The sequence below is a fragment of the Carcharhinus amblyrhynchos genome, chromosome 2 (assembly GCF_965287045.1).
Source record: "Carcharhinus amblyrhynchos chromosome 2, sCarAmb.v2.hapA, whole genome shotgun sequence".
Lineage (NCBI taxonomy): Eukaryota > Metazoa > Chordata > Chondrichthyes > Carcharhiniformes > Carcharhinidae > Carcharhinus > Carcharhinus amblyrhynchos.
In genome coordinates, this window is record NC_137325.1 from 48,295,832 (window position 1) to 48,557,474 (window position 261,643).

The 261,643-nt window shown below is 41.6% G+C and overlaps 1 protein-coding gene across 1 annotated transcript; it reads left to right on the forward strand.

Annotated features, from left to right (window-relative positions):
* The first annotated feature begins 12,683 nt into the window (after positions 1-12,683).
* adamts16 (ADAM metallopeptidase with thrombospondin type 1 motif, 16) lies at positions 12,684-239,272 on the forward strand. The gene is made up of 23 exons (XM_080216078.1): positions 12,684-13,211; positions 13,365-13,470; positions 21,668-21,993; positions 101,518-101,803; positions 109,309-109,508; positions 112,604-112,687; positions 113,898-114,057; positions 120,126-120,231; positions 127,312-127,449; positions 130,641-130,794; positions 136,969-137,064; positions 149,063-149,211; positions 161,163-161,335; positions 169,455-169,585; positions 172,354-172,477; positions 173,488-173,732; positions 186,951-187,089; positions 208,778-208,904; positions 227,495-227,699; positions 230,138-230,332; positions 233,187-233,411; positions 235,962-236,109; positions 238,007-239,272. Exons 1-23 carry the CDS (start codon positions 13,098-13,100, stop codon positions 238,120-238,122), a joined length of 3,747 nt encoding a protein of 1,248 aa, XP_080072204.1. The 5' UTR covers positions 12,684-13,097; the 3' UTR covers positions 238,123-239,272.
* Positions 239,273-261,643: the final 22,371 nt, after the last annotated feature.

Consider the following 261,643-nt stretch of genomic DNA (forward strand, 5'->3'; position numbering starts at 1 on the left):
GTACTCTATTGAAGCAATTGCTGATGATGTGATAACAAGGCAAGGCATTAATGACAGCAAATAAATTCAAAGGGTGGCATAATGATTAGCACGGCTGCCTCACAGCACCAGGGACTCCGGTTCAATTCCTGCCTTGGGTCACGGTCTGTGTGGAGTTTGCACGTTCTCTCCGTGTCTGCATGGGTTTCCTCCCACAGACAAAAGTTGTGTGGGTTAGGTTGATTAATCATGCTAAATTGCCCCTTCGTGTTAGGGTAATTATGTGGAGTAATGGGGATGGGGCCTGGGTGGGATTGTTGTCAGTGCAGACTTGATGGGCCGAATGGTCTCTTTTTGCACTGTAGGAATTCTATAAAGTCTCAAAACTTTTGATAATTACTGTCATTTATGAAATAACAAGATATTAGAAAGAGCCACCTTCAATGAAAAGGTCCAGAATTTAGGCGAACTAGTGGATAACTTTATCAATGACCTGTATAGACAAGCTGAAGGTTGAATATATGGTTTCATATTTTCATATGATTTAAAACTGATCTGTTTTAAGACCACATCATAGTTGGGGCTACCAATGACATCTTATCTGATCTACTATAATTCAAAGAAGACTTAATTTTGGTGAAGGCATTTAGTCAGACAATCAGAGGTCTGTTTACAAAGTAGAACCATTCTAAGAAGGGACGACTAACTGTGGTTCTGAAAATACCCCAGCGATTGTCCAACTTATTAAACAAAAGAATGTTAAAGACATGTCAGGGAAAAAGACACCAAAACCATTGAGCGCCACTCAACCATGCCAGCCCTGTGGCACCAAAAAGCCTCACAGGCACAAAAGGTTTCCTGCTAGTAAGCAGAATGCTTTCATTGTAAAAGGTTTGGACGCTTTGGAAAGTTGTGCAGAACAAAATTCTCAAGTTAGACAGAGAATAACAGAAGAATCTTTGCAGACAAGGTCATGAATGAAATAGAGGAATCTTGTCATGAGGAACAACAATGTTTCCCAAGTGAGACCAAAATCCAAGATACACATTCTCAAATATAAGCATTTGTATCAATGGACATATCACAAATCTCAAATTGGGCACACAAGCAAAGTGTAACTGTCTTGTCTGACAAAGAACCATGGTTAGTAATGCCAGAGCCATCTAAAACCCAGTTATGTGGCTCAGGAGGGATTAAGCTGCAGGTCAAAGGTACAAGCAACACTCCAAAACAAGAACAAACTGATACAGGAAGAAATATGTGCATCACAGCCAGAGATACCCTCTTCTAAGTTGAAAAACTTGATTTCCTCAAACTTATCCAAAATTGAGTGAATATACAGGGTCTGACTTCTAAAAGGGCTTTCCAAAACTATTTCCTGGGCTGAGGCAGCTGAAGACTTAATATAGCATAACTCTGAGAAAGGATGCCAAACCTTTGAGTATTTTTACACCAAGGAAGTCACTACTTTCGCTCATGAAACAGGTTAAACTGCAGTTAGCCGAGATGACCAAGATGGGAGCCATCTCCCCAGTCGCTGAGCTCCAGGATCATTCCAGTTCTTAAATGAAATGGGTTCTTTCACGTTTGTGTCACCCCAGTGTTACTCAATAAGACTGCGGTGAGCAAATTCCACCTCATGTCCTCAGTGGACAATAGCTTGACTAAGCTCTCTTAGATGACAGTGTTCTCAAAACTTGATGTCTACAGTGGCATTTGGTGGGTACATATTGATATTGTTGACAAATCTTTGTTATCCCATTCAGCAGATTGCCTTTATCATTTACCATTTGACTTTACCTTTTCACACAAGGCTTTTCAGCAAACCTTGTCTTCCATCTTGCAAGGCCTTAAAGACTTTATCTGCCATATATATGATATCCTTATCTTGGACTGACTGGCAAAGACAATTACCTGAGACTTAAACTGTCCTGAACCGTTTTCAGAAAGAAGGATGACAAGTGTGAATTCTCCAAATTGTCCATTCAATTTTTACACCACATTGTGAGCAGCAAATGCATAATGGCAGATCCACAAAAAAACAAGAACCATCAATGAATTTTCAACCCAGTCATCCATTCCAGATTTTCAATGATTCCGGGGTATGGCAAATTAGCTGGCACAATTCCTGCTGAACCTAACCCAAGCCTTTGAGACGTCGATTAAAGAAGGCTCAAGCATGATGCACACCACGAGCAAGTATTCCACCAGATTAAAGACATGCTGCTTTCACCAGATATCTTGGATCACTACAAGCATCCTTACTTGGCACAATCACAGCTGATGCCTCATCTACAGAACTCAGGGCAGTCTGAATAGGTGCCAAAGACCAGTCTATCACTGGTCTGAGGTATTATCTGACACAGAAATGAGGCATACAGTTATAGAAAAGGAGTCTGTCATGGTCAATTGGCCTTGTGGGAAGTTCTCCAGCTATGTCATCAGACTGAAAGTGGTTATTGAGATGGACCACAACTATTAGTCTCAGTACTGGACAAAAAGATTGGCCCTGAGAATGCAAAGATTCTGCTTGTGATAAAGGCACTTTGTTGAAGAGTCATTTTTTTGTTCAGAGCTAGCTACAAACGGCTGCACATGTTGTCCAGGGCCACAGTCAACCATCCAGCAACACTGGATATTAATCTCATCAATAATGTTGAGTCCTTTTCTCAGTTGATGGCAGCACTTCTGCCAGGGAGCTCCAAACAGCTACAACAAATACACCAAGAGCAGGATGAGGACTTCATCCACATTCATCAGTACTGCATGTAGGGTTGTCCAATGCAGTGGAAAAGGAATGGAAATATACCTTGAACAATGGAAACACTAGTATAATTGATAATCTGGTGTAAGATGAGCAGTCGGTAATTCCTGTCTCAGACTAGAGATTCTGCAAAGAATCCATCAAGGTCACATGCACATCGCAAAATACAGTACACGAACCCAAACTATTGTGCAGTAAGATCGATAGAGACAATTTCACAGTGCTTGATATGTGCAGTGCCCAAGCCAGACTAAAAGGAGCCCCTTATCCCCACTTAGTTCCCTGCTAGACTGTGGGAATGTCTGGGAATGGATCTATTTCTGGACAGTGGGAAATCTTTCCTTATCGTCATCTAGTGTATTAAAATTAAAGTGCATGGAATTGGGGTTAGTGTATTGAGATGGATAGAAAACTTGTTGGCAGACAGGAAACAAAGAGTAGAAATAAATGGATTTTCTTCCAAATAGCAGGCCGTGACTACTGGAGTACCATAGGGATCAGTGCTGTATATATTAATGATTTAGATGAGGAATTAAATGAAATATCTACAAATTTTCAGATGACAGAGAGTTGGATGTGACGGTGAGCTGGGGCTGTAAGGGTTAACGTGTGGACAAAGAGTACCACCCACATAGGAACAGGAAAAACAGATGATGAAGAGTTAAGAAGGAAAAAGTGCATGCCTTAGACTGAGTGATACACGTAGTTTTGTATATAGTGAATAGTTATGTTCAACCAATGAACCAGTTATTATTCAGATCGATTGATGCCTCTCCACCTTTTCCTTAACCAGTCACAACTGGGATACAACAAGAAGGACCAGAAGATTTTGCTCTCAGTATCCACCCAGAGAGCCAGGGTGGTGCTTCTGGCTTGCATTGCAGGGAATGAAAGTAAGTCCAAGTGCCCTTTAAATGTGGTGGCTGGTCCTTTGACCTAGTGAGGTAACGGCAGGCGGTGTCAACTTCCTGCCTGCCCCACAGCATGACTCACCATTCTTCTTGCTTATGTGAACTTACTTGGCTGCTCACTGTACCGTGAAAAGCCATCTCGCTAGTGAACAGAATTGTCATAAGAACATAAGAACATAAGAAATAGGAGCAGGAGTAGGCCATCTAGCCCTTCGAGCCTGCCCCGCCATTCAATAAGATCATGGCTGATCTGTGGTAGCTCAGTTCCACTTTCCCGCCCCCTCCCCATAACCCTTAATCCCCTCTCTTATCAAGAACCCATCAACCCGCTTCTTAAAAATATTTAGCGAGGCAGCCTCCACCACTTCAACGGGCAGAGAATTCCAGAGATTCACCACCCTTTGAGTGAAGAAGTTCCTCCTCAACTCCGTTCTAAACCGCCCCCCCTTTATCTTGAGGCTGTGCCCCCTAGTCCTACTGTCTTTTTTGAGCGGGAAGAGTCTCTCCACCTCTATCCTATCCATCCCATTCATCATCTTATACGTCTCAATGAGATCTCCCCTCATTCTTCTAAACTCTAACGAGTACAAGCCCAGTTTATTCAGCACTTCTTGTCCTGTCACTGACAACATCACTGCTACCGGAAGATTCTTGGATGTTCCCACATAACAGGAATTGTCCAGAAGTGCTAACTTCCCCTGAATGATCATGCTGGGCTACAAATCATTTGACAAAGTGATTCAAATAGCCAACATCAGATGGTTCTACCAGTTTTAACCCACTCTGAAAGAGTCAGAATGATAAAAAGCACTTTTAACTTCAGAATAACTACTTTAAAGATGCAGACCAAGCCCCCCAGGTTATACTACCTCCGCCTGGCGACTCCACTCACTAACCCACATGCCATCTTCTATACCACCCTCACCCCCCCCCCCCCTCCCCACCCCCAGAGAATCCCTTGCATCACCTCCAAAGGAATCCCCACAACCCTCATCTAATGCAACCAAGCATTCCCTATTATACTGCTTGACCTGACCTGACCTGACTGAACCCAGCACTGGTCTGACCCCACCTTCACTCCTCCCCACTGATGTCTGTGTACCCGTACCCATTTATCTTTGAAACCCATATTCGTCCTTTCAATAGTCCCTTTAAACATTTGTTATGCTGCAGCTAGTGTGATTAAAAAGGATGTGAGTCTTTCCCTCCTGTGTCCATTTGCACCATGCAGATGCATCTGGGGGCGCGCTTGACTACTTCTGTCTCACCCAGCTTGAGTGATGAGACAGGGGCTTAGGAATTCCATCAAAGGTGAGTACCTTCAGAATGGTAATCTGCTGGTGATTGTCATTCCGAGGAAGTTATGAGCCAATATCACATTAGGGAAAGATTTTGTGTCAGGGTAGATATTGGGTTCACAGTCTTATTAATTTATTTAGATAACTAAGCCACCTACAGAAAGTAGGTTAGTCATCCATTACCAACCTGTCTCAGTAAAAACTGGAAATGGGGATCGTAGAATCTCTACAGTGCAGAAGAAGGCCCATCAAGTCTACACTGAATCTCTGGCTGAGCATCCCACCCAGGCCCTATCTCCATTACTGCACCTATTTTTCCCACTCATTCCCTAGAGTACACATCTTAGGACACTGAGAGGCAATTTACCATGGCCAATCCACCTAATCTACATATCTTTGAACTATGGGAGGAAACCGGAGCACCTGGAGGAAACCCACAAAGACACGGGGAGAACATGCAAATTCCATGTTGACAGCCACCCAAGGCTGGAATTGAACCTAGGTCCCTGGCGCTGTGAAGCAGCAATACTGACCACTCTGCCACCATGCCCCCCCGTGATGTGCAAAACAGTTTGGGATTGGATTTCAGACTTCTGAAATGTTCATAATGTCCATCCACAATCCTATCTTACCTGTCACAGGACGCTAAAATTCATCTCTACAGGTGGAATTTTATCGGCTTGCCCTGCCCGTTGATGGGCAAAGTAAGCCAGTAAAATGGAGCGAGAACTAAGAAATCAGGATCATACTCGATTTCTTAGCTCTGGTGATTTTACAACAACTGGATTTCCAGCATGGTCAGCCTCTCACCAAAAATGAACGAGAGGCTGGTTAATTTATTTAAATTGTGTTTAGCATGTTTTTAGCGAGCCCGGCGCTCAATCACCTGGTCTCTCCTGCCTTTATGGCCTCACCGGTGGAACCAGAAGTCATTGATGCCCAGCGGATGGCCAAGGCAGGGGTGCATCTTAGGCAGTGCTAGAGTGGCAATGCCACCCTGGCACCTGGGCAATTCCCTCCGGACAGCTGGCGGGGCAGTGGGAGCTGCACCTTGGGCCGCAGGCCCCCGCGATTGCTGGAGGGAGGGGGCTAGTTGGGGCTGTCTGCAGGAGCAGGGGCCTGACAGCTCTCTCTCTGTCAGACCCCTGCTACTGTTAATGCGCATGTGCAGCATCAGAGGTCTGCACATGCGCAATACCACCCTCTACAGGCGAGTTAAGCCCCATTCACAGATTGGGCGTGAAAACAGATCGGGAACTCTCCCACTTTCAGGCTAGCTGGAGACTTAGAAAAAAATCTTGTAAAATTCCACTGTATGTCTCTGTTATTTTATTCCTTCAAAAAGTAATTTGCTTGAAACCATTTGCTTCATTGGCCTCATTGGAGTGTGGGAGAGGTAGAGGTTCAGGGCTGTACAAAACTAAAGTGGTCAGCAGTGAACATCAAGTCCAGGGTGAGATTCAAACACAGATTATCAAATGTCGTAATGAAAAACGTTATTGACATTGGATGGAGAACAACAATGAATCTAAATGGAGTGTTGCAACCAGGATGGTCCCAGTAAGCAGAGTGGAAGATGTGGGAAGTGAGACACCTATTGAGAAGTTAAGACTTAAGCAATGGAAACATTGGTTTTTAACTTGAGACAAGGAGTGTTATTTCTGTGGTGCTGCATACCCACATGAGCCTAAGTAACAACAAAAGAAAAATAATACCAGACCCTTGGGGAAATAAACTATTTTTCATCCTGTGGTCATTTTATGAAAAACTGGGGAACCAGCAGAAAGCTAATGAAAAGGCAAAGGCAGGAGATTCGATAAAGAACAAACCTTATCAATTCAGAAATATATCAGAATCAAAAGACATAGCCAATATTACTTATGGAAGGATGGATGTGAATTACATGTTAAGAAAGGAAACAGAAAGAAAAGAGAAGCTAATTGAAAGTTAATATACAAACTATTGCCCAAATTGAAGGCAAGCTATGGATGCAGTGAATGATTTCAGCGTTTGAACCTTTGGTTCGGGTGCACTCGAATGTGCAACATATTCCTAGCTGTGGTCAGCTCCAGAGTGCAATTTCATGCTGACTGGCCAGTTAATGGGCATCCCAGCATGAAGCTCACTTTGTAAAAGGCTGAACTCTGCCAGGGAGGGTAGGGAGAAGACGGGCACCAGGAAAAGGGAAGGTGTGTGCTGGCATTTATAATGATTCCTCAGGGGGACAGCCACTGCAGAGCTGTCTCAGAGAGCTGCAGACATGCAAAAAATAAATATTGATGTTAAATGTGTGCCACGAGTGTCTTGGCAGCACAATCAAACACAAATGTCAATAGTCAGACATCTTTTCAATTTTATTTCAGCCCTGACAGTATATCCTGCTCAAGCTTGCAGCTAAAATCTCAGGGCCGCCTGCCTAATCAGTCTGCCCACCATAAAATTGCATTCAGTTGGCTTCTTAATGGGCTCAATTGCCTGCTTGATTGTTTGCAGGCAAGCTTCCAATCTTTGCACATCCCACCAATCGAAATATTGCAAGTCTGCAATGGTGACACAGTGGTTAGCGCTGCAGCCTCACAGCACCAGCAATCTGTGATCGATTCTCAGCTTAGGTCACTGTCTGTGTGGAGTTTACACATTCTGTGTGTCTGTGCGGGTTAAGTGAATTGGTCATGCTAAATTGCCCCTTACTGTTAGGTGGATTAACTAGGGTAAATGCATGGGGTTATGGGGTAGGGCCTGGGTGGAATTGTGGACGGTGCAGACTCAATGGGCCAAATGACCTCTTCCTGCACCGTAGGATTCTATGATGTTGGGATGTGTGCCTGAGCTTTTTCCCTATGATTTCATGCACTTCTGGATTGGATATGCATCAACACGATCAACATAAAATTGTAGCCTATGTTTCAGAAAAATATTAGCAGGGTATGGAGTTTTGAGAAAATTGAGTGGAGCTGTTTCAAACTAAAGCCACTGAACAGCTTAATGAAGTAGCCTCTATGTGACCCTGCTATATCTCTGACAGAGTATTTCTCCCAGGTTCACTTCCTCACCCTATCCCCATAATCACATGCTAATAATCATGGCTAATCCATCTAACACATGCATCTTGGGATACTAAGGGAAAATTTAGCATGACCAATCTGCCTGACCTGCACATCTTTGGACGGGGCGGGGGGGTGGGGGGGAGCGGGAGTGGTGTTGGGGGACTGGGGGTGGGGGGGTGAGGAGAAAACCAGAGCACCCAGACAAAACCTGGGTCCCTGGAGCTATGAGGCAGCAGTGCTACCGTGTCATCCACAGGCAATAAAAATCAACAAAAATCAGTCTCCAATGTGCAGCTCAGCCTTTGACCAACTGAGGAAAAGAATATTTGAAGACCATGATCTTAAACACAAGACTGAGGTTTATAGGACAGCAGTAATTTCTGTGCTCCTATATGCTTCAGGGACTTGGACAACCTACAGCCTCTTGTTTGCGAGTGACCAAAATGGAGAAGGCTCATCTGAGAAGGTACAAAACACATTGAGAGGCTTCATCAGAAATATGCAGAGGCAAAGTCAAGGCATCTGAGGGGGTGCACAAATCTCTAAACAACCCATCTACCAAACCCTTAAAACATCACCTGCCCCACATGTGGCAGAGTTTGAAGATCATGCATTGGATTTATTAACCATCTCAGAACCTATCAAACTGGAGCTGAATCAAGTCATCCTCAATCCTGAGGGACTGCCTAAAACTAAAAAGGAGATATCAGGAAATTGAGGCCAAGCTGTTCATGAATTAATTGAACTTCAAACTTAATATTATGCTGCATTGCATTAAAGTCAACATGACAAAATCAAAATGCTGCAGATGCTGGAAATAGGAAATAAAATATACTACAAACACTGAGCAGTTTAGGCAACATCTGTGGTGAGAAACAGAGTTAATGGCTGGAATTCTCTAGCCGTTCATGTCCTGCTACCATCAAGGTTGGAGAACTTGGCGCACAGCCAAATCTCTGTTCACTGCAGCGGGTAGTCATGATGTGAAGATGCCAGCGTTGGACTAGGGTAAAAACAGAAAGAAGTCTCTCAACACCAGCTTAAAGTCCAACAGGTTCATTTGTAGCAAACGCCACTAGCTTTCAGAACATGCTGTTCCTTCGTCAGGTGGGTGGGAGTTCTGATCACAAACAGGGCACAAAAGACCCAAACTCAATTTACATGAATAATGATTGGAATGTGAGTCTTTACAGCTAATCAATTCTTAATGGTACAATGTGAGTTGAGATAACTTTAAGCACTGGTTAAATGGATGTGTATTGTTTCCAGACAGGAAAGTTAGTGAGATTTTGCACGTTCAGGCAAGTTGTGGGGATAACAGATAGTGTGACATGAACCCAAGATTCCGGTTGAGGCCATTCTCATGTGTGTAGAACTTGGCTATCAGTCTCTGCTCAGCGACTCTGCGCTGTCGTGTGTCGTGAAGGCCACCTTGGAGAACGCTTACCTGAAGATCAGAGGCCGAATGCGCAAGACCGCTGAAGTGTTCCCCAACAGGAAGAGAACAGTCTTGCCTAGTGATTGTCGAGCGGTGTTCGTTCATGCATTGTTGTAGTGTCTGCGTGGTCTCCCCAATGTACCATGCCTCGGGACATCCTTTCCTGCAGCGTATTAGGTAGACAACGTTGGCCGAGTTGCAAGAGTATGTGCCGTGTACCTGGTCGATGGTGTTACGTGAAATGATGGCATCCGTGCGAATGATCCGGCATGTCCTTCAGAGGTTGCTGTGGCAGGGTTATGTGGTGTCATGGCCATTATTCTCCTGAAGGCTGGGTAGTTTGCTGCGGACAATGGTGTATTTGAGGTTGTGTGATTGTTTGAAGGCAAGATGTGGAGATGGCCTTGGCGAGATGTTCATCTTCATCAATGACATGTTGAAGGCTCCGGAGAAGATGTCGTAGCTTCTCTGCCCCGGGGAAGTACTGGACGACGAAGGGTACTCTGTCCACTGTGTCCCGTGTTTGACTTCTGAGGAGAAGGCGCTATCTTGAATGCCCACCCCACCCCTGGAGGTAGAGAATCAGTGTCTTGAAGTTTCCAGTGACTGGTACCTCTTGTTTGTGAGTGATCAAATAATCGGAATAGGTTTTGTGCACAGGTCTCCTTTCAAATTTTTTTTGTTAATTTATTAGTCATGACTCTTTTAAAAGGGACCACTTATAGCCGCTTTATATTGAGACATAGCTGTAATTGGTTGAATCTAAGGGAATTAAGCAAAATTTCCAAGATGAAAATGTAGTCATCTGAAAAAAACTGTTATGCTGCAACATTATCCATTCACATTTGTTTCAAATATTACACAGGATATCAGTTTTTGATCCTGCTTTAGAGACTGATTTCATTGACAGACTTCCAGATTAAAATTTCCTGATATTGGGTTGCTAGTGAATGTAAATGTTCATCTTGAAGTCCTGTGGAATGAAGGGAGAAAGAGAAATAAGTTGATGATGGAGGTTCAGATTACAGAGAGCAACAGAAAAAGTTAAAAGGAATTTGATTTCTTGCACCCTGTGATAAGGGCGCAGTGCTCTCCCAACCTCGGTTCAGGGTACAATATCATTTCCCTATGGATAAGATAGGTGAGCAATTGAAAGTGAGTGGAAGCAAATGAGTAAGTGCACAAGCTTGAGTGCAAAAGAGTGAATTTGAGGACGTGGGAACAAGTATAAGATAAAATAGCTGTGATTGTGTGAGAGAGTAAGAAGTCTCACAACACCAGGTTAGAGTCCAACCAGTTTATCTGATAGTAATCCCACAAGTTTGGTGTTTAACGCCAGCATCTCAACATTGTGTGACAGAGTCAGTGAGTGAGAGTAAAATGGTCAAAGTTGATTGTGCGAGTTAGAAAGTGAATCAGTTTTGAGTGAGTGCAAGTTGAAATGAGTGAGCTTGAGAATGTGTGAGGGAATATGTGAGCGTGCAAAATATTAAGGGAGGGAATGAGAGATTGAGAATGGTAGAATAAATCTGAATAAGAAATCAAATAAATTGGCACAAGACGTGAGTGTGAGAGGAAATAAAAAAACAGAAAATGTTAAAAATACTTGAGCAAGTCTGGCAACATCTGTGGAGAGAAACAGTCAGAACTGCAAAAAATTAGCAATGTAACACATTTTGAGCAAGTGAAAGATGAAGGGAAAGAACAAACAGGAAGATCTTTGATAGGATGGAGAACAGGAGAAATTAAGTGATAAGTTTTCATGGTGCAAGGTCAAATGGAGTGATAATGGGACAAATAAAGAAACGAAGGAGGTGTCTGAATGAGGTGCGAATGACAGGATCCTAAATATCACCCTTGAAAAGTGAAGAAGAGCAAATACTGTTCCCATTGGTGGAAGGACTGCCAAGGAGATGACACTGATTTAAGGTAATTGGTGAAAGAAGAAATGACAACATGAGGAATAGCTCTTGATGCAATGAACAGTTAGGATCTGGAATGCATGGTCTGTGAGTGTAGTGGACACATTTCCGATTATGACTCTCAAAAGGACTAATTATCTAAAGAGGAAATATTTTTAGGGTTACGGTGAAAAGATGGGAGAGTGGAACTAGGTGAATTGCTCTTGCAGAGATACAGCAGATGGAATGGGCTGAATGGCCTCCTTTTGTGCCAGAAGCATTCTATGATCCGATGGTAATGGAGAAAGAAGAAAGTAAAATGCGAAGTGGAACAGAATGGGGGGCAGGTAGAGGTTACAATCTAAAGTCGTTGAACTCATTAATGAGATTAAAAGGCTGTAAAGTACCCAGTCAACAGGCAAGGTGCAGTCCATGAGCTGGTGTGAGTTTGACTGGGACAGAAAGGCAACATGGGAGTGAGATGGAGAATTAAAAGAACAAAAAGACTGGAAGCCCAGAGTCACACTTGTAGAATAAAGTACTGTGCATAGTGATCACCCATTCTGCAGTTAGTTCCACCCACCCACCATGTGAGAGACCACATAGTGAGCAGAGAATATAGTTGCTGAGTGAGTTACTGAGAACGGGTGATCGAGAAAAAAGGTGAGCACGAGCCAGTGAATCAGTGGAACTAATGGTAATTACTGATTAAAAATTAATTTGTTCTGGACTTTGCTGATCACCATCTGAAAAATGAGTACACTATGGATTGAACCCTTTCAGTACTGCTCTTCATTAATAGGGCCATTCTAAAGGTGGGGATCGATAGAGTACCGGTGGGTAGTAGCAGACACACCTGCCCACAGTCCCTCTTCTGAGCTAGTGTAAGTTTGAGTCTAAGCCTGGGACTGAGCTGTGGATGGGAGCAGACACAATTTCCCGCAGCCCCTGAGCTGTCAGGTTGGGATTGAGCTCCTGTAGATTGGAGCAGACACACTTTCCCATAGCCTCTGTCCTGAGCTGTCAGGTTGGGATTGAGCTCCTGTAGATTGGAGCAGACACACTTTCCCATAGCCTCTGTCCTGAGCTGTCACGTTGGGATTGAGCTCCTGTGGATTGGAGCAGACACACTTGTAACAGGCTGGGCTTGAGCTCCCGCCCACCTAGGGCCACAACCCCGCCCTGGATAGCAATGATTGACAGCTCGAAGAGCTCGTCGATTGGCCAGCGACCCCTGTCACTCAGAGAAGCCGGTGTGTGTGAGTGAAGAGAGCGAGAGATTTACTCACAAAGCCACATGTGTGAGGGGGAGTCAGCAGAGGGGCTGCTCAGCCTGTGCAACACTTCAGACAGATACAGTCAACACAGCAGAGGAGTGAGATAGCAGCAAGCTTCAATATTGCTGCAGACTCACTGCACCCAGAGAGAGAGAGAGAGCCGGCTTCCTGCAGCACCGCATTCACCTCACTGGAAGACAGCACAGCGACTAAAAGCAGCTCCAGCAGCCCGGTGGAGTGGCAGTGTAAAGCGGGCTGGACACCCAGCTTCCAGCCGGGGCTCTCGCTGCCAATGTACCTGTCAACCCAACCCGACCTCCTGATCAGCTGCAGCCCTACCAGCAAACTCCCCGCGTCGTGAAGCCAAACTTTTATTTATTGAACTGTTTTATTTCCCTCTCCTAAATCAAGAAGTTTTCATCAGGTGTTCCAGTTAAAGGGACAGCTGCCTCTGTTAAATACTGAAAACATTAGAGAAAAGAATGCAGGTTTTGGAGGATACAGTGGGCCCTTTGCCTTTTACTGACAGGGGGTCATTTTGCAGAAGAGTGTTTGCAGTCTTTCAGCTTCTCATACTGATGGGACTTCGCCTCAAGGCATGTTAGACTTGTCCATTAAAGTAGCCCTGTGTCTTTCTGTAAATTGGAATGTGGATTATATATTAGAGCAGGTCGTAATGCAAGTGCCAAAGTTTTAAACAAATTCATTAGCTCTGTGCATGTTTATGGTTGGCTGATTCTGTCTTTCAGAGTGACTTTGCTGGTGAAGCCATTCATGTTTCAGCTGCTGCAGGAGGTGAGAAGACAGTCCATCATCTGTCACCATTTGGGTGGCTGGAGCTGGCTGATAATAGCGGTGAGTATGAGGAGTTTGGGGTGGGATAAAGGAGATGCAGCTACTGCCCCCCCTCCCTCCCCCCGCCAGCTTTACCAGCACTCTCACATGCTGCATTCATGTTTACGTGGCGAAAGAAACATCACTCTTTCTCACTACAAACTGAGCCCCACGTTAGAAACAGCGCAGGAATGAGCAAAATCGCTAGAGGGCGCTTCTACACACAACTCGAGCTGCCACTGGAGCAGTTGTCAGAAGTGTGAAATACTTGGACCAGAATTCTTCAGCCTTGCACTTTACATTATGGTAGAATCATGTTATAAATATTGGAGCAATGCTTGAATACGTCTTAAATTCAACTTCAATTGTGCCTTTTCATTGCAAATTCTGTACTTTTTTTTATTCATTCGTGGGACATGGCTAGCCAGCATTTATTGCCCATCCCTCCTTCCCCTTGTTCAGAGGGCAGTTCAGAGTCAATCACGTTGCTGTGGCTCTGGAGTCACATATAAGCCAGGTAAGGGCAGCAGATTTCCTTCCCTAAAGGAACATAAGCGAATCAGGTGGGTCGTTCCGACAATCGACAATGATTTCACGGGTCATCAGTAGATTCTTAATTCCAGATTGTTTTTTGAATTCAGATTCCACCATCTGCCATGGCGGAATTCGAACCCAGTTCCCCTGAACATTAACCGAGTTTCTGAATTAATAATCTTGTGATAACACCACTAAGCCATCGTCTCCCCTTATATTGGTCACCAGATGTGACCAGTCGTCTAATCCTCGATTGCAGTGATCTTTTAAAAAAAACACTGAAATATCATTCAGGTTGTGTACTATCCATCAAGAGGACAAAAATCAAAATTTTGTGTATCAGTTGAACCAGATTGTTTGCAACTGAAGTTGCAAACATTGACAGCAAAATAAGTTTTCAACCACATCTCTCTGTCATTTAGACTGTGGGTGAGATTTTCCAGCTGCAGAAGATGGTGAGCCGTTCGCTGGTGACGGGATTCTCTGGCCCCTCTGCTGTCAATGGACTTCCCCGTTGAAGCTACCCCACGTTGGCGGATAACTCCAGCTGGGAATGCACTGCTGGTGGGACCAGAAAATTCCATCAACGTTATCGGCTGGAGAATCCTGCTCTATGTTGTTTCATCTCTGTAACATTGCCTGTATCTGCCACTGCCTCCAATCCTCTGCTGTTAAAACTCACACCGTGCTTTTGTTAGCTCCAGACTTGACTTTCTAACTACTGCTGGTTGCCCTCACATATCTGACCTCTCATGAGCTTGAAGGCATCGAAAGCTTTCCTGCCTCATTCATCATTGACTCCCGTGCCTGCTGACCAACAATGGCTCCTGGTTAAACAGTGCCTCAATTTTCGAAATCTCATCCTCGTTTTCAACCCTGTCCATGGCCTAGCCCCTCCTAATCTCTGTAATCTCCTCCAAGCCCACAATCTTTTGAGGTATCTTTGCTCCTCTAACTCGAATCTTTGGAACATCCCTAATTTTAATCTCCCCACTGTTGATGGCTGTGCCTTCGGTTGCATCTGCTCTGGAATTCCCTCCCTAAATCTTGTCTTCTGTCTAACCCCTTTACCACATTCCTTAATAGTTGCATCTTTTACCAAGCTTTTGGTTATCTTCCTTAGCATTACCTTATGTGTCATATTTCATTTTCTAATGCTTCCTAAGAGCCTTGTTGGGACATTTTGTTATGTTAAATGTGATATATAAGCACAAGTTACTGCTGTTGTGAACCCTTTAAATTGACGGATGGCTTATAGACTAAATGTGGACTTTTGGTTACAATGGAACTATTTTACGATGATAAAGGTTTGTATTTCTGAATGTTTAAACTGATATTATTATAGCCCTGTTTGTATATTCATGCTAAAGCAACAAACAATGAGTCAATCAATGACACAATGTTCCATAATCTCTTGGTACTCTTAAGCAGAAGTTTATTCCAGACCTGTAGAAATAGTGCTCATTAAATCTAACTGTATATGGTTCATCCAAAGATGGTAGTGCAGAAAGTGATCCATTTTAGCGTAACAGCTGATGTTCACACACAGGATCACTGGCCAGCAGTCAGGAGCAGGTAAATTGCTTGTTTCTTTCCTTCCTCATCTCAGGATAGCTTCAACTGCATTGCAACTTGCCGGTTTCTGTGCCTCCTCAGACTGTCCAAAAGTCCAAAAGATGTGCTGGTTAGGTGCACTGACCATCTGAGTTCTCTCGCAATGTACCCGGTTAGGGGTATGTACCATGGTTAGGTGCCGGAGCGCGGCGTCGCAGGGATTTTCACAGTAGCTTAATTGCAATGTTAATGTAAGCCTGCCTGTGACACTAAGAAATAAATTTTATCTGTGAGCACTCAAATGATTGAATCACTTGGATGCACAAGTACAGAATGTTAAATGCTAATAATGCCACGGAATTTTCTCTTGCACCAGAATATGTCTATACATATTTCCCATGTGTAAACAAGTTTCCCAACCTTTTGAACAAGGTTCTCTTTTACACGGTTGGGTGCCTCGGGGGAATATTGAATTTATTTTTAAATGTCCGTGCCTTCCCCTTATTCTAGTGGGGTTGCTTGAAGTAGAAGGTCAGGTATTTTTAAATTGTGTTGATCATGAGTTGTTGAGAGCTTTGGATAAATTATGTTTTTAAGTAGAATGTATGATGCAGCACTTAAAAAGTGAAACAGCTGTGTATTATGGTGGCTTTGATTAAATTGTAGCCATTGTAATTTTGAAGTGAAGAAAGGTTGGAATGCTGCACCCTTAGGTTTGAAATGCTGTACTTATGCTCTGGAAATGAACTCACTTTGTCAGGTTTCAAGAGGTTGGGTGTGCAAGTGTCAAGTGCATCACTAAATGCATGCTTAATTCATGAAGTAATCCTTTTTAGTGTATATGTTCAGCATCATTACATAGAATAATGAATGGGATTATTTTCCTCCATAATTAGTCATTAAGTAGATTATGTATCCTAGGAAACTTGAGTTTTGATTTACATGTGAGCTAAATTGCACAATAAAAGCACAATCGCTAATCAAATAGTTGAACATGTTATGGCACTAGCCCTGTTTTTTTTTAATCAATTGTCCAACCCAGTGCCGACTGTTCTAATTTTTCTCTTCAAAAATCACCAAAGAGCACCGATGTTCTTGTACGTGCAGTGTAACATCTGGAATATTATGGATGGTTGAGCATAATGATTAACAAGCTATTTTAAGGTATTGCTTACATTGTGTCAAGGGGATTCTCATAGGTACTAAAGTTGCTGAAAATATCTTGTTAACTGGCTATACCCTCAATATTCAGTATTTATATACCCAACAACTGGATGCCATTACATTATTAACACCATGTGTTATTTGTGTGAACACACTTAATCGCCCATTTAAAAAAAAACATGAAATTGCTTGTTCATCTCGATTCATGTAATAATTCCTGCCTTCAGCATCTTGGTTCAGCTGCAGATTAACTGGTCACCTGGAGAGGAAGGAAATTTAGATAACCTGTACATACAAACTATTCTTAAATTACCATATTTAATATACTGATATGGACATGGTTAGGTGCTAGCTTACATGCTGGTGATTCCTACACGGATTGCATTTATATAGAGTCTTTAACTTAGTAAAACGCTCCAAGGAGCTTCGCAGAGGCATGGTCAAACTATTTTCCATTCAAACCTTTTTGCCTGGCTCAGATCTAAGCACATTAGAAGTTATCTAAGGTAAAACAGTTAAAAATCAGTATTGCAGTTAGACTCAGTGGGGCAGTCATGAGCATTTAAACTACAAAATTTGGTACTTGGTTACATACTTGGCCACAGAGATCAGATCTTACAGGTTTAATTCTTTTGTTTGTGCTGAAAAAGCTAATTTCCATTAAAACAGCAGTTGTGGTCCCATGGCTGCCCTCAGGTTAGGGAAGGGGAAAAACAAGCAATTTACCTGCTCCTGGCTGCTGTCCAGTGATCCTGCTCACTAGTGCTTTGTGTGTGAATATCAGGTGAGGACAACATTTTGCTTGGCTATGATCTTACACTTGGTTAACTAGAAACATAGAATCTCTACAGTGCAGAACGATGCTATTTGGCCTATCAAGTTGGTACCAACTCTCTCATGGAATGTTTTACACAAATCCTCTTCCCCAACCTTTTCCTGTAACCTTACACATTTTGGGACACTAAGGGGCAAGTTGACAGGGCCAATCCAGCTAACCTGCACGTCTTTGGTGTGTGGGAGGAAACCGGAAGACCCGGAGAAAACCCATACAGACACTGGGAGGACGTGCAAACTCCACACAATAACCAATAGTTGTTAATGCTGGCAGTCCAACCTTCTAAAAGAAGAATGGCCACTTGGTTAAATTTTGGATCTTGGTTAAGGTAATGGGTCTTTATTTGATTGGCAGTCATAACCAGTGGGGTTCCACAGGGGCTTGTGCTTGGACCCCATCAATTCACGTTATAAATGATTTGGAAGAGGGAACTGAATTATTGTCTCCAAATTTGCAGATGAGACAAAGTTGGGTGGGAAGGTGAGCTGTAAAGAGGGTGCAGAGATACTTCAGCATGATTTGGACGGACTGAATGTGTGGGCGTCTGCATGTTCAGATGCAGTATAATATGGATAAATGTGAGGTTATCCACTTTGATAGGAATAATAGATTATTACTTGAATGGGTGTAAATTAAGAGAGGTGGATACTCAATGAGACCTTGGAATTCTGTGTATCAATCATCAAAAGTAAGCGCGCAGGTACAGTAGGTAATAAAGAAGGCAAATGGTATGTTGGTCTTCATAGTGAGAGAATTTGAGTGTAGGGAGAGGGATGTTTTGTTGCAATTATATAGGGCATTGGTGAGGAGTATTGTGTGCTGTTGTGATGTCCTTATCTGAGGAAGGATGTCCTTGCTATAGGAAGATACAGCAAGGTTTTACCAGGCTAATTCCTGGGATGGCAGATCTGTCATTTGAGGAGAGACTGTCAGTTAGGATTATATTCACTGGAGTTTAGAAGAGTCAGAGGGGATCTCATAGAAGATTATAAAATTCTAAAGAAGAGGTTTAGACAGGGTAGATTCAAAAAGAATGTTCCCAATGGTTGGGGAGTCCAGAACTAGAGGTCTTGTTTGAGAATAAAGGGTAAACCTTTTAGAACTGAGGTGAGGAGAAATATCTTCACCCAGAGAGTGGTGAATGTGTGGAATTCACTACCACTGAATGTAGTTGAGGCCAAAACATCTGATTTGGCTTCAACTACAGAAATTACAGAAGGTGAAGTGGCATGGGATCAGAGGTGAGCTGGCAAGTTGGATACAAAACTGGCTCGGTCAAAGATGACAGAAGGTAGCAGTGGAAGGGTGCATTTCTGAATGGAGGGCTGTGACAACTGTTGTTCCTCAGGGATCACTGCTGGAATCTTTGCTGTTGTAATATCTATAAATGATTTGGAGGAAAATGTAACTGGATTGATTAGTAAGTTTGCGGAAGATACCAAGTTCGGTGGATTTGCAAATAGCATTGAGGACAATCAGAGGATACAACAGGATATAGATCAGTTGGAGACTTGGATGGAGAGATGGCAGATGGAGTTTAATCTGGACAAATGTGAGGTAATATGTTTTGGAAGATCTAATACAGATAGGAAATATATGGTAAATGGCAGAACCCTTAACAGTATTGATAGGCAAAGGGATCTGGGTGCACAGGTAGACAGGTCACTGAAAGGGGTAATGCAGGTCGAGAAGGTAGTCAAGAAGGCATACAGCATGCTTGCCTTCATCGACCGGGGCATTGAGTTTAAAAATTGGCAAGTCATGTTGCAGTTTTATCGAAGCTTAATTAAGCTGCACTTGGAATATAGTATGCAGTTCTGGTTGCCACACTACCAGAAGGAGGTGGAGGTTTTGGAGAAGGTACAGAAAAGATTTACCAGGCTGTTGCCTGGTATGAGGAGAGGTTGGAGAAACTTGGTTTGTTCTCGGTGGAGCGATGAAGGTTGAGGGGAGACCTGATAGAAGTCTATAAGATTATGAAAGGCATGGATAGTCAGTTTTTTCCCAGGGTGGAAGAGTCAATTACTAAGGGGCATAAGGTTTAAGGTGCAAGGGGCAAGGTTTGAAGGAGATGTACAAGGCAGATTTTTTTACACAGAGTAGAGGGTGCCTGGAACTCGTTGCCGGGGAATGTGGTGGAAGCGGATGCAGTAGTGACTTGACAAGTACATGAATAGGATAGGAATAGAGGGACATAGTCCCCGGAAGGATAGGGGGTTTTAGTTAAGTCAGGCAGCATGGTCGGTGCAGGCTTGGAGGACCGAAGGGCCTGTTCCTGTGCTGTAATTTTCTTTCTTCTTTGTTCAAGAAGAAAATAGATATAACTCTTGGGGCTAAAGAGATCAAGGGATATGGGAGGAATCAGGATATTGAATTTGATGATCAGCCATGATCAAGATGAAAGGCAGAGCAGGCTTGAAGGGCTGAATGGCCTACTCCTGCTTCTAGTATCTACGTTTCTATGTATTGATTTCCCAAATAGAATCAGTGATTCCCAAGAAATTGAGTCGGGGGCGGGTGGGAATAATGCTTTACTATTTCACCAAAATGTATATTGTACATTTAGTTCCTTCCATATAAGATAAAGTAGAAACTGAAATGAATTATAAGAGTGATACATTATATTATAAGCAACAAAAATGAAACTTGTGCCTTATCAGTAGTATCTCATTTTCATATATTTTTAAAGATTTGCAAAACAAAACTCATGTGAATGATTTTTGTGTTTCTTGACAACTTGCTTTTGTTGTGTGATTTTAGTTTTCCACAAATGACTTCAACTCTGGAGTTGTACCAAGGGAAAGCCAGTGACCTTTTATTGTTCATTCAGAGATAAAGCATTGTCCAATTCTTGTTTTAAAGAACCGAGCTGTAGAGAGGCAAAATGCAATTTCATAGTTGTGATTTCCTCACTTAGGAAGTTTGCATTTTATTTGAGCCCAAAAGGACATACTAAGGAGGATTGACAGATGCAACTCATTAGGAAAGAAAGAACAAATCTATGGTGTTCCCCTCCCCATTCCCACCAAAACCTCCAGTTCTTAGATTTGGGAAAAGCAGCAGTCATAATTTCAAAATATTGTGTGTGGGCTGGGTGAGAAGGATCAGGAGAGAATTGCCATTAACATCTCATTTGCTCCTTGGTTTTCTCAAATGTAGTACTAAAGTATTTGAGTTCTAGATTCATGCTTCTGTAAAGGTCTTCAGTGCTCCTTCAATTTATTATTTTGCTTGCATTGTTCAATAAGTACTTGTTCCTATCTACACCAAGTATCAGTAGCAATGGATTTGAATAATTTGCTATCAATTTTCAATGGATACCTGCCCGATTAAATCTACCGCTTAGATGTGGTGGTACAGCGGTTAGCACTGCTGCCTCACAGTGCTAGGGGCCCAGGTTCAATTCCTGGCTTGGGTCACTGGCTGTGCAGAGTTCGCACATTCTCCCCATGTCTGAATGAGTTTTCTCCAGGTGCTCTGGTTTCCTCCCACAATCTGAAAGATGTTCTGGTTATGTAGATTAGCCATGCTAAATTCTCCCTTAGTGTACTCAAACAGGTGCCGGAATGTGGCGACTAGGGGATTTTCACAGTAACTTCATTGTAGTATTAATGCAAGCCTACTTGTGACACTAATAAATAAACTAAACTATTCTATGGCTAATTTTAGTATATAATTTCTTTCAGTCCATGCTGCCATTTCATCATGACAGATTTCTGATGTGCCAGTTCTTCCTTCCATACATGTCTAGAGATGTATTCTCGTGCCGCACATATTTATTTTGTTTAAAGTTTTGATTCTAATATTTTCAAAGCTTTAAACCATCTTATTGTAAATATGAGTTGGCTTTAATGCATATGAATTTTATTTTCTAAATGTTTTGAACTCTGGAAATACTCAAATTGGACAATTATTTCTCACTACATTTTCAGTAACCTCAAGCTTGAAGTAATTTTAAGGAGCATTAAGAGTGAGCAGCCCAAAACATGTAATAAGCACAAATAAAAATCTGCTTTTAACTGAATGAATTTAAAGTGGAATCATTGCAAATATGTTTTTATAGTTAGGTATTAAATGAGGCAGGGCAGCTTTAAGACCAGCACATTAATAGATATGGTTGTATTTTTGCAGAATACGAAATTGTAACTCCATATGAAGCTGACAGCAGTGGTGATCATATCTCTCTATCAGTGATTCATCCGCAGAGAAAGAAACGATCAGTTCGTAGTATCGGTGATGAATCTCTCTATTTCAAACTCAGTGGGTTTGGCCAGGACTTTCATTTGGAGCTAAGAACTTCTGAAGGCCTAATGCCTCCTGGATTTACAGTGCAGACTTTAGGAAAACAAGGCTTAAAATCTGTAGAGCATTATCACCCAGAGGAGCTGTGCTTCTATCAAGGTGCTTTAATATCACATAACAACTCTTCAGTGGCACTTTCTACATGCAAAGGCTTGGTGAGTCAAACAAACTATTTTTAAAGGTGCTAAGTAATTGTTGTAGAAAGACATTTTGAAGGGGCAGCATGTTAAGCTGATTTCTGAAAGAAGACTGCTTTGCTAACCCTCTTTTCAATTTATGGGACAAATTTTATGACAGCAGGCACACTTTGTTACAGCACAGCATTTAATAAAAATAACTTTCTAATGGAAAATGAGCACTTTCAAAATGTATGCAATAATTCTAATGTTAATGCTGTAGGCAGTGAAAATCTGTAACTGAATTTTAATAAGTGCGTGATGTTACTATTTATTGTATGATGATGGCATAAATCTTTTGATGTTTTAATGTTTCTCCTTCGCCAAAGAGGTAGTACAGACAGGGTCAGTTTTATGTTAACTTCTAAGCCATCAGTGCTAAAAAAAACTGGTTATAGTTATAACATTTATACAAGGCTTGCTTGAAAGATCAAGTTTCCCAACCTGGTGCATCTAGGATTCATGTAGTCACTGAAAAACTTGTTACAAAAATGAAATGATACTTTTGCTGTTGTCTCTGATGTTGAAGGATGAATGATGATGATAATGATGAGCACACAAACAGATTTAATACATTACTGAATATGAATTAAAATCAACAACTAATCTTGTTATGTTAACTTTGGACACCTAAAAGACCAATTATAACTGCCAGTAAGATGGAGCAGGTGGCATTCCTGCTTGGAAGTGAGAGTTGGATGGCTGACAGATTTTATCTGAAAGGCACCAGTCAGCTGCTGAGCTGTTTTGAGTGGTTAAGGGCAGACGGCCGTAAGGTAAGTCACAGGGAAAGGATGTTCCAACAGCTTTATGGTTGGATAGTGGTGCAAACTATAGGCAACAGAAACTCAGATCTTATTTGAGAATTCTGGTTGTCATGTATATATGAGAAGGTGGGAGTTGACATGATAAGGGTAAGATTGTGTATTGTTTATTTTGAGGAAAATCTATAGGTAAATTTATAGCAAGTAGCTGATTCTCCTTTCCTAAAATAATTTGATGCTCATAAAGCTTTTCTTCATTGTTGCATTTTTTTTCAGCATGTATTTGTTGCTGTTTTGCTTCCAATATTTGCAACATGTTTGTATATTATTAACAAACAGCCAATTGCACCCATTGCGCATATGGAGGCTTATACATAATAATCCCATAACATTTTTCAGATTTCACCAGGGTGCCTTTGTGTTCTATCCCACGGATCAGTTAAATAAGTCAATATAATTTTTATCTGTAATCGTGTAGATTTACTTAGTCCTTACCCAGTGGGCCTGCAGTTCTACTTTTAAGGCAGAGGTGGAGATATTCTTGGCAAAGTGGGTGATAGGTTATCAGAAATAGGCAGAGTGCAGGTTTGAGGTTACTGTTAGAGCAGCTATGATCTTAATGGTGGAGTAGGCTCAAGGGGCCAAATGGCCTTCTCCTGCCCCTTTTTCGCATAGGTGTTTGGAGCATTTGGGGATCTTCACAATGCAGAAATTAAGATCTACTTTAATGTTGGGTAATGTGAAGGATGATTTTTGAGCCTGTATTAGTGCTATCAGGATAATTCAAAGAATTCCAATAGTAAAGGGAATAAACGTTCAAACTGCATTTGAAGAGAGTGCTGATTGTTTGGCAAGTGGATTCTGGTCGAGGTGTTGCCGTGCAAATTACATCAGTAAACAGTTAACAATTAATTTGTCAAATTCAAACCAGGTAGGTCAACTCGAGTCAAGACATTGCCTCGGGGAATGAATCAGGGATTGGCTGGCCCCCAAACTTCTGTTTAATTGAAAAATGATGCAAATGCATGGATATGTTCTTTTGCAAAGGACAGAGTCTTGTGTGTGAATATAGGCAGCTTCTAGCATGTGTAAGTGAGCCACACTGCCAGTCTGATCATAATCTTAAATTGATTTTCAGTTTAATTCTTAGCGTGGTTGAGATTATTTAATAAGTGCTATCCAATTGCAAAATCACATTTAATGTTGGGCACCATATTTCGAGTTTTGCAAGCGTGGGTTGGTTGGGTACAGCCTGAGAGTGCCAAACAATCAGCACTCTCTTCAAATGCAGTATGAATGTCTGTTTCCTTTACTATTGGAATTCTTGTGAATTATCCTGATACCATGAACACAGGCTCAAAAATCGCCCTTAACATTACCTAACATTAAAGTAGATCTTCCAAATTTCTGCATTTTGAAGATTTCCACAAATGCCCCAATACTTATGCGAACAAGGGGCAGGAGAAGGCCATTTGGCTCCTCGAGTCTGCTCCACCATTAAGATCATGGCTGCTCTGATAGTATGAACCACCGAAGGGACTTGCTGTATGATATGATCCACTAGTCATTGGAATGAACTGCATATATACCTCAAATTCATTTACATTGATCCATTTGTGTGAAAGGCAGAACACCTTTTGATTGGACAGCAGCATCCTTTTAGTAGAGAATACCCACTCAACTTGCTACTACATACAGTGTAAAATGGCTAGCCTCACCTCAGACCCCTCACCCTTTGAGGTACACTGGATACTTTCTGGACTGAAAGTGATGGCCTTAGGCCCGTTCATGAGTTTATGCAATATACAGTGAACAATGATTTGATCAGGGTGGCCATTATTCCACAGGATAGTTTTGTTGCAACCTTTTTCAGCATCGTGATTACATGGTGAGCAAATGGTTTGGAAACTGTTTATGATGTTGCCAGCAAGCCCATCTTACAGTGCATGGAACTGTAGGAATCCCAAAGAATATATTGACCAATGAAGATAAGCTGTAGTAGAGAACCCTTTGGCAGATTTACAACTAATACAGCAAGCTCATTTGAATGTTCCAATGAGTGCAGAATGGAACCTATTCAAGTGTGTAAGTCCCTACATTCAGCCATGGATTAACATTTAGCAAATATATTACCTTTGTACCTGAAATATGCAAGGGCTAGGAAGTTATGTGTCGTTCTGTCAAAGATGCATTAGTCCTTTATTCAACTAAACAAAAGCTTGGGGAACAGCTATTCCCCAGTTCATTCCCCATGACAATGCCTTGACCAATTAGAATCGACCTGCCTGGTTTGTATTTGAAGCATGGCAGTTAACTGTTCCTGGGTGCATTCCCCATTGCAACCAATCAACATTCTCTTCTCATGCAGTATAAATTGATGTTCCCTTCAATATTGGTATTCTTACCAGCTGTCCTGATGATGAGTGCAAGACAAAAAGTTTCAACAGCATATCCTTCTTTCAGCAACTTTCAAGTTCTATACTAAATAACTATTTGCTCACTGCCTTGGCAGTGCTCCTGAAGTCGTGATGGTAAAATAACAGACTTGAGATTTCATATACCAACACGGAGACTCCAGTTGCTATGTGAATGAAGATCTGGGTGTGCACTTCCTGGGTCAGACTTCTAGTATTTGTTTTCAACTACAACGTAAGATACACAAAATCAAAAGATATCTTTCACAAATGAACAAAGCTCATAAATTCAGCTGATGGTTTTCTAAAGCATAGCTAAACGCTAGATACTGAACCATTTGTATGTATCACCAAAACTTTTTGTATCTTAGTTTCAGGATAAATGATTGCTTCTTTTGCAATCAAAACATTTTTCTATCTGAATAATGCCATGATTTCCAAGTATGAGCGACAATGAATATTATTTGGTAGTTAACCTATATCTCAACCACTTGTTACCATAGAATCAATTGAAAATGATCAGCCAGATTTGAAAATGATTATTCAAACTTTGTAAAGCCGATTGTATGAACAGACTTAGAATTTTCTGACCTGTCTTTTTCATGAGCACTGTTCTCTGTTGGAGGCATCTGATCTTAAAATCATCCCTTCAGAAGCTTTTCACAGTTTGCAATATGACAGACCTTCCTATCCATCACAATCACCTTGTGTACAAGCCTGCACATCTGCAGTACTCTACAATATGAAGTAAGCTGGATCTGTGTGTGTGTGTGTGTGTGTGTGTGTGTGTGTGTGTGTAGGTAGGTAGTTTAAGCAATCAAGTGCACATTGTGAAATAGTAAATGCTTAACAGATACGTGGGTTAGTTCATGCTGTTGAGCAAAGGAGGGCTATTTTTAATGTCCACTGCAATACTAAAATGCCCAGTGAGTAACACATTGTGCTACTTGCTACTGTTATACGAGAGCTGATGGATCATCACTTAAAGGCTGAATTTCACTAGTGACCATTCTCATTGCAATGTGCTCACCAAGGACTGAAGCGCTTCAAGATGGAAGATGCCCAATCAGCTGTGGTGATTAGGAATGTGCCATAAATCCAAGATAGCCATTATTGCTATCATTTCATAAATACATTGTTAAAAACGAGCTACCTCTGGAGCTGCTGGGTCCACGTGGAGATGGTAGCCCCACAATATTCATAAGTGAGAAAAATAAGGATTTTTAAGAACATAATGATGAACAGACAGCAATATATTTTAAAGTCAGGATGGTATGTGACTTGGGAGAAGAACTTGGTGGTGGTGGCATTCATGTGTGTCTGCTGCCCTTGTCCTTTTAGAGGATTGTGAGTTTGAAAGGTGCTTCCAAAACAGCCTTGGCCAGTTGTTGCCATGCATCTTATAGGTAGTAAGAACATACTGTACTTGTGGTGGAGGACATAAAGAAGTAAGGTGGTGCCGACCAAACAGGCTGTTTTATCTGAGATGGTGTTGAGCTTCTTGAGTGTTTTTGGAGCTGCACTTATTCAGGTAAGTGGGGAGTATTCTTGGCTTGTATCTTGTATGTGGTGGATGGGCTTTGTGGAATAAGAAGATGTGTCGCTTGCCGCAGAAGACCCAGCTTCTAATCTTGTGTAGCATGAGTATTTATATGGCTGGTTTAGTGGTGACCCCAGTGATGGGGAATTTAAGGATAGCAATGTCCTTAATGTCAAGGAAAGGTGTTTTGACTTTTCTAGCAGGAGATGGACACTGCCTCACAATTGCGATGTGACTGTTACTTGCCCAAAAGACCTGGATGTTATTCGGGTGTACAGCATGTGGGTATAGAGAGCTTCTTTATTTGATAGGTTATAAATGGATTTGAAAACTTGCAATTGTCAGCCAACATTGCCACTTGTGTCCTTATTTTGGAAAGAAGGTCATTGAACAAGCAGCTGAAGATGTTTGGGACTAGGACGCTACCCTGAGGGACTCCTGCAGTGACGTTGGGGAACTGAAATGATTGATTTTGGTGGTTGGATGTCATCTTTTTCTGTGTTAGGCAAGGTATCAATCATTGGATCCACATCAAACACAAATAATCCTTTAATAGCCTCTTTAAGTCCTACAGTAAACCTGGAAATCTCTGCTGAGGTAATTGTAGCTTTTGAAACTCAGCCACGCATTCATAATTACATAATAATAGCAACTGGGGGCATGTCAGCAAAGAACAACATTAAAATAGCATGACCAAATGCTACTCTATTTTTTACTCTGCAGGAGATGGCCTGTCAATCAAGCAGTCCAGTAGAAGTTTTATGAACACATAGTGGCAGCTTAAACCTGCTTCGTTTACACAGTGCATTTAAAATCCTTTGGATCATAGTTATACAACGCCTCTTCAAGAGCGTTTATGTCTATTCCATCAATTTGTGATTCCCACATTGTGGTTTAAGGCCCTTGCAATAGGTAAAGTGGGGTCTGTTTGAATTCAGCACTGAGTTTAAATGGCCCTACCAAGTTTGGGTTTCCCTCCTGTGTGAATTTTGTCATATCCCCTTTCCATTGCTGGCAAAAATTGGATGTGAAAAATGAGGGTGATACTTCACCATCTAGGTCCAATCCACCAATCTCAAGGGTTTATGGAATCATCTTGTTGCGAAAATGCAGCCCCTAAATATTTCTGGTTGGAGCTAAATTGAAATGACTGGCCTTGGTCACCAATAATGACATTGTGATATTATTTATTTGTGGGTAATGTGCTATGAACCTATATACACACAAGCTAATTTGAGATTGTGCAAATGTGTTTCATGTGGAATACTACAGCAAAATTGAGGAAGTTTTCATCTCATCAGTCAGGGTTGGACACAAACTCAGATCTTCAAGCAAAGTTGCTGACTCACTGCAACATCAGCTGTTTGGCAGGATTATTATTTATGCATTACTTAATTCTCAAGGAATTGGATAACACAATAGCTTTACTTTTTATATTTGAGACCTGTATAGAAAATGACAGTTTTGTACTTGGCAAAGGGCATTTATGGAAATAATTTGTTCAGTATTTATCCAATTTATAATTGTCATGGACCATTATAAAAAAAAGCCACAATTAAACATCAATATTCAAACTAAACACTTCAACCCAAGAGCTCAAAAGAACAAGAAGACTAAGGATGTTTGGCACGTCAGCTATGACCCTGACCAACTTTTACAAATGCACCATAGAATGCATTCTTTCTGGTTGTATCACAGCTTGGTATGGCTTCTGTTCTGCCCAAGACCGCAAGAAACTACAAAAGGTTGTGAATGTAGCCTAATCCATCACACAAACCAGCCTTCCATCCATTGACTGTGTCTACATTTCCTGCAACCTTGGCAAAGTAGCCAGCATAATTAAGGACCCTGGACATTCTCTCTTCCACCTTCCATCTGGAAAAAGATACAAAAGGCTGAGGACACAGACAAACTAACTCAAAACAGCTCCTTCCCTGCTGCCATCAGACCTTTGAATGGACCGACCTCGCAAGAACTTGATCTTTCTCTACATCCCAGTTATAACTGTAACACGACATTCTGCACTCTCTTATCTCCTCCTCTGTGAATGGTGTGCTTTGTTTGTCTTGCATGCAAGAAACAATACTTTTCACTATATGCTAACACATGACAATAATAAATCAAATTGATGTATGTGGCCAGTAGTGGGTATTGAGTTATTAGAGTTGGGCATGTGTAAAGGCAGCTTCACTCAGCATGTATCTGTGTCACATTTGATCTGGCACCAAATAGTTGCTAGTTGGCAATTGACATTGTTACAATCCTTGGCCAGACCCTTGGCTCTGGGGCAGGGGGCCAGTAACATTTTGTTTAAAGTAGATAAAGATTGAGATTCCAGCTTTTAGAGTAAAGCCACACAATACCACAGATTTTGAACAAACTTTACTATCAAGTTCAGAAAGATAAAACAATTTATAAATCTAGCCTACACGCTCACTTTCAGCGTAAATATAAGGAACATGTGAATTAACAGATGAATAGCGGTTGAGCACTTTGCATTTCAGAATAAAGACAGATCAACCAAAACAGATTCCAATAACGCAGACGTTAGTCCCGCTAAGTCACCCAATCTCAATAAAATTTCATTGTCACGAGGATTTCTAATCTCTACCTTTTTGAAGATCTCTTCTTGGAATTGACTCCAATGATTGCCCACAGTTATTGGCTTTAATAATGGATCACCCTCACAACGTTTCAATTCTGCCTTCCAAGATTTCTTCTCCATGGATTCCTGAGCCTGCACTTCTGCCTCTATTTATTGGTGTATTTCAGCTCTTTGCTAGACAGCTAGCTTCAGTGAGCTTGCACTACCACCATGTTTCTCTGAACTCCAGTTTCCCAGCTGCATCCAGCTATAACTGACTCCCAGAGCTTCCTTGAACCCTGTTTGATTATGAGGGCTTTCTATGAACTTACTTTGGGCTTCCTCTAAGCCTTTTGTGATCACCAGAGCTTCCTCTGAGCCCTTTGAGATTACTAAGGTTTTCCTGAGCCCTTTCCATGGCTCCTCAGAGCTAACAGCTGTACTTCAGTAGCATGAAGCTTCTTCCCCCTGCCCTTGTTTCTCCCGTATCTGCCAACTGCTATTCACTGACTCTTGAACTGATCCGGGGACAAACACATCTATCCAGGAGGGGCCCACCTTTGTTACAAGGTGGGAATAAATGTAACAATCGTTAGAACGTTCTGCATGTTAAATGTTACAATCCCCACTGACTGCTAATTTAACATGCCGAGAGACAATGAATTGAACTCAAAATTTCTCCAGCTTTGAACACGAATAAGCAGAACAAAACTATTCTGTTCAACATTTGACATTTTCTAATTGCAAGCCTTCACCCAACAGGTTGAAAATGTGAGTAACGGTCCTTTCGGCTTTTTTTCCTAACTCTTTATTTGGCACAATTTCAAATTCAGCACCTAGGCTGCATTAAAAAATATGCATCATATCTTTGAACTTTTTGGTTGGCGTGATTAATTTTGTTTCTGCTTAAACACTGGCACGAGCCACAGAACTTTTGAAATTGGGATTATCTGATCTCTGTTTTAGAATGAATTTTTTGAGCCTTATACTATTTGAGCAATTTGCAAATTCCCAGGCCACTTTTTCCCTTGGATTTTAAAGGTAATGCTTTTGAATATATGTATATCATCCTGTCTGTCCCTTGCTAAACAGATCAAACAATCAAGCCCTACAATCTTAAACAGATACCGAAGCTTATTTGAATAAGACAGTAATTCGTTGCAGTGGTGTTGATTATAAAATGTGGATGTGTATGGTTTTAGTCATGTAAGACAGCCTGCTGAAACACATCTATAGCTTTAGTTTGTGACCTTCTCGATACTTTTCTATGATGTAGAGATGCCGGCGTTGATCTGGGATGGGCACAGTAAGAAGTCTTACATTATCAGTTTAAAGTCCAACAGTTTTAATTAGAATCACAAGCTTTTGGAGCACTACTCCTTCATCAGGTGAGTGGAGGAGTTGTAGACAGTGAGGATGGATGTTACGGTTTGCAGAGGGACATAGATAAGCTGCAGAGCTGGGCTGAGAGGTGGCAAATGGAGTTTAATGCGGAAAAGTGTGAGGTGACTTACTTTGGTAAGTGTAACAGGAGTACAGAATATAGGGCTAATGGAAGGACTCTTGGTAGTGTCGACGAGCAGAGAGATCTCGGTGTGCGTGTGCGTAGATCCCTGAAAGTTGGCACCCAGGTTGATAAGGTTGTTAAGAAGGCACACGGTGTGTTAGCTTTTATCGGTAGAGGGATTGAATTTCGGACCCGTGAGATCATGTTGCAACTGTACAAAACTCTGGTACGGCTGCACTTGGAGTATTGCGTACAGTTCTGGTTGCTGCATTATAAGAAAGATGTGGAAGTATTGGAAAGGGTGCAGAGGAGGTTTACCAGGATGTTGCCTGGTATGGTGGGAAGGTCTTATGAGGAAAGGCTGAGGGACTTGAGGTTATTTTCGTTAGAGAGAAGAAGGTTAAGAGGTGACCTAATTGAGGCATACAAGATGATCAGAGGGTTAGATAGGGTGGACAGTGAGAGCCTTTTTCCTCGGATGGTGATGGCTAACACGAGGGGGCATAGCTTTAAATTGAGGGGTAGTAATTATAGGATGGATGTCAGAGGTAGGTTCTTTACTCAGAGGATAGTAAGGGCGTGGAATGCCCTGCCTGCAGCAGTTGTGGAATTGCCAACTTTAAGGGCATTCAAATGGTCAGTGGATAGGCGTATGGATAACATTGGATTAGTTTAGGTTAGAGGGTCATTAGATTCGTTCCACTGGTCGGTGCAACATCGAGAGCCGAAGGGCCTATGCTGCGCTGTAATGTTCTACGTTCTACGTTCAATGTTCTATCAATGTTTCTTTGTCAACTATTTGTATTCCTTTCGCAACTTGTCTTTCCACTTATTTTTGTATCATCCGCAAATTTGGTGACAGTTCCCTTCCACCAAGTCACTAATGTATATAGTAAACTGTTGCAGTCCCAGTACTGATCCCTGTGAAACTCCACTGGTTACACATCAACAACCTTAAAAATAACCCATTATCCCTACTTGCTGTTTCTATGGATAGAGGATATGTTAATGGGCAAGAAGTTTAATGCAACTTCTTAATGTATACATTGTGGTCTCTGTTGACCTTCCCACCAGGAAGTCCATTTCACCTTCCCATACTTGCTGAAGCCTGTGATCATGCCAGTCTCAGTGGCTCTGTCTTCCAGTGTGGCATGCAAGAATGGAAACCGTCCTCCCATCAGGGTCCTCTAGTGGGTGTGGTCCCATTTCTCCTTCAGGTCCAAACAATAATGAGAGATATAAGGCACTGCTGGCCTCTACAACCAATACCAATGGCTCATTGACTTAAGAAGCAGCATGCCTCAATATTGGCAAGTCCGCAGCAGTGTTATGGCTCCAAATTGTCCTGAGTGGAGCGGGGGAGGGAGGTTATGAGGGGGTTGAAAGGGGACCTATAAGTATTCTGGACGTACATATGGAAAATCATAATCTAATCAAGCTGAGCCAGGATAGCTTCATGAAAGGGAAATCATATTTGATGTCTCAACTAGAGTGGATAGAGGGGGACCTTTTAGATGTGTTGTATTTGGACATCCAGAAGGTGTTCAACATGGTACCACACAAAAGATGAAGTCATAAGATAAAAACCTATCCATCTGAAAGCATGCTGAAGATTCAGCTACATGGGGAAGTGCAGAGTCCTCTCACTCAGACTACTTTTTATAATTTCTTCCTGTGTCTCTGGATTAGGTGCTAAGGCTGGCTGGCTCCTGTACCCTCACCTGGCCAAACACTGACAGAATAGAGCTCAGACTATGCATCGGCAGACTTTACAAGCACCTCAGTGCAGAGAAACTCACTTCAATCTGCCCTTGCATGCACTTGGATCTAGTGACGCCAGGAAATGAGCATGTTCCGAGTGAGCAGGAGAAGGTGAGAGAGACAGAAGCAAGGCAGTGCCCCAGAAAGATGGAGGACAGATACAGCCTGACTCTGCTCAACACAGACGCAAGGATTCGGAATCACAAAAGAGGTGACTGCACCTGGACCAGCAGAAGGAGATATGTTCCCACAGGTCAGAGTCCCTGAGGCAGTGCACTGTCATGGGCTGAAAATGGAGGAGTCCATCCAGCTCATGTACACCATCATAAATTGGCTTTGAGTGTATGAGCTCCTCCATTGAGAGATGTCAACCACAGCAAGAGACATGTGTGCACACCTGAAGTGCACATGGTGCACACTGTCTTGCGTAGGATGCATTTCACACCTGGATACCAGGTTAGCTTGGGTTGGCCAAGTTTGGCACTTAATAATGCGGATGGGATACGTTCATGCCGGCCGAGACTTCTGGAGACCTGTCATTTCTCCTATTGTGATATCATGGCACAGAGGTGTGTAGAGGGCCATGAATAGCAATCCTCAGACAATGAGAACACTACATGGTGAGAGAGATGCCACTTTGTAACATTGACTGCTCAGTGATGTTGTATTTCTGAGCTCAAAACCAAGGATATATAATGAGGCTTAGGTGAGGAGCATACTTTGACGTGGGTGTGGCATGATGGGCCATAGGACATCTTGAGGTGGTATTGAAGGTATGGGCGGGGGGGGGGGGGGGGAGGGGGGAGGGCAAGATGATTGACCCATTTGTAACAAAAAAAGGTACAAAGTCCCACCGGCATAGAGCTGGATCTTTTAAACAACCCTTCTCAACATTCAGCCTGTGGTTGCCTCCAAGTTGGCTTGTCCCATTAGAGTCTGTAACCATCCCCCCCCCCCCCCCCCCCACCCCCTCCGCTGAATGCAAGTCCTATCTTTCCTGACACTTCCATCTGAGAATGGCAGGCTAAGTCAAGAATTTTCTGACTCCTCATACCTGCCGTGAGGTTGAAAATTCAGCCCATAGTGCGAAGACAAGTAGGCACTGCTGACCTGTACCAAAGGCATGGCTTGTTTGAATCCAAAGGCTTTCTTATTCCCAGTTTGTCTCTTGATAGTTTGTGACTATCTTCTGGTTTTTAACTGGATGCTGACAGCCTCCTGAGAGATTAATGTGATAGCACAGGTTGAAGAAGTTTGGAAACAATCCAAGTTTCATGTGCTATTTTGTGTGGAGAAAAATTATATTGTGATTAGGAGAAATTTTGTAGGTGGAGACTATTAACATGCTGGAATGAATCAATAGAACTGCACATTTATAGAAGTGCACAAATAGTTATATTTGTAGTTTATCTTTGCTAGTGCATTTGAGTCTGGATTACATTATCATTAGAATGACTGAATAACTGAACTGCTACAGGAGATAATACTTAGGACAAATGTGTTGCTTCCTTAGCCTAACTGTAAATCATTTTAATCATGATAAAGGAAGTTAGCGGAAGGCTCACGCTTGAACCTTTACCCTTTGGTAAGAAGTACTTTGTTTTTATTCCAATATTTGGGCTCTTGAAAACTAGCCGTTATCAGAACTAAATGAATGTTCAAAGGGTTAACTTAATGGGGTCATTCACCATGTTGCTGAAATGCCAGTTTCCAGATGGAACTTGGCTCTTTGAAGTGCTGTAATTGAACTTCTTCAACTTCCTCCTGCTTCTTATGATCAGTCTTGAGACGTCTGGCGCATTTTCAAATGCACTTGAACCTAATCCAGCTGCTAGCAGCTTCATACAATATGCCGGCAGTGGTCAGTGCTTTGTGCTATCTAGGGTTTTATAACCAACAGTTGTATTTTATTAAGTGTTGCTTGTACTTTTGAAATGATGCTTTTTAAATATCTGGAGAGGATATCATTTTTGCTTCTGGTAATACCCAAGTAACAGATCTTTCTCTTTGATAAAAACCTGACATCAGAATTATGGTGAATGGTGGATTAATGATGCACTTGCTTCAGCTGGTTGCAAGAAGTGTTTTTGTATCAAGCTTGATTTGAAATGAAAGCTGTTGGTCTGTGACTCTAAAGTTAGACTGCATTACTCTTCTGCATTATAACACATGACAGGAATTGAAAAGTTTAAATCTTTTCCTATCGATCTCCCTTTAATCGTGGTAATACATCCTGACTAATATTTCCTATTTGCCTTTTAAAAACTTTCAATATATAAACTTATAGTGACATTAATCCTAGATATTAATCTTGAATGTGGATGTCATCAGGCAGAAACATTATGCCTTGACTGTCAGCTTTTTCCAAAACGACTTTGAATATGACTATCTCTGATTTAGTATGTGAACAGCATACTGTTTTACGCACCTGGCAGGGGGGATCATGGGGCTGCTCAGCATTTCCAAAGAGTACTTCTAAATTACTCCTAAAGGCATTGTGTGCAGAAAATACTTTCTCTTCTCCCCATCCTCAACAATATGATTAGGAACTCCAACTTGATGCAAATAGATCAAAATTCCTGGTAGTTCGAGGTTGTGCCCAAAACTTACTCTGCCGCCACCTCTTGAGCCACCATTCCATCCCGTGAGATATGAGGATTTCACACTTTTTTTTCCTTTTTCCACCAATTTTCATCCCTCTTGTTTGCTAAAGTACAATTATGTGTGCTCTTGTGTTTTGATTGAACACCTCGCCTGTGAGGCAAGATGGTGAGTGCTCTGTGATTACTTCGAGACATTATAACTGAGCCTGAGCTTGCCCTTGCCCTGACGCTGAACAGAAACAGGACCTCTTGTCAATTATATTTTTCTTTCTTTCTCTAGCGGTGCAATGCTGACGCAAATTCTGGTATTTGCAATGCTCCCACGGTGGGGTCCTGCTTTGCCTGCACACATGTAACCTGTGTGGTGGCAGGGCAGCCTGCTCTACGTGGCTCAGCTTAACCTGACTCCAATTTTTGTTGCCAAACCAATGACCAGCTGCATTTACTACCCAGTTCAGTGAGCTATCACAGTCTATAGAATGTGATCTGATTGCAGTTTTTCTTTAGACAAATCATGTAGTAAAGATTGCTTTATATTTTTCTCATTATATTGTTCCTTTCATTGGTGTGACTCTATAAAAGTGTGTACAGCCAATCTAAAATCATGATTTCAATATCCCTTCCAGAAAAGAACGGTGTAGTTGCATTGCCTACATGACACTGTTGGCATCACTCCCTGGCAGTGATTAGCATTGTTTATGTGGGCGGGTAGGGTCTGTTTTGCACTCATTTTGGAACTATTCCAGCCACCTGTAAGCGCGGCCACATTTTTACAGGGCTGGAGCTGCTCCAGAGTAAACTTCGTCCCTCATGCAGTGCACATGCTGGTAATGAGACACTGTGGATGTGTGAATACTGCAATGTGATGCCCCTGCAGATGGCTTTCCTGGTTTGAAATGGTTAGTGTGGACTTAACAAGTTACTCTACTGTTTTCTGTGTACTTGAGGTACTTTAGAATCTTAAAAGCTTGTATCTCTTCACTGCAATAATGCTATTAGATTCAAAAATGTGAAAATAATAGCATTTTGGTAATTGAGAATTTGAGGACCCATTCTTTTATAATTTAAATTTGGATAGCCCTGAAATTCGAGAGAAGCTCCATTTTTCCAAAAGAGTGCAGTTTGGTTTTCTGGTAGTTAATAACCAAAGAAAGGCCGGAAATGAGCTGAGTAGCAGGGCTAATGATTAAAGCAGCCATTTCTAACTGTCAAATGCTGCATTAATTAGTGGATATTTTGTTTCTGCAGTATTGTTTCCAGGATGCCTGACATTTTTATGTTTGTCTGTCTTACTCTTCTTCACCCTAGGTAACTGGGTTCAACAGGCGAATCTTCCCAAGTTTCTGTTCCCCTACTGCTATTTAGATTTCCTGCTCCCAATGTTCTTGTGCTGTCTACCTCTTGTCCAAGTTTGCTTTGCTGATGAGCTGCCCACAGAAAATGTGGCTTAAATTCATCCCTCACTAAAACTCACCAATGGCCACAATTCCAGTTTTTGAAAATTTGAGTAAAGGACAAAATAAATTGCATTTCCAGAGTATAATTCAAATCCCCTCTACATCTCAATACTTCTCGATCAATGATTTTTTTTTTGAATGTCGTCATTGTTGTAATGTAGGCAAACTCAGCCAGCCTGCACACAGTAAGATCCCACAATAGCATGTTTCTGCTGGTCTTGGGTGAGGGAGTATATTGGCACAGGATACTGGGAAAGCCTACCGGCTTCTATTCTAAAACAGCCACAAAATCTTCAATGATCTTGAAAGGCAGATAGGGCTTTGATTTATCATTCCATTGGGGGGGAGAAAGAATGGCACTTCTGACAATGCAATTCTTCTTCAGTACAAGATGATGGTGTCAGCCTTAATTATAATCAGTTCTGGAAAGAGGACTGCATTCAAAACCTTGTGATTTGGAACCCAGTGAGTTATGTAGACACTTATTGAACACAATCTGGATAATTTTAACCCAACACAGGAAAACCATGGGATCACGTGGAACATCAGTTTTGCACCTTCCTCATTTGACTTCAGCAGAAGCGTGAAATGAGTTGCACCGAAACATCCCCATTTCCTGATGCGCAGATTAGGTTAAAATTTTTCCTCATCCTGAGAATCAGGATGAAACTGCAATCCAGGACCTAATGCTGCTCTTTGGTTTTGTTGTTGTCTTGTGTCTTGTGAGTTGAGCCATAGAATTGAACACTGTTACTTTGCAGTTCAGCTGCGGCCAGAGGAGGAAAATTTGCTGAACTACCCTATTTTACTCTCTGATAAAGAATAACATTGATGCTGATTGTTGTGTGAATATTTCATCCTACAAAATGCTCACAATTCTAAAGACAGTATGATCGGAGGAAATTGGCTTTTGGCTATAGATTCCAACTGGTATGAAAATAGACATGGTTTTATCACTGGTCTATTATAGAGGTTACTTTTCTACTCTGCAGTGTCACTGTTTAGTGCAAAATCTTTCATGTTCCTAAAATCCTCTGTAATGTGCAGTTGAAGCTATGCTAATCAGTTGACCTCAGAAAACTGGGTGCAGCATTGACAGAAAAAGCTAGTAATACAGAATTTTGGCAAGAAATTAATCACAAATAACGAGCTGAAAAATCTTTATTATTGAAATGCGTTTTCCAAATCTCTCTCACTTTTGAAAGAATGGGGCCTTCCATTTAAATGAAAACACACAAAAGCATTTTCATAGTAATTGATTGTAAATGCAACAGCAGTTGTTTTGTCATTAAAACTCGCAATCACTTTGGGAACAGGAAAATCGTAAGAAATTTTGGTTTCCCATCTTATCTGAAGGACCCATTTCTCAGTGTAGAACTCTCTCTTTACTAGGTTGCAGTGTCAACCTATGCTCTGCTGAATTTCTGGAATGGATTTTGAATCCATAGCCCTTTTGATCCATAGGAAACAAATGTTACCAATTAGTCCAAGGTCCTCCAAAATAATTCAACATCTTTGCCAGGCTTCTTCTCCATTGTTTGCAGAACTAGTCCAAAGGAAGACTTGCATTCATATAGTGCCTTTCACAAGGACACTCCAGACATCTGAAAGTTCTCTCCAATGAAGTGCTTTTGAATTGTTACAGTTGTCATATAGGAAGATGTTGTTTATGTACGTAATCAATTCTGCAGTGTATATGTTCCAATCAGTTACATCTAACGTGATAATACATCCTGATTTCCATGTTGAAAATGACCTATCAGCTAATACAAGTGTTCACAGACATAAGCCCTATATAAAATTGTACGTCCATGTCACCTGTTACAATCCCAGCTGATGTTTCTATGACAGTCAGGTCCCAGAATGGAACCCTAGTTCAGTAGAGCATGACTTTTATTTTTTTTCTCAGAGGTGTGGATCTCAGTGTTACAGGTAGCACAGTGATTTGCACTGCTGCCTCTCAACACCAGGGACCCATGTTAAAATCCTGCCTTGGGTGACTGTCCATGTGGAGTTTGTACATTTTCCCTATGTTTTTGTGGGCTTTCTCCAGGTGCTCCAGTTTCCTCCCACAGTCCAAGGTGTGCAGGTTTGGTGGATTAACCATGCTAAATTGCCCCTTTAGTGTTCCAAGATGTGTAGGTTAGGGGAATTACTGAGGTAAATCTGTGGGGTTACAGGGATTGGGCCTTTGTGGAATGCTATTTCAGTGAATTGGTGCAGATTTTATGGGACAAATGGTCTCCTTCAGCACTGTAAGGATTGTATTCTATGGATGGACAGGGTCATAGGACTGCCAATTAACTTAAAAAAAACGCATTCAACATGAAAAGATTAATCGTAGTAAAATAATCCTTCATCTTATCTATATTGTCACAGATATACAGAGATTTTTAAGGTAACATAAGTTACAAAATTTATTTAATACTGTAAAGTTCTCAGGAAGTACAGTTCATGTAAACCAACAGGTCAACTGTAATTTGACACATCGCACTCTGAAACTAAGTAGCAGATGCTACCCAATACAGCTTCTGTGAATTTCTCATCAGATCTCCCCAGATGCATATCACAATGTGAGCTCACTGGAATTTGACTTCTACGGAGTGTTTTCAAACTCCATTCTTGAAACCTTCTTCTAAACAGGGCTTTTGGATGTCTTCACCAAGGATCCACATCCAGGATGTCACACTGTTCCCATGACACCAACATATTGTAAAGATATCAAACTGATTTAATAGCAAGAATTAAAATCTGAATCACCTGAAAGTGTTCATATTTGCTACCTTGCAGGTAGATGTTCCTTATTATTGTATTTTGGAGATTGAACTTTTATTTCAAATGGTTTGAATATTCCAGCAGTCCTTCAACATCTTTAAGGCCTAGACTGGAATCTTCAGCTATTTTGTCAACTGACCATACTTTGGATTTCAATATCTCCTTTCAGTATTCCTTTGTTTAGAATTACCATATGCGTTCAAACCTCCATACAATCTCTCAGGTACCCAGCAATGCAAACAGATCGCTACGGCCTCACAGGTTGTATTAAGATGTCACCAAGTTTTTGATTACCTCAGAAATCTGACTTCTCAGCTTAAATCTGGTTCTTGTAGCTTTTATTTTAAATTTGAGCACTGTCTGCTTTTATTTCACCCAACAGCACTTTGTTCAACTTCTTGTTTGTTGTTCCTTTAACTTAGATGTCTTCCTTGGACATACCTTTTCATCACAACTACCTGGTTACTGGACCAACTTTTGGGAAGTCTGCTGCTTTGTCCTCTCCAGCTTCTGTGTTGAGCTTAAAACTAAATTCAAAAATTCTCTCTAGCCTGGGGTGGCCCCAAGATGCAAAGCAAAGGCCTAGTTTTTCTTTTAACACTGTTTACTTTCACATTGTAAACCTTTTTGATTGTAATGCAGGCATGGTTTTTAAGTGACCAAAATCCACAGACATGCAGGCACCTTTGTTTAACGTGAAGCTAACTCAAGTTTTAGCCCTTCCTTAAAAACAAAAATTAAACTTACTTAAAGCAACTATAAAAACTGTGAATGCTGAAGAAACTCAGCAGGTCTTGCAGCATCTGTTTTGAGGGAAAATGGAGTTAATATTTTGAGTCCATATGACGCTTCTTTGGAACGTCTTTGCTGAAAACTATATCATTTCCTATATGCACCAGTACAAATATAGATTATTTAAAACTACCTCTGTTTCCTGACACACCTGCTTTAACAGGGTGATAAACCTACTGACTACATTTTGAGGCCATGATTACCTGTTAAAACCATAGAGTTATAGAGGTTTACAGAATGGAAACAGGCCCTTTGGCCCAAACTGTCCATGCCGACCAGGCAAAGAGAGTGAAAATCATCCCTAATATCTCATGTGTAAGCTAAGAACACAGCATTCCGTCACCACTTGGGATTCATCCTTATGTTATTAAAGCATTAATATCCTGCCTCCCAAAGCGGATTTATAAAGAAAGCAAACGTGGCTACATAAGGAACAAATCTAGGTTAAACAATGGAAATTTAATCCATAAAAAGCATAATTGGTGAACACATGAATGAAATTCAGTGAGCTATTAGATAATCAGAAATAATACACTCAAATTGGAAACAGTTGAAGGAAGCTTGAATTCCCGTTCTACAGAGAACAAAGTGATTGTCGTGAGATGTTGCAAACAATGTGCATACAGTGTGTTAGCAAAACAGATCAAAGTGCATATGGGTTGGGTTAGATATGAGAGATAAGTAAACTCTGTCTTAAACTTGCTCTAGTTTTAATTTGCGCCAAAATGTTGCATGTGGGTGAACAGCACACTTGTTTCTTCCTTGATGCTAACAGTAGTGCCTGGGAGCCCAGTCTCTCATTTCTGTAGACAGATGCTAAAAATGCAGGGTTGGAAACCCAGTTCACAACTTGTCCTTGGCCCTGCTCTTGTTCATTGCATTGACTTAGGTCAGTTCATCTTGCAATTACCAAATCTGGTTCATGGGACATAGGATTCTCAAAGCCCACAGACGATGTTCCATTAGTCCTTTCCTGCTACTGAGCAAAGGATCTGTGTATAACTGAGTGGATTCTAGAGGGAGAGACAAACAGAGAAAGGGAGGAAGCAAGAAGGAAAGAGAAGGGAGGAGAGGAAGAGTAGGGGAAAGAAAAACTGATACAAGGAAGAAGCAAGAACGAAAGAGACACTCTGAGACAGAGAGGGAAAAGACAAACTGGGAGTAGCTTTGGCCTAAGAGCTTTTGAGCAAGTGAGGAGAGGAGAAAGAACCCAATAGAAAGGGTAGAGGATGGGTAAGATTAACAAAAGGTATCATTACACAAAAAGCCTCAGGGAGTGATAAAGGGACAAGTAAGTAGAGAAACTGACCACAGGCAAGAGTTTCTTAAAAAAAAACTGTGTCCAATGGATAAGCAAATGAGAATTTTTCCTGCTGTGCTTTTTGTGCAAGCTTAGTTAATTTAATATCTGGCACTCAGTGCAGGACAGAGACTGTGGGGATTTACGCCTAGGGGGGTTGAGGGAGGGGAGCCTAATCCCAGTCAAGAGGCCAGCATCGGACTACTGAGGGGCTACTGCACATGCGCCAATCTTCCAGCTTACTGGGAGATCAGTTGGCACGCCTCCCCCACTGGACATCACCGGTCTCCCAAACGCTGGCCGAGACACAGGCGGTGCTAGTGGGCAGTGCCAGGGTGTCAGGCTAGCACTGCTCGAGGGACACTCACTCCTCCCCCTGACCTGCCAGGGCCTCAGTGGCTTCTGGTCTCATCAGCAAAGCCAGCCCATTCCTGGGGAACATATATGATCCTTGTCGGTGTGGACTTACACTGGCAGGGTCAGAGACACCAGCAAGCCAGGATAATTGCATCCCAGGCTCACTAAGTAGATGTAAATCTTGATTTCCATATTGTAATCAGCCTTGTGCTGTTCCTCAAAAAGAGGCTGGTTACATGGAAAGGAAATGGTCTGGGAAGATTGCAACCACTGGATGTCAGTAGCAATTCCTGTTTTTGACCTCCCACAAATATTTTGTGGCCCGCTATGTTACTCAAGCAGTGCAGCAGATCAGAAAAATTGTACCCAATATGTCGAGATGAAGTGTGAATGGTTGAATAGCAACTGTCCAAATACAAAGTGTAGGAATCCCGACAGTGCAGAAGGGGCCACTCAGTCCATTGAGTTTGCACCGATTCTCTGATGGAGTATCTTACCCATGTCCTCTCCCACATCCTATCTCTGTAATCCCACACGTTTACCATGGCTAATCCATCTAACATACACACCTTTGGACACTATGGAGCAATTTATCAAGGCCAATCCACCTAATCTACCATCAGGCATACCCAATCTTACCGTCACTGAGAAAGCAGTTAAGAAAGGATGTTTCATATGCGTGGCAGGAGGACTATCCATGTTTCTTTGAGTCACTGAAACAGACATTAGCAGAAGACTCGTTCTACAGTATGACACCCTATGAAAGGAGGTGGTTGTAGAGATTAATGCATCTCAAAAAAGGAATAGCAGTGTGCATTATGCAAGATTGAATACCAAAATTCGATTGCAAGTGTAAACCAATTATGTGAACAAAGAGTGGGAAGCACTTACTCTGATTTTCCATATCATAAGATTCCACAGATACCTAGTTGGTTAATGGGTCATTGTGGAAATCACAAACCACTCAATGATTTGGCTGCAAGATTGCAGAGTCTTCCTATAAAAATACAGGGATTAGATTTCAATTTACCAAATTCAAACTAAAACTGTGGGCATTTTGCTAGACCTACAAGTAGACAGTTTAGTAAATGTAGTAAATGTACTCAATGTCAGCCTGATGAGTTTTGGTCAACACAAGTACAAGCAGCTTCAGAAGGAAACAGTGAATGATACACAACTGATGCATTATAGAGAGTCATTGTCAAAGCTTGGCCTGACACAACACAAGATCTGTAGCATCCTGAGATATTTTTAGCTATTCAGAGATGAACTAGCTTTCAAGAGATATGATTCTCAAAGGAAAGCTGGTGCTTGCATCTGAAGCTCATCACCAGGACATATTGTCACAGTTACAAGAAGCATATATGATCATAGACGAGGTGAAGTAGCTGGCAAGGGAAGCTATACATTGGCCAGGGATCAACAAGCATATTGAAAATGTGGTATATGTGGAAGATGCCAGAGTCAACAACACACACAGCCATCACACTCTCATGAGGTTCCATCCATCCTTGGTTCAAAATTGAAAGAGATTTATTTGCTGTGTTTGGAGATGACTTTCTCTTAGTCACTGATTTACTTACCCAAGTATGTGAGCAGCCAATGGTTAGCATTGCTGTCTCAGCTCCAGGGACCTGAGTTTGATTTCTGGCTGAGGTCACTGTCTGTGCAGGGTCTGCACATTCTCCCGTGTCTGTGTAGTTTTCTTCAGGTGCTCCAGTTTCCTTCCATAGTCCAAAAGTTGGACGGGGAGACCAAGTGTTGTCGGGGACGGCAAAACAGGAGGTTGAATGGGGGCTTCGGACTTTGGAGTATAAGGTGCTGGAGGGGGAGGTGGAGTTGGTTGGACCTGGACTGGTTGGGGTTGGATTTGGGGAGTGGTCAGAACCTTTTCCAATCCTCCTCTTCCTGTTGTTCATCGGTGTCAGTACTTTGGAACAACAATGGCATACCAGATATGTCAGGAGGTAGCTCCGGTTTTTTTATCTTTCCTTTGTTTGGCCTGTCGCTCTAGCCCTTTTTCTCGGTTTCGTCTCTCCCTTTCCAACCTCCCTTGTTCTGCTCTCTTTTTTGTCCTCCTCATACTTCTCACATTCCCACTTCAACATTTCCCAAGTTTTGAGTTTCCCTTCATCATCACATTCACTGATCTCTCTCCTACGTGCATTATCCTCCCAGCTGGCCAGCTTTGATTTTTCGGTTAGTTCATTGGATTTCTTTCTCCACAAAGACATTGAAGCTTTCCATTTACTTCCTACATTATGTTTCCAAATAGCCTCCTCTGCTTTAATAGACTTATCCAAATCCCAAGTTCCCCCTAATGGCCAATTTTCCTTCCCCAGTTTTTTGTTTAAACACACTGACAAGCATCTGAGTCGCTCCTCGCCCTTTGGGTTTTCATGAACGTTTTATATAAAGGAGGCCCTTCCCCTGACTTATCCGAAGTTTGACCCATTGTTAGAAGACTTTGACCACTTCTGCTTCTCGATTTTTAGTGTTGTTGTCCCTACGCATACTTCAAGATCCTGATTTTTGTGTGGAGGATCTCCCCTCTTAACAACCGGTGTAAGGCTTTGCATTTGAGACAGGCGGTTCCTTTTGATCGACACAAATAGTCACGTCCCCAACTTCACCTGATTCCCATCCGTTACTATGTCTTAGAGGACTCAACTCAAATTTCTACTGACCTAGGGACTCGAACCCCGGTCAACCAGGGGACTCAAACCTCCTGGATTTAATATACTAAAACCCGAGGACTCTAACCTCCAGGTACATGTAGGGGACTCGAACCCACCACTATTTCACTGAACAAACCTGGGGACTCTAACCACCAGGGCAACCAGGGGACTCGAACCATCCGGTGTAGGACGAATCAGTGTTCAAGGACGCAAGTCGTCTCTGGGTTATGTCAAGACAGGGCCTCGGGGGATGAGGGGTCAACTGAGTATTAGTTCAGTGAGAGAGACCAAGGTTAATCTTACCTTGTCGGCCTGTCCATCTCACCGACACCCAGACAATCGCTTATTCAGTCTGCCTCGGAGGACATTTGTATATGTTGGAACCCTGCTCAAAGCGCCAATTGTTAAGTTTGTTTTTCTCAAGACTCTTGCTACAAAGGCAAACACCAACCGCTGCCCAATTCAAAAGTTCTTTATTCTTCTTACGTATAGCAAAGGCTTGCCAGCTTGCATATAACTTTCACACAGTGCTGGGAGCCAGGTAGCAAAGGCGTGCTCAATAATGGGACAGTCCCCCTTTTATGTAGTTTTACAATCCTCATGGTCAAATGTGGTCTGATGCAATATAGCTAATCACAAGACACCCTTTGTTCTAGTCAGGTTAACCATATGTAAGGTCATAATATGGTTATGTTGAAAGAAAGAGAACTCTTAATGGATAAGTTTGTTAATCACAGATTTCTTAAGCTTGTCACTTTGAAATCAACTCACAGCAGGTTAAAATTATTTATGCCTTTCATAGCCCAAACTGCTGGTTTAGCAGGTTTTTGCAAAAACTCGTAGTTGCATGAAATATTAACTCCTTAATATCTCACTATCCCAGATTCAACAGTTTTGCTGAGCAAACAGTCTGCCACTGAGATTTCCTAGACCTTCCTGCTAGTATGGTCTTCCAGTTCCTCTGATGGCAACCCCCTGTGGTGCATTCCTTGAAGGCAGAGGGTGTGGGGCATACAGAACCTGGTAGACATTGGGGGATTGGAAGATCCTACTCTGGCCAATGGTGGACTACCTCTACTGCTGCAAAATCTCACTCGGCATCTTTAAGGTGTTAATCATGAAGGACAGAGTACAAAGTAAGAGAAATTTGTGTATGTATATTTATTCGTCCTATAGACATTTTATCTGCAGAAAAAGAATGGGATAGAACCTGTTAACAGTTTGGTAATCCTGTGGATGTGGTCGGTAAGTTTGTGGCTGAAAATGCAACAGGTAGCTGTAAGAATCTTGTGTGTTCACAGTGACTATTAGTTGTTTTTAAAATTGTTTGTTTATTTATTTATTCATGTCACAACTAGGCTTACATTAAGAACGCAATGAAGTTACTGTGAAAATTCCCGAGTTGCCACACTCCGGTGCCTGTTCGGGTACACTGAGAGAAAATTTAGCATGGCCTAACCAACACGTCTTTCAAGTAGTGGGAGGAAACCAGAGCACCCGGGGGAAACCCATGCAGACATGGGGAAAATGTGCAGACTCTGCACAGACAGCGATCCAAGCCGAGAATCAAATGCGGTTCCCTGTTGCTGTGAGGCAGCAGTGCTAACCCCTCCGCCTATGCCAAGAAATGGAGACATAGAAGGAAACAAATGGAGGATTCGGGGATGGAGCAGGTGGAGGTGATTCAAGAGTAGAAATTGAAACAAAGTCAATGAAATTTTCCAGTTCATGTTGAGAGCAGGGAGCAGCACTGATACAATCATGAACATACCAGAAAAAGTGATGAGGGAAGAGGCTCGAATAGGACTGCAACAAAGAATGTATCACAAAGGCAGTCATACTTAGGACCCCTATGGGTATGCATAGTGACATCTTTTCTTTGGAGAAAGTGATCGGGTTTGAAACAGAGGTGGTTCAGTGTGAGAATTCATCCAGCTCAGTGGAGGAGGTCAATTGTGGGTAGGGACTGCTACGGCCTTTGTTCAGAGAAGTTGCAGTGAGCTCTCATACTTTCCTGGGTAGAGTTTAGAGGTATAGAGGGATTGGGCATCCATGGTGAAGAAAAAGTAGTAAGGGCAAGAAAACTGGAAACTATTGAAGTGGCGTAAGGCATCTGAAGAGTCAGGGATGTAAGTAGCAAGAGAGTGGACAAGAGGAGAAAACTAGAATTGAGATGGGAAGAAATAAGTTGAGTGGAGCAGGTACAGACAGAAATAGGGCAATCCTGTTTGTGGATTTTGGAAAGTAAATTAGTTTTAGACTAGGTCTTTTTTTATTTTGCTGTGTGCTGTGGACAAATATCATGATTTCATATTGCAAGGTTATGTTATTAAGTGATTGGCTGCAATCATGTCACATGGTGAAATCTCAAATTTATCAATCCGCATTTGGCAAATGCAATGCGAGCAAACTCCATCAAGAATTGTCTGGTTTTATCTGTGGAGTTCCAGTCGGTTTGGACGCATTGAATGTAGGATTCTGAATGGGTTTGCTTTCATTCTATGGTAAGCAGAGGTAACAAGGTATTACCGCTACGTTTTTCTATTTGGGTGATCTAGGTCTTGCTCCTTTTGAATTGCAAAGTCTTTCTTCTTTTCTGCTACCATGGATTACACTGTAATGTGCTTACGGTTGTTCAGTGTAGTGAACGGACAATCCCAATAAGAGTCATTTTGCATTGAATTTTGAGTGTCCCAGAAATGGGGCAGGATTTTACGGTCTTGCTCATCCCGAAACCGTAAAATCCCACCCGAGGTCAACAGACCTTTGCGTGGGTCGTGTCCTGCCTGCTACAACTCCTGTGGCAGGCGGAATGGGAAAATTCCATCCCATGGTGCCTGTTTATAAATAGCACAAGGGTACTGTTGAACAATATGAAATTTGTTGCCAATACCAATGCGATTCATTATGTTTTACTTGAAATCTGCGGACATGTGGTAAATATGCAGATTGGTTAGGTTGCACCACAACAACTTGGCAAACTAGCAAAAGTTGGTGATCAGCTTCAGAACAGCTGCCAAACCTTTAAACAACTGAATATCAGCCCATGAGATGTGAGACAAGTAAATATAATAAAATCCAACATTCTATCACTTTTGTTCTGGAAAGGGAAATCCAACACAAGTATGTGAAAGCTGAAAGGCAATGATGACCATTGAAGGCATATGGTTTTACAACAAATCCTTGAGTTAAAAGGTAATTTTGGTGCTGAAATTTTCAGGACACTGCAACCTACAATGAATATGAGTGTAGCATTTGATTCCCTTCAAAGAAAGGGACGTTTCTTCAATATTATGGAGTCAAACCATTTGTCATTTGGGAATTAATTATTTTCTGACAAGTGGATTAAAATGTTTCTTTCTCTCCCGGCAGTGCAATCTGAGCCTGACATCTTGGTGTAAATAATGACATGTAACAGCCTGCACCCTGTAGCATTGACCCAGCCAAAGTATGAGGTTAATGGGAGATCATCTAATCTTAACATTATGCGAGGACACCAGTACCACTTGGGGGTGAATCTTGGCACTGGCAGAAGAGAAAATCTAGCGAGAAGTATTTTCCACCCTCACCACATTAGCACCCTCCCACAGTCCCCACAGGAAATTTTATTTGTACACTTCACCGACCCTCTTTATAGGGAGATTGAAAACACAGCTTTTTTAATTATGGCAGTTGCAGTTTATGAATCAAGCTTGGATCCCATTTCTGAAGTAGTCAGCATTGAAGAGTTTATTTATTTTGGAACCGATATATTTCCAAATAGATCCTCTTGTAATTTGTTTGCTTGTCTCCCTTTTCAGTGAGTTTCAAAAATCAAACGCCCAACTGTATTTGTGACATTTAAGCCAATGAGCAGTCAGAAATTGCAGATATTGGGTGAGATTTTTACGGCTTTGCTCGGGCGAGAACAGAAATTCCCGTCTGAGGTTGAGAGAGATTTCGTTGTGGGACCCTCGCCTATGCCGATTCTGTGGCGAGGTGGTAGATTTCAGGCTATTGTTTCACCAGCTAAGGTGGAAACATTGTGGCTTTTTCACATGCCCTGGCGTTCCTTCCTAATGTGGTTTTCTATAAAGCAACCCATCATCAATTCAGAATTTGTTTTCAATTCTGCACAAAGAGCCTACGTCATGTTTATATAAAGAACTGGACAATCAAAAGAGCCGATAATAGAAACAATACTTAAAGACCAACATGCTTTCTTTTCGTTGTCAATATGACCGCCAATGACATGCATTTTTCTGAGTTTAAGTACAGACTGTGGAAACACAGAGGATCAACACATTGTAACTACAGGTTTTACGCAGATAAGAGTGAGACAGAAGCAACATGAGACCTGAGGAAATATGAAAGGCCAATAAATTAAAGCTTGAGGAACAGCACATTTAACTTTCAACTTGGTACTCTACAGCCTTCTGGATGCAACATTGAGTTCGACAACTTTAGATCAGAACCTCTACCTTCTTCTTATTTTTTTTTGTTCTCTTTTCCTTTTGATGGGTTGTTCCTATCACGTTGCTTTCCTTATCCCTTCATGTTGCATTCAGATAGTTTTCTATAGCCATTCAAGCTTCATTTGTACACAATCTTTGTTTCTTTATCATATCCATCACCACTCTCTTTGGCTGAAGCACCATGAAACCTTTCGTTATTTAATCTTCCCTACCCTCCACCCAATCATAGAGCTTTCCCTTTTATTCTTCCTGCTTTCCACCCTGCCCCCCACCCCCACCCCACTTCAACTGGCTTAAAAGCTCTTGCATTTCGATTTTTCTCGAGTTCTTACGAGAGCTCACCTCAACCTGAAGTGTTAAATTTGTTTCTCTCCACAGATGTTGAGTATTGCCAATTTTTTTTGCTGTCACTAATAAGTTGTGCTACACTCAAATACTTTGTTATCACTGGTTTCCATTTTGAACAGCACTCATGGTTGTCTTAGACTGCTGTATATTTTGCCCAGCCTCATTGGTGTAAGGCTACTTAGTACTATGGTCAGGAAGGGTTTGTGTGATGTGGAGGAGAATGTCAATCACTCCTCAGGATTTATTGTTCCAATTTCTAGAGCTCTTAACCTTTTCAAATGGGTCCTATTGCCCCTAATGTTCCACAAGGATCTGTCCTTGACATACTGCCGCTTGGTGACATCATCCAAAATCATACACCAGAACTCTATTGCAGAACTCCAGAATCGGAGTGGGCGAGAGGTGACAATGGAAGTGTCCATTGATCTCACTCGAGTGAGCCGCAAAATCCTGCCCACGGTGTCAGTATCCACATGTTGATGAGGCCCAGTTCCACCTCTCCTGATCCCTCCTCTGTCTCTAAATCATTTGAGTATTTGTTAGACATTCAATTTGGATGAACAGAAATTTGCTCCATTTCAATACTAGACAGATGAAGTCTTTGGTTTTTGTCCCCATTGCAAACTCCAGTTCCTTGCAACTGACTACATGGGATGGATTTTACCAGCCCTGTAGAGGTAGTGGAGCCCAAAAATTGGTAAGGAAGGATGAAATGCCATGCCATTTTACTGGTGCCTGCGTTTGTAAATTGTTGTGCATTAGATCTTGATTAAGCAATGTCTCGATTAGTTTTCTTTTTATTCTCATCCTTGTTTTCCAATTTCTCCATGACTTCGGTTCACTAATCTCTTTCAGTCCTACAATCCTTCCTACTCTGTCCCAGATCTCTGCATTCCAATATTCCTCGTGTCTTAAGCATCCCTCCTTTTAATTCCCTCTTGGATTGGTGGCCATGCCTTCAATTGCCTTGCCCCTTAATCCTTTGAGCTAACTCCCTAAACCTCTCAATTCTGTTCCTCTCTTTCCTCCTTTAAGTCTTAAAACTTTATTTATTAGTATCACGAGTCGGCTTACATTAACACTGCAATGAAGTTACTGTGAAAATCCCCGAGTCGCCACATGCCAGTGCCTGTTTGGGTACACTGAGGGAGGATTTAGCATGGCCAATCCACCTAACCACCACGTCTTTCAGACTGTGGGGGAAAACTGGGGAACCCGGAGTAAACTGTAAGCTGTGCTAACCACTGTGTCACCATGCCGCCCTGGAGTCACTCCTTAAAACCTATCTTTCTGACCTTGTTTTTGCTCATCTGGTCTAATATTTCCTCATGACGCTCAGTGTCAAACTATCGCCAAATCTTCTGTACTTCCTCACAGAAAGTTTGGTGACAGGGGACAATTAATTAGCAGAACAATGGCAGCTGGGGACCCTACCTCCAACCCCATTAACTCTGTGGAAGGAAGGCCCCTCCCCTCCAGCTGCCAATTGAGGCCCTAATGTGGCCAATTAATGACAACTCAAAGGTCTCCATCTGCTGCCAGGGACAAAACTCCATTGCTTCACCATGGACCACAAAGTCCAAGACAAAACATCTTGAAGCACTTTAGATGCTTCCATAGGTTGGAATCTTATGAAGGCAACGGGGTTCTTTGCCACTGCTGGAGAGCTGCTTAGAATCCCCATTGCCTCTTTCCAGGAAGGCACAATATTAACCCAGGGATTGGTGGAGGGCTCGTCATGTGGGGAGCATGACAAGAAAACCCATGTGAAGTTCCTTGTGAACTCCCAGGGAGGAGCCATTGTTTCAAGACACAGCTGAGAGCCACCTCCCTGCTCTCGTTGTCAACTGCACTAACCACACCCTCCCCCAGACCCTGAGATGACCCTGTTACTTGGGTGGCTGTCCTACTCACTGGTGGTGCCGTCATTCAGTCAAGCTGCCAGCCTCTGATTGGGGGCGGTTCTTCTCCCTCTAGGGTCTTTGATCACAGGAAGAGGCCAGCTGGCTGGCCTGTCTGAGCGGCACAGGATGCATTGTTGCCTTTCCTGGAAAGAGGGGATGGGAATTCTAACTGACTCCCTAGCTTTGGCCAAAACGTCCATTGCCTCCATAATTCCAAGCAGTGTTTCATTAAGCACCAAAAGTACCTTGGGATGTTTTATTAGTTTGGACTTTGTGGTCAGTAGTGTTTTGTCCCTGGCCATAAAGAAAACTGCCCACAAAGATCTTACAACCTGTTTGGCAAGTTTCACGTAGCGGTTTAAATCTGTCATATCCAGGGGTTCTCGTGGCATGTAGCAGCAATGCTGTCAACAAACAGGCAACCAATCAAAATATATACACACTGTAAACCAGGAAATTTAAAGCATTTAAAATCCTTATCTTTAATTTAAATCTTCAGATCGTGAAATGAGTACATATGATTATTAGGACAGAAGCTAAAATAAAGATAAACACTTCTTTTAAAAAAAATCTATTTTAAAAGAAATGGAATTTTGAATCATTGTGGGTATGTGTGACATTCCATAAATATAAACTAAGCTTTTCATAGCTAGTAAGGATGTTTATGAACTTTTTATGAAATTGGTTTGTATCTTAAAAGTTCTCATCAAATTCCACAAGGTTTAGTTTTATTCCAGAATCACCTTCAGTGAGATTAACATTCAAAGGAAAGGTCCCCACTAGGAACCTTTAATAGTACATCTTTATTGAAGAGTCACATAACAGCATCTTCTGGACTTAGGTTTCTGCCAACTTTTGAACTCCTGCAGTTCTGTTGGTTTCAGATGAGTAATGATGGGGATTTACTTTAATTACCAAAGCAAAATGTAGGCCTGTTTACTTTTTGAGGTGCTATATAAATGCAAGTTGTTGATAAGAATACAATATGGATGGAGCCTGATAAGTGTCAGAGATTGATGTTCACGTTAACTACACAAGACTCATATTGGTGAAATGAATAGAAGAGATATTAAATATAGATGTGTGCCTCTTAGTTTCCAGTTACATAATAATTTATTGTTTTTTTCAGATTACTTTATTCCATAAAGTATGATAATTAACTTCTGCATGTGTGGACATACTACCTATGCAGAAGAGACAAATTACAATACATTACAATAAATTACAATACAGACCGAGGCAGAAGTGTCATTGTACTACCATTATGTGAAAAGCACATCCAGGAATCAACCAAGATCACTTGAAAAGCAACGCTGATCTAGCCATCCTGCCATTGATCTGGGAATGCTTGCTATTGATAGATTGAGTATTTCATTCCCCAACTTTAACGTCCCTCATTTGTGTGAACTCAAGAATGTTGCAGTGAGTGTTTTCCTTGTAGCGTGGAATGCAATTAGCAGGAATTAAAAATGGTTTTTCTCCCAACCACAGACAATTTTAGTTAGTGTGTTACAATTGGATCAAGTCTATTGCTGAGGCATTTTATTATTTAATGATAATCTATACTACTTAGTCATTTCTTCTGATCAAAAATATTTAACCCTTGAAAAATAAAGATGTGAAAAAGAACTTCATAATCACTATTTGAATACTGCCATTGTGCAAAAGGATGTACAGTTTAGACCTGAGCTAGATCGGATTCAGTTGTATCACAAGAGATTGTATAGGATTTAATGATTTGCAATTGATGGGATACAGAAAAGTATCACAACTAATGTGCTCCAGTGACTTCCAATTTCTGGAATGTATGACATGTGAACATGAAATAAATTCTACACCGATGTAATCTAACATCAAAGGGTTTGTCCAATCAGAAGATAAATGGAAATCTAATTAGAGGACGTTTCCTCTGCTGAATTTACAGTTTCATCACCTACTCAATATAGTTCATTTACCTACGTGGAACTTGCATTTTAAGGTAACTTGGTCCTTTGTTTGGCTAACTTTGAAAATAAATGGCCCATTACAAAAATCTACATTTAAGGAAGCTGTAGAAATGCTGATAAGCACAAGTTGTAAGGCTTTTATTTTCCCAATTGCATTAAATGCATATTTGCTACATATTTCATTTGTTCTGTTTTAATTATTATATTGTTGATGACCAGGGATCTCCCAGTACATTTTTAATGTGCAGTATAAAAGCTAATTTCTCGGCCTTGGCTGCTAATTGTTTTTTGTTTCACCAGAACTTCATGATGTCACTGCGTCTGGTTTAAATGAATATACTTGAGTATAATTGTGACAAATATCAACATCCATTGACGAAAGCAAAATCATTCATATGTTGTGTGTAAAACTTGTCCTCAGACAGCAGTTCTAAGGAATAGTTTTGGACATTGTTGGTCTCTATTTTTGTTTTGTTTTATAGCACAGAAGGAGGCCATTCAGTCCGTTGAGTTTGTGCCAGCTCTCTGAAAGAGCAATTTAGCTAATTCTGCTCCCCTACTTTTCCCGTAGCCCTGCAAATCTGTTTTCTTTGGCTGCTTATCCAATTCCACTTTTCAAAGGTATGGTTAGAATTTGCCCATTTTGGGACTAAGTGCTGTGGCAAGGGAGGGAATGTAAAGTGTTTTCTGTTATGGAGGCCAGCGGGAAACCACAAAAAGTTTTCTAGATTTGACCTCTAATTATGCACCCAGGTGTGTGCCATATTCTGTGTTGGGACAGGTCTGACAGTGTGTCATCTGACTGCTATATCGAGAAGTGCCCAATATCACTGACCCACTAATGAATAAAGAAGATGGGCATTCTGAGAAGTAAGATGGATCTCTGGGAACATTCTGAGGCTGGGAGTTGGACCCCCTCCAGGACACACATCATGAAATTCCACTCTGATCCAATGTTCTAGGCCATAGGGTTGCTGATAGCTTTCAGCTTAACTAAAAGGGCAGTGCCACACATTATTCAGAGAAGCCCTGACAACACAACCATGTTGTTCCATCCGTGCTTTGTGCCAGTGTACTTCCTCGCTGGCATCATGAAGAATCTAGCATGAAGGATTAGGCCTTCATCTTCATCCCATTAACAGGATGCAAATTAGTTTCACATTAGCGCCCTGACCCACCGTGATAGACACCAGCTGAAGATCCTGCTGTAAATTCAATATGAAAGCAATTTCTGGATCTCCTGGCATATTCTCCCCCCAGGCCTGCCACGGAAGCTGCCAGGAGAATTCCACCTATGATGATTGAATTTGCCTCCACCTCCCTTTCAGTCCCTGCTTCCAGATTGTAACCATTTGTTGCACAAGAAAGTTATCCTCGTGTCACTTCTAATTCTTATGCCAATCACCCTAAATTGGTGTCCTTTGGTTCTCAACTCTTCTGCCAATGGGAGTGGTTTCTATCCTCTCTGCTCTGTCCAGACCCCCCATCTTTATTGAATCTCTCTTCTCCCCTTTCCCCCCTACCAATAACAGTCCAGCTTCTCTAGTCTATCCATGACTGAATTCCCTCATTCCAACCATTCTCATGAATCGCTTTTGCACCCACCTTCACTAAAGACATCACATCTTTTCTAAATCGTGGTGCCCAAAATTGGACACAGTGTTTCTGTTGAGATTGAATTGGTGTTCAATAAAGCTTCATCATTTCCTCGCTTTTGCATTCTGTTTTTATCGATAAAAGCCCAGGATCCCAAATGCTTTCTTAACCACTTCCTCTGTCATCTTCAACAATGTGGATCCCCACTCTGTCTACTCCTGCACCCCCTTTAGATTAGTAATCTTTAGTTTGTACTGTTTCTTGTTATTCTTAGTACCAAAATCTATCACTTCACATACTTCTATGTTAAATTTCATCTGTCATGTGTCTTCCCATTCCAGTAGTCTGTTATTGTCATCTTGAAGTCTATCACTGTCCTGCTCATGGTTCCAAACACCTAGGTTTTCAAATTATGCCCCATATTGCCCAAGCTACGCATGTATAAAAATCAAGAAAAGCATTGACCTACGCTTGGGGAACTACACTCTTTACCTTCCTCAATACTGATAAACAACCACTCACAACTAACCTTTGGGCATAATTCACCCAACTGCATCTAAGTGCTCCCACCAGTGGGGAAAATGGAATGTGTCAGGAGAATAACAACAGTTTTGCTACAGGTGGGAATCCTGTTTCAGCTCTAACATCCGATTCAATAGGCCGTCAGAATTCTTGCCACAGGACTGTGGGCCAGTTGAATCCCAACCTTTGTTTCCTGTTACTCCATCAATCTCATATCCATGCTGCCACTATTCTTTTTATACCATGAGCTTTAACTTTGGCAAGCCAATTCTGTGGCACTTCGTCAAATGTTTTTTGTCAGTCCAAGTACAACAGCATGTTGCATAATTACCCTTGTCAGGCATCTCTGTTGCTTCACAAAAAAATGCAACCAAATGAATTAAACACAATTTATCTTTGACAAATAAATGCTGACTTTCCTTAATTAATCCCCCTGTTTCAAGTGACAATTTTGTTTTGGATCACCATCAACTCTTAAAAACATTTTCACCGCCGAGGTTAAACAGACCGTCCTGTAGTTGCTGGATTTATCCTTTCATCCTATTTTGAATAGAGATGTAACATTTGCGGTTCTCTAGTCTTCTGGTGGCAAGCATCAGTACCACACAGCCCCCTCCACTGTCAGCTACTGAAGATGGATTGAAAGACTAATGGTGAGGACCCACTGTAATTTCTACGCTTGGTTCCATAAATATCCTATCATCCAGTCCTGGTAACCTATAAACTTTAAGCACAGTCAGACTCTCTACTGTCTCCTCTATCAGTTTTTAGCCAACCTAGTATCTTAACTGCCTCATCATTCACAATCATGTTGGTCATGTACCAACCGACTTGAGAACAGCTTCTTCCCTGCTGCCATCAGACTTTTGGATTGACCTACCTTGCACTAAGTTGATATTTCTCTACACCCTAGTTATGACTGTAACATTATATTCTGCACCCTCTTCTTCTCTCCTATGTACTCTGTCTGTATATCAGATCAGAGTTGAGGAGGAACTTCTTCACTCAAAGGGTGGTGAATCTCTGGAATTCTCTGCCCGTTGAAGTGGTGGAGGCTACCTCGCTAAATATATTTAAGACGCGGGTAGATAGGTTTTTGATAGGCAGGGGAATTAAGGGTTATGGGGAGAAAGCAGGAAAGTGGAACTGATCCACTTCAAATCAGCTATGATCTTATTGAATGGCAGGGCGGGCTAGATGGCCTACTCCTGCTCCTATTTCTTATGTTCTTATGTATAGCATGCAAGAAACAGTGCTTTTCACTGCATCCCAATGCATATGACAATAAATTAAATCAGGTAACATTGTCTTCCTTGGTAGTCAGATACATCGTACTCATCCAGTATCTCAGCCATGTCCTCTTCCTCTGTCTGTAGATCCTCTCTTCGGTCTATTACTCCCTGTCCTCTTATTACCCTTTTGCTGCTTATGTGCCAGTAGAAAACATTTGGATTTCATTTCACATGAGCCACCAATTTCTTCTCATTATCTCACTTTGCCTCATTTCCTTTTCACTTCCCCTGCAAGCTTTCTACATCGAGCCTGGATGTGATTGTACTATCAATTTGACATGTGTCATATAGACCCTTTTCCTGCTTCACCTTAATCTCTATCTCTTTCATCCTCCAGGATGCTCTGGCTTTGATTGTCCTTGTGTTTCCTCTTTGTGGGAAAGTACTTCAACTACCACATCTTTAAAGACCTATTGCCTTTTTGTTATTAATTCAACAATTATGTTCACAGAACAGTAAAGCTATTAATTTAGAAAAAATCAATTGAAGATGAATACTATCTTTATAACAGTAAGAAGTCTCACAACACCAGGTTAAAGATCAACAGGTTTATCTGGAATCATGAGCCTTTGGAGCACTTCTTCATCAAGTGAGTGATGAAGGGGCGGCGCTGTGCAAGATTGTGATGCCAAATAAATCTGTTGGACTTTAACCTGTCGTTGTTAGACTTCTTATAGTGCCATCCCAGTCCAATGCCAGCATCTCCACATCATGTCTTTATAATAAGTATTTTAGATCTATTTACATCTTATTACAGTACATGTAAAATATGTGTTCCCAACTTGATATCTCTGGGTGATTATAGGCCAAACGTATTAAACTATAGAATTTGGAGCTTGACTAATAACTCAGCAAGTCTATCCAGTGAGTGCCTGAATCATGAAGATGAGTACATTTCCAAGGTTCAGCAGTTTCTGCTTCTTGGTCACACCAGTTGTGTTCTGCCTTAGGTTTGAGAGGAAAAAAGCCTCCTACTCATGATTACCAGCATGGTTGAAAGTGCATACATGTTGATTTTGAATGAGGAGAGATGTGTTCAATTGTGATGCTCACTGTGGTTAAACAGTCTGTCAATAGCTGTTGTTGAGGCACATCCATGAATGATGGGCTATGAAGCAAGACAGTGGGTTGACTGGCACTCATTGAACTGAACCACAGAGAGCATTAGACAACTCTGCATTGAGGAAAAAATAATTGTGGAGAAATTTTACCGCTAAGGATGGTTCAAGGATATGCTTCATTAATGGTATGAAGCCCGGTGCTGTGAAATGGCTATGTTCCAGAATCAGATCAGAAATTTACTGCAAAACTGTAGAAACTACAAAAGTGCTGTAAAACTGCACACTAAATGTGTTGGTGAGATTCATATGATGCAGTGATTTGACTGAAGTGGCAATTGTAAAACAAAGTAGTGACGCATACACTGGATTTTATGTTGCATAAATTATTCTTAACATTTATTTTTGTTAGCCTAAAACTTCGTTAAAGGTATATTTGTGGCTACATCCCAAGCAGACCTGCCTTTAATTATTTCATTCTGTGCAAAGTACAACTTTATGCAAGTTCTTAACTTGAATGAAAGAAAAATAATTTTTTAACCTTTTTTATTTATGAAAATATTATGTTTTTTTTATTTATTCCTTCTCTTTGGTTGAATCACTGCTCGCCTTTAACTATATCTTTCCTTGTTTTCTCATTTTGACAAGAAGGTGAATATTCAAGTTGCCTTTTGTTTCTCATCCATGTCGCATTCCCCAGCCTCTTTTTGTGTGAAGTGTTTGTAAAAGCTACGTGATGATCAACAATATTTTACGATTATCTGTACCAGTTCATCTTCTATTCCTGACTTCCTTTCCCTAAGATATTGGTCAGTTAAGTGGTTATCTCACATTTTGGGGGTGCTTCCGTTATTTGCAGAATATAGGAATTCTGGATATTAATAAGGACTATTAGAATTGGAATTTTTCGCTTTCATGATGAATTTCATCAAGTATCCTGCAATAGTGAAAAACTGGCAAAAAAACAACTTGGGTTTAGCAGGTTCTTGGTAAGTCATCAAGCTAACTGTAGTTCTGCTTGCATACATGACAACAAGGTGCCACTCCGTAGGAAACAATGCTATAATAACCCACATGGAACTTTTCCACATTTCCTAGTGAATGTTTATATTCAGCAAGGTTAGAAGTATCAAAAATGGGAAATAGAACATATCTCCTACCCTGTAAATGGAAGGATAGATTTTTAACAGGCAGGAAGTCCGAGGCCGGGACAACCTTTCCTTGTGAGGGGCTCATGCAAAAGTTCAATTTGGCTGCTATGTTTTGCTAGACAAGGGGCCTAATCTTCTGAAGAGTGGCAGTCACCATAGACTTCTGAACCGGAGCTGCCTCAGAAATGTGGAGTGTACCTGTCCCCCTTCGTTGTGAAGTAGCGTTGATGGATGCCAAAGCACATCCCCTTTTTTAGGACACTGGCTACCATATTCCAGTATGCTTAAATAACTCATAGCCACTTTGAGAAGCTACAGAGAGATGGTGAGGATGTATGGTAACAGGTGGGTTGTTGAGGGCGTAGGGTGGTAGGTGAGTGGGTGGGGGTTAGGTGGTAAGTGAATGAGAGTGGTGTCAGGAGGGTAGTTGGCTGGTGTTTGTAGTTGTGTTCTCAGTGAGGGGGGAGGTGGAAATGTAGTTAGTTGGGCAGTAGTTGTGATCAGGGCCAGGGTTGGTTCATGTGGGGTCAAGTGGGGAATTGGGCTTGGTAATATAGTTACTCAGGAATTAGAACTTGTTTTAAACCTTCTGTAACTTTTCCTGAATAACTAGTCAGCTAAGTGAATTGGAACCATTTGAAATCTCTTGACTTTAACTCAAAGTTTTGGAGGGTTGCAGATATTGCTGAATTACCCAACAGAAATCCAAACTTCCTGAATATTTCCTGCATAGTCAGTGCATGGGGACATCCAAGTGGCCCCCCAGCACTTCTGGAATACAACTGTTTGGAGATCAAGGTTTAGGACATAGGATAATCTTATATGATGTACTTTATCTGGTGTCAACTCTGCACATTTGCAGTCATGAAAATGTGCGTTTGCAAAATGTGATGTTAAAGTAGTCGACAAGCAATTGACGAAGGTATCGAAATGGCAATGTTATTTGAGTATATGGACCGTATGGCAACTCATCGACTAACTTTGTATTTTGGCTGCAATAAAGTCAGTTGATGTCTGAGTGGTCGAGTGCTGTTTACAGTTCACGAGCTGAATTTTATCATCTCATCCCTCTGTCATAACTTCAAAAGCATGAACAGAGTAGATGACAAGATGAGCATTGTTGTCTGAGCTTGCTGCAGGCTGCTTGATGTAGGCTAGATTATGATTTTCTTCTCATAGAAGGGTTGAAAGTGCTTTACTCTTCTGTACCCCAGTAAGTAAAATGCTCTTGTTATCTAATCGTTAGCGTACGTTATAAAAATCTCCCTTTCCTCAACCTTAAAGTCTTAAAATTTAATGACATAAAATTGGGGAAAAGTGGTTGACTGTTTCAGGATCAGCTGTTGCCATTAAGTGAAAATTCTGAAGTGCCAAGTCACTTTAATTTCCACGCCCTCTGGTCACCTGACAGGATTCTAAATCATTGTAGCACCCCTTGTCCCCAGCCCGAGCCCACCCAACCCCCAAGACACTTGAGGGAGCTTCCTCTGCAGCTAGCAGCAGCAGAGGGACAAATGACCACTGGACCTACCTCCTCACGTCCCCTCAGGGCCCAAGATGCAGGCCAGGGTGTCAGTGACAGAATGCCAGGGGGCAGTGCACTGTTGGTACTGCCAAGGAGCATAGCCGATAGGATAATTAATGGGGGGGTGGTCTGAGGGTGAAGGGGGGCTATGTGGGCGGTCCGAAGGGGTCAGGCCAGGTCACGTTCATGCCTGTATGGCACATGTGGGGGAGGGGAGGATACCCCTCTTTGCTGAGGTTTTGATGGTGTTCCCCGGACCTCAGGGACCATCATGCCATGTCCCCGCTTGTGACTAGCCCACGTAAAGCCCGCCTGGTGCCGTTCTCACTGACGGGCCGGGTGGATGGCAGGGGCTGGTGAATTAGCTGTCAAGCCCGCATATGACATTCAATTTTGTGTATTTGCATAATTAGCGGGTTGCCACCCACTCCGGGTAGTAACCCAGTCAGGACCGACGGGTCAGGTCAGGGGAATTCTGAGAGCGCTGATGCTCATTGGGAATCCCAATTTTTGGGTGACACCCCCTTCAACGGGATTCCCACTGACCATCTGAGGAGGTCGGAGAATCACCCCCTTCATCTAAGCTGTTAATAAATACAGTGAATAGTTGAGGACCCAGCACAGATCCTGGCAGCACCAGTCAGATCCTATCAATTAGAATATCTGACCATTTGCTCTACTCTTGCTCACCTGCACTCAGTCAGTTTTCGAACCAACTCTATAATTTGCCTTTAGTCTCTTTGTTAAAGAGACTTAAAAGAAGTTGATATAAATATATCCATACATTTTTTTCCGCTGTTTCACTGTGTTCATCACCTCTTCAATATTTCACTCTGCTTTTTTAGGCACAGCCTTCCCGAATCCATGCTGGTTCTCTGATCAGCTGATACTTTTCAAGGTGTTCAGTCACGTTATCCTTTAAGTATAATAATTTCCCGACAACAGATGTACTAACTGCTCCATAATTCCCTGTTTTCTCCACTAACCTTTCTTAAACAGTAGAATAACATATGTGCAGTTTTTCAATTGAGAGAAATGGTTCCTGAATCGAGAGAATGTTGAAAGATTTATAGTTGGGCATCTACAATGTTCTTAGCTATTGCCTTTAAAGCATTTGGATGGAAACAGTGTGGTCTTGAGGATTTGCCACTTACCTGATCTTGCCTGAACTTCAGCACTGACCAATGCGTGAGACATGTTAAAGAGGGTGTGGTTGAATTCTACTAAATCCTGCAACCTCAAAGGAGGGCAAGGACAGCATTGCCTTTGGCTATCAAGGTGTTATGTGGCTTTTAACCTTTATGCACCTGGCTCCTTCCAAGCTACTGCTGGAAGATGTCATTAAGTTTTGATGTTTGCAGCGCACTATTGCATGAGAGAGATCATTAAGACCATCGATACACAAGGAGACAGCCTCATTCCATTTGCTTTTCCAGTAATGAACAGGCAGAACAAATTTCCATGCATTTTTCAGGCTTCCAGGTGGTGCAGACTCCTATTAACTGCACAAACGTGGCCTTGCATGTACTTCATTTGAACCCCTCATTATGAGGGTGTCTCAAAGTAGAGCTGTGCGACCATGGGCAGCACTTCCTGCCGTTAATTGCCCCTTATTCTATCAGTAGTCATGATTCATTCTGTATCAATCTTCTGTGCCACTGTATTTGCATCACCATGGCAATTCAAAGGCTGGAAACTGGGTGATGAAGGTTTGATACTCTGGTCCGTCAGTAGATCTGTAGTAAACTTATAATCTTTAAAAAATAATTTGCATTGTGGTTAACACTGGCTGGGCCAAAACTAATTGCCCACCCCTAACTGCCCTTAAGAAGATGATGGTGAACAGTCTTCTTGAACTGTTGCGGATCCTGTGGTGCAGGTATACCTGATGTGGGTATGCCGGCGTTGGACTGGCGTAAACACAGTAAAAAGTCTGACAACACCAGGTTTTAGTCCAACCTATTTATTTGATAATATACTCACTAGCTTTCGGGGTTACCCCCTTCGTCAGGTGAATGGAGAGTTCTGGCCTCAGACAGAGCATATAAAGCACAGACAGTTTAGAGATTACTGATTAAAATGCGAATCCTTACACCTAACCTGCTGTTCAAGACCTGAAGTGGCTGATAATGTGAGTGGAAGGAGCACTGATCACAGTTTAAAGAGGCAACCCAGGCAAGTTGGCGAACACTTCAGTGGTCACGGGCATTCAGCCTCTGACCTTCGGGTAAGCATTCTCCAAGGCGGCCTTCACGACACACGACAGCGCAGAGTCGCTGAGCAGAGACTGATAGCCAAGTTCCGCACACATGAGGACGGTCTCAACAGGGATCTTGGGTTCATGTCGCACTATCTGTAACCCCCATGACTTGCCTGGGTTTGCAAAACCTCACTTACTGTACTGTCTGGAGACAATACACATCTCTTTAAACTGTGATCAGTGCTCCTTCCACACACATTGTCAGCCACTTCAGGTCTTGAACAGCAGGTTAGGTGTAAGGATTCGCATTTTAATCAGTAATCTCTAAACTGTCTGTGCTTTATATGCTCTGTCTGAGGCCAGAACTCTCCATTCACCTGACGAAGGGGGTAACCCCGAAAGCTAGTGAGTATATTATCAAATAAATAGGTTGGACTAAAACCTGGTGTTGTCAGACTTTTTACTGTGCAGGTATACCCACAGAGCAGGAAGGGAGTTACAGAATTTTGACCCAGCCACAGTGAAGGAACAGCAATATAGTTCCAGGTTGCGGTTCTCAGTGATTCAGATGGGAACTAGCAGGTGGTATTCCCATGTATCTGCTGCCCTTGTCCTTACTAGGTGGTTGTAGAGTAGAGAGGTATGGCTCAAACTCAGGTCAATGAGCTAACAAGCGTTTATTAACTATATTACTATATACAGTATATATATATTAACTATATACATTACGAAAGCATGGAAAAAGGATTTAAACTCCACAGGCCCAAACCTCCAACTGTTGGAACAAGATGAGGCAAATGTGAGTGTCTCCACAACGAAGTTTGATTGGACCAACAGGTCACATGACCCTTTCAGGGAAATGGCCCTTAACAGGCTACTACACCTCAGTGGTAGCAGTCGTGGATTTGGAAGGCTTTGCCTAAAGGAGCCTTGGTGCGTTCCTGCAGTGCATCTTGTAGATGCACTGCAGGAAAGCACCAAGGTTTCTTTAGGCAAAGCCAGAATTCATTGATAGTGAAGGGAGTGAATGTTTGTGGATGGGGTGCCAATCAAATGGGTTGATTCCTCCTGGTTGGTGTGAGCTTCTGGAGTGTTGTTGAAGCTGCACTCCTGTCCTGAGAGAGAACAGCAGGTCTATGGTGCGTAGTGCCACTGTCACTCTACCAGGGCAACTTCTCAACAAATCTACTGACCTATTGAAGAACAGGTTGATGAAGTTTTGTGACAGTCTGCAAGCCCCTTTTGAGCAGCAGTACCCAGAGTGACTGCAATCTGAATATGTAAGGCAATAGCGCGAGCTTTCACTGTAATCTGAAGATAATTGTGCTGCACTGGAAGCCATGAGGTTTGCCAACAGCCCTGGCATCAAGGTCAGTTCCACAGGTAGACTGATGGGGATGACCATTGGTACCAGTTGGAAAGAATGAACGCCAATCTCTGTGCAAAGCCTAGTGCCAATTTGGTGCTAGACTACTTAACGCTTCTTGACATTGAGCAGGCATCCTCTTTCACCAAGCATTCTGGTAATACTCTGCTGTGATCTATGTGGGGAAACCGTAAACCAAAATAAGCAAATTTAACGAATGACTGCAAAAGAAGAAATTACCAATAAGATTACATTTTTTGTAGGTTTTAATTTAACGTGAATCATTAACGATAAAAGTTAACCATGAATTAACTAGCAAATGATGCTTCAAATACAAAGACTTTAAATAGTTGATACAGCAAAGATATGATTTATACAACCACACACAGCTTCATCATTCCCAACAAAACTATGGCACTCCATAGCTACACATTTTCACAATGTGCTGTTCTTTATTCAGACAGCATAGGTCAGGAATTGTATTCAATAACAACTTTCACCTTTGATTTTGTGTACGCTTATCTTCAGCAAGACACACTTCTATGTACCCTTACTCCCTTCAGTCATGACAGTCTTGATGGTGTAGCTTGCCACAGTTTCTTTTCAATTGAAATGTTCTGATTCATGTTATTTAGCATCTGAATTATTCACAGAGTTGTACAAATTTTAAATCTTTTTAACCAGCTTGCATAACATCTCAAACAGCTGTCACCTTTTTTCCTGCCAAACAGAAAATCTGACTGCTCCGTGAGTGGTTTGCTTCTTTTCCTCACAAGCGTTTCGGCCTTCTTTCTCTTTGTGTCTGCATCTGTGTTGATCACTTTCCAGCCTCCACCTTTGCTTGTTGGTCTGCTTTGTCTGCCAGTCTCATTGCTGCTTTCTTTGATTCCGTTGTGTTGGCTCTTCTTCCAGTTCAAGGGTCATCAGGACCAGTATTTATTATCCAACAATATTGCGATTGACCCTTTACAACTAATGCAAACTCTTAAAAGTCCTTTTCAAACATTCTTTAAAAAGTACAGATTTGATAGATATTTTAAAGGAATTACAGATGTTCCGTACTGTCCTGCTTTCAGGTCAAAGGTTGTCGCAGCATCTATTGGCCTGCTTCTGTAACCTGTCTCTGCAGCTGAAGTAGAGTCAACCTTGCCCTTTGGCTAGCTGGCACCTACTCTACCCTTTTTTGTGCCTGGGCACCTGGGGGCCTGTGTCTCACTACATTTAGGATCTTCCAGTATCCTAGCCTTTAAAATATGTGCCACATCAGTATCTAAGCTGGTGGCTGTGACTATAAGATCGAGGGACCATGTCTCTTCACCTTCAATGCTTTCTTTTTCCTGCACTGATCTGAAACGAGAAAAAGCGCCAGGGTCAGGAAGTGGTGAGAGGAGAGAAGAAAGTAAGAAATGTGTTTGATGTCATTTACAGCTTGTAAAGCAGAAGACATTGACTGAGAATGAGATATTCTCATTCCCTCCACCACTACCCCGCCCAAAGTATCCGAATGATTGATCGCTTCAGCCCTGGTGGTTCATAGCCTCAGTGAAGCTGATGGCCAGTACTGTTGTCTCAGTTGGGATTAAGCATAAAAACACACTTGTCCTCGTCCAATTCTTTGCTGCTGCCTGCTGTATGTGCCCCATTCTCCTGTCAGAAAGAGCAGTGTGTCAGTGAGTGTCATGTAATATATGGGGGTCATGTGGCTGACATGTTTAAATACCAGACTTTCAAAAGTGCAAAATGTGTGATGATCAAGTAAGAGATATGATAAATTTTTGGATTGTATACGATTGGTGGTGGATGGTTTATTGAACAATGGATGAGGCTGCTGGATTTGGCATTTGAATGTGATCTCATTCACCTGCACTGTGTTGAACTTTTTCCTGCCCTGCATCTCTGATCTTGGAGAGAACTCCTGACATTGAGCTCCGCTGTGTATTCTCATTGCCTCCTGAGCCCCCAGCATGGACACAGGGTCTGAGACTTTCAATTGCTATGGGGGGTTCAAGAACACGTGCGGACATTATTTCAAAATTGCTGGGTCCTGCTGCCTCTGGAACCCGACATCATTTTCAGCGGGGCTTGCGGGGTAATGGGGAAGCTGCTCACCTTCAATTAACTGCCTATTAAGCTCCCTGAGGGACTTATTAATGAGCCAGAGAGGGTGGAAAGGGAATTTTCAAAGCCAAAAATCGCAGAATCCGAACAATCTGGTGTCCATTAGTGCACAGCTGTTGAATTAAAGTGAACAGATGTTCAAAGTTTCTGTTAATGTTGAAAATTTAGTGACCTGTGGAACCTTGGTGACCGATCGGATGCTTCACCTTCCATTTGACCCTTTGGCCATTTTTGCGCATGGTGAGGCTGCTGGCCCTCCATTTCTACAGTGTAATAGCAAGCCATGGATATTGTCTACCTTTATTGCTTGCACTCTTCAGGCAGCAACTGTCTCCTGATAACGCTCTGCACCATAATCATCATCAATGTCACCTCTGGCCTGTAGGGTATTTACGTTTCAAGAGGGTGTCACAGGGTCAGGACACAGATTCCTAACATGGATTTGAAAATTCAGCCCAGGATGTCTCTTCTCTCTCCATCATTTCCACAACCGCACCCCCCACCACACACACACACACGAAGGCTGCCTCTGTAGCATTGGGAAAGCTTGGTGCACGCTCCATTATTGTTCATCAGTGTCACAGCACAGATTGAATTTTCAAATGACTCCTATTCCTTCCTGCAGGGAATATGTCTCCACTTTAAGAAACGCAAGCTGATTTTAACCAGTGCTAGCCACTCATGATATGGGCTCCTTACTGAAATTGCAAACCACTGAGCATATAGATAGTGATGGTTGTACACAGCATTCATATAAAACTGCAAGCACACATTTACCATGTGTCTGCAAGGCAATGAATGGGTTCAATTTAATCATGCAACCTGATCCTCCTGATTTTTCAGGAATTGTCCAGTTTCTATTCCCTACACTTCACGTCCTATCAGTCCAGGTTGAAGTTAAACCCATGCCATGGAGAGGAAAGACTGCATTAGCCCTGATTAATTCATGACTATTTGAATATTGATCTGAATTGTTGCTTATATGTGTGGGAATAATTTGTGTAATTTTGTGAAACAATTTGAAGCTGTGGTTTGCCTCAAGTCTTAAAAAAGAATCACTCTGGCTTTTAAAGTGAATTGGTTTGCTTGTTCTAATACAGTTCAATCATTATCAGCTCCCTCGATACTACCAACTGAACCACACAGACCGGGGGATCCTAGGTTCAGTTCCAATTTGTGCTGAACTAGCTGGCTTCAGCAAGGGTGGCTTGGAATTATTACTATTGGCTTGGACATTGGTAAAACAGCATTTCCACTTCTGATCTCTATCCAGTTATCCCTGCTGGAATGTGCATATGTGGATGCTGGAGAGGGAGCTGCAATATATTCAGTGTTATGGCCCCCATGATGTAACAGCCTGGACACACTTAGTCTCTGGGCTTTTTGTGTAAGTACTGAAGGGTATATTATAAAACTGCAACCTTGGGGGAGCAATTGCTTTACGATAGGAAGGTGGCTTAGATTCTTTAGAATGTAAGGTTTTTCACCGCCAAGAGAGTCAAATTTGAGTTTTGTATTGCTGAAATTATTTCTCAAAATGATCTCTTCTGGTGGCTAAATGTGGTTTCAGTCAGCACTATGTGGTGTTTGAGGGAAGAGCAGCTATAAAGAAGTTGCCCTTTTATTCAGACTGTCACAAAGTCACTTTGTAAATGCCAACAGTTTAAAGCTGAAATGTAAACAGCAGTAATCGCAGTTGTGTTCTGTGCCAAACTTGATCACATGTATCTCAAGTGTTAACAAGGATTAGTTCAGATTTTAGCTTTCGTGAGCCCAAAACATAAAATGAGCTAATACAGCTGCAGTATCTGTTCCTCTAAGTATAACCACTGTATGTTTGTTTCTGAATCACTTGGCACTTAAAAGAACTTGTAATTCAAGGAAGATCTGGAAGTATCATTGAGTGTGGCATTATAAGAACTGTAAATTAGGTTTGTAAATGAAAGTCTTAGTGTCTTGAGTTTATGAGCTAGGAGATTTATCGTTGTAACACTTTCAGGTTTAATTTTGCCACGAGTTTACATGAAATTACTCCCATCAGTATTGAAGGCACCTTTGCTATTTAACAGTTGGATTTTTTTAAATAGTGGATTCTAGGATTTTGGGAAAGTACTGTGTGTCACAACAGACTTAGTACGGGTCAAATATTCTTTATCTGAAATGGTTGCAGCCGATTGTATTTTTGATTTCAGATCAGTCTTTTGAATACCGCATTCAGGCCTAGGCCTAATTACACTATGATGGCTGAAGCCTAGGCTAACTGTCGTATAAAGTAAACAAAATGGCTATAAGATGTACTGCTGAATAATAAATACAGGTACCTGTAACAAGTTTCCATGCATGGCACTTTCAGCGATTTGGCTTGAAGGAGAGGATTCGCAAGGTAAACTATGTAGACAAAGAACTAGACTTCCCGTGCTGACAGTTGGGTGCGGCTGGCATGGTTCATTTCAACTCAAGTCCCATCAGCTTGGGTCAAAGATATCCTGCACTGAAGGTCGATGAAGTTGAAAAGAAATGTGTTTTTTGGATGTGTTCAGTTTTGAGTTTATACATGAATGATCAAAAGGATTAGAAAGATCACATGACACTGGTTTTAGAGCAAGAATTTTTCTCAATGAACACCATAATTAGCGGATCTTTCTGTGCGCTACTGATCTGTGCCGTACTTGGAAAAAGTTCTTCCTTTTTCAAGCAACTGTGCAATTTCCTTCTAAAAGGCAACCATTTGTGGTTAAAAAAAATTCCTCATCCACTTGCTTTGGAGAAAGTGCAAAAAGATTTACAAAGATGATTGCAGAATTGAGAGGGTATCACTATCAAGATAAAATGAAAAATTGGGGCTTTTTTCTCTAGAGGCTGCATGGTAATGTAAGCAAATCTTTATAATTATGAATGAGTTGGTTATGGAGAGTAGAGAAGATGTCCAGGATTCTCCGGCTGTTCACACCAGCAGGATTCTCCCATCCTGCTGCAATGAACGGAGATTTGGCCGAGCACTGGATTTGCTGTCCTCTCTGGCCGTGCCGGGGTATGAATGGCTGGAGAATTCCGGCCAATGTTTCCTCTTGTAGGGAGTCCAAAATTGGAGGCACAAATATAATATTGCCTCTAGAAAATCCAATAATTGGGAATTAGGAGGAAGCTCTTTACTCAGAGTGTGGTCAGAATGTTGAACTTGCTACTGCAGGGAGTGGTTCAGGTGATTTATTACAGCCACATTTAAGGGGAAGTGAGATAGGTAAATGAGAAAGGAATGGAAGGATGTATTTAAGGTGGAAAGAGTCTTGACTGGAGAATAGACTAGTTGGGCCAAATGGCCTGTTCCTGGACATTCTGCATAATTCTGAGGAATATGAACCACTTTCAGTGATCGTAGAAGCCCTGCAATAGATAAGGAGGCCATTTGGCCCATCAAGTCTGCATCGACCACAGTTCCACCCAAGCCCTATTCCCATAACCTGACACTAGGGTCAATTAGCACAGCCAATCAACCTAACCTGCACATCTCTGGACTGTGGGAGGAAACCTGAACACCTGGAGAAAACCCACGCAGATACGGGGAGAACGTGCAACTCCACACAGACAATGACCCAAGCCGGGAATTGAACCCGGGTCCCTGGTACTGAGAGGCAGCTGTGCTAACCACTATGCCACCTTGCTGCCAGTGAGCAGAATTATTTTCTAAACCCCCATTCAATTTTTTTTTGGTCTTAGGTTTGTGCATTATTACCACGTTACTTGTGGCGGTGATTGAAATTCAATCACTTAATGAATTTGGGTAAAGTAAATTCATTGACATGGACAAGTTAGTAATTGGCAGAATTAATCATGTAAAATTCTGTATTCTTGTATTAAGATTGCAATTATGATAACATAATATCATTCTTGTTGGTAGCACTTTTGCCTGAGCCACAAAGTTGTGTTCAAGTCCCACAACAGGTTCAAGGCTGATTCCAATGCAGTACTGAGACTGTGCTGCAGTTTTGAAGGTGCTATCTTTTTGAATAAGACATTGAACCAAGGCCACCTGCCTGCTTAGGCACATGGAAAAGATTCCACGATACGATTTTGAAGTGTCCAGGCTAATATTTATCCCTCGATCAACATCCCAGAATCCCATTGCTGTCTGTAGGAGTTTGCTGACCACAAATTAGCTGCTGCATTTCCTGTATTAAAAAAGTTGGCAGAATTTTCCAGCCTTTCCCACAAGTGGGATTTTCACAATTGCAAATTTTTCTTAAACAATTGATGCCAGTTAGAGAATTGGTCGACTATTTATATCTAAATCGATGATTGAAGGTATTGAGTATAGGGCAGCAGTTGATTAAAAAGTAAGAACCATCCGTGAGGTATGTATTCAAGATTGTTGCTGGCACATTATAAAACAGTGGGAAAATCTTATGTGGAGTATTGAGACTGGCTGTAACCATACTTTGTATTGGGCAGGATTCTCTAGTCTCACCCACAGTGGGACCTGTTGCAAACCAGAGAAAGTTTGATGTTTCTACCAAAACTCTACTATCTGTCCGCAGCACCAGAAAATCCCAACCTTGAACAAGGATAGAACATTTCAGTCATTGATTTTTTTTTTAAAAATTTCCACGAAGGATACTAATAATTTCAGATTTTTATTTAGAGCTTTGAAAGGCCAAGGAACCAGCATCTATTTTCCCTTTAATGAAAAGTTAAGATTCTAGGATTCCATTTCAAAATAATGAAGGTGGATAAGGTTGAGATGTATTTTACTGATTTACTTTATATAAATGTGGAGAAAAGAAGCTGATTTGAAATTTTTTTAGGAAAAGGGAAATGCATGCCAAACATAACAGAAAGAAAAGCCTTCCCAATACTCATTTAAATAGACATTCACTGAATAAAATTAGATACTGACTGCCAAATGATTCAAAAGGGAATTGGATCAATTTTCTATTTAGCAGAGAAGAAATCTGAACTTCAAAATGACGGATTCTTCAAGACACTTGACTGTTTTATTTCTAATCCTAGATTTTTATCTTATTTAAAAAAAATTCATTCCATTTCAAATTGCAAATGCAGGGAAGATTAAGAGGCACGGGGAGGCGGTAGCAGTGATCGTTAAATAAATCGACTGTCTTCCTAGCTAGAAGAACATCATTTGTCAAATTAATTTCTGGCTAAAGTTGCAGAGCTCCTAGGCACTCGTTGGTGCCAATGTACACTGCAGAGAAGAGGGGGTGTTGTGGCTGTTTCACAGATGGGAAGGGAGGAGTCTAGGCAGCAGAGACTCTGACCTCTTTCCCCATGGGACCATGAGAGTACTTCTATTCCTCCTCATCCCATTAAGGAAAATTCACATCTTACTTTAGAAGTCCTTATTTTCCTTTTGCATCAGAATCTACTTACCTGAGACCTCTATCAGCAGCTCAATCTTGCATTCATCTTCACCAGACTCTGATGTCATGCTGGCTCCGTTTCAACGAGGTCTGAGGCGTTTCATATACAGACGGTGTGGTGTCTTGTGTAGAAAGACTGTGGTCTGACTTGGCTACCGCAAACTAGTTTATTTATAGTGTATAAGGTGGGTTACTGAATAATTTGTCTTGAGTTCTGTCTGCTGTAGACTTTCTATCACATGACTTCTGATGTCACTGTTACATCATGACCCACATCACTTCTTATTGTAACTATTCTATTAACCCATTGCACTACACCAAGCCCCAAGCATGTTATCAGCTTTTTACTAGTGGCGTTAACTATTTCCAAAGCATTTACGTTGCATTGGCTCTGCCACCTGCTCCCCCCCCAAAGTTCCCTGATCAGATGTTACGTTTCTATGATTCCTATTATCTATCCTGGACTGCATTATTGTGACCTCTTAGCAGGCTTGGTAACCTTGCATTGGGTCCTGAGGTGGGTCTGCATCTTGCAAACTGTTTGAAGAATCCTTGGGATTTTCAATCCACATTGTGTAGTGGATACTTACGAAATCACAGCTCTCTTGATGCATTGGAGAGTACCGGATCGTGTTTGGGCTAGGCATGACAGTGGGTGCTCCAGACCTACGACCCTGCATCCAAACCCCCTGGCCTGGTGTTAAGGGAGGTAGGGTCTTGGCTCTTCTTCTGGAGTTGTACCACTGTTGTTTCTCACTGAGGACAGGCTCCCTCTTTTTCACTCTCACATAGTCAGCAGAGGTTAGCGATTCCTTGCTCGTAGAGGAACTTGTATTTCCAGAGACAAGCCAGTCCATGAATAGTTTGATTGGTGAGAAACAGCTAAAACTGTAGTTTGGCATTCAGTTTTGTGGCACTACCAATCAGAATTCTTTAACCTGAGGGTCTTGATGATCCTCACTGCTTATTCAGTCTCTCTAGCTTATGGATGGAGAGAATTAAGCAACATGGGCCGGCAACCCTCCTGAAGTGGTCATTGGCAAATTCTGGCCCATTATTCAAAATGATTTAATAGGAAAACCCATGGTGCATAGAAGATGGTCTGCTGCACCCTGATTGCCAACTCTGCTTAATGGTGTGTAGTCTGACCGCTCCCAGCCATTGGGAGTGGTAATCTACAGAAATTAGATATATCTTGCCTTGATAATCAAAGTGGTCAAGTCCCAGTTTCTGCCAAGCTCGGTCTCTGAAGCAGATGATACTAAGGGTTCTATGGGTGTCTGCGTGTAAATTCTGTAGGTACAGTAGGAGGAAATGAAGTCTTAGACAGCCTATTTAATGCCCGGCTATCACATAGTTGCAGTAGGTATGCACTGCACTTTACAATTCCTCGGTGGCTTCTATGGAGCATATGGAGGAACTTCTCACACGGGCTTAGTTTTTGATTACCACCTGATCATTCCTAAGATGTCATCCATTACGATTGAGTGCCTGTGTTACATGTGGTATTTATGCAGGAATTGGTCTGCGGGACTATATTTAGACCAACATTTCAAGCAGAGTTATCAGGCTTGGACACATTCCATGTCTTTTGTTATCGTCAGATGACTTGGAACTTGTAGCAGAGATTGGCAACACGTTCATTATGGTCAAAGAGAATGTTCCCAGTTCTGAGACAAGTGTGAAGTCCTGGGCAGCAGCTTGGTCCACTCCAACTCTGGACTGAGCCATCAGCCATGGTTTGTGACTTACTTGGAATTACGTGGCCTTGTGCTGATAATGCATCAAGTGAAGGAGAAACCGTGGAACGGGTAGAGGTGTTTTAATGATCAATGTGGAATTCCGGAAAGCAATGATCAGTTAGCGATCGGCCTTTATGTGGAAGGGTAAGCTGATGAGGTAGTCGGAGATCTCCTCAGTGGCCTATGTGACAGTCCCTGCTTTCTTTTCATAGTATTGCTTTATTTTTGACAATGTTCTGGAGGCAAATTTTACAGACGTCTTGTTGTCATTCTTCTGGAGTTGGATGAGTGCCAATGCCAGTTGAAAATGCATCAGAGGCCACACTGGGGACAATATTGGATCATATCGTGCTGGCATTTCTGGATAAACCAGCTGTTCAAATATACATTGAATTGATCAATGTCCCAGAACCAGTGTTGACCTTCTCGGGAGATCCATACAAGATTCTGTTATTGCTGGTAGATTTAGTATAAACTTGCCAACATGATGTGCCATTCCTAGGAACCGCTGGACTTCGGTGACACACTTTATTCGGTGAAAGGTTGTTGGTGGCTTTTGTGTTTTGAGAGTCTACCATGATATCCTATCTGAATTATTTGCCCCAGAAATGTAGTGGTATTGTTCAATTCACGCTTGTCATTCAGAAACATCGAAAATAGGAGCAGAAGTAGGCCACTCAGCCCTTTGAGCCTGCTTTGCCATTGATTGTGACTATAGCTGATAATCCAACTCAGTAACCTGTTTGCTTTCCCATCCCACTCCCTGCACATATACTTTGTTCCTTGTAGCCCCAAGAGCTGTATTTAACTCCTGCTTGCAAATATGCAGTGTTTTGGCCTCAACTGCTTTCTTTGGTCCAGAATTCCACTTACCACTCTCTGGTTGAAGAAATTTCTCCTCACCTCAGTCCCAAATGGTTCACCCGTATCCTTTGACTGAGACCCCAGATTCTGGACACTCCATCATCATGATCATCCTTCCTGCATCTACCCTGACTAATCTTGTTAGAATTTTATAGATTTCTATGAGATCCCCCCTCATTCTTTTAAACTCCCATGAATTTATTTCTAACCAACTCAATCTCTCCTTGTATGTCAGTCCCACCGTCACAGGAATCAGTCAGGTAAATCTTCTTTGTACACTCTCCATAGCAAGAACATTCTTCCTCAGGTAAGGAGATTAAAACTGCACAAAATATTCCAGGTGTGGCATCACTAAAGCCCTGTCCAACTGCAGCAAGAAATCCCTGCTCCTGTACTCAAATCCTCTAGCTGTGAAATCCAACATACCATTTGTCTTCTTCACCACCTGTTGCAATAGCCTGGCAAAGTTTGCCAACAGCATCCTCTTCACCAAACTGGATGAAAATAATCCTCAAACAGCATTTGGATGCTTTTATTTCAAGTGTCTTCCCTTTGGGATATTATCGGACCCAGAGAATGTCCAGCAAACCATGTCCAATATCTTAAAAGTTAAAGAAGGAGTCATTTGTCACATGGATGACAATCTTATCCTGGGCCCACCAGAGAGGAGCATGATGAGAGTGTTCTCAAAGCCTCCAAGAAGCAGATCTCACTCTGCACTGCACGGATCAGTGCTCGGACCCCAGCTTTTCACAAGATATATTCATGATTTAGATGAGGAAACTAAATGCAGTGTCACCAAATTTGCAGATGACACAAAGTTGGATGGGAGGATAAGCTACAGATGCTTCAGTGTGATTTAGACAAGTTGAGTGAGTGGGAAATGCAGGACAGATGCCATATAATGCTGATAAAGTGAAGTTATCCACTGATAGCAAAAACAGGAAGACAGATTATCTAAATGGCTATTGATTGACAGAGGGGAATGTGAGAGAAGAACTGGGTGTCCATGTACGGCCTGTGAAGGTAAGCTTGCAATGCAACAGGTGCTGAAGAAGACAAATGGTATGTTGGATTTCATAGCAAGAGGATTTGAGTGCAGGAGCAGGGATTTCTTGCTGCAGTTGGACAGGGCTTTAGTGATGCCACACCTGGAATATTCTGTGCAGTTTTAATCTCCTTACCTGAGGAAGGATGTTCTTGCTATGGAGAGTGTACAAGGAAGATTTACCTGACTGATTCCTGTGATGGTGGGACTGACATACAAGGAGAGATGGAGCCTTTGGGTGGACTTCCCTCTGGGCTTCTGTGTTTGATTGAAGGAGGTTAATACACAGCCTGAGTTCCCTGTTTGTTGTGGGGTCTGTTACAACCCACGAACACCATTGAATTGGTTCAGTGACAGGTAATGTGACACCTCTGTGCAGCATGCGGTCAAGTTCCTCTTTGCCCTCTTGGGGATCAATAGGCACATCAAAGAGTAATGAGATTTCATGGTGGAATTCAGTCCTATCGTCTGGCGGAAGGACTTTACCCACTTTTTGTAGAATGTCCAGTTGCATGTATGCACTCCTACTGTGTTAAGAGACACATTGATTACACAGAATATTGAGGGTCTCTTTGATTTTTGCCTGTTGTGATCTGACCGTTCAGCTGCAAATTCACTCCCTCCAGAACATGATGTTTGGTTAACCGTGAATGGTATTGAGCCGTGCTAAACGATCAGCCGTTATGGTCGCAGCAACACCAGTGTCAAGTTTAAAGTGGGTTTTAAAACCTTTGACTTCTGAAGTGACAGACCAGAAATCTTGTTTTGCCCAAGATGTCTGAGATGGCATCTGTTTGTTTGTGGTTCACATTCTGGGTGAGTTGTAAGCTGCCTTTATCCTGTTGTTTTCTCCTCTTTATTGGATGCCTTGATTGATGGCTGGAAATGCTGTGTCCTCCCAGTCTCACCCACTGTTGGGCAGTGTTACTGTCTGTGCTATTCCTTTGTGCCGCAGCGCAAGCACTTCACTGTGGCTGTTGTAGAGTTTCCTGCTAATTTGGAGGGCTTTTGCCAGGGTGGTGCACCATGTTTGGGCTTAAACAATGAGTGAACTTCTCTGATGTCTCAGTGGGTGAGAAGCTGATTTCACTTACTTTATTCAGGTTTGACTGGTGATGTGGTCGATCGAGTGTGTGATAGTTTTTCAGAGATTCTTGTTTGCAATAAAGTCAGTATAGGCCGAATGGACTAATTTTCCTGGTTTGTGAGATCTGTGGTTGAAGCACAATTCTCCACAGTTGTCATATTTTGGAGTAAAAAAAATGCATCAAAAGCTTTTAGAACCGATTCAAGGTCTGCAGAAATCTTTTAACTGCTGTCTGAGAAGGATCTTGTCACTGATAAATCCTACTGTGTTGAAGAATGAGCTAACCTTGTGCTTCTGCTCTTTGGTAAAGATGCCTGAAGCTGCTCAGTACCTCAAGAATCTACACCTCTCCATCCTCCAACGTCAGCCTCTGTGTGAACCTTCGAGATGTTTGAATGGGTAGGGGACTAGTGAGAACATAAGAACATAAGAAATAGGAGCAGGAGTAGGCCATCTAGCCCCTCAAGCCTGCCCCGCCATTCAATAAGATCATGGCTGATCTGTCGTTGCTCAGTTCCACTTTCCCGCCCTCTCCCCATAACCCTTAATCCCCTTGCCTATCAAAAACCTATCAACCCGCGTCTTAAATATATTTAGCGAGGCAGCCTCCACCACTTCAACGAGCAGAGAATTCCAGAGATTCACCACCCTTTGAGTGAAGAAGTTCCTCCTCAACTCCGTTCTAGTAGTGACTGGTTCTTGAATGCCACCATTGTTACCTTTTCCTTTAGCTTAAGATACTTGTGAATTGGTGTTCCAAATAGGGTTTGTTTCGATAACAGGCTGTGGCTGTTCAGTCAAGGACGCAAACTCTTAGATTGGTGTCACCACCGGTGCCACTACATTTCATGTACAGGTGGCATGGTGTATCTTGTCTTGAGAGACTGACTCAGGTAGTTACTTCAAACTTGTTTATTTATACTCCTTACAATATTTACAAGGTAGGCTACTGAATAGGCACATCCCCCATGAGCACTGCCTTCTCTGTCTGATGTGCAGAGTCAGTATCACATGACTGTTAATGTCGGTGTTACGTTATGGTCTACATGACTATTCTATAACTTATCACACAACATGGGGTACAATATAGAACCATAGAACACTACAGCACAGAAACAGGCCTTCTGGCCCTTCTTGGCTGTGCCGAACCATTTTTCTGCCTAGTCCCACTGACCTGCACCGGATCATATCCCTTCATACCCCTCTCATCCATGTCCCTGTCCAAGTTTTTCTTAAGTGTTAAAAGTGAGCCCGCGTTTACCATTTCATCTGGCAGCTCATTCCACACTCCCACCACTCTCTGCATGAAAAAGCCCCCCCCCCCCCTAATATTCCCTTTAAATTTCCCCCCCCCTCACCCTTAACCCATGTCCTCTAGTTATTTTCTCCCCTAGCCTCAGTGGAAAAAGCCTGCTTGCATTCACTCTATCTATACCCATCATACTCCTCTATCAAATCTCCCCTCATTCTTCTACGCTCCAGGGAATAAAGTCCTAACCTATTCAACCTTTCTCTGTAACTCAGTTTCTCAAGTCCCAGCAACATCCTTGTAAACCTTCTCTGCACTCTTTCAACCTTATTAATATCCTTCCTGTAATTAGGTGACCAAACTTGCACGCAATACTCTAAATGTGGCCTCACCAATGTCTTATACAACCTCACCACCACAACATTCCAACTCATACTCAATACTTTGATTTATAAAAGCCAATGTTCCAAAAGCACTCTTTATGACCCTATCTACCTGTGACGCCACTTTTAGGGAATTATGTATCTGTATTCCCAGATCCCTCTGTTCTACTACACTCTTCAGTGTCCTACCATTTACCTTGTATGTTCTACCTTGGTTCCTCCTTTCAAAGTGCAATACCTCACACTTGCCTGCATTAAACACCATCTGCCATTTCTCAACCCATTTTTCTAGCTGGTCCAAATCCCTCTGCAAGCTTTGAAAACCTTCCTCACTGCCCACTACTCCTCCAATCTTTATATCATCAGCAAATTTGCTAATCCAATTTGCCACATTATCATCCAGATCATTGATATAAATGACAAACAACAATGGACCCTGCACTGATCCCTGTGGCACACCACTAGTCACAGGCCTCCACTCAGAGAAGCAATCCTCCACTACCACTCTCTGGCTTCTTCCATTGAGCCAATGTCTAATCCAATTTACTACCTCTCCATGTATACCTAGCGACTGAACCTTCCTAACTAACCTCCCATGCAGGACCTTGTCAAAGGCCTTACTGAAGTCCATGTAGACAACATTCATTGCCTTCCCTTCATCCACATTCCTGGTAACCTCCTCGAAAATCTCTAATAGATTGGTTAAACAGGACTGATCACGCACAAATCCATGTTGACTCTCCCTAATAAGACCCTGTCCATCCAAGTATTTGTAGATCCTATCTCTTAGCACTCCTTTCCAATAATTTACCTACTACTGACGTCAAACTTACCAGCCTATAATTTCCCGGATTACTTTGAGCCTTTTTTAAACAACGGAACAACACGAGCTATCTTCCAATCATCCGGCACCTCACCCGTGGATACTAACGTTTTAAATATATCTGCCAGGGCCCCTGCAATTTCAACACTAGTCTCCTTCAAGTTCTGAGGGAATACCATGTCCAACCCTGGGGATTTTGCTCTTAATATACCTGTAGAAGCTCTTAGGATTATCCTTCACCTTGACTGCCAAAGCAACCTCATGTCGTCTTTTTACCCTCCTGATTTCCTCCTTAAGTAGTTTCTTGCACTTTTTATACTCAAGTATCTTATTTGCTCCCTGTTGCCTATACATGTCATACATCTCTCTCTTTATCAGAGTTGCAATATCCCTGGAGAACCAAGGTTCCTTATTCTTATTCACTTTGCCTTTAATCCTGACAGGACATACAAACTCTGCAGTCTCAAAATTTCTCCTTTGAAGGTCTCCCACTTACCAATCACATCCTTGCCAGAGAACACACTTTTTAGATCCTTTCTCATTTCTTCAAATTTAGTCCAGTTTAGAATCTCAACCCGAGGACCAAATCTGTCTTTATCTATGATCAAATTGAAACTAATGGCGTTATGACCATTGGAACCAAAGTATTCCCCGACACATACCTCTGTCACTTGCCCGAATTTATTTCCTAATAGGAAATCTAATATTGCATCCTCCCTAGTTGGTACCTCTATATGTTGATTTAGTGAATTTTCCTGAAAACATTTTACAAAGTCTAACCCATCTAGATCTTTCACAGTACAGGAATCCCAATCTATATGTGAAAAATTAAAATCCCCTACTATCACAACTTTGTTTCCAGCAGTTGTCTGCTATCTCTCTGTAGATTTGCTCCTCCAATTCTTGCTGACTATTGGGTGGTCTATAATACAACGCCATTAATGTGGTCATACCTTTTCTGTTTCTCACTGTTCATACGCAAGGGACATGCCTGACCCATCTGAATTTCTGGAGTCATAAATTAGATCATTTTTAAAACACGACTATGAGCAGCATGTTATAAAGCGTAGATATTTTACTTTCCAACTCTCAGGATAGTGTAATTATTCAGTAATGCATTGCCGTTGAAGAGTTGAGACCCCTCTTTGATATATTATCTGATGCATTTTGCCCTTTTTGTCCTGTGGCAAGTGAGGTTTGAGTTTACCCTTTCAAACTTCACTACATTTTAATGTGGGATATGCTCAAAAGCGGCTGACTTCAGAACTATTTACTTAGCTCCCCACATCACAGCCCTGGTTCAGAATTAATGATAGAAATGTGAATGTCTCCCTCATTCCATTTAAAGGAGTTTTTTTTTGTGAATTCCTAATTCTTATGAAAAGAACCGCAGCAAAACACCATTGAATCTGGATGCTGCGACCAGCTGGTGTCCATTCCAATTAGCTTGTTGTCACTATTTGCCATTATTATGATAGATAGTGAATGTAATTTATTCTGACTACCAGTTAGTGCCTTGTCATCTGTCTTTCCCTGTGGGCATAGAGCTTCCTGTTGCTTGAAAAGTTTTGTTAAAGAGGGCAGTTTGAACCAGGGACTCCCTTTTTAATCTTGCTATGATAGATAACTTACCTTAATTCTGTGACACTTGTTTGGGTCAGCTGATGTACGACCTGAAGGGCTGAAAGAAAACTTTCAATCAAGAGGAGACTGTGACAGCAAAATTTATTGTTGCCTGTCCTCTTTGCCAGTCAAGCCCTCCCCAAATCCCTGCTGAGACAGGGCTTAACTCTTTGACCTGAACACGTGTAAACTTGTGAATCCAGCAGGTTTCTAAGGCCCCTTCATAACAGAGGGAATCACTAAAGGACTGGTCACATTTTCACTGCATCTATCTTTCTTCTCTTAGACAGTCTGAACAATTTTCTTAAGTTTTTGTTGACTGTTTTATACCAAATTTGGATTTAAAAAAAGTTGAAATCATTGAACAGAATGTATGCTTTTGCAATTCAGTGAAAAATTTAAGTGTTCAAAATCGGCAAATGTTGGTATAAACACCGAAACAATTTTGGAAGGAACTACAGTATTTTAGGTATTATAAATGTTATGAAGCTATAATGCTCAAAGTAGTTGACAAGCCTCATTAGTTGCATTCCCAGTTTAACTTCTTCCCCCATTGAATTTCCTTCAGCCTCTGGACATACATTTGAGGGTGCACTCTAATTCAAAGCTGCCTGTCAGCATGTGTTGTATCAAACAGGCAACCCACCTATAAGTCAGAATGCCGTTAATGTTTCCTGATTCTTTGGCATTTAACTGTACTGTTGGTTTTCATCCCTGACGGTCATTATTACATCTGACCTTGCAAGCTGAAGACATGGATACTTGGGTGCAGGCACAGATACTTGGTCCCGAAATTGTGTTATCAAATTGATTTGGCAATGAGAGGACTATAGACAGCACTAAGCAGAAAATGGCACACAGGCCTTGTCAAGTTTTCACTCTTCATTTAAGCAGACAGAAAATTTAGTACTGCGGACCTTTGATTTCCATTCAGTTTTCCCTTCGATTGTTGTTTTGAGCCAGATCATGGAATCCGCACTCTAATGAAGCATTGTAGTTACTGATTTTATTTGTTTCTTTCTATTTGGATCTGATATTTATTTCTAATATTGCCTTTTCAGCTCTTACTTTAAGTCATTCATTCGGGTGTAGGATGAGAGTATTACTGGCAAGGCCAGCATTTATTGTTCATCCCTCGTTGTCCTTGAAGATGGAGGGAGCTGTCTTTTTGAAACCAAAAGAGAAAATGCTGGAAAGTCTCAGCAGGTCTGGCAGCAACTGTAAGGAGAGTAAAGCACTGATGTTTTGAGTACAGATGACCCTTTGTCAAAGGTAAAATGCATAGAAAGTGGGAATATTTGTACTGTAGGGTGAGGGAATGAAAAATGAGTCATAGCTACAAAAACAAGGGAGAAGACTAAGAGGTGTTAATGGCAGTCCATAGAGAGAATAAAAGGTGTGAATGGCAAAATGGCAGAGAAAGTGAAATCCAAGGGGTAAACTGTGACAGATGAAGATGTGGGGGGAGGGTGGAGATGAGTGGAAGAGAGGTAAAATTGAGAAAAAGAGGGAAAAGGGAAGGTTTGCTTTTATCCAGTGTCTTTTTGAAGTGTTGCAATCCTGTCGTGCAAGTGCACCCACAGTATTGTTAGGTGGAGAGTTCCAGGATTTTGACCCAGTTTTGATGAAGGAAAGTAATAGATTTCCAGGATGGTGTGTGACTTGGAAAGAAACTTGCAGGTGGCAGTGTTTCCATGTCTGCTGTTCATGTTCTTCTAGGTGGTAGTGGTTGCAGGTTTGGAAGGTGCTGTCAAATGAACTTTAGTGAATTGCTATTAAGCATCTTGTAAATGTCTCTGGAAAGGGTGCAGAGGAGGTTTACCAGGATGTTGCCTGGCATGGGGGGACTGGGTTACGAGGAGAGGTTGAAGAAACTGGGACTATTCTCCTTGGAAAGACGGAGATTGAGAGGGGACATGATAGAAGTATATAAGATACTGAAGGGAATAGATAGAGTTAATAGTGAGAGACTGCTCCCTAGACTGGGTACGAACACGAGAGGTCATCATTTAAGGGTGAGGGGGGAGAGGTATAATTTGGAGGTGAGAAGAAGGTTCTTTACGCAGAGAGTTGTGGGGGTCTGGAACGCGCTACCGAGTAGGGTGGTGGAGGCAGGAACGTTGGACTCGTTTAAGATGCAGTTAGATAGGCACGTGAGTGAAACGAGAATGGAGGGATATGGTAGGGGCTATTAAATAGGGTTAAACCTCGGGAGACACCGGAAAGGCAGGCTGTAAGATTAATATTTTTGTCTTTATTCCACAGGTGGAGGTCCACCTCGTGTCAAACGAGGGGCATGCACACGGCGGGTCGTGCGTGGGCTGCTCTTGGAAGTTCCAGGAGTGGCCTAGTACTTCGTGTCGGTGTGTGTGCTTGATCCTGGACCGGTAGACGGGCGCCGCAACAGCTCGGTGACTAGCACTGCTGGCTGTGCAGACACATGGATTTGGGCCTGTGTCTGTGGGAGTTTGCGCATTCTCCCTGTGGTTGCGTGGGTTTCCTCCGGGCGCTCCGGTTTCCTCCCACACCCCAAAGATGTGCTCTTAGGCTAATCGGTTTTTACCAAATTGACACTATTTCTTCCCTGAATCTGACTGAGTAGGGTTCCATTCGTAGACACGCAGGGTAGAATAGGTGTAGGGTGATGCGGCGGCACGGGCTCGTTGGGCCGAAGGGCCTGTTTCCCGTGCTGGGTTGTTCTTTGTTTCTTTGTTAAATGGTACTTACTGCAATCATGGGGTGCCAGTGGCAGAGGTAGTACATGTTTAAGGATATGGGTGGTGTGCCAGCGAAGGTAACTGCTTTCTTCAGGATGGTGTCAAACTTCTCGAATGTTGATGGAGCTGTACTCATCTAGTCAAGTGCAAAGGATTTCATCACATTCTGATTTGTTCTGCGGATGATGTAAAGACTTTTGAGAATCAAAACACGAGATACTTGCCTCAGAAAATGCGGACTGCTGTAGCCGCAGTATATATGTGACTGGTGCGGTTAAGTTTCTGGTAATTGCTAACCCCAGGATGTTGATAGTGGGGATACAGCAATTGTAATGTTGTTGAACATCAAAAGGATGCAAATGATTGTCAACTAGTATTTGTGTGGCGTGAATATTACACTTAATAGCCTAAGTCTCAATGCTGTCCGGAACTTGCTGCAACAGACAAGAACTGCTTTGTTACCGGAGGAGTTGTGACTGGTGGTGTGCAATCATCAGCAAACACCCCTACTTTTGATATTATGTTGCGGGGAATGTCGTTGATGAAGCAGCTGAAGATAATTCGGGCTATCATCCTGACCTGAGAAACTCCTGCAAGATAATTTGCCTCCAAGAACTATAACTTGTGTGCTAAATATGACTCCAGCCAGTGGACAGTTTTCCATCTGCTTCCAACTAACTACAAATTTCCTAAGGTTCCTTGATGCCACACTTGGTCAAATGCTGGCTTACTGACCAGATCAATGACTCTTGCCTCATCACTAGAAAATCTTTTGTTTGTGCTTGGACAATGGTAATAAATCAGAGCCGGAACCACATGATCCTGGTGGAATCCAAACTGATCAGTGGTGAACAGATTATTAGTGAATATTGGCTCAAAGCAAAGGCGAGGATTCGATGTTAAATGTCACTGCATGCAGGGTATTCAGGAAAGATGGAATGAAAGTAAGGGCAAGGGGTGACAGAATTAATTAAAGAGAATATTGCCATACTGGAGAAAGAGAGAGGATGTCCTGGAAGGACAGAACCTATTTGGTTAGAGTGGAGAGGTACTGTTACCCTATTGATTGCATTCCATAGATCACCAAATAGTGGGAAAAAATAGAGAAACAAATTTACAGGGAAATTAGAGGAGGCACAGAAAATGCAGAACAGTGATAATGGGGGACTTCAGTTAATACAGGCTGGGATAGTAATAGTGTAAGGGGCATAGAGGGATGCGGAGAACAGAGTTTCTGTAAAATGTTCTGGAAGATCTTCTTGACCAAAATGTTTCCAGCCCTACAAGGGAACAGGCTGTGCTGGATCTGGTTCTGGGGAATGAAGTAGGTCAAGTATCAGTGGAGGAACATTCTGAAAATAGTGGATTATAGTGTCAAAAAGCTGTGGGTAGATGTGAAAACGGACAATGAGCAATAGAAAATAAAAGTATTTAGTGGAAGAGGGATAATTTCAGTTGGATGAGAGAATGGATCTGCTGGGTAAATTGGAATGAAAGGATCGCCAGGTAAAGCCATAAAAGAGCGATAAGCCTTCTCAGTGAAAAAATGGTTAGGGCAGAGTTAAAGTGTATTTCTGTTGTGACAACATCTCGGAAAGTTAAAGTCAGAGCTCCCTTGAATATGAAAGAAGAAGAGAATAATGTGCAACAGAAAAAGGGTGCACGTCACCAATGTCAGGTTGATAGAGTGAGAACCAGGTTGAATATAGAACGTTCAGAATGGAAACGGGAAAGAAAATGAGTAGCAAAGAAAGAAGAATATCCAGATGTCCTCCATAGGCATTTAAATAATAATAGTAAGATGAGATCCCACTTGGGGATTGAAAAGAGAATCATACTTGGAAGCTGAGGGCATGGCTGAGGTGTTAAATGACTGTTTTGCCTCTGTCTTTGGTCAAGAAAATGATGCTTCCATAGTCATGTTGAAAGAGGAGATAGTTGAGATGCGGGATTGGCTAAAAAATGATTAATTGAAGGCAAAAGAAAGGCTAGCTGCATTTAAGACTGATAAATCACCAGGACTGGATGGGATGCATTCAAGGGTGCTGATGGAAGCAAGAGTGGAAATTGGAAGGTACTGGCCTTAACTTTCCATATGGGAGAGGGCAGAGGACTGCAAAACTTCGAATGTTGCATCCTTGCTGAAGAAAGGGTGTGAGGTTAAACCCAGCAACTACAAACCAATCAAATTGACCTTGGTGTGGGAAAGCTTTTACAAGTGATAAACTGGGACAAAAATTATTTAATTAAGGAAAGCCAGCATGGATTTGTTAAAGGCAAATACTATTTAATTAACTCCATGACTCAACAAAAGAGAGTTGGAGGTTATGCAGTTGGTATGGTGTACATCTGATATAAAATGACAAATAATTACGATGTCAGCAAAGTTGAAGCCTCTGGAATAAAAGTGACAGTGAAGGCATGGATACAAAGTTAGCAATGTGACAGGAAATGGACAGTAGCGATGAGTCAGTGACGGGGGGAAGGTATGCCATGGTGTTCCCCAGAGGTTGGTTTAGGACCACCAATTTTCTTGATGAATATTAATCATCTAGATTTTGTTTATAGGGCACAACTTTCAGATTTGCAGTTGGCAGAATTGTGAAGAATGAGGATAATAGTGATTAACTTCAGGAAAACATAGAGTAGTTGAGGGATTGATTGCCACATGGCAGGTTGAAATTTCATGTGGATTAATGTGGGGTGATATTTCTTGGTAGGAAGAATGAGGAGAAGTAATATTAACCCAAGGGGAACATTCTAAAGGTGTACAGGGGCAGAAGAATCTGGGAGTACATGTGTACAAATTATTGAATGCGAAAGAACAACTTGAGCAAGCAATGAAAAAGATATAGAGAATCCAGGGCTTTAGAAATATAGACGCTGGATGGAATTTTGAGCCCGTGTTAGCCATCAGTAGAAACGATGTTGTGGGCTCAAAATCCCACAAGAATCAGGAAACATACCCAAAAAGGGTGAAAACATCACTGTAATACATTTAAATACGTTTTGATATTATTAACAAGGCCCTGGCACATGATCCCTCCCTCACTTGATACTCATACCTTGTTGGAAATACAAAGTATATAAAGGCGTGAATCAGTCAGAGATCTCGGGGTACAGGTTCATAGCTCCTTGAAAGTGGAGTCACGGGTGGACAGTGTGGCGAAGAAGGCGTTTGACATGCTTGGTTTCATCAGTCAGAACATTGCATACAGGAGTGGGACATCTTGTTGAAGTTGAAAACATTGGTAAGGCTACACTTGCGATTCTGGTCACCCTATTATAGAAAGGATACTATTAAACTAGAAAGAGTGCAGAAAAGATTTACTAGGATGCTACCGGGATTTGATGGATTGAGTTATAAGGAGAGGCTAAATAGACTGGGACTTTTTTTCTTTGGAGCGTAGGAAGCTGAGGGGTGACCTTACGGAGGTCTATAAAATAATGAGGGGCATAGGCAAGGTAGATAGTCAATATCTAAAACTAGAGGGCATAGATTTAAGGTGAGAGCGGAGAGATACAAAAGTGTCCAGAGGGGCAATTTTTTCATAGAAGATGGTGAGTTCTGGAACAAGCAGTCAGAGATAGGTAGAGGTGGGTACAATTTTGTCTTTTAAAAAGCATTTAGATAGTTACATGGGTACGATGGGTATAGAGGAGTATGGGCCAAGTGTGGGTAATTGGGATTAGTTTAGGGGTTTTTAAAAAAAGCAGCATGAACAAGTTGAGCCGAAGGGCCTGTTTCCATGCTGTAAATCTCGATGACTCGATGAAATATTGCCTCCCCGCACCCAGGGGTGCAAAGGTAACTATAGTCCCCATTGCCGGCCCTGGTATTGCCTGGCACAGGATAACTGTGTGAACCTGGCAGCGCCAGGACTGGCACTCTGGGGAGTTCTGTCAGCGGTGCCAGGAGCAGTGCCCAGACATGACCTCTCCCTGGGGGCTGTACTCTTCTGTATGCCTCCAGGGGGTTCTTCTCACCAGATCGTATCATGGGGAATCCGTTGTGATTCATGTTAACGTGAATGGACAATTTAATATCGGGGAGTTGCCTATCATGTATAAGGACCTGGTGAGCATATTTAAATGTCTGCAAATAGACTCCTGACTTTTAAAGAATTGAAGTTAGGTTGAATTTCCAAACCAAGCTTGGCTTGTTACTTCAGGGCTTGGTCCAAGTGGTGTTCAACATGGAGCAACGCTACTTCACCAGCTGATGGAGGGTGGTGTGCAGTCATCAGCAAGACATTTTCATGTTCACGGTTGACCTGTGCCATGAGACTTCATGGAATCTGGAGTCACTGTTGAGAACTTCCAGGGTCGTTCCCTCGCACTATGTTGTCATTTCTGATGGGAAAGGGTGGTGAAAAAGGAGTCTGGAACACCGCTGAATGAGTTATTGCTTGAGTATTCTGCAAGACAGCTCTCAGCTTTGACATCAATGCAGAAAATATTGCAGTGTTGACCATGCTTAGTATGATAAGCTAATGCTGGGTGATCCATCTGTTTTTATCCTCCATTTAACTTTTGTCTTCAGCAATTTCATTCAATGAAACCGATTGCTGACAGTTAAGAGTCAACCACATTGTCAGGGGACCTGATCAAGTAGGACTGCAGGTGAAAAAAAAAAGTGCTGAAATACTTACCAGGTCAGGCAGCATCTGTAGAAAGAGAAGCAGAATTAATTTTTCAGAAGTGACTGAGGAGTGGAACAGGGTGCCACAGGAGGTACATTCCCTATGGAATGCTGTAAGGGGAAGTGAGGGAACAATGGGCTGGATTTTCACAGGGTCAGCAAGACTCCACAGACCTTTACAAATGGTAGCCAGGACCCAATTCTGGGATACCTGTTTCTATTACCTATGGCCTTGTCAGTGCAGGACAAACATGCAGGCAGGTGCAACTCGCGAGATGGCACAATGTATTCCCCATGTGGAAGGCCCCATTGCAAGAATAGGCATCTCCCAGCCTTCTGCAATTTTTATGAAATCAGGGCATCTTTTCAAGAAGTTGTGGTTCATCATCCCCCAAGATGTGTAGTGAACCATAGTCTTGATAAGGAAAACTTTTGAAAAATAAATTCGGAAGGTCTTACCCATGTCCCACATGCCAACTTACACTCCACCCATTCCCAATGGTCCCTCATATCCTCCATGTCTACCTATGGCACTTGAATGCCCATTTACTAGTATACATCCTGTACCGAACCAGTACACCCAATAATAACAGTACCATGTATGGAAAAAACTCATTCATAAATTTCTTGCAAAGTCTTCTTTCATTACAAGCATTTAAAAGTGTCAGTCAATCAGGTATTTAAAGTCTCAATGGCCATGTGGCGATGACAAAAACATAAACTTTGAACAATCTTGTATAGCTATCATTCATGCAGACTTGATTGTGGAAAACAAACTCTAATTTGTGAAACCTATTCAAAGCTTTTAAGTGTCTTTCAAGGGATTAATCCTGACAAAGCCAAACAATTTTATTCTGATGATACATCAAATTCATCCTTTAATAGCCTCTCCAAGCTGTCAAATAGAATGTGAACTCTGAATATCCTGCTGAGACAATTGTCACTTCAGAAAATCAGCCAAACTTTCATGATAATGTAATTCTTGATCTTGGGGAAATGCCAACAAAGGGCTCTTTTGAAACTGCCTGACCTTTTGCTACTTTGTTTTCTGACCTATGCTTGTCAATTGGAGCAGTTGAGCAGAGGTTCTTTAACTTTTAAGTGTGGAACATTTAAAAAGCTTCAGATCATGGCAGTTATACATAATGTATCCAGCTATCAAGAGCGTTTATGTCTATTCCATCAATTTGTGGCTCCCACACTGCAAATTAAGGCTACAATGGAACCTGTTTGAACTTAGCACTAATTTAAAATAGACCAACTAAAATTGGGTTTCCTGTCCATATGAATCAATCTCTGCCCCATCCCTCCCACTGACAAAAATTTTACCTGGGGGTGGGATTTCTGCACCTGGGCTCTGCCCATCATTTTGCAAGTCCTAGAGCGTCTTCCTGACTCTGAAAATCCAACTCGTTGTTTCCTTAGTTACAAGGCTACAAAATGCGAGTGAAAATCTTAGTGGAGTCATCAATCTACCTGCAAAAGTTTTTACAACAATGCTTAAACTGCTGCTTAAACAATAATTAACTATTATGGATAGAAATTAGATTGTTAAAGGTCCACAATAATTGGTCACATGTTTGTTGATCCATTGAGTAGTCTGTGGAATAATGAATAAAAGATATTAATCTAAATCATACATTGCAAAATTTTCAAACTTCCAACATATTTTTGTTTTCTCTCATCCTTTGTCTTCCCCTTGTCTCAATCCGTATGATTTTTATCTTGAGATCTAATCCATTTCTTTCTGATTTTTTTTTCTCTGTGTAGTTCACAGCCTATTACTTTCCTTTGGTATATCATTATTTTTCCTCTTCTTGTTCCTTCGCTTTGCCTTCCTTAAATTGTCTTGCTTCTTCTGAGAGGATTTTGTGCCCTTCTCCGTTGACCTCGCAACTAAAATTTCTCCTTCATAACCAAGTCTTAAATCTTGAAAATTCCCCCTTTCCAATACTAATACCGATGATTTTCAGTTGCACATATTGCAAATGGTGAATTGTGCATCCAGAAACAGTTAGTTAATGAGATGTGATCTCCACCATACATTTATTTAATTCACTTCATGTTTGGTGCTGTTCATGTATATGCTCTTAAGAGTTCCAGTTGCAGACCAGATGAACCTTATTTAAAAAGAACTAAGGGATGTTTGCCAGCACTTTGGTAAATGATCAAGGGTTGCATTGTCTGCCTGTATGAAATAGAATATTTGTTTCATTTAAGCAAAAGCCCTCAAACATTGGAGAGTTATGTTGTATTTGAATTTGCGAGTTAGTGCAAACTGAACCAAGGAATACCAGTAATCCAGCTCTTTCACAGCTGGATTCTGAAGGGCATCCAGGGATGGCCAATAAATGCTGGCCTAGCCAGTGACGCCCACATCCCCTAAAATGATTTTTAAAAATTCAATAGTTCATGCGAAAATGTGGCTCCTCATTTGAGATTTTCTATTGGGTGTGAGTTTTCTTTCTGAAAAAGCAAATGGATTTCTTTTTATAGAAAATAGTTAGAATTGCAACTTTAAAATGGTGCTCTTGTAATTACTAAATTATACAACAAAAAATATAGAATCAGCTCAGTTGCAGCAGTGCTGTATATCATTTCTAGCACAATCAGTGGATTTTTTTAATTTAGAGTTGTGTAATATCGCAAAAGGCCTGTGTTTCCAAACTAATAATAAAATGAAAACTTTGTCAAGCACGTGCTGTCTGTTTATTGAAGCAGTCGATTTCAGAATCTTAACTTATTCGATCGTTTGCTGGTGATGGTGATGATACCATCTTTTAAAGGCCATTTAACTTGATCCAATTGCAACTGACTAAAATTGAGACTGTCTGTATTGGCAAACAATAATTTTTTAAAAATTTGCGTGGGTATTTCATTTCATGCATTTGAATACATAAGCTGCAAATAATCAGTTCTGCTTCTGTGACTTTCTGCAGTAATTGTTCGTATTTGTAATTGTCCTTTTGAAACATTATTTTCTTGCATTTCTTACAATTATAATAAATCCTGTCCAGTAAATTTCCTGACAAGCAGCTATAAAACCTACTTGAGTTCATATCACTTTCATGGGCAAAGTGAGTATTTTAGAGTTACAATCTGATTAAAGTTGATTATACTCTTCTGAAGTTAATCTGCAGTATTTTTAACTGCAAGTCAGATAAGTTCCACATCTTTCTAGAGCAGCGCAGCAATTTAAAATGTATGTGAAGATATGTTGTATAATGCAACAGATGCTTGATTAGATAAGTCTTCAGTTCAAAGTCAGAGTTCTGCTGAGATTCATAAACTGATGGAGATTTTTCTCCATTACCTTATCTGAATCTCTTGGTTTCAAAGTAATATTGAAGCAGCCACTGCCTTCCAGCACCCACATGGAGCATTCATTGTTTTATAGCGGTTCAATTCAATCAGAGATAATACAGACAGTGAAACATTGTATGTTTCTGATCGTTCAAAGCCTAGTCATCTAAGCACGGTTAATAATGGACATGCGACTGATGGTGGTAATGATACCCGTCATGAGCTTGAATCCCAGCACGGCAAGTTTGTGAAATAGAATTGAAATCTGGTAAATTGTGGGTTAGTACCAAGGAAATAAAAACAGGTAGACAACCGCTATGTTGCAAACACCCAGCAAATTCAGGAATAGGAATCTGCCAGTTGCATGATTGCCATTTGTGATCCCATCACGTAGCTGACTGTTAATGTTCGAGGCACAATTTGTTGCAGGGATGCCCAGTGTTGCATCCCTGCAACAAATTCAAACACATTGGGTCTGTATGATGGTTTGGTACAGAAATTACTCAATTTTTCTAACTAAGCAATTCATCTCCAAGCTGTTTCCTCAGATCAATTATTGGAGCTCACAGTTTTAAACTGAAATACCTCATGCAAATTGAAGCTTGAGCTTAAGTTTAGCATGAGGTATTTCTGTTTAAACCCTACAATACTATTAAAACTTCTGGTGTTTCACTGAAACTTTGAACCTTGAATCTACTAGTGGATTATTTGATCTCTGACTGTCATTTCAGTGAGAGTTTGGTGCAACTCCTTGAGCAGCAATGGAAACAGCCAATTTAACTGGATTATACTTATCTCACAATTCAAAACTGCAGGGAATCAAGAGAACTCCAGTGGAAATTAGGACATGTCTGCTTTTTAGGGAAAACTTGTGTTTCTCTTAAATGTTGCAGTTCTTCAATAAAAAGTATCTATTCTTCATAAAACATTTACCTGCCTTTGAGTTTCTGTCCAGCTGCATGAAAAGATCATTACTTTTAAGTTAACCATTTTAGGGGTTCACTATTCAGTTCTAATTTTCTTAAATCCATCAAATTTTCTAGTACACACACACACCATGCCTCTTTCTTCAAATCTGCTGGAATGTTTTTCTGTTTTTTCACATGACTGGTACTATTTTAAAGGATCATGAAGGGTGCATTATTTTCATTTGATCCGGACACAAACAACTTTGTGGATCTAGTTATCTTGCTCTTTGTAGACCTTGGTTTTGGATGATGAATCATTCAAGGTGAGTGCGCATATAGGAGTGGGGGAAACATAGGAAAAAGGTCAGCAATAATTTAGATTTAATCTTGTACTGCCAACAGTAGCTGGAAGTGATAGTGCCCCAGCTGTGACCTACATTTCCATTTGGCAGTCATCCATTTTTAATGTTGGCATGTTTCTGATTTTTCTTGTGCACTGATGGTAGTGAGCTATCACATAGATAGAAGAAAGGACTGTGCCAACTAATAAAGAAGCAACTTTACAGAATGACAGAAATTGTGACATTAATCCCCCAGGATTTCCAGGTCTTTGAGGTGGCGTGGTGGTTCAACAGTTAGCACTGCTGATTTACAGTTCCAGGAAGCTGGATTCAGTTCCGGCCTTGGGTGACTGTGTGGAGTTGCACATTCTCCCCATGTCTGTGTGGGTTTCCTCCATTTGCTCTCATTTCCTCCCATGGTCCAAAGATGTGCAGGTTAAATGGGACGTCCATGTTAAGTTGTCCTTTAGTGTCCCAAGATGTGTAGGTTAGATGGAGTAGCCATGGGAAACGTATGGGGCTACAGGGATAGGACAGGGGAGAGGCCTGGGTAGGATACTCTGTCAGAGAGTCAGTGTGGATGCAATGTGCAGATTCTTTATTGCTACATTTCTCCTCCCTTTGCTTTACTATTTAACTGAAGATTATGGGTCAAATTTTGTCTGTCTGGCATCAGGAAAACCCTGATGCAAGCGGCACATTCAATCCACGTGTGACTTCAGAATCTTTGCCATTTTTGTCTTTACACATCAGCATTGGTTCATGGTGCATTTTGGAGCTGCACTGGAGTGGGTGAGCCCCAATCCTAAAGTCCCACCCCTGAACCACTGTTTTCGCTTGGTAGTGAGCATGGGTCTGTTAGGATTCCAAATTATTTTCCCTTGAGATTTTTTATCCATGCTAGCATGTTTACATTCATTATTTTCTTAGATTGTGTAGTATAAAGGGTTAATGTTCTATATAAATATATGATCTACATCCTCAGTGACATAAGATCACGTGATAAGAGAGCTTGGAGAGAGACCGAGTTTCGTATTGTGTAGAGTGTTAGCAGAATGTTGAATTAAAGGTTGAGTTTGCTAACAGTATCACCTCCAACCTATCAGTATATCCAGGACCATGACTGTTGCCTACCAGATCAAAGACTTCAAATACAGAGATAGTTTGGAGGTTTTGGCCTGAATTTCTGCTTCCAAATCAGAAACGGTCCAATTGGTGATTTGGGGATGGCTGTCAGGCCTGTAGCCCCTGGAAAAAGTTTGTATGTAGCCATAGGGGCTGCCAGCTGTTGAGGTAGCTTGTGTGAAAGACAAAACAAAAAGCAGCCCTCATCCCCACACCACCTACCTCCCACACACTCCTTACGCCCTATTCATGCCATCATTAGCCACCAATTGCTTCCCCATCCACCCTCCCATGACTTTTCAGATCCCCAGACTAACCTATGCACTTCCACCTACCCGCTATTGGCCTTTCATAGAAGAATCCCTACAGTACAGAAGGAGTCTAAGGTCTAAATTGACTAGGGTAAACTTAGCATGGCCAATCCACCTAACCTGCACATCTTTGGACTATGGGAAGAAACCAGAGCACTCAGAGGAAACCCACGTAGACATGGGGAGAGAGTGCAAACTGTACACAGTGACCTGAGGCAGAATTGAACCCGGGACCCTGGTGCCGTGAGGTGGCAGTACTAACCACTGTGCCACCGTGCTACCTTTATGGCCCCATACCAATCTACACTCCTCTAGTCACTTCCATGGCCTTTTATGGCCTACACCAACCTATGAAACTCTATCCACCTATCATGGTCTTTATGCCAACTTTGCACCAAATCATGTCTACCCATGACCCACCAACACTCTATCTTTACACTCCCATGCCAACTCAGCCTGTATCTACTATGGGTAGATCTCAGGATCCATGCTGAGATGGTATAAAATCAAGTTATTAGTGTCTACTGCAGACCTTAACACTAATTTTTGATACCCATTTATCAATTTAAATTATTTCAACTACATATATAAAGGTGAAATGCAACACTTTGAAAACTACGGTAGAACTCTGAGCTACCAGCTCACTCGAAAAACTGGATATTAAAGGGAGCAGAATATCACAAATGAATATTTCAATTGCTTGTAGACTGATATAGATTGAAATGCAGGCTTATTTCAGTATTCTGCATTGTGTGGTACAATGATGAAAATGGACCAAAGAATGTGGTTACCTAATAATTACAGGAGTAATATTAGTAACATTGATGAGATATGGAAGTGAGCAATGAAGATATTTCTTCAATTATAGTTACAAAAAAATTAAAGAAGTTGTTTAGTGAATAGGAAATAGAACTACCCTAATTCCTATTTTCAAGATTATGAAGGAAATTAGACAAACTGATGATGCAGTTAACATACAAACACCAAGTTAACAAATTAGGTTAGTGTGAGTAAAAAGAGAAATCAAATTGAATTTTGGTTTCTGTAAAATGTGGTGCATAATTACTTGGAACCCGTTTAGCCTAAGAAGGGCATAAAAGCTGCCTAACACATGGCCGTTTTAAACTGAAACAGTTTACGGTTAGATTTGTCAACTCGTTTAAGATGCGTCCAGTGAAATCCTGTGCCGCGTGTTTAGCTCAATGAATAAAAAAACAACGAAAATTACAGCACAGGAACGGGCCCTTCGGTCCTCCAAGCCTGCGCCGACCACGCTGCCCCACTGAACTAAAACCCACTACCATGTTCCTCTATTCCCACGCTATTCATGCATTTTTCCAGACGCCCCTTGAAGTTCATTTATTGTATCTGCTTCCACTGCTTCCCCTGGCGGCGGGTTCCGGGCACCCACCACCCTCCTATGCGACAGGGCCTGCCTTGTACGTCTCCTTTAGGCCTTGCCCCTCACACCTTAAGCCTATTCCCCCTACAAATTGACTCTTCCACCTTGGAAGGAGGCTTCTGACTGTCCACATTGTCCATGCTCCTCATAATCTTGTAGACTTCTATCATATTGCCCCTCGGCCTACATCGTTCCGGTGGGAGCGGGCCGGGTTTCTCCAACCTCTCCTCGTGGTTGGTGTCCTCCATTCCGGGCAGCATCTTGGTGAATCTTTTCTGTGCACTCTCCGGGGCCTCCACATCTTTCTGCTGGTGTGGCGGCCAGAATTGAGCACTATATTCCAAGTGTGGCTTAAAGATACAATATGACTTGCCGGTTTTTAGACTCAGTGCCCCGGCCGATGAGGGCAGGCATGCCGTGTGCCTTCTTGACTGCCTTCGCCGCCTGCATTGCCACTTTCAGTGACCTATGTACCTGTACACCCACATCCCTTTGCCTATCAATACTCTTGGCAGTTCTGCCATTTACTGTATGTTTCCTATCTGTATTGGACCTTCCAAGGTGCATTCCCTCATATATGTCTGGATTGGACTCCATCTGCGGTCTCTCCGCCCGGGTCTCCGACCAGTCTATATCTTGCTGTATCAAGAATCAAGTAGATAGGGTTGTTAAGAAGGCATACGGTGTCTTGGCGTTTATTGGTAGGGGGATTGAATTTGGGAGTCGCAGCGTCATGTTGCAACTGTACACAACCCTGGTGCGGCCGCACTTGGAGTACTGTGTGCAGTTCTGGTCCCCACATTGCGGGAGGGATGTGGAGGCTTTGGGGAGGGTGCTGAGGAGGTTTGCCGGGATGTTGCCTGGTATGGAGGGGAGGTCCTATGAGGAGAGGATGGGGGATTTGGGGTTGTTTTCGCTGGAAAGAAGGCAGCTAAGAGGGGATCTTATTGAAACATATAAGATGATTAGAGGTTTAGATAGGGTGGACAGTGATAGCCTTTTTCCTCAGATGGAGAAAGCTAGCACGAGGGGCATAGCTTTAAATTAAGGGGGGGTAGTTATAGGACGGATGTCAGGGGTAGGTTTACCCAGAGGGTGGTGAGGGATTGGAATGCCCTGCCTGCTGCGGTTGTAAATGCACCTAGTTTGGGGGCGTTTAAGAGATCCGTGGATAAGTTTATGGACGAAAAGGGATTGGTTTAGGTTAGTGGGTCATTGTTTTTTAACTGGTCGGCGCAACATCGTGGGCCGAAGGGCCTGTTCTGCGCTGTAATGTTCTATGTTCTATGTTCTATGTTCTATATCCTTTATAAAAAAAAATTTAATTCAAGTGCGTAATCCCATATAAGAACAAGCAGTTATATTCAAAGACTTTATGACCATTTGGAGCTGTCAGTCAAACTGTGAACTATAAGAACATAAGAAATAGGAGCAGGAGTAGGCCATCTAGCCTTCGAGCCTGCCCCGCCATTCAATAAGATCATGGCTGATCTGTCGCTGCTCAGTTCCACTTTCCCGCCCTCTCCCCATAACCCTTAATCCCCTCTCCTATCAAAAACCCATCAACCCGCGTCTTAAAAATATTTAGCGAGGCAGCCTCCACCACTTCAACGGGCAGAGAATTCCAGAGATTCACCACCCTTTGAGTGAAGAAGTTCCTCCTCAACTCCGTTCTAAACCGCCCCCCTTTTATCTTGAGGCTGTGCCCCCTAGTCCTACTGTCTTTTTTGAGCGGGAAGAGTCTCTCCACCTCTATCCTATCCATCCCATTCATCATCTTATACGTCTCAATGAGATCTCCCGTCATTCTTCTAAACTCTAACGAGTACAAGCCCAGTTTATTCAGCCTCTCCTCATAGCTCAACCCCCTCAACTCCGGTATCAGCCTAGTAAACCTCCTCTGCACTCCCTCCAAGGCCAAAATATCTTTGCGCAGGTGCGGCGCCCAAAACTGCACACAGTACTCCAGCTGTGGCCTCACCAATGCCCTATACAGCTGCAGCAAGACCTCCCTACTTTTATATTCAATCCCCCTCGCTATGAAGGCCAGCATCCCATTCGCCTTCCTGATCACCTGCTGCACCTGCAAGCTGGGTTTTTGCGACTCATGCACAAGGACCCCGAGGTCCCTCTGCACCGTCGCCTGCTGCAGTTTTTCGCCCCGTAAGTAATAGTCCTTCCTACCATTCTTCCTACCAAAGTGGACCACCTCACACTTGCCAACATTAAATTCCATTTGCCATTTCCTGGCCCATTCGCCCAGCCTATCTAGATCCTTCTGCAGACTCTCCACACCCCCCGCACAATTTGCTGTTTCCCCCAATCTTGGTGTCATAAGGTACCCCTCTGTGAAATCAGTCATGCACCACATTCCTATAATCCAAAGGCCAGAAGTTAGCGTTTTGGTCTCTCCAGTTATGGACGTTGGATCAGTTTGAAGGAGAGTGCACTTTTAGATGTGCAGCCACCTTCATGAACCATGGACCTCACCAGTGTATGAACATGGCACATCTGCAGTCTACATGTGGTATAAGGGTTAATAATAGAATACAATAATACTGTATTACAAAGACAATCTGGTGATGGGGATCTTTGTACACTGCAAGTTCACAGCATGTCTGTAGTTTCCCACTGAACTGCTAACAATTATATTTATTATATTGATTTATAATAAGTCAGGAGGGAAGTGCTCATTACTGGAATTGAAAGTTGAGGTTCTGTATCCGCATTATATCTGAGAATCCAGTATGTTTGAAAATTTGATAGTTTAAACATCCTATTCACTATGTAACATTGTTTATTGTTAAGCAGGTATTCAAACAGTGGAGAAGTATGTTTGTTAGATGATGTAATAACATATAGATTTATTTTCTGCCTCAAAGGTGAATGGCAAAGAATTGGACAATTTGTGGTCTCCATAACGTGAAGCCCTGGCAAGCATAGTTCCTACAACCATCTGTGTTGTTTTTGGCATGTGCTGTGCAACTCATAACGTACACAACTATACTGTAATATTTAAAACATTTATAGTGTCAAGTCACATTTCTAGTACAGATGGTAAGTTTTTCGAAGTGACTATACTTTGGAAAAATGGCTAACCTGCTGCACATAACCAGTGAAATGGCTGATCAACTCAAAAGCTGTGGAAAAATCAAGGAAGACGAGAATGGATCATGGTCGCACAGAGAACGTTGTTTGCGAATCTAATTAGAATGATTTGAGAGGTGCAGACACCTGAGTGGAGAGTTTCAAAGAGGGAGTTGAGAATGATGGGTCTGTCAGTTATGATGTAGAGATGTCGGCATTGGACTGGGGTAAACCTGGTGTTGTGAAACTTCTTACTCTGTCAGTTATGCCATGGAGTGGCTGCAAAATGCACCGGTGGCTGCCAACTTTAGACAGGCGCTGAATGCTTTTCATTACCACCATCTTTAACCAATATAACTGATACTTAAATATCATTGACATCCACCTCCTTGTGACTCCTGATTCTAATACTTTCTAGATATGTCTATGTAACAGGTCCATGTCTATTTTATTTTGGCCATGCTGTAGTTGTGTGGTGTTCTGGTTTTGTTCAATTCTGATCAAGGCCGTGCTCCAAGCTTTGGTAAACATGCAGAGAAAAGGTGAAACTGACCTTGGGGCATAATTTTCTACTTGGGGGATCTCACAGCAGGAAGATCACGAATTGTCTTCAAATGTGTCATAATGGGATTCCCACCATACAAAAACATGAACCCTGTTACACCACTAGCAGAGATGATCAAGTGGGGAAGTCCCACTGTCGTAAAAGCCACTTTCGGTCTTCTGCTCTTTTTCCCTCCCCCTTCACCATTCCTGTCCACCCAAAACAGGCAGAAAATCCCCTCTCTGTTCCCCCTGCCCCCACCCTGTTTTGTGGCAAAGGACTGAATTATGAAGAAAAATGTGAGGAAATTGAAGATAGGGTGAGATTGTTGCTGAAAGTGAGTTAGATGGGACATTTTCCCATTGGTCCAACCCAGCTTCACTATGACCTCTTTTCCTGGGTCAGAGTCAATTAACTTTGCATTGCTGACTCCCAGTAAAATCTGTGCTCTTCACTGAGATTGTAGAGGAAGGAGATGTTGTGGTTAGCTAGGCAAACCCTTTGTTGCTGCTGCCAAAATGGGGAGAGTCCATTTCAAAGTGAATAGAAATCCTTTAAATGTGCTAACTCCAAAAAATTATTTGGCCATGAATATATAATGTGAAAATAAACAAAAGAAAGCAATTTAAAGGTTTTGGAAATGAAGAACATTTGCACGTCACTTGCAGCTCAAGAAACTCAGTCTAATCTTTCCCATTCCAATAATGATGCCAAGGTAAATAGCTGATGTACAATAATTACACTGTAATTATCAGAAGTCACATTGTGAAGCTGTGATATAAAGGGGCGAATTTTATTGTCCCACTTGCCGCGGGAATCGGAGCAGGTGAGAGGCGGACCACAAAGATCTGTTGACCTCAGGCAGGGTTTTCTGGCGAACGAGGCTGAAAAATTCCACTCAGATTACTTTGATTCTTGTTATAATACCAGAAAAGTTACAACAGTTATATAACAGGGAGTTGGATTACTCCAGATGATCATCAGATAAAAAGACCTTTTGTGTATCCCATAGTGCACTTATTACAGGGTATATAATTTAAACCTGACCTGATCATTGACCTTTCAAGACAAACTGTTACATCTGCCACAGAAGAAATGGGTGAGATATTAAATGAATGCTTGCCTCAGTACTCACCAAAGAGGGGGACTTGATGGAAAGCAGGTCTAGGGTAGGGTGTGTAGATGTTCTGGGTCATGTTGCTATCAAAAAAGAGGAGGTGTTGGGCAACTTAAAAAGCATTAAAGTAGATAAGTCCCCAGTGCCTGATGGGATCTACCCAGAATACCGAGGGAGGCAAGGGCAGAAATTGCTGGGGCCTTGACAGAAATCTTGATATTCTCATTGGCTACAGGTGAAGTTTCAGAGGACGGGCAGATAGCCAATGTTTTTCCATTATTTAAGAAGGGCAGCAGGGATAATCCAGGAAATTATAGGCCGGTGAGCTTTACGTCAATGGTAGGGTAAGTATTGGAAAAGATCCTTAGGGACAGAATTTACTCACTTTGGAAACAAATGAACTCATTAGTGATAGCATGGTTTTTTGAAGGGGAGGTCGTGCCTCAGAAACTTGATTGAGTTTTTCGAGGTAGTGATGAAGATGAGAGATGAGGGAAAGGCAATGGATGTTGTGTACATGGACTTCAGTAAAGCCTTTGATAAGGTACCTCATGGTAGACTGGTACGAAAGGTAAAGTCACACGGGACCAGAGGAGAGCTGGCAAGATGGATACAGAACTGATTTGGCCATAGAAGACAGTGGGCAGCAGTAGAGAGGTGCTTTTCTGAATGGAAGGCTGTGATTAGCAGTGTTTCACAGGGATCCGTTCTGGGACCTTTGTTGTTTGTAGTATAAATAAATGATTTGGAGGAACATGTAGCTGGTCTGATTAGGAAGTTCGCAGATGACACAAAAATTGGTTCAGTTGCAGATAGTGAAGAGGATGTCAGAGGATACAGCAAGATATAGACCATTTGGAAACTTGGGCCGAGAAATAACAGATAGACTTTAATCCAGACAAGTGTGAGGTAATGCATTTTAGAAGGTCCAATGCATATAGGAATTCTATAGTAAATGGTAGAACCTTTAGGAGTATTGAGAGGCAGTAGCCACTGACCACTGAAAGTGGCTAAGGTAGTCAAGAAGGCATACAGCATGTTTGCCTTCATTGGTTGGGGCATTGAGTATAAAAATTAGCAGGTCATGCTGTAGCTGTACAGAACCTTAGTCAGGCCTCACTTTGAATATTGTTTACAATTCTGGGCATCACACTACCAGACGGATGTGGATTCTTTAGAGAGGATACAGAAGAGGTTTACCAGGATGTTGCCTGGTCTGGAGGATACTAGCTATGAGGAAAGGCTGGATAAATTCAGTTTGTTCTCACTGGAATGACAGAAGTTGACGGGTGACCTAATAGAGGTTTACAAGATTATGAGTGGCATGGACAGAGTGGATAGTCAGAAGCTCTTTCCTAGGGTAGAAAAGTCCAGTACTAGGAGTCATGGGTTTAAGGTGCGTGGGGAAATGTTTAGAGGAGGTGTGCAAGGCAAATTTTTACACAGAGAGGGTGGTGAATGTCTGGAACGTGCTGCCTGGAGAGGTGGTGGGAGCAGGTACGAAAGTGGTATTTAAGGGGCAACCAGACAAGCGTATGAATAGGATGGGGATGGAAGGATATGGACTCCGTAATTGCACATGGTTTTAGTTTGCACAGGCATCATGATCGGCACAGGCTTGGAGGGCCGAAGGGCCTGTTCCTGAGCTGTACTGTTCTTTGTTCTTATTTTGTACTTTGCAAGTATTAATCCAATGTATCATCCTTTATCTAAAGTGTCCATATCTTGCTTTTGGCCAGCTGTAAATTTGGTGTGCAAATTTTCAAAAAAAATCTCTTGTATTTCTCTCTCTCTCTCTAGTCAGGTTTGATAAGGACAGAAGAAGCAGATTACTTTTTGACACCACTACCTCAGCACCTTGCACTTAAGCACAATTACACAGCACCTGAAGGGCACCATCCACATGTCCTCTATAAGAGATCTGCAGAGCCCAAAGTGCATCTTCAAAATAATGAGGTAACCACACGCCAGAGGTCAATGGGAGTTGGACGTTACGCTTATAAATATCATCATCAACACCGGCGCCGTAATGACTACAAACATGGACAGCTTCAAAAGCAGCACTACTGTGGAAGACGCAAGAAATGTATGTAAGGGAATTATTGTATTTTCTTAGTCACATTTTGAGTGTTGTAATGTATTGAGTAATTAAGCACTAGCAATATAGTAATTCTATTGAAGAATTCAGATGATTTCATAATCTTAAAATTGGAAGGTTTGTGGTCATCAGCTGAACCCAAATTAAATTATCAATCAGTCTCTCTGAAGGCAGAACTTAATGTTGGTGACAAGGATCAAACTATTATTTGGTTGCATTAATTGGCCAGTTAAGGGTTTCGGTTAGCGTCTGGACAAGAAGTCTGTCCACAAACCTTCCCACCCCCGTTTTAATCAAGTGGAGTTGGGAAAGTGGCAGGGTCCCCAGCCTACACTCTCCTACCCAATTAAATGCCCATCCCTCCTGTCTCCAACCCTGCCATTGGAGGGCATACAATTCAGCAGCTCCTATTTATAAAGTTACATAAGAACATAAGAAATAGGAGCAGGAGTAGGCCATCTAGCCCTTCGAGCCTGCCCCGCCATTCAATAAGATCATGGCTGATCTGAAGTGGATCAGTTCCACTTTCCCGCTTTCTCACCATAACCCTTAATTCCCCTGTATATCAGAAGCCTATCTACCCGTGACTTAAATATATTTGGCGAGGTAGCCTCCGCCACTTCAACAGGCAGAGAATTCCAGAGATTCACCACCCTTTGAGTGAAGAAGTTCCTCTTCAACTCTGATCTAAACTGCCCCCCGTCCTTATATTGAGGCTGTGTCCTCTAGTCCTTGCAGCTAACATGTAGTCAGTCTTTTCAATTTCTCAAGTTTTTTGATATCTGTGCTTGTTACTTTAACTGGAGGGGAAAAGAAGTATTTTTTCTTACAAAAGGTTGAACAGGACACAAAGGATTGAGTACACCAGGAAAGTCAATGATTTGGAGGTGGATAAATGCAGATGTTACTTAAAAATTGAAAGGATACATTTTGTTTAGTGTAACAAAGCAAGAAAGTCATTAATACAAGACAAATTCAGTGACTTTTTTCACTCCTAGTAGCTTACAGCTTAATGATATCAGTGAAGAGAAGATAACAAAATGGCCATTAATTCCTTTAGCACCTTCTAAAATTGCACTTGAAATATAAGTTGTAAAGTTTCAGTTTAAGAACAGCTATCACTGAGAAATTGTCCTGTTGTTTTGTAGCATTATAATAATAGATTTTTTTTAAAGGTTGTATAATGTAGTAACACAATATAACTGCAGTGCCAGAAGGTTACAAGAATGACAACCTGCCAGCTTGTGCACAAAGGCTAAGAATCGAGTTAAGCAAATTGGTTGTGGTTTGATTTGGCTTGCAACTAAGTAGAAGATAATGAATAATACTAGATGTACATTATGGAGAAGAAATGTAATTTTAGATTTGATACCTTAAATTGTTGTATTATTGGGTTCTAAGATGATAATTCTGATTCTCAATTGCCATTAAAAGCACATTGCTCCTATTTTTCTACGTACTTTTTAACGTTAACAAATTGCAAAAAGCTAGGAAGCTCTGGCTGAAGTGTTTCCATTCCAAATTGAAGTCTGTGAGGATGGTAAACATTATAACTTGGTCTTTGCTTTAATTTTCAGTATTGCAGTGATGAGGTATTATACCAATTCTATTTTCTAGCAACCAGTATTGGGAACATGCGCAGAAAAATCTGGTTTATACTCAAAACTAGGTTACTGCAATTTAACTGCTGTAAATGTGAACATTGAGTATAGAATATTCAATTTGAATAATAAAGCAACATATGGAGGGGGGGATATAACTGATGTTAATCTTGTCATATTCTTATTAATTCATTTTGTAGAAAGTTATTTTATGAAATTCAGGAAGCAAATATACATTGTCACATTGTCGTTGGAGATTAACCTCATGACTTGCTAAAATACAGTAATTTGTGAATAATACCTCAGCTCTGTGTTTACCAAACTGAAAGGCAAAAGCAAGACATTGACTGACTTTAAATTTTAAAAATCTGCTGTAAAATCTCAGCATTTGTGGAGAGGGAGAAACAGAGTTAATGTTCAATTCAAACATCACCCTTCATAACTGAAGAGAGGTAGAAGTGTAATGGCTTTAATGCTGTCATACTGTTCTCAAAATGTTGATCTAGATTTTCACTGAATCAGAATGACTCAGGAGCCCATTTGAAAATGGTATCTGGCACCCAATTCTGGGATTCCTGACCTCTTTCATGGTTTCCTGTTTTTGGGAGTGTCTTTTAAGGATGCATGTTCATTCAGATCAAAAGTCCTCACTTTGCACTCACAACCTCACCAACTCTATTGAAGGTTTAGGCACATGTTACTCCTCCACAACTTTCATGGAGTGGGGCAAGTTTTCAGTGTGTCATAGTTCTCTACCTCAGAGGTGTCATGAACTATAGTCTGTCTGAGGAAACCTTTTAAAAGGTTCTCCTCATGCCCCAGTGCTAAGATATGATACTTATATGCCTATTCACCCACCAGAGCATTTTAAACAACTCTGGAGAGAGAGTGACAGAGAGATACCGGTTTTCTGAAGACCCAAAGAGCAGCCTGCAGAGAGAGAGAGACAGACAGACAGACAGAAAGTCACTTTTTGCATCTTTCAGGACGAGGCAGAAAAACTGACTTTCAAAATAAAAGAGAAACTATACATCTTCCTTGGAAGCTTAACTCCAACCATTCGCACATGACACTGTCTCTTGTTGATCAACCTAATCAAAACCCGATTCAGAGACCCCAAAGGAAACCTAAGTAAACACAAATGCATTAACTCAGTTTAGACAAACACACCGTCAGCACTGTCATCATTTGAGCTGTCTGGTGCCCAGACAAATTGGCACCGTGTAAAACAGGGTTGACTTTCAAACATACCCTTTACAAGAAACGTGATTTAAAAAAAACATTTCTTAAAGGAACAGTATCATCACAATACAACCAATGAATTCTTCAGTGACAGAAAAAAACAGCCCAATAAAAATGTCAACCACCCAGACCCTTTATAGTGTCAATAGCTGAAACTGCAAATGCTCTGTTTGCTTTGTTTAGGAGCTCTGTCCATACCCTGCATCCTCATGAGAGATGCAAAATCATAAGGAATGCAACCCACTACACAAGGATTGAGTGGTTGAGCAGGACAGCTAAACAAAGCATGAAAAGACCAAAGAAATATGAAATGATAGCTTATTAATAATGCAAGTTTATGTTTTGTTTATACTGAGTCTGACATTGCCTCATTTGATCTGTGCAAGCTACAGTAAATGTTTTAATCACAGTGTCTACAATCTTCCAATTTTGTCCATGCATGCTGTGATTCTTAAATACCCTGAAGCTGAAAAGATTTAAATGTTACCAATGCAGTCAACCTGAATTACAACTTCCATTTAAAACTGCTGAAGAATGGAATGGTAATGTTGCCAAAATACAGTGTTTAACTGTAGCTGGAAAGAAAAGGTTGAGTCTTTCACTACTTTGCTAATAATTTATACATCTAACCCACATGCAGTAAGACAGTAAAAACTGGAGTATAAAAACAACTCCAGCAGAGTTAGAAATTCAGGTGGCAATGGATGATACAAAAAGCAGCAAGTTTGCAATCTCCGTAATGAAGAGGAGAGAAAGATGCTGCAGGAGAGGAAGCAATTGTGTGGGGGGTGGGGGGATTGATAGAATGCCCCATAATAAGAGGATAAATTATGAGAAAGAGAGGGAATGTATGAGGAAACAGAAATAGGAATGAGACAGAAGAGAGAGGTCATGAATGAGTACCAATCAGATTTCAAGTAATTGTTAGAAATCAAATGAAAGTGAAGTTCATCTTGTATCATTGTGTAAAACAGTTGATAATGATTCATTTTGCACTCCCCCAATTCTCCTTACTGTGGTCTTCAATAGGAGCTGCTGCTGAAGGCTGCCAATGTAATTTCAGCCTTAAACCCCATTTATTGGAGCTGTGTAACCTCCAAAGAAATTCATTCCTGTTGTTTTGCCCTTTTATTTTTAAGTTGGTGAATGAATGTAGTTGCATTTTTACCATTTGAATTTACTTTCAAGGCAAGGGTGACAGGAAAAGCACATTCCTCTAAACATTAGTTTGAAATGATTAATTTATGTATAAATCTGCTCAGGCACATGCCAGTAATTCTAACATCGCTGCTTCCCCACCCCCCCCAAACACACATTGGTGACGGTGCTTGGTTGGCACTAATCTGGAATTCCTTCCCCAAATCTCTATACCTCTTTCTTCCTCTAAGACACTGCTTAAAAACCTGTATCTATGACAAAACATTTGACCGCTTGTCCTATTGTCGTCTCCTCTGACTCAGTGACAATTTTTGATTCATTACATTCCTATGAAGTGCCTTGAGACATTATACTATGTTAAAGGTGCACTATAAATGCAAGCTGCTGTGATAAAAAATTGTTGAAGTGGCAACTTCCATCTCTTAATTATCAATATATAAAACATTAGTGGCTGTTTGCTGCTGACTGGAGGCAATCACCTAGGCACATTTAACCATAGATCATTGTACGCTATTAAAAACCATATTTAAAACATGACTGCTTGCATACAGCAGGAGTGCTGTCTGACTTCTCTCCACCTCTTGTCCTGACACTCCCCACCCCTGCAAGCCGAGTTTGTCATTGCATCCCTGGTTGCAAAATTATATTTTGTTCCCCTGTCACTTCTAGCAGCACGAAAAGATCAATACTGATTGTTTCACAGTGCAAAACATTGGTATCAGCTTCTGACACTGCGGTGAACTGAAGTGGTACATGCAGTGATGTCCCTTTGTGTGTGCCAAAAAAACATTGAAGATGCATAATCATGTTATCATTGACATGATCAGGCTGGTGCAATACCAGGGTATCAAAATTGGTCAATGAATGAACAGGCAGTTTTGTTCCTCATTCACTCCCGAAACAAAAAAAAATCACAAAATGAGCCCTATTCCGGAGCTATTTGAATGGCCACTGAACTGTGGTCTTCTGATTTACTTGTGCACGGGCAAGTTTTGGTGGAACAATTTGTAGTTTAGAAAGGCAGAAAATAACATTGTCTTGTGTTGCTATGGGGGCAGTAGTTGCAGTACCACTTACTCTGATCTGGACAATAAGAGGAAAATGCAGACAGGGGAATCTCTGGGAGGAGGAGGAGGGCTCTGCATTGAATGCCCTCCCCAGAAAGGATCTTGAGAAGCACTGATCCTACGTTGCAATGAGCCAGGAGCAGTGCCTCAGAAGCTGGAGCCTCCAATCGGGAAGAGTATGGTTATGCCCGAAGCCATGAAGGTAACAATTCTATACCATTATATTTCTCACTCAGGATCTTTCCAGGCAGGAGCAGCCGATTTCAGCAAGTTGTTAGTTTACCTTGCATAGAAGGGAGGGGAGAGAGTCCATCAATTTTGCACACAATTCTGTGTTTCTCCTGACTTCAGTGAGGAGCAATACAGCAGCAGTAAGGGTTAACACTGTAAATTTGCAGCTGTTGTGATGCCATACTAAGAAATTCATTTCAGGGAACTGGAGGCTGCCTGAGAAGGCAGAGACTACACATGCTGGATGCTACTGGACAGAGTCAGAGAGACCACATTGTGAGGCTTAGTTTTGGTAAAAAGGAGCTTCTCCATTTTCCCCAATATGGATCTACCATTCCATGATACTACATCCATTTCAGGTACCCCATCACCAACTCCCCATGACCTACATCACTTCATAAACGGCAAAAACCTTCACTCAACAACTTCACCCAATCAACATTACATCAATAATACAAAAAACCTATTCATCCTTGTGCATCCAGTATCTTATAAGTGTTTTTGCTTGGCCTAATGCTCTCTAGGCAGTGCTGCCCCAGTGATTAGTGTGGCTGGCGCAAGGTTGCGGGAGATGGGAAATGGCTCAGCAGGATTCCCTCGAGCAGGGTCTGAGCAAAGAGCCTAGCTTTGGACTGCATTACTTTGCATAGTTGGCAGTCATCTGAGTTGCTGGCTGAGAGGTAACAACAGGAGCACTAGCAGAGCAGCAGTGATGGGAGCATGAATGCTAGGCAAGTTACAGTATAAGGAATTGCATGGTGAAACCTGAATGATGGGAATGTGTTTTAATGGACAGTGTGGTGGGTGTGAACTATGTGCAGATGCTTTCACTCAGCCACCCAGGTGAAGCCCTTTCTCCCAATCCTGTTGTGTATTGTGAGGCCCACTAAGCATTAGCCATTTCCTGTGGAGATTCAGTCTTGACAGTATCCTCACCATTGGCATAGATGTGGCCTCTTTCTTAGCTATCATTTCTCTGACTAGTATGTCCTGAGCAGCATCGCAGAAGCAGGAAGGCCTTTCCTTTTCCTGGTGTGCTATCCTCTTCCTTCAGTGCTGAAATCAGATTATCCAGCAGTATTCTGCTGCAACCTCCCTTCGTGAGGCACTGCAGCTTAGAAAAGAGAAGGTACATGCTTTCTTTGCAATGCTACTTGGCCCCCAGTGGTGCGTACAGGGAGCTGGCAGATTTGTGAAGTTCATGACAGAATAATAGCTGCTCATGTCTACACTCAGGGAAATGAAGTTGGTACATGAATTTGGTGTTTCCCACCTCATTTCCATTGGATATGTGCAGGTCACAAATTACAGCAAATTAATTTCTAGTCCTCTATTTCCATACAATTTGTGATTAACTAATAGTTAAATGTCACATCATATTGCACATTTACTGACAGATTGAGCATGCTGTTTAAATTTCAAAGCACTTAAGAATGGGGGAGGCAGGGGATTGAGATTTTCAGGGGATTCAAAACATTTAGATTGTTTCTCTGGAAGGTTACATCAATTCTCCCACTCAATCTCTGAACAGGTCGAGAGCTCCTACAGGAGCTTGGTCACCAATGTTTCCTTCAGAAGGAACTCTTCAAAATGCAGCTAATGAAAATGCAACAGAACTTACTTCAACTTATAAATCAAAGAAAGGGTTTAATAAAGAAACATCAATACTCCAAACTTGGGGCCTTGCCCTGGGTCACTCAAAGCTTCCCACAATTCTACATAGTTCCTGATTTATAGTGAATCAGCCAGTCAGCTGACTATTACATCACTCTAATTGGTCCCATGGTTTACTGAGTCAGCGGATCCTTACATTTTGTTCCCATTGGTCATATTACATCCAATACAAAGTTGTCACTGGTTACATTCTAACAACAATCTCTTTTTCAACGGAAATTGTGTATTGGCAACCCCAAGTGAGCAGGAGTTAATGCCGGCTGAGTTTTGCTATGTAAACATATGATACTTGCACAAAACAATTAGGAGTTACCAATGTCTGAGCATTAATGCAAAGCCTCTCAAGTATTGTCATATCATTTTTAAACATAAATTTTATTTTTGCGAAACAAATTGAATCAATGTCACTTTCTATCTAATTAGAGAACACTCTGACAATATATGCTTGCTGCATGGGAAGTATTCTTTTTAAAATTCTGTGCATCGTTTATTAACATTACCAAATGTTTTCTCTTTGTAGATATGCCTAAACCCCCAGAAGCAGACATATATATTCTCCCAGATGAGTATGGATTTTTGCCCAGAAACAAACGCTCCTTGTTTAAGACCCGAAAGAATGAAAAGCTTAATGTGGAAACCTTAGTTGTGGTAGACAAGAAAATGATTGAAAACCATGGCAACGAAAACATCACTACTTACGTGTTAACTATACTAAATATGGTAAGGCTGAGGAAACACCTATTTAACTCCAATTACCCTCCTGTTTATAGTGGCAAAAAAAGGCTGTGCAACATTTTTGTCATAACATTCCTTTACATTTTGAAAATAGTATTTTAAAGAAGTTGTAGTGTAGTGTGAAGTTATATTTACATGTGCCTGCAAATTCAAACTTAAAGCATCAAATATTAATAACAAAACATAAGTTCTGTTCCTTCAGTGAAAGGGAGATGTTTTCACCTTCACTGTTAAAGCAGTGAACTGACCGACTGGAACTAAAAACAGAGAATGCTAACCATGCACAGAAGGTCAGACAGCTTCTGTGTGAAGAGAAACAGAATTTACATTTTAGGTCAATATCTTTCATCAGAACTGCAAAAGGTTAGGAATGTGATAGCTTTTAAGCAAGTGAAAGGGATGGGTGTGGAAAAAGAACAAAAGGGAAGGTCTACAATAGGATGGAAGACAGGAGGGATTAAATGACAAAAGTCTTGGTGGTGCAAGGCCAAAGGGAGGGTCAATAGCAGGAACTCGCCAATACCCTTTAGACAGTGCCTTCCAAACTTGGAACTATATCCCGTTCCTTCATTGTCACTGGCTCAAAATCCTTGAATTCCCTCCCTAAAAGTACTGTAGGTATACCTACACCACAGGAACTGTAGTGTTTCAAGAAGGCAGCATACCACCACCATCTCAAGGGCAATAAATACAATCCCAACCAGCGATGCCCACTTCCCATGGATGGCTTAAAAAATGCATGAAACCAAAGCCTGCAAAGAAAAAGAAAACAAACTGGGAGCAAATATTATTGTCTAAAATTATTTAGTTCGGTTTTGAATGTCTAGTTGCATGGTGAGGTGCTGTTCCTCGACCTTGTGTTGAGCTCCATTGGAGCATTGCAGGAAGTTGAGCATAGAGAGATCAGCATGAGAGCAAGGTGGAGAATTAATCAGCATTATGTTTACAAGTTTAATGGAGATGCTCTGCAAAGTGGTCACCAAATCAGGATTTGGTCTCCTCAAGTAGAGCAAATCACATCGTAAGCAGTGAATATGGTGTATTAAGTCAGAAGAGGTACAAATAAATCACTGTTTTCACCTGGAAGGAATGTTTGGGTCCTTGGACGGTGAGGACGGAGGAATTAAAAAGGCAGGTGCTGCATCTCTTGCACTTAGATGGAGCGTGTCATGGGAACGAGAGAGTGTATTGTTTGTGATTGAGGTAATCTCAGGTTGTCATTGAAGTTTTGCTCCCTTTGGGAATTCTGAGAGGGAAGGTGAAGATGTGTTTGGTCGCATCTAATTGGAGAAGGCAGAAATGGTGGAGAATGATCCATTGCAAAGAAAACATCAGTAAAGCAGGGAAATAAAAATACCGGCTTGAACTTTTTTTTTCTGGGATCAAATATGGAGGCGAGTGGGGTGGCAGGAAGATGAGGATAACCTTATCGTGATGCTGGGAAGAGGGGTGAGGGGAATGGAGCGGAGATGGCTGAAATCCTTTTTGTGCACAATGGAAGGGCATCCTTGATCAAGGAAAAGGATGGATCAGAAGTGGTGGTTTGAAAGGTTGCATCATCACATCAAGGAGCAACAAAGGTGGAGAAACTGGGAGAATGGAATGGAGTCCTGACAGGAAGCAGAGTGTGAGGAAGTGCAGTTGAACTCGCGTGTCATTGGACTTGCAGAAAATATTTATTGATAGGCTATCCCCAGAAATGGAAACAGAGAATGCAAGGATCCAACTGCACAATAAGAACGTTTCTGTAGTTGCATAGCTGTCCAGAAGACTGTCACATTTTAGTGGTGGAAGTCTTCACATTGGTGTCTGTAAAAGGTTTGAGCTTCTCAGTAGTATACTCTGAATTTTAGACATTGTATTTAAGTAGATCTTACATGACCAAACAAGTACCCAATTCTTTGACTGTCTGCAAAATGCTTGAATGATTGGATCAAAACATTTCAACACTTCAACTTCAGACATTCAAAATACAAAATAGCACGATGTCTGCAGTTGTGACAGTGGTAGTAGTGATCTTCTTTGATTAAAGGTATGTTGACGTAATGAAAATTCTTGGAAGGGCAAGTAACATCAAACGGTTCACTTCTTGTATCTGATGTGGGGTGTGAAAATCTGTGCTTCTGTAACTAAAAGCTGAACATTCTGCAGATCTAGATGCAGTTTTAAAATGGAATGCTTATACGAGCTTTCAAATGTTTGTAAATGGTTTTCCCACAATAATTTAAAGATGGCGACCAATCCTATTTGAGGAGATACCCTGACTTCTGCTTCGAAATTCTGTTTTTTTTTTTTAAACACTCGATTTTGTCATTTTTAAAAAATTGTTCTTGGGATCTGTGTGTTGCAATGATTCACATTCACTAACTTTTTATCAAGATTAGGGGAGGGTTCTCCAGCTGTGCATACCCAAGTCTGGAAATTCCCACCCAAACTCAATGAGCCTACAAATATTCCACTAAATTTTCTGTCTTGTCCACTACGATTTCCGTGGAGGGCGGGACGGGAGAATTTTGGCTTTAAATTTGGGAATTTGTTCTGCTCTGGAAGCCATCCAAATATTGTCATTTTATAATTACAAACTTCTTACCTTTGAGACTGTGTTCCATCAGTAGTTACCCAGACAAAGCTAGGAGAATGAAAAGCACCTTTGGGTAACTATTGTACAGACATGGATGGATGGATGGATGTGCGGGCATGCACACACTGCCATCCACCTACCATATTCACCTGTCAACAAGCTTTAAACCTGGCTAGACTTTAACCTTAATGGGTTTATAGCAGCTAGCCTTGTTTAAAAAGGGGATGTGGCTTACTTACCTTCAACTCTACAATCCTTGATGCTAGGTCCTGGGGACACCCTGCACTGCCCAAAACCCACCAGCCTGAGTTGGAAAATTGGGTGAGATAGAAGTGGCTGGATTGAGCAGCGTGGCAATCTGACTCAGTTGCCACTCCATCAGAAGTTACGGTCCAGTACTGCTTACAGTTTTTATATGTGCTTGTAGTATTCCACCAATGAAGTATGTATTTCCTGACCACTAAGATAAACCTGAAAATAATTTGTTGCCTCTTTTAAGGTATCCACCCTGTTTAAAGATGGTACAATAGGAGGCAACATAAATATCGTAATAGTTGGGATTGTCCTGCTGGAAGAAGATCAGGTATTTATTTCAAATTAAATTAAATAATGTGACATTATTAGAACTTCACTACATCAGTGACAGTGTACAATTAAATTGTACAAATTAGATGATTTATAGAAAGCAATCTGAGAATAAACAAATCTGCCATATTCAACTCCATAAATGTCGGACTATATGTTCACATAATCACGAAGATTGTCTATTTGTAGCTGTGTTACGTTGCCCCCTCATTCATCCCCATGTTACCACTACACTTGACTATTGCAATGCAATCCTGGCTTGTCTGCCAGATTCTACCCTCTGTAAACTAGAGATCATCAAAAACTTGGTTGCCTGTACCCCAAGTTACAGCAAATGCTGTTTATCCATCACCTCTGTGTTTACTGACCCACATTGGCCCCTGGTCAGGCAAGTCCTTGATTTTAAAATCCTCATCCTTTCTTTTAATCCCACTCCCCCCATCCCCACAATGAGCTCTCTCCTTCCTACCTCTCTATAATTTTCTCCAACACAGCCTTCTTGAGATATCTGTGCTCATCTAACTCTGGCCTCCTGAACATCCCTGATTTTAATTGCTCCACCATTGATAACCACACATTCAGGAACTAATCTCTGGAATACCCTTCTCGCACCTCTTTACCCCACTTTCCTACTTTACAACACTCCTTAAATCCTACCCCTTTGACAAAGCTTTTGTCATCTGACCCAACATCTCCTCGGCAGCTTATTGAAATGTGTAGTTTTTATAGTGCATCTGCAAAAGTGCTTTGGGACATTTTGTTACGTTAAATACTAAAAGGATATAAATTGTTACAGTAAACTCTGCTTTCTGTTCAGTTGGATCATAGTAACAGTACATTTTATTAAAGGTTTAGAATCTTACATTGCTCAAGTTTATTTAAGAAGGTCAATTATGTGTCCACTGTCTTATGGGCACTGAGTGCTGGATTTAATATTGTCTTCATTTGCTGTCTTTGCAATTGCCATTAAGAATTTCAGGCATAGCCAGTTTGCATAATCCAGCACTTGCCTTAAAAATCTCAGAATGATCAACCCATTCATCCTTTCACGAAGCACTGAACTATAAACGACTGTCTCGGCGCCTTGTTGCCTCTTGTCATTATTTATTTATCTTTCACAATGTTTTCATAAAATAGTTCAAAACACAAGGGCCAATTTGTGATCTCCTTTGAATTTTTTTTTCTCCTTTTGTCTTTTGATTTTACAGCCGGGTCTTGTAATAAATCACCACGCAGATCGCACTTTGAACAGCTTCTGTCAGTGGCAGTCGGGATTGGTGGGCAAGAGCGGTAACCGTCATGATCATGCCATTCTGTTGACAGGCCTTGACATTTGTTCTTGGAAGAATGAACCATGTGACACTTTAGGTGAACTCATTAAAATGGTTTTAAAATTACAAATGAAAACTTATGAAAAATATTTTAATGCAAATTGTGAAAAAAGACCTTTTTTTAATATGTGAAATTGACGAAGGTGAATTTATTTATAATCCTCACGTTCAAGGAGTCCAGTCTTCTGCAAACTGTTGTGTGATATTACGTTTCAGAGCCAATTTTCCCAAAGCGTTTTGTGTCACTTTGTATTACCTGCAGTGATTTTGGCACAGATGTGAGAGAGACAGAACACAAGCGAGAGTAGCAGCAAATAAAAGAAACCACAAAATCCTTGATGGGTGAGAGGATTATGAATAAAAATCCCATCTGCATTCAGGCCATTAGCAAAATAGCTCAAACCTCAATCATTTTGACAAAGGTGTCTTTTAATTGGATATTCCATTTCTACCCAATCCATTATTTTTTGCACAAAATATCGTGCTTCATATCATTTGATGTTAGTGACTGATATTTCTTTTGCATTCACACTAGTGCCACTGTATAACATTGAAATAAAAATCTTACAAATCTGACAATTCTCACTTAATCCCCATCATTATAGAGAAAGTAGCAAAACATTCCCAATATTCTGGATTGTCTCTGAAGTCATCTGCTCCTGCTTTGCATTTTCTTCTAAAAACAAAATAAGTTGTTCCTCCCAGTGAAACAATAGTTACATTGCAGATAATATTGATATCCTGGCATTTCACCATGCAGAGGCATTGTAATGTCCTTCTATGTGATGTACTTATGAATTTTGATTCTTTCCCAGTAAAATGGTTCCATTTTGCACCACAATTCTATTGCAGGCTTCAAATGCAGAATACGGATGCTGTTGCAACACTTCCCATCCCTACCCCATCCCTGTTCTTGCATTGGCTCCTGGTTAAACTATACCTTGGTTTTTTAAATTCTCATCTTTATTTTCAACTCCCTCCATGGGTATACCCCTCCCTTCTCTGTAATGTCCTCCAGCCCCATAACCACATTGGTCTACCTGTGCTCACCTGGTTCTGGTTTTGGAACATACTCGATTTTAATTATTCCACCATTGGTATCCTTGCGGCATATAAATACAAGATTCAAGAAATACCTGCATGCTTAAGATCCTGTTATTTTGCTGCTCTTGTTCATAAAACTATTTTTGTATTGCTGTACCTGTTAAAAATGAAACAAGAATGTGTTTAAATGGCATAACAGTTTGCTGCTAATGGAAAGAGAGCAGACGGCTCTCAATTCTGACCCTTCATTTCAGACATTTGAAACCACAAAATAATTTACAGTACAGAAAGAGACCACTCTGAAACAATCCGGCCTGTCCCATTTCCCTCTAGCCTTTAGCTCCACCGTCCTGCAATTTATTTCCTTAAATTAAGCTTCCAGCAGATTCCAGGATCATAACTAATGAAGTGATTATCACACCAATGAAGTGAGGAAAGTAAAACGAAAATTGATGTAAATACCATGCACGTGCTAACAGTAATGAAAATTTACATGCAAAAAAAATCTGCTTTCTTGTATTGACCTGTTTGTCCACGTTTTTTAAAACCTGCAGGATTGTCCAAACCATCTGAATTTTCACCACATTAAATGTCCTATTTGTCCTCACTTTGTGAACAGCTGAACTTCATCCTCAGTCTTGATACAAATGCAGTAATAATGTTAGCATAGATGGAGGTTCTAATTTTTACCCCCACGCATAAAGTTTCACCTGGAGTGAATAGGAGTAGTGCATGTTCGTGTTTAGACTTGCCTTAATTTCTTCTGCTTGGTAAGAGATTGTTAAGATGTAATTAAAATATGTCCCAAAATATTTCAGCTTGACTTCAAAGCAGAAAAGGCATATATAATAGTTGCTCTTCGGGAGATAACTGTACTCTATGTAGTCATCAAAACACTTTAAATCTCCTTCATCTCCAAAACTTCTTTCTTCACTTCAGGGCTGGATTCCAATGTTTTTAATAAACTGGGGTTAATGCAGTGGAAGTAATGTGAAGGTGCAAAATGCAACCTGGAAGATAGATCAGCCTATGGCACTGTGCACAAATGAATATGTTGGTCTGGATTTTATTGAGCTTTGGGTGCATGTGGGGAGGGCGACTAAGATCAGGTGAGATGGTGAAGGAGTGTGACCATTGCTTTCCTACCAAGGCTGGTATTTTGCCACTGACAGGGAATGTGGCGGACTGCCTTCCACCCTTTATGCCAATTGAAATCCTTAATTAAAGGTCACTTAAGAGTTTATTACCGTTACTGCTGGTATTTTACAAGCAGCAGGTGGGCACTTTGCCATTTGGGTAGACCTCGTTCTATACTCTGAATTCCCTGCCAGATATTGGGGATTTGCAGGTGTGGGGCGGGGGGAGGTGGTGACGACATTGGCGGAGTGTTTGGTGCCTCTTGATTGGGCATCCTATAAGCAATGAGGAGCCCTCCCAGCATCAAGTGCCATCTTTGTGATGCTCCCCTGAATTGGCCTCACAAACAAACCACCAATCTCACCCTCATCCGGGCCTGCCTGAAAAGGCAACTTAACTTAACTTCCATTCTCGAGTCTTTTCCAGCATAGCTGCTTCTAGCCAGCTGCACTTCCAAATGTAGTCACCACTCTTGGTGGCGCTGCTGACACTGTAAAGCTGCTGGTCCTCTGATTAGTTAACAGCACTACAGGGTGAGACTGTGCCCTTTCAAGGGATGGAAATCGTAAAATCAGGCAATTAACTGCCTGATGCAATTAACATGCAGTTTGGGCTTCCATGGCCATCTAAGGCAGGTTATCCCCTGATTTTCCATATCGTGGACAGGACAAGTATTCCTCTAAAATCCTGGCCACGGACTGTCAGGGAACGAGGGGTAACCTGAATGATTAGTTCTCAACTTACAACAAGCATGGGGACCCAGAACACATTAGCTGTGTTTCTGTGAGACTGTATCTTAGTGATAATCTTCAGTTTTGTGCCTGTAAATTGGCATTTAATCGACACAGAGAGGAGGGAAAGGGGCGGGGATCAGCTCTTTCCCATTGCATTGTCTTAGAATTTCCTGGGACTTTGCTACAAACAGGAACAATTCTGTGCCTGTAGTAGGCACTGATGCAATGTTTTTAATTTTAAAAGACTGAAAAGGACATTCATGCCCTTCCACCTCGTTTTATGTTGGGTTTAACAGAAGAACCAATGTCTGGTCCAAACACCCAATCAGAGAATGTGCAGGCTGACGATGAGGTTGAATGTTTTAACCAGCTGCCTCCAGGACAATTTGAGTCCTTCTGGATGTTTTCCTTTGCTTCAAAATCTGAACGCGGAAGTGTAGTTGCAGGAAGTTGAGTTCCAATTCCTCTCGAGTTTAATTTTAGGCACTTGGCCCAGACAGGACCAAGCTTTTGGCTGCATGATAGTGGAGAGGAAAATAAAGGCCGGTTGTTTCTTCATCAAGGCAGCATTCCTGAGGTTTCAAATGGGCATACATTGAAGAAATTGTACCCAATATCTACACATGGGAGGGTAGAGCAGTAGTATTATGCCATTTCATTCATGTACTAAGATTTCATTGTATCAAAATTTCCTATACTTGATAACTAATCTGCTATTAATACAGCATGATTACATAAGAATATGGAACTTAGGACCAGGAATAGGTCATTTGGCCCTTCGAGCCTGCTCCACCATTCAGTAACATCATGGCTGATTGATTGTGATTTCATCTCCACTTTCCTGCCTGCCCCTTGTCTAATCTAATCTAGATGATTTCGATGATCCAGCCTCCACTACCTTCTAAGGAAGTGAATTCCACACTCTAGTGACCCCCTTGAGAGAAAAGACTTCTCTTCATCACTTATTCAAAGGAAAGCCCTCTTATTTCTAAACCACGTCCCCTAGTTTTAGTTTCCTTCCCCAGTATTCACCCTATGCAGTCCCCTCAAGAGCTTATTTGTTTCAATAGGATCATCTCTCATTCTTCTAAACACCAAGGGCATAAGTCCAACCTGTTCAACCTGTCTTCATAAGATAAGCCCTTCCTCCCAGGAATGAGTTGAGTGAACATTCTCAGAACTGCCTCTGAAGTAATTCTTCCTTCAAATAAAGCAGCCAAAACTGTACACAGCACTCCAGATGTAGTCCCAGCAGTACAGTTGCAGTAAAATTTATGCATTTTTATATTCCATTCCTCTTGCAATAAATACCAACATTCCATTAGATTCTACTTGGTCATACTTTCTAGACTTTCAAGAAGACTGTATGAGCGTAGGCATACCCATGAATTAAAACACTGGGTGGAATCTTGTTGAGGTGTTGGGTTGGAGAGCAATTGGAATCAATAGAATGAATATCAAGCCAGTTCCATAATGGGTGAGTAAATTACTTGGAGATATGGTGAAGAGAAGTTTATAATCTCGATGTCTCTCAGGTCAGCACAGAAGCTGAATGGCAAGAACTTGCATTTATATAATGGGCAGGTACTCACTGCATCACCGCCCATTATTGGGACATCTTTGGGACATTTTTTTTTACGTTAAAGTATTGGCCGGCGGGATCTTCTGGTCTCTCCGTTGTTAACAGTGTCTCCCATTGAATGCAACCCTTACTGCTGGGAAAACCACGGCAGGGGTGTACTGTTAGCAGGACCGGATGGTCCTGCCGGCATGAGCAGTCGGAAGGTTCCAGCCAATACCTTTAGTGTAAAAAAAAAAGTACCAAAGATATACAACCAGACAAAAAGAACAAGCCATGCATTTAGAGATGCTTAGGATCATAAGTGACTAAAGAAATAGGTGACTAAAGGCTTGGCAGAAGAGGTAGGCTTTAAGGAAGGTTTGAAAGAAGAGTGAAGCAGAAAGGCCCAAGGTTTATGAAATGAATTCCCAAACACTGGGCCTGGGCAGCTGAAAGCACAGCAACCAATAGTGGGTCAAAGGGACTTCGGGGTGCACAAGAGGTTGGAGGTACATAAAGTTATCAGAGATTTTTAATGTTCAGCTTTTCCAGGTAAAAGCCACCTACAGAGAAAGAACTTAGGGGCAGGATTTTACAGCAGCATGCATTCCGAAACAGTAAAATCCTGCCCGAGGTCAATGGACCTTTCCATGGTCTGCCCCTCACCCGCTCCGATTCCCGTGGCGGGCAGCTCAGGAAAATTCTTCCCTAAAAGTAAGTAAAATAGTAAATTAGCCAAAAGTAAGTTCGTGAAAGGGATGTTAATTTTTTTTTTGGAGTAAACTTGAGATAACTGAAGAGTAAGTTTCTTTGAACTTTACTCACTCTGCTCACTTTATGTCTGAGAAAGAAAGCATCTCATCTCAGCAGGAGTTCCTCTGCCTGTCTGTGGCAGGTATACATGAGAACATCTGAAAAGCGTAATATTCAGTTCCGGTCACAAAGGGATCCTCATGTTAAAACAGTTTGTCCTGGTTTCTCCTCTGCACCTGAAAATGTTCTCTAAAGAGAAAAGGGGAAAAATAACTTTCAATTACACATTTTATGCAGAATAATTTTTTTGTCTACATAGTTTGAGCACTTGGAAAAAAGCAATGCTGTTACATCAAAACTGTTCCTTGATAGATGATCATAATTCTATAATTCTGGGCTTAATTGGGCTTAATAAATATACACTTCATAGGTGTTGCACTCATGAAATTAGCCCAGTATTTCAATTGCTGAAGCAGTGTCTTCATCCAGTCATGAACATGAAGTTTAATGCTTGTTTTGTGAATTGGACAGGTTTCTCTGCTGTTACAATTGGGATTAGCGTTATGACGCACAGTGTATTAAACCATTGTGGAACAAAGCACAAATTTTCAACAATTGCTTAGAAATATTTGGTTATTTTCTTTGCAAATATACAATAATTTAGAAAATGGTGGAAAGGCCAATACAGTTTTAATAAAATTAGTTTTAAAAGAATGCTAACCAATGATGTGTGCAAAAAGACTGTTGACTTTAACATTGGCTTGGCTGATAAATCCTAGAATCATTTTTAATGATCGGGTTAGAAAATAAAACAAGGAGGTACCACATACTAATACTGATGAAATCATTCCAAATTGTACTTGTTTTACTCCCTAGGTTTTGCACCTATTAGTGGGATGTGTAGCAAATATCGCAGTTGTACTATTAATGAAGACACGGGATTAGGACTGGCATTTACGATCGCTCATGAGTCTGGACACAAGTAAGATGATCTGCAGATTATTCAATATGTCATATCTTTGAATGTTTAGTAACAAGTTAGTACTGATATACAAGATATCAGGAACTACCTGTAGTTTATAAAATACATTTATTTCCAAAAGCAACAACTTTAAATTGCCTGGTTACTCTTTTGCAAAAAAAAGTGAGACAAAAGTCTGACATTCCTCTTTTAATGGAAACTGTGGGAATAAGTGATAGTCAATAATGGAAAAATCCTGGGATTCCCTTGCTCTTAGTCAAAAGAGGAACTTCACCCATGGAAGATTATTAATTTTGATTCTTCAGCCTATTTTCCCAGAAAACCCATGCAGGAGATATTGACAGTTATGCAACTTCCTGCAGCTATAAGACAGTATCCTGGTGTTGAATTTATGTATGACGTTCATCCATGTGGGATGGCACAGTGGTCTCAATGCCAGGGATCCGAGTTTGATTCCAATCTTGGGTGACTGTGTGGCGTTTTCACATTCTCCCCATGTCTGCGTGGGTTGCCTCTGGGTGCTCCGGTTTCCTCCCACATAGATTTGTTAAAGGCAAATTATGTTGGATTGAACAGTTTGATGTGATGGCTCATTGAGAGCAGTGCTGTTGATGTGATGTCAGTGTATTTCAAGAAAGTATCAGATGAAGTGCTACTTAATGGGGTTTTCAGCAAAGTTGAAACCCATGGGTTAAAAGAGAGAGTAACAGTATGGATACAAAGTTGGCTAAGTAATTGAAAACAGAGAGTAGTGTTGTTGTTTTGGACTGGAGGAAAGTATGCAATGGCATCCCCTGGAAGTCAGTACTGGGAATGCTACTTTTCTTGATGTATATTCGTGACTTGCATATCTAGGACACAATTTTAAAATTTGCAGATGGCACAAAATGTGGAAGTATTGAGGATGGTGATAGATTTCAAGAGAACACAGACAAACTGATGGAATGGGTGGACATGTTGCAGGTGAAATTCAACACAGAAATTATATATTTTGGTCAAAAAATTGAAAAATGGGGGATGAATAGGCCACTTGCCCCTTCAAGCCTGCTTTGTCATTCATTATAATCATGGCTGATCATCCAACTAACTAACCTCTTCCCACTTTTCCCCCATATCCTTTTATCCATTTAGGCCCAAGAGCTATATCTAACTCCTTCCTGAAAACAGACAATGTTTTCACTTCAACTACTTTCTGTGGTAGAGAATTCAGCAAGCTCAGCATTCTCTAGGTGACTAAATTTCTCCTCATCTCAGACCTAAATGGTTTATCCTGTATCCTCCGACTGTGACCCCCGGTTCTGCACTGCCCTACTATCAGGACCATCCCTCTTGCATCCACCCTGTCTAGTCTTGTTAGAATTTTATAAGTTTTTAATGAGATCCCCTTTCATTCTTCTGAACTCCAGCAAATATAATCCAAACCAACTCAATCTCTCCTCATACATCAGTCTCACTGTCCCAGGAATCAGTCTGGTGAACCTTCACTGCACTCCCTCCAAAGCAAAACAATCTTTCCTTCGGCAGGGAGGCCAAAACTGCAGACACTATTCCAATTAAAGTGTGTTGCTGATTTGCCTCTTGGGAGTTCCCAGCCACCTGACAAAGGGACAGCCTGTCCCAAAAGCTTGCAGCTTTTGCTACAAATATACCTGTTTGGACCTTAAGCTGTTGTTGTGTTATTTCTTTCTGTTTTACCCCAGTCCAACACCGGCATCTCCACATCATGACTACTGCAATGTTCCAGTGAAGCTCAACGCAAACTGGAGGAACAGCACCTCATATTCCAGCTAGGCACTTTACAGCCTTGGAGTCTCAACTTCAAATTCAACAAATTCAGATGACTAGCTCCACCCTACCTTGACTCCTTTGTTTTCATTTGATTTAAATTTTACTGTTCTCTATCTTTTATTTCTTTATTATCTTTCTTCATTTTTCTCGCCCCCCCCACTTTTTCCCTTACTTGATTCCCCCTTTCCCTACCTTTTTCTCCCCCTTTACTGTCCCTTCCTCTGCTTTTTTTCTAATTTTATCTCCCCCCCCCCCCCCCCCCCCCCACCCCCCAACACACATCTTCATCTGTCACAGCAGATTTTACCCTCTGATTTTAGCTTCTCTGCCGTTTGGTCATTCACACCTTTATTTTCACTATAGACTGCCATTGGCAGCCTTTTCCCTTGATTTCTGTGGCTATGACTCATTTTTCATTCCCTCCCCCTGCAGTATAAATATCCCCCACCTTCTATGCCTTTTTGCTTTGACAAAGGGTCATCCAGACTCAAAACATCAGCTCTTTTCTCTCCTGCCAGACCTTTCGGATTTTCCAGCATTTTCTCTTTTGGTTGGAGACTAAAACTGTAGTTGCTGGCTTAGCAGATGTCTGCTTGCAATAGGTAACTCTGTAAATAAATGTAAAAATGTGAGTTAGGATTGGCCCCGGTTTTGTCCTTGACTGATTGACTTTCTGTAATGAAACACAAGGCCGCACATCTCCTCTCTATCTCAGCACGACCATTTTTGTTTTCAACCTGACACAATTCTCCGGCCTTCCCATTCTCACCCCATCCTCACCAGCCTCCCTCTCCGTGCCACCTGCTTCCTCTGCCTCCTCCCATGAATGCGTACCTGACTCGAGCACGCTCACCAGCAGTGCGTGATACCACAGCCACTTGCATTTATGTAGCATCTCATGACACAGTGAAACGTCCCAAGGCACTTTATAGGAAGGTAATCAAATAATATTTGACACTGAGCTCAAAATCTGAATGAATTAAGACAAGTGACCAATGGCTTGGTTAAAGACCAAACCAATGAAGCATCTTAGAGGTAGAGCTTTGAGGAGAGATCCAGCCTTTTTTGTATGTAGAAACTTGTGTGACTTATATGCTTCTCCAAATGCAAGAGGAGTGAGTCAATCAGGAGGATGATTGTATTTGCAATATTTTTAGCTGCATCATCTCCTAAAGGCCATTTTTAAAAAAAGGTCTCAGTTTGGTATTGATGGCTCTGTTGTTTTGGTGTTTCTTTCCCTTTTTTCCCTTTTACTGATTTGGATCTGACATCTCCCATCTTACAAAGCTGGCAGTGACCCCAAAGTAAAGATGTGGATTTGTCAAGGTCAGTGTTTAAGGGGAAAAGAAACCACTGCCTACCTAGTCTTGACAGATCTGCCAAGTTGATGTTGGGGTTACCGGGACCAGCGCTAGAGATATTCAGCACGAGCTGGAGGTGCCAACATGGGTGCAGCGACTAAGTTTAAAGCGGCTCTCCATTCTGTACTTGCTGATCAATTCTTTGGCATTGATGAGACAGACTGGCTGTGAAGCAGAGAGCTTCACGAGATGTGATCACTACCGATGCTGAGCCAGCTGAGGGATGTTTGCTAACGATGGATAAGAAACTTGTAAAATTCTAACAGGGTGGATTCAGAACCAATGTTCCCAATGGTGGAGGAGTTCAAAACTGGGGGTCATAGTTTGAGGATAAGGGGTAAATCTTTTATGACAGGTGAAGAGAAATTCCTTCATCCGGAGGGTGGTGAACGTATGGAATTCACTACTTAGGAATGTAGATGAGACCATAAGACATAGGAGCAGGCCATCTAGCCCTTCAAGCCTGCCCCGCCATTCAACAAGATCATGGCTGATCTGAAGTGGATCAGTTCCACTTTCATGCTTTCTCCCCATAACCCTTAATTCCCTTGTGTATCAGAAACCTATCTACCCGTGACTTAAATATATTCAGCGAGGTAGCCTCCACCATTTCAACGGGCAGAGAATTCCAGAGACTCACCACCCTTTGAGTGAAGAAGTTCCTCCTCAACTCCGATCTAAACTGCCCCCCCCCTTATTTTGAGGCTGTGCCCTCTAGTTCTACTATCCTTTCTAAGCGAGAAAAATCTCTCTATCTCTACCCTATCTAGCCCCTTCATTATCTTATATGTCTGAATAAGATTCCCCCTCAGCCTTCTAAACTCCAACGAGTACAGACCCAGTCTATTCAATCTCTCCTCATAGGCTAACCCCCTCATCTCTGGTATCAGCCTAGTGAACCTCCTCTGCACTCCCTCCAAGGCCAATATATCCTTCCACAAATGCGGCGACCAAAACTGCACACAGTACTCCAGTTGCGGCCTCACCAGTACCCTGTACAGTTGCAGCAAGACCTCCCTGCTTTTATATTCTATCCCCCTCGCTATAAAGGCCAACATTCCATTCGCCTTCTTGATCACCTGCTGCACCTGCAGACTGGGTTTTTGTGATTCGTGCACACGGACCCCCAGGTCCCTCTGCACCATAGCATGCTGCAGCTTTTCGCCTTTTAAATAATAATCCCTCCTACTATTATTTAGCATGGGAAGGGTTTAAAAAGACAAGCACTGAAAAAGGTTCCTATGGCAAATGACAAATCAATGACTAAGGCAGCAGAACCTGGTTAAAACTTGAACTGTTCAGATTTGTGGCCCAAACATAATTATCAACTCCAGAATGACATGAACTCTAACTAAAATGAAAAAATGTTTCATTCATGCACATTCAGAAGGTTCAGGCAGATTAAGAGAAAACAGTGACGTTTGTTTCACATGTCAAAGGCACCTCAGACACCAGCTCAGAATGTGCTTATATTTGCAGAAAGCTATGCAGGTAATAATCTGCCTTCATGTTTTTGCTACTAAAATGGTCTTCATCTATCTAAATTATACTGCATCTGCCCTATGTTTGCCCACTCACTCAACTGGTCCAAATCACACTGAAGCAGCTCTGCATCCTCCTCGTTGCTTACCTTCGCAAAGAGCTTTGTGTCATCTGCAAATCTGGAGATATTACCATTAGGTCCTCATCTAAATCATTAATGGATAGAGTGAATAGCGAGGGTCCCAGCATCGATCCCTGTGATACCCCACTAGTCACTGTCTAACACTTGGAAAAAGATCATTTATTCCTCATTTTTGTTTCCTGTCTGTCAACTAGTTTTCTATCTATCTCAGTACAGCACCCCTAATTCCATGTGCTTAAGTTTTACACGCCTACCTCTTATGTAGGACCTTGTCAAAAACCTTCTAAAAATCCAAATAAATCACATCCACTGGCTCACCATCATCAACTCTACTCGTTACATCGTCGAAGAATTCCAGTAGATTTGTCAAACATGATTTCTCTTTCATAAATCCATGTTGACTTTGTCCAATTCTACCACACTTTACCAAGAATTCTGCAATTAAACATTTTATAATGGACTCCAGCATTTTCTCCATTACTGACGTCAGGCTGACGGGTCTATAATTCCCTGTTTTCTTTCTACCTCCCTTTTTAAATAGCGGGGTTACATTAGCTACCCTCCAATCTGTAGAAACTGTTCCAAAGTCTATAGAACCTTGGAAGATGACCACCAATGCATTCTCTTTCCCTTTTTCCTCTCCTGAAGTTCAGATTCTTGTTGGGTTTTGGTGCCCAAGATATAGCCATTCACTTTGCAAAGAATCACTGCTAAGCCTAATCCTCGCCTGTCTTTGCATTTCCACATACCCACTTTGCAGCAAGATTGACCACATGGAGCAAAACTCCTGATTAAGGTTTTTTCCCTTTCCCTTGTTAGACGCACTGAGGACAACATATCAGTGAAAGAATTTTGGACTTACTGGTCTTTATGGCTCAGTATTGCACCATGGTGTTCATTTACTGTGTTGTCTATTTTGTTAGCAACTAATTCTTCAAATGTATTCATTTATCTGCCATAGAGTAATTATGAAATCCTAAGCCTGGATTTTCCTTGGAGCATGACCTGCTTTGTAGGAGGTGCAGCAAACAACCTGTTTCTATGTTTCTGCTGCATCTCTGTAAGAATGGCTCCGAGAAGCAGGCAGGTCATTACTTCTGGACAGAATAACAATTTTTGTAACATTAATAGGAACTTTGCAACTACTCATCACTTATGCTAGAGCATAGTGCCCCCATTCAGGTCCCCATGTCCTTGACCAGCTATGAGTCAACCATGGTAGTTATAACATGCATAGAGTCCACTCATCATTAAGGACTGTTGGGAAACTTAAAAGGATGCAGTCTCTTGCAAATGAATTCTTGTACATAGAGTAAAATTTCACATTCTTTGCCAAGATTGCTTGAAAAGAAAACTCCTCTTAGGAAAGATTTTTAAAAATCTGGACAGCAAAAAAGAAGCAAACTTATTAATTTGCCAAAATAGATTGTGACATTAAAGTGAATAGAATTGCATAACATGTCAACATTCATTTAGAAGACAGGTTAAGTGTTCTGGTTGAAAATATGTTTTTAAAGAAAACAGCTTTTAACTTATTTCTATTCAGAGGTTTCCCTTTTCAGCTCTATAATATATAATGATTTTTTTTTTCTTGTGAGATCCAAGAAAAGGCAAGAGAATAAATGCCTCCAAAAAAGTATGTTAATTTTGGGAAGTAGCAAAATGGGGTCACTTTGTTGAAATGCATTATGCACCAAAACCCTAGCCTAAGTTATAACTCATCATCTGAAACTGAAAATCTGCTTCATCTTTGGTAAATGTAAGTATTTTTAATGTATCTAATTGTGCAGAGTCAGCATTGTTCACTGTTTCTTCAAATTTGTACCATATGTTTTATAGGGCATTGAGCATAGAAATCAATTTTAATTTGTATTTTGTCTGAAATAAACTATTCATAATTTGATATGATTTAATTATAGTTATGTGGCTCCATTATTTTCAATTCATTACAGTTATAACTGGGTGTTTATACTGTTTTGTTTTGGAGCTAAATTTGTGTTTGTATTTTAATTTGAAGGAAAATAAAATCTGATATTTTACAAAGTACACAACTTAAAATGCCTTTAGAAATTGAACATTTATATCCTCTTGTCTAAAATTGAGTAAAACTTAACCTTCGACTGAGCATTTTTATTTCTTAATTAATATATTTTCTTCTTTGCAGAAAATGTTTCCTCTGGTGTTTAAAGAGTTATCCCATCTTCTTTGTATTCTTATCTGTTACATATACTATGGGTATCTGAATGTCAAAGGTTTTAGAAAAATAAATGTTCTCAATGTGAACTAAACTTTCCAATTTCCCTCTAGTTTTGGTATGATTCATGATGGAGAAGGGAATGTGTGCAAGAAGTCAGAGGGCAATATCATGTCACCAACACTTGCAGGTCATAATGGGGTCTTCTCATGGTCAGCCTGCAGTCGACAATATCTGTATAAGTTTCTGAGGTACACATTTGGCTTATTGCATGTCTTGATACATTTAAACAATATGTCTAGACCCTTGTATTTGACAAAGAATTAGCCTGAGTTAATTCAGTCCATGTGTAGAATTGCAGTAATTCATAGATGGTGGTAATTGTCTCATCTTGAACTGTCGCAGGAAACCTTGAGACTCCTGCCTACTTAGGACCCTATCTGATAGCCAAAGTCAGAACATTGCCCATTATGTATGAAGTAGTTGAAGACATGTTGACATAAATAGCTAACATTTAAAATGTAAACCTTAGCTGCAAGTCAGCTTTAGTTTTGGAGTAAAACTCACTTATGTGAAGAAGTAAGTGCTCTGTGTTACAAAGTAGTAGTAATTACACTGCAGGCTTGATATACACTTACCAATCCAAGCACCCACTATCTCTGGAGGTTGCCACATGTTGAACAGGATTTGCTTATGGCCTGTTTATGCATTATTCAAAACAAGAACCCTCTCTCCACCTTGTGCTCTGTGTCTGTACATGCTGAATAAGACGGTCTCACCAATTATGTGTGAAAAAGCATTTATGTGGGACTTGATACTAGTATGAATACTAGTCAGTGATTCAAAAGCAATTTTTCTGAAATGTTTTAAAATTGTATCTTTAGAATGTAGAATAAAAACAGAAAATGTCGAAATATTTAGCCAGTCTGCATCTGTGAAGAGAGAAAGCAAATTAGCACTTCAGATTAATAACCTATTTTTAGATCTGGAAGAAATTGGAGATGTACCGTTTTTTAAACACGTAGAGGCCAGAAGTGGGGTGGGGACAGGTGGGGAGAAGAAAAATAAGATAGCATCTTTCACCACCTCAGGAATTAGTGAACACTTTATGACCAATAAAGTACATTTAAAGTGCAGTCGCTGTGTTAAGGTAGGAAACACCGCATCAAATCTGCACATAGCAAACTGTCACAAACAGCATTGTGAAAACTTGTTTATTTTTTAATGATGTTGGTAGAAGAATAATCATAGGCCAAGACTCTGGAGATAACACCCCTCCCTTAAAAATAGTGTAATGGGATCTTTTATGCCCACCTGAAAGAACAGACATCAGTTTAATATCTTATCTGAAATATGTCACCTCCACCAGTACAGCACTCCCTCATTATTCCCCTGGAGTTTGTGTTCTTTGGAATGTGAACCAAAACATTCTGATTCCAAGATGAGAATCTCAACCACTAAGATACTGATGTTTGCATAGAGTAGTTGAATCCAATTGAGGATTTTCTTCCCAAACCCTCATCTACCATGTAGGTGTGCGATATTCTGCCAAAGGCCTTCTCCTGGTCTAGGCTGGTGAGGTAGGTGACCACATCCCTGCCCGGACATAGGCAATCGTGTCCCTGAGTAGCACTCGGCTATCAGAGATTTTTCTGCCGGATACAGTGCATGTATGGTCAGGGTGGATCCCCGACTCCAAAGCAGACCTGACCCGATTGGCGATCACCTTGGACAGAATTTTATAGTCCACATTCAACGCTGAAATGAGTTGCCAATTTCCACCCACCCCCTCCTCTTGTAGATAAGAGTAATGATGGCCCTGTTGGAACCACTGAGCCAGCCAAATCAGTTTGACCAGTGGCGTTCAAGGGCAGGATGTCCTGTCCCTGAAGGGAAGAAGTCCCCCTCGTTATAGCAGCCCCCACTTCCTTATCACTGGGGGCAGCCTGTTTTAAAGTTGGTTTGCTGATGACTGACTTTTCTACCAGAGGGATGAGCAATACTCACCTCTCTGTTTCTCTCTACAGATACTGCCTGATCTACTGAGTATATCCAACATTTTCGGTATTCATTTCAGTTTTCCAGCACTATTTTGATTTTGGCATTAAAATATAGCTTTCTTTTACAACGTTCCTAACTGTTTTTATACTGGGTTCTAAGTGCCAGCGTGGAATTATGCCACATTCATCTCAAACAGGACATTAAGCTCTTTCATAATCTATCATTATGCATCTTAATTAAGTGATCACTATGTTTCCTTTTCCAGCAATTTAATTTGATATATAAATACATCTAATTAAATGAAAATCTATAACCAAAACACTCAAAAATCTGTGTTATTAATGCACTTCAATTATTATAAGCCTACCACTAACAAAACTGACCTTTACTATTTGAAGTGGGTCTCCTGACTAATGAGTTTCCAAATAGTGTCAAGAATGTCCACTTAACTTCAACCCAATACGCATAGGTATGTTATTCCCATGTTTAGTGATGAAAAGGTAGCAAAGATGAAAAGAATCTTGGGTCCAAAACAAAACTCCACCTTGTGTCAAACAGGTTATTTGAATGGACATGTTCACATGTTTATCAGATGGATTATCTTTATATGAGGGGTGCAACTATTTCAGCAGATTTGTGATATGCTGAACAATGTATTTAATCTTCATTAGTTTACAATTTCAAATTGTAAGGCATTCTAAGTGAAGAGCACGTTTTCTTGAATAATTTATTAAGTTGCGTTACAAAATTTGTTCTAATCCTATGTGCCGATTATAAAATATTTGGCACAATTTGATTTTGATTAATAGCAATATCTAATTGTCTCAGAATGAAACCCACATGTGGATCTCTCTCTCTCTCCCAGACTCTCACTCACATTCTCACATATACTCTCTCTCTCGCACTTGCACTCATTTCTGGTGCTTACATTGAGGTGTAGCGTAGTTGTACAATGAAGATGTCTTAAGATAGATTTTCCAGGCCCACCTTACAGTTGTGCCTAGCTGCAATATTTTATCACATTTGTTGTATAGAACAAAATTTGCAGATGAAATGGATGCCTTTCAAACAGAGGCAAAATATCCAAGTTGATTGCTTGCTAACGTGATACTTAGCTTAATTTTTGGAATGGAGAGAATTAAAGTACAGCTGAGTTAAGTCTCAGCCCGTTTAAGAAATAATAATATCGTAAGATTGCTGTTATTGTGAATTTTCTAATGAGTTAAATTATTGTGCTCAATTTAGTATTTTGGGAATAGAGAAATTAAAACTGTAACGATGGGTTCTTTAAACATTATTTCTGTGCTTCACTAAGCAAGATAATCTTATGTTTAGTGTCATGCAGTTTACCCTTCCAAAAATAAGATTTCCCTGGTAAAATGTTAGAGTTTTAGTGTTTTGGAAATATTGCATTTAACCTTTTTAAACCACTTGTACGCAGCACTTCCCAGGCAACTTGTCTTGTTGATGAACCAAAGCCCGCAAAGGAGTACAGATACCCAGACAAGCTGCCAGGAGAACTCTATGATGCCGACACACAATGCAAGTGGCAATTTGGGGAGAAGGCCAAACTCTGCAGGCTAGATTTTAAAAAGGCAAGAAAGCACTCTTGAATTATAATTGTATTGTTGGCATTGAGCTGAATTAGGCTTTGCTTTCTTTTCTGTTAGTCACCCGCTGGATGCTCAAGGTTTAGTATGTAATCCAGAATGAATCAGTGAGGATTATTAGAAAAAAAAAATCAAACAAGCCTGAAATTATTGTTACCGCTTGTTTAAAATTAAACATTGTTCATACAGTAAATTTTCACTATTTTCCTGAACTGGTGGCTTCTGAATTCAGAGAAACTTAATGCATGTTGAAATCTGTAGCATTAAGTTTCCTTGGGAATATGTATCTGAATTGTATGTTACATCTAATTTACACTCTCTGCTTGTTAAAATTTCTGCCATCACATTTCACTGTGACATTTTTACTAACTGACCCAAAATAAAACAGCAACATAAATAAGAATTGAAGAGATTGAACACACACACACACACACACACACACACACACACACACACACACACACACACACACACACACACACACACACACGTGAAATTTAATGAAAAAACTCTCGGGGGAATGCCACTAAGGACTTATGAAAATAGCCAGCAGGAAAGCAAAAACCCGTAAGCAATCCTAAATGAGATCAAAAATCTATCAGTTTCAAAATAACAGTGAAATAACTAAATCCTTCAAGATACTTCTTGACAAAAAGAACTGCAGCTTCACAGCACTATCTTCTGAATTTGTTAAAAAGATGAATAAAGTTGCCTTTTCTTGGCAAGTACAGGATCAGATAAAGAATGTTAAACAAATCCAGCTCCTACTCTGCTCACCAGCAGCCAGGGATGCTTGGAAAATGTGTCTGAGAGTTTAGGATTGGCCTGAATGCATGTGCAGGTTGGGATCCAGGCTGTCCCAGTATGAAGTTTGTCAACACTGAAGTTGATTTATATCCAACAAATGGGTGGAATGCATGCCAATTTCAATCCCCTGGAATCTCTCCATTTCAGAGTTATAGGATACATACGGGCAATCCCTTTTAGCCTACAGGGAACCTGCACTTACGTTCACTAAGCATTGGGTAAATTGGTGCATAGGTCAGTTAGAAGCTAGCAACATTTTAGGTTTGATGTTCTGCCTCATTCAGTTCTGGCCATTCTGTTAGGTTCTAAAATGATACCAATTTCCGAATTGGTGCTTGCAAAAGAAGTGTGTGTGATGGTGCATCTTCACTTGCAAATTCTTCCTTCTTCTCCACTTCTTACGTTGGTCCCTAGATTTCTTCAGGATCTGGAAAGAGAGAATAGAGAAAATGGTTAGTACCTAGAGGCAATTGTATTTTATTGCAAAGCGGGAGTTTCTCAATGGAACACCAGTTAATTGACAGAGGTGGATAATTAACTGATAATTGATTGCAGAGCCAACATCCTATGGCATGAATCCGCTTACCTTATTCTGTACAAAACTATCTGCTCTCTCTGCCCAGGATATCCATAAAAGCCTTTTTAGCAGCAGACAGTATAGGAAAATAGAGGAGAACCTCCTCTGGTGCAGGTGTTCTGTCTGGAATTGTATTGCCAAAGAAATGGTGATTGTGTTGGTGTGTGTTGTAAATTGAAGAGACCTGAAGATTTGTATGTGATTCTATGAAAGCTTGATGTTATGAAGAAGTATCAATTATGTGCAAGAAAAGGTATTGCTTAAGAAAACACTGGCAGAGTATAGAAACAGCAGTAGGAGCAGGGCCTCCAAAGGATTGGATGAGACGAATGTGAAGTGGGTGGTGCCAATCTTTTCACTGATGCTGCTAGAGGAGACTGATAAAGGACAGCAATAATAAATAGGTCTGGTAGTCTGTGTATATGATGTGGAGATGTCGGCATTGGACTGGGGTAAGCACAGTGAGAAGTCTCACAACACCAGGTTAAAGTTCAACAGGTTTATTTGGCAGCACTAGCTTTTGGAGCCTCAAGCTCCTCCTTCAGGTGAGTGAGGACTGTGTTCAACGCCCTGTTTATATGCTCTGTTTGTGAACACAAGTCCTCACTCAGCTGAAGAAGGAGCTCGAGGCTCCGAAAGCTGGTGTTGCCAAATAAACCTGTTGGACTTTAATGTAGTCTGTGCATAGCCATTCACCCATTTCTATACTCCATATGGGTCAGAAGGTCTAAACCTCTGGTATATACACTCTCCGCTACCTCTGACAATTTCTCCATCACTGTGTGACATCTGGAAACAAGATATATTTCCTTTCCAATTCTCTACTACAGCTTCCAGGGCATTATTAGAAAATCGGAGTGTTTCCTCAGTCAACACTTTCTGCCTTGCCGTACACAATCAGCTTTCAGTTGTGTTCCACAATAAACAGTTCACCTCCCATTAAGAGGTGCCAGAAACTGGGAGCCAATGTCATACATACCTCTCAAAATCCCTCTGTCCTCATGGCTGCATGAAATGTCCACCCACCAGTCTGAGTTATGTTGACAGTTCATCCATTGAATAACAGAATGAAGCATGAGTGTGAAAGGGATTTGTGCCTCTGGATGATATCATTGGACAAGCAATGCTGTTGGCCCATCCACAGCTGGAAGTATCTGGCAACAGATTGTCCAATGGTTGGCTGAAATGAAGCCTATTCTGTTAAGTTGCCAGTCAGGTATCTGATCAACTAAATGCTTATTAATCAAAAGCACATCCATCAACCTCCCCACTGCTGCAAAAAGTTCATATCCCACATATTTGTCACTAATCCGTTACTCATTGCCTATCATTTCCTTGTGTAACCTGAGCTTTAATTAATGTAAAAGACGAGTCAGATATATTGATCAAAGAATATATAATAATCAAGGAAAATTAATTATGGTTTTCATGTAGTGTTTCATCTCACTGGCAAAATATAGTAGAATCCTGTATGAGAGAAAAGGTTATTCAGTTAGTATAAATCAATCATTTTATAATGCATGACACTTCATGTCACAGCTTCTCTTACTTATTCTGTACTTAAAATATTGAGTGGCCCGAACAGCTATTGATGGTGCTACGAGGTCAGGTTTTCTGACTTAATTACAGTAGGGCTCCAGTCACATCAGTTGACAGCTGTACTGTACCATTCCTAAATCCCCAAATCGACACAAAATCAACGTGATTTTTGAACTAGTAGAAATGGTCCATGTTCACGTCATGATCAAGTCCCTCTCTAAAACTCCTCCTTGGTCTTATGTGCTCCATTCGGGTGTGTAGGATGTTGGATATAGGAAATGCTCATTCAGGGATGCCAAGCAGGGCTAAGTATATGCAATATTACGGAAAGCCATGATGTGGAGATGCCGGCGTTGGACTGGGGTAAATGCACCTCTTAATGGGAGGTGAACTGTTTATTGTGGATCACAACTGAAAGCTGCTTGTGTACAGCGAGGCAAGAAGTGTTGACTGAGGAAACACTCTGATTTTCTAATAATGCCCTGGAAGCTTTAGTAGAGAATTGGAACAGTCAAACAGGATTGACTTTAACCTGGTGTTGAGAGACTTCTTACTGATATTACGGAAAGGACAGAGTAATGGCAAGGTAAATATATTTCAGCTATTTATTACTTAGTTTCCTTCCTTAAGTTTGTCTTGCTCATACTTGGGATGTCTTAAGCCTTTGTATCCATTTATTTGTTCTTTCAAAATTGACTCTATAATCTGAATGAGTTTTCTAATGGGTATCTCCCTTTATGGCATTTTTACAAATAGGCCAAATGACTGATAGCAGGCTTTTCAGAGTGTAGAAGGGGCACTCTATGATGATCTGCTGGTACCTGTATATTGCATTTGTAATAGATTTGTGTAGACTAAGATCGTATTCCAAATTAAGCTGCAACACCAAATCTGATAGCAACACTAAGATCTGTGAATGCTTCACTAACTGTCCTATGGGTTGCTTTCTCCAAAGTATCTCAATGAAAATATTGGCACTTGTGAAAGAAAGCATACCATGATGACTAACTGCCATTGTCTCGTAATTGGGTGCATTTGCCAAGGTAACACTAAACAGGCAATGACTGTAAAGAACTGTCTACAAAAAAAGCCTGGGTTCACTCACGGCCAGATGCTAAAATGCCAGGTGTTGCAAAGACTTCTGCAGTTACCATATAGTAATGGACTGGCATATGTAGGTGAGAAGAATTGTGCCATGGATGGGTGCAGATGTCCACCATTTCTGGGTCTCCTACTATATTATCAGCTAAACTTGTGTGTTTCCCGCTGGCGTTAGCAGCGCCTGTCAGGTGGACTTCACCTATCTTTAGCATTTAAAAATACGCATAGCTTAAAATACACTGGCCAGCCTGGCTTTGCAGACATCGAAATGCCATTTTTAAAGGGTACCCTAATCTCCACACTGAGAAACAGCCCCCCATCCCCCACAATGAACGTGGCAATGCTCACTAGCAAGGGGTGTACCCCCAATCCCTCAGCACAGGGGCATCCTGCCCCCCCCCGTCCCACCACCATTGAAAGAACAGATCACTGCCCTGCCCCCCCACACCCACCCCTGCATCCCCCACATTATACAGCCATGAAGGTGACCCAACCCCTCCCCTGCCCTCCAGCCACAGGTCTCAAACCCCCTCCCAGAGACACTCCAAGTTGGGGTCCCCTAAGGCCTTGCCCTTCTCAGTCACCCCTTTGGGTCCTGTCCCTTGGCGGTGACAGCCTGACCTGGTACTTTGGAGTCTGGTGGGGGGTGGGTTGATAACTGGTGGGCAGGGAGATACATCCAGTGCTCATGATCCGCTCTGCCACTACCAGGCTGCAGAGAAGGGCCCTTCAAAGGACCTGGAGGTTGAGTAGGCTCGAGCTGGTGGATGGGGTTGAACTCAGACTCTCTCCTGGGATTCTGGTCTCAAGGCTGCATTAGTACTTGTTGTCCTGGAGATGCGATTTCGGGATGCGATTTTAGATGCTTTTCTGGGATGAGATATTCATTATTGCTTCTGTCCTTTAAAACCTTCAAAGTGCCCCGGCCACTTTGACATTCATGCCCTGCGGGCACCTGGAAGCCCTCATAATCACTACAGCATTCCATCCCATGCTAGGGATTGGCCGTGTTTAATGTCACAAGCTCCAAATATGAATTGACCTCTTTTGAAGTGCTGTTATAGAAAGGATGTGTCAGTTTTACCAGGGAGAACCCCATGCTTTCTCTCATAAGGTCCAGCTGCAGGGATTGAGTTTCACTGGGGAGTCCCCTTTTTAGTTTACAAAAGTTAGCATTTGGTGTCTGGCCCCTTTGAAGTACTATGGTTGACAGGTTGGATCACTTACTCTGTAGCAAGGAACTTTGTTTTCTTTCTCTTTGTGGTTGAATGCATCTCAAATGCTTTGTAAGCATTGCAATTAGAAAAGAGGAACTGAAACCTCATGGCGACTGGGCAATTGATCCAATTTGTCAATCAATGTTTATAACATTGCAGTTCGGAACAAAAGCAGCATCAGATGCTACTTTTTCAATATTAAAAGGAAACTCCCCAATGAAACTTAGATGCAAATATTTTATTCTACCATCTGTGTATTTGCAGCAAAACAATAGGTAGGCAATTCTCCCAAAAATATCCTAAGTTTCAAATTTGCATAAAAACTGGAATCAATCCCATCGTTTTTTCTTTGAGCATAAGTTTAAAAAAGAATCTCCCAATTTGTGCACTGCTGAAACTACCAGCGTAAATACGTGCAAAAATCTACAGAAACAACGTAGCGGGATGGGAGAATCGCCCCCTAGATGTTTGATCTAAGCTATACAGTAGCAGAAAATCTAGACTGGTATCTTTATTATTGTCTTGAAGTTGATGTGGAAGTTTGCAGGAAGTGGGATGAGCTAAATTACTCTTACAAAGTGCCAGCATGGGCTTGACTAGCCAAATGGCCTCTTTCTACGCTGAAGCCATTCTATGAGTCTTGAGTACATGACTTTAGAGACTTTTGGATACATTTGAGCAGAAAAGTGGCTGACGGATATAGTGACAAGATGGGAAGCTTGAGTTGATCCAACAAAAATGGATGGCCTTAATTGGGCCAATTGGCTTCTCCCTGCTCCAACAGTACTAGCGTTCGTTGGCAATGCTGATACCAAAATGCATTTGTTACTCCTTAGATAGAAATTTAAAACAATAACTCATGATCAGTGATTGTTCTGACAGAAATTCTTGTAATCGAATTGATTTTCTATCCCTCAGGATATCTGTAAAGCACTGTGGTGTCATAGAGTTGGCCGAAGATGTGAAACAAAATTCATGCCAGCTGCTGAGGGAACTGTCTGTGGGCTCAACAGGGTAAGGTAACCCTTTCCTGTTCTCAATGATAAATAGCTTCTGAATTATACCTTTTAAAATGTAGGATAGGATTTGTTGGCCGTTCACTCCAGTGGGATTCTCCCATTCTGTCGCAGTGAACAGAGACTTGGCTGAGCGCTAAAATCTCTGTCCTCTCTGGCAGTGTCGGCAGGGCGTGAACAGCTGAAGAATTCCAGACCTATTATTCATTAATTTATTATGTAATTTACAAGAAAACTGTAAATTCAATCTTCTTTGAATTTTTGTAGGTATTCCAGTAATTAAAAATAATTTTGTATTTGGAAATCATGAAGAATTTTTATCAATATGACCACCCTTAATTGTAGCATTTAACCTGCATCTGTGGTCAAATTCAACATGAAGCAATACAACATGTAATGACACCGGGATATGTACTTTGTTTCACTCATGGGACATGGGCATCGCTGGCTGGCCAGCATTTATTGCCCATCCCTAGTTGCCTTTGAGAAGGTGGTGGTGAGCTGCGTTCTTGAAACGCTGCAGTCCTTGTGGTTTGACTCACAATGCCTTTAGAGAGGGAATTCCAGAATCTTGACCCATCAACTGCGAAGGAACGGCGATGTATTTCCAAGTCAGGATGGTGAGCGGCTTGGAGGGGAACTTGCAGGTCATGGTGTTCCTATGTATCTGCTGCCCTAGTCCTTCTAGATGGAGGTGATCGTGGGCTTGGAAAGTGCTGCGATGCATCTTGTAGATAGCACACACTGCTGCTACTAAGCGTCGATGGTGGAGGGACTGAATGTTTGTAGATTTGGTGCCAATCAAGCAGGCTGCTTTATCCTGGATGGTGTCAAGCTTCTTGAGTATTGATGGAGCTGCACCCATCCAAGCAACTGGGGAGTATTCCATCACACCCCTGACTTGTGCCTTGTAGATAGCGGATAAGCTCTGGAGAGTGGAGAGGTGAGTTACTCGCTGCAGTATTCCTAGCCTCTGACCTGCTCTTGCAGCCATTATGTTTATGTGGTGAGTCCAGTTCAGTTTCTGGTCAATGGTAACAACGAGGATGTTGACAGTGGGGGATTCAGTGATGGTTATATGATTTAATGTCAAGGGGCAATGGTTAGAGTGTTTTTTATTGGTGATTGTTACTGGCATTTATATGATGCGAACGTTACTTGCCAATTGCCAGCCCAAACCTAGATATTGTCCAGATCTTGTTGCATTTGAACATGGACTGCTTCAGTATCTGAGGAGCCGCGAGTGGTGCTGAACATTGTGCAATCATCGGCAAACGTCCCCACTTCTGACCTTATGACGGTGGGGAGATCATTAATGAAGCAGCTGAAGGTGGTTGGGCCGAGGACACTACCTTGAGGGACTCCTGCAGAGATGGCCTGGAGTTGAGGTGACTGACCCTCCACAACCACAACCGTCTTCCTTTGTACCAGGTATGACCCCAACCAGTGGAGTGTTTGCCCCCTGACACCCGTTGATTCCAGTTTTGTTCGGGCTTCGTGATGCCACACTTTCAAATGTGGCCTTGATGTCACTTTCTCACCTCATCTCTGCAATTCAGCTCTTTTGTCCATGTTTGAACCAAGGCTGTAATGAGGCCAGCAGCTGAGTGACCCTGGTGAAACCCAAACTAGGCGTCACTGAGCAGGTTATTGCTGAGCTGCTGCTTGATAGCACTGTCAATGACCCCTTCCATCACTTTACTGATGATCGAGAGTAGACTGATTGGGCAGTAATTAGCTGGGTTGGATTTGTCCTGCTTTTTGTGTACAGGACATACCTGGGCAATTTTCCACATTGTTGGGTAGATCCAGTGTTGTAACTTTGCTGGAAGAGCTTGGCTAGGGGAGTGGCAAGTTCTGGAACACGTCAGAGTGCTATCACGGTCTATTCCCTTTTCAGTATCCAGTGCCTCCAACCATTTCTTGATATCATGTAGAGTGAATTGCATTGGTCGAAGACTGGCATCTAAGATGCTGGGGACCACTGGAGGAGGCAGAGAGGGATCATTCACTTGGCATTTCTGGTTGAAGATTGCTGTGAATACTTCAGCCTTATTTTTTGCACTGATGTGCTGGGCTCTTCCATCATTGAGGATGGGGATATTTGAGAGTTGTTTTATTATCCACCATCATTCTCGACTGGATGTGGAAGGACCGCAGAGCTTAGATCTGATCCGTTGGTTATAGGATTGTGTAGCTCTGTCTGTCACTTGCTGTTTTGCTATTTGGCATGCAAGTAGTCTTGTTTGGTAGCTTCACCAGGTTGACACTTCATTTTTAGGTAGCCTGATGCTGGCATGCCCTCCTGCACTCTCCATTGAATCAGAGTTGATCCCCTGACTTGACGGTAATGGTTGAGTGGGGATATGCCTGGCCATGAGGTTGTAGATTGTGCTGGGGTACGACTCCGCTGCTTCTTCGCACTTCGTGGATGCCCAATCTTGAGTTGCTAGTTCGGTTTGATTGGTATCTTAATACTCATGCAGATTAATCAACGTTAATTTTAAACAAACTGTGCATTATTTATTGTCCAGAAAATTGTTCATCCCTTCAGTTTTGTGCAGTTGTATTAAAAGGCCATATGTTTTTAAGATGCTTCACAATTTCTAAAAACAATATTATTGTTTTAATGAATTTGAAGTGCTTGCAATTAACAGTATTTTTGAATTTGATTGGTGGGTTTTTTTATTGTACAAGTAAAATGATTATAGATTATATTTCATGGAATGTTTTCTCAGTGAGTTGAATATATGAAATGAATTTTATCTTAATGGCATTAAATTAGTGTTGATATGCTTAGGCATATTCAGAGCTTTCAATTGGATGAAAACAGTAGGACCTGCTGGGCATTGTAAGCTGGCTGGAATGTGTATTGGAGCCATAAAGAGATCAGGAAATGTTTTATGAACATGACACAGGAGCCAAATTTGAATAAAGATAAATTGTGTAATGGACAGTGAAGGGGATTGGAAAGTTTGGTCCGGAGAGCAGCTGGATTCTTTGATCTGCTGTGGAGTAGGGTTTTACACTTGGAGCAGTGTCTTGCAAAATTTAGTCCAGGGTGTCACAGTGTAATTGAGGAGACCAGGAGAAACCCTGCAGCATATTTATAGCAAAGGATGCTTTCACCTACAGCTTTTTAGTTTTCTCACCATTATAAGCCGCTACAGAACTGTTGATGGCAAAAGTCAAGTTGGGCTTTTATATACCAATGTATATTAGGCGACAAAACTCGCTGCTGTCTGTTTTGCGCCTATGCTGAAGTTAGTTTTTTACCCCTGCTATTCATGTGACTGCTTGAAAATGCAAAGTAACGTAAATTTTTGAAGTGTCTAACTAACTCCGAATAACTGAAATTACTGGGGATGCTGGAATCTGAAACAAAAACTAAAAATACTGAAAAATCTCAGCAGGCCTGAGAGCATCTGCAGAGAGAGAGAATAGAGCCAACGCTTTGGGCCTGGATAGTCCTTTGTCAGAGTCATGCCAGCTTGACAAAGGATCATCCAGACTCAAAACGTTAACTCTATTCTCTCTCCACCAATACTGTCAGACTTTCTGAGATTTTCCAGCATTTTCTCTTTTAATAACTGAGCAGTGCTACCTCACAGCACCAGGGACCCAGGTTCAATTCTAGTTTTGGGTGACTGTATGGATTTTGCACATTCTCTGTTTCTGAGTTCTCTTCGGGTGCTCCGCTTTCCTCCCACGCTCCAAAACTTTTCCAGATTAGGTGAATGGGACATGCTAAATTGCCCCTTAGTGTTCCAAGATGTGTCGGTTAGATGGATTAGCCATGAGAAATGTGTGGGTTACAGGGATAGGGCAAGGAAGAAGGCCTGGGTAAGATACTTTGTCAGAGAGTTGACGCAGTGGCAAATGGCCTCTTCTGCACTATAGGAATTCTATGATTCTATGAATGTGTTTGAATTCAACTTCTGTTTATGGCTGTTTATTAAAATCCATTTTAGACTTGCATTGTACAATTACAGTCTAAGGACAGACATAAAGAAACTTTAAAGTTTATTTTAACTTATTAGCAATGTACAGACACATGCTTCTATGGTAACTGGACACACGCAACCTACTCATTTTTAAAAAGATGGACCCCGACCCTGCTAATCCCAGTTTCCTGTGTTTTCACGAACTATTGGGATTATGTGGTAATTACATATTAATCTAGTGGTTGCTGGCATCAGCTCATGAATCAATGTCGGTGTGCTGTAATTGTTGCTCTGTAGATAATTTGGTTCTAGATTTTCATCTTTTGGTCAAAAGCTCCAAAGTTAGAAGAGGTTGAATCTGAGGCCAGGTACCTTTAGTGGATATCTCCATTGACTGGAACACAACTCAAAGATACTTAACTGAGGATTTTTTTAAAGATTAATCAACCTACAAATAAGTCATACTTATAAAAAAAAAGGTAATAATTTATTTTAATATATTTATCAAGATTCTCCTGAGAGAAGCTGTTTAAAAGTAGATGTCATGCTCAAAAATGGTAGGTTGCCAAAACATCAAAGTGGGTGTTGCTGTGCTTGTATTACTTATAAGAATTCTAGCTACGAGCAACACGATTATAATTTTTAAGTGACAGGTTAATTGTATGCAAAAGCTGCAATGATTTTTCTTGGCATGAAATGAAAGACAAATGAGCTAAATGGATGTATAATTAGTAAGCCATCTATGCCAGGTTTAAACTTTAAGCACTTTGTAGAGCCAAGTACTTGTTGGCTGGTTATCAAAATATGATGTACGTCTGTGGTCCCAGGGTTGCTTGGAGGTATTTTACTCCTACAAATACAGAAGTACTTATTTTATGGTTATGGTACTGCATGAACAGAAATTTCCTCCAGTCAAACACTGGGAAGACTGAAGCCATTGTCCAAACTCTGTTCCCTAGCTATTGACTCCATCCCTCTTTCTGCCGACTGTCTGGAACTAAACTAGACTGTTTGCGACCTTTTTGTCAGAGTTGGCCCTGAGATGAACTTCCAACCTAATGTTTCTGCCATCACTAAGACTGCCTATTTCCATTCCTGTAAGTTCAATGCTGCCTCAGCTTAATTGTGGCTGTAACCCTTTTTTTTTAACCTCAAGGCTTGCTTATTCCAATGTACTACCAAGTGGTCTCCCACGTTGTACCCTCCATATACCTGAGGTCAGTCAAAGCTTTGCTAACCATTTTCTATCTCCCACCAAGCCCCATTCACCTATCATAGAACCACAGAATCCCTACAGTGTAGAAAGAGGTCATTTAGGCCATCAAGTGTGCACCAACTCTCCAAAGAGTGCCTTACCCAGGCCCATCCCCCACAGCTAGATATACCAAAGCTAATCCACCTAACCTACACAGCTTTGGACTTTGCAAGGAAATTAGAGCACCCGGAAGAAACCCACATAGCCACAGGGAGAATGTGCAAACTCCACACTGCTGGTCACCCAAGGCCAGAATTGAACCTTGGTTCCCAGCACTGAGGCAGCATTGCTAATTACTGTGCCATCTATAACTACCCCCTGTTCTTCCCCCCCACCGTCCCCCCACAACTTACTTGCTGACCTTCATTGGCTTCTGGTCAAGCAATGTCTAGATTTTAAAGTTCTCATTCTTGTTTTTAAATGCCTTCATTGTCTCACCCTCCCTAGCCTCTTATCTTCTCTCGCCCTGTTTTGTACCCCTCTAAGATATCTGCACTCAAATTCTGGCCTCTTGAGCATCCTCGATTTTAATCATACCACCATTGGTGGCCATGCTGTCAGTTTGATTTTTCTGTATCAGCTCCATAATGTATTCTGACGTTCAGCTTTCGCTCCATTCTATGTAATCTTTTAATGGAAATGTTACACAATGTCAAATTTAGTCATCCACATGGAGTAAAGATTAAGAAGTCAGTCAAGATTCAGTGATATCCAATTGCTGCTAAACCTTCCAGTTAGGCTTGTGAAGTGTGTGGAATGCTGCCTAACATTAGGGTGTTGTACCATTTTCCAGAACACAGTCTTCCCAAAGTGAAACCTGATGGGAAGACAATTGTGGGGGATTTTGTTTGTGCTAAAAGTGGGCATGCAGAGCAATTTGCTTATCTGAATGGATAAACCTGAGGAAAACCTAATGTCTGGCATCAGCTTCATTATCGATACATCTGCAAGTTGTGCACACCTAATGGGTGCCCCTCGGCAGCTTATTGAAGAAAAGGCTTCCAAGATTGACAACGGTCCCCCATTGAATATTTAAAGTGACTCAGTGGTAAGAGAAAGTGTGGCTACAGTGACTGGAAATTGTTGTTGACCAGGAGAGTGAGTGACTGGCAAGATGTGAGCAGGAGGAAAGGTGGAGGTGGGCAATGAGGTGTGGGCACAGGAGAAGGGCAGCATTTACAATCTAAGGGGAGGTATGAACAGTGGCAAACAGTGATTTGTGTGTGGCTTGATTGCAGATAAGAACAGAAGCAATTTGAACAGGAGTGAACTATTCGACTGTTTGGGCGGGATATTGCTGTCTCGTCTGCCACACAATTTGTAGTGGGTGGGACATGATTCATGCAAAGGTGCATTGTCCTCAAGTGGGATTTTCCAACCTTGGAGCGAGTGCAAATGGAAAATCCCGCCCTTTGTATTTGCCTTGTGCATCACTGAGATCTAATTTCTCTCTGTATAAAAGAAATCTTTTTCCATCTAGAATGCAAGATTTGCAGTTCTCTCAATGAAATTTATCTTCATCTTAGTTGCAAGTGGCCAACCCCTTATTCTAACACTGTGACCCTGTGTCCTAGATTGCCCAAACAGAGGTTATTTGACTTCCAGCATCTACCCTATTAAGAATGTTACATGCTGCAATAAAATCACCTCTCAGTCTTCTGAATTCCAGAGAATATCGGCTGAGTCTACTCAATCTCACCTCATAGGGCAATCCCTTCATCCCAGAAATCAGGTAAGTAAACATTTGTTGCATTGCGTCAGTGACAAGCAAATCCTCCATTAAAGAGACGAAAACTATACACAGTACTCTCAGGGTAGTCTCAGCAAGGCCCTGTACAATTGCAGTGAGACTGCTTCACTTTTATACCTCACTCCCTTGGTAATAAAGTCCAACATACCCTTTGCTTTTATTGATTGCTTGCTGGACGTAAATTTGTGATTCAAGTTCAAGGACACCCGGATGAAAATCAACATTTCTCCATTAAAAATATACTCTCCTTTTATATTTTTCCTTCCAAACTGGACAAGTTCACACTGCCCCGCCACACACACACACCGCCCCCCCCACATGTTCTATTCTATTTTATCTGTTATGTTCTTACCCATGAACCTATTGAAATCCTTTGCAAACTCTTCACAACTTACTTTCCTACTTGGTGTCATCAGCAAACTTGGATACATTGCACTTAGTTTATGAATATCCGCTGTCTCTTTGGCCAAAGCCGTCATATTATTTTTAACATTCAGGTTATAAACGGTAACTTCTGAGCATTACCTCATATTTGTTCTTGCCTATTTATTGAAAAAAAAACACAAAGTCAACACAGGTACAATAGGTTGAACTGCCTCCTGTGCTGTCTGATTCTGTGAACGTTGTATTATTCTGTGATCTGATGAGAAATTTGTACACTTTATTAACTTGGAAATTTCACAACTTGGCTTTCAACAAAACACACTGAACTGATGCCAATACAGCTGATGTTTGAGACCATGTGGACCGTGACTGATAAATATGTAAAGCATCTGTTGAGACATGAGATTGTTCTTTAACCTATTCTCTTCTGGTTAACTTAATAAAGTAGTAACATGGGTAAGCATATCTTTGTGTTATTAGAAAAGTATTAGAGAAGTAAATATTAGTGTTGGCTTCCATTTTTATATCAGGCTTGAAGTGAATTTGTGGTTTTCCAACCTTCCACATGCATTTCCTAACGTACTCATTTTCCATTAGAGTTTCCAAATGTGAAGGAACTGCTTTCTGTGAAACTCAGCATTGTGAAAAGATTGTGATAAATGTGTGAGTGTCTTAAGAGGAATAAAACGAGATAAATATAAAATAAGCAATAACCAGGACATAGGCCAGTATCAAGCGCTAACAAATAGAGTTCTTTCCCCCTTCTGTACTGGCTGGAGTGTTGTAGAATCATAGAATCCCTACATTGTAGAAGGAGGCCATTCGGCCCATCGAGTTTGCACTGATTACAATGCCACCCGAGAACCTGTCCCTGTAATTTCTCATATTTACCTTGTTAACTCCCCTGATTCTAGTATTAATTTAGCATGGCCAATCCATCTAACCCACACATCTTTGGACTGTGGGAGAAAACGGGAACACCCAGAGGAGAGAATGTGCAGACTCTGCACAGACACTGACCCGAGGCCGGAATTGAATGTGGGTGCTGCGAGGCAACAGTGCTAACCATTGTGCCAACGTGCCGCCCCTATAGGGGGGAGCTCTGCTTCTTTTCTGTGGGGGAGGCCCGATGAGCTTTAAGTGGCCTGAGGCACTTATCTGGCCAGTGTTAGGCCTTTCATGCAACTAAGCCTCAGTGCAGTTAAAATCTTGCCCAAGGAAGGTTGGTCAATCAGAGACTGACAGTTCTCCATTGGCGTCACTGGGAGCAGTGGTTTCTGCTGGTAAGGCCCTGCCAAAAATTACTGCTGGATCCCTGGATACAAGAGTGACTGGAGTTGGATGAGGGAATGGGTCGGGGTGTGGAGGGGGTTTCAAGAGGGTTGGAGACAGAGGCAGGAGATAATTTTTAGCATTCCCCACTTCCGAAATCTGCATTGCTCAATCAGGGACTAAATGCCTGACAGTGAAGCACTGACAGTGAATTTGAAAAGCTGTTGGGTTGTAATTCCCAATGTTATTGAGCATTGGACTATGGGGGCAGATCTTGAAGATGAGCTGGGGAATCCCTCTTGGAACTTGGCAGGTAAAGGTTTGCAAGACAATTGCTCAGAAGTGTGAACTTTCTCTGAACAATTGCCTTGCGCTGTGAACTATCACGAAATGTGATCTAAATTGCAAACTGTGGTTCTAACTGTATTATGATGGATGTCCAGAGTTATTTAGAAGAATTAAAAGCACTTCTAAGTTCTGGGCAAAAAAATGAAAGATCTAAACCGCACCCCTCTTCCCCCAACGCCAGTAACCAACTGATTATACACGCAGTCCTCCGTACCCCCACGACACCATATGGGGTTCCATCCACTTGCACAAGAGATCTATTCAAACAGTGTTGTCTTCAGAACCATTCATGGTGTTTGCAAGCCAGCACTACTTGAAGTTAGGCTGCATGGATCAATGGCATCCCAGGATTGTTTGAGTATGAGCAAATGCCCTGCTTTTTTCTAGTTGGTTTATGGTCTAAGCGCAATTGCTCTAGAGTTCAACTTTTGCAACACCTGCTCTTTAAATGGTCAGTTGCAAATGGGAATAATGACAAGTCCGAAATATAATTATCTAGGATATCCTTGAGGCATGACATTCAATTGGATTTACAAACATCACAAACTTTATTTATTAGTGCCACAAGTAAGCTTATATTAACATTGCAATGAAGTTACTGTCAAAGTCCCTTTGTTGCCACACTCCGGCATCTATTTGGATACACTGAGGGAGAATTTAGCCCGGCCAATGCACCTAACCCACACATCTTCCAGATTATGGGAGGAAACTGGAGCACCCGGAGGAAACCCACGCAGACACGGGAAGAATGTGCAGACTCCACACAGACAATGATCCAAGCCAGAAATCAAACCCATGTCCCTGGCGCTATGAGACAGCAGTGCTAACGACTGTGTAATCTTGTTTTCAGTTTTTGGAAAATAAATTAGGTGAATTTAAAGATGGCAGCGATTTCAAACCACCATTTAGAAAAGAGATGGCCCCTATAATATCGATACCATGACTAGATATGGGGAATTTAAACTTTTACAGAGAGGAGAGGCAGGAGGCTAAAGACGGCAAGATCCCTAAAATGGAGAGAGAGAGAATGTTATTTTGAAAACTACAGTGAAGAAATTAAAATGTTAAGCCCCCACTTAGCATAAGGACTTGGCCAAAGAATCAGCACAATGGTGAGGGCAACCTCTGAAAATTTCCAAGTTGGGGAATTGGAAAGTGTGAAGTTCCATCTAGTGGTAGAGGAGTATAACTGCAGGTGCGGCATGGAGGACAAGGCTTGGATTTTCATCCTTGAGGCAGGTAGTAGGAATCCAGAAATTCGTGCCTCATGAGAAAGTGCTCGGAAAAATGGGATTTTCATTGTAGCAGCCATCCAGATGGTGCAATAGCCGTCAAGCAGAGAGGGTCAGGTATCAGTCATGAAGGACAAGAGGTGGTCAGCCACAGAGTTCAAGATGGTACAATGATGTAAGAGATTGGGGAATTGTGGTACCATTCTGTGAGATGGGGTACAAATTACCCCTCAGTTCTACCATGCTGGGCCTGGCCATAATAGGATTTTATGAAATTTGCCAGGGTTGAGGCAATTACTAAATGTCTCTGCCTAACCATTTAGAGAGATTGTTACTGCTCCATTGGCAGCCTTCTTCCAGACTTCTGCTTAGCAGCTTGCATTTTGCAATAAAAAACACTCAAAAATGGTTACTTCAATCACGTGATTTCTCTTTCAACAATGAATTCAGAAAGTAATTGAGTAGCTCACATCTGGACAGACTAGTAGCTATTGTCCCAGGGCCTAAGTGATTGTGTTCCTTAATACATCAGCCATTAACTCCTGAATGATCCATCATCTATCATGATGAGATAGGGAAAACACCTACCTTCCACATAGCTGTTGTCCCAGTAGACTTTCTGTTTCCACTTGAGAGGTAACTTTGAAGAAATACAAACATGAGGGCCAGTGCAATGTTTGTAAATCTTTTTAAGCAGTTTTTGACATCAGCAGGCGTAAAAGTGCCATAGAAGGATGATGTGGCATTTCTTAATTGGAATCTTCCAGAAACAGTTCCACTTGTAATCCCAGATGTCAGGTGACTTGTGGCAGCCAGCTTCAGTCTGCTTGTTAAAAGTCTCCTTCTGGCAGTTCAATATATATATTTGATCAGCCAATGAAATTAAAGACTAATATAATTTGTGCTCAACTCACACCGTCATAACACATGCAGATATGAATATGTTGAAAAGGATGGTAAAAAGTGAGGAAAGATGAAAGGAGATCAGATGAAGGGGGTGCAATGCATCACTCGATGAAATTTTTACTATCCATAGAAAACATGGCCTAGAATTTGGATTGTGCCCAAATTGGAGCATGATCCTAATGCAGCAGACACTGCACACTACTAATGAGAGGTCCACAGGACTGCAGCAAATTGTTCCACTGACCTCATTCATTATTACTGGCTCAAATTGACATTCACTGTCTCAGAGCCAGCTCAGCAGTCCTGGGAGGGATCAGAATTGACACATTCTGATATCAGTCTATGTTCTTAAAACTCAGGCGGAGAAGGAGAAAATCAGGAGTTTGGGAAATATTTCTACCACTCCTGACTCCATGATAAGGTAGTTTCTTTTTCAAACTCTTTAAGAACTGTGCGCTTAGCTGGCAAGTGCCTGATGAAAATTACCACTGTGTGCAGGCACATGCTGTGATTATGCACAATCAGGTTTACAAAGGCAGGGCCTGTGAGCAACCATTAAGCTTTGCTTGTGCAATTGGGGAGCCTAAAGCCTTCTTTTGGAATGGACCCTGCAAGCACACAGAGGAGCCCTTGGCATTATAACAGCCAAAGCATTTTCAGCCACCGTATTGGGCTGTTAAATGCCCATTTCACACCCATGAAATCAACATAAGATCCAATTTCTAAGCCATATCTTTGACTTGCGCAAGGAAAATTGCAGGAGATTTGATAATACATTAAATAACACATTAGTTAATGTGCATAGCTTGCATAATACACAAGGTAATCAGAACTTATCGCTAAATGTGCTAACAATGTAATTATTTAGTCAGTTTTCAATTTTACTTTTTTGTTTTGTGATACAGTGGTGCCGTCGTGGGCAGTGTGTGAAACATGGCGACTCGGGACCAAAACCTATCAATGGTCGTTGGTCAAGCTGGTCGATGTGGTCACCTTGTTCAAGGACCTGTGGGGGAGGAGTAACCAACAGAGAACGTCAGTGTACAAATCCGAGGTAAAGGAATGCTCTATATTGTCAATTTTTTTTTGGTGGCATGCTGGCACAGTATTGATTAGCACTGCTGCCTCACAGCGCCAGGGACTCGGGTTCAGTTCCGGCCTCAGGTCACTATCTGTGTGAAGTTTGCACATTCTCCCCGTGTCTGCGTGGGTTTCCTCTGAGTAGTCTGGTTTCCTCCCACGCTCCAAAGATGTGTGAATTAGATGGATTACCTATGATAAATTGATCCAAGTGTCAGGAGGATTAGCAGGATAAATGAGGGGTCAAGGGAATAGGGCCTGGGTGGGATTGTGGTTGGTGCAGACTCGATAGGCCAAATGGCCTCCTTCTATGCTGTTGGGATTCTATGATTCAATCCTGAGAACTTGGTCTGAAAATCCCAAGTGGAACTCAAATTGTTTGCCGCAAGTTATGCAGGAGCCTCTGGAGAATCAGCATATGTGGCTGAAAGTGGAGTTATGGCAGAAGGTGAGGAGCACCTTCTTGTGCAACATTGCAAAGGTTAGTGCAAACTGACAAGTGAAACATCTGTAGCTTAAACCTCAACCCTGTTTCTGGTAACCCACAATCATTCACTAGTGAGAAATATTTTCAGGTGTTTGATGTTTTACTTAACAAAGTAATACAGATCTTAAACTTCTTTGTGACCAGTTCAGCATACATGTAAAATATCTTGGCAATTAAAAGGAGAGCTAAAAGAATAGTTGTCCCTAAAGCTGCTCTAGTTTCTTCAAAAACTGCAAATCATTTCCAGCTGTTTAAGGAAGTTAAGTGATTTCCAGTGAGTATGGGCCCTATGCCTGGGTGTGATCAAAAATATCCCCAACTTAATTGAGCAATTCAGGTGTTTTAACACAAATTCTGAAAGCTTTAAAAAATGAAAAATAAATTTAGTCTGAATTCATGAATTAAAATCCATAATGTAATCTAAACTAGTCCGTGGAATGTTAAGTTAAATGTGAAGAAGTTCAGTGATTTTTCTGTTTACCTAGAGCAATCTCATCTCCGTGCAGTGTCCAGTAACAAGCAAAAAAGATAATTACACTAATAATGCAGATATTTCTAACAATTTATTGGAACAATAACATTATAATGTTATATTGTACATTTTATAAATTATAGCAACGATATAAATTAAAAACATTGCATACCTACTGGCATGTTGTTGGAAGCTGAGCCTGTCTTTAATTTTGTTTTTACAATTGTGTTTCAGTGATCTACTAAGTCGAAGTTTAATGCTTTACTTGTCTATAAAGTTGAGAATTAGTCCTAAGATTTCAATTTACCTTGATCAGAGAGCAAGTCTGTTCACAAGCAGGCTTTAAGAAATGCATGCCTCCAGGTGAGCAGGTTTAAGCAGGAAGCACACATCAGGCCAATCCTAGAAAGGTGCACTGGTCAGGCAACATTCACAGCTGACACATATGGCATGAGACAATGTGTTAAGATCCTTGAGAAATCATGCAGTCTTTCCAACTTTAGGTAGAAATCTGCTGAGCCTCAGCATTGTCAGATGGGTGTGAAGCTGACTGCACAACTTCCAACCAAGTCTTTAAGTGACTTTCAGGCACTGTTTTCCCCACCTTAACTGCAGTCATATCCACTGTTTAACACAGCTGTCTCAAGTCCCACACCACATGCAATTCCAGTTGAAACGAACACTCTAGTGAAATGAGATGTGACTGCTAAGTCTCCCCCCTTGTATCTTGTCCAGCAAACAAGTATGATGCAGATTAAAATTTCAAACTTCTGAAGGAATTATTTGGCGTCGCTTCTTCTGCCATAGAAAATATTTGACAGTTTTGTTAAGGTGGCTACTCTAGTGTTCCCTCCAATGATGATATTTTATCACATTTTTGATAAAAGAAAACTAAGAACATTATTGGTATTGTTGATTTGTCCGAAGTCAGTAAGTTTCACTATGAGCAGCTATTGTACTCCAATTTTTAGATGGGAGGCTCTAACATTCCTCTTTTTATTCATTCTTCTTTGTAAGAGTACAATACTTGATTATCTTTGTCTGCAAACTCAGCACCTGGGACATTTTGGACCATGAGAAAAAGGTCAAACCTTACTTCGTTTTAAACTATTTAATTCTCTCTCAACATATAAGAACATAAGAACATAAGAAATAGGAGCAGGAGTAGGCCATCTGGCCCTTCGAGCCTGCCCCGCCATTCAATAAGATCATGGCTGATCTGTCGTGGCTCAGTTCCACTTTCCCGCCCTCTCCCCATAACCCTTAATCCCCTCTCTTATCAAAAACCCATCAACCCGCTTCTTAAAAATATTTAGCGAGGCAGCCTCCACCACTTCAACGGGCAGAGAATTCCAGAGATTCACCACCCTTTGAGTGAAGAAGTTCCTCCTCAACTCCGTTCTAAACCGCCCCCCCTTTATCTTGAGGCTGTGCCCCCTAGTCCTACTGTCTTTTTTGAGCGGGAAGAGTCTCTCCACCTCTATCCTATCCATCCCATTCATCATCTTATACGTCTCAATGAGATCTCCCCTCATTCTTCTAAACTCTAACGAGTACAAGCCTAGTTTATTCAGCCTCTCCTCATAGCTCAACCCCCTCAACTCCGGTATCAGCCTAGTAAACCTCCTCTGCACTCCCTCCAAGGCCAAAATATCCTTGCGCAGGTGCGGCGCCCAAAACTGCACACAGTACTCCAGCTGCGGCCTCACCAATGCCCTATACAGCTGCAGCAAGACCTCCCTACTTTTATATTCAATCCCCCTCGCTATGAAGGCCAGCATCCCATTCGCCTTCCTGACCACCTGCTGCACCTGCAGGCTGGGTTTTTGCGACTCATGCACAAGGACCCCGAGGTCCCTCTGCACCGTCGCCTGCTGCAGCTTTTCGCCACGTAAGTAATAGTCCTTCCTACCATTCTTCCTACCAAAGTGGACCACCTCACACTTGCCAACATTAAATTCCATTTGCCATTTCCTGGCCCATTCGCCCAGCCTATCTAGATCCTTCTGCAGACTCTCCACACCCTCCGCACAATTTGCCTTTCCCCCAATCTTGGTGTCATCAGCAAATTTCGACACCCTACACTCGGTTCCCTCCTCCAGATCATCTATATAAATGGTAAATAGCTGAGGCCCCAGCACCGACCCCTGGGGCACCCCACTAGTCACCAACCGCCAATCCGAATAGCACCCATTGACCCCCACTCTCTGCCTCCTATTTGACAACCAATCCTCTATCCACGCTAACACCCTACCCCCAACTCCATGTCCTCTGACCTTCTGCAGTAACCTCTTGTGAGGTACCTTATCAAACGCCTTCTGAAAATCCAGAAAGACCACATCCACCGGCTCTCCTCTATCCACCGCCCTAGACACATCCTCATAGAACTCCAGTAAATTTGTCAGACACGACTTCCCTTTAATGAAACCGTGTTGCGTCTGCCCTATCAAGCAATTCCCTTCAAGATGCCTCGCAATTTCCTCCTTAATGACTGATTCTAACATTTTACCTACCACAGACGTTAAACTAACCGGCCTATAATTCCCCGCCTTTTGCCTGGCACCCTTCTTAAACAACGGCGATGCCAGAAGATAGAGGTTTTCGTTTTACTCTTGAGTAGTGAAAATAAGTCATTTGACGCCTTAGAGAAAATATTTTACATTGAATTATGCATGCTGCAATCTTACTGCCATTGATGCTGGAAGGATCTTATGGTCCTGCCAATGGCATACCCCTGCTGTGGGTTTCCCAGGAACTGTTGTTGTTGACAACAGCAGGACCATAATATCCCACTACCAGTGAGCACATTCCACTTTCCACTGTCATGGAATGGGAGAAAAATCCCGCCAGTAGCGTTCAACAAGCCACTTATCACAACTGGTCTGTGCCATAATTTAATCTCCACACAAGCCTTCTCCCACCCTACTTCATCTAACCCTGTCAGCATATCCTGCTATTTCTTTCCCTCTCATACTTAGGTAGCTTCTCCTGAGCTGAAGTATAAATTGGAAATTCTTGTTCAGTATTTTTTGTTGTTGAGTAGGTTGAATTTCTGAATGAGTAGATTAAGAGACAACATCCAGTGTAAGGTGTATAATCTTCAAGCCTATGACAGAACATTGACCTTTGATCAATGATCAGTGGTGAATCATTCACAAGCAAATCACAAGACACATGCAAGTGGTTGAGGGCATTTGATGTACAATAGTTTGTGAATCCAGAAAGTCTATCCAACTTAGCAAAGGAGATGATGGAATTTTATTGAATTGACAAATAATTAATAAAGAACAGCAGGCTGCAAGCTGAGGCCTTGCAAAACTAGTTTGAAGTGTTTCATGTCTGACAGCAGAAGTCCATTTAACAATGAGGATTAAGACATGAGATTCTCAATTAACAGGTTTAGCCATAAATTGTTTCCAATTAATCTGGCTCTATGTTCATTGTCTTTATTTAATGGAACCCTCAAGTAAGATCTGACGTACATTTCACGTCTAGCTGATGGAGGAACCCTATAAGATAGCTCATTAGGATTTTCCATTCTTCAATACCAAAAGCTTACTCTGGTCATCTTTTTCTTTGTTTTCTGAAGTAAATAGCTGAAGTAAAAAACTGAAGTAAATAGCAAAATTGCTATTTACTTCAGTTTTTTACTTGTGGGTTAGAGCCATCAGATCCTTTTAGCTTCATGGAAGATACCTAATCAATCAAGATTCTCCTGCAATAATAATCAGTTAATTACTCTCAAGTGGTGTAAGAGCTAATGAAGAAGAAATGTAACAATGCAGTTAACCCAGCTCCAGAAAGCTGGAAACTGTAGGAAGTTTAGCGGAGTGAACTTGCGCACTCCAATTTATCAGCGTAGCCAATATTGAAACACAGCTCCATGTAGATCCATTGTAAATGCCCAGTTTCTAGGCATTTGAAAGCATTTGAAAGAAAAGCATTTGATTTTTGTGTTTAATCAGCATCAAGCCACTTTAGAATTTTATAATGATGAATTTATACAACAATTGCATGTGGTAGTCCATTCTCCATGGGGCAGATGGAATAGTACAGGTGAGACTTATGTCAAATTTTTTCAGCTGTTTAAGCCACCCAGTCCCGGCACTGTTCCACTGACTAAAGTGCAAGTGAATGTAGCGTAGTAAGCTGTTTGAAAGCTCTCTCCTCCTGACCTTGACATTGTACCAGTTAACTTTTTACCAACAGCTTTAGCTGCTCTCCATCATTCAGGTTACTTCAGCTGAATCTACCTTTACCTGTTTAAAATTCTCAACCCTATTTTCAAATCACTGTATATATAGCCTTGTCCTTCAATATCCATAATGACTTTCAACCCTATAATCTTCTGAGATTTCTTGCAGCACTTAAATAATGTTATTGACCTTTAACAGCCTCCAAAACATGTTTGACATTAAGTATTTGATGGATGACGGTGATTAAGTTTGCTGTATTTTTAGTATATGGAAAGCTATTAAATGTTAAATTTGACTGACCGGTTATTATTCACTGTAAAATGAAAATCGTTCAAGTACAACCAGGACAAACGTATGTACCATAGGGAAAGTTGAGCTGTTCTAAAAGGGCAGTTGAAATCAAAGTAAGGTTTGGCTTTTATAGAACTGTGCCGAATAGGAAGAATAAATCTCAGTTTGGATGAGAGTCAATAGAACTATAAATGATGTTAGTACCATGAGTAAGTTCTGTGTTTTTTTTCATGTGGGCGTATAGTTTTGTATCTGCTTTCCACTAATGATGGCAATTAGGGAGGGAGTATTTACATCCTCGAGCAGCCTTGTTTATTTCAGTAAGGGCTGGCAAAATTGAACCAATCTGGAGTTGCCCAGTGCCAGGAAGATATTTGAGGCCCAAATGTGCAATTGCAGCCAGGCAGTAATGTGGTGTTTCAAGGCCAGAGAACTTCTGATAAGCTTCCCTACTGCCCAAAAGTAATGAGCCCTATTGAGACTAGTGGAACCATAAAAATATTTGGACGACTTCTCCTAACCAGCATCAAACAGAATTAAACAGAGAAGGATATCTGAAATCTCAGGTCTCAGCGAAATGATAAGTGCAGCATTATTTCAATACTGCAGTAGATGTGCATGTATTCTTATACTTTTTCCAGAGGGAGGTGATACAATTATTTTAAATAGAAACTACTTCCTCTAGATTTTCCTTCTCCCATATGTTATAGTCACAGAAGAACTGATATTCTGTTCAGACACGCACCTCTATGAGTTCATTGTTTCCACTGCTGACTGTATAATAGTTCTTGTATTGGTTTGGTATTATTCTCAGAATATCTATAAACCTTCAGTTTTTTTTTCCCCCAAAGACAATTTAACAAGTCAAAGAATCTCAAATGTTGAGAAATCATTGGAAACCATCTTGAAACTACAATATAGAATATTTAATTGCAATATCTCATGATATGGCAAATTGATATGTAGTTCATTCTGTCTGCACGACCATTACTACTAAAAAGTATGGCCATTCTTTCCTGAACCTTAGTTACTCTTCCATAGAAATCTAATGAGTACATAAAAAAATCTCCAAGTTATGATTCTCATCTATGCTATTCACTAGAACAGTCAAAGAAGTTTTGTGGTGGAAACTTATTTATTAGTATATTTTCCCAACAGTGTTGAAATTAAAATAGTTTATGTAAATAATTTGGTGTTCACCAGTGGGTCTGCTGACACATTTTTCATTTTGTAGCTCAAATTGAGTCTACAATGAAACTTTTGTTTGCAAGTCACAGTAGCCTCCTCTTTGGTAGAATTTCAGAAATTATAACAGCCAAAAATATTGCTGGAATGGCCACATCTCACAGGGTTTAGTCATGACAGGAGGGTTTGAAGCTGTGGTTTGCTCTTCTTGCTCCATATGAAAGACTAGGCACATTTCCAGTGCGGGGTGCCAGCAGGAAGTTTGTCTGGCAGTGTATCCAGGGAGAGAAGAGAGCAGGGCAATAGTAATAGGGGATTCTATAATCAAGCATGCAGATAGGTGCTCCTGTTGCTGTTGACACGATTCCACGATGATATGTTGCCTTTAGTTGCTAGGGTCTGGGATGTCACTGGCTGCAGGGCATCCTGAAGGGGGAGGGTAATGAGCAGAGGTCATAGTACATGTTAGTACCAATGACACTGATAGAAAGAGGGATGAGGTCTTGAATCAAGAATTCAAGGAGTTAGGCGGTAGACTAAAAAGTAGGACCTCGTAGGTTGTAAGCTCTGGATTGCTCCCAGTGCCATGTGCTAGTGAGCACAGATAAAGGAAAATAGTGCAGATGAATGGTGTGGCTTAAGAGTTGGTGCAGGAGGGAGGGTTTTAGGTTCCTGGATCACTGAGACTGTTTCTGGAGAAGGTGGGACCTATACAAGTGGTACAGTCTGCATCTGAACCAGAATGGGGCTAACATCTTTGCGGGATGTTGTGCTAGTGCTGTTGGGAGGAGTTTAAACTAATTTGGCAGGGGAAGGAGATACAGACTGTTAGCAAATAAGGGCATAGAATCATACAGTAAAACAACAAGCCAGAGGGAGCAGCAGCTGTATTAACCTCAATGAACTAAGGGCAGTCTGGATGGCCTCTACTTTAACACAAGGATTATTGCAGGTAAAATTGATGAGTTGAGGGCGATGATTGACAGGTGGAAGTGTGATATAGTAGCCATCACAGAGATATGATTGAAGGAAGGACACAATTGGCAACTAAACTTTCCGGGATATAGAATCTTCAGGTAAGACAGAGGAGGAGGTAAAAGAGGAGGAGGCATTGCATTATTAGTTAAGGAGTCAGTTTCTGCAGTAAGGAGAGATGATATCTTGGAGAGGGCATCAAATGAAGCTTTGCGGTAGGGCTTAGGAATAAAAAAGGGACAACCACGTTTTTAGGTGTTTATTATAGACCCACGATAGTCAAAGGGATATTGAAGAGCAAAAATGTGCACAATTCGGGAAAAAAAAAGTCAGTGCAGACATGATGGGCCAAAGGGCCTCTTTTGCACTGTGTGATTCAAATCACATTAATTAGATTTTTATCCTCACCGTTCAAAATACACCTTACGTGCTTTGAAAATTGCTGGAAATGTCAAGTGACAATGATATAACTATGTCATAGTATCTGGAAGCTCAGGAAAGACTTGTCCGAAGGACTATCACCTTAACCAATAAAATTTAGTAACAGAAAAAGAGACCGGTTGAACAAAGGAGAAATAAATTGGGTAAGTTAGTGCTAAATTAGATACAGAAAGAAAAATAGAGGGAAGGAAAGAAAGAATGGACAAAAAGACTGAAAGGGAAAGTAAGAAAAAAATAAAAACAACATGCAGAAAAAGATTATCTAGGAACTCAGATATGTTTGGGAATTGTTGAATTGATCATTGAGAACTTAACAAAGAGTGAATATGAGGGTGGGTGTGCAAAAAGGACCAACTTTCTTATTTCTGTATCCCAACAATTATTTCTTGAAATGAATTTCATACACAACTTCACGTTTTGGAAATTGTCGTATTCAATACTAATGGGCGTGAATATCAAAATTTATACAAAAATATCACAATGACAGATCAAAAATAAAACTTTAAAAACCTTTAGGATCAATTCACTGCTGATTTAGGTGGATGATTTGTGCCACTCCACCGTTGCACACTTTCTGCTAATGTTTATTAGCATGTCGTTTCATTGTTAGATTTACACTGTAAATGCAGATTGCTACTGCCAATAAGACGTGAAACTCCACAGCTTCGTTGTTGCTTTTCTGAGCCTCCAAGATTGTATTTCATGTGTAGATCTAAATCAGGTTATTGGTAGAGTTTTTATGCATTACCAACCCTAGTAATGGTCATGGGAGATGCCTTGGAGTTGACCATGGGGGATTAGGGAAGCAGAGATGCTATTGGAGGGGAAGGAACAGTGATCATGCAAAGTCAGGAGGAGATTGTGGAGGGAGATTGGACACGTTATTGCAGTGGAGTGGTTGCTGGCTTTACAAAGTCACTTTGTTGAGAATGGAGGAAACTCTCATGCTCTTCCTAGCTAACAAGACACTTCCCTAATAGATCCAGCCCTTGATCATGTCTCTTGTTAACCCTGCTGGTCTTCCCAGGGCCTGAGAAGCATCGTCAATGTAAGTTTAAATATGGAAAGCATGTTAAAATGGAGGCATGCAGCCTCCTTAAAAGGATTCAGTGACTGACCCAATGCCAAAGGGCAATGGCTTGGCTCATTTCCCCCTGACCCATTCCACCTCCATTGAAACTGGAAATAGGCACTTTGTGTTTGGATTTGAAGCTTTTAGCATTTTAACTTTTCATCAGACCCATACCCACCTATTTATAAAGCTAATGTTCCAAATGACTTGCAAACAACTTTCTCAGCTTATGATGCCATCCAGAAGGACTTATGTAAATCAAACCCCCAACCCCAATGAATCTCTGTGTTATTGAATCCCCTTTAATTGTACCATATAGTTAATATTACCTCCTCATTATTCCCAACAAAATAACGTTTCATAATGCATTAAATGCCATCTGCCATTTGTTTTCCCATTGTTGCCGCTGTTGTCCTGGAGTCTATTGCTATCTTTTTCACCTTATCATCATGACACTACTTTACAACATGAGACAATTGCATTGTTGTACTGAATTTATTCACTGCATTTAACAAGTGAAAAGATGAAGTTGTTGCTCTGATGATAAACTGAGAGATATATGAAAGAGAGGGGCTTAGTTGCATTTAACTGCACAAAGATTGGTGAGTTGACCTTGAGGAATGCTGTTGACTGCATGACAGCTATAAGCTGGTGCCACTAGTTATGTGAAGGAGATAGAATGAAGACCTAGCCCAAAAGCTTCTAAGGAACAGTAAAGATGTGTTTCCCTTTTAAGAGGGGAAGGGAAAATGCGACATGGGCTAGGAAAAAGAGATTCCTTAATCAATGCATGATATGAAGTAAGGCTGTGTAGTCAGTGTTAAAAACAGTTTGACCTATTTAAAAGACACAATATTTTTAACGTATGTGGGGATATGTACGACCAGGATCTTATCAACTTTCACGTGCATTGTGGTTGACTCTTAAATGCCTTCCGAAATGGCCTAGCAAGCCATGCAGTTCAAGAGCAATTCGGGATAGGCAGTAAATGTTAGTCCAGCTAACAATGCCCACATTCCATGAGAATGCATGCTGCAGCTGGGAATAAACTATAAAAAGAACCTCATGCAAATTGTGAACCAATGATTGCTTCACGTGGGCAATACTTAATTTACATCACAAGAATAACAATTGAACAAGCAATTACAATGAAATTGATTGATCATGGTAGGTTAAGCAATCTAAGCTGAATAAGACTACTTGCAAAATAAATATACAGTAGACAATGAAAAGAAAAATTGGTGCATAACTGTTTTCTGTAGCTTATATAAAAGTCAGAGAAGGAATGCACCTATTCACACCTGTGTAATTGATTGCCATTGCAGACCTTAATGGTCATGTATTGAAATAACAGTGCTGCTTTGCCAAATACCGCTGGGGCCAGGAACACATTTTGTGTGATGTTTCTGCTGTAAAAATGCTGAAGCCCTTTTATTGCTTGAATGTTCGGTTTTAATCAATTCTACAAAAAAAATCCACGTCAGGAGTACCAACCATTAAACATAACTTTTAGAAGTGTATGTTTCCTTCCTTTTGATGTTGGAGTCAATTTCCAGTCCTTTAAAACGATTAGATACACCAGAATGCATTGCACTCTGTCAGCAGTGCACTGTGATAAATCAGGACTGTCTTTTTAAAAAAATATATTCTGGATCTAAATATCCTTGTACTTCTCAATTTAATCACCTCTTATTAACCTACTACTGTCTCAAGCCTACCTCTCCAGCTGAGAGAACATACTGGTGAAATTTCTCTGCACCCTTTCTAGTGCAATCACATCCTTCCCCAAAGGAAAAGTATCGGCCTTTTGGCTAAGATCAAGTGTAGGATCAACATGCTGTGCTTGGTTGAAGTCATTAGGTTACGTTTCAGCTTCATTTGAAGCAATGTTAAAAAGCGGCATCTCGGCCTTTTGGCTCAGGTGCAAATGAGATCAAGCCTTGGAGGAGGAGCTGTACCTACTGCAATCAGCTTGGATCATGTAGATCAAGCCCAAGACAGGAGGTGAGAGCCCTGTCTTGTCAGCTTGAATTGAGAATGTCTCAACTTGTTGAAACTCTGAATTGGACTTGATTTAATTGAATTGGAATAAAAACAAAAAAAAAATCATTTGGTTATTCTCTCATGGGATGTGGATGTCATTGGGTGGGACAGAAAATATTGTCCATTCCTAATTGCCTTTGAGAAGGTGCTGAGCTGCTTTCTTGAATTGTTGCAGTCCGTGTGGTATAAGTGCACCCACAGTGCTGTTAGGGAGTTCCAGGCTATTTACCTATTTATTATATTTAATGATATAGTTCCAAGTGAGGAAGGTGTGTGGCTTGGAGCGAAGCTTGTAGGTGGTCATGTTCCCTAGTATCTGTTGCCCTTGGCCTGCACGGTGGTAGAGCTGATGCGTTTGGAAGATGGTGTTGAAGGAGCCTTGGTGGATTAGTGCCACTAATTATGTGGAGGGGATGGAAAATCTAGCCAAACAGTCATTTTTGGATGCTAAATGTGCTTCCCCCTTTTTAAAGGGGAAAGGGAAGGTGGGCATTAGGTAGAAAGGAGGTCAAAAAATTCCATAATCATTGGATTATACAAAGAAAACTTTGTATTCTGATAGAAACAATTTGACTGTTTTTGAAAACGATGCAGTATTAATCTTGGTTGGCGCAGTCTGACCAAACAAGTAGCTAACTTCTACAGACTTTGGGGGTTTTATGAAGGTGTTCGCAATTGGTCTCTCACATCTATTTCCTGATAACATTCATTCTGATACTTTGTGCCTTATAACAATGGTGAAAGATGCATTTTTCTTTGATAGGCCACAGTATGGAGGAAAATTCTGTGATGGTACTCATCGTACGTACAAGCTTTGCAACAATCAAAAATGCCCAAAAAATAGCATTGATTTTAGATCGCAGCAATGTGCAGAATACAACAGCAAGCCATTCCGAGGCTGGTACTACAACTGGAAGCCATATATTCATGTTGAGGGTAAATATATATTTTTAAATGTTGCAACAAATAGATTTGCAAATCATGAACAATATTATATGTCTTGTGCAGTCAAATGCTAATATAGTTTTATTTTGTGAACACAAAAGTAATTTCAATTTCAAAATGAGCTTTGTAACTTTACCTAAACTTACAAGAATAACAGCAACTTGCATTCTCTAATATAATATACGGCTCGGGCAGTTTTACCTGGAGAGAGTAGTCTGAGTGTTAGCAGGGCAATCAGAAGACAAAAAGCATTATGAAAAATATGTCAGAGAATGCTTTCAAAGTCAAGGCGAGTAGCTTGAAAAAGATGTTTGAGAATGGGATTTCAGAAGGTGGGACATGTATGGGTAAGAGATAACAGAATAAAGAATATCATGTGGAGTGGGGGATGGTAGAAATGTACCCAGGGAGGGTTAAAGGATTGTAAAACTGACCTGAAATGCAAGGCTGAATAACCTAAAGTTATTGTAAGACAATGCACGCTTTGTAAATAAGGACAAACATTTTGAATTTGAAACCTTGGGAGACTGAGGATCTATGAATGCTAATAAGCAGCCATGGTTGTGGGCCAGCGGGACACATGTGGAAAAGGAAGCAGGAAGCAGGCAGCAGACATTTGAACAAGTTGCAGGTGAGGTGTTTAAAAACTGCTGAGGGAGTTTTTGAAGAAAGAAGTCATGACGTTACAAACATGAAGATATTGCGTAGCATGTGAGTGAGTTGGAACGGAGTTCAGTAATGTTAGGTAGGTGCAAGTATCAAGGGTGAAAGACTGGATTTTCTGCCCCATTTTACAGGCATATAATGGGCATTGAAAGCTTAAATATGGTGAGTGGGGACCAACAGTTTTTCCATGCTGGAAGTGCACGAGTTGCCGTTTTGAAAAAAGCTACATTATAATTGTCCAGGGAGCATGCAGATAGGTATTAGGCTCCTTGAGTGGGTAAAATTTGACAGTGTGCATGCTTTAGACATATGGCAACCAAACCAGTAGACCTGAAAATAAACCACTGAAGGCTGCTATCCAAAATGCAAGTTTGAGCATTTTTAGTCACCAGAATTTGGAGCCAGAGAAATTGGAAAAAGTCAGTGTGCTTTAAAATGGGCAGGGTGGAAATTGGATGTGACAATGTAGCATTATGAGGCAGCAGTGTTAATCTCTGGGCCGTCCCTTCATGTCCCTGAACAGGACAATCTCTCATGAAAGATCAGTTAAGTAGAGGGGATGGCCGTTGCATATGTGCATGCATCCATTCATCAGGGCACTACCCCAAGGGCTGGGTAAATCAGAACAGCTGGGTGATGAATCTATGCATTTTGAGGGAATCTCTCCATTCTCTGAGAGTTTTCAGTAAGCTGTTGGATTTCTGGACACTCAGGCAAGCCTCATTAAGTATTCTTGGCTGAGAGCCTAGATATCCATTTGAGTACAACACACCTTAGCGCTAACAAAAACATTAGTTGAATTACAGTTCTCGCTTTGATCTTTCCTGTCAATTTCACAATGTTTATTTATGCAAGATAGAGGCATCGAGTGCTTGCAATTTCAGCTATTAAAAATTTAAGGGACCAGGATGTTTGGCATTTTTATTGGGCTGTAGTAATAGGGAGTTTTTCTTTAAGTAAGTGGAACGTTATCAATGAATTACCTTTTTGAAGCTTTTTTTACACATCCTGTATCATGGGTGAATAGTTGTTTGGATGGGAGGGCATGTCTTGACATAAAGGGCATAAGGAGGATCTTTTGAACTCACTTTTAAAAAGTCCCTTCATGCAGGCTATGGTTCGTGATATCTCCAAGATGCCATGAGCCACAACTCTTTAAAATGCTGACCAAACTCCATGAAAATCATGGAGGGTTGGAACATGCTTGTTACCACATTGAGTCGACCAGGTCAGGAGTTCAGGGTGTGGGCCTGATGAGCTGAACCAGCCCGCACCCTTAAAAAGTTCTTTTGGAAACCGAAAGCCTCAGGAATCTGAGAACTCTGCAATTTTTAAAGGGCTTCTGAGTCATAACAACTTGGTGAAAATCCAGTCCTTAATGTCAGATAGACAGTCTAGCTCTTCGATTTGAGGGTGGTGATAGTGGACAGAAAGAACTGCATATTATTAGTAAGTGTGAAAAATGATCCCCTATCTTCAACTAATGCCAAAATTCCTGGGATCAGAATTTTAGGATACACAAGTATTTTACCATGAAGGAGCAGCGCTCTGAACGCTCATGATTTCAAATAAACCTGTTGGACTTTAACACCAGGTTAAAGGTGTTAAGGACTTAAGGTGGTAAAGGTGTTAAAGGACTTTAACCTGGTGTTGAGATTTCCTACAATAAGACTGTAAGACAGAGGCAGGAGTAGGTGATTTTGCTGCCCATTGAACCTGCTCTGTTGTTCAGTAACATCACGTAGATCTGATTGTGTCTTTAAGTTCACTTTCCTGCCTGCCCATCATAACCTTTGACACCATTTTCTATCAAAAGTCCGTCAAGCACAGTCTCAAATATGTTCAATATCCCAAACTCCACTGCTTACTGTGGAAGTGAATTGACACTTCTCTGAGAGAAGAAATTCCTCCTAATCTTGAATGGGTGACCCCTTATTTTTAAACTGCCTCCTAGTTCTAGATTCCACCACGAGGAGAAATATCCCCTCAGCATCCACCCTTTCCAGCACCCTCAGAATTTTAACAGTTTCAATAAGATCACTTCTCATTTTTCTAAACTCCAATGAAGGTAGGCTGAACCTGCTCAAACCTTCCTCATAAGACAAACCCTTCATGTCAGGAATCAGCCAAGTAAACCTTCTCTGAACTGCTTCCAACGTAAAGTTGTCCCTCTTTAAGTAAGAAGACCAAGCTTATCCACAGTACTTTCTATGTAATTCTCCCAAGGAGGGTTTGAACCGATGAGCATATCTAATAATTTAAATATGCAGGATCAGTTTGAGCCAGAATTTTCTGGCTCCTACAATTTTCCAACCGTCAGACACAGTGGGAATTTGGCATGCATCATTACAGATCTTCACAAATGGAGACCAGCCATGATGGCCATGTCAGGGAGTCATGATGTGGAGATGCTGGCGTTGGACTGGGGTAAACACAGTAAGAAGTCTTACAACACCAGGTTAAAGTCCAACAGGTTTATTTGGTAGCAAAATCCACTAGCTTTCAGAGCGCTACTCCTTCGTCAGGTAAGTGGGAGTTCTGCTCACAGACAGGGCATATAAAGACCCAAACTCAGTTTACAAAATAGTGGTTGGAATGCGAGTCCTTATAGGTAATCAAGTCTTAAAGGCACAGACAATGCGAGTGGAGAGAGCGTTAAGTGGAGAGGCATGGTACGTTGGAGAGACCATACAGACACTATGACAATGGATGAATGAACGCTGCTCGACAATCACCAGGCAAGGGTGTTCTCCTCCTGTTGGGGAACACTTCAACGGTCACGGGCATTCGGCCTCTGGTCTTCGAGTAAGCGTTCTCCAAGGCGGCCTTCACGACACACAACGCAGAATCACTGAGCAGAGACTGTTCTGCATACATGAAGACAGCCTCAACCGGGATCTTGGGTTCATGTCACATTATCTGTAACCCCCATGACTTGCCTGGGCTTGCAAAATCTCACTAACTGTCCTGTCTCGAGACAATATACAGCTCTTTAACCTGTGCTTAACGCTCTCTCTGCTCACATTGTCTGTACCTTTGAGATTTGATTACCTGTAAAGACTCACATTCCAACCATTATTTTGTAAATTGAATTTGTGTCTTCATTTGCCCTTTTGTGATCAGAACGCCCGCTTACCTGATGAAGGAGCAGTGCTCCGAAAGCTAGTGAATTTCCCTACCAAATAAACCTGTTGGACTTTAACCTGGCGTTGTGAGACTTCTTACAATGTCAGGGATCTCAGAAGCCAATGAAGCCCCACGTGATTGGAGCAATGGCTGGGTAATGCTTTGCTATGCCAAAAAAGGGGAGGGGGAGTTGCACCTGAAAGGGGTAGCATGAGGGGCTTTTGAAGGGGGGGGCCTTTGGAGACCCCATAACAGGATGTTGTTTACTTCGGGGACTGGAGGAGGGCTGGGGGCATTGCTGGTGCCTGGTGCCATCAAGTTGGGGGGAGGCGTGCAGTGGGTGGTTTCTTTTCTAGCTAGTAGGATGGGGGAGGGAGAGAGTGGCGGTTAGTGTGTAGGATTGTCTGAAGATCAGAGTGCCCTCGAGGAGGAGTCCTTGCTGGTGTCTTTAGGCCCCAGCTCCAAAAAAGTTTCAAAGTGTGGGAGAATAAAGAACTGAATCATACCAAACTTGCCAGTGGGAACCTCACCAGTCGTTCTACTGGGAACAACATTTAGAAATGTTTTGGGAGAATTCTGCCCATGGTCTCTCCAGTGCTCTGTACAGTTGGGTAAGCTCCTTCCTCCTCAGAATAAAAGCTGACATTCCATTTGCCTTTCTAATTACTTGCTGTACCTGCATTCTAACTCCCGTGTGGTTCTAGTGCAAAACACCCAAATCCTTTTGTACGGCAGTATTCTGTAGTCTTCCTCTGTTTAAATAATATTCTGCTGTTCTGTTCTTCCCACCAAAGTGGACAATCTCACATTTTCCCACATTATACTCCATCTGCTAAATTTTTGCTCCCTCACTCAACCTATCAGCATCCATCTCCTCTCACAACTTGCTCTCTGACCTCTCTTTGTCTCATCAGCAAATTTATGCGTAGGTCCTTTTGTCTAAATCATTAATGTGGATTGTAAATAGTTGAGGCTCTAACACTGGCCTCTGGAGTGCTGCAGTAGTTGCAGGTTGCCAATTTGAAAATGGTCCCTTTACCCCAATGCTCTGGCTTTATTTTTCTCTGATGGTGGAACCTCATTTCCCACCGAGGGACTTATTCCTTTGACTTGGGAGGAAGTCTTGCCTTAGGGAGCTGCTAACCAATCTGATTGGCTGGCACCTTGCCAGCCACTGCAGCGAACAGCAGAAGCAATGCAGAAGGACACCTGAAACTAAGTCCGAGCACTACCCCGCAATGTGCTTAAAACCTGCTAACCTGCTGAATGCAATGAAGTGGATGATAATCCTTGCCCTTTTTGATCACTCTCATTTAAGATTGAGAAAGACAAATGTCACAGACACTTAAATTGGTCTGAAGAACTGATCTACCTCTCCCCAAAGGATACGACCCACCAGAGAATATTATCGTCTTCCAGATAGTTTTTTTTAACAAGTTTTAGCCAGATTAGAACAACTGGATATTATGAGGATTGAAGCATCTCTCCTCAACAATGTACCTTTCTACTGAAGGCTGTAAATTGGGAGAGAGGAGTGTGCAGCACGACCTGGGTGTCCTTGTGTACCAGCCACTGAAGATAAGCATGCAGGTGCAGCAGGCAGTAAAGAAGGCAGTTGGTATGTTGGCCATTATTGCGAGAGATTTTGAGTACAGGAGCAGGGATGTGTTGTTGCAATTATACAGGGCGTTGGTGAAACCACGCCTAGAATAATGTTTGCAGTTTTTGCCGCCTTTTCTGAGGAAGGATGTTCTTGCTCTCGAGGGATTGCAGCAAAGGTTTACCAGGCTGATTCTGGGGATGGCAGGACTGATGTATGAGGAGAGACTGACTAGGTTAGGAATGTTTTTGTTGAGGGGGGTATCTTATAGAGACTTTATAAAATTCTAACAGGTCTAGACAGGTTAGACAGGGAGGATATTCCTGATGATGGGGGAGTCCAGTCTGAGGATTAAGGGTAGGATGGGGTCAGGAGACATTTCTTCACCCAAACAGTGTGAACCTGTGGAATTTATTACCACAGGAAATAATTGATGCCAAAACATTGAATGTATTCAAGAGACAGCTGGGTATAGCACTTGTGGCGAATGGGATCAAAGGTTATGGGGAGAATGTAGGATTAAGTTATTGAGTTGGATGATCAGCCATGACATAATGAATGGTGGATCAGGCTTGAAGGACCAAATGGCGGCCTCCTGTCCCTATGTCCTATGTTTTAATGAAGAGTGCACAGAGATGGATTTTCAAGTTTGGATACAGAACATGAGACACTATATTTCCTAAATAGGATATAGGGTCTCCATCGACATTTAAAGTAATATTTATATCAAATCCCAATAGAAAGCTACAGAGTGTAACGAGATACCTTAAGGGGAAAACTATCATTCCTACACTACAACAGCCATACCTTTACTTTGAGAGTCACTGTAGTGAATGTAAAAGCCCAACTGTGTGATTCCAATATTTATACCATAGAAGAGTCAACCAGCGGGAAGCATGTTGAACAAACATGCTGGATAACATCCATTGTTTTGTCAACATCCTTCATTTTAGTCAACGTTTTTCAAGCAAACAGAATATTGAAAGATTCACATGGTGGTCATTACATTCAGTTTCCAGGGATTCAGTTAACAAGTGTTTTAGGGGCATTTTTAAAGTTATCCATTATTTGATTGTGGTTTCTTACTATTTATCAAAGCTTTGCTGAGGTGATGTAGAGGTTGGTTTATTTTTATTTCAAACTGCCTTGTGCCGGAATATATACCACATCCTGGGCTGCAGAACTGCAGTATGTTGGTATTCTTGAGCAGACAATGATGCTGAGCACGTCTATAAACTTCTAAACCTTTGACCAGCAGATGAGCTATGCTTTTAATGTTTAATCCCTACTTCATAGGAAAATTGTTATTTTTAATTTCATAACTTCATATTTATAGCTGGATTCCCTCATAACTCTATATTTATAGCTTCATTCCTTCACAAACAGACTTTAATCACAACCTTATCACATTCTTTATTGCATCAGTGAGAACTGTTTTCAGATTCCTAAACAATCATTCTTATGATCTCCGAACGAAATTGCCAATTGATGGTCATTTTTGTATTCAGAATCGTGCCTGTTGAGAGAGGCTGCCCATTATATCCTAAATGTGTCCATATATAGAGATTAATTTCACATATAACTACATCAAAGAGAGAGGATCCATAGGTCTGAGCTCAATTTAAAATCAGATCCCTGCCTGAAAAGAACAGGATGACTGTCAAATAAAGTGATAAGAGCTACAATCTAAATTTCAGAATCCACAACTGCTGACTGCAGATTATCAAATAAATTTATTCTGAATACATCAAGCCTTATTAATCCGATTGACACATCACTCATTATGGTCCAACAAAAAGACCGTTGTTTCTTTAGAGAATAAATGTCACGTTGTGTGGAATTTTCCCATAATTTGACAGTGTCAAGCTCTGACTCAAAGCCGGCGTGTATCTCTCCAGAGGCACTGCTGGGTTTCAGACCAGATCTTGAGTCACTCTGACAAAAACAAAATCAGGATGTGATTTATGCCATCAATTTGATGGGGCAGGACCTGATGGACCTGGTAAGGCTGGCTCCACATGCATCAGAATTGATGTTGAACTTTCCCCAGCAATAGCCACTGCTCCCCTGCTATCCAATCACAAAGATGTTGGGAGCTCTCCCACCCTTCCCCTATGGCACAATTATTGGAGGGGTTTTCCCCTCTCCCCTATCCACTGCAAAATTAATGGAGGTTCTCCCTATCCACAATTACCACCATACCCCTCCCCCATCCCCCCTCAGCACTGCCTCATTGCCCGCTTCCCCCCATTACTGTCAAGGTTGCCCTTCAAAGGCATTGGCACTTCCCCCTTCAACCCACATAATAAGAACACCCTGCCCTGCCAGTTGGGCCCCCTGGCAGATTCTGGCACTGCCAGTTTGACACCACCACACTGGCAGTGCCAGTCAGTTGCGAGGCAGTGCTCAGGTATGTCCTCTCACCCAGCGTCCCCAGCAGATCCCTTCAACTGTTTCCTATCTTCACGAAGCTGTTGTGAACCTCGCTCCCATTTGAATATCCAGTGAGGGGGAATCATGTGGCATGAAGGCCATTTAATGATGTATAAACGCAGCACAATGAACATGAATGCAAAACTGCCCCCACTAAGTCTTGGATATTTTAAGCCTGTGCTTCTATTGCATCTCAGACTTGCCCTTCTTTCAATGTGTTTCAGAATATATTGTGATCTGTATATTGACACTAATTCTAATCATATTTCCATTTGTCCTTTACAGATCACGATCTTTGCAAACTCTATTGTGCAGCAGAGGATTTTGACTTCTTTTTCGCTCTTTCAAGTAAAGTCAAAGATGGAACACCATGTTCTGAGGAAAGAGCTGATGTGTGCATAGATGGTGTATGTGAGGTAAAATGGACTGGTTATGACAATTCCTACAAGCAGCCTGCCACAGATTGCATAGATTGATACCATTGTAAAATCCCTGCAACAGTACAGCTGAGCACTATACAATATATGCTGCTTAGTTTTAATATCCTTCCTTCCAAAGAGCAGGAAGTCAATATGTGACATATGTAAGGTCAATTTCAAAGACAGAACAATAGATTTATTATGCTGCTGGTATTCTACTCTAGAGTAATTAAAAGATAAGTCAGATCATAAATCTGCAGCCATTCTGACATCCGAGGGTGGATGGTTGAGGGCAGGTGGGAGGGAAAAGATTACCAAGTATCAAATACACTTCAAACATATCTACTTCCTGCCCCTTTTAACTGAAGCAGATCACATCAGTTAATATGGGCAACAAATCTGCTCTCAAACAATGGGTCGCTCACTGAAATCTTTTAGTTTTGACCCCCAGGTGCTAGGTTTCCTAGTGCAGGAGAGTTGGGGCAGGTGAAAGGAGGTGAAAGTGATCGGAACCACATGGTAAGTATAATTTAAACCATTGCATGTGTGACAAGAGGAGCACAAAGCTTCCTCCAGGCCCAACAAGCTTTCAGTGTGTTTCCCTCTTCACAGTTGCTGCTTGACCTGCTTAGTATTTCCATTATTTTCTATTGCTTAAGCTTACAAAATTGCCTCTCTACAGATCCCTCACAATGAAGGGAGCAAAGATTGGGGATCACCAATTCCCGCAAGGCGCTGCTCCACCCCACCTGTAACGGCCAAGGGCTCAATTTCAATCTCTTACTTAACTCCCATTGAGCTCTAACTGTTTTCCAGTCTGGGAGGCCTGTCGATTTGGTTGGCTATTGGTATGGAACCTGTTCATGTAATTTTAAAGATATTTCCTATCTGGAAATTCTCCCCCTACCCTCTTCACAGTCCTAAGGAAATATTGAGGCCTTCCGTACCAAATATCTAAAAAATTAAACAGTGGCATTGAAATTGCTGGTTCCCAGCCGAGTATCAGGATTTTGATGTCTCCATTACAAAGTGAGTGAGTATCTATCTGAGTGAGCGAATATGTTTTTATACACATACCGTCCAGTAATTATACTACGGGGAGCCGGTAACTCATTGGCAATTGTTTCTTATGTGGTCCCACTCTTTTTTTTCAATAGCAATCGCAAAGTGAGGCAATGTTGGATGGAAAGTCCTAACATTGCACTCCAAAACACCACTGCCACCCGCAACCCCACTCTCTCCCCACCCCCACGATCTGACAACCAACTCCAGCTCAATATCCTTCCCCCTGGACTGCTGCCAACAGTGCTTGATACAATTATTGTGTGCAGTTGCCAGCAAGGGCGAAGTACCTGATTCTATGTCCCATTTCCCACCTATCCACCATTCCTGTCACAGCTCTCTGATGAAAGGTAGCCACAAACCAGGGCTAATATCAGAAATGGCTTTGATTTCTATGCTGGGGGGGAATAGCCTAGTAGAGGCCTCTTCTCGTTCCAGTTCAGTCCCCAAGTGTCTGCATTGAATCTCCACATTCTCCCTGTGTCTGCCTTGGTTTCCTTCGGGTGCTCCAGTGTCATCCCGCAGGGTCTGCAGATTAGGTGGATTGGGAAAGCTAAGTTGCTCCTTAGTGTCTCAAGGTTTGTAGGTTAGATGGATCAGCCATGGTAAATGTGTGGGGTTACAGGTATAAGGTGGAGCGTAGAGCCTGGGTAAGAAGGTTGTGCAGACTCGTTGGGCCGAGTGGCTGCTTCTGCACTGTAGGTATTCCATGATTCTAAGTACCTATCTTTATACTTATTTCAACCAAAGCCTACAAAACTGATGGCTGGCTTACTTTGGAGCAATACTCTCCCTTTAATGGGACCTGATTACTGGCTGCATTGGTCATCCAAGTATAGCTTCTCCTGATTCCCATCGTTGATCTTGCCAGTCTTTCTTTCAGACTTTTGCTAGAAACCCATTGTGGTATTTTTAAAGAATAGGCTTACATACCACAAAGATACAAACAGACAAGTTTTATTGGGAAGATATTTATTCTACAGGCTGTTAGGATAGACTGCCCAAATGCCTGCTCTGAAGTCCAAAGATGTCATCAATATTTCACGTGATCGGCCTCTCAAAGTGACCTTGTTCCAACTAAGAACGAATAAGAATGCACAACACCCATCCTTTGTCTATGGAGCCACTGGACATAACATATCCTGTGCCCAGCATAATCTGTATCAGCATTCCTGCTGCAATTGTTTATATAATGTATTCCTGTCAACTCAATTTAAAATGAACTATTCATTAGAAATTATTTGAGGTATTCAAGCAGTCTCCTATTAGCTAGGGTTGTTTATCTGAGTCTGTCAAAGTTTTAGGTAGAAAAAGCAGTCAAAACTATACTTACAATAAAGATGTACGCCGTCTTACTCGCTTTACGAAATCCTCATGGAATAGTTTTCGTCCAACTGCTCCAAAAGTGATTTGAACTGAGTAAAGATAGATTATTCTATTGGCAGTAATTGAGACATTTCAATGTTACCAAAGCCCGTAAGTAATATTTTCCATGAAAATGATGCCAGTTATTGGAATTCTCATTGAGCATAGTTATATCATGGTTTCTAACGATTTTTAAATAGATGTATGTAAATTGTGTTCACAGTGATAAATTCAACCCAGAGACACTCTGCTATTTGTGTAATCAAGTCAAAATTAGATGTAAATTATAAAATGTAATATCTTGCTGATATGTTTTTAACTGTTTCTATTGCTCACAGGCAGTTGGATGTGACCGTGTACTGGGTTCTAACGCTGTGCCAGATGCATGTGGGGTCTGCAAAGGAAACAACTCGACATGTAAACTCTACAAGGGCAATTATAGCAAACAACACTATGTCAACCGTACGTTATGATTTGTGTAATGGTATTGTATCTCTCTGCATGTGACTCATGACACCTATCTAACCTATGGAGCAGGAAGATCCAAAACATTATGCAGAATTTTCCTGTCCCACCCACCAGAGGAGTTGTAGTGGGCTGGACAGAAAATTTGGCGGACCATGTAAAAGTCCGGTCTGTTCATCTCGGCTGGGAATTTCCGGTCTCATGGCCCTATGTTTCCATAAGTTTCTTCAACATCTAGCATGGAACTGTCCCGTAATTGAACAGAATGTTGGATCAGGCGTGAGAAGCCAGGTGCAATTTTCCAACTTCACAGCTACCTTTTCTTGCTGATTAACCAGCACTCTGTGCTATTTCAGAATGCTGGTAGGAATCACACAGCTACCTGGAGGGACGGGGCCTAAGAACAGTGGTAATGCCACTGGGAACATGAGATTTCTAAGTTTAATTAAAGGACTTCCTCCCTCTCTCTCTCTCTCTCTTTCTCTCTCTCCCCCCCCCCCCCCCCACCCCCGGAGAATACAATGAGAAAAATAATATATGAACAAGTAACATTACGTTTTCTGGAAGTCAGACCAATTGGCAGGTCGAAAGTATGGCCTTCAGGCCATAATTTCACATCTGTGCTATGAATGGTTTGACCAAGCATGCAATTTTCTTTTCCATGCATGAAGGTATTAACTCATGCTTGGCACATCTTCATGGCAGTCCCAATTTATCCAATCCATAGAATTCATTTCTGCAAAATCAGAGGCAGCTCAAATTTGGCCCACACGGGCCTCCCTACCAGATTATCAAATCTCCATTCCTGTCAGGCAAGGCTTCACAGCAAGAACAAAGTAACACAACTTTCTACGGTTCAATACTACTCTGGAAGAATGTGTTTCTGGTAGTCTGAACGCAGCACTTGTTATTCTATTTTTTTATTTTTTGACGTAGATCTCCGAAATGTTTGTGCGCGAAAAATGTATGCAGTGTGTATTGAATTGAATATCCTTTTTCTCCATCAGAATATTACACAGTCGTTGCTATTCCCGCAGGAGCATATAGCATTCGTGTTTATGAATTAAATATCTCCAACGCTTACATTGCTATTAGAAATCAGCAGCAGAAATACTATCTCAATGGCCATTGGACTTTGGATTGGCCAGGACGGCACAAATTTTCTGGCACAGTGTTTGACTATAAAAGGCCATACAATCGACAGGAAAGCCTCTCTGCCATGGGCCCTACTAATGAAACATTAGTCATAGAGGTACGTTAGTACATTCTGTCAGTAAAATGTGGCACGTTTCTTGAGATGTTATGCCATCATATGAGATTTGATAACTATTATTGTGCAATACACGGTTTCACTAGTCTTCGCTGGCATGGTTTCAAGAATTTCAGTATGGTGAGCCTGTCAAGGAAGAGAACCTACATTGTCTGCAATAAATGTCTTCTGTCCACTGAGGCAAAAACACGATCCGTGAAATTTATGACCAAATGTCTCGTGTCCTATCAACTGAAAGATGCTTATGGATATTGTCAAGAGAGATGAAAGATTTATATGTGAATTTCATGACAATAGTTACTGAGCGATGATGAAAGGCAGGATCCCTTGCTAACATTTTTGTTCATGATCTAAGCCAGGAACATTTCAGCACTGCAGTCAGTACCTTATTAAGGTTAACACAGATCAGAAAACAAAAAGGGCAACCTTTATTGCCACTATAGTTCAGTACAAGTCCAAGCACTGAATTACCTCATGATTAGCATGATCTACAATAAATATTTCACTTCTGCTTTATGTGCTATGAGCCTGACCTGAAGGGAAGTAGATTATTGATGCCTCATAAACTGTAATAGATCACATTTCAAATCCACTATTTGCTATTATCAAATAGAAGTACCGTTTTGAGATAAAAGGCAGGAATAAATGTAAATACAATTATACCATGCCATGCAGCTTTCTTTAGATGGGTCACAACTTGCTGCAGGTGTCTCTGGATTGATAACCATCAATTTTTTTCTCTGCCTTTAAGTCTCAAGATCCGTCTATTCTTGGGATAGAAATATGTTTTTGAAGTTTAATTTAGTCAGTCACAGAAAGTTAGTCACAAAACTCTTTGAAGTCTTAATTTCTAGATGTCAGTGTGGTTTTTCAACTTTGTGGGTTTCTTCTTACCAATTTTCCACTCTCTGCCTGACCTGAAAAATGTTTAGTCCCATCATTCCTAAGCATTGATTACCCTCCCTTAATTAGTCCAAGTGGTCATTGTTTATTTCCAAATCTTGACAATAATTGTAATTGCCTTTGAAACAATATTGCAGAGCCTAATGCTCTCCAGCGAGGCAGTCTACATAGGATTCAGAAGCAGATCTCACGAAAAATATCTTCTCTCTAAGGGCAGGATTTTACGCCTCGCTCATCTCAATACCGTAAAATCCTACCAGAGGTCAACACACCTTCCCATTGTCCGCCCCTCGCTTACTCCAATTCCTGTGGTGGGCGGAGCAGTAAAATTCCAGCTTAATTCTGAGGTTACCTGATTTAGTACAGACCAATGGGGTGAAAATGGGCAAAATGTTCATTACTTCCCTTGTATCTCCCTATACCACTGAAGACCAATTTCACCCGACAGGAGTCAAGGTTGCCACTGATTGATGGAGAATTTGCCTTTTAACTTTATTTTTCCTCTTCATTCCCTCTGAACGTCCACAGATTTCCCATTTGGCAAAGGGAAAAATAGATTTTTCAGGTGAGAAGGACAAAAACAGAAAAGTAAAAAATAGGAAAAATAAATAAAGTTAAACTGAGAGAAAGGAAGCAGAGGAACAGGAAGGGAGAGAGATAAATGAAGATGAAAAGGAATGAATGAGAGAAAGAGGAGTGCAATAGAACTAAAGGATAAAAATGGATACAGAGAAAGAGAAAGAACAAAAGACAAAGGAACAAAGAGAAAGGAAATGAAAGGTAAGGAAATCGAGGATGAGATGCAGAGGAAGAGAGATAGAGGACACAAAATGAAGAAGGGGATGGAAAGAGAGACAGAAAGAAGATCAAGAAAGCTGCAGATTTTAGGAGCACCAGTAACTTCAGTTGATTGAGGTGAAATTGTTGGTCGGATCGACTTGGAATTTGAAATGGTAAGGATCAGTTTGAGGGAAAAAAAAATGAGAACTACTGCCATAATGTATAAAAGTGTCCTGTTCCAAAGGGACTCATTACATAACCCACTTCCACTGCTTAGCACCAAACCCTGTCTTGCTTATCTACCTGCTGGCAATCTTCTTCAATAGTATTGGTTCTTGTTGCTGTGGACCAGAACCTGTCCCCATTGAGGTACACATACATGTGTATCAAAGAGATAGTTTAAAACAAAAGCTTTATAATTTATAGAGCTGCTCAATGATAGTTTTGTGAAGTAGCGTTTGAACAAATCAGGATTGTAACAATTCGCAATAAGTATCTCATTTGATGAATAATTCTTGAAATAGTACACTACTATGTACAAATGGAGTTGCAATATGAAACAATCTTTCTATCTATGTTCATGAACATTTCTGTTATAAACCACAAAGGGTAATGAGCCATTGACAGTTTCTCCACTGACCTGAGTTTTTGTCCAGGGTCATTCATGGCATGTGGGCATTGCTGACTGGACATCATTTATTGCTCATCCCTAATCGCTCTTGAAGAGAGTGGCTTGTGTGGCTGTTTCAGAAGGCATTACTGTGGATCTGCAATCATATGTAGACCAGATCAGCAGATTTCCTTCCCTAAAGGGTAGTTTCATGGATCATTGTTATATTTTTTTAATTCAAATTTCACCATCTGCTGTGGTGGGATTTGAGCATAGGTTCTCCAGAACCTTACCGTGGGTGTCTGGATTATTGGTCCACTGGCAATATCACCAGATGACCTGAAGATGTTGTCAAACCTGAACAGGCAGTGAAAGTGCTGCAGTGTTATAAATTGGTTGATTCAAATCTTACATGATACTCTGCAAGTGTACAGTTTAACAAAGAAAATATCCAATTGTCTCTTTCAAATGCCGGCATTGCCACTAGCATGCCAAGATTGAAAATTAAATAATGTGTTTCTGTCGGATGGATGGGTGTAACGCTGAAGTATGATCTAACCTAATAATAATATTTGGAACACCTTAAGTCCATACAAATCTTTAAGATTATAATCAAGATAATATTGTTCTTGATTGAAAACATATCAGGCCTGTAAAATCTCTTGAGACCAAGGATGTAGAATATGGAATGTAATGGTAAATTGCCAAGAGCTATCATAATGTAGCGTTCTCAGTAACCCGTAATGTGTTTCATAACAGGCATGTTTTAGAAAAAGGTTTAGTAGCGACATGGGACGATTATAAAATTTAGTGTGGTAATTTTGCACGAACAACCTTTGTGTGATTGTTGTCTTAAGACAGAAACTCTAATTAATGTTGCCAAAAATTCTTAGTTGTTTGCTATTCTTTAAGGGATCCTAAGATACCAAATTACTTAAGTCCACATGTGAACCTTCAAGTTTGAGTTCTCTGCAAAGCACTGGAAAGTGAGCAAAGTTCTGGCTGTTCAGTATCAGAAGTATCAGAGAGAGTTGATGAGGGTAATGTAGTTTTTGTCACATACATGAAATGCCAAAAGGATTTTTAAAGGTGCTATGTAATAGGCAATGTTGAAACTCTTAAAAGAAAAGGGACCATAAACATGGATACAAGGTTGACTGTATAATAGAAAACAGAGACGAGTGGTGATTTTTTTTTCTTCAAACTGACAGTAGACAGTGGTGATAATACAAGGACCACTGGTTTTCTAGAGATATAATTAAGGACCGAGACTTTGGTGTACAAGATACAATTTCAAAAGTTGCAGATGACACAAAACTTAGAAGTACTTTGAACTATGAGGCAGGTAATGACAGACATCAAGGGATGTAGGCTGGAGGAATGCATGACACATGGCAGGTGAAATTAATGCAGAAAAATATCAAGTGATTCATATCATTAGAAATACTGAGGAATAACAATATAAAATAATGGATACAATTCTAAACAGGCTGCAATAGTAGAGTGACCTTGCAATATATGTGCATAAATATTTGCAGCTGACTGTGGTTTAAAAAATCAGCATACTGTATCCTGAGCTTTATAAATGGAGGGCGGAATATTCCAGCCCTTCCCATTGGTGGAAGCTTCCAGTCCTGCTGAAATCAACCTGCGATAAGGGCAGACTGCAGCCTTGCCATTTGCTGCCAGAGGGTTGTTCAACAGTGTCAGCAGTGACGAGATTGTGACCTTCTGCTGTGGGGCTGCTTCCTCTCATAGTATCCTCTCTATGCAACTTACCTGACACTAATTGACCACCCACTGCCACCAGGAGGTTAAACATTTCCACATCAACACCGCCTTCAGAAAGAACTCTTGCCAAAAGCTGATCTTACACAAAACATTCATATTTTTCTCCCGGTTCTGCCTCCAAACCAGCCTCTGCTGGGTCGGGAGGATTCTGTTCATTGTGTCTAATTCTGAACATGACCTTTTAGGAATGACATGAAGGCTTTTGAGTAGGCACAAAACAGATTCCAGGTTGAAGGACTTCAGTTACATCAGTGGATTGGAGAAGCTCAGATCATTCTCCTTAAACAAGAGCAGATTGAGTGACTATTTGATGGAGGTTCTCAAAATCATGTGGCATCCAGACAGATTAGTTAGGGACAAGTTATATCCATTCGTGAAAGGTTTGAGAAAAGAGAGAAATGCTCTCAGTACTCCAGGCATGGTCTTCCAGAGCTTTGTAGCATGAATTCTGCCTCTTACACTTTTGGTATAAAAGTCAGCATTCCAGTAGTCTTTGAGTTTTTTTGTATCTGTTTATAACATTTTAATGATCAATGCCCCAGAACCTTCACACCTTTGAATTTAGAAAACAGCCTGCTGTATAATCTATAGGTATTTAAATTTGCCTACATTGAAATCCATTTGCCAGTTATTGTCCTTTCACTTGATCTATCAATATCTCTTAGTAATTTTATACTTTTACATATACTGCTTATAATGGTGACTATCTTTGTGTTAGATATATAGCTTTCAATTCCATCATCAAAGACATTAAGTACCAGGCCATAGTTAAGAACCCATTACAGATCCTTGCAGCTCTTCACTCAATGAGCAAAGTCTCTGCGCATTATTCATACTCTCTGTCTCCTGCTGCTTGCTCAGCCATATTCCTTACCAAATCAATAATTTCCCTTCAATTCCATAAGTTTCACCTTTAGCTAACAATATCTTGAGAGGGATTTTATCAATGCCTTCTGAAAGTCCATATAAATAACACGAGACATTGTCCTGCCCACTGCTTTTGTGTTGTGAAAGAATAGGATGTGTTTGTTTCGTGTTTTCTTCTGCAAGTTCTCTCTCTTTTATGTTAGAAGAGACAGCATTTGATTTATTCAAATGACTTAACATTCTGCTTAAAATAGAGAGAGAGGAATTTGACAAATGCATTATTCACATATTAGAATCACACAGCATCAATTCAAGCTTCTTATTTTTAAAATAAGTGAGTCAAACTTTTTGTTATAGTTGACTTGGTTTTAGACATTCCATCTATTCATGTTAAACCTTTAACAAACTTGAAGCTTTACAGAATAAATTTGAATGCACCTAAGTAAAGTGAGATCTATTTGCATTTTTATATATCTTGAACAGCCAGCCCTGCCTTGAGGAAGAATTTACATAATTTTAAGAATGTAGAACTTGATCCAGATACACTTTAAAATAGAAAATGAAAAAGTCCAAAGTAATTCCCAGTCTGATAAAGTCCTTAGATTCCTCACTGATGCTGCAACCAGCAATGCAAATAACTGGTTGCATCATCAATGAGGAAATTAATAACTGAGATTACATTCAAATTAAGGAAGAGCCCAGGTTACTTCCTTTAACCTTGTAGCTTTGTTTTCTCTTGTATAAGCCTTTTTGAGTTAGTCCCGTTAAACCATACCTTAATAATGATAAGATTATAATGTTGAAAATTGGCAAGAGTTTTTTCACTTTTTTATATTTTGGGATTAATTGATAAAGAGAAAGATGTGTACAATTGGGAATAGTAATTTATTCTGCTGTTTGCATCCGATATCAAAATCGAACGCTCCTGGTGAATTCACATTCCGTCCAGTATGCTTCAAATAATAGTTTGCCCTTTCGAATCTTGTGTGATAGTTTATAAATTCACACGCTAGCTGTTCATACAACCTTCACAAGTGAGACTACCAGTTTGGTGTGGTGCTTACGATTGCTATCAAAAAGCTGAACCTGCCAAAACTGTCTTCACTTGAGACCTTTATAGACAGACTTCGTTCCTGTCCATGTAATGCTGATTTCTGAAGCGAAGTCACCGTATTTCAGTTCTAACTGAGAACATTTCAACAGCATTATATCCTGTGCTTTTTTTTGACGAGGTGACTTTTTAAAAATCTTATATCCTTACCATTATTGCATGTTCTGCTTCCCAAGCAAGTACCTATGTCCCTTTTAAGCATCTCAATTGATTTGACAAATTTGGCCTGATAGAACGATAGATTGAATGTTCATCTTTATTGTATGAACAGTTATCTGGCAGAGCAGACCATATTTAAGTTATTGAAATTGTGCAGGTTCTACAACAGCCAAGTGCTCTGCTCCACTCTGCAGAGAAGACAAAAATTTATTGCAGAATGAGATTCTTTCTCACAGACAGTAAGAAGTTTTCCCTACATTTGCTTTAGAAGACCTCTAACTTTAAGATTATGGTCAGAATTTTATGTTTGAAGTTGACGCAGGCAAGAGCAGATGTAAAACCTATTCCTATCCAAAGTAGGGTTGTTACCGCGATATTCCAGCATGAAACAAGCACTGTGAAAGGCTGAGCGCTGTCAGGGAGGGTGGGCACCAAAATGCCTGCCCACAACTGGTATCTAGGGTTGGCACAAGAAGTGTGTCCCGTGGAGCTGTCCATGGATCATTCCTGTAGGGAGTACAATCAACACAACAATGTGGAACAGTACAGGACAAAATCTTACCACCAAATGGCAGAGTGTTGTTTCTGTTGAGAAAACTGATGTGTTCCTCTCCAGTAAACAGGTTGGTTTTCTCTCCAAGTTCTATTACACTCTGCCAAAAAAAAAACAAGGGGGCGTGATTCATGGCATCATAGAGGTGGGGGCTGCTTAAACACACTGGTAAAACACAGTTGCTCAGAAATTGGGGCGCCATCGTTAAAGGATGCCCCAGTCAGAACTTCAATAATCCTCCCCCCACCCCACCGCTGAAGCCTTAAAGGCTCTCCACTGCACCCCCAATTGGAGCCTGTCCCTGGGAATGTTGTGGGATTGGTGGTGACTGATGTGGTCATTAATAAACACACCCCTCCACACTAGCTGCAAATTGCTCCAGGGGAAGAGTCATAACTTTATTTGGGATTGACCTGATTTTCTCCATTTATTTTCATGGTGCTAAGTTTTAGTTGGAAGTCTGCCTTGGGCTGTTTTGTGTTTGGAGAATCTTTCCTAATTGAAGTGAAATATGTTTCACCCCATAGGAATTCCAATCTTTGCATTTATTCATAGAGGAGGAAGAACAGTAAGCAGCCTAGGAAACCAGGATCATTAGGCAGCTGTACAGGAGATCTGGAAACTTCTACAGATTCCCAACCAGCAGGTTATATGGCCCGAGATGATCATTCTTTCATACGTTAATGGAGATATTAATCGAGGGGTCTCTACCATGGTGGGTGTTTTTAGTTATGCGAGGGAAGAGTAAAACTGCAGGAAATATAACAGTTAATAGAAAGCAAAGCAGCAAGTTAGCATGTGGGAAGAAGGTTCCAACTACATCAACAATCAGGAAAAAAGTGAAAAGGAAGGAGAACTCAGGAGATGTTATTAATGGAAGCATTAGCTTTCAAAAACTAGCATAAGGGCACTTTATTTAAATGCTCTAGCATTCGAAACAAGGTAAATGAATTGACGGTACAAATCATCGCGAATGAGTATGATTTGGTGGCCATTACAGAGACATGGTTACAGGATGGTCACGACTAGAAGTTAAATATCCAGGGGTATCAGGCTGTTTGGAGGGACAGACAGGAAGGTAAGGGAGGTGGTGTAGCTCTGATATTTAAGGATGACATCAGGGTGGTAGTGAGAGATGATATAGGTTCAGTGGAAAAAAAGATTGAATCTATTTAATTTTGATAGGGTCTTTCAAGAAACTTCTGGATGAGTACATGGGACTTAATAGAATTGAGGGTTATAGGTAAGCCTAGCAGGTATGGATATCATCGGCGCAACTTATGGGCCAAAGGGCCTGTTTGTGCTGTAGTTTTTCTATGTTCTATGAATCCATTTGAGTGTAAATTAGAAATAATAAGGAGGAAAAAGTCACTGATAGGCATGATGGGGCAAGAAATAAACAAAGAAATAACTGAATCATGCAAAACTGTTACAGCAATTATCATGGGGGATTTTAATCTACATGCCCATTGCTCAAACCAGCTCGATCAAGGCAGCCTTGAGGAGGAGTTCATAGAATGTATCCTCGATAACCTCCTTGAACAGTATGTAATGGAACCTATGAGGGAGCAAGCTATCCGAGATCTGGTCCTGTGTAATGAGACAGGAATAATTAATGATCTTGCAGTGAGGGATCCTCTTGGAAGAAGCGATCGCAGTATGGTTGAATTTAAAATACAGATGGAGGGTGAGAAGGTAAAATCCAATATCATTGCCTTGTGCTTAAGCAAAGGAGACCACAATGGGATGAGGGAGGATTTGGCTAAGGTAGACTGGGAGCAAAAACTTTATGGTGGGACAGTTGAGGAACAGTGGAGGACTTTCAAAGTGATCTTCGCGGTGCACAGCAAAAGTATATACCAGTGATAAGGAAAAACTGTGGAAAAAGAGATAATCAGCTATGTCTAAAGAAATAAAGAAGGGTATCAAATCGAAAGAAAATGCATACAAAGTGGCAAAGATTAGTAGGAAACTAGAGGATTGGGAAATCTTTAAAGGTCCACAGAAAGCCACAAAAAAGCTATTTAAAAAAAAGTAAGATGGATTATGAGAGTAAACTAGCTCAAAATATAAAAACAAATAGCAAAATTTCTACAAATATATAAAAAGAAAAAGTGGTTAAAGTAAACATTGGTCCTTTAGAGGATAAGAAGTGGAATGTAATAATTGGAAATAAGGAAATGGCTGAGGCATTGAACAGATATTTTGTGTCAGTCTTCACAGTAAGTTGCCAAAAATTGATGGTGGTTATGGCAGGTGAGGACTAGAAACTATCATTATCACGAAAGAGGCAGTGTTGGACAAGCTAATGGTAGACAAGTCTCCTGGCCCTAATGGAATGCATCTCAGAGTACTAAAAAAGATGGCAGGGGAAGTAGCACTAGTGGTAATTTACCTAAATTCACTGGACTCTGGGGTAGTTCCTGTGGATTGGAAAACAGCAAAGTGATGCCACTGTTTAAAAAAAGGAGGTAGATAAAGGTGGGTAATGATAAGCTGGTTAGCTTAATTTCTGTAGTAGGGAAAATGCTTGAATTTATCATCAAGGAAGAAATAATGAAACATCTGGATACAAATTGTCTCACTGATAAGACGCAGCATGGATTCATGAAGGGAAAGTCATGTTTGACTAATTTGGTGGAATTCTTTGAGAACATTACATGTGCAGTGGACAATGGGGAACCTATGGATGTGGTGTATCTGGATTTCCAGAAGGCAGTTGACAAGGTGTCACATCAAAGGCACAAGATAAGATAAGATTCTGCATAAGACAAAGGTGTATGGTGTTACGGGTACTTTATTCACATGGATAGAGGATTGATTAACTAACAGAAAGCAAAGAGTGGGAGTAAATGAGTGTTTTTCTGGTTGGTGATCAGGGACTAGTGGTGTGCCTCAGGGATCGGTGTTGCAACCGCAATTGTTTCCAATTTACATAGATGATTTGGAGTTGGAGGCCAAGTGTACTGTGTCAAAATTTGCAGATGACACTAAGATGAATGGCAGAGCAAAGTGTGCAGAGCCTGCAAAGTGATGTAAATAGTCTGTGAGTGGGCGAAGGTCTGGCAGATGGAGTACAATATTGGTACATACGAGGTCATCCATTTTGGTAGGAATAACAGCAAAATGGACTATTACTAAAATAGTAAAAAATTGGAACATGCTGCTGGATGTTCTTGTCCGTGAATCACAAAACGTTGGTTTGCAGATGCAGTGATAATTAAGGAGGCACATGGAATTTTGTCCTTCATTGTTTGAGGGATGAGTTTAAAAATAGCAAGGTTATGTTGTAGCTGATAAGGTACTGGTGAGGCCACACCAAGAGTACTGTGTATAGTTCTGGTCTCCTTCCTTGAGAAATGATATATTGGCACTGGAGGGGTTGCAGAGGAGATTCATTAAGTTGATTCCAGAGTTGAGAGGGTTGGCTTATGAGGAGAGACTGAGTAGACTGGGGCTATACTCATTGGAATTCAGAAGAATGAGGGAGAATCTTATAGAAACATACAAGATTATGAAGAGAATAGGTAAGATAGAAGCAGGGAAGTTGTTTCCACTGGCAGGTGAAACTAGAACTAGGGAGCATGGCCTCAAAATAAAGGGGAGCAGATTTAGGATTGTGTTGTGGAGGAACTTCTTCACACAAAGGATTTTGAATCTGTGGAATTCCTGCCCAGTGAAGCAGTTGAGGCTATCTCTTTGAATGGTTTTAAGGCAAGGATAGATACGCTATTGAACAGTAAAGGAATTAAGGGTTATGGTGAGCGGGCAAGTACGTGGAGCTGAGTCCATGAAAAAATCAACCATGATCTTATTGAATGGCAGAGCAGGCTCAAGGGGCCAGATGGCCTACTCTTGCTCCTAATTCTTATGTTTGTATTCCTACTTTCTCTGGGAATCTCTGTGTTACAGAGATGGTTTCTTTAATAGTGTCATCATCACTGCCATTTACTATCTCTATCTTCAGAGACAGCCTGATGAATGAATTTGGGGGATTGGTTGCATTCACAGTAGTGGAGGTGATTTATTCAATTGTAGATAGTCGTTGAATAGCTGGCAATTTTTTCAAACTCTATTTGCACTTAGCAGAATAGAGAATGTTTCAGCAATCATTTCGGCACTCTACTGCTTTCTTAACTGGCTAATTCCTTCACAATTTTTACAGTTATTGAAAATATGCAGAGATTAACACTCTTAAATCAGTGAAAAAGCAACTATTTTTATAGATAAGGTTCACAATAAAATGAAAAGGCTGCTGTTATAAAGGCTTGACCCCATGACCTTCAGACCGCAGGATGAGAATGCTACCATTGATTCAATCTATTAGAATTAGTATATTTAAATGAAAAGAACAAATCATACACAGCTTGTTAAAAGTATTTATCCTCATTCCACAAGTGTGTGCAGTAGCCAAACGTAGCCCTATCTGTGAGGTATAAATCCAATTGAATGTTTTTGCTACCGTGTGCACTTGAGAAATCTGCTCAATAAAAATGAACGTTTAGATTCTCTCACATTTTAGATCAAGGGTAAAATTGTTATGCCACAACAAAAGCAAAAAGGCTACAGATACTGAAAATCTGAAATAAAACCAGAAAATGCTGAAAACGCTTAATACTTCACCTCTCCACAGATACTGCCAGAAGTTAACATTCTGCCAAAAGGTGCTTAATCTTTTGTCAGCAGTGACTCCCGCCTCTGTTCTGAGTCCCAGTCCAAGTGTTGAGCATCGAAATGAAGGCTGACACTCCAGTGCAGTGCTGACAAAGTGCTGTCAGGGGTGCACTCACTGGGATGAGAGATTAAACCAGACAATGGGCTGCCCTTCTCCTTGGCACCCTGGCAAGTATTTATCCCTTGACCATCATAATAAAAGTGGATGATCTGGCCACTGACACATTCTGTTTGTGGGATCTTGCTGTGTGCAAGTTGGCTGCCTATAATTCAGAAGTGCTTAACTAGATATAAAGCACACTGGGACATCCAGCCATTGTGAAAGGCACTTTATAAAAACAACCTTTTTGTACCTTTTTTCTTTCTTCCCACTGATGCTACCAGACCTCCTGAGTATTTCCTGAATTTTCTGGAGTTTTTAAAATGTATTATTCATCATGCTAGCTGTGTCTTCATTCGTGCTGAAGCAAAACTAGACATTGTAAGATTTTCAAACTTAAGAAAAAAAATAAGAATTTAAAACTGCAGATGATATGTTGATTTTGAGCACATGGTCAACTAAAGTGTTTGAACATTGGAGTATCCCATACAAAAAGCCATCAATACAATGCCACGTCAGTTGGGAACAAAAATGTCATCCAATTAACGAGGAGCCGAATCTATGGATAAAACCTTGAGAAAAGCATTAATGATTAATGATTTTATATTCATTAGAAATATAAAAGCAAATTACTGTGGGTGCTGGAATCTGAAACCAAAAGAGCTTTGACAAAGAGTCATCTGGACTTGAAAAATCAGCTCTTTTCTCTCCTTACAGATGCTGCTAGAGCTGCTGAGATTTTCCAGCATTTCCTCTTTTGGACTCATTAGAAATATCCAGGTTTTGCATTCAAACGTGCCGAAATAGAGAGAAGCATTTGCAGCTTCATATCAGGCTACCATAAGCTCACTTGTCGGGGAACTGCTAAAACAAATACACGTCCAGTGCTGTATGTTTACTGAGATGACTTAATGCTTAATAGTACTCGATCCGACAGAAGTCCTGACCTGACCTGTACCTTCCCTGTGGTTTCACAACTCAGTCATGGAACTTGTGCTGTATGGAATGGTGGGAGCAGCCACCAGTCTTACATTAGACCAACCATTTAGAAAAGCAATGGCAGTGAACAGGACTAGCAAACCAGCAAATAATTTTCCAGCTCTGAAGAAAACTGTGCCCCTGCCTCAAATGCTGTCCTGAATTCAATTCTTCTAACAGCTTGATGATTGCGGTCAGATGCACTTCTGATGAATCAATTTTGGAACTAAATAGAATAAAAGGAGTGAAACTGCATTAAATTTAGCTTTAGAATTTCTTTCAGCCTTTTAGGAGTGAAGGGGCAGGCCACAAGACCCCATCACCTTTGGTCAGCATTGAAAGAAACATTTTTTTAATAGCACAAACTACTGAATAATGTGTACAATTACTTGTTACTCTTAAAAAGACCTGCATCTGTTTCACTGTGTCGTAAAACCAGAATGTAAACTAGTATTAGAAAAGGATTTGTTGCATTTGGATATGTTTTAATCTAATTAAGCGTTGCAGCTCTAAGACAAGCTTCAAAACACTGATAAATGGAAAAAGTTAAATCAATTTTTGGTGACTGTTAAATAAGGTCATTTGTTTGATTAAGCTGTAGTATAGTGATTCTTAATGTGATAGAAAATAAAGTGACAAGAACATTTTTTCCAAACTTTATTTTGTTTATCCAGATACTACTTCAGGGCAAAAATCCAGGGATCGGATGGGAATATGCCTTGCCAAAATCATCGCCTGAGAATAAAATGGGTCCAAAGCACAATTACACATGGGCTATTGTTCGTTCTGAATGCTCAGCTTCTTGTGGAGGAGGTAATGTTTCCTTGTAGAATCACTTGACATGAATGTACAAAACTCTTAGGTGAACCTTTCCCATCATCAGTTAGTGGAAGATGTGACTTGTGCATCTTCCTGTTGAAAGGAACATTTGTTAATCTATTACCTCAGAATAAGGGGGATTAGCTGTTGGCCTCAAGGCTGTGCAGATGAAAAGGAAAAAGGCTGAATAAACAGGGTGGGTTTTCTGAATATAAGTAGGTAGCCCTAAGAACAATGGACACATGTTTCAGTTTATTCAATAATATCCTTCAGATTTTCCCTTGCTATTTGGGTGTTTCATCTACTACTTCCTTCCCCTGGAATTCAGTATATTTTGACTTTGTTTCACTGCTGAAAGATATGGCAAATGGATTAAATAGGTAGAGTGCTAGGCAGTCTGGAACATGAATACTGACGTAAACCAGTTGGGCCAAATGGCCTATTTCTGTATTGTAAACTCGGTTATTCAATGCTATAGCTAAATATCAACATGCCTGGAATTCCTTAACATACAAAGGTTGCCCTCTGCTTATTAGTTATCTAGGTTGATATGCAATATATGGTGGCATAGTGATTGGCACTGCTGCCTCAGCACCAGGATTTGACTCCCGTCGTGGGGGGTGGTGGGTCTACATGTTCTCCCGTATCTGCCTGGGTTTCCTCTGGGTGCTCTGGTATCCCTCCACCGATGTGCTGGTTAGGTGCACTGGCCATGTTAAAATTCTAGCTTAGTGTACCCAAACAGGCGCTGGAGTGCGGAGACTGGAGGATTTTCACAGTAACTTCATTGCAGTGTTAATGTAATCCTAATTGTGACTAATAAACAAATGTTAGAAATTTAAACTTCACTTATTCTATCCTAAAATGTCTTTAACGTTGTATTCACAACTTGTTTCCCTTTGTAATCCATTACATTTCTACCCTCTGAAGATGAATAATATGGATTTAAAACATGGATGGGATTTTTCCACACTTTCCCATCCTTTGTAATAAACAGGACCAACACCCCTCCCCACCCCCCACACCACATGTATATATAGAGTTTCCCCATGCCCAGGTAACTAACATCTCCAATGAGCACGGGGAAACCCCTCCCCTGGCAATAGAGCTGCCAGAGGAGACAGAGCCAGGGGGCAGTGCTAGGGGTATTCTCACAGAATTTTGTAGTCACTTCAATGTTTGTGGGTGCAAAATCTTGGTTGGTAACTCTGTTTCTCTCTCTCCCAGATGCTGCCAGACCTGCTATGTTCATCTAGCATTTTCTGTTTTTGTTCTTTTTGTTTGCTGAACGGGTTGCAATCACCATTATACATTAATTCCATTTATATTTTAACTATTTCACTTCAGATTTGCTTCTATGGGAGCAAACACAATTTCTGTGTGTATGTGGACAATAGCACATGTGTTTTATTGATACTTCCCCATTCTCTAAACATACAGAATGTAATGCATAGATTGATGAGGCGACAGACATGCGCACAACCTATATTGCTTTACTTCAATTTAATTAATAATTCCAGTGAAAATTGTGTTAGGAATGCAAAAGGTTTTTTTGAGTCCCAGTGGGTAATTTAGAATTGTATCATTCTAAAAACTGGTTGCAACTATGAAGGAAAATTTGTACAAGTAACATTTTAAGTTATATATTTGTCAGGAAAAAATGCAATTCCTTGCAAAACCAGAGGGGAGTGATTATAATACCGAGCAGGTATATATGTAAGCCTCCATTATGAGGTTCACAAAACATTACAATACTTTTACACTGGATTTGTGAAATATCTGGAGAAACCGCAAACACAACAACGTTACAGCAGAATCGAGTGACTCACAAAAATTCAATCTTTACACTAGTAGAAATGGGGAGGCAATATATGGCCACTGGAAATAATTTGTAAGAATGTTTCTGAGAGCAACAGTCAAGTAAATTTTGAAGCATTGTTCGAGCCAGCACCAGTACTCTACAAGAGCAGTTCAGCTAGCCTCATTTAACCAGCTTTTCCCTTCAGCTTGCAAAAATTTTATCTTCGTGTATGAATTAATTCCCTTTGAAGCCATGGTTGAATCTGCCTCCACCATTCTTTAAGGCAGTACATCCCAGAATCTAACTCGCAACATGTCACCATTAGTTCTTTAGCCAATCATCTTCAATCAGATGCCTCTAGTTCTCAACCCGCCTGCCAATGAGAACAATTTCTCTTTCTGCCTGTCGAGATGCCTTATAATTTTGAACACTTCGTCAAATCTCCTCTCAACCTTCTCCAGGAATAAAAAACTCCCATCTTCTCCAATCAATCTTCCTAAGTGAAGTCCCTTATTCCTTCAACAATTCTCAATCTTTTTCCGCATCTTCTAAAGCTTTCACATCTTTACTAAAATGTGAGGTGTCCAGAGTGGACACAGTCATCCAGTTGAGGCTGAACCAGTGTTTTTAAAAGGTTCATCATTTCCTTTTTTGTGTGTGCTTCTACAAGTGCGTTTTAAACCTGCCATTCCGCCTTGCACGATTTGGCAGATAAGCCCACATGTTTCTCTTTTGTTACACACCTTTAAAATTTTATTGATTATTTTCACCAACATTCTCTGGCCTCCCTGCTCTGTTTTTCTTGGTGGGAAGTAGCACATCACTGGCCAGTGGTGGGACTTCTGGGCCCATTGCTATCGATAGGCTTTCCTGCCCAACGCCACCGGGAAGTATGCAGGGTGGGGGCTGCATCATCAGCAAATCCCACTGGTGTGAAGAAACAGAATTTTACATCCAAAAATGGGACTGTTTCAATCTGGGGGAAACGCAATATCCAGCGTGATGATACCGGGTCACAAACCTGACATCATCATGCCAGTCAGCAATAAAATGGTGGGTGGATAACCTCCAAAATCGGGACCCTGTCTACCATTTTGAAATGAACAATTAACAATAGTTTAAGTCTGTTAATAGTCCAATGAATCTCAAAAAAACGACCCAGATGTCATAATAGACTGGTATGGGGGGGGTAACGTATTAGCAAGAATGATGATTGACTAACTAACAGGAAACAGAGTTGGCAGAAATGGGTCTTTTTCTGGATGGCAATGTGTAACAAGTGGTGTGTCACAGGGATCAGGCTTGGAAAGTAAATTGTGAAGCGGGCATAAGAAGGCTACAAAGGACATAGGTTAAATAGGTGGACAAAATTCTGACAAATGGAGTATAATGTGAGAAAATTAACTGATATTGTGTTCACAGACAAGTTTCCCAACCCACAAAAACTGAAATGATGACCACCTGTGCTGACAAGGGCGTACAGCAACCCCCCCACCCCCCAAACGTACCCAAGGTCCCCTTCAGGCACTGGGCAGTTTCAATGGTGCACTGCCCCCTAGTACCCAGGCACTGACACCCTGGCCTGATGCCAGTGGGGTCATGAAGGTAAGTCATGTCTCCCTCTGCCTCCACCAGGCTGCAGAGGGAGGACCCCCAAAAGTCCTAGAGTTTATGTGGGCTTGGGCTGGGGGCAAGAGACCCTCAGGATGAGGGTCTCGTGGCTGGACTTCTCCTTTTAGCCTTGGAAAAGGTATTGTTCAGTTTCAGGATGGTGAATTCAGACATCATCTTGGGGTAAGATATTAATTATTTTCTCTGTACTCTAAAACTTTTGTTGTTCTCTGGTCATCTTAATCTCCATACCCATCGGATAGTGGGAGATTTCCAAATCACCACCACACTCCATTCAGCAAAAGGGATTCCCGTTTCTCTCTAGGAAACTGCAAGTGTGAACAATCCCTTTCAAGTCCTCTGACTGACAGACGTCACTGTCTTTCACTGGGGCAGGGAGGGGAATTCCCTTCTCCATAGCTGTTCACTCAGCCCTGTTATTTTAATGCAGCATGTATTTCAAGTCTCTGAGCTTTCACAGAGAGCTAAAAGCCTTTGAGATTCCTTCAAACGCTTTGAAAAACCTTTGTTTCCATTCAATTTCAGTCCAGTCTTTTTAACTCTCCACTGACAATGATTTTTACTCAGCATGCAGTCAGCTGCATTTCCCTTCATGTTTGAATGCATCTCAAGTACCCACATTGTACCTAACTGCAATGTTTACACAAAAAGAGGAACTGAAAAGTACTTGGCTGTTTTGAACTTTCCTCCAGTTGCTTGCGGTCATTTAAGACAGATGAGGAAAACCTTTTTCTCTCTAAGGGTTAAGAGTCCCTGGAACACTCTTCCTCAAAAGTCAGTTGAAGCAGAGTCTTTGAATATATTTAAGGCAGAACTAGATAGATTCTTGATCAGTAAGGGGGTGAAAGGTTACTGGGGTAATCAGGAAGCTGGGGTAAAAGTTACAAGCTGATGAACCATGATCTTAGAAACATAGAAAATAGAAGCAGGAGTAGGCCATTCAGCTCTTTGAGACTGTTCCGCCATTCATTATGACCATGGCTGATCATCAAATTCGATATCCTGATCCTGCCTTCCCCCTCTCCCCCATATCCCTTAATTCTTTCAACACTAAGAGCTATATCTAATTTCTTCTTGAAATCAGGCAATATTTTGGCCTGAACTTCATTCTGTGGTAATGAATTCCACAGATTCACCATTCCTTGGGTGAAGAAATTTCTCTTCACCACAGCCTTAAAAGGTTTACCCCTTATCCTCAAACTATGACCCTGGTTCTGGACTCCTCCACCATCAGGAACATTCTTTCTGAATTGACCCTGTCTAATCTTGTCTTATTGAATGGTGGAGCAGGCTTGGCGGGGGGACACATTATCTACTCATGCTCTTAATTCATATGTATACTATATATGTATGTGCTGTGCATCGTGATGCTTCACACTGTCCAGCAGCACACAAGAGAATACCCAATGGAGGCTTCCCAATAGCTCCTATGTACATCTCCATAATGGACCCTCACTCACACTTGCAGATATTAAAAGGCCATTTTCTGTACTGACCCCATGTCCTTTGGATGGCCCCAAAGCCACTGATTTCAGCTATGACCAGTCAGTTTTAGTCAGGTTGTGAGGGCTCTTCTTTCTATCAGTAAGAATGAGGATTGCTCACCTGACAGGAAGACTCACAAGGAGTCATCATCAGACTTTGGTGCTGTGCCATCCAATGCTTTCTGCCTCCCAATTCAGCTGGCTTGTTTCTGTCAACCATTAACACAGTTAACACCCTGAGCTCCATATCTCCCAAAACACATGAAATTCAGCAGGATTATGGTTCAACTAAATGCAAAGGATTTGCGATCCCTCCTGAAGATCAAGCAGGCTTCTCATCAATAAAAACTGTTGTAAGTAAAGAGTATTTTTCACTCACTGCTGGCAATGTTTCCAAATATTTACATTCAGCAGAGAAATCTTCTTCCTTTCTTCCAACAGTAATCCCTGATGCACCTGACACAGTCCTGTGCCAGGGATCCCTTTAAATGAGTAGTCATGGCCTCTCACTTCAGTGTCCTAATGTCCCATCTTCAATGGCTCATTGGGCAAGCAACCCATCTTCTGTTGGCCAGCGACCATCTACTGGCTGCTTCCTGGGAGCCAGCAAGCCATGTACGTCTGGATTGGATTCACACCCACTGCAAAGATGGAAACTTTAGTCCAGGTCCTGCATGATCCACCTCATTCCCCAGAACCAGATACCGCAAATTAGCAATACTTCCTTCCTCGTCACAGAATCACTACAATGCAGAAGGACACCGTTCAGCCCATCATGTCTGCCTCAACTCTGAGCAATAGAGCCAATTCTAACACCCCTTCCCCCAAATGCCAATTCTCCATGAGCCTGCACATTCATCCTTTGCAAATAACTGTTGAATTCCTCAGTTGAACATGTCTCCACCACAGTCTCAGGCAGTGCATTCCAGGTCTTAATGCCCCACTGCACAAGTTACATATTACTTATGCTTCTTTTACAAATCATTTTAAATCTATGCCCTCTCTTTCTTGATCTTTTCATGAGCAGGAATAGTTTTTCCCTATCTACTTTCATGATTTGAATATCTCTGTCAAATCTCCTCTCAACCTTCTTTTCTCCAAGGAAAATAGTCCCAACTTCTCCAATATATCTTCATGTCAGAAATTCCTTATCACTGGAGTAATATTTGTAAATCGTTTCTTAACATCTTTCCTCAAGTGAGGTGCCCAGAATAAGATGCAATGCTCAAGTTGAAACCGAACTCGTGGCTTATTCAAGTTCCACGTAATCTCTTTGCTCTATGCTCCCTATTGAAAAAGCCGAGTTTGCTGTATGCTTTTTAACTGTTCTCTCAACCTGTCCTGCCACCTTTTTGAATCATGCACATATTCATCCAGGTCCCCCACTCCTGCACCTACTTTAGAGTTGTACTCTTCATTTTATATTGCCTCTTCATGTTCTTCCTACCAAAATGATCTGCCCATTCCACCAACTTAATTATGTCTTTTTGAAGTTCAACACTTCCCTCCTAACAGATCACAATGTTTGCCTTTTTCATATCATCAGCAAATTTTGAAATTGTGATCTGTACGTCAAGGCCTAGGTCATTACTATATATAAGGAAAAGGAAGATTTCCAACACTGAGAACTCCCCTTCAGATCTTCCTTTAACTGAAAAACATCCATTCACCACCATCCACTGTTTCTTATCCAAGTTGTCACTTTTAATTCCATGAGTTATAACATTTGCTCACAGGTCTATCATATTAATAATCCAACAAATGTCTTTTGAAGTCCATGCGTAACACATCAAAAATGTCACTGCCAGAAACCCTTGCTGTCACCCCTTTAAAAAGCTCCAGCAAGTTAGTTTAAGAAATCCATGCTGGCTTTACTTAATTAACCTACTTTTGACCAAGTGATTATTAATTTTGTTCCAGATGAAGTTGCCTGAAGTTCAACTGAATGGCCTGTAGTTGCTTGGCTTATCTTTGTGTCTTTTTTTGAATGAAGTGTAACAGTTGCGATTTGCCGGCCCTCTGGCACCTCTCTTGAGATTACAGGAGACTGAAAAATGATGGCCGATACTTCCATAATTTCCACTGGGCTGGTAATGTGCTAATCAAGTAATTCTCCCAAGCACATAACAAAAACTCTTCCCCTCCTCGTTCCTTTACACAATTACTACCCCAGCCTCTATTAGGTCAATTCAAATCCCACATTATCATTAGCCAATGGTTTTTGCACCCCCTTGAATTTCCCTGCAAAATTTCATCTCTCTCTCTGATTATTGCTGGCTGTAGTGCACCCTGTAGTGTTATGACCCTTCTGTTGTTCCTTAACGTTAAGCATATATACTCTGTCCTTATCTGTCCAGGACCTCCATTCTCCCAAGCACTGTATTTTTCTCTTCAATTAACACTCCTATCTTGCCTGAACACCTTATATGTAGAAATATTTGTCACCCAATCCTGGACTTTCTTGAACCAATTCTCTGGTAGCCCCACAACATGATTTTCATCTGGCTTTCTGCACCCATAGCTCAAACACGTCATGCAATCACACAAGTGCATTTGGGCCTTATCTTATGCCCTCTTAGTCTGATCCCACCTGATATCCTACTATTTCTCATCCAAGTGTTTTTTGTCTTTATTTCCATTTCTAATGCCACATGCTAGTACGCACCCCCCTGCCAAACTGCCCCAAAAAGCATCAGCCCCAGCTTTGTTAAGCGTTATTTGTGAGAGTGTACAACATGATTATAAATAGCATTAATCTCCTAGGTAGGTTGTTATTCATAAAATGATTGTTTTTTTTTAAACACAGGACTTTGTGCATAATAAGGTACAAATGGTGTCTACAGTAGGATTTTATTTCCAAGTAACAAAAAGGAGATTTGTGTGGTCGATGGTAATAAAACTTCTAACTGTAGCTGTGATGGCTTTAATTGATTTTTGCTGGATCATTTCACATCTTGTATGATTTAAAACAGCTGTTAGCATTTATGGTTTCAGAAAAGAAATGAGGTTTAATATGAACTTTTAGACAAAAATTTATTATTGTAGAGGAAGGAAAGGATTATACTTTAATGTTTTGTAGGAGTAAAAGAAACGACAGGCTTCATTACAATAAATGGGATTATAAACCATTACTTTAGGCATTGGCTTACTTCCCAATATAAAGCATTCTTCTTCTGGTGGGTATTCTGCACAGGTTGCTGTAAATCCATTAGTGCTCAGTACTCTGTTCTTTAATTTTACCCAACACAGCAGGTCAATATAATTTTTGTACACAAACTTTTATTTTCTGGTCAATTGAAATCCCAGGAGACTGCTATAGCAGCACAGCATGCAGGCCTCTCTCACTCTGCCGCCACTAAGGCAACACCTGACAGAGACACTGGCTAGATTTATAAGCATATACTCCACACCTGGAGATGCACCATCTCCAGACATCATCTTGCCTCTTCCGTATTTCCCTTGGGTCTAGTGGGGAAACAATGAAGGCAATTAAGATCCTGTGCAGTCCTGAATTCATTCTTTTACAGGCATTACGCTGGCTCCATGCTGTGTCTGCACCTCACTGGGTTGAAGAAGTTATGTGCACAATCGGAACTGACTTGATAGTAAGATTGAATTCCAGAGCTAGTACTGACAGAAGCAATCCCAATCAGCTTGAATTCACTAAATTAGCTGATGACTGAAACTTTGCCCAACAATTATCAAGATTCCACCAAGGGTAATCTTGCCATGCCTGTGAGACTTGACCATTCCATGTGAATGACGTATGCTGCAGTTATTTGGAACTTTTTGGAGGTACTGCAGCTTTCTGCACCCCACCGGCTGCCATAATAGGGGATCTTCTTCTGTGCAATCTTCTCCACAGGCACGTGCAGTCACATGGATGGACACAGAGCAGCACTTTGAAAGAGCCAATGTAATGAGCACAGATTGTAAAGGGTCAGCTTCCACAATTTCTCTCAATGACAGTGCCTAAGAATGCTTGGGCTCTCACAACAGGCCATCATAGACGTTGGCGTTTTTTTTTGAAAGTAGGTCCCCATCCTAGAGGAGCAGAAAACCTCACGTTGCCTTTACTGTCAAGATGACCACAATCTCAATGTCTTCACATTTGGGTTCTCCCAGGGATTTGCTGAATACGTTATAGGACCTCACATCTCAGAGCCACAGCTGCATCAGCCGGATCAATGATACTTTGTTTGCAAATCCTTCCAATTCTATCAATTTTGACATCGAATAATGCTAGTCAAACCCAGAGAGCTATCAGCTTTGCTTTGCTCACAAGATTTCCAAAGCTCCAGAGGGTGACTAATTGCACTTGTGACAAACAAGGTGCTAATAGACCAACTAGGTGTCTTCATTAATCAGAATGACTTCCGTTGCCTTAACATGCAGCTGGTCTGTGACCACTGCAAGAGCACAAGGGAAATCTGTGGCATGCATTCAGGGAACATCCTTAGGCAGCCTTGGGTCCCACAGGTGTTGTCTCCATCAGACCACCTCAGCTCCAAAGAGACAAGGTCTGGCTGATGGTCCAAATGAGGATTTGGACGTGCTCGTCAATATACCCAGCTCCCGGGTCGTTATTCTTCTATAGCCTTTGCCACATGGTGGGCTGAGAGGACTGGAGTTGGTGCCAGTGGAAGATGAGGGCACTCGGAGGAGGAGGAAAAGCCTGATGTGCTTGTGATTATACAACAATTGAAAATCCACCTGTCAGAGATGCTCATGATGGACTCATTTAGGTTTGCTTCACATGAAAAGCGTGCTTGCAGAATCACAAGCTTTTCATCAAGAGCCATGTGCAATCTTCCCCTCCCCCTTCATGAGATAGCCCCCTCCCCCCACCCTCTCAACAATCTACTCCCAACTATCACCCAGACTTCAGCCAAGCTGATCATTCCATTTACCGGAATTAAACTGACCAAGGTAAATGAGAAACGAGGTTGGGGATGTGGGTGCAACAAGGTAAAGGGAATGAGTAGTTCACGTAAACTCATTCTTCCATTGTAATAAAGAGCATTAAAGGAATATTGTTATAAACACCCAAATTAATCCCTTTGAGGAACTAAGGCATCTTTCCCTTACACAGTGTGTTATTCTTATGGATTTAGTTGAACTGGAATTAGACTGCTCTTTCCTCTGCTCTGACAAATGAAATGCTTGTCGTGGGTGTACTCTTTCTGAGGTGCTTTGAGAGTCCCAGCAAAGACCGTCTCACTCACACCTGTGCAGGGGTAAACTCTGTTATCAAGTGTGGGATCTGTCTGGGGTGGGGATTGGGTGGATGAGCTGAGAAATGGGACATCTGTGGTTGGAATTCAGGGAACATCCTTAGGCAGCCTTGGGTCCCACAGGTGTTGTCTCCAACAGACCACCTCAGCTCCAAAGAGACAAGATCTGGCTGATGGTCCCAGTAAAAAGAGCTTCCACTACCACGTGCTCTTTCTCCATCTTCCCCCTCACAACCCACTGCCTTCAGGGTGGCCATGGCTACAGATCCACTCTTGGCTCCCTGACTCTTCCAGGAGTTCTGGGCTTTCTTGATCAGAGTGAGAGAAGTGAAGTGAGTGCTGAGAATGGAGGATGAAGATTTGAGGAAAATAGCTGTGAAGAATGTGAGAGAGAGGATGAGCTTGCGCATGAGTAGTGTCTGCTATGATGGAAGCTTTGCGGAAGATCTGGAAAGAAAATAATGTGGTCAGAATGTGGTTCAGGAGAATGCTGGAGAAAGCGATGGTTACCAGCTGAGAATTGTAGGACACTCACCTTGCCAATCCTCATGAGATACTTAAATACTTTTTGGTACTGCATCGAGGTCCTGGACACCACACTTTAGCTGCTCACTGTTTCTGCTGTTTGCAGCATGCCTGCTTGCTGAGGCTATTTAGCATTGACCTACTTGGTGAAGAAAACTCTTCTTCTTGCCCTGACCATGCCTGTTACGTTTAGTGATTTTTTTTGTACTTGGAATATGTGACTTTTTTATGCCAACCAAATTAAACAAAGTCAAGGACAAAGCAAGAAAGGCAGCCCTCAAAATGATGAGACCCACCCAACCCAAAAAAACAAAGCAGGAAAGAAACTTCAAACATTAAATCAAAATATGACTACAGGGGTCAGTAATACACCTCAGTCGCTACGGTGCCCGATGAGTACGGAAGGCCTTGATGGTGCCCTCATACACCATATGGTCCCTCTCCAGGAACACACGGTCATGAATATAGCCACAGTAGGGGGTAGACAGTCAGGTTGAACAACTATGTGACTTCACCGGTCAAAGCAATAGTGAATACTGGTATCTCAATTAATACAGTTTGCAGACTCTTGTCATTGCATCATCCAATGGTACACATTTCAAAAATAACTAAAGTATTTGCTCTGTAGAATGATAAGTTTTCTTCCATTGTAAGCATAGAATGGGTTCTGTCAGCTATAAAATAAACCTGGATATGATAATGATCATTATGCTAAAGTTTTAGGAAGAACAAATCTTAAATTGCATGCCTCCTTTAGAATTCCCTTGTTGCTATGCTGGTCCAGTGCAAGAGATGTGAAGAATAATAAATTGAGCTGTGCCTCATCTATTCATTTCTTGAAATCACCAACTCTGAGACTTTGCAAACTTACTGGCTGCAATTTCACTTTGAAGCATTTGTGGTATACTCTGGACTTCAAAAAATACTGTTGAAACCTCCTAATTCATTACAGTTGACTGAAGAATCAGACCTCAGCGACAACCAATTCGGCTTTCATTCAAAACAAAGTGTGTGCAGATTGAGGGAGAGCAAAAATAGAAAAGGAAGTGCAGAGAAATGAACAAAAAACAGGAGAGAGAAAAGTAGTGAGAGTGTGGTTAAGAAAAATAACAAAATGTGCTGGCCTTTCAGTGCTAAATGACTGAATGCAGCAAATGAAAGCATTTATGTTCCTTTTTTTGTTTTGTAATAAAGATTACTTTGGTTAAATTTAAAACTACTCCATTCACCTTTTGAGGATGGTCTTCAGCTCTTGAATGGAAATCATCTTATTGACAAAGAAAAAGTTCAGATTCCTTGGTGGCTTTTGAATTTTTCTGACCCATTAATATATTCATCAAGTTCACTGGTGAACCAGAGTGAAAATAGTGTCTCCAAGAGAAAATAAATCACTGATCAGCAGCTTAGCATTTATTGCTGTTATTATCCATTCGGTATAACTTGCACCTGTCGATGCCCTTCACGTTCACAACAACCAGACAAATCGCCTCAGCGTTTATGATTGTTAGCCTGGCTTTTCCATCCCTATTCATATGGATATCATTAAGGTTATGTCGCTGTGCGGTCTGATTTGGGGAGATTTCTCATTCTTTACAACGCAAATTCAAATGAACCAGGGGTTGGCTGTTGTGTGTGTGTGTTTTGTTTGAAAGGTCTCTTGCATATTTACCAAAGAATAGCTTTCCCACAGGGTTCAAGTGTAGTATTACTGCACTTTACTGTGACTAAGGTCAGAAATGGTTTCTTTGTGATACAGAAGTAGCCAGGGTAAGATGGCTTATTGATCAAGTTTATGTACAACTTTGTTCATTCATGTTTTATAGAGCTCTATTTAGGCTCATTTGTCTCACAAAACACATTATTGACTGTGGGGGTGGGGTGGAGGATTCAGCTACTGCCTCTCAAACAAAGAGCAACATGAAATACACAGCAATCAGTTCTGAGGTCCAAATTTGCAAGTGATATATTATCTGTGTGACATGCAAGCGAAGTAGAACTGATGGATAGTCGAAGTAGATTAACTTTGACCAAGGATATCAGGAATGGCTGTCAGGAGAATAGAAATCTGCTTTAGTCCATGAAGGACCATAAGCATCTCTTCATCAGAGAGGGACAATTGGTTTTGTAGCTTGAGGGTCAACACTCCACATCAAGCATGGGACAAGGCAAGGAGATAACCCTGCATGAACCACCACAAGCAATATCAGGATTGAAATTAGCTGTTGGCATCATTCTGCATACACTGTCTTGCTCTCCAGCCATTGAGCTAACCAATCAAGAGGAAACTCAGGAGAAATCACTATTTTTTAATGGAAGATTCAATACAGTGTGATTTCTTTTTATTGAGAATGTTGTCAGAAAATTGAAAGGAAAAATTTGCAGAGGAAAGAGCAGGGGAGTCGAACAGATTGGATAGTTCTTACAAAGGAGATGGCCTAGGCACAAAGGGCTGAATGGCCCCCTTCTGTATTTTATAATGGAGTCTACACCATTAGTCTTTAATACAAACATGTTTGTTAATGATGACTATCACAGCAATAGAAAAAAGACCAAGTAGTCTGTGTTAGTCATGTTGTCCAGAATACTAGAAGACCCCCTCTGTTCCTTTACATATAGAGCCATTGATTTTTTTTTTACATCCATTTGAAAGGAAAGTTACACCTCAGTTTAACATCTCATCTGAAAGTTATCATTGCCACAAATGTAGTACTCCCATATATTGTCAGCTGGATTTGTGTTCAAGACTCTGTGTGGGACTTGAAGACAAGATCATCTGATTCAGAGATAAGAACACCAGGACAATAATGGCATTATCCCTATTTTACAGATCTGAATTTAGCTATCGCACAATGATCATTATCACTTTGATCGACATTAAGACCCCAATATCCTGATTCCAACTCTGACCAGCAAACCCAGCAAATTGAGCCAGACTTAACCTTCATCTGAACTTTCTAGGTAGTTGTTCTTGGATCTGTGTTCATGGCCATTGGAACATCTCTAAGAACCTAACCGTTGCTGTGTTGCCATCGCCTAACAAGGTTAAAGACAAATTCCTAATGGAAAATTGTGCGAGAGAGTCAGTCAACTCTTAAGGTCATTAATCTCCCTGCACTTCTTGGTGTTTGAGTAATTTATATAATATGTGCAAAAAGGATTAAAATATTAGCATTTCTTAAAACAATTCCAAGGCTACAAAGTACAATGTCGGAGTTTCTTTTCCTGGGAGGTGAGGCAGAGAACAAGGGGCAAATTGGGAGGGGCACATTGGGCACAAGGGGAGATTTGGAAAGTGAAAAAGGACAAGGTATTAATGTAGGGTACCGGAGATGATGATAACAAGAAGGTGAAAAGAAGGACAGAGCGTAGAAACATGAAAACATGCAAGAAATAATGGTCAGAGTAGTGAAAATGGCTATGACCTAACCGTGGGGTGAGGGCAATGTGGATGGGTTCAAGTAAAGGGAGATTTGGAAATCCAAAGATAGAAGTTGAGGCAATAGAGAAGTATATCAATGTGGGTAAAGACAAGCTGAGTGGGATTGGAGGGGGCAGACATATGTAGCAGGGAAAGCTACAACACATCTCTTTAACCAATCAGCATGAAGTATCTACACTGAGACACGGGCCACCAAGTTGGTCAGGAGATGGAAATGTGTGCACGCATTACATGCAAAATTAACACCCATTGCTTCAGATGTAAACAGCATGCAAACTTATTGCTTCTGAAACAATATTGTTGTAAGAAGATAATTTTCAAAAAAATATAAAGCAACCTTCTCCATAGCCTTCTGGGACATGAGCCCTCTGTGTACAGTCAGCACCAATTGGAGTTGAACTATTTTTATTACAATATAATAATGTAGATTTTCAAATATTGTATCTTGATGCAACACAAGCTGTACCTCTGGAAGAGCAACATAGAGTCTATAGCACAGAAACAGCAATTTTAGCCCATGTCATCTGTGCCAACATTTGTGCTCTATATGCTCTTCATTGAACCCTATTATATATCCTTCTATTGCTTTCTCCTTTACCGAACTTTCCGTTAAATCCATCTATGCTACCTCAACCATTCCTTGTGGTAGCATATTCCACGTTCTAACCACACTTTGGTAAATTTCTTACTGGATTTATTAGTCTTATATTTCTGTTCTTTAGCTTTGAACTTGCCACAAGTAGAAATATTTCCTCCATTTCTGCATTGCTAACCAACTTCTTAATCATAAAGGGTCAACAATTGGTGATGTTTAGGGCAGGGAGTCAAGATTCCTGACCTATCTCAGTACTTTGCTGTCGGTCTGAGCCGGTCCAGTGCCGTTGGCCTGAGCCGGTCCAGTTCCATGAGCTGCCTGAAGGCTCAGCAAAAAATCAAACAGCAGGTGCTGATCTTATGTGGTGCAGCCAACCTACACATCTTAAAAGACAGTCTGTCGTGTTCATATCAATAATGGCATATGAAGGAGGAATAATTCAATCGCTTGTATTTTACCTTCAAGTTTATTCTTCATACAGTTCAGTGGAACTATGAACTCTTATGGTTCTCCTGAATGTGTTTATACTGTTTTGTAGGTTGACCCTATGACCATCTCCTGTCTTTAATAATGCAATTAGCTGACCAATGTAATATGCAATTGCTACATTGAAACACCACATTCTACGGAAGCAAGCTACTGCTGACTGCCTATGCTGACATTAGTTGCATTGGGGAACTTCACAATTCGCGCATCAAGTGCAGCCTTGAAAGCCTGAATGGTGGAGATTGACGAGACGAGGCCATGTTTTTACAAGAGGAAGGGGAAAGCCAGGCAGCATTCGGGGACATTGGAAAGATGCTCATTCACCAGTATAGGAAAAACCCAATTCGTTTATTTACTGGTTACAACAATACAGGGGCTTGCACCACAAGGCTGTAATCAGCTCCCAAGATGACTCTGAATAGAAGCCAGTGCTTACCAGAGTGATCCCCCAACCTGCTCCCTGATTGATTTTCCTGGATCATGTGATCTTTACTCTGCAGATTGGTCCTCAATGGGACTATCACCACGGCAATCCTCCAGAGGGATTGGGAGCAGATGGTCAAGGAAGTCAATAGATGGTGTGTGGCCCCAAGAAATTAGCAACAGTGTCATAAGAAATTTAACGTCCTCATGCAGGAGGTCAAGGACAGTGAATGCATTGGCATCTCATCACATGAGCAGCCTCTCATACTTCTCAGTGCACCACACCTGAATCATTCAGCCATCAGCAGTCCCTGACACTCAGGACTCATACCTAACATCCAGATACTCCACCCCATCCTCACATATATGCCAATGTCAGTCCCACATGAGCCCTTGTTGTCTTCACATAACCTAAATCTACTGCAACCCTGGATATCACTGATATCCTTCCCTCTCTTTAGTAGGACAAAGTTGCCATTAATAAATGAAAGCCGAGCATTTTCGAGGATTGGCAACGGTGCCCGCAGTTTCTGAGCCCTGCAGAGGAGATGGTGCTCTTTGCCACCAGCCAGCTGTGGCAGTCAGAGAACATTGAGATTGACTGTGTTCTTGCCTTATGTCCATTCTCAATTCCTAGTTTATCTTTATCCTACTACTTTGCAGGATGTCCAAGTTGCTGATGGTGTGACCAAAGACCTCTTGCTTCCCACTCCACATCTTTTCCTCACTTTAGTCTTTACCTTTCTGATTTTCTGCTTTAAATTCTCAAGAACTGCCACCTACTCAGCTCCATCACATTCAGGAGTAAAAGAGAGAAACACCTACTCATTCCACAGACCAAAAAGTACCATTATTTGATCTTACATACGCAACCTGCTCAGATACTGGCACTGCACGTACCTTAGAAGCTACTATAGAGCTGAGATCTGCATGTGCGAAGCCATCAGATATGGTGTGGGGTGGGGGGGGGGGGTGGTTTTGCAGGGGGAAGGTCACAGAATGAGGGATTCAGAGGAAGATTCTGATAGAGCAATTTGTAGGAAAAGACTGATAAAGATGACACCAAGATGCTTGGTGCAAATTGCTTGTTGAAGAAGATGGAGTTGTCTGGTTCCAACTCGGCAGAAGGCAACATGCAAAGCTTTCCTTCTCTTCAGCCTCCACTTTACCTCCTTGTTATACGATAAACCTACAGAACTGCAACTGGAGCCCCCATACCTGTTGAAGCCTTTGTTCCCAATTCCTTTGTCCATCATTTGAAGATGCAGCAACTCAATATCCCCCTGTATTGTGGAGTCCACTAGATGTAGACAAAAGTCATAGGTAGAAGAAGGATTGGAATGAGGCACTCACTGAGTGTTAAAATGGGTGGTGCAGGCCTGTAGGGCCTGTTTCCTGTGCTGTGTAGTTCTTTGTTCTTTGAAAACATTCCACATTGCTTCCACGGACTTTGCAATCAAGGAGTTAGTGTTAATTACTTTGCTTGCAAGTAGGCTGGCTGACTGTTTAGGTAACACTATGCTGGGACCCTCTTGCAGCTGTGCACATGCTCATTGCATTTAGTGAGTCACAAGCAAATGCTGAATGGCTGTGCATGGCTCACATTTGTAGAGCATCCATCAGTCCAGTGGCATACAGGCTGCATTGGAAACAGCTGAAGTGTACAGCACTTGGAGAGCCTCCAGCTCCAATCGTGTATACTCCAGCAAACTACAAGTTAAATTCCACACAAAAACTCTTCATCAGGTCACCCTATTTCTCTTTCTCTCCCCCAGTTTTTCCTTCTGCAGCTGACATTGAATTCACCGAGTATAAGTCACCCAGTATAATTCTGCATCCTTCTCTGCCGTTGTGCTGTTTATTTCTCAATCTTTCAATTTTATTGGTTAAAGAAACCTACAGTCATTTCTCCCAGTCACTCAATTTCCAAATGCCAGGTTTACCACAGTGTTTTTAGTGTGCACTTACGGCAACTTGTCGCACAAAAAAAAATTAAAAACCTATATGTCCAAGAACAAGTCTAACCAACGACCAATTTTAGACATCTTGCTACAGCAGAATCTCGCTTAATACATCTGTAAACATGTCCCATGTACAAGATCTTAATGCCTTGTGTTGTATTTTCTATTGTGCTTAAGTTGTCAGCTTTTTCTCATTATAAATTCCCATTCCCCCATGATGTGGTCATCCTCACCCACCTCATTCATGGCACGGTTTTCACCTGAAGCTGAACTTGGTCTTGATTTCTTGCAGAGGGAACATTTGGGACTATTATTCATTCTAAATTGGAAAATAGATGACTTTAGATCTTCTCATCTTTCACTTTAGCCTGTTCCTTCAAACAGGCACAACCTTCATGAAAAATGTTGGGAAAGCTCTATTCTATGCATAATGGTGGAATGGGATAAATTGCATTGAAGCATGTCATTGCACAATTCACAAATAATGTGATGAGAATGATTCATGGCCTTCCTCTCTCCCTTGCCACAAGCTAAATCTCCTGAGTATTTTTACATGAGAATGATGCCCTTTATTTAAAAAGAAATCCAGTTCATTTTGAATGTTTTATAAAGTGAACAAATACACCAGCTATGTTACTATTACAATGGATATATTCATTGCAAATGTCAAACATAATTTCACCAATTAGCATGCTGAGCACAGCATATTACTAAATGGATACTATGGTATCTGGTTTCCTGATTAATGTAATATTTTTATTTGAGTACAGGATTTTGGTGCTCTCTTTCAGCTCAGTTCATCATTTTAACTCATTAAATGATGAAATATTGGAAGTTCATATTACTGACCTGTATGTATTTACTTATTTCCTTTCTTCTTTCTCTATTCTTTTTTCAACTGCAGTTTGATAGGTAGTTTTGTCATATCTGCCAGGATTGCCCTATTTGAGATGGGCATGAAGGCAATTTCCAGACTTAAAGGAACCTTAATAATGGATCTATGGGTGGTACGTAAGATGGCATGAGTTCACTCAGATGAGATTTTGTCCTGACCCTCCACTTGACTAAAGGGTTCATCTGTTGAATGTACTTTAATGTTAACTGAATATTTTCAGGATTACAATGGATTAAATTAAAATTTCTAGTTGCAGTACAATAAAACAAACTTTGAGAATAATTGTAATAAAATTGTGCTTGATCAATGTTTGGTGTAACCCAATCTGGCGTAAATATGATGGATCATTTTATCTAAACAAGGACTGAACCTAGATCTCATTATTTGTACAGATTCCTTGGGGGCATTTTTCTGACCCCGCCCATTCAGACGCAGGTCGAGCAGCGACTGCACAAGGTTGGAGAATCAACAGGAGGGGGCTAGTGAGTTTAGCACCGATGATAACCCGTTTTGTGATCCTCATGTCATCTGGCTCCTGCCAGCAAGAACGGGAATCAGATTAGCAGATTTAAATATTCATTTATATATACTTAATCGATTTCAAGCCAGTTTAGAATCCCTACAGTGTGGAAGGAGGCCATTCAGCCCATCATGTCTGCACCAACTCTCTGAAAATCCATCATATCCAGGCAACTTCAAGACTTCCCACCCATTTCAGGAGCCCTGCCCACGCTGGGCCCCTTTTGGCAGTGTCAACCTGGCACCCTGGTAGTGCCAACCTGGACACTAGTAGTGATTCATGAAGTGTTCCTGCTGCTCCCGAGAGTCGGAGTTTTCAGGAAGCATGGCGATCCGGCTTCAGATTGGCAAAACATATTTAAATGAAGATTTCCACCATCGCTGGAAGGAACCAGATTACATCTGAGCTGGGGTGGGGAGTGGGAATTCCGAAGCAGCCCCTCCCACAATTCTACAACCATGCAATCAAAGGTCCTTCTCTGCCCCTACGGATATTGTGACCCCCGAAGAGATAAACATCAGCCCCCTCCCTCCTCCTCCTCCTCCTCCTCCCCCCACCCCCCTACAAGTGACTGAAACCCAGCTAAGGTCTCAGGGTTAACTAAGGCCACATCCCCTTCAGGGACCTCTATCAGGCCCTGCTTCTTGCCAGTGTCACCCTGGGTAGTGCTATGGCACTACTCAACCATTTCCCCAACCATCGAGAGGCTTAAATGACCTCCAAGACACACAGCATGGCGATCATGACTGGTTTCCACTTTTAGAAACATGTAATGATTCACAGCAGGTTCCCCCTGCTCCCGGGGATCAGGGAAGTCTGAGAGTAGGGAGAATCTGACTTGAAACTGGCCTGATTCACGTGTTCACTGGAAGTGAACCAGATTATGTCGGGGTGCGGGAGCATGGAGAATCCCAGTGCTAAATGTGCTCTGGCCCATCCCGAACAATTCTCTGGCCCTGCATGGCTCCAGCGTGAACTGCACATGAGGCCAAAGAAGTGCATCCTTGATGTTTGCAATTATTTCCACTAAAGGATACGTTATTGATGTGTTTTCCAGAATTAAAGAATTCATTTGGAATTAAAGGGTAGTTAATTTGCCCTATTACCTGGGAACAAGCCAGGCGTGTCACATTGCCATGGAGCTGGGTGGATCTCTGTGAATTCAGTTCAGATCTGGCCAGCAAGCAAAACTCATTAACGTTTGGGAAAACAGCTAAGAGACTGTGTCAACTGTGGGTCTCATGTAGCTTGGAGCACTTGGAAGGAGAGAGATAAATCCAGACCTATACCTAGACGTATCATTCATGATGCAGATGGTGTTCAGTATCAGAGAAAGTTGGAAGAGGCAAAAATAGCTGAAAGATTTGCTAAAGGACAAAATCAACAATAATCCTCAATAAAAGCCAGTTAACCTTGTGGAGTTAGAGAAATGATCAGTTTGGTTTCAGTTTGAAACCATTGCAGTGGGCTATTAGGAGCTAAGTGTTTTCTGAAGTTTTAAGCCACTGCACAAGGGTCACTGCGAGGCCCTTGCTGTAGCTGTGGAATCCAGGGTAGTGAGTTTCTAAAATAAATTGGAGGATCCATTCGCCAAAAGCTACTGTAAGGACCCCATGAAATCTTGTACCTTGAAGGACAGCTGGAACACCAAAGAGAAATCAGAATAAATTCCAGAGAGCAGTCATTTACCTTTGGTTTGGTCCAGAGAAGAAGTGAATGAACTGTAAAGATTTTTCAAAATAATGGAAATCTTGGAGGGAAGTAAAAAGTAGAACTGAATTTATGGACAAGTCTTTATAAATTATATGTTAATCCTGTTTACTTTGTTTAATTTTTCTTTTTATATACAATGAAGTTAGCATTTGTTAAAAGTAAAATCGAGTGATGTAGTTCTGTCAGTCAATTACCGAGTGGTTCAATTTCTTCTTTAAATGTTAACATCCCTAACAGGATTGTTTGTCATGCGTATGATCTATCTATGTAAATTGTTTTACAAAATATATTTGTGAACTCAGAGGGGATATTAGTGATGATTTCCATAATAAAGAACAAAGAAAAGTGCAGCACAGAAACAGACCCTTCAGCCCTCCAAGCCCGTGCTGATCATGCTGCCTGAACTAATTAAAAAAATCTTCTGCCCTTACTCGGACCGTATCTTCTATTCCCTTCCTATTCATGTACCTATCCAGATGCCTCTTAAATGTTATTAATGTGCCTGTTTCCATCACCTCCTCTGGCAGCATGTTCCAGGCAACCACCACTCTCTGTGTGGAAGCTTCCCCTGCACACCTCCCTTAACATTTTCCCCCTGTCACCTTGAACCTGTGTCCCCTTGTAATTAACCTTTCCATCCTGGGAAAAAGCCTCTGATTATCCATCCTGCCTATGCCTCTCATAATTTTGTAGACCTCTATCAGCCCCACAGCTTCCTTTTTTCCGGTGAAAACAATCTGAGTTTATTCAACCTCTCCTCCTAATATCCACCCATCTGTGCTCCTCAATCAGGATTGCTTTCCCTCCCTTCCAATTTACCTGGACAGAATAAGCCACCAGTTTTCACACCCCTCTGCTCAGCAAGCAGCTTGCCAATAGAATGCTAAAAAGCTTTCAAACATGTTTCAATTTAACATTTGTTAAACACATGAATGCTTTCATGAAATGGATAAAAATGTGTTTCCTTCACATAGGTCGGATGGCCACAAAAGTAGCATGTTACCGCGATCTTCGTGCACAAGTAAACCTCTCCTTCTGCAATCCGAGGAGTCGGCCAGCCACTGGAGTCATCTCTTGCAACGTACAAGCTTGTCCTGCGAGGTAAGAGCTTAAAGTACTAAAATCATTTATTTACAGAAAATTTGAACTGATTTTTGATTTCCTTTCCAAACCAATTTAGATGTTTTCAACCTAAAATTTGCAAGTATTAAGTTTAGTTAGGCCCTAGGGGAGTTGCTTCTACAATACTTTTTGGTGTGTGTTGGTGCATGTAATTAAATTTTATAATGACAGCAGATATTATAAATTGACATTTCCATGATTAAAAATGAGATTTTAAAAAAAAATTGGTGTATATTATTGAATAACTCTTGCTGCTAAAATATGCTTTATACTAGATCACTGTGCATGACACAGTGCACAGTGGTTAGCACTGCTGCCTCACAGTGCCAGAGACCCGGTTTCGATTCCCAGCTTGGGTGACTGTGCGGAATCTGCACGTTCTCCTCGTGTCTGCATGGGTTTCCTCCAAGTGCTCAGTTTTCCTCCCATAGTCCAAAAGACGTGCTGGTTAGGTGAATTGACAATGCCAAGTCCTCCCTTAGTGTATCCGAACAGGCACTGAATACGGTGATAGGGGATTTTCTCAGTACTTCACTGCGGTGTTAATGTAAGCCTACTTGTGACACTAATACAAATGTAAACAGGAGGCAACCATCACCATTGCAGCACGTTCCATGGCTAATCCCTCTAGCCTCCATACTTTCCTTCTATCAGCCCTTGCAATCACCTGTGCAGTTGCATGAATACCACTCCCATGGGACGGCAGAGTGACACAGGTTAGCACTGCTATCTCACAGCTCCGGAGACCCGGGTTCAATTCCCACCTTGAATGACTATCTGTGTGGAGTTTGCACATTCTCCCTATGTCTGCATAGGTTTGATTCCCAGCTTGGGTGACTGTGTGGAGTCTGCATGTTCTCCCCGTGTCTGCATGGGTTTCCTACGGATGCTCCGTTTTCCTGCCATAGTCCAAAGATGTGTGGGTTAAGTTGATTTGCCATGCTAAATTGCCTCTTAGTGTCAGTGGGATTAGCAGGGTAAATACATGGGGTTATGGGGATAGGACGTGGGAGGGATTGTTGTCGGTGCAGATTTGATAGGCGGAATGGTCTGTTTCTGCACTGAAGGAATTATATGATGTGCCTTTGACACGGGAGGAATCAGGCAACGGGGATATTAATTTGTGTTGACTTTCTGATCAAATAGAGCAAAAAATGCAAACATGAAAGATTGCAATGCAAAAATATTTTAACTTTACAGTAAATACATGAATAAAATTGGGCAATGTGGCATCATCGTAAGTCCAATTGTCTAAGGCTATATGAGCATTGGTTGGGGTGGGGGAAGAATGTCCTATTGAAGTACATTAATCACATTGCTGAGCTCATTTTAAACATGGACTGCAGATTGCATTCTTCTCAATCATTCCTGTCATTTCAGCAATAGTTCAGTGTGTTTCCTAAATATTTAATACGTTGTAAATAATGCAAGCACAGTAGCATATAGATACATTATAGTAATGTTATCAGTACAATAAAATAATTTTATTTAACAAAAGAGCAACGTTTCACATTTTGAGTTATATAGTAAGTAATGTATAATGGCAAAAACTAATGAAGACTAGTTCATGGCATCATGTATTCAAAATCGACTTCCAGTAACTAACTTTAGGAGAAGTGATCGATTGTTACAAATTCAGATGTATACATATTTCTAACAATCACAAATTTCTAATGTTTAGCATCATCATTAAAATTTCAATAAGGGCAATTAATTTTATTCTTGAGTCCCTTTGGTATCCTTATAGACAAATATTGTTGCTATTCATTTTTTCATGAAAAAATTATAAGAATATTTTCTGCTCCTTCTACAGTTAGAATCATAAAAATTATGTTGTAATGGTGATTTCTCTGTTCCAGCTCTAATATACACAGGCATGCATGTGCTTAGGACATGTTTTTGACAACCACAGCAAAGATTTTGTTGATATTTACTTATTTATATCATCTACATTTTTTGCTCAGAAACAATGGAGAGCGGGTCCCTATTTTGATTTTTGCCAAGGTATCAGCTTGCAGCACTCCCAGGTCAAGTAAGAATAGCAATGCTACTTAGTCATCCTGTGTGGAACACTACATACTTTTTCGATTAACAATCCAATCAATTTTGTTGCCTGTGAATCAGGAAATAAATTAAGTTCTTTAGAAATGGGCAGGATGGAGGGGGGGAAATGGCTTTTCAGCCTGTGTTCTTATCCAGGAGTGCTGTACAAAAGTCAGCTTGATTGACAGGCCTGGCTTCCAGTTGTGCAGGGAATGTGCCAGAACAGGTTAAAGCCCTAAGTAAAGACCTTGCAACTTCTAGTGAGAACATGGAAGAATTCCCGTAGATTTGAATCCCAGACCCCAGTGGGATAGTCTGATCCCTGCTCAGGTGGGGATGGGGATATGCGTATGCAAGGGATCCGATTTGAAAGAAGGTAAACTGATGAGAGAAAGGGGAAATAAAAGAATAACTCCTCTCCTGGAACATAGACATTGCTATCGAGGCATTCACCTTCTCCCCGAAGCTGTCCTAGTCTACTTTCAGATGCTGAGTTTCTTAGAGCCTGGGAAACTCAGCCAGCCAGGCTCATGTGAGTTGCCAGTTCTCGAGCCTTTTAACACCTCTGGACAAAGATACCGAGAGACATCATCTGTCTTCTCACTCTCAGACAGCAGCCTCCAGGGAAAAACCTGCTTCACACAGCAGAACCCCAGAGAAAGAAAGAAAATACCCCTTGCCTTTTGCAGATACTAGCAGACAACTGCCTCCTTGTCTTTCTGTAAGGCTAGCTCTCAACTTGTCAAGCAGCCTAGTTAAATCCTACGGTGAAACCCCAGTGGACAACCATAAAAATAACAAAACTGCATTAACTCAGATTAAAACGAATACCCCAATTATTAGGAGTGATTACCCTTCTGCATGCTCAGCATGTGGCCTGCCAGTTGCAGACAAATCAGCTCCATTTAAACAGAATTGAACTATAAAACTGCCTCCTCGCAGGAAACATGACAAACACATTTCTTAAAGCACAGTATTGTCACACAGTACACAGATTCTTCACTGACTTCTGGAAGGAACTAATGACATGGAAGTTGAGGGCCACTGTGACCTTCAGAACCACTAGCATTGGGTGGCTACCCATGCAGTTGGAGACAATCTCTGACCAATCATCTGGTGATGGTGTCCCTCAAGAAAAGGAGCCTCTTTCAGACTGGAGTTCAGACATGTTGAAGTAGTTAGACACTGCTTTTATACGCCGACTGAAGGGTAGTGACATCTCCTGCAGATCTTTCCACCTTGCACTCCCTACTGGCTCTATGGCCCCTGTGCCAATGCCTCCCCTCCCACCAGATGCTGCATAGTCACCTGGCCTTCTCTCTCTCCTGGTCCCACTAGCTCAGTATATAATCCCCATTATCAAACAATGCATGAGACGCTGTCTCGTGCATCTAAGACTGTACTCTGCTTAAATCTTCAGAAAAAGGTGGCCAAAAAGAAGTATTCCAAAAGAAAATTATCCACGCATGGAATGCACCAGAAATGTCACAGAAACCTTCCAAGTCACGTAAATTTCTCAGAAAAATGCAAAACTAATGAGACAGAGCCTTTGCTGTGGGACCCTTTTATACCATCCCTGCATGAGAACAGGAGGAAAACATGTTGGCCACCTGCCCATGTTGCCTGTGCCACGATCACAAAATTGCACGTGCAATGTAAAATGGCTCTCCATTGGTCAATTAAAGGCCTTAATTGGCCCTCTAAGTGTCAGGCACGCTTCCAATTTCTATGCACGCCTGTCGACCGTAATATCACTCGCATATGCAATAACATTAGAACGTTCACCCGAAATCTTGTCACATAATTTCATGCGGGTTCAGGTCAGGTGCAAGCCTGCTTTCTTCATATAAAATTCTGGCCCTGGTTTATCTTCTATCTCTTTCATTTTCAGACCTGTCTTAACCAGATTCCTTCCACTATTCTTACTAGGTTAAAGTCTTATCGATGCAGCCACATTTATCATATTCTTTTAACCGATTGAAGTGTTATAAATGCATAAAAATGTAAAAGCACTGCCTCTCCTCCTGTGTTCAAAGTGAGATGGAAACATTACATGTGCAATGACCAAACGTAAACATTGAACAAACTCTTCAAATGCTAATAAATGTTTTTTGACAAATCAGCTTTTAATGGTGAGCTTTGTGGTGAGTACAGCTTTTGTGGTCTACCTCTGACTGGTATATTATGGCCAGCAACACAGCTGTCTGGATCTGCGGGTGTAAGGCACTCGAAATTTAAAGCACTTCATGTGTCAGATTACTCTCAAGATTCAAAGCGGTTAGACTAACCAAATCCTCTGGGCTCCAAAACGCTGCAGGGTGTTGAAGTGCTGTAGATCCGGGAGTTCCTGAAGTGCGAACACAGTTAAAAATGTTTCATCAGCTGATATGAATAGCATTTCTTTGCCAGTTTTACTAACTGGCGGCAGCCATTCTGGCTTATGAAGGCTGATGGCTGGTCGCCAGCAAGCAACTACCTTTCTCCATCCGATTACCTCATTAAGGTTCATCTTAATAACCAGACTAGACAAACTGTAATATTCTGGTCATCAGACTGGAATGTCCGATATTCAGTGTCAAGTGTCATGTTTCAGCCCTGAACCTGCCAGCATCACAAAGTCAGCAGATTGACTGGTTCCCATTTCTTTTAACTGTTAGATACCACATTCCTCATGCATAGGCTTCTGCAAAACACCAAAAATATTTTTTCACTGTTTTTGTTTTGCCATTTTAATGTTGCAATAATATTTTGTGTGCACGCTTTAAATAAAATTTTTATAAATTAGATATTTTTAAGATAGCTCTTCTGCTCTCCTTTCTGCTATCCCCATGAATTAAAGAAATTTTGCCTCGGCTTCTACTAGTGTAGCTCTGTAACTGGCAGCTCAAGATATTAAAAACATTCTATCAGTAGTTTTATTCTCTTCAGCCTCACCACTCTGCCTGTCCAAGGAAACCCAACAAAAAAACTCTCAACTGTAGGTGCCAGGTAGAGAATTGAGTTCCCCAATGGCCTTTCTCTCCTCGTGCTGGGTCGCAGGGGAACTTGAGCTCACCATCTTGAGCCCACTGTAAAGCCACCTGTCCTGGGGGAGGCTCACTAACTATGCAGGGTGGGTTTCCAGTGGAATTCCTGTCACTACGAGGGAGCACTCCACTGCTGCAGGGTTTGTGGGGTTGGCGGGGGGGGTCCAGACAAAATTTTCAGAAGGGGCTGTTGCAAAATCACCACTGCAGTTGCAAAGGATGCTAGGCCAAATGTTAGGATACAGAAACACCAAACTGTGTCAAGGCCAAAATAGGCAAGGTTTAAATTCTGAAAAAGGCAGCAAATGGGCCCTATTTTGTTATTTTAATTCTAAGCGGACTTGAAACTGGGAGTGTTTCAGATCCAACTTTTAGACCCGTTCTCAGGTGCCCCCATGTGCAACCTGCCCAAAAAAGAAAAGTACGAGTGATTCTGAATCATGTTGCAGAAGCCTGTTGGTGGGGCTTAACACACCCGAAATGCTGCAGCTCCGATCGGAGCCTTCAACTGTGCATGCGCAGTAAAATAGAATAGACAGACGCTCCCCTGCCACATCACTCCTGGGACAGATTTTCCTCCCCCTGGTCTCACAGACAATGCCCAACCCTCACAACATTACTGTCCCCCTTATCCCCCACCCTGACTGATCACAGCCCCCTGGCCCTCTTCCCCACCAATCACATGCAGACTGACAGCAGACCCCATCTCCCCCCGCCCCCTCCCCCACTGATCGCATGCAGAGTGGCAGCGGACACCCTCTTCCACCCCCCCCCCACCCCACCCCAATTGCTGGAAGCTCTGAACTTACCTTCTCAGAAGCAGGAGCATCCGAATCGGACCTTTGTGGACCATGTCTGTTTCACACCGAATCTGGACAGGCGACTATGGTGGTAAAGCAGGAGTGCTGGTAAGTTTGGGCGTCCAGCCCATTAAGTCAATCTGAATACATGCAAATGCATTTAAATTGACATGGTGCCCGTTTCGGGTGCAGTCCCAATCGTGGCCATTTTCAGCCATTGGTAAAGGAGAACGGCCGCGGAGGTGGCCGTGGATCGGTTTACTCGCCTCACGCCCGACGTTATCATGTTTTCTCGCCCAAAAATGGGGGCAACTTGATGGTAAAATCGGGCCCAATGTGTCCACGACTGGACTCGTTCACTCCAGCAACGTCATCACTGAGCATTTTGCCACAGCTGCGAGAAGAACTACCATCCCAGGGTTCCACAGGATCAGCGGTGAAGGCCTAGCCAGAGCTCCTTGCCAGCATTGATATTGCAACTGGGCGGTGAAAGGGAGGCAAGTGATTCCCTGCATCGAATGAAGACCGCAGACGTCAAACTTCCTGCTTTGATTCATTTTAATATTTACCATTAGGACTGGGCTGACAGGAGAATAAACGATTGTGCACAGGCAGGAGGGGAAAAGGAATTCTGGACAGCTTTCAGCCTTTAAAGCAATTGTCACCTTAAAAGGGCAAGAGATGGAAACCCTGTGATTGAACTTTCTTGTGGGAAAAACTTCTGTTTGATCAATTTCTGATGGATGTTGGCCAGATTTTAAATCCTCTTCTGCTGACCAGGAGGACGTAGTTGGTCTCCACATTTATTTCAATACTTCATCTCTCATGTATGTATTCGTATTGCTCAGCCGCCTCTGCAGTCTGCTTTGTTGGCGGGGTTAGGTAGCGGCAAAGTTGTAAAAGGGTAGCATTGTGGTGCCAAGCAGTAGGTGGAGTAAAAGGGAAAACAAGTATGAAGAATGATGGCGTGGGAGTGGGAAGTGGGTACTGGTATGAATCTGTGACATTTTTTATTCATGGTGGGATAAATGCTGAGTGTAATTTTCCTATCTGCACAGGAAGTTTGACAGTATCTGGCATCCCTGCCTCATTGCAGACTTGCAGCAGATACATTTGTGCACCACATTTTGTAATAAGCAGTAGCTTTCATTTTTTATATATAAATATTGAGCATTTCCCCCATATCCTCTTTTAAGAGTACAATAGAAAATCAGACCACGAAAGTTCAGACCTTGTAGGGCAGGATTTTCCTTCTAGTTTATTGCCACATGAATTGTGTTACTGGCCTGGGCAGCTGAGGAAAGCCAGAAAGGGTTTTGAAACCAAAACCAATTTCAAACGAGGCAGATCTTTTTTTGGATAAGTGATAGCCATTCATCCAGAAAGAACTCTTCAAATATAGACAACAAAAATATAACAAACCTTACTCCAACTTATAAATCAAAGAAAGGGTTTAATAAAGAAACTTCGTTAGTCCAAACCTGAGGCCTCACTGTGGGCCATTCCAAGCCCCCCTCAGAATTCCCAACAGGTTCTACTTATACTGATGAGCAGCTGGTCAGCTGATCATCACATCATTCTGTAATTGGTTACATGGTTTATTGGGTCTGCTGACCCTTACAGCCTGTTACCATTGGTCGTAATACATAAGGTACAATGTTATCACTGGTTACATTCCAGCCCAGGAAAGCGCCTGGCCGTACAGACTGTGGATGCCACAGCACAGTAGTCTGAGCACTAAGAAAGTATACAAGAGGAATCTGGTGTTGCTACAACTGAACGTGTTTTCACCACCCTATCAGGTGCAGTGGATTCCAAATTCTAACAGCTCATTGTGTAATGTTACTTTCCTCAGGATGCCTCTGGTGCTTTTATCCAGAACCTCTGGTATCGATCCTTCAATTAGACACAGTTTCACGATATTTATTCTGCACCTTTCATCATTTTAAATAACTCTATCAAATCTCCTCTTGACCCTCTCTACTCCAAGGAGATGAAATAATCTTCTACAACTTATCCACCCATCTTCCATTCCTGGAACCATTCCAACAAATCCTGTCTCTATCCTCTCTGAAGCTTTCACATCCATGCTAAAATATGGTGCCCAGATTTAGTCACAACTGTCCAGTTAAGGCTGAATAGTGTTTCATATGGGTTTAGTATGGCTTTTATGTTCTATGCTGCTGTTTATAAAGACCGGGGTCCCATATCATTCATAAACTGCTTCATTACCTTGTTTTAGTGCTTTAGCTTTCCGTAAGTTCAGCCTCTTCAATGGAATTCTCCCGCGCACCTGCCGATGAGTTCAATAGCAGGAGGAAGGGAAGAATTTGGTGGGAGTCCAAAAATCGGTTTTCTGCTGGCATGAATTTCCTGTGGGATTTTCTGCATGTGCCTCCAGAGCCAATTGGGAAAGCCAGATGCATCCTGCAAATAGGATGCAGTTGAAGGCTTAAACAGAGTCTTACCCTCTTTTTTTTCGCCCCCCCCCCCGCGCAACCAAAAAAACCAAATCTCTACAATGCCGGTGGCAAAACACATTGGTCCAGAATCTATCTGAAACAACATGGTGGGGACAAGGGCATGGCTGCTTCCCGCCACAGAGACCAGCAGGAAACTATAATCTGGCCATAACCTCATTAATTATGACAGTTTAACGTCAATTTTCATAGCAGGGTGTCTATGATGGTTGTGAGTCCTGCAATCCTATCTGGGCACCATATTGGAAAGGCACCTGACATCACTGACCTAGCGTGGAAGAAAGAAGGTGGATTTCCTGAGAAAGAAGCTGGATCTCCAGGAACAATCTGAAGCTGGAAGATAGACCTTCTTGATGATTCTGAACCTGGAAGATCCACCTATAGATGCTTACCCCAATGCTGTGATGTTCCAAAGTCTAGGATCTGTTGGCCTCCATCCTGAACTCTGGAGGCACCCTCAGGCATTGTACAGGTGAATCCTGACTTCTGCACACCACATTGTTCCAGACTGGTGTGTTTTCCTGTTGGCATCACAGAGAATCTGGAGCAGGGAATATTCTGATCAGACCTTTATCTGCATCCCATTCGTGCAATGCAAAGCAGTTTCATGCTGGCTCGAGCTGGTTTCCTAGTCCATCCACCAAGACAGGCACCAGTGGAAGTTCCCACAGGAAATTCACTCTGGCATGGAAACGATTTTTGGATTTCCGCCAAATTTTACTGCCCATGTCTGCCATTGAGTCCACAGGCAGAGCCATGGGAGAATTTGCCCTCAATTTATGCTGAATATATTTTGTAGTTAAAATTCCATAATCTTTTAATAGGCTGAATTGTGCTTAAAAATTCAATGCAGTTGAGTGGAAAGTGTACCCCATTATCCTTTCTATTTCCATGTGGTTGATGAAACAAAAAGGTACTTGGATATTTGTTGTAGATGTGGTGACTGTCTTTTTAAGACAGTACAGCAGAGGTGAGTGACCTGACTTGAAGGACCATTGGGAACTGAGAGTGAATGATCACACCAGAGAGAGAGAAAGCCCTCGGGCATTTGGGACCATGTTGTGAGCAGATAGAATTGGGCTGTGCCCCAGGGCAGCCTTCGTGTTGTATAAACCCCCTGAACCACAATCTGTTATCAATAAATGCCTTGTGTTTCTAATAAATCATAAAATCCCTACAATGCAGAACAAGGCTATTCAGCCCATCAAGCTTGCATTGACAATAATCCCACCTAGGCCCTATCCCCGTTACCCCGCGTAATTACTATGCCAATCCCCGTGGTACTAAGGGACAATTTACCATGGCCAATCAACCTAACGAAGTCTGAAATCTCTTCACGATACCGTAACAGCCGCAACATAACATTAGAATTGCAAGTGCTGGAAATCCACAACATGATATCAACTTGTGAAAATGAAGCAATTTAAGTGGGAAATTTAATCAGAACTTCCAGAATTGCATCGAGCGGAGCCACAACTTTTACATGCTACTTACTAATACTCGTATTACTAATCAGACTTCGACATGTGTGAAATGTGAAGAGCCAGCCCCGTTTGGTACCAGCTATGTTCTGATTGGCACCACACCCACAACATGACAGGTGGTTTTGGGCAGGAGGGAACAGTTTGCTGCAACACAGCTGTTAATTAAGTTCCTGTTGAAAAATGTGACCCATAATTTTACACTTAAACATGTCAAGTTTACTGTTCCCTGATTAGAAGTCAAATGCCAATTGTTGGAAACATCTAATAAAACTCAGTCTTCAAGAGCTAATTTGCACCTCTGTCATTCAACACATTCAGTAACTCGGTTGGTTCTCATGAATTTTAGTTCCTGTGTTCTAATTTCTCAAATCCTCTTTGTTCATCTGAGTGCTTGTTTGCTAGCAGCACCAACAGATGTTAAATAGTCGCTGTATTATGGGAGGGGCTTTAAGTCAGATTCTTTAATATAAAAATTATTGCTTGAATCCTAGTTCTTTTGTCTACAAAAACTAAATGTCCTAAAGAACTTGAACTTCAGAAAACACTGAACAGAGTATTGTTAAAGCAGAGTGCTTGAGTTATTTGGGGAAAGAAACTAATTTAGACCATGACCTGCTACCTATTTGCAGATTCCTTAACATTTCTCTCACAGTGAGAATGTGATATGTGAAAGAAATGGGAGCAATTCAACTCTGAGCACGATCCAATACTGCCTACACTGTGTGAGACAACACATTCCCACCATCACCTTAGTAGCTAGTGCAGGAAACTGTTCTTGTATTTCTCTGACTTTTATTAAACTGGATAAAATATTTATTAGCTGGAATTCTCTGGCTGTTCATGCCCCGCCACTACTCCCAGCGAGGACAGAGAATTGGCACTCAACCAAATCTCTGTTTACCGCAGCAGGACCAGAGAATCCCACTGGCGTGAACGGCCAGAGAATCTCACCCACTTTATATATAAATATCAGTCCAATTGGGCAGTTTGCAATATTGTTCAGGACAAAGATAGTTCATTATTTAGGGTGGGATTCTCCAATCCAGTCTGTGCTTGCCCCACTGAATATGAGAACAGAGAATTTGGCATTCCAGCCAAAACTCCATTCACTTTCAGCAGCACTGAACAATTCCAACCACGAACAAGGGTGAAGTTTTTCACCGATAGCCTTCAAAACTCTGTTTCAGCCTTCAGAGGAATAAAATGCAGCCCCAATTTTGTCCTTTTCAATGGTAAAGTGAAGAGCATTCCAGCAGTTAAAAGGCATGGCCTCCTCTTCTAACTTATGTCTTGGCTCCTACTGTCCCTTCACAAGTGTTCACTCCTGCTGTTACTGTCTATCCCACTACTTGCTAATTTCCATTGCAGCTTTCCAACACTGAGTACCAGTTCAAATTGCTCTCCCTCTCGTTATCTTTAATTCTTTCTTTCTCTGCCCTTAGTATTTAGTCTCTTTTCTCTTTCATGTTCCCCTGCAAATATTAACTCCAGGTGCTTATTCCATTGCCAGAATTTTATACTCTCCTACCAGCAGGAAGTGACTCGAGGGAGAGCTTGAAATTACATGGATGGGATTCCCTCCAGGATTTTGCCGGCCTTGACTTAGTAGCCTCAACCGAAAACTCTCGCCCCAGTTAGGATTCTTAAGTGGCCACTTGCATGCTTTTTCTTGCCTGGCCTCAATTCCTAGGCTGACGGGCAGATGACAGATTGATGGGGGCAAATCCCATAAACAAGCAGTTTGATTTTGAGTGGGGTTGCCTTTAAAAAAAATTCTGTTCTGAAATGGGGAGGTCTGTCCTTAAGGCCCAGAGGCCTCTGGACCGCCCCTCCCCCAGTCTAGCCCCCTGAATCCTGTGCACCTGAACTGAGATTCTCTAAGTCTTCCCAACCCTCCCTGCCCAGTGACCCCTGCCACTTACATCTCTTCCGGTTGTCAGCACTTAGTTCCAGGAATTTCCCTGCACTGCCTGTTCTGGCCACTACAATACTGTGCCTGGAGGGATCGGAGAGCTGCTGGCCAATTTGATTGGCCGACAGCTCTCCAAAGTGGGACCTCCTCCTGGTGATGGCCAGAAGCCCACATTCTGCCAATCGACACTCATTAGAGTGTGAAGTGACATTAGGTCTGCTGGAGTCAGCATGGATGTGTTCCCTGCCAACTCCAACTCAAGCCAATCTCTATCCCAAAATGAAAGCCATTTCCCGTTATTCAAATTCCTTCTTCCTCCTCATCACTCCCTCTTTCCTTCTCACTCCCTCTCCGCCACATACACAAGTGCCACTATTCAAGTCCTGTAGAGGTAATCAATCATTGGCCATGATAGTGGCACAGTATGCAAATTGACACTTAGGTATAGAACATTGGGCAGATTATTTTGCCTGCAAGATTTGTTTATCAAGATTTTGGACATTGCATTGCCAGTGTGAATTCATAATTTTTTACTTTGTTATTTGGAATGCTAAATCTGTTACATAATCTCATAGAGGTATGCAAGATCACAAATGATATGGATCAGTTAATGCTGGAATATTATTTTGAATTAAATTGTGAAATTGGATAAGAGAACGTTCAAACTAATAAAAGCTAACTTTAAGACTTACATTGGGAAATTCTTTATACAAGGCCATGTCAAGACTTAGAATGGACTGGATGTTCTCTATTTGCTTGGGGTCCCATCCTCAGTTTCAAAGTACCATATTCATCTATATTTAAAAATATCATCTGCCCATTCCCTCATTACCTATAGATCCATCTGCAAACAATTCATCTTAGCTATGGTTCTTACACCCACCGATTTCTTTGTATTGCCTGTGAGCTTGCAGGCGGTCTCCCCAATGCCTATTATTGACAAAGATGGTGAAGATTAATGGTCCAAATACCAATACCAAGAACTAGTAATCAATTCCAACATAGAAGTTTTTTAATGTTGATAATTGTTTTCTGTCTATGAGAATGCAGCTAGTTTTTTATTCAACCCAAAACCTGAAGCCAATTCTTTGTGACACAGGCTTATTTAGTTGGAAATTTGGGAGCAACTTGTCAAAGGTGTTTATTTTTAAAAATAAGATATATGATGTCAACAGAAACTCTCGCATCCACAGCATGTTGCTGAGATAGGACCTTCTTCACCAGAAGCCTTGTTAAGATTTCCTAATAATCACTTCTCTACGAAGGTTGTTATATATCTGTCTCCGATTTCCCTTTCCTATAACTAAAGTCAAACTAACGGCTCTCTACTTCCCAGGTTTTGACATACATCATTGCAATTAGTCACCTTTTCTATCAACACCACCAAGTGGCCTTTAAAGAGCTGCTGCCTCTTAATCGTTGCTGGTTCACCAAACTTCCCAGCCAACTGTGGTACAGTGTGAGGTTAATGGGCAAGCTTTCTCTGTGCCAAGTAGCCTACATATATAGGAAAGAGAGTCTTCTATCTAAAAAATTTAGTATGGACCTGCTTCCAGTGCAGTTGAATCTTTATCATGGGCTATCTAAGTTTCACTTTTGCTATCATCAGAAAATCAGGGTTATTGTGCACATTGGGCTCTCAGTAGTCCCTAAGTGCATTGCGGTGACAAAGATTATTCCCCTTGTTGTGACTCACCATCACTAAGTTTCTCTAACATGCTTTAAAGTGGATTGTAGCAGTCCAGTCCATATGAAACCTTCATTCCTATCTCTATTAAGAAACATTGTCAGTCCAGCAGAAAGCAGTTAAGTATTCTTACCGTACTGTATTCACTACAAAATAAACATTGTTTATGGCTCTGGTTTGATTTTTTTTTTAGGGGATTTATTTTGTTGACTTGAATATCAATATACTCAAACTCTTTGAACCATTTGATGTCCTGTCCAGTACTGTAACAGTGACATGATCAATTAAGAGAACATTAATATAATATTGATAATTATCTTTTTGTACTGTGGCCATGTTATCAAATTTCTTCCTGTATTCTATGTACGATAGTTATACCTTTGTGGATTTATATGGACTTTTGTGTACCCTTGTGTGAGAACAGGACAAAAATCACCAGTCAGAGTAACCACACTGTCTGCAAACATTGTGGATATAAAAACTATTTGGTCACGCAAAAGTAACATCTTTATAGGAGGTGACATCACTCACATGATATGCCTTATTAGTGATGTACACTGGCATTAAAACATTGCTTAAGCTGTCCAGTAAAGGCCATTTATTGCAACTGATATCTTTGACCGTTCTTGTATGTAGTCTGTGATCTTTGGCTATGAGCCAACTCTTATGTATTAAGTCAGCAAAAAAGAGCACTTGCTTCCCTGAGCTATGAATCTTACATTTAGTTCAGTAATAATGGTAATGTTTACTACTGACTGTGGCTGAGGAGGAAATGTTGGAAGTGTTTTACTGACCAAGTTACGACATCTTGTTGTCTAGTTAATAAGCACTATTTATAATTGTGAGAGAATAGATCTACTTAATAACTGTGTAGGTAATGTGCACAAGTGCTGACAGATGTTTTTTTGGCTGTCTCAGTGGTGGTTTGAGTTACAGTCTGTGAGTTCTTTACTTCCATTCTCCGTTGAGCTGTGAGCTAGTCAGCTGTCATCAGCTTGCTTGCTGCACTATCACGAGATGGGATAGTTGGGCATTGAATGACTAATGCAACCTACCAATAGCCGTTGGAGGCCCGAAACAAGTTCAATGATCCGCATTACAAACTTTTCTCCAAACATTGTTACAAAGTGTAAATTGAAGTGATTATCAGGTCCATTGCAACATTTTGAGAAAATTTTGAGTTCAACAACATAGCACATGTTCAGTTTAAATAAATAAGAGTCCTTGATTCTGCAAGTGTATTTTTAAAAAACCCACAGGAAGAGTTTTTTCTAAATGCATGGTAATTCAATCAATCTGTAAAGTATCCTTCTGTAACCTCTTCACCCTCAAAGTAACCACATGCCATCAATTTTGATTAGTCTATCTAATATTTAGCAAACTTTGACATCGTCATTATACATCCCCATCGTAGATATGGTTTTGCTTTTCCCCCAGTAGTACAAATGGTGGTAGTGATTTGTCATTCATTCTTGAGGATGACTATGCGAGCATTATATGGTCATGTCAGATGGTTGAATTAATGTCTGTGCAGATTGCTACTTGATGTATAAGCACATTGCCATGGGTTCACTTATTGGTATTTCTGATGTTGATCATCCTTCCATCTCATGTTTCATGTTTTCATTCATGCAGGTACAAGTAATTAAGGCAAATGGAATGTTGGCCTTTATTGCAAGGGGCTGGAGTATAAAAGTAGGGAAGCCTTCCTACAACTGTGCAGCTATATATTCCTTCTTGAGTACTTCAATTGAATCTCCATCCACCACCTTCTCAGGCAGTACCCTGAAGAGCCTTGCCCACTGGCCATGTGTATTGAGCAATCATGCATATGTTATCCACAGCCTTCCATGCAATGATTTTTCATCCTTAAAGCATGCACTGAACAGTATGAACATTAGTTGTTCGCTATAAATTAGAAACCAGTTAACTTTGAAATGTTTAAAAAGTTGCGTTTTATCTGCATGTACACTATTTTGTTAAGACATTGGCCAGAATTTTTCACTGCTCTCCTCCGCAGCAGTTGGAAGTGGCTTGCTATTGGTCGCCAGCAAAATTTTCCAGTCCCAATGAAGTCAGTGGCATTTATGTTACTTGCCAGTCATGCTGCCAGTGGACTCGCCGCTTCAGGTCCAGCTGAAGATATCCTTGGACCCTTAAAGTGCCAGCCACTATTTTAATTGTTATTTTTAAATAGAAAGTATTTAACTGACATATTTTTAAAGCTCAAGTAATTTTTGTGGAACTTCATTCCCATTTCACTGAGCATCGTGTTTAAGTAGCTACTATTGGCAATGTTTTTGTTGTTTTAATTTTGTGGTTGAAAATGTGTTGCTTTGTAAATTTGCAAATGGCTGCCCAAGTGACTAACCCACATGGAACTAATGCCTTCAGGGAGAGACGAGAGACAATTTTCAGAAATATTTATTAGACTTATCATTAGAGTACATCTGATTATTTGGAAGTGCTATTGCATGGTCTCTGATATTATCAAAAAGGAAAGCAATAGCTGGAATATGACCCTGACCAGAAAATGTCTGTTCCCATAAAAGGGAGAATTCCCACTTCTATATGGCTGATCCTTGTCTGGAGCAGTATGCGGGAAATTTTACATCTGTGTGTGGTTTTCCATCCATTAGATACTCGGCATCGAATGATTGGGTGGGACCTGGTGCTGCGTATGTTTTCAATATGCACTCCAAATGTGCAGCAAGTATGTCAGGGTAGCAAATATTTTCTAAATCTTGCATCATGATCATACTGTGGTAACACCATGGCAAAGTTTCAGGGCTCAACATCTTCCAACAAGTGTATGAAAAGTTTACATGTTTAACAAAGTTTACATGTTTACAAAGTTTACAAGTTTACACCTGCACTCCGAAGTTTAGCTTTTACAGAACATAAAAACTCGGAGCAGGATAGGCAACTCAGCCCCTTGAGCTGCGGCTTCACCATTTACTAATCATGACTGATCTCATCTCGGCCTTAACTCCACTTTGCTGCACAAGTTACTGACAATGTTACGATAAATGCACACTCAACAATCCAAATTATTATTGAACAGCAAAGTACACTTTAATATAATATAATAGTTCTAATGTTTGCTAAATCTTGCATCATGATCATACTGTGTAACACCATGGCACATTGAAGAAACCATAGGAGTTCTTTAACTAAATAGGTGGAAAATCGAGGTCCTTTATTTTCTCCGACCAGCATCTCTGCAAACACTGAGCAGATTAAAGTAAAGCTTTCACATAGTTGACCAAGTAAAAGCCTAATGAACTTCTAACGTAGCACTTTCAGATGTACATTGGAACATCTGACTGGCAAGATATTAACTAATGCAGGTTTTTCTAAGCCACATCCATGTAAATGAGGCTATCCAGTGCTCATTTGGATCACATTGTACTACCATGGGGGTCTCTGACTCATAGTCCAGATATTAATGTGGTTAGAGGCCAAAGCTCATGTCTGAGTCTGATACCACTATTGATATTATTGTTTTAAACTATACAAGATAACATTGAATCAGTAAGCACTATTTCAACCACTATTCTTTTATATAACCAAGTCTGACATACTTATCAAGTGCATCATCATGTCTCTCATTCCTTTAGCCATCCTTCACTGTAAATCATAAAAAATCGAGTTGCTTCTTTTGCAATAATGTTATGTCTTTGCAATGTCTCCTTATGGAAGTACTTTGCTTTACAGCTTATTTAGAACATGGGAGGCACTTGTAGTACTCAAATGAATGCAACAAAGAATGTAGTTAAATTTATTTGATAAAAATTGGGGATATTTACAGCCTTTTATCTATGCAGTATACATACAAATGATTGCAAACGTTTATTGCTAGCTTGATTTATGAGTGATTTAGTGCAAACTTGGTTAAAAGAAAACAAATGCCTTCAACTTCCACTAAGATAAAGCATTGGCTCTATTTTTGAGAATGTTTCTAATTAAACTCCAATAAGCGCCATTAGATTGGATTAATGCTGCCACCAATAACAAAGAACTGTGAAGCTCTGAAACCTATGGGATTGATTTTAACCCTTATTTGTGAGAGGAAAGCCAAGGCATTTTTTAGGACTGGGATAATCTAACTCCAGATCCTCTGCCTGTCCATTTTCCACATGAAGCGGGCATGACGAGGTTGCAAGCTCTCAATACAGATTGGACGGTCCTTGGTCACTTGCTAATTTTGACAGAAGTGGCAGAAATAGGGTTTTGGAAGTCTCGTGGAAGACAATGTGGAGCAAAAGAGAGCAACTTTATAGGACTCTGAGGAAAACTCATGGTCGCAGAAAGGAAACTCTTCCACTTAGCCCGCATCTCTTTTTCTGTCTGCAGATCAGCTTTAGCTATTTTCCACTCAGATCTCACTTAAAACATAATCAGTTACAAAACCTAATTTAACTAAACCAATGAACTTGGGCCTTAATCCAGAGCTTCCCTCACCTCTAGAATCTTGTAGGGTGAAATTGGGAACAATGCAATAGCCAAAGTAAATAGTTGCTGAATTTAACTGTGACCACAACTGATTTCCACCAGTAGAATCAAAAGTGATTCCCTTTGATGGAATAGGTTTTGAAACTGGACTACTATTTATAAATGCTCATTTAGTAGAATTTTTATCATATAATTAACCATTAACTGTTGCTCCTAAAGCCCATTAAATTAACATCTGTACACATTTCTAATTTTAAAATAGTCCATATGAGTGGATCTGTCCATCCAATTATTCAGAAAGGAGAATCTTTTATTCCATCATTGTAAGATCCATTTACAATCTTCCAGGCTTTTGGATTAAAAAAAAGCATGAATGTTTCATTTTTTTTTGTCAGACAGATCGAACAAGAAGATTGATTAAACTTCAATATATCTTGAGTTCAAACTATTGCACACGGCAAAGACAAGCTGACTCTAGACAAAATAAATTAAGTAATATTAAATCTGCATGGCTCATTTTGGATCCACACTTTAATGTGCTTCATTCTGTTCAAATGCAGCATTAGTGTGGGATCAGGTAATGTTCAGAACAGACGTGACCTTGCATTCCAGGTTTCTGATAACTGTCAGTTTTAATCTCCACTTTAATAAATGCTTGTGAACTGTTCTGATGTTTCTACAGCTGGGCTGTTGGTGACTGGGGAGAATGCAGTCAAACGTGTGGAAGAGGTGAACAGTTTAGACAGGTCCACTGCACCCGAAGACTTGCTTACAATAAGCTAGAGGACGTGCATCATGCGTTGTGTCCATTTCCAATGCCAATACGAAAGCAAGCATGCAATACTCGCAACTGTCCACCTGCATGGAGTGTAGGAGCTTGGTCTGAGGTACATGTCAAAATTACTGGAGGAACTGTGATTATTCATTGATAATTTGATCTTGAATTAAGCTGAGCGTTTTAACCGATGCAAGACACCATGTTCTAACCTAGAACATAACCAATAATAGATTGCAATCGGGTTGAGGATTAAAAACTTTTACCATTTAATTTGACATGGACTGACAATGAACAGCAAATAACCCCAGTAAGCCTTTTCATCATATGCTTTCTGATGTCTATCTGCAACATTCAATGCTGTATATTCTATATGTGGCAGCATTTTGTTGCAATGGTCCATTTTCAGTTCAACCTACCGGTACCCCTGGCCTTGTAAAACATCAGTTTCAATTCTCAGTTATGAAATAAGAAACAGCATGTTATCCACTGCACCTCAGGCCACACGTGGTATGATCTACTAAGACTAAATTAGAAGTGGCTGCTGAGGAGATGAAAGCATTGGGTGACTCAATTGCTTGACCTCTACTGTCTGCCTTCCCTGTTGTATATCTGTTTGTAATTGACTTATACTTGCTGTTACTGCACAAATCAGTTACCTCCTCTTAGATAAATAGTTTACTTACAATGTTGTAGGTGCTGATCGTGCACGATTGCTGTTTATGAAACAAGTGAAGGATTGACTGAGTTCTTCAGTTATATCCTTTTCTGCCTTCTTTTCAATTGGATATTTTAATTTTAAACATTTGAAGGCATGAACTAATTGTAAAGTTTTAATTATTTCACAGTCCGATCTGTTTATGATGCAGTATCTGATTAAGCTAACGAATGTGACCATAGTTTAAGTTGATATATTCTTTATTAGCTAACATAGTGTAGATAAATTTATTTTTCTAACAGCAAATCATGTTGCAAAAGTTCTTTGACAAAACATTTCTGTATTTTTGAATATGATTTAGAAGTTAATGCTCATGCTGTAGTTTTCTGTTCCATGAGGGGCAAACTGGACAATTGGACACTGATGAGTAAGCCCATTTTGGAGTCATCCCAATGTTCCCAAAAGGAGAACACTAAAACGGATGTACTGACCCCTAGTGGTCAAAAATCTGATTTTTCTCCATCATAGAAGATACAGAACTGGAGGAGGGAGGCCATTCAGCCCATTTTATTTATACTGGTTCTTAAGTAGAGGTATCCAATTGTCCACATTCCCCTGCTCCTTTCTCAAGATTCATTTATTTTTCTTTCAAATACTAACCTAATTCTCTTTTGGGTGATGCTACTAAATTCTGATTCCACCACCCATTCAGGTAGTGCATTCCAAGTGATAACTCGCTGCATTGGCTATCGTTGACTTATAGGTTTGTTGTAGTTTTAAAGTATGTTGAATGTTACCTTGATAAATGACCAGTAAAATTATTTCTCATTTAGTTTAATGTCACCTCGCACAGTTTTATAAAATGCTTGGCATTAATTAGAGCCATTCTTGGAGTACAAATCTACACATATTTGAATAAATAATTTGCCTCAGATCCTCTCATGACACTGTCTAACAAGTGCAGTCTAACAACTGCCAATTTTATAGGCTACAAAGAACAAGTAGGCCAGAGATCATTTTAGATATAAATGATGGCACTGCAATGTTAATACTCTAGCCTGTATTTTTCTTTTTCTGTAATGTGTTAGCTCTGACATTGTGAATGGATACTTACAGTTTAAAATTTTAACGAGGTTTAATTCCATGTTCTGAAGGACCAACTCTGCGCCAATTTGGAGGAAACTTAGTAGGAATGTCACTAAGTTTGTAATCCAAAGGCCCAGGTTAATGTTCCAAAGACATGGGTTCAATTCCCACCAGGAATTTAAATTCAGTCAAGAAATTTGAAATATAAAACTAGTCTTAGTAATGGTGACCATGACAACTACCATTGATTGTTGTAAAACCCATCTGGTTCATTAATTCCCTTTTATATCCTTACCCGGTGTGGCCTACATGTGATTTCAGACCCATAGCGAATGTGGTTGACTCTTAACTGCCCTCTAAAATGGCCTAGCAAGCCAAGGGCAATTAGGGATAAATATCAGATGCTTGCCTTGCCATCAATGCCCATATCCCATGAAAGAATAAAGAAAACAAATGGTTTTGTGTCCAAAGTACTGTCTGTTTAGCTGTGTTGGTCCTTATTTCCAGAAAATAGTAACCAGAATTTGCAGTAAAAGTTCAAAACTAAAGCAAGTGAATTTCTTGGGTATGAAATTGACTTTAAAGAATGGATTCTATGCAAGCATCAAGAGATCAAATTCATCAGTTTGAAATTAAAAGATCAAAAAACCCTATCTAGAAAATCTATTTTGAAGATGAATAGTTTTTACACTGACTGATTTTGAAATACAGCAGTTAAGCTGACAATAGATTGGCAGAACATAATTTTAAGCGCTTGGTATGATAAATCTGATTTGGCTGGTCACTGCATTTTTTTGTTTCTCTAGTGTTCCCGAACATGCGGAAAAGGATGGAGGAAGAGGACTGTTGTTTGCAAGAGTACGAATCCGACTCCCAGGACTCCGATCCTGCATGGTAGTGCTTGCAAGGCAGAACCAAAACCCAAAACCCAAGAAACCTGTTTGCTGAAACGCTGCCATAAGCACCGGAAAATGCAATGGTTCATATCTACATGGGCTGAGGTAGACTAACCAGTTTCTTCTTAAGAGACGACAGTCATTTTTCAATTGGAGAGTAATGGATAAGCAGCAATGATATAAAAAGAACATGTAAAATCTCCAATGAACTGAATGTCAGAACAAATTTATAATTTTAAAGCCTTGCAACATCAATACAATCTCCCATAAATGCAAAGCATGTTGGAAATTCACATCCAGCATGTTGTCATTATTCAGTCTTGTGCTGGCTGTGTGCAAGGCTCTACTGGTGCATCAGGGCATCACAATCTTTCATTAGGGGTGGAAGCCAAGTTGTGGCAGGTCATGAAATCCATGAGAAGGAACAGTGGGTGAGATATATAACAAGTGTTTGATCCACTGTTGGATCGAATGCTTGTTATACATCTCACCCACTTTTCCTGCCACTGCTGAAAGTTAAAATTGCCCCACATCACTTCTCGTTCATTGCTAACTCAGTTCAGTAGAATTTATGCACACAGGCAAGGATTTTTTTTTCAGGCTGAGGGAGGTTTCACTGGCTGCTTGGAGAATTATCGAGGAACCCCAATCAATTCCATGCTCCATAGTGGAGGCCGACGAGATCAAGTGCCTTTTAGGCAGTTAATTGGCCACCCTCAGGCCTTCCCCATAGCTGAGGTCCCCAGCACAAGCAGTCCTGCCCACTGAGAGCGGCCGGCCAATCACGAAGGGACCCCAGGTGATCAGGGAGGGGAGGAGGGAGAAGGGTTGGAGGCGAGGGCAAGAGATTGGACTTCAGCACATCACCCTCACCTTCCTGATACCAAGTCACTGGATTGGGCACAGAATGTCTACCCAGGATGCCTAATCATTGACATCCCACCCCCAGGAATCCTGTGTTACCCTGTTTATCCTCAGCCTTATTCAGGCAAGGTATTCTCACTCGGATCTCTCCCATGATTAAGTGGGCCTGGACTCCAGCTGTGATGGGTTGCATAAAATCCAGCACTAAAAGGAAACTGCAGCATGAATACCTGATTATCCACAAATCAGTGAAGAGACTAAGACACACAAGTTTCACAGTAGAGGCCGCAAAGTAAGATGTGCAGCAAGTTAAGTATACTGATATCTAATCCCATGTTGGGGCTTTAAAGGAAGCAGAAATGCTGGAAATGAGCAAAACAAAATCCTTACTAATTTACTGCCCTGGGATGGAACTTCACCCACCACGAATTGAAGCACACACACACAACAAATTTCTGTCCGTTTCCATGTGCAGGCTCTGTGCTGGTGTGTGAACTCGGAAAGTTACCCACGGGGAGTCACGATCAAAGGTCCTCACCCAAACGATTAGCCTAAATATTTCTTTCCTTTTAGAAACTAATAGCTCTTTATTTCCACAATGTTCTACCTTCATTGCTGAGGAATCTATGGTGGTAAAATCTGAGGGAGCACAAAATGGGCATGAGTGAATCAGTTTCCTGTTGCCCAGTTTAAATTCCCTTTCTACGGAAGCTTATGGGAAGGTGCAGTAGGCAGACTGTTTCACTACTGCCAGTTTGCACTGCTGCCGGTATTGAATTTTTCCTCAACGACATGATTCAATCTCAGATTTGTAAATTTATCTTTATCTAGAATCATAGAATGAACACTGCAGAGAAGGAGGCCGTTTCAACTCTCTGATTTATTCCAGCTCTCTGCAACAGCAATGTAGTTTATCCCACTTGCCTCTCCATTCCCTGTAGCCCCTGCATTTTCCCTTCTTCACGTCTTCTTCCTCATTCACTTTGGAAAGTCACAATTGAATGTGCCGCCATCAAACTCTCAGACAGTACATTCCAGATCCAAACCACTCTCTGAGTTAAAACATGCCTCATGTTGTTTTTGATTCTTTTGCCTGTCATCTAGTTCTTAACTTTTCTGATAATGGCAACAATTTTTCTCGATTTGCTCTATCTGGACCCATAAGATTTTGAACACCTCTATGAAATCTCCTCTCCACCTTCTGTAAGGAAAACCTCTCTCTATCTACCTATCTGAAGTCCCTCATCTTTGGAACCATTCTCATAAATCTTCTCTGCATTCTCTTTACATCCTTCTTAAAGTGTTGATTCCACAATGGGACTCAATATTCCAGTAGAGGCTAACCCAGCGTTCTATAATGATTCATCTTAACTTCCTTGTTTTGTAATCTATGTGTAGAATTTTCCCCACACTTCTCGCTAGTGGTCCCATCAAAAGCCAGCCCCTGCAAGCAAGCAAAGCAAATGGTGATTGACTTATACAGGATGGGAAGATCCTGGTCTATGTTTCTATTTACAAAGCCAAGGTCCCTTATGCCTCTTTAACCAACTTTTCCTTTCATTTTCGATGATTTGTGCAAATATGTCCCCACTTAGTTCTGTTCTTGAAGCCCACTTTAGAATTGTACCCTTTAGGCTGTATCACCTCAAATGCACCATTTCACACTTCTTCTCAGCAATCAATTTCATGTGCCATATGTCCGATGCTTCTATCAGCATGTCATTACCCTCCTGAATTCTATCACTCTCACAATTTTTCCAAGCTTTGTATCATCTGCAAATTTTGAAATTGTGGCCTGTAAATATAGGTTATTAATGTATATCATGAAAATCAATGATCCTTGGGGGCATCCAGTGTATACCCTCCTTTGGTCTATAATACATCCATTTGCCACTAGCCTCTGCTTCCTGTCACTCAACCAACTTCTTATCTATTTCCCTTCTATTCCATGAGCTTCAACTTTGTGGTTATTATGCAGTTTATCAAACTGCTTCATAAATCTACATGAATCACAATAAATAGCATTACCTTCAGCAACCGTTTCCATTATCTCATCAAAAAAACTGTTCTTTTTTTCTCTTTAAATGTTTTCCAGTGTTCTGTAAGTTGTGGTAAAGGGATTCAGAAAAGACACTTAAAGTGTGCAGACAAAGACACCTCTGGAAAATATAAAGAGTTTGCTTACAAAAGGTGTAATCACTTGCCAAGACCGAACCTGGAGTTGGAGAGAGCATGTGTTCTAAGTGCATGTCCAAGAGCAACAAATGAAAGGGCCTTCAGCAATGCACTAGCAAGCTGGTATGCCTCACCTTGGTCTCAGGTAGGAGATGTTACAGTTATTTTACCTTGGATTCATGTGCAGTATTCCTATAATATTTGTTCAGTACATTCTAGGAATAAAGTGGAAGGATTATAGTTTCACTGTTGGTTTGAATACAGTGATTGGGATTTTAATTTTACCATAATATGCAGTGATTGTCAAGTAAATCCTAAATTTAAAGGCAAAATGCTACTAACAGTAACACTTTTAAAATTCAGGCACTTATTACTCGGAACAACATTAAGATTACAATTATATGATGCCAAATGCTCTCAGATCAGTAAGTATAATGACCCAGATCTTCCCACCTCTGGATCAGCAGAGGCCAGACATATGACCCACGAAGTATGTCCAGACTCCATACAAGTCCCAACACGTAGGCCTCCTTGGGAATTGTCCGGAAGTTTGAATTTCTGATGGGAAGTTTCCCTGTTTCCTGGGCCCCTCCACAAAAGTCAGTTGTTGACTTTGGATAGAGTCCCAGGAAATATTAGTCAGAGGAATCATGGCTGCAATTCTCCTGAATTGGACCTAAGTGCCCACACCAGCAGGAAACTTGGAGGGTTTCCCATTGCTGTTAGCAGTGTCTATTAGCTGATATTCACCCAGTTGATAAATACTAATTTATTCATATTGGGCAACCCAACAGCCAGTCGTGCTGTTCCAAGACCATTTTTAAATGACAATTTGATCTGTAGCTTGTTTACTAGTCTCTCTCTCCCAAGAAATTAAATGGTGCCCCACCCTCCCCCTCCCCCTCCCACTGACTAGGGAGCACCACTAGCCCCTCACCCCTCGCCAAAGAGGGCACTCTCCCCACCACCCATAAATAACAGGTGACCTCCCTCCCACACCACACAGGCACCAGAGTGACCCAATCTGACCCTGTCAGATTCCCCCACTCAGCCTCCCTTCCACCTCACACCCATTTCCCCCCCCCCGCCTCACCCAGCCTCCTTTCCCCTTCAGACCCCCCAGTCAGCTTCCCCTGAGGCCAAGCACCTTGGTAGTGCCAACAGTGCAGTGCCCTTGGCACTGACACCCTGGTCTAGCATCTTGGGCCCCAAGGGGACACGAGGCAACAGGTCTAATTTGCCCTTCTGCTGCTGCCAGGCTGCAGAGGAAGGGTCCTGGCATCTGGGTGGGCTCAGGCTGGGGGCAAGGAGTTGACTCCGTCACTCTTCACTGGGATAGGTGTGTTGTGACTGGACTGCTTCTCTAGCCCTGCAGACCTGACGATCACTCCTGGCACGGTGATTTCAGGCAGCTCTGTGATCAACATCTTCATTCCTGCAGTCAGCTGTGCAAATTGTGAAGTGGCCAGGTCACCTTAACCTCCATGCCCCCCAGTCACCTAGCAGGGTTCTAAATCATTGCAGCACTCCATTCTTCAGCTTAAATTTTCCTTCTCCCTGTCAGGATCATGGGGTACTTGAGGTGCTATCAACTGTGAAGGGAAATCAAAATAAACACAGGTGGCTGGAGGCTGATAGAAAACCTTGATCTGACAGCTGAATCTTTTATGAGGCACTGCATTTAAAATAGTTACAGATCAAAGGCTTCAAGTGCAATGGAAAAGAGTTTTCAACGATTTCTGCTTCACATTAAAATTGTGTGCACGCATTGGGGTTGAGTGCACAGCTGGGCAGACTGGAAACCAACCCAGGTGAAATTAACATTTCCTATCTGTCAGAGGTCTTCAAAATGGTTGATCTCACCTGCAGCCTCTAACAGGAAGAAAGGAAAATTAACATTTTATAACAGAAATTCATTTACATCCTCCAAACACATGTGTTTAAAGACTTATTAACTTCCATTCATTCCATTTAAAAAAGTATGACACTGGGTAAATACTTTGTATGCGATTTTGATCTCTTTTATGAATAAATGCTGACATTGACTGAAGATAAATAATTATTCCAATTGGACGTTTTCCCCTCAGTTTAAATTGCTTGTGAGAGTGGGTTTTCGGAAACACCAACGTGAATACAGCAAATGTTCACTAAATTGATTACTGGGCTGAGAATTTCCCCTATGTTGGGTAGTAAGTAAATTGGGCCTATGTTCTTTGGAATTCAGAAGAATGAGACACAATCTCATTGAAACACATTAGATTCTGAAGGGGCTTGATAGGGTAAACTCTTAAGGTGATTGTTTCTGCTGGTTGGAGAATCTAAAACACCAGGCATGGTCTCAGGATAAGAGGCCAATTATTTAGGACTGAGATGAAAAGTTACTTCACTTAAAGGGTTGTGAATCTTTGGAATCCTCTATCCTAGACGGTTGTGAATGCTCAATCATCTAACATATTTAAGTCTGGGATAGACAGATATTTGGTTTTTCACGGAACAAGAGATTTGGGGAACAGGTAGGAAAGTGGAGGTGAAAGCCAAGATCTTCTATGATTGCACAGAATGGTAGAGCAGGCTCAGTGGGCCATAGTGTCTGCTCCTGCTCCTATCTCATGTGTTCTTGAATAACTGTTACTTTTCAGGCTAACGGCAGATTGTAGCTCAGTGACTGATTTGCATTTTTAAAATTACCTCCTAGTGTTCTGTTAGCTGTGGTGGAGGTGTGCGAGCCCGTGCAGTGCAATGCCTTGCATATGGCAGGCCAACCTCCGGGTGCCTTCTGCATCAAAAACCTGTCACCACAGAAGCATGCAACACTAATTTCTGTCCTCTACCTGAAAAGAAAGGTAAGAGCTGAAGCAATGTTTTACACTAATAGATATTTTTATTATGTGTTCCTTCTGGGAATTATGGTATAACGTTAACTATATTTTAAAAATATCCTTTAGAATACATAATTTCTAGTAAGTTGCTACATCTGCCCCTTAGTTACGAGAGATTTTTATGCACCACCCACCCCCACCAATCAACAAGTTTGAAGATTCGTGATCTCGATAAATCCAGTGGATAGCTTACCTGCCTTCTGCCCGCCTGCCCCTGTCCTCGTTGTTATACCAGATGTTGGGGTGGCAACAGGTGTGACCTACCTATTGGCCAGTTGAGGTCCTTAAGTGAAGAAGTATTTCCAACTTTAACGCCTCATCCTGAAACTTAATTGGCAGCTCGAGTAGCCTATGCTAAGCGGCCAGTCCATGGGTATCTCTGCACAAGCTGTTGGCGGACAAGATAGGGCCACAGGTATCATTGCAGAGACCGGTGGTGAGCAAGATGAGGGTCTCTCATTTACTTTTCCCCTGGAAGACCCCCCCCCCCCCGCCAACTCCCAACACCACAATGCTTACTCCCCCTGTGGCCCTTCCCCACCTTCATCTCTCAAACCTCCGCCCTCTCCACTGGGGTTGCCAGCTGGGCACCACTGTACACTTTTGCCAAATTCTGATCCAACACCACATACCCCTGAAACAAAAGTGCTGGAAGTTGCAGGCTTCTGATTGACTGGCAGCCTGCGAAGCAGAACTTCTTGTTCCTGTGGGGGCAGAAACCCTATCTCCAGCCTATTAATGGCCAATTGACCATTAAGATGGCATTGGACAACTAGTGTTCCCCTTGGCAGGCTCTTCTTCCTCTGCCGCATCAGGTGGCTTTAACCCATCTGGATGTGGCTGTCAACTATCTTAAAAATCTTCTTGAACTCTCAGGCTACTCCAACCAGTATGAATTCCTGAAGTATGACAACTTCAACAAAACATGACTCTCATGTCGCATTGATGTCTGCCGTATAGGAAATGCGAGTTCTCAAAACACCAGTAGCTACATTGCCAGAGTGGCTAATTCTGGAGGAAGGGATCTTGGCTCAAAACCCTAGCCCTAACATAAAAATGTCCTGATACTGTTCCCATTCTGTTATGCAACATTGTGGGCTGTGAGTCAGTGGTGCACCACCAGCCACATTTAGTATCATCATCGGAAGACGTTTCCAAGACTCTGAAAAAGGTATTGGGCACTTTGCGTCTGTAAGTGAAGCACATGATGTTTGTTTGAGGCCCCGTGTGAAAACCTAAGTTGCCTTAATTTCAGTCAGCAGCAGATCAGCCGTATTCAGGAAATCGTGGTCATCACTTAGCCTAATAGGCACCGCTGGAGGACACACCCAGAAGTGTGAACATTTAAAGCCTTCTTAGCTGATTCAGGTTTCTCCTGGCTCCACATCAAAACTGGCAAGGTGGGAGAGGATCATCACTGCTCATCCTCTGTCGCTTCCTCCGTCCCAATCCACTATTTTGCATATCCTCGTTTTTGGCCACCGCATCCCTCGCTCTTCTTGATTGCAGCCTTTCTTTCTGCCAGGCCACCTACTAAAGGGAGAGAAACTGAGGAAGTGATGTGTCAGAACAGAATATTGTGACTGTGTTTGGGGAGAGGGCTGAGGGGGTTTATAATGGTGTGTGGTTGTATAGCAGATGCTTCCCGAAATGCTACCAGCTTTATGCTGCTCGGTAGTTACATTAAATGCATTTTATTTTCTCGACAAATGAAATATGTTATTACGAGAAAATGGAGGAAGTTCATTGTAAATTTTAATTCAAGGTATTAATTCAAAGTGCAGCATTTAAAATTGTAAAAAATAATGCAATTTATTTTCTTCCTCTCTGCCCTCTTTTCCCCTATGTACACACACCAAAGATGTATTTTGCAAGGATTATTTCAACTGGTGCTACCTGGTGCCCCAGCATGGTGTTTGCAGTCACAAGTTCTACGGCCAGCAGTGTTGCAAATCATGCTCCAAGTCAAATATATAGAAGAACTTGCGAACGAATAAACAGCATTGATTGTGATATAAGGAAGCTGCACATTGTAATTTCGGTGGCATCTGACAATTGAAGAGGTAAAAACTATTCAGGTTCTCGCTTGTACATGAAACCAGGCAGCATTCCACTTGTCAATCAATAAAAGATAAACAACGGCTTTCCTTATATGTTACAACGACCAGGTCAACAAAATCTTTGCAGCACTGCCCATATTGAAATTCTTAGCTTCACCAGCAGCAATGAACAATGTCTGTACAATGCCATGTACCTCAGTGCTAAATTGAAAAATTATCACCATCCATTCAAACGAAGAGTCATGTTATTGACTACAAAATCAGGCTGCATGAAATAAACTAAGCAAAGATTTTGAGAACCAGAAGGCATTTAAAATACTGTGTAAACAGTGGGTGGGGTGGCAACAGAAACTGAAGTGAATTTTCCCAACTATTTATTTTACCTCGTTTGAATAAAATGATGACCAGCAAGTAAAACACACTGTGCTATATTAAAACTACTGTAGCTATTATGCCATTGTAGTGAGCCCTTTGACCCACTGGCTTCAAGAAATGTTTAGTCTTTAAATGATTCAATGGTGCTTTTTTTAAGTCAGTAAAAATGTGTAACTGTCCATTAATAAATTATGCTCTCAGAACACATATTCAAGACTGCAGAAGCAGATGCAAATGGACTATTTTGAGAGCGAAAGTAATAATTATGTCAGTACATAACAAAAATTTGAAGGTGCTTTATTTATTTGTCAAATTGATGGGTCTTTTAGAACTGGTGGCCATCGTACTGAAAATGAAGTTCCATTGTGCACTACAACTTATTGTGTACCATAATAGAGATACAGAAACAAACATTATCCAAATGCCATTTTTAAAATATCATTCAATGTAATATTTTCACTTTATTATTGTTGAGCTTCATGGTACCACTAAATTAACAATGGTGCTTTCAAGTACAACCTTATTAGAATTTTTTTAAGGAAAACGTTCTAATTTATTTACAATTATCTTGCAAACTTGTTGAAATGTTTGCCTTTTGCAAAAAAGAAATGCACAGTTTAAAATAATCAGAATTGTTGAAGTATCATGGTTACTTTAAACTTTATTCAATTCTGTGCAGTAATACTGTAAAAGTTTTTTCACCCAGCTGTGAGAAAAATATTTATGTTTTTATGGAGTTTTGTAATAAAATTTCATTGGAAATATTGTAATATCAGTCCTTTGTGTTTGTTTTAGACCTTTAAACTTATAAATTCTGACCTAAAATGCAAGATGAGTTTCAAGATCTTTGCAAGATTATCATTACTTGAGACACAACAGGCGATTCTCCCAAAAAAAATTTAAGTGTCGAATTCGTGCAAAAACTGGAGAACATCATGCTGGTTTTTTTCAGTAAAGTTACAAAATGTATCTCCCACATTCTGTGCACTGCAGAGTGCCTCGGTGTGATTCACGCTAAAAATATGGGGGCTGGGCCTATTCCCATTGGAGAGGCTGGCAGCATTGCGCTAAGCGGGCCACTGCACATGCACTGATCTGTCACAGCAGTAGCCCCACACTGCCAGCCTCCCAATTGCTGGTCGCCCTGCAACCCCACATCACCACTTCCCCACTCCCCCCCAGAAATGTCCAAACCAGCCTCAACCCACCCACCCCGGCCCACCTCAATCTCTCTCCCCCATCCCACCTTCCACAGCCCCAATCCCCCAATTTCTTCCCACACCCCTTTGCAGGCCAACCCACCCCAATACCCAGTCCCGATCACTGGCCTTCCTCCCTTCACTCTGTATGCAGATTAGGCATTGTCCCTTGGCACTGCCTGATGCCCGGTGGCAAGAACCAGGGAGCATCTCCTTTTCCCCCGATCCTTCATTCTTTTGGGGAACTGGAGTGAAACACTTCTGTCTGGGGGAGAGGCTAGCTGGCTCAGAGACTTCAGTCCTGGACCTGCTAATGATATGTAAAATAGATTAAAATTAGCATTTAAGTAAGTTATTCAGCTCCATGCTGATTACTGGCGCAGAGCTGATGGTGCCAAAAATCTGGCTGCCAGAGAAGCGCAGAGGCCGAGGCACCCAGTGGGACACCTACTAAACAGTCTCCGCTCGAGTCTCCTGGCCCACTGCACTACAAGAGCAGTGCAGCGAGCTGGGAGAATCGCCCCCAACATCTGACACAATTTCATGACTTCATCTCAGAGATCATAGGACTTTGTAAGGTAGAAAAGCTGCTGTAGTTCAATGGACTTAAGCTTCTAGATTAGAAGGACAAGGGTTATTTAAACTTGTGAAGGATCCAAATAGTTTGGGTGGAAAACTCATCAGCAGAGGTCACACTTATTGCTGAGTATATTGATGGAAGGCCAGATATGTACAGTGCTTCCCGTTCATATACAATATTCAATGCACAGGTTTCACAAAGTAATCCAGCCATGGTAACTTTGAATTTTTTTTTATATATAGCCTCTCCTGGGTCACTGATGTCTAGTATCCTCACTCTTTGTGATCACCATTCTGTCACACAGTAACTTTCTGGCAACCAGAGCAGTACAATATTAGAAGGCCTAAAACTGGCAAGCTGGACTCCCACTTGGCATCCTGCAACTCAGTGGACTGCAGTTAATCAGGCTGGAGCCTCAAGATTATAGCTTCCACCACTACTTCTTTGATTAACGTGGATTACTCTGAGCACATTACTATTGTAAAAGTTAGACATTTGGAGTTGCAGTACCACTGCTCTCATTATTGGATGTTTAAACTACACTCATACCTCAGCTAGTGAAAGAGCCAAACAGCCAGAGGAAAGTCAGATGATGCAATTTTTGGCAGGTGACTGGTGGAAGATGCTCCTGCGTCATTTTCCTCTGGCAAAGGTTATTTGTCCTAATAGTATATTCCAAATATACAAAGCCAGCATAGAATTTGACTCCATCTATATCCAAGAATTCACTCTTGACAACTTTGCCATTCAGGTTAATCCTGTTCATTTGTGGAATACAAAGCCAATCCCCTGTTATACACTTCAATCCATATCAGGATAAGCACTTTGTCGGCAAAGCCAGAATTTATTTCTTGCCCTCAATTTTCTTTCATTAGATGATGGATGGCCTGCCTACTTAACTTGCTACAACCCTTGTGGTCAAATTGCTGCACAATGTGTTAAGTGGAAAGTTGGGGGATTTTGAGACAGTGCCAATAAAAGAATGATATGATGGTTTGTGACTTGGAGAGAGGCTCGGACGTGGTGATGTTCCCTTGTACTTGCTGTCCTCATGACTGGTAGAGATTGTGGGTTTGGGAGGTACCATTGCTGAAATGCATAGTCAATACATTTCTCCACTTGCAAATGTTTAAATCTGCATAGTTGTAGGAGATTTGCATGATGATTGAAGCTGTTTCAATTACATTGAACTGACATGCAATAATTTCTGGCTTGCAAATTGGAGTGGCAGAGTGGTAATATCTGTTGAATGTATCTTTTTGGAGATGATATTGATTTACCTGGAAATAGTTGTGTTTTTTTTTAGTTTTACACCTCAAGCTTGAATTAGCGTTAGGTACACAGCTGTCTAACACATCTTTATCCCCACCTGTCTCAAGAGACCTGGAATCCGATCAAGCCTAGAATTAGAAGTTAAGTTCTTGCATTACTGACAACTGTTAGGAACAACGGTGAATTGACTTGTAGAAATATCTATTTGTTCCCTAGTGGGCAAAAGCATATAAGACGTGCTGGCTTTGGTGCAGCTTCTAATTAGACTGTTTCGTGTCTCAGAGACCCAGGGCATGAAAAAAGTGTTGCCGATTGTAACTCTATAAGCTGTGTGTCTTTTGCTTAAAGCCCAGTATTGCTGGTAGTGTCATTCTAGTGTCAGCCATTTTTAAAAACCATGCCAGATATGTTTTACGACTATGTGTAGGTACATAAAAGACGGTCATAAAGAAGCTGGAATAGATGAAAGAATTCCCTGTAGCACTTGTTAGAATATTGCATTGAAACACAATCTGTGAAATGCCTGCAACTCAGCTGCTTTGGATTTTTTTTTGTATTGCATGAGCGGAGACGACAGATGCAAGAAACAATGTTTAAACTATGTACTTGGAACTGAAGCTTAACTATCAAAGCACCATCAGAAGCCTTAACATTGCTGCTGATTCCACCAAATCATACAATGGCAGTATTCTGCCCCACTAGACCTTGCAGGCAATCTCTTTTTTTATTGTTATCATTGTGAAAGCAAGTCAAAAAGACAAAAAAAAAGCTTATCTCTAATGATTGAACAGCATCTAACTCATATTATTGATTAAACCACGGTTTTCCAAACTGTGGATCATGTTTCCCCGGTGGGAGTGTGAGATGAGCAGTTACAGTAACAAGCTCTAAGGCAGTAATGGTGGCTGTGAAGCAGAGACTCAGATCTGTCAATGCTGGAATCGTGCTGTGGGTATGCCGGCGTTGGACTGGCGTAAACACAGTAAAAAGTCTGACAACACCAGGTTTTAGTCCAACCTATTTATTTGATAATATTCTCACTAGCTTTCGAGGGGACAGCCTCTTCGTCAGGTGAATGGAGAGTTCTGGCCTCAGACAGAGCATATAAAGCACAGACAAGGCAGCCTTCACGACACACGACAGCGCAGAGTCGCTGAGCAGAGACTGATAGCCAAGTTCCGCTTTTTATATGCTCTGTCTGAGGCCAGAACTCTCCATTCACCTGACGAAGAGGCTGTCCCCTCGAAAGCTAGTGAGAATATTATCAAATAAATAGGTTGGACTAAAACCTGGTGTTGTCAGACTTTTTACAATGCTGGAATCACCAGCAAGGTCCCTTCAAATTAAGTGGGATATACATAGTGTTAAGGGTTTGGATGGAGTAGATTGATTGAAATGTGTACAGGAGAACTTTTTAAATCAATACATGGAGGGTCCAACATGGAGGGAGCTGTGCTGGACCTGATTCTGAGTTATGGAGCCAGACAGGTGGTTGAGGGAGAGCATTTTCGGGATAGCGATCACAACATGGTACAGTTTAAACTTGTTATGGACAAGGAAATAGACAAGCTGCAAAACAAAGTTTTGGTTTGGAGGAGAGCGGTTTCAGTAAAATAAGACAGGATCTGGCCAAGGTAGACTGGGAACAGCTACTAATGGGAAAATCTACAGAAGAGCAGTGGGGAAGGGGCATTCAAAAGGGAAATGAGGAGAATGCAAGCCCAGCATGTTCCTTCTAAGCTGATAGATAGGAAAAACAAGCCCAGAGATATTCAAGATACAATGAGAAGGAAAAGAAAGGCTTTTAAAACGTACAAGGGTAGCAAATCAGTGGCGGCATTAGTAAGATATAAAAAGTGCAAGATGGATATTAAGAAAACAATTAGGAATGCAAAGAGGGGACATGAGAAAGCTCTGACTGGTAAATGTAGGAAAAATCACAAGATGGAGAAAACGCTGGATAATCTCAGCACATCTGGCAGCAACTATAAGGAGAGGAATAAGGGCTACATTTTGGGGTCCAGATGATCCTTTGCCAAACCTTTTTTTTGTCTCCTTACAGATTCTGCCAGACCTGCTGAGGTTTTCCAGCATTTTCTCTTTTGGTTTCAGATTTCAGCATCCAAAGTAATTTGCTTTTAAAATCACAAGATATTCTGTAAGTATATCGATGGCAAGAGGATAATCAGCAAAACAGTGGGGCCCCTTAGGGACCAAGGGGACTATTTGTGGTGGAGCCAGAGAGCATTGGTAGAGTGCTGAATGAATACTCCACATCCATCTCCACCCAAGAGAATGAGGACGATGGTATGGAATTCAGGGAGAGAGATTGTGAGGTTTCTGAGCAAATTGATATAGGGAAGGTCAAGGTATAGGAGGTGTCAGCAGCCTTAGAAGTGGATAAATATCCAGGTCCAGATGAATGGTGCCCTGGGCTGCTGTGGGAGGCAAGGGAGGAGATTGCAGGGGCTCTGATCCTCTCTGGCCATGGTGGAGGTTATGGTGTAGAGATGCCGGCTTTGGACTGGGGTAAACACAGTAAGAAGTCTCACAACACCAGGTTAGAGTCCAACCAGTTTATTTGATATTAATAGCTTGTAAGATTACTGTCAAATAAACTGGTTGGATTCTAACCTGGTGTTGTGAGACTTCTTAAATGGTGGAGGTACTAGAGGACTGGAGAACACCTATTATGATTCCACTATTTAAGAAGGGCTTTTGAGATAAACCAGGGAACTACAGACCAGTAAAGTCTCACATAAGTGGTCAAGAAACTATTGGAGAAACTTCTGAAGGAGAGCATCTGTCTCCACTTGGAGAGGCAAAGCTTGATCAGGAATTGTCAATATGGCTTTGTCAGAGGGAGCTCATGTCTAACAAATGTGATTGAATTTTTTGAGGAGGTAACCAGGTGTGTAGATGAGGGTAGTGCAATCGATGTAGTTTATATGGATTTCAGCAAAGCTTTGACAAGGTCACATGTGGGAGACTTGTAAAGAAGGTAAATTCACATGGGATACAGGGCAATTTGATAAAGCGGATTCAAAATTGTAGGAGACAGAGGGTGATGACAGAGGCTGCTTTAGTGACTGGAAGTCAGTGTCCAGAGATCTATGTTAGACCCCCCGATCATTCGTCATTTATATAAATGACATTCATGACTATGTGTGGGATAAGATTAGTAAGATTGCCGATGACACAAAGGTTGGCTAGGTGGTTAACAGTGAGGTGCAGTGTCTTGGGTTACAAGACGATATAAACAAATGGTCAAATGGGCAAATAAGTGGCTGATGCAATTTAACCCCGAAAAATGTGAGGCGATATAGTTTGGAAGGAGTAATTTGACAAGAAAATACTCAATGAATGGTAGGACACTAAGAACCTCCTCTGCATCCCCTCTGGGACACTGGAGGGGGATGCACAGGAGATTCACCAGGATGCTACCTGGGATGGAACATTTAAGTTATGAAGAGAAGTTGAGTAGGCTTGGGTTGTTTTCATTGGAGCAGAGAAATCTGAGGGTCGACCTGATTGAGATGTACAAGATTATGAGAGACGTGGATAAGGAGCAGCAGCTGTTCCCCTTAGTTGAAGAGTCAGTCACGAGGGGACATCGGTTGAAGGTGAGGGACAGGAGGTTTAGGGGACACGTAAGGAAAAACTTCTTTAGCCAGAGGGTGGTAACGGTTTGGAATGCGCTCTCTGGGAAGGTGGTAGAGGCAGATTGGCTCACATTCTTTAAAAAGTATCTTTGAGCACTTGGCACATCATAACATTCAGGGCGATGGACCAAGTGGTGGCAGATGAGATTAGGTGTTTCTAATATGTTGGTGAGGACTTGATGGGCCGAAGGGTCTCTTCTGTGCTGTATGGTTCTAGGAATATTTGTGTTGTTCTGTCAATGGGTATGGCCTGACAAAATGAGATTTGAGGCGTGATCGCTGTCAGCAACACAGCCTGCAAAATAGCACTTGTCTGACTTTATTTTTATGTTGGTAACCCTGCTATTTAAATTCTGCCCTCCTGCTAACTTCAAAAACTCTTTTCCCCATCTTCTGTATGGCTGTATCCTCAGCTCCTTACGATACTCCTTATATACCTGTGACTGTGTGGCCAAATTCCTCTCCAATTCGATATTCAAGGTTGCTGATGACATCACCATATGGGATCGGATCGCAAATAATGACGAGACAGAGTACAGGAAAGAGACAGAGAATCTGGTGAACTGGTGTGGCGACAATAATCTCTCCCTTAATATCAACAAAATGAAGGAGATAGTCATCAACTTCAGGAAGCATAGTGGAGAACATGCCCTGTCTACATCAATGGGAGCAAAGTGGAAATGGTCAAGAGCTTCAACCTGTCCTGGTCGCTCCATGCCAACACTATAGTTAAGAAACCCACCAACGCTTCTACTTTCTCAGGAGGCTAAGGAAATTTGGCATGTCTGCTACAACACTCTCCAACTTTTGCAGGTGTATATAGAAAGCATTCTTTCTGGTTGTATCACAGCTTGGTATGGCTCCTACTCTGTCCAAGACGACAAGAAAACTACAAAGGGTCATGAACAACGCCCAGTCCATCACACAAACCAACCTCATATCCATTGACTCTGCCTCGGAAAAGCAGCAAGCACAATCAAGGACACCACAAGCCAGACATTCTCTCTTCCACCTTCTTCTGTCGTGAAAAAGATACAAAAGTCTGAGGATACATAACAACTGACTCAAGAACAGCTTCTTCTCTGCTGCCATCAGACTTTTGTACGGACCTCCCTCGCATTAAGTTGATCTTTCTGTACAGCCTAGGAATGACTGTAACACTGCATTCTGCACCCTGTCCTTTCCTTCTCTATGTATGGTATGCTTTGTATAGCGCACAAGAAACAATACTTTTCACTGTATACTAATACATGTGACAAATCAAATCAAATCACCCAATCTGTTCATCAAGCTTTCCCCTCACTCCCCTGCTGAGTAACTCTACCACTCCCACCCCATCCCCAAGTTACATTTTGGAGGTCACACCAGATGTGAAGATTTAAAATGAGCTCAGAGCAGAAAGTGTTTGGGAAGCACTGGACTAAGCAGAAATTTAAAATTATGTTTACATTCTCTTCCAGGAATTTAGTGGTGGAGGATGTATTACAGATTGCTCAGGAAGTCTGAGTTGCTATGGCGACATGTACTTTTAAGTGCATGTTGTAGTTTGGAACAATGGGTAGTGATGGTACAGTTTCCAACTCCTTGGTGTGTTGGTTTGGTGGATTGGTCATTGTAAATGCATGGCGTTACGGGAATAGGGTGGAGGGGAGGGGAGGGCCTCGGTGGGATGTTCTTTTGCAGAGTCAGTGCAAACCCAATGGCCTCTTTCTGCACTGTAGAGATTCTATGGTTCTGTGGCTGACCAAGGATCTCTTCCACTCCTCCTGCCTGCCTTTGGCATACTAGAAGGATTTTCAGCTTGAAAATCAACTTTTTTGAACACGTTATGAATGCACTTACCTTGCTCCCATGCATTTAGGAAGAATAAAACAGAATGCGTTCTAGTTTGCTGTGATTAAAGTCTCAAAGTTGCTCACCCAGTGGCAATATGATCTTCATTCTTGGAAAAAAAAATTGGGGCAGGTATAGTTGTTGTGCACCAGGGCCTGTTGGATTGGCCACGTTATCTCAAATGCAATGATAAGGCAGTAACGTGCGCCCACACGATTAAATCCTCCTGAAGAAGAATGAGGATTTTCCAATGACACCTTCAACATCCAGATCTCCTCCATTACAGTGTGGACTGTCATCGTCTGAATTGCTTAATGAGCAGAAAACTTTGAACACAGCTTCCCATTCTATCCAAGAAATGAATCCCAGGATTATCATTCCAGGACTATTAGAAGGCTTGGGGCCAAAAGACCCACAGGAAGCAACAAGCTTTCACTTTGAATAGTAGATTCTGTTACAAAAACATGCCCGGACTGAACAAAGGAGACAAGGTATAGGTAAGTGACCTAGGCAGAGAAGGAGTCATTTTCCAAAGTGATGATGATCAACAGCAATCTTACTTAATACATGTCCCAGAATGCACAAGAAGAAACAGGAAAACTTTATCCTCACACATCAAAGGGAACCTTCTAATACACTGGGGAGAAGCAGATGTTAAGAGTCAAACTGACACTATACCAGAACACTGCAGCTCTGACCAAAGACCAACCAAGTCAAGGCAAAGAAATCCAAACCGAGATTACTGATCTTCTAGACCTGACAACAACTAGGGAGAGTCGTGAAACCTCCAGACCGATTGAATCTATAATGTCAGAGACTTACGGGGGAAGTGGGTAGTGCGTAAATATAAATGTAAAATGTTTTTGGACAAAGAATTGTGAGATATCATATTCAAGGCTGAAAGGGTTGGGACTGGAAAAGCAGCACCACTCACATGGAGATGAAAGAGAGACACATGGCTAAGAGTTGAGAAGGAGGATACTCATTGCTTACACTGCGTAACATCTGTCGCCTTGTCAATCTGTAAAACAGTTACATTCACACAATAAATCTGATATTGTTCAAACACCTATGTCTTTGCAATCATTTTGTAGAAAGTTACAAGCCAACCTACAGCAAGTTTATTCTAACTGCTGAGTTAGTGGATCTCAACCAAGGCAGCGATGTGGACTTTATAATTGACTTTGATGCTTGTGTTATGGGGAGAAGACAGGGTGGTCCTGAAGGTAAATGAACCTAGATTCCTGCTCCAGATATCTAATGAGAAATGCATGTGTGTGAATATTGTGTCAATATATGTGTGAATATTCTCAGAGGCTTTTTCCAAGGGCTGGAATGGTCGCTACAAGAGGACACAGGTTTAAGGTGTTGGGGAGTAGGTACAGAGGAGATATCAGAGGTAAGTCTTTCACTCAGAGGGTGGTCGGTGAGTGGAATTGGCTGCCGTCGCTGGTGGTGGTATCACTGATAGGGTCTTTCAAGAGACTTCTGGATGAGTACATGGGACTTAACAGAATTGAGGGTTATAGGTAAGTCAAGTAGGTAGGGACATGTTCGGCGCAACTTGTGGGCCGAAGGGCCTGTTTGAGCTGTAGTTTTTCTATGTTCTAATATTGGTTAAACTTGTGCCCAATTGTAGGGCCTCTTGCAAACAAAGTGGTCTGCCAAAATTGACCAAGAATATGTACATATCAAAAATAGTGACTGATGAAATCATTGTGATTAAGGTAAATGTGCTCAGGCCATGGTTGTTAAAAGCATTTGCTTTGGGGGGGAGAAATTATAATGCTGATAAAAGCAAAATGCTGTCCCAGATGGGGTTAGATTAAATTGATGATTCAACATAACATCCCTCAGTATAGCACCACAAACGATTACAACCATAACTGGTGTGTAGTCAGGGCAGGAATATCTAAACTATATGCAGAATTCTCCCAAACACCCACTGCGGGCTCAATGGTGAGTGTGGTGGGAGAATATGGCAGCTGGCTCTGAAATCAGTTTCACGCTGACATGAATTTATAATGGGATCTTCTGCTGGTGCCTGCCATGGTGGGTTGGAAAATATCACCAGAGAATGTGAACGTCATTTTCATGGGATGAAGGCCTTACCACCACCATCCCTCCCCCTACACCTAAAAATACCCTGGCATGCAACACGTTTAGATCAATGTGGTGTGAAAAAATAGGGACCCACATGAACAATTCCTGGAAAAAGGCCACCCATAAACCTGGTGGGGGTCCAACTCCCAGCCTCAGATTTTCCTGGAGATTCATCTTCTGACCTCAAAGTACTCTCAGAGATCTAACTTTATTTTCAAAACATCCACTTTCCTTCTTCAGTGGTGGATCAGTGATGTTGGACACCTTTTCAACATGGCACCCAGACATGATGGTGGATTACACTCCAACCAGGCCTGCTCCACCACTGAATACGGTGTGAAACACTTGGCTGCATAATTAGTGAGGCTGGGATTGGAGATTTGAAATGTTTTCCTGCTAGACTTTACACTGGGAAGCACTCCATGTTCCAACCTCTTTCACAGGACTTATTCTCAAAATTTCACCCTGTGGTTCTAGGGCACATGTGGATCCTAAGCAGTGACCATCTAGCCTCACCATTCAGGAACCTCTGTTCAATTTGTTACGATGTCTACTTTCACCAGTTAATCCTGTTTGAATTTTGTGGGCCTGGATGTGTGAAAGGGCTTCTTTTGGCAATTAAATCACTAATTATGACAATTGTCAGGAAATAAATGGTTTCTACTTTCATTTACTCAGTAATTTACATAGATATACAATGTTAAATGTCCAATGCTTAAATTACCACTTTCTATTTATTTATTTTTATGATTACCCCTATTTACTTTATAAATCTGGACAGGAACACCCACTGCAGTAAATGCATACATTGGAGGCAAGGCAATGTGTTGGTTCTGGCAAGAAAAATGAAGTAAATTCCGTCAACAGCACCACCATAATTTCTGACTGCACCTTGAGGCCCATGAGCAGTGGTTTTTATGGTCATGAGACTCACACTGCACTCATGGCGGCCTTCCTCTGAGTCACCCGTCCCAGCTCAACTTCATTGCGGCAATCACTGGGAAACTGCATATAAAGGGCTCTCCAGCGCTTGTTCTAGATCTGTTGCCAGGGATGGCAGCTGGAAAGCCTGCACTTTGATTCTCGGAGGGACCCCTCAGCTGGATGGAATGCAACACACTGTGCCTCTGCTCCAGGAGAAGGCCTTGCACCAAGGTCACCATCCCTGCCTGGGATGCAGTGGCAGACTTGGTGAGTATAAACTTGCTGCAGAAGAGGACAGGGCAGCTGTGCCATAAGATCACACAGCCAGGATAAGTCAGACGCACACAGTGTTTTTCTACACCCCTTGCACACCCGAGCCACTTCATCTCTCATTCTGCCACTTTGGGCTTTGCTAACGCCTATGAGGCACCCCTCCCACTCTCCCAATCTGCAGGTTCACTACTCGCTACCACGAAACTCACATTCCCGCTCATGCCAGTCACATCACATCACTATCTTAAATGTCATCACAGTTGCCGACACTCTCTCTGTTTGTCTAATTGCAGGACAAACTCAACCACAACAAGTGTGAGCATGCACACCCAGCTGGAGTCATGCCAGAGCTCAGAGTGCTCACTCGAGCTGGCTAGGGTGGAGGAAGAGTGTGGCTCCGTTGATGGTGACATGGGGGCAGCAGACATAAATGAGAATCCTCAAGTCTCAAGTGAGCAATCAATGTTCCCTCCTTTATCCCCTGTGATGCACCAATGCCACCCCTCTTGGAGGCAAAGCAGCTGAGCAACCTGGGATATTCTCGTGCTCCGAGACCCAACGGACAGGAGCAGCTCTGAGAGAAACTTCCTTGACCCCGCATGGAAAAGGTTTAAAAAAGTTTAAAGCTTATTTATTAGTCATTACATTAACACTGCAATGAAGTCACTGTGAAATTCCCCGAGTCTCAACATTCCAGCGCCTGTTCAGGTCAGTGCACCAAACCAGCACATCTTTCAGACTGTGCGAGGAAACCAGAGCACCCAGAGGGAACACATGCAGACATGGAGAGAATGTGCAAACTCCATACAGACAGTGACCCAAGCTGGGAATCGAACACGGGTCCCTGGAACTGTAAGGCAGCAGTGCTATCCACTGTGTCACCGTGCTGAAAAGATGTCACTATATCACCTATACCCGGCACCAGTGCAGATACTGACACCTCAGTGGGATCACTGAGTAGACAGGCTTCTGGGTCACACACTGGTGAGCACGTCACAGCTGAAGATCCACAGCAGGCAGAGGCAGGGATGTACCAGAGAACTGGCACTCAGAGGGATGCCAGGAAACAGGACTCTGCTGGGCCCCTGGTCGATGATATGCATCTGCGTCTGGTTGTCCAAGAACTGATGGAGCTGCAAAGGCAGAGTTTGAGCGTCAGAAATGGTTGATAACAGCTCTTCCCAGGCTGCAAGGCCAATTGGAGAGGTCCCATCACCATCTGTCCAAGGTGATGGTACCATCATTTCAGCGCAATGAGGTCAACACTGCAATGGTGGCATCCACAGTGAAGATCTCAGCGCAGGATAGGCACTCCATGGCAAGAGGTGTCCATACCATGGCTCACCTCGTGATCTCTATGTTTGAGGGCATGAATTTGACGGTGCAGGGCGTCAACTGCATGGTGCAGGCACTAGTGGGAGTTCATGAGTGTTTGCATCAGAGGTTTGAGAACTTCTAGTTCACAGCCCAGGGCCCTGGGAGGTGTCCAGCCTATTTATGTCCCCCATTTTCTCCTCAACCTCAGCTGCAGATCCTGGAGAAGCACCTGGACTTGTGAGAGGGTGAGGAAGATTAAGAAGTGCTAAGCAGCTAGTTGGCACAGGTGAAAGTAGGCACAAGTGTAGACAGGTAACCACTATGTATTGTTACGAGTAATAAATCATTCCATTCACTCCCTGCCATTTATGCTGCAAAGTGAAAACCTAGTTAAATACTCTGAAGGGCCTACAGTGCCTGAGACTATCACTCCAGCTTTAATGAACCCTGGGAAATGCCTGTTCACTGGCACGGCACATGTAATTCCCTGTTAGACAGGAGTCAGACATGTCGCTGAGAATGAGAAAGCATTGATTTGTCCTCGCTGCAAATCATCATCATTTTCCTGCAGAGTCAGGCCAATGATTGCAGCTCCCTGCCATTGAAAAGATGCAACCAAATAGTTAGATAATGCTGACACAATATTATTAGTTTGACCTTACACACATTGTGCACAACCTGCTACTCCCACTTGTCCCCGGAACGAGAGGCGATTAGGGCATCCCATCCCCATGCCCCAATTCTGACCCTGCCACTGCCCAGCGTTCTTCCTCCTCCCCCTCCTTGGCATCGTCACACCAGCCGCCCTCCTCAATATCCTCCTCACTCAAGGAGACCTGGCAATTGCCCATCTGCCCCAGCGTTAGGTTCCCTCTCCTCAGCAGCACCAGGATGTGGGGAGTACAGCAGACCACAATAATGCAGGAGACCCTCTGGGGGCTGTATTGTAGGGCATCCCTGACCAGTCCAGGCACCAGAACCACATCTTCAACAGCTCGTTGGACGGCACCACCAATAAGCATGTTGTAGCGTGAGCCTCATTGTGTCAAGTTTCCGTAGGTGTTTGTGGTCTCCGCACTGGCGTTGGCTGGCACCTCCTGAGTGGGTACCTCTTGTCCTGAAGAGCCATCTCTCCAGCCACTTCTCTCCCTCAAAGGACTTGTGAATGGCTCAAGATGTAACTGTGGACACTCTCCGACAAATGCGCACACATCTGCATGAAGCATATTGTGTGGTTGCAGGGAATGGACTCCCTTGTGGTTCCTGAAAGGCATCACATGGGCGCAGTCTATCAGACCCTGCAGCTGGGACATCCCTGCTAGATGGGTGAAGCCCACGGCCCTGGCATCCTGCCTCACCTAGTCCCAATTAAAGTTAATAAACATTTCAGCCCTGGCATAAAGTGCCCTGGAATGAACCACTAGCATAAAAGTTCAGAGTGGCTGGAACTTTAAGGGCCACGGGCATTGAATGGCCTCCAGTTCCATGAGGTGCCAGCTCATGCAGTATGTGGCAGAGGTGGTCCACTGTCCCCTGGGCAGTCTTCTCCGGCACTGCAGCTCGACACCTGAAGCTGGGAACATTGATGCCGGAAGATTCTTGGCTGGTACTGTCTCCGACGCTCTTCCTCCATGAATGGTCCTGCTCCCTGAGCAGCTGCAGGCCGCTGGTCCTGGCCACATGCAGCAACATGTCATTGTGTCTGCTGCTGGTCAGTCCCAATCAGTAGAAAGGCCAGATCAACATGCTCTATGACTCTGATGTATCGAGCACAGTGTGTTCAGCATCGCTCCACCTGCAAGGTTTCTTCAAAATCAGGAAAAGTGATCTCGCCAGTGAAATTCATGTTCATTCAAATTCTCACACGCCAGCATTCCCATGGACTGAGGGAGTGGGCTCAAGATCCCATCCTATTTTAAGTTTTTTTTATATCACAAGTAAGCTTACATTAACACTGCAATGAAGTTGCTATGCAAATCCCCGAGTCACCACACTCCGGCTCCTGTCTGGGTACACTGAGGGAGAATTTAGCATGGCCGATGCACCTAACCAGCGCTGTTTTGGACTATAGGAGAAATCCGGAGCCCCCGGAGGAAACCCACGCAGATGCAGGGAAAATGTGCAGATTCCGCACAGTTATCTGAATCCAGAATCGAACCTGGGTCCCTGGTGTTATGAGGCAGTAATGTTAACCATTGTCCCACTGTGCCACCTATAATACATTTCTCCATTTAACAATGATACATATCATTGTTATTTTTGAAATGATTTCAATTGTATTTAACTGACATGCAAGAATTTCTGGCTTGCAAACTGGAGTGGCAGAGTGGTGATATCTATGGAATAAATTTTTTTGAAGATGATATTGATTTATCTGGAAATAATTGTGGTTTTTTGTGTGTGCCACTGTGCCACCTCTCTACAGGGAACAAATAAATGCAATTAGCTCTATCACTAACTGCCCCAAGCTAAACCACAGTAGCAGCTCAGATTAAAGTGTTAGGCCCCTTATTTGCTTATGTAAATACTTCACGGCTGCTTACATTTGTGGGTGAAGGATGCTTTTTGTTTATCCTTTATTAACATAACGTTAGGCATGATTTGCAGCATAAATGAGAACATATACATGTCAGATATTGTTTTGGTCCACAAACGGCACTCTTGTATCCAAACAATGGTATACCAAATCCCAGTTTTGTGTGCCCTTTATTTCCAGTCCATCCAACAACGTTCTATCCACCCTGCCACATTTCCACTCCTGTCATGCAGCTGAAATATTTGAACACAGTTTTGCACAGGAAGCTAAGAGGCGTTCAAGGTGGCATCGCTGTTCACTACAGAACAACGGCTTTCTTGTGCATGCTGATTTTTGATTCTTCTTCTAGCATGCTGTTGGAAGAAGAATGTTTAACAATATCTGCATGGTCAGCTGTCCATTAACTTGATTTATTAACCATGTAACATTGCAAGTAGTCAGCCTTTTGGTTAAAATCAAGCGTCGGATTAAGCCCAAGATAGGGTACATATCTTATCCTGTCAGCTGGGATCTTAGTTCCCTCTCTTGCGAGGATCATGAATTGGATTTAATTGGAATTTAATTTTTGAATCAAGCAAAGAGATGGATTCAGGATTCCAGCCTCGGGCCATTGTCTGTGGGGAGTTTGCACATTCTCCCCATGTCTGTGTGGGTTTCCTCCAGATGCTCCGGTTTCCTCCCACAGTCCAAAGGTGTGCAGGTTAAGTGGATTGGCCATGCTAAATTGACCATAACGTCCAAAGATGTACAGGTTAAGTGGGCGAGGTAACATGGGGAGAGCTTGTGTGGGATGTGGAAAGTCAGTGCAGACTAGACGGCAGAACGGCCTCCTTCTGCACAGTTGTTGTTAGGGCAGCACAGTGGTTAGCACTGCTGCCTCAGCACCAGGGACCCAAGTCAGCTTGGGTCACAGGCTGTGTGAAGTTTGCACATTCTCCCCTTGTTTGCATGGGTTTCCTCCAGGCACTCTGGTTTCCTCCCACAGTCCAAAGGTGTGCGGGTTAGATGGATTGGTTATGCTAAATTGCCCCTAGTGTCAGGGGGACTAGTTAGGATAAATGCATGTGGTTATGGGGATAGTGCCTGGGTGAGATTGTGGTCAGCTCAGACTTGTTGGACAGAATGGCCTCCTTCTGCACTGCAGGAATCTACTGTTCTCCCCTCATCCCTCCCAGCCATCCTTCATTTCACCTTCCACTCCCTTCCATCCAGCCTTTACTTCCCTCACTTGTCCAACCTTGGCACGGCATTTATTAACTTCACTCAAATGAAGATACACAAGGTCGCTAAGAAGGAGAAAGCAACATCTACAGACATCAAAATCATGGAAGAAATGAAGCTGACAAGGTGCAGACCACTTTACATCGTCATAAAACTAAACATGATAAGTTCTTGCTTGTGGGATTTCAATTTAGAGGGCAAACTTAATTTTTTAATTAGCATGCATGGGATGCTATCGATTGCAAATGGGGTTCTCGAAATTGTTTGTTTCACTTAAACCACCTTAAAAGCTAAGAGAACAAAGTTTGTACAATTTATCCTGCCATTGGGAAACAGGTTTTTCACCTCACACTAAATTAAGTACACCCACCTTCCACAATTCCTGCAATTGGTAGGAACAGAAAATTCTGCCTGAAGTATTTGTTTAGTTTCTCTGCCAGTTCCTGTTCCCTGCTTTAGATTCTCCTATCTCTGCCTGTATTGGATTCACATTTGGCTTTGCTAATTTTTTCCACTTTGCTTTCCTGTAGAAGTGTTGACTGGCCATTTTTATGTTTCTTGCGAGTTCAACTTTACATTCAACTTTCTCAGTATCAGTTTCTTAATCCTTCTTTGCTGAGTCTGAAAATGCTCGCTTTCCTTAGGCTTACCATTTTTTCTCTGCAATTTTCTAGTTGCCTTCCTAGTGATCATAGAAACCCTACAGTGCAAAAGAAGGCCATTCAGCCCATCGAGTTTGTACCGACCACAATCCCACCCAGGTCCTATTCTTGTAACCCCACATGTTTACCCTGAAACTAAGAGTCAATTTAGCATGGCCAATCAACCTAATCCACACATCTTTGGACTATGGGAGGAATGATGTGGGTATGCCGGCGTTGGACTGGCGTAAACACAGTAAAAAGTCTGACAACACCAGGTTTTAGTCCAACCTATTTATTTGATAATATACTCGCAAGCTTGCGAGTATATTATCAAATAAATAGGTTGGACTAAAACCTGGTGTTGTCAGACTTTTTACTATGGGAGGAAACCAGAGCACTCGGAGGAAACCCATGCAGACATAGGGAGAATGTGTAAACTGCACAGAGACAGTCACCCAAGACCAGAATTGAACCCAGGCTCCTGACACCATGTGCCACCATGCCGGCCACAATCATCCATTGATTTAATGCAGTTTTTAATGTCTCTTATTAATTATGGTTGGATCGCCTTTCCTATTAGGTTTCTGTGTCTCAAAGCAACGTGCACCATGTGTTCATTCTTTAAAGGCCAACCATTACCGGTCCACTGTTATATCTTTCAATGTAGGTTCCCAATCTGCCTCTCATACCCTCATAATTTTGTTTGGTTAGATTTAATTCCCTACTTTCAGACTGAATTGCAGCCCTTTCAAACTTAATTAAAAATTCTAGCATATTATGGCCATTCTTCCATACAGACTCCTTTGTAATGAGATTATTAATCAGGCCTTTCTCATTGCACAATACTGGATCTAAAATAATGTGTTCTGTTGTGGATTCTCCAACTTACTGTACTAGAAAACCATTCCAGCAATTTCTTCCCCCACAACATTAGTGCTAATTTGGTTTATCCCCTCTATATGTAGATTGAAGTCCATCATATTTACGCCCTGAATCTATTTGAATATTGACATTTGTAAGTTTTATGCCTTCAAAAAAAAATTCAACGCTTCTATTATTACCACCAGAGTGAAAAACCACAAACTTCCTCATGTTATACTGGATCTACCACCTTGTTGACTACTCACCTAATCTGTCTATATGTCCTTGCTGGCTCTTTGCCTTCTCACATTTTGCATCCCATTCAGCTTTATATCATCACCAAACTTTGAAATGTTACTCTCGGTCTCTTTGTCTCAGTTACTAATATAGGTTGCAAATCGCGGAGACACTAGCACTGATCCTTGTGGCACTCCATTAATTACAATCTGCCAACTTGAATTTTATCAAGTTAATCCCTCCTGTTAGCTTCTGTCCATTAACCAAACCTCCATCCATGTTAATACATTCCCCCAATTTCATGAGCCCTTATTTTACATATTAACAGTTTGTGTGGCACCTTCCTGAATGCTTTTTTGAAATCAAAGTATACCAACTCCCCTTTATTTAATTACTAATTATATCCTCAAAAACCCTAACAAAACTCTGAAACACAATTCCTCTTTTGTAAAACCATGCTGACTTTGTCTGATGATATCATGGTTTTCTAAGTGTGTCGATAAAGCTTCCTTGATAAAAGATTTCAGCATTTTCCTGATGGTTCATGTCAAGCTAACTGTCCTATAGTTGTTGTTTTCTTTCTCCCTCCTTGCTTGAAGTAGCAGTGTTATGTTTGCTAACTTCCAATCAATTAAGATTATTTTAAAAGGTGAGAACTTTAGAAAATCATAACCAATCCACTCTCTCTATAGCTATTTTGGAACTTTAGGATATGGACCATCAGGTCCTGGGAATTTACCATTTTCAGTCCCTTAAGTTTTGCTGATATTTTTCCTCTGTTGATATTAATTGCTTTAAGCCCCTTGGTTACCCTTGATTTCTGGAATGTAATTTGTGGCATTCACTGTGAAAACAGACGTAAAATATTTGTTCAACGTCCCTGCCATTTCCTAATTTCCGGTGATAATTTCTCCTGCTCTGCCTCTAAAGGATCAGTGACTCTCCTTTTCTTTCTAAATTTATAAAAGCTCCTACAATTTTCTTGTTATTTTACCCTTCTCTTTTTAATCATCTCTTTTTGGTCCCTAAAGGTCTCCCAATCCTCTTACCTGGCTCTTATCTTTTACAACATTTTAATTTTCTTCTTTAAATCTTAGTGGGCGGAGCAACATAGAGAAGGTCTGGGTGGGATGCGGAGAGTCGATGGGCCGAATGGCCTCTGTCTTCACCATAGGGATTCTAAGTCACAGATCTCACCGGTAAGATTGCGATTTCTGATTTTCGCACCCCTCGCCGGTGATGTCATCAGGTTCATGCCCACAACAGGTGTGAGCCTGATTTAAATACATTTTGATACATTTACATGTCATTAGCCTCCTCACCATTTATTGATCGCCCACTGTATATTCAAATCATATCGACATGGTTTACAACAGGTTCACCCAGATGTGGACCTGTCGTGTGGATTCTCCAGGATGGGTCGTAAAGCTAAGTATAGTCCCTGGTGGAGAAGAACATTGCCAGGCAGCGGCCAGGCACCATACCTTGGCACAGAGGATAGTGCTGGGGCAGACCTAAGCCTCATGGACGAGGAGGAGGGGATTCATTTATTTGTGGTGCTGGGAGGCTGGGAATGCTGGCGATAGCTATTTGGGGAAGGTGCGTGCCAGCATTGTCTGTGTGGGTGGCGAAAAGGGGGTCTGGTGTTCTGGGGGAAGAGGGTGCTGGCACGGATAGTTGGGGAGGGTGTGAATACCAGCTCTGATTAGGGAGCTGGGAGTGGGGGGCGGTGGCGGGGTAAGGGTGAGTGCTAGCGCTCTGATCTGGGAGGGAGGGGAGGGGAGATGAGAGAAGAGCCTAGAGGCCTCCATGATGGTGTGGTGGGCGGATGGATGTTGCTCATTGGTCTGACTGGAGCCTGATTCATAGTCTCCCGGTGCAGCCTTCGTGCAAAAGAGAGCCATCGCTCATATGGTGCCCAGATCTCACTGCAGCCGGGCTTTACCAGCGTGCTGAGGCCCTACCCTCCTACTTGACAGCATGAAACACATTTAGCTTTTTTTGTGGCAGAGTGTGGAAAGAATGGGGTGGGGAGAAAAATGAAGAAAGCCAATAAAGAAATGAAAGATAGAGAACAGTAAAAAAATTAAATAAAACAAAAACAAAAGAATCAAAGTGGAGTAGAGCTAATCATCTGAAGGTGTTGAACTTGATGTTGAGACCGGCAGGCTGTAATGTGGCTAGCCAGAAGATAAGATGCTGTTCCTCCAGTTTGCGTTGAGCTTCACTGGAACATTGCAACAGGCCAAGGACAGACATGTGGACATGGGAGCAGGATCACGTGCTAAACTGGCAAGCAGTGGGAAGGTCAGGATCTTGATTGCGCATAGACAACCAAAGGGTTGAAATAATGCCAATGGCCAGCTTGGAGTGCAGGGTGAGGACCCCTCTACCTTCATACCTCCATCTGATTGGATCCGCAGTTAAGACACATGCTGAAAGGGCTCATTCTGCCACTGTTGTTGTTCAACCTATTGTGGCCAGAAAAGCAATCCAGATATAGAATTCCAGGGGAGGGTGTTCTCCATTTAAAGACCAAGATCCACTCCGTCACCTTTCTTCCAAACCCCTCCCTATCCATCCCCCTTACTATGACCCCCATCCCATCCTCACTCGCCTGTTGCTGGGGTTCCTCTGCTATCCTTGGCCTGTAGTGGGCGCATTACCAACTGTTGCCACCATTCCCAGTGGTGCTGCCTCTAATGGAGAGCTGCTGGCTTCTGATTGGCTGACAATTCTCAAGGGTGGGGTTTTTGCCCGTGGGGTCCCAAATCCCAATCTACGCTTGATAAGCACTTACATCTTCCCCAGTGAAAATGACATGGGCCACTTGCCCACTCACCATCTGGCATGCAAGACCTCAGTTGTCCAAAAATATGTGGGTTAGGTGAATTAGTGGTGCTAAATTGCCCCTAAGTGTCAGGGGGATTAGCAGGGAAAATATGTGGGGTTACACGGATAGGGCCTGGGTAAAATCATCGTTGGTGCAGATGGCCTCCTTCTGCAGTGTAGGGATTCCATGATTCTAAATTAAGTTCCATCCAATGTGTGGAAAGTTGGCAGGTTCACTACCAGATGGACTGACCTCTGCAGAAGATTTGCTCTCCTATTGATCAAGCCTCAATATCAAGATCTCTTACTCACAAAGTGGCTCTGAGGTATGAAGATTATTGGACAATCAGATGAGCCCCCACCTCCCCAGCCACTAATAACCATACCCACATTTACCTTTGGATATAAACAAAAAATTATAGCAACACCGTATACAGCTGATAAAAAAAATTCTAGCCAGTATATTGAATAAATACTAAATCTCAGCCAGGAATAATTAACAAAGGCTAATTGAAAAGAAAAACACTTTGTTAAAACTACAAATAAATATGTGAAGCAAAAGCTATGGACCCAAGTGAAATGTAATTATATTTACATGATAAAAAGGCAAAAGATATTTATTTTACAGCGATCTTTTTTAACAACAAATTGGAAATTCTTGGCATAGCCACAGTCCCACCCACAGAGATAACAAAAACGTTCAGAATGTGAACTGTGCACCGTCTAAAAGAGAGGAAATATAAAAGATGCTGACTGAATTGTTGACAACAATGTGACTGGGAGAAATAAAATGGTCACCACTTTAATTTAATCGCAGCAAATTTAATTTCATATTGAAATTCTAAGTTCAGGTGTTATATCAGTTTTAAACTAAATTGATTCTGATGGAGTACAATGGCATCTAGTGACATGTGGGAACAGAGCCGACAGGTCAGATGATCAGAGTCTAGAAAACCACTAACTAGAGGCTGAAGAACACAATGCAAACTTATGTAACACAACGAGGAAACTAAGGGAACTATTACAAGATACATGAAATAGACTCAAAGACTATGATATGAAAAATATGGCCTAATAAAAGACTAAGCTAAAGGTCAGTTGTTTCACTCAAAATTCTATGCCTTATTTTACAATCCGACTGCCCTCCACCCCATCCCATTCTTATCTTAACCATTAATCACTAATCCTGGAACTCGTTAATAGCTTTCTGAACATTTTATTTACAATATCAACTGAATTTTCCTCGTCCACCAAATCAGATATTACTTCAAAAAGCTGCCACATGTTTGTTAAACATTACTACACTTTGTCGACTGCTAACAATTTGTATTCTTACGTGTTCCTCCTCGAGATATTTTTAAAAGTTGTCAAATATTTCCTCAACAACGGACCTTACAGTCATTTGGCTATTGTTTGCCCTCACACATTTATATAATTAAGGACAATTTAACCACAGAAGTGAATTTTATTCATTCAAGTTGTGAATTTGTGACGTTCCTTCCATTAACCTCTCTGCTTCACAGTCCCAACTTTCTCTCCGAAGCCTCTTTTTAAAAGCCAACTGTTTGG

Coding starts and splice junctions, on each gene's coding strand:
- adamts16 (XM_080216078.1), top strand. CDS start 13,098: ATGCAGGTTTTGGAGGATACAGTGGGCCCTTTGCCTTTTACTGACAGG. Junction 21,994..101,517: donor TTTCTACATGCAAAGGCTTG/GTGAGTCAAACA, acceptor CTCTCTCTCTAG/TCAGGTTTGATAAGGACAGA. Junction 120,232..127,311: donor GCTCATGAGTCTGGACACAA/GTAAGATGATCT, acceptor ATTTCCCTCTAG/TTTTGGTATGATTCATGATG.